The following is a 270,952-nucleotide window of genomic DNA, read 5'->3' on the forward strand; positions in this document are numbered from 1 at the left end:
TCCACACCCTCCCACGGGAGATAACAGGATTGTGAATTTGTAGTAGCATATGACCAAGGGGCAAGGCTGGACCGAGTCACTTGGACACTCCACCACACTGTACTCATGGAACAGCCCTAATGGGAAAGGCAAATATCAGGATCACAGTCTAATTAATGATTTAGAACAGAAGAGTTCCTATTACCAAGTCACCTGAACCAACCAGTCCCCATTCATCTACTAAGGCCAGGTCTACACTGCAGACCTTTATTGGTATAACTACGGTGCTCAGGGGTGTGAAAAATCCACACCGAGTGACATAGTTATACCGACTTAACCCCTGGTGTAAACAGCGCTATGTCAACGGGAGAGCCTCTCCTGCCAACATAACTATTGTGTCAGGGAGGTGGATTAACTATGCTGATGGGAGAAGCTCTCCTGTTGGCAAAGGAGCTCCTTCACTAAAACGCTACAGCAGCACAGCTGCATCAGTGCAGCTGTGCCACTGTATGTGAAGACAAGCCCTAAGTAGGGTACAAAAATAAGTCAGTTGCAAATGTCTGCAGACTCAACAAATAACAGAGGCGGTCACATTTAGATGTCTAAAGCTAGTTCAGAAACCATTACCTGGAGCAGCACTTTTAATAAAGCAATGAGGAATGCAGCCATCACTGAAAGAAGAAATAAATGGAATTGATGGATATATTGCATAGCTTTTCTTATGTACGTTCTGAACAGCTAGAATCACGGTCCAGTCCAGAATCATAATTCACATAACATCGAAATTCATTGGCTAAGTTTCGAGTATGTTTTGGAATAAACTTGCACATTTTCACACCAAGATGCTTCGCTGCCTGCTCCTCCATGACTGCACCTGAAGCAGAAAGAATTAGGGTTTGATGACAAAGAAAGGCAACCGAACATTCTATGCTTCTTAAAAAATTGTTCCTCCAGCATCTCTTATTTTTACTTCCCTTCCATCATCCTCTCTAAAGCTCTGTGGCATCAAGCACTCCTGGGCCACAGAGATGGTTAGAGTCCCAAGGGAGGGAGAAGGAAGGTGAGAAAGGCGGGAAAGAGTCTGAGAATAGTTTAGAGTGCTTCCTCCGCTATCCCATTCCTCTGGGGCTAAACATTCTCCCTTGAAAGTGCTCTTGACTGTATACAAAGAGCCAAATGAGAGACAGATTCAAATTCCACACACTGCTGCCACTTGTGAGTGAATATGCTCCACAATGTCATATTTAGAGTTACCCAGTTCAAAACTAGGGAAGTAACACAGCTGGTGCCCTAGAGCAAAGGCTCATAAACTTTACTTATTCAAGTCCCACCTTCTTAAAAAATTGTGAAATGAATGGATGGACCCTCAGGCTCACATATAACCAGTGGTACATGTACCACCGTTTGGGAACCTCTGCATTAGAGCACGATCGCAGCATGGGCAGAGCAGGTCTTAGTAGCATTAGAAATATGGGACTCCACAGTGATAAGAGGCCCTAAGAGATACTATGTTACTCTGCTGTAGGTTCTTTAACTGTTCACAGATGTCCCCAAACATTTTAACTGCCACTACTCACTTTCATGCTCAAGGGCTGAGGTTTTTAACAGTGGCACAATCCTTATACATTACTTTGAACAATAAATGTGTCTACCAATACATTTGTGTTCAAAGCAAAACTCTAAAACTTTCATTCCTTTAGAAGAAGTCTTGCTAACACGTCCCTCTTCACTGATCAGATAGAGGCTATTACAATCTAGTCATCACTCACTCTACTGTCATTTTAGCTTAGCGTGGACTCTCCAAGAAAGAGCTATGTGGCAGCTTAAACTTCAGCCAGCAGCTGCAGAATTTAGGAACTTGCCAATTCCTAAAGGCACCAGAATTTTTCATTTATTTTCAGTAAGTTCAAATAGTTTTAAATCTATTTGTTTAAAAAACACTTCTGAAGGGGTATTCATGTTTAGCATAATTACACTTCAATAACCATCTTAATTATAGAGTGTGTTCCTTTAAAAGGATTGGAACAACACTATTCTTCTCTTAGATGATCTCAAAGCTCTTTACAAATAACAAATAAGCTCATAATAGCCCCGTGAAATAGGTATTATTCTTTTTTAACAGTTAGCTAACCTTAAGCACAGAGGTTGAATGCATGCTCAACTTCACACAAGTCAGTAGCACAGGTGGGAAGAAAACTCAAGTCCCAAGTTTCAGTTTCCCACTCTAAGCACTAGACAAGAATCTCTGTATAAACAGAACCAATTCTCAATGGTGTTCAGTTCCAGAAATATAGAGAGATTCCCAGGCATTGAATACATTTGCCTCATGTGCACTAGGGGCATTAAGCATATACAGTCTATGAGATTGCACAGCTCAATGGTCAGGATTTCCTAAAAACAATGCATTTTGTCCTAGTTAGAGTACTAGAGCTGTACTAAGAAAGGTAATTCCATTTCATGGAAGATCTCAGTATTTTACAATCTGGTTTTGTTCCGATTCAAAACAAAGACCAACATTTTTTAAGTTTTCCATGCTTCAGGGCAATCAGCCAGTTGGGCTGCCCCAGAGCCATGGACCTCGGAGACCCCGTCTCCAGGGCAGTCTGGCAAGCAAACTGCCAAGGAGCTGAGCAGGGAAGCTGGCAGTTAACCTGCCTGACAGACAGGGTTCTGTTGGACCCCAGCCTGGGTTCCACTGGAACTTCACCAAAATAGATAACAAAAATATTTAGAGCAATAACATTAAGTATATTTTTTCCTCTCTCAAAAGACACAAGGTTATACCTGTACAAAGCAGAATCTTTCCTTTTGTTAAGTATTTGATGGTCTCTGCTGTTTTTCTGAGACACTCCTCAGACAGATAAGGTGGGTCCGCTAATACTATGTCAAAACTGTGTGGTATGAGATTTCCAGGTAAATTCAATGGATTGTTGTAATCATAGAAGATAAATTCCTCTCCATATACAGAAAATCTTTTGTCATATTCCAGAATACACACTGAAAAATCTTTGCCATCCTGTTCTTTCAGTTTCTGGTAAACACTGGGTGCACTAACACACGCTATCCTGAAAAGAAAAAGAAATAATTCAGAATATTCTTTTTAAAGGGTAACAGACAAAGATTATATTGGAATTGAGCTCAGACCACAACAATTGGATTTTTAACATCCCAAAATCAGGATTTTGGTTCAGCCTTTACATATTAAAAAAAAAAAAAAAAAGTCTGCTTGTAAAATTAGCTCTGGATTTTGACCGCCTCTTCCCGGCCCCAAAAGTTCTGGGATATTTGGATCCTGGGTTTTGATTTGGGCCTCATTTCTAGGTTATAACCTCTTTGCTTTTACTTGGATTTCTGCTTTTAGTACATGCATTAAAATTTCACATTGAACCAACCAACCAGCCACAAGCCACTCAATATAAAAGCCATAATGATGCACTAATTTGAGCAGAATCTATTGTCCACCAGCAGGGATCCAGGCCTGCCTCTGGGTCTGAAAAATGACAGGATTTACATGCACAGTTTATGAAGGTTAATAATGAATTACATCATGTTAATGATAATAGAGTACTAGAAGCGGATATTAACAAAAGTATGCTGCTTGTAGCACCAAGCTGACTAAACTCAGAGAAGTCTATTAAACTATCTGGATTTCATCATGGTCGTGTTTGAACTCCACAAGGACAAATATAATGCTACAGTTCTTTTAACATAGTCAGTAAGATGAAACATCAGAAATACATTAAAACATGGGTCATGAATAGCATCATGGCCAGTAACAAGAGGAATGCCCCAGGGGGTCAGTCCTGGGGCCGTTTTTGTTCAACCTCTTCATTAATGATCTGGAGGATGGGGTAGATTGCACCCTCAGCAAGTTTGCAGATGACACTAAGCTAGGGGGAGTGGTAGATACCCTGGAAGGTAGGGATACAATACAGAGTGAGCTAGATAAATTAGAGGATTAGGCCAAAAGAAATCTGATGAGGTTCAACAAGGACAAGTGCAGAGTCCTGCACTTAGGACGGAAGAATCCCATGCACAGCTACAGACTGGGGACCGACGAACTGGGCAGCAGTTCTGCAGAAAAGGACCTGGCGGTTACAGTGCATAAGAAGCTGGATATGACTCAACAGTGTGCCCTGGTTGCCAAGAAGGCTAATGGCATATTGGGCTGCATTAGTAGGAGCATTGCCAGCAGATCGAGGGAAGTGATTATTCCCCTCTATTCGGCATTGGTGAGGCCGCATTTGGAGTAGTGTGTCCAGTTGTGGGCCCCCCACTACAAAAAGGATGTGGAAAAGTTGGAGAGAGTCCAGTGGAGGGCAACAAAAATGATTAGGGGGCTGGAGCACAAGACTTATGAGGAGAGATTGAGGGAACTAAGCTTGTTTAGTCTGCAAAAGAGAAGAATGAGGGGGCATTTGATAGCAGCCTTTAACTACCTGAAAGGGGGTTCCAGGGAGGATGGAGCTAGGCTGTTCTCGGTGGTGGCAGATGACAGAACAAGGAGCAATGGTCTCAAGTTGCAGTGGGAGAGGTGTAGGTTGGATATTAGGAAAAAGTTTTTCACTAGGAGGGTGGTGAAGCACTGGAATGGGTTACCTAGGGAGGTGGTGGAATCTCCATCTTTAGAGATTTTTAAGCTGCAGCGTGACAAAGCCCTGGCTGGGATGATTTAACTGAGGTTAGTCCTGCTTTGAGCAGGGAGTTGGACTAGATGACCTCCTGAGGTCCCTTCCAACTCTAATCTATGATTCTATCAATTCTGACATTTATCTCTGTTATTTGAAATAAATATTAGAGACTTTGCCATGATTAAATAACAAAAAAAGGAAAAACACTCCAAGACAAAACATTCTATTTTCCTCTCAACTTATTTTCAAAGGGAGAAGCTTTTAAAATTAAATCTGCAATATAGACAATCCCAGTTTCTCATCTGAGTGCCAATTTTATGTATAGGCAATCCAAATATAAGAATGTAGGTTGCCTCATTCCTCTGCTTTGCTTATTCCCTTGGTCTTTTGAGCAAACAGGATATTGAAATTAACAAGGTTCCTGAGATTGCAATTAGAGCTGGTCAGGAATTTTCACTGAAATGGGTTTTTTGGGGGTTTTTTTGGTCAGAAAATGGTGATACAAGATGGTGGACGAGACCGCCACTCCAGAACAGTGTGGTAGTTAAAGCACTCACCTGGGATGTGGGAGACCTGGCTCAAGTCCCTGGTCTGAATCAGGTTAAGCAGGGACTTCACCCAGGATCTCTCACCTCACAGGTGAATGCCCTGACCATCATGCTATTCCAGGGAGCAGAAGAAAGTCTGTATATTTTTGTCAAAAGCCTTCAAAAGGTCTTGGTTTTATCCTGATGCAAAATGAGAAAAAATTTTAAATCTCATAAATCTTCACAGGACGGGAAAACCATTTTCCGCCTAGCTCTAACTGCAATACTCTGCCAACACACAAGAACGAAGAGGGACAGAGCAACGTGCGTATGTGTATCCATGAACAAACCAAACCTGATAGCTATGGTTTCAAGGCCTATCGTCTTGACATGTCCTTTAAAAATACAGTAGACCCTTGATTTTATGAACACCAAGCTTATGTTCAACAAACTACTTTTCCCAACCAAGTCAGGGGGAAAAAATCACAATGAAAATTATGTTTATGAAGAACAAGTCAACATGCCTCCACATTGCAATGCCTTCAGTGCACTGGAAATAATTTTACAGTGGTTTGAAGAACAAGAAGAATGTGATACAGTGCAACATACTGCAACTGATGGACCATACCTACTATAATTTTGAGATATTCCATTTTATGAACTTTTTGATTTTATGAACTCTTGAATCCCCAATTAGTTCATAGAATATGGGTGCTACTGTAATTACAGTCCTTTGGTTGAATTTATTTCATAAAAAAACATCAACTGATAGCAGCAACAAAGCAAAATCTGTAAGAAGAATATATTTAATCCATAACTATAAAAATACACTTGCCATAATTTTTGGTTTTGGAAACACCCAACTTATCAATCAAGAAACTGGATAATCAGTTACACTGAAAAGAACATCGTATGGGATATTGTCTTCATATTACCTGTATTCAGTTTTGTATACAAAGTATTCCAATGAGTAGAATGATGGAATAAATAGTTCTGACACTCAGATAGTGGGAACTTCAGGTTTTGTCAAAGGTGTTTACAACTCTAAAAATAACCTTTCTGCATTTTTTTCTGAATCAGACTACCAAGTTAATCGGCAAAGGTATCTTAAAACAAAAGGAATTGTGACGATAGTTAAGTGGAATTGGAAAGAAAAAATAAGTAGTAAGATCTGTTTCAGTTCACAAAAAACCACTGTTAGGAACATGCAGAAAGTCAGCATGAACATCTTCTAAACAAAATGTTTAATTAATAAAACCTACCTGCCACCTCTTCCAGCTGCTCGAACAGCTTCATTAGCCAGACACGATGCAGTTTCGTCATCATACCAAAACTGGCTCAATTGCTGGGGAAAATCATGCACAAACAATTACAGACAACATCAGTCCTTCTGACAGTGAACTATATGACATTTACTTTTTGTTAACCAATATTCTGGGAAAACCAAAATCCACAACAATCTTTTTGTATTATACATTGCACTCCTGCACCTCTGAACAATTCTTATTAACTGAGCTGGAAAAGGGATTTCTTTATTGACAGCTACCTTATTTCCTCTATAAACTAGTATTTCAAGGTGATAAATAGTAGCTAGTTCACACTTAGATGTTGCCTGAGTCTATTACAAATATATTATTTCAGCAAAACCAAACTGTATCAGACTATCTATTTAGATCATTCTTTTATTTAGTACCTTTACTCTGTTAATAGTGCTGAATCCAAATTCATAGATGTTGTTTACCTGCACAGAGTGCAGATATTTTAACTCCCAGTCTTCAAGTAGTTTAAAATTGTGTAAAGAAGCCATTCATTTATTTGAAGTTGGGAACAGTCTATACCAGTTCAGGATTGTGAGAGACGAGGAGACATCCAGAGGGGAGAGATGGGAAAATTAAAGAAAGTAATAACAGGGAAGAAAAGGAAAGATGAGATAGCAGAAGGTAGGAAGGAGAAGGTCAGAGATGACAGCAGTGGAAAAAAGAAGGAAGAAAAAACAGGAAAAGGACAACCAGAAAACCTCATGGGCAGAATCGTCAGTCATAGATAAGAACGGACAAATCACATGTCCACATAAGGTCGGCAAAAAACAAAGAGGTATGACAAGGGAGGAGAGGGAAGAGTGTGCTATTTTCACATTGTTACAATATGTCCTAACTGCATCTCTTTCACACAGGCACCAATGGAAAATCTGTACCTCCTTGACCCTCCGAGTCTAGTAATAAAATTTCCAGAAAGGGCAACTATTTGTCTTGGCATCTTTTCTCCTTTCCACCCATGTCAATTTCAATTAGTGTCAGATAGAACAAAAACAAACAAGCAAGCAAACAAAAAGGCACCATATCCAGCTTCAATGACACCCTGCGACTTTTACTTTTATAGTGCGGAAGCAATACGATTAGATTTCCCCACTCTTGGAAATGCCCTTTTTCATTCCCCCCATCCTCTTTTCCCCTCCAAAGAAGCCTCACATCCCTGCTCCTTTGTAACTGGGCACTACAAGTAATTGCATTGCAGTCTCTGAAGTTTAGTTTCTCACCCAGTCCTCCTCTATTGAGCCAATAAAATATTGTTTAAACCCTTGGCAGATCTTTGTGCCCTCTCTCTGTTGCTGATCACTATAGAACTCCTGCAGGGCAGCTAGAGCATGGGATGAAAGCTGAGGGATGTAATCATCGTCATCATCCATTCTGTAAATATTAACAAGAAGAAATATTTAAACTCAACTTTTCTTAATGACAATAGCATTTAGTAAAGACCACCTCATTTTGAGATAAAACCACAGTGTCTCACCTACTAACCAAAAGACTAAACTTCCTAGGCAAGAGCCAACAAAAGAAAGAGAAAGCACATTCTCTCTCTTGCAGTATAAGATGGAGATGGGGAATATGCAAAATGCATCAAACACCTACCAGCCAGAGTCAGATATGAAATAATGCAGTGGTTCTTAACCTTTCTAAACTACTGTACCCCTTTCAGGAGTCTGATCTGTCTTGTGTATCCCAAGTTTCACCTCACTTGAAAACTACTTGCTTACAAAATTATACATAAAATACAAAAGTATCACAGCACACTATTACTGAAAAATTACTTACTTTCTCATTTTTACCATATAATTATAAATCAATCGGAATATAAATATTGTACTGACATTTCAGTGTATGGTACATAGAGCCGTATGAACAAGTCATTGTCTGTATGAAATTTTAGTTTATACTGACTTCGCTGGTGCTTTTTATGTAACCTGCTGTAAAACCAGGCAAATATCTAGAGGAGTTGATGTACCCCCTGGGAGCCCTCTGCTGATTGAGAACTACTGAAATAGTGTGTCTCCAAGCAGCATCCAGGGACAACATCCTGGTAGGAGTCACAGAACCATGCCCTTTCAACACAGCTGAACGCTGACTGATCTTACTGGGGTGTTGTTCTTCTAGGACCACTCACCTTTTTTCTATCACCCTCTAGCTAAGAGGCCTTTTGCATATTTTTCAAATCCTGTAGAAGTCTGCTCCAGCCTTTCCACCTAAAATGCATGATGCAATTAGTACTAAATAATTAGCAGGAACTGTAACACATTTCATATGGTCAGCTCACCAATATAAACCATGTTCTCCCCCACTAACTTGTTGGAAAGGGCTAGTGGTTATGAATCAGGAGGAAAGTGATTAGTTGCCAGAGAATAACTGACCATTCCTTTCCAAACATAGCAGACACAAAAAAATTGCATTATCAGGAGTGAAAGGAGGTGAAAGAAGGGATGTTTTTATCATTTTCATAATGAAAATGCAGTCACTTAACATCTACATTAAGTGGGATTTTTTTCAGTCAGTGTTAACATGCTAACTGCAGAAAGCAGCCACTCAGTACAGAGATAATGTTACAAACTTATCATTAAGAACACATTGTAAAATGAGTAGAACAGAGGGAGCAATTCTCACCAGTTGATGGCCTATAGGATTTTGGTACTGTATCGCAGGAAGGAACTTGTTAACTACACTGACTTCATTCAGATCAGTGTGTGAAATGTATTTGAGCTCATGCTTCAGCTACTTTTAAGGGTTAACCACCACTAAAATCCTTGTTGAAATACCTCATTTCAGCTTGACATTTTAAACTGCACATCTCATTACTCTCATCTGAGTTAGTAACAGTACAAACCTTCTGGTGCCGATGGTACATTTTTTTTCTTTTGAATTCCTCTAACATTGAACACCTCTGTAGATTTATTTTTAAATATCCTTTACAATAAAAATTTTGTTAAAATGTATAAATTGGGTTTATGTCTAAAGCATGTTTTTTCAGATGAATTATAAACCCTTTAAAAATTTAGGGCCTGAATCTGTTGCCCTACGCCTTGTGTAGGTGATTTCCAGCAGTGAAATCTGAGTGTAAAATGCCACAAAAGCAGAATGGTAGCATTTAACCCCATTAAACAGAGCAAGAAAAATAAAAGATCCTAAATATAAAAGAAAATGTCAAAAGACTCTTGAGAGGTGTTAGTGGACACTTCTATATTAACAAACTAAGCACAGAACTGCACAGCAGTCAGTCTGATAAGTGACACTTCTAGAGTCATCGAGAAATAAACTCGTGTCCTAGGATCAACACTGCCCTCACTTCACGCTAATATCACATTATACAAAGACTTCCCTGAATGGTGGAAAGCTCTCCATAAACCAAAACAAAGCAGGTGAGAGGCTCATGAAGACATCCCTCCCAAATGCCACTGCATGACTGGGAATTTGTATATTTACATATATGAATGAAGACACAGCCAGACGAACAGACACACTGTACATCAATTGAGAAGTTCTGACATTTTTATAAATGACATCTAAAACCTTAAACTGAGTTATATCATCTTGTACTGCTTCTTTAACTCCACTCCTTAGTCTCTACGTAACTGAAAGGCATTTATTACACCTTCTCCACCCTGATTTCTAGAAACAGTGGTGTTTTTATTACCTAAACATTCATAAAACTAGCAGGCTCCTTAGACAAAATTTAGCAAACAGGAGATGTTGGATGTTGCTGAGAGTAATGATAAGATATGTATGTACTATGCTATGTACTACAGAGCCTGTCTTTCTTTTCACTACTGGGAAGTATGACTGGCCAAGCTGTTGTTATCTGGGGAACAGGTTAATTAAGCAGTAAGCATCAGTATGCTTAATTAATGTCTATCAAACCAAAACAACCTGGGAGAAACATACTGCTGTACTTTGGTGCTCTGTAAGAAGTATGTGTATTCAAGCATTATTTCTTTACCTTATATAGCACTGTTGTATATCTTTTGGAATAGGCACAATTCCCCCATCCTTTAATGCCCATTTTGGATTGGATGGATTGTTTGGCAGAAAATCTTAAATCCTGAGATGAATTTTTATTTTTGCGCCAAATAACATTATTTTAAACAATTATTTATATGATGATGCTTCATATTAAAAAATGGTTGAATAAACGGCAGGTTCAAAGTGGGACTCCTTGGTTGTTGATACTTCTCATTTTATAGGTAATCTCTTGAAAACCTCTTTACGTTCTTCTCTTCTCTGTCAAATGTTGTATTGAGCGAACAAGTCTATTCCTTCATAAATGTGCTCTGTATTTCTTCTGTAACATGTTATGTTCTTCACACAACACGCTAAGTAGGTATGTTTGCAAGGACAGCCTTTGCTTGAAAGCAGAAGATTGTGTAATTGTGATGAATAGGGTACTGAGGGAAGTGGTGAATTCTCCATTTCTTGATGTCTTCAAATCAAGACTGGATACCTTTCTGGAAGTTATGCTTTAGCCAAACACAAGTTATGCATTACTCAAACACAGATAGGGGAAACTGGCTAAAATTTTGTGATCTGTGATATACAGAAGGTCAGACTAGATTATTTAGTTGTCCCTTCTGTTCTTAAATTCTATGCATCTGTTGGAAGAACTACAATAATTGTTTGTGAAAGTTAAACACAATCATTCTCTCACTGGATACATTGCCATCTAGTGGAGTAATAGGTCAAATAGAAATCATTAGACAGCTGATAATTACTAGGAAGAACTGATAAAGAAGGGGAAAAAACCAAAACCCCAACATCCAAGTATAATTAGTGATTGTGCAGTTAATTTCCTGTTTAATAAAATATAAACAAACAAGTCTCTTCAATGTTATACTGAACAATGACAGAAAAAGATACAGGTATATACTAAGAAATAGTTTGCTCCTGGGAGCAGTAACGATCTGATGTAGTTTCAACTGCAATGAATTGTAGAGTCTGACATTAGCCACAGAAGCCAATGACATTCAAGTGGAAAAGTGCACACAGGATTCTATGGAAGATTTCTGATATAGGACACCTAAGAAAACTGGAATCTTTTGAGTGTCAGTGCTACACGCAAAAGATTATTTCTTGTAAAGGAGTCTCAAATGGAAGACAAAGTTGGAAAAAATACTGGGCATTAAAGGATTCTTCAGTTTAGTAGAGAAAAACATAATCTGGAATTTAAACCAGACAAATTCAAACTACAAATAAACCCTCAATCCACTCCAAAAAAATAGCAGTGAGGGAGATTAGCCACTGGAACAAACTACCAAAAGAAACAGTGGACTCTCCATCTCTTGATGCCTTCAAATTAAGAATGGATACTTTTCTGGAAGATATGCTTTAGACACACAAGTTACTTGTTCAATACAGGAGTATTTGGGTGCAATTCTATGGCTTGAGTTATGCAGGTCAGATGAGATAATCTAATGGCCTTAAAAATCTATTATTTAAAATGTAAGGATTCTTGAGCTCCAGAAATAAGATTTGAGGGGACTCCACAAGCAACAGCACACTGATACTCTGTGATACTCCTATGAGACATGAAAGCCAGATCCATTTTAGAACTGGGATACAGCCAAATACTTAAGGGAAATACATAGAAAATGCTGATTCCAATAATGAGCTAGATTTCCTCACCACTACCACCATCTTGTGTTCTTTTGTATGTATTGTATAATTCACATGATGATTTCTCCTAGTGCCATGGTATGAATGTATGCTTGCTTAGAAAAAACCAAAAAAGAAATAGGAACAGTAAATTTGCATTAGTCTGAGGCCTGAAATTTTACAGTTATATTCTTACTGGCTCCATACATTCGTATCATTGGACAGATTTAGCACTCATAAAGCAGAGTCCTCAAAAATCTTCAAATATGGTCCAATTTTACAGGTCCAGTAGATAAAGGTGGACATGATTTTAAAAAAAATAGTTAACTCAGTTCCCCCAAGGCCTTCCTTTTGGTGTTCAGGAGAAAGCTCTTTAAGAGCCCAGTAACAAACCTGACGGGTTGGGAGGAGTGATGATCTCTCTTACAAAACAACACACAGAAAGAAAATGTTGGAGCATTGTGTCTCTCACACACTTCTGTTTTGAACACCTTCAAAAATTTAAAAAAAAAAAAAACCTCTCTTTTGTAAAATGAGCTGGTCTTTATCAATATATGCCAATTATTCTGTTGTGAATTTGGACACCACTTAAATCAGTGTAAATGCATCAGCCTGGAGACATTTTCCTGCTTGTGCACTATGCTGGAAGCCTAGAAGATCAGGTGGGTTCACATAGGCAGGACTTGGAAACTCCACTCACCTGAGATGAGGAGGAAAGTCTCATAGGTGTCATTCACTTCTGCAGAGTCTAAGGTTTCATTTCTTTTTTTTTTTTAAAAAGTTTTTATTTCTGCGATTACTAAGAAACCCTTCCAAATGTGAACTGTTCCTATGTGTGCAAATAAACAGCTGCAGTGCCATTACTGCTGCACATATCTTTCCCACACCACAGCAGAGTGAAAAATGGCCGGTTTTGATAGTTTTCACCAACATAATCAGAAGGTATTCAGCAAGTACTTCTCTCAAGTATTCACACAACCATATAGATGGTGAAATACTACTGGAAAATATATTATTCAAATACCAGGGAAACTGACTAACTCTACTGGTGAGATTGTAAAATAAAATCGAAGTATGAACAAAATATTGACAATGTTATAATTAAACATAGTACAAAATAAATAGCGCAATGTTTTTTATTCTTTTAATTTGCAGGGCGCACCCTGGCACAAGTATTTTTCACTCTGGATAGTACAGTAAGGCCTTTTCTACACTACAGAGATATGTCAACAAAAGCTGACTTTTGTCGACAAAGCGGTGGAGGCGAACACACTGCAATGTTCCTTCCTCCAACAAAACTCTCCTGCTTTATTGACAAAATAAAACCATGTGGACGAGAGATGTAGAGCTTTTTGAGGCAAAGTTTAAAATGTAAGAAACTGATTACGTTCAGCTGGTGCAACCCCCTTGTGTTGACACTTTTATTTTGGTTTAAATGTGCCTTGTATTGATTTAACTTAAGGCATTTTTACAACTGAAATAAGAGGTCATGCAAGGGGATTAGAAATGATTTAGTTAAAATTGATACATCTTTCTTGGGTAGGTAGGGCCTCTGTCTCTCCTGTCCTGGTACTGTCTACTCTGACTGTTCCACCCCTCCTGCCCCCCGCTCTCCTCCCTATAGTTAAGTTAACCTGGCACAACTTTCTCATGTAGATAAAGCCTGAGAAAAAAAACAGAGGAAACAATTCAGAAGGAGCAGCTGCCTGGAAAGGCTAAATCATCCAAACTAAGATGACTAAATCCTTGTCTACGCGTAAACTTGCACTGATTTAATTACAAACATGGCAATTAAACTTAGTTAAACCAGTGCAAACTATCTGGACATTTTTAAAAAAGGCTTATAACAGGTTAAATAAATTCAGTAAACTTATATCAATTTAGCTTAAGCCAGGTTTAAATTAATTTAAAACATCCAAAATGGGTTTGCACCAGTTTAACTATTTTTTTTTTTAAAAAACCCTCATTTTAGCTAAGTAAGTCTTATACACAAAATTACACAAGGCCTAACAAAAATATGACTCCATTTTTCACCAGTTATTGACAGGTCATCTCACTTCCATAGACTTCTGAAATAAAGCCTAGAACTTGTCAATCAGAATAGAATACTAAACAAAGGATTTACAGGAGAAATAATACATTTTAAAATTACATTTGTAGAACAGAGAGCTCAAATGATTAACAGAGTGCAGACTTTATTTTACAAATGGATACAGTTTATAAGATCGATGAAAAACTTGTTACCTGCCAGAAGTCAAGGTCAGGCCCTCATGGTTCTGTGTTCCTCCTGCAACAACTGAAGTCACTAACACCCTAGAACAGTGCAAATAGTTCCATTTTTGCTGTAGGTGTTAGTGATGTAATAATTTGTGGCAAGAGAAGCAGAGAGTCCAGAGGGCCAAAATTCAGATCTTAGCAGGTAAGAGAAGCAGGAACTGAGTTAGAATATTTTTGTTGTAAAGTATATTTATTTGTTGGATTTCTACTTTCCTTCGTTCTACAAGTATATGATGCATAAAATTATTTCCCTTATTCAGTGACTATATTTGAATGTCATATTTCCTTAATACAAAGGTTTTGTTTTAAAAGTACATTAACTTTAAGGTTTAGGTATCCTGTTTGATGATCTGGGATCTTCACCAGTTGTTTAGCATTTGCTTTTCCAAAAGATTTCCATTTACCTTTAAGCTCCAGCCAGGAAGATATACTACGAAAATGCACCTTCCACTTGTCTGCCAACTCCAATAAATTTAATATTTCTTAAATGAAAGCCTAAATACTTTGCAGTACCTTAAGGGGAAGGATGTCAAGAAACCCTGAACTAGTTGATCCATCAGAATGAGTTTCTTCCAACCTGTATAATTCCATGATTCCAGTGAGCTCTTTCAATCCCCCTGTTTAGAGCTGCTGGTACTTCATGGAAACCATTGAAAAATATTGTACATGAAATGGGATGTTCAAGCCCATGCTTACAATTTTTCTTCCTTTTTTGCCATTTGAGAAATTGCATTGAATGGGATCACTGTCTTTTAGGAGGAATCAGCTCCCTGTAGTTGGAGTCATAGTCCTGCCGTAGTCTGAACATAGTAACGGCCAAAGCACTGCCTATTATCATAACATGGGCTGTGCAGAGGACCAGAGATGTATCTACAAAGTGTGCCCGAGGGACAAGCTTATCATGGGTTATAACAGCAGTTGTTATAGTCGTCTCCACATTTCTGCTTTTCACTACACCTTAACCTTACACTTCTCACATATGGTTGGGCACCACAATCCATCCCTCTTCTTCTCCCAACAGTCCCCCCATTGTGATAACTGGGTCTACAAATTTACCTTGATTGTGAGCTTATCTGTGGGAAAGAGGATAAAAGTTTATGATGTTACAATAAAAACATAAGAACTGCCACCTATGGTCAAACCACAGTCCATCTTGCCCAGTATCCTGTCTCTGACAGTGGTCCATACCAGATCTTCAGAGGGAGTATACAGAACAGGGCAACTGTGGCGTGAACCACCCCTGTCTTCCACACCTAGTTTCTGGTAGTCAGAGGTTAACATAGTATTGCATCCCTGGCTATCTTGACTAATAGCCATTGATGGACCTATCCTCCAGGAACTTATCCAGTTCTTTTTTGAACCCAATTATACTTTTGGCCATCAAAATATCCCAAGGCAATGAGTTCCACAACTTAATTGTGCATTACATGAAAAAGTACTTCCTCTTGTTTGTATTAAACCTGCTGTCAATTAATTTGATAGGGTGACTCCTGGTTTTTGCATTGTATGAAAGAGCAAATATTCACTTTTTCCACACCATTCATGATCCTCCCCCAGTCATCTCTTTTCTAAGATGAACAGCCCTAATCTTTTTAGTTTCTTCTCATGGGGAAGCTGTTCCACATCATTGTTCATATTTGTTGCCTTTTTATGAACCTTTTCCAGTTCCATTACAGTATATCTTTTTGAGATGGGGCAACCAAAACTAGACATAACATTCGAAGTGTGAGCACACCATGGATTTATGTAGCAACATTATGATATTTTCTGTATTATTTTCTATTCCTTTCCTAATAGTTCCTAACATACCGATAAACTTTTTTAACCGCTAGTGTGCACTGAATGGAAGAGTTCAGAGAATTATTCATGGTGACTCCAAGATTTCTTTCTTGGGTGGTAATAGCTAATTTTGAATTCACCATTGTATTAGTCACAATTTCCACCCCCCCCCACTAATTTATAACAATGAATGTTGAAGGCAAAAGGTGCAAAGAGGAGACAGAAAGACTGAATTAGGCCACAAAAAAAGAAGGTCTACTGATATAATTAAAGGACTTTGTTAAAATCATGTCTGGTAAACAAGTGTAGTATGGAACCAAAATCAATTAACCAAAACAGCATGCAAGAAATTAGGCCTAATTGGTGGACAAAATAATAGGGGGGATGGGTTAGTCCACCTATTAGTCCCTTTTGGGGTCCTTAAAGAAGACTTTTGGGGAAATGTAGATGGATACAAATACTGGCTGAAAGGCAAGAGAAAGGCATGAACTTCACCATCATGGAATCCCACCATTTCCTGGGATCCCAAAATCCAGGGTGACACCATTGTGTCTTCTTTGCGCTAATCCTGAGAGATGTCCAGGCCAAAAAGAGAGGGAACCAGATGACATCAGCACCTCCACCATCTCTGGCTAAATCCTGAAGCCCACCTGTGATGTCAGACTTTGTTACTTACAGGCTCGCACCAGTGTTAAAATATTTAGTTGGCTAAGAGAGGCTCATTAAACAGAAGGCAAAAAAAAGAAGACTAGGAAAAAGAAGAAATAAGGTGGAGAAGGAAAAGGGAACACACCCTACCTTATTCCACCTGTTCTTTTTCTTTCCCACTGTATTTCTTCTTTTTCCTATTCTTCCTCTTTTGTCTTCTGTTTGATGAGAGTCTGCCTTAGCCAGCCACGACTGAGTATTTTATTTTAACACTGCTGTGAGCCTGTAACCAGAAGGGGACCTAAAAGCAGTGCCCTAAATAGCCCAATGCTAGTATAAATTGACAGTTCTTGAAATGGAAAACAAGACCATGTGCTGGGCCTGCCTTTCTCCAGTGATTGAGTCAACACCAGAGACAGAAACTGCATTTTCCATCTCTGCTATTTCTTCTCTGCTCTCTTGTCTTTGTCTTTGTTTTATCTTCTAGGCAATAGGATTGGATTTTACCAACACCGCCACCAGCTCACCTCAGCTAGCAAGGGTTTTTTTCCTTCTAAAGACCCTCCCCAGCCGACAGAGAAGAGAACAAGAAGGGATGTTGCTAAAAAGAAAGCCGGGTTTAATACTTTACATGGCACAGGCTTCATGATGGTCTCACTCATTTCCTGCGCCTTTAGTGAAAGGTGAGAGGATGAGGCGGCGCTAAGCAGCTGAGGTGCGCACCAAACCCCAGAGCTTGTTTAATCCTGTCTGATGCTGGCGGGACTGAGCCCCAGACACACCTTGGACTCTTTAGGCCCATAGAGTCCATCAAAATTAACACAACGGACTCCAATGCTCCCCACAACCCAACCCAACCCCTCCCCAGCCCCCTGCCCCGCCCCCAACCAGCCCCTGGAGCTTTCATCATTCAATCAACCCCCGCCCCTAGGGCCAGGCGAAGCGGACCCGTCACTCACTGGGGTCACCAGACTCAGCGCCCGCAACCCTCCCTTCCCCGCCCCGCCCCGCGACACCCCGCAATACAGACCTACTCTTCGGGTCCGCGCTCGGACACGGCTAGCCTGGCGGGCGCGTCCCCGCTCTGCGTGCGCGGCCCCGGCTGGCTCATCCATACCCATCAGCTCGGGCTCACCCGGCCCAGCCAGCGGGGGACGCCGCGCTGAGTGACGTGACGTCAGTGTGTGAGTGAGGAGAGAGGGCGCGCAGACTGGCCGCTCTGGTGGCCGCCACGCGCCTCAGGCGGGAACCGAACCGTCATGCTCTGCCGGTTGGATTTCCCCCCCCCCCCGCCCGGCGAAGCGCCGCTGGAGCCCGCCGCAGTGATCTGTGCTCCCCGGACGGCGCCTCCCTCCCCCGCGGCGAGGCGGGCTGGGGGGCGAGCGCGGGCCGCTCCCCTCCCATCCCCTGCCGCTATTCAGTGCCTCCCTGGGCCAGGTCGGGAGGCCGCCCTGCGCCCCGGGGTGCCCCGGCCTGGTCACTGCTTTGGCCACGTGCTCGGCCCAGTGCAGCTTAGCCCCGCAGCCGCAGCGCCATGGGCCGCCCGGGCGTCTCGGGGCCTGCGGTGGATGGGGGCGGCTCTGGCGCCCGGCCGCTCCTGCGCCCGGTGCTGGGCCGGGGGCACGGCTCCGTCCGTCCTCTCCTGCGGCGCTGCTGGGTCTGCCCTGCCTGGGCCCGGCTGCCGCGGACGGAGGTGCAGCGCTTTCGTGCTGACTGGGGGCCTGTTTGACTCGCTTGCTCTGGCTTTTATTTAAATCCTGCCTGCCGAAGGTTGATGTCCTGGTAGTAACAGTCACTTGCCTTCAGAAAGGGGCAAAGGGTAGCCTGGGCGTCTGTTGTTGACCTGCTTAACTTCAATACACCCCCCCCCCCCCAAATGCTGGGTATAATACAAATTATTAAACAATCCATTCAGTGAAACCTGGTGGATAATCCTGTCATAAGTAAAGGCCAACATGGATTTGTCAAGAACAAATCAGCCAATTTCCTTCTGTGACAGGTCAACTAGCCCAGCAGCTGAGGGGAAGCTGTAATTGGGAATAAAGCTTGATTTTTGCAAGGCTTTTGACACAGTCCCCCATGACAATCTCCCAGGCTAAGTTGGGAAATGCAAACTAGATGCAAAATGGGTTGAAAGACAGTACTTAAAAGGTAGTTATCAATGGTTCATTGTCAAACTGTGAGGACTCATCAAGTAGGATCCCACCAGACTCTGTCCTAGATCTAGTAAAACTATGTTCATTAACTTGGATGACACAGTGAAGAGTATGCTTGTAAAATTTGCAGGTTATAGTGATACATTGGAGGATTGGTTTGAATTCATCAAGGTGAAATTTAATAAACAAGTGCAAAATAGTATATGTAGAAAGGAAAAATCAAAATAGAAAATAAGGGATAGGCAGCAGTATTATAGAAGAGGATCAGGGAGTTGTAGTGGATCACTAATATGAGTTAATGTAAATCAGTTGGGAAAGGAAAATATTCTGGATTGTGTTAACAGAAGTGGCATATATGTAAGGTAAGGGAGGTAATTTGTCCCACTGTATTTACTGGGAGTGAGGCACCACATTTAAAAAGGAAAAAAGGACAAATTAGAGAGTCAAGTCCAGACCAGAGCAACAAAAATGATAAAAGGTTTAGTGAACCTGACCTATGAGGAAAGGCTAAACAATTGGGCATGTTTAGTCTTGGGGGACCCACTAACAATCTTCAGATATATAAAAGGTTGTTAAGAGGACTGTGATCAATTATTCTCCACATCCATTGAGGGCAGGATAAAATGTAATCAGCTTAATCTGCAGCAAGGGAGATTCAGGTTAGGTATTAGAAAAAGCTTTCCAACTATAAAAGGATAGTTAAGCATGGGAACAGGTTACCGAGGGAGGTTGTGGATTCTCAGTCAGCAGAGGATTCCAAGAACAAAACACCCATCAGGTATACTTCTGCCTTGGCATGTGGGGGTTAGACTAATAGACCTCTCATGCTCCCTTACAGTTCTATGCCACTTTGTATTTCTCCTCCAACAATGTTTAGCTTAATTAGGTTGTGCTCTGTGTTATTGAGTAGCTCAACTATAATTATTGCATAGAGCTGTGGGTCTCAACCGTGGGCCACTTGCAGCCCAGTCAGGATACAGCAGTGACCCATTTGATATCCTCAGGGCTGTAACGGGTGGGGCAGGAGGAGCACTGGCCCCTGGTGCAGAGCCAGCAGGGGGTGTGCAAAAATGGGGTGGCACAGGATTAGTCCCAGCAGCATCAGCTTTCCCCCCCAGCAGGACTGGACCAAGCAGCAGGCCAGGGTGCTCAGTGGCCTCTGCAGGCTCACAGGTGCAGGGACCCAGGCTGGAGCAAGCTCCCAGCAGCAGCAGAGGGGCTACATGACTGAACTAAGTGCAGTAGAGATAGGAGACTGGGGGGTGTTGAAGGCTGAGACATAAGGGAGCATGGAGGACAGACTCAGGGTAAAGTAGCTGAGGGGAGAAGGCTTTCTGTCCTGGACAGTGGACCCTGTCCCCACAGGGCAGATGTATGCTAGCTTAGTATTTGGTGAGTTTGAAATGGTCCCTGGGGGATGGTCCCTGGCTGGGGGGAGGGGAGGACACCCCACACCACAAAGGGCTGCCCATCTTTGCAGGTAGTGTGCAGGAATGCTCTCAGGGCACATAGCCCAGCTGCAGTGGAAGTGAGGGTTGCAATAAACCATGGCATGCTTACAGTAAATACATTTTAACAGTGAATGGTTTGACTTGTTTTGCTAATTTAAAATTCTCTTGGTAGACATTTGCCAGTGTTGAAACGAAAGGTACTATATCCATTTGAATCACAGTACTGTCCTATAACAAATGTTAAACTTTTTTTTGTTTGTAGATGTACAGGTAGCATAAATAGTGTGGATGCGGCCTATATAACACAGAACTGCATATGCAGCCCACCATGGTAAATAAGAACCCCTGGCATAGAGCCATTCCCCAGAGTTAGGACTAAGCCACAAATAGCCTCTCCAATGCTCTAGAACTAACAGTTCCAAGATGTTAGTTTGTATATGATGTTTCTCTTTACCTTTTCCCAGTGCTACACTTGACCCACCTGTACTGATTCAGGCCATCATTCACATATTTGCTTAAGTTTAAGCATCCGTTTAAGTTCTATGGCAGTCAATGGAACTTAATTATTTAACTTCAAGAATCTGCTATCTAGTAGCTATGGAACTAAACTTCATTCTCTATAGCTAATACGTGGCGATTGCATAGAGTTCTGAAAGGCCTAAAAGCTCCTGAGGTGAAGGCTCTTACCCTTCATCAGTCTCATACTTGCATTTAATGTGTTGTCTAACTCAAAATATCTCCTTGCCTCCTTGGAAAATCCAGCAAAAGAAACTTGATCCCACTGGAGGATTCTGCCTCTTGGCACAGATTAGCCTGGGAGAAGTCCATTGCTACTGGTGCTGTGGTTATTTCAGTTCCAAAACTTCCTTTGGGTTGCTGAATAATCAAAAAATAGCTGACATTTTAAATGAGGTAACTTTATACAACCCCTAGTGGTACAGAATATTGCATATTAGGGACAGCTGTCAATTTAATAAGTTATTTACCTGCTGGGATGCCATCAGGATTTAATGAATGTTGAGTATTTAACATGAGAACTTCTACATAAAGGACTATGTTTAGGGCTCAAGCATAAAGGAGACAAGGCAGAGAATAGAGGGAGCTGTGCTTTTGATCCAGATTTCTCTGAAACGTTCTCCCTATGACTAAAAGTTAACCTCTTCCCTCCCAAAACAGTTATAGAAAGCTGGAGGAAATTACAAAGACATGGATTTGGCAGACAATCCTTGATTATGGTTTTGGATGTTATCTGGTGGCAGACACAACCAGCGATCAAACTTGATGACTTGGAACCATCAATTGCAGGGTCCTCTCTAGATGGCTGCAGGGCCAAATGCCACCATAAGAAAAATATAAATGTAATAAATTAGTGTTTGTGGTACAGTGTGCTGCCAAAAGCAGTCTCTAAAGGATCGTTTAGTCAGTTTCCTTCTTCCTCAGAGAGTAAACTCACTTCCAATTAAATCACTTATTGTACTCTCACTAAAACAAACCGATCCACTATCCTTTCTTCATGCATCACTGTCATTAATTTTTTCAATAGAATTCAATTTCTTTCCTCTGACATTGCTATCTCTAGAATTGGATAGATATGCTAAACTAATTTGATGCAGTAGAGAATTTCTGCTTGAAAACAAATGCCAATTCTGCTTATTTTGGATTAGTTTAACTAGAGATCATAAGAAAAAGCCCTTTGCTTTGTTAGGAACAATAATGAATTTTAAACAATGCAGTTCTACTTTGAAAAGTGACCACACCCTTATGAAAGAATGAGTGGTATTCTATGCTGAATAATCAACTAAATTACAATTGCAGAATCTTCACTGTTAGTGATGTATAAGCCAGCACACAGCTTGATTTTCACATTCCAGGTAAATTATCAGGGTTGGTCGCTAGGGGGAAAAAGCTACACACAACTTTTCATTTGTAAACAGTAGCTTTCACCTAGAAGCCACTGAAACAAAACATGTCCTCCACACAACCATTTTGAGAGTCACTTTTCAGACTAGATGAACCTCACTGTAAAGTGTGAAAAGCAGCAGAATGACAACACAACTGAAATCCTCCAGCTACACAACCACCCCAGGCACTTCTCCCCTCCCCCCTTCTTCCTCTTAGATCGGGGAGAGCTGAACAACTGCTACCACAGAGGTTCTCAAACTTTTTTTTGCTGGGACCCCCTTTGAAAATATTTCAGGCTGTGATGCCCCCCCAAAGTGATGACTCTGCCCATGCCATGCCATCCTTAACAGCATGCAAGGGAGCTGACCACTCATGACCCCCCCTCCCATAATAACCTCACAGTCCCCTAAGGGGTCACAACCCCTAGTTTGAGAACCCCTGTGCTACAGCTAAGATAACACCTCTCCTTTCAATTCTTGCTCCCTCTGTTGAGATTGCGGATTAAGGGGTAAATTAGAGCCCATCACGAAGGCTGTGTTGATGATGTGGTCAGACTACAATAGAAGCCATTAATAAGTCAACCTTTGCCAACCGTTACCACAGGTCTCCCATTCCAAGTATGGTGGGTAATTGTGTTGAAACTTGATTTAATGGCAATCAGAGGACTAATATATAAATTCTTGTTATAAAATGGAAACAATATAGAATTTCCAATATCTAAAAGTGACATGACAGAACATTTCCCATAACAATGGACTGTGCGACAAGGCATAAACGTGGGATCATTCTGTTTTCTCTAAAAACCCAACATAAGCTATTCAAGGTCTTCCCAGAGTTACCACAACATATATACTATTTTAACATGTAGATTTGTTGGCCTTTGAGAGGCTGACAAAAGTGCTGGCCAGTGGCTTTTTTCAAACAAAGATATAATCACACTCTGCCATCACAAGAAGCAGGAAGGAAAATATATAAAATATATTTAGCAAAACCAGTAAAATTAAAGTGGAACAAAAATGCAGTCAAGTAGCAAACATTTTGTACAGCAGCAGATTTTACACAAGTTTTCCTACATATATCTCTGCACTTATTTCATACTTTCTTTTTGAGGAGGAGGAAGCAAATAGAAATAAATGATTATGGAAAAAAGCCCAAGATATTTTTCTGAAAAGTAAATGGGATTTTTTTAAAACTCCAATTCAGACTATAGGTCTAACAAAAGCAAGAGACACAGAAATTTCCATAAATTCAAACTACACTGCCCTTCTTTTACAGATTACACTATTAATTATATACAGTTACACTCATGGGATCTAGACATGATCTGGCCACCTTAAAGGATGTAGGTAACAAACAATTTAACCAAGATACAAAATAGGTATCTATTTTTCTTGTTTTCCTGAGTCTGAGTGAGTTAATTTTTAAATACATGTGCGCTTATCAAAATCCATATGCAAGATACAGTACATTTTCAACAGCAGTTTTTAAGAAATCATGAAAGTGCATAAAAGCCTGAAGGCAGGCCAAAAGTACTTTAGAAGAACAGTCTTTCTTTAGAATGGCAGAAGAATGTAAGCCTTCCCAATAGTAGTGTTGATCTTGTGAAAGGACATCAGTGATCCTCCTAAGACTTCAAATGGTGTTTTTAGCAATTACAGCAATGGTTTGAATAACAAAATGCCACTAAAGAGTATTGGCATATACCAAGAATTAGTTAACGTGGATACAGTACTAAAAATATTGAGTGTCCTGGCAGCTTATTAGAACAATAGATCTGAAGGCATCTTTCAAATCAATACACTTTTGCTGGGGTATAGTGATGATTTCTTTCCATGCAGTAAATACCACATTCAGCAATATATCTGTGGTGGTTCTGGTATACCACAGTCCCAACTAGTATGTATTACCAATATTACCAATGGCTGAGATGAAGCAAATCGAGTTTGTAACATCTGTTCTTGTTTGCAATGATGAATAGTAAACCCCTGATCAAGGCCAGATGCTTGGCGGAGAAAAAGACATGATATGCAAAGCTGCTATATTACCCTGTTAATTTGTAAAGGCAATGCAGTCATACAAATAATTTTTAATTAACAGCTTTTAAGTTGAAAACAATTGTTTCATGAGACAAATATGTGAGTGAAAGTGAGCATTGTAATTAGTATCGCCACAATTTATAGTTGCAATATTATCAGAGAATAATTTGACTATTGTATTACCAAGAAATAAGTTTTATTACTATTAACTGAAAATATTTACTTAAGACATTTGTTTCAGCAGTGTCAGCCTTACTACGAGGCTCTTTTCTGAATGCAGATCTCCAACCCAATTCCAAAACGTGTCTTTGTGTTTTTTGAAAGAATGTGTTTGATTAATTGAAATTCCAGTATTTCCTTGTCCCACCAAGATTAAATTGGATAACAAATTCAGTGACTTTTTTATGTTTAAAGATTAACTTCATATTTTTTTCACATCAGGGTTCTAGGCTATTTTTGCTTGGTTTGCCACTAATTAATTTCAGCTTTGTCTTGCTGATCTGCAAAACATATCTGATTAAATCATTTAAGACTGTTTCCCACATTTTTGTTTACAACAAATAGCAACTTGGCAGGTGGGGAGAGAAGCTATTGAGTTTAAGAAATCTACAATGCATCATCAAGACAAGTAGTACATAAAGGAAAAATGAAATTTGTTTGGGCATACATTTACACAAATAAACGTGAATAAAGGCTTTGTACGCAAATCATTCAAGTTTGTTCCAGATCTCATATTTGTTAACATAAAGCAGATTACCTCAACAGCTACATGAAAGGCTCTTTGATACGCTGCTGCTTTAAAATTGTAAGTTGCTCGCCAAAATGTACTCTAAATACTTAAAATGCTTCTCTTTACCCGGGCTTTCACTGGACTAAAACAGGCCAATATAAATCTATTTTGTTGATAATGGTACTTTTGAAGCCAATAAGTTTAAAGTGATACATAGCTAAGATATATAGCAAGCTGTCACCATTATAGTTGTAGTGTAATTGTACTTTCAGGGTTTGTGAAACAGTTCTTTGGAACATTTAAATTAACAGAGGAGAAAGGGGAAAGATTCAGAGCAGCTGCTGTAATCTAATTGAATTTGGGTAAACAAAAACCTGAGGAACCCCTGCTGTAAACTGAACATTTGCAAAAGACACCTGTAACATATGTAGGTGTAACTATGTGCCAGAAAAGAAGGATAAAGTTTGGAAAACTTTTCAGAGCCAAGTGGTGAAATAAACTGTTAAGATATTCAGGATGAATACAGATTTCTAGATCATTAATTTCTGTTCATGTGCCATATGTAATTGAAAAATCATTATATGCTTTTGGGAGGCAATTGTATTTTATATTTGTCCCTTCCTCCTCTTGATGAAGATGATGAATACTTGTTTTATTGTGTACCATCTATACAAGTTGCAATTTTGGATATTTAGGATCAAATTCTTGGTCCAAATAATGTTGATGTAAATCTAGAGTTATTCCATTAACTTCAATCGAGTTACCCCAAATTTACACTGATGTAATGAAGAGCAAATTTGGTTTGTGATTTCATAATATTCTTATTTCTGTTTCTATTATATGACTGTATAACAGATGCTATTTGAGGACTTAAATGCAGGTTATTAAACACTAGAAAAAATACCAAACAAGAACACACACAAATCACACATGACCAAAAAAAAAGTAACAAAAATCTTTAGTGGAAAATTTTACCCTCCCCCATTTATGGATGTTAAAAAAATACAAAGTGTTCATTTTAAAATTGGAAATTAGCTTGTGACAAGGCTTGATTACATAGCCATTTGTTTCTTACCTTCTTATTGCTGCAATTTGTGAAGTGTTATGCAACTTCATACCTTCAACATAATGTTCAACTATGTACATGTGAAATGATACTTGAAATTAACTAGCACTTCAGTCCCTGTTTTTAAACTTGAAATAGTCTTCTTAAAAATTAAAATATTTACACACTGTGACTGAGGGACATACATTTGTCACCTTAAAACTGCAAGTTCACTGCATGGAAGGTCCTTATTCTGCACAAAGGGAACAACAAAATAAGGTATTTTATATTTTCCTAGTTGTAGAATCCACAATAAGCAAATGGTAGATGGCAATGTCATGAGGATTGGGCTCAGGAAAGATTTTAGCCACCATCAGGCACAGTGGATGAGAATATAATGCAGGTAACATCTTTCATTTGAAGATGTGAAGATTATGTCAGTATATTCTAAACTTTTCAAAAGAGTGAGTGTGCTATGACAGAAATTATGAAAACAAAAATAAAAGGGTGGAAAAGTAGAATTTTGGTCCACTGAACAGAATGGAAAGTTCATGCCTTGATTCCTAAGGCACTGCGCCCCAAATAACTAGTGAAAAATATTTTGGTATTAGACAACTGATAACATGATTTCCCTGGCCAGGATAAACAGTCATAAGTTAACCCTCTCTAGTGAAACACACGGTGATTGTTAAAAAACGCTATCTTGTTTTCCCCAATCAAGGTATACAGGATCTAAACATGCTAAAGGCTGATTCACTAAACCACATGAAGATAGAGTGGTCAGTGTAGTGGGGGGCCTCTCTCTCACCAGCATGGACTAGGACCTTGTAAAATAAGCTAGTGATTTTAGTTCCTATTGGAGCTAGCTGTCCAGGTCATGCCCCTCACACACACACAAAAAAGCATATACCACTGCAATTGGCACCTTTGCTGGCAATCTCAGTCGAGTCTCCAAAGCTTGATTCAGCACAGAAACAACTACCATCTCACTCTTTAGAACAGAACTGAGAGGCACGCTAGTGGGGAAGCTTCTCTTAATTAAAAAAGACCATATTTTACAGTAACAATCCAAGCAGCTACATTTTACAGCAGGTGTTATACTGCTGTAGACCATTACTGTGGAATACTGTCGTACTCCTGCTACCTGTGCTGTATCTGTTTTATAGTTACAAAGCACTTCAGTTTTCAGTGCAGTCAATCTTCCATCTTACATAAGCATTAAAATGAAAAATATTTTGCATTTACATAGCATTTAGATCTTCAAAGCACTTTATAGATATTAACGAATCCTCACAACATAAGTATTCTGAGTTTTACAAATGGGGAAACAGAATTTAAGTGATGGGTCTAAGGCCATAAAGGGAGTCCATGGCAAAGCTGTTGTTCAAATTTAGGCGTTTGTCTCCCTGTCCTGTGATCAAGTCCATTAGACCATTCTCATGAAAACACCCTTAGTTTAAAAGGTGATTAAGTCATTTCAGTTTCATGTATATAAAAATGTTTTATAATACACATACCATATTTATTTGTATTTTTAACAGACTTTTTAAAATCACTGTAATTAGAAATTAAGATAATTTCTTTGAAATTAGATTTCTTAAAGAAAGGCAAGTGACTGAGTTTTTGGACCTAATTTGTTCTCTAAAACTACATGGTTTAAATAACATGCGGTAATATCCAGCTAAACATTTAAAACAATACATGTTTTTAAAGTTGGGGCTTTAGTAAGTGCTATACACTATCGGGCAGAAGACCCAAATTCAAATTCCAGACACTCTTGACTAGCAGGATTTGGATGCGCAGATGAAACAATTTTTTTAGTTCTTGAGGAATACAGCAAGTCCTTTATCACTCAAGGAGAAAACTTGCCAATTAGGTACAGCATTAAACAGACTTCTTATGTGATTTACAGAAGATAATTAAGATATAATAAGGCCTGGACATGGAGGTTCAATGAAGACCACCTCTCCCTGTCCTCATGGATCTCTGTTCCCCATGTCTTTGTATTCATTACCCAACCAGATATCCCTTGTTTGCAGGACTCTAGCCTCTAGTGGACTGAAACATAGGGAAATAGTTAGGTTAGTGCTAAACAGTAGCTGTGTGAGATTGGGAATCCCTGGAACTAGAAATGATTGTTTAAACCGAAAAAAGGGGAGAGCAGAAGAGAAAAGTTATTTAGATCTCTAATTTGAGAATGAAGACCTGTGACAGCAATCTATTTTAGCAAAAAATCTTGTTTTGACAAAAATATATTACTATTTATGATACATGGTTTATAATTAAATTGAGTTTTCTATGCCAATTTTTTTTTTAAATGGCAATTTTTAAAGCATTATTCACTTTCTATAGTGAGTGGAAACTCAGTGCAGTGATATTAATCACATCAGTGTTCCTAAAGAGAGGGTTAGGACCTGATTCAAAGTCCACTGAAGTCACTGGGAGTCTGTCGTATGGACTTCAGCTCTTGCTCTTAGTGGCTGAGTTTTAACAGAATCTCATTGAAGGTTGTTTTTAAAAAGAGAACATGAACAAGTAATTTAGGTACTGAAACAGCCAGCCAGCCAGCAGAAAGACAAATTAACAAACCTTATTCCCAGAACTTTAGTGACATCTATGAGATTCTTGCACAAACATGCAGAGACATCCTTGCATTTGCTCAACAAAAAACACTAGGTGGGGTGGGAAGATCAATGTTAACAGACTGACATGAAAGGGAAAAAAAGAATAAAACAAGAAAAATGTTGTCAAGCTTATAAAATATATGTGACAGTTAAAAAAATTACAAATTAAAAACACTGGACATAAAACATGTTAAACATAAAACATGTTAAAATGAAAGGGCAAACAAACTTAAAATTTTAAGTAATCCTTGACAACAATTTTTGAAGGTCAATGTTTGTAGCTAGGAAAGCAGCTACATTGTATCAGTGCTCTTGAATGTACAATGGGCCAGATTCATCTAAAAGGTAACTGGTATGTGTATCATATAGCTTGAATGTTAACAAATTAGTACATGCTGATTTATTACTGACAATTATTCTAGCAAATTCCCAAATTTCCATAGTTTATAGAAAAATTAAAAATTTATATTGAGCATATTTTAAGTAAATAAAGTAGTTCTGAAAATATTGGAGCTATTTGTTATGACACTGTGGTTATTACTCTCAGTCAATAAGAGCCAGAAAAATTAAAAATGTCATCCCTTTGAAGAATCTGCCTCAGAAGTTCGACTTTTGGTATTGCCAGGTAGGCTAGCAATTATTACTGTTGCTTATGCTTCTAGGACTTCATGCCCTTCAGCCAAAGGACTATTATCCTTATAAAAAGTAAAAACTCGGATATGAACTCTAAAAAGCAGCTCCAATAAATTTGTCATCCATTTGCTGGAACAAATGGAAACAAGATGGAATAATGTAGAAGGATACAATAGTATTTCCCCATCACTAGTGTAAGAGTAGTTTCGTGGCACACACAAGAAATCTCTTAAAGAAAGTGTTAGGGATTCTAGGAAGAAATTTGAAGACAATTCTATCCTACAATTATTACTAAAAGTATCTTCAAACAGATCATACACAATATTAACCATGAAGGGATGTTGCCTAATATATTTTATGGTTACCGTTTAAGGTGTAAGTTTGCTCCAGCCTGGTTTTCATATTAACAGTGAATTAAATTAAAAGTGAGAAAATTCTGTTGTACAGATGGCATTTTCTGCCCTTGTAATCCATTCATATTGTTACATGCATGAATTTAACTCAAAAAGTACGTCCTGAATCACTATGACTAGCACAGTGCTACAGATTTATGCCACTTATAATTCTGGCTAAAGTGATTGGTTTTGAGATGAACAGCTGAAGGATGGCACAGATTTGCAAACATGATGCTATACACAGCACAGTAAAGGTGTATATACTGTACATTTTATATAAATGTATAAACCACATGGAAAACATTCAACAGCACAATTTAGCAGAGGTATCAAGCACAAGGCCCAAGGGCCAAATTCTTCCCCACCTGAACCCCCCACGAAAGCAGTTTTATCTGGCATGCAGCATGTGCATTTGCCTCAGTTTTGTCAGGTTTGTGACTGTTGGCAAAGTATGCCTTGCCTCTGTATTCTTGTGTTACTCTCCCTTGTTGTTCCATTATATCATCTATCAGTTGGCAGGATGAAATGTATATGTATCTTAACTGCTCAAGTCTGATACACAAAACTGAGCAAAGGCAGAAGAAAGCACCACAAATCTGGAGGTGGTGGGGAAAAAAACCACCACAAATCCTAATTAAATTTCTAACCCTTGAATCAAATGTATATGGATGGCCCTTGGGTAAAATAGAGTTTGAAACCCCTATTCTAGCATAATTATTTTATCTAATGCCCCAACTTAAAACAGTTTGTATAAATCAATAATTTACACTCTTTGAATTGTTATTGCTGAAGCAAACAGTTCAATGTAGAAATATGTTGCAGCTGTGTGAGACTTGGATGTGGATTAAAACAGATACTGAAAGTAAAACTACACATGAACTTTGCATTAGACTCACACTCCAACATAACATATGTCAACACAAAGGGCTGCAAACAGGTACACAGCAGCTTAATGCCAACATTCTAAACCAACTCTGAAGACTCCACTTTTGCCTTAGATTTCTTGTCTAAAGTAGATCACTTTTCTTTGTTTGTTTTAAATTAAGGCAATGAAATGGCTACAGTTCCTAAAGTTCATTTTAGGGGAACAAAAATATACACCTTTTTCCTTCTGAACTTTAGGCAGCAGAACATAATGTAGAAACCTGTATTACATAAAACATGCAACATCAGGTTGATGTAGAAAAACAAAACTAAACACAAGTTAAAAAAAATACCATTTGGCATTTTTCCCTTGGATCATAAACTCAATCTTCAGAGAAAAAAATAGAGCTTCAATCAGCTACACTGTTTACAGTTGTGTATGTGACTACATCATACTCTAATATTGTTTTCAGAAACAAAAAAAATCTGTAATAGTTTGTCTGGCCACTTATGTTTTAAGCCAATAGGGAAAAGGCACTATTTTCACTGTGCCCATATCTGTTTGCACATATATGGAATTTTCTTTTTAATTTCCATTTGTTGTTCATGCTCTACAACATACAAGTATGACAGATTGTGACTAACACATAATAGCAGAAGCTGATTCAAAGTTGACCTCTCCTATTCAACTGTGTTATATCAAAACTTCCAGGCTCTCTAAAATCTGAGATGGCTGCAAAGAACCCAGAAACAGGGACAAAGGTTTAGTCAGCTTTCAGCATTTCTCAGTGCATTTTGCAGAAAGGGTCTAAATTAGGCATAGAGTTTTGTTCCTGTTTATTTTACACAGAGGAGTCCACCAACATTTGCCATAAATTCTTCTAAACTCTTTAGGAAGGCCATCTTCTGCTTACGGTCCAGTGAAGGAGGAGTGCTGCTTGCAGTAAGCTTGTTGAATGCATCTGCTAACCTCTGGTAAATGACTGGATCTTGTTGACTTGATAGTAATGTTTCAACCAGTTCTGAATATTCAGCCTGTTGAAGAAACAGCAGCAATTACTACACAGGAAATAGAATACAAATGTACCCACATACCTGCCTTTGTCAGGAGAAATAACTCCCTCAAACAGTGGTGGAAAGTTATAAGTTGTTTCCAGGGTTTTAGATAAGAATACCAAGGTAAAGTACGTATCCATCTGCTATTGCCAGGCTCACCAATAGGACACCAGAGGTGAATGTGGAGCTGGTACCCTCCATCTGTCCCCAACTAGGTAAGACCTTTGGCCAGACCAAGTGGCTGCCTTGATAAAGCTCTAAAAGCTTTCAGCAGTTTCAGGGTAATTGCACCTGTACTTCCCCTCTCCCCCCCCAATGGTCCACTCCAGGAATGCCCAGTCAGGTCTCCAGCCAATCTCTGGACAAGGGTCCTTATTCCACTCCCTTCTGATAGGGTTTTATAGCTGCACAGCTCCCTACCTTACCCTGTGCCATCCCCAGCAAGCCAGTCTGCCTAAAGGCCAGCCCCTGTGCTTTGCTTTCTCTCTGAGGGCTGTGAACAGTGTAATGCCAGCAATTAAGTAATCACACAGCTCCTTCTAAGCAAGCACATGTATTTTTAAAGTAACTGTGTTACAGAGAAAACAAAACCCAATAAAAGTTCCTATATACATGCTAAAAGCTTACCAGAGGTCACCCCCCAGTGTTAAGGGGCCACAATAGGCCAAAATCTCACCAACCCTTCTGCAAGGATTGGGGGCCCCCTCTGAACACAAGGTCCTCGTCCATTTGCTGGATGAGAGAGAAGGCCCCGAGTCAGTTTAAACCCAGCCTTTTTTAATCAAAAAGCCCTTTCTTTGTCTGGTTGTCTGTGGAAAACCCCAGTTTGAACCAGTATATGCAAGCCACTCCAGGGGCAGTACCTCTCTGGAGATGTTTACAACCTAAGTTATTCACCTTAATCATCCCCCACTGTTTCTGGTACCTGGAGGAGTTGTGATAACTTTGCCCCCTGGAGTTGATTACAATCCCTGGCCCACAGTGATACATAAACCATTCACAAACTTAATACAATAAGGTTCCCAAAGATATTGCACAGGACTGCAACATTTGTCACAACCACCATTAACAACATTGCAGCTCAGGTGATTGCAGGGCCATTGCTCTTCCTGCTTGCAATAAGTCCCCTCACACCAGACTGCTTTCTGACTCCCATTTCTGTCACACTCATCCCCACAAACGAATTTTCTCTCATTGAAATCTTTCACTGCTTCCCCGCCACTTTTCTTTCACCCAATCTCATCCCCTATCCAGTATGTCCTTCATCCTCCAACCCCGCTACACACCCTTTTGCTTTCCCTGCTACTCTCATGCTCTCTGGTTTCGTCTCTCTCTATATTCCTCTACCCACACCTGTAAAAAGAAACCTTAATTTTTGAATAAAGTGACAAAAATGGCAACATGAAATATGCAGTAATCTTTAAGGAAATGACTGACCGTATATTTGGAGCCCTCTGTCTCTCCATTCCCTACTTACTTTTTTGTGTTTAACCTTCATTTGTCATATCATGTCTAATTAGACAAAGAGCATCTTACACACTTTCTGCAAAGTGCCTACCACACTTTTGTAAGCTGCATGAAATAACTGCCATTTTCACCAGCACGGATAGAACATGAAGGCAAGCAAAAATATAAACATTTCTCACCAATGGTAAAGTAACAGTAATGGAATAGAGTTTGACAGAAAGCAGTCCTGCTGTGCTACAAAAATACCAGCTAGCTTTGTCCAAACAACTCCCAAGTGGATGTATACAATATTGTATGAGAGGTGCAGACTCCTTGGCTAAAACTCCCTACAGTGTTTTTCAGGAGGTACAACAACTCAGATCATTCCTTTTCCCACAGAGGCCATTCCCTCAGTTATCCAGTTAATCCATACTTTCCAAGTAAGAAATAGTTGAAAATCCTAGAAGAGTGATCACAAGAGACTAGCTGTTCAAATCTTCAAAAATAAATAAATAAATAAATAAATAAATGCAGTTTTTGCCTCAAAAAACTAAGGAAGGCCTGGGGCCCAAAAACACGCTTGTGGAAAAAATGCCCTCCTTTCAGTGGAGAGCCATTAAACAAAAGCTGCAGAACACTGAAGACAGCCCAAAGACTGCTAGGAAGAGAAAATTAGCCATTGCACTTCCGACTATCTGTAGGCTCACAGGGAAGGTTGGATGGGGTGGGGAGGAAGGAATATAGTGAAATCAGATCCCCATAATGGAATTTTGGTCTTTTTAATCTTCAATTTTCTTTTGTTTGGCACCCCAAAAGCTCATCAAATCCATCATCCTTTTCAGCCCCCCAGGGGATTAGGTTGTGAGTAAACAGAAGGATCAGAATTGCATGTTGCGGTTGCCAAATTTTCTTCATTTTTGTTCTGATGAGTATGGAAAGTCTGTGTGTAACATACGACTCTGCCTGGACCTCTCATTTACAATTTTGCCTTGCACTTCTGAACTTTTACATTATTTCCATATGAATAAATTGCATTTACGTTCACAGCAAACAACTCAAATGATGCCTTGTGTAGGATTATGTCCCGACATGGCTATCTACAAATAAATAATGGGTATCACTAGGGAGAACAAAAATCCAGCCAAAAAGTATTATGGCAAAAGAATGAAGACTAATAACTACATGCGCAGAACTGAACTAGTCAGTCACAGAAAAGAGGGCTTATTCACCACACCACTTAGAATGGAGATAGCAAAGATAGCTAAATCAATCACAAAACAGCTCTTTTTGGAGGGGAGGATGTCATGCCCTAATGTTAATATGAAACTGAACTTGAATAGAGTGGTGGCTCACAAAGAAAAAAACAGTTTTTCTTATAAAAGCAGTGAAGTGCTGTAACAGACACAAACACCTTGAGGAGCTGAGATTGGACTCAGACCATGTGTATACTAGGAGCAGTTTACTGATACAGGAACAAGGTATACTACACCAGCAAAGTGCTTCCCTGCACGTAGCTATACCAACAAAGCTGTGCTTTGTACCAGAATAACAACCCACCCCACCCACCCCAGGTGAAGCACACTATACCAGGACAAGCTCAGTTTTGCAGAGATATCTGATTCTACCTTGGGGACTTCTGCCGGTCAGGGTCCAGGATCACACCTCATGCCCCTGACCAGCAACGATGCCACCAGAAGTCTCAAGTGTAAACATAGTCTGTACTGGTATTTCAGTTAAGGGTGTGGTTTTTCTTTAATAAAAAAAAAACAAAAAACCATAGCTATACCAGTACAATACTTATCGGCTTGGAAGCCGATATCTTGTTCTTCAGAATCTCAGGCCTGGTCTACACTAAAAAGTTAGGTCAACCCAGCTACATCACTCAGGAATGTGAAAAATCCACAACCGTGACAGATGTAGTTAAGAAGACCTAACTCCCAGTATAGACAGCAGTAGGTCAATGGAAGAATTCTTCTGTCATTTTAGCTACCACCTCTCAGGAAGATGGATTAGCTAAACTGATGGAAGAATCCTTCCTGTCGACATAGGTAGTGTCTACACCAGTGTTTCTCAATTGGTGTTCCGCGGAACCCTGGGGTTCCGCAAGATGAATGTCAGGGTTCCACGAAAAATTGAAACCGCGCCACCGAAAACAGCCGACAGCGCGCGCCGCCGAAAAGGGGAAGATGTCCCGGATTTTTCAGCAGAGGGTATCGCATGGCCCTGCAGACGTTAAAAAGGGTTCCGAAGCCAAATTTAATTGAGAAACACTGGTCTATACTGTAGTGCTTCAAGTGTAGAGAAGCCCTCAGCTTTTACTTAAAATCCTCCATAAGTCTATAGCTGTTATAGTTGCAAAGAAAACCTCAAAATTGTGAACAGCGTAACTGATGCAGACATGTTTAGGGGAGTCTGCAAAAACCCTGGAATAATAGTTGCAAAAGGTGTAAACTACTCCATTATCCCAGTGAAATGGTAAATTATTATTACTGGGCAACTGAGTTAAACGTCAACCTTGTAAACTATTTTGTTCCTCACATAAGAAGGGAGAGGGAGTGCCACAGATCTGCACAATTTACGGTGAGTGACTCATTGCAGTGTTGCCAACATTTGATATTTTCCTTAAAGTTCAGCTCCTGGAGACAAGTTGCTACATGAGAAATTTCAGCCTTCATTTAAAAACAGAACAGTACATTTTTAACTTCCATGGTTGTGAAGAAAAAAGTTTGACAATGTGACCCAAGTGCAACATAAAAGCTCAGAAACCTGAGGTAAACAAAATGAACTCCCAAAATTGATCATCGCATGATTTTAAGCCGCTCATGAATTTGGGTGCCTAACTCAGATTTTTTTTTTTAATATCTAGTGTTAATAAAGTTATCACCAACTTATTTCTCTCCCAATCAAGGAGCTAAGCCCAAGGAGTCCAGGAGATCTCATGGACATATTCAAGCCCCACTTAAGGAGCCCAGTGAGCACATACAATCATGTTTTAAACATCAGCATATTCTACTATGAGCTCATTTGCACCACAGGGACAAGCTGGAAATATGGCCAATCAGGACGGCGTGCATACTTTGCCCCTCCTCGTGGCCCCTCATTAGGCTATAGGAGGGTGGTGGCATCCTGACCACTCTCCATTCCTTGCACCACAGGGAACTAGACTGAGACTGATGATGAGGGGCAGAAGGTGGCTCATGGAATATGTCAGCTCCCACATCTCAAAGAACCGGTAAGTAACCACTGTATCTTCTTAGAGTGGTTGCAGATATATCTTCCACTCAGGGTGACTCATCAGCTGTTTCCACTGGAGGTGGATTTAGAGTCTAGTTAAATAATTACTGTATTGCTATTTTAGCAACATTTGCATCCCATCCGGATGCACAGTGATGTGTGAATGTACTGAGGACCATATGATGGCCCTATAAATGTCCAATATACGAACATCCCTCGGGAAAGTGACTGATGTAGCTTGAGCCCTGATTGAATGGGCTGAGAGTCTTTGAGAAAGGTGAGTATTGGATATACCATACACCATCGTCACACAGGAAGTGATCCATCTAGAGACTGGATTTTACTGCTTGGCTTTTTATACAATCCATAGAGGACACAAAAACAATGGGATCATCTGAAAGTTTGGTCCTGTCCAGATGGAAGGCGAACGACTTCCTAACATCTGAGGTACATGTACGGTCCTCATTCTTAACTAGAATGTGGCTTAAGAAAAAAAAGGGAGATACAATGTCTGATTGAAATGAAACAAACATTCGCACTACTTTGGTTAAAAATTTTGGATGTGGCTACAGGGTTATCCTGTCCTTGAAAAATATTGTGTAAGCCATCAAAGCTTGCAGTTCAGACTCTCTCCTGGCTGAGATAATGGCTATGAGGAAGATGATCTTCTGACTTAAGTGGGGCCAAGAACAAGGGCTCAAATGGCAGATCCATAAGAGCTCCACCAGCACAGTGTTAAGATCCCAGGTAGTCATTGCATCCCTAATAGGTGGAAAAAAGGCATGTCACTCCCTTCAGAAATCTAGTAACCATGGGATTGGATCACACAGCCCCCTTGGACTGAGAGATTGACAGCTGAGACCTTTGTAAGGTGAACTCTGAAGGAACTCATGGAAAGCCCTGAGGATTTCCAGTGAAGGAGATACTCTAGGATGTCCTGGGAATCCTTGCCTCTGAAAGTTGTATCCCATGATTAATAAACCACACAGAAAACCTCTTCCAATTAGCCCAGTAAGTTGCCGTAATTGACTGCTTTCTACTGTGAAGCAGAACCTCTTGAGCTGCCAAAGAACATACCCTCCCCTCTTGGTCTAATACAATATGCAAATTCTGTATTTTCTTTAGGGCTAACCCCAAGCTATGCAGTTTGGGGATCCCTTGCTTATGCTTAGAAATATTGCCATCTCCAAATTCCAAGCAACATAGGGATGAGGGCTTGTGCACATACCCTCTTCCTGGACATGGGGGAAGTAATCAGCAAAGTTGTTTGTTGACTGATGTTGCACAATGGTTTGTCTGGCCTTTTTTTGTTGGGGAGGAGATGACACCTCTTGTGGTAAACTAGCATTTCACACTTGGTAACACTTCTCTACTGACAGTGTGGGTTTACAGACTTAGCAAACACTTTTATAGTTACAGAGTAAACACTTGTAATATTATCTTTTAACATGGGATACAGATATTATAAATTAGATGAATGCATGCAGCATCCTACAAACATTTCATAAAGTCTAAACACTAAACACATTCTTATAACTAATATCTATTTTAACAATACTAACACACAGACGTGCCACTGGTTTCTAGCTATGCATTTGTCAGTGTTCAGTGAAGCTCAGTGGCCTTGGCATGAGTTGGCACCTGGTCTACCAGCTACACAGTCCAATTTCAGCCTTAACTGACGAGGGCATAGGTGCAATCTTGCATACCTGGTTACATAACTATAAAAGGCCATCTCAAGAAAGTCCAAGCTGTGGTGAATGGGTGAGATTTGAGGGACATGCGCAAGTCATGGATCACTTGAAACCTCTGTTGAGGAAGAAAATATGTCAAATTCTGAGTCAAATAGGGCCACAATGCACTCGAGCCTCTGAGTGGAATAAGTGTTGATTTTTCCTTACTTAGAATGAGTCCCAGACGATTGAAAAGGTGGATGATGAACCTGATGTGGCACCAAACCTGGTCCTGGGAAGAACATCAAATGGGTACAAGAACTGCGACATCGCCTCCCAATTAAGAAAATCAAACATTTTGCTAAGAAGGCTTGCTGATTCTCTGTCCTCATGCAGAGCAAGGCAGTAGAATAAATCTCTCTCTCTTTAATGAATCCAAGTCTCTTAGCCTATTTTTCTTTGGGGGGATTCAACCTACATTTCTCCTGCTATGATCTCTCATTAGCAGCTGTGGCAACTAGGGAGTTCAGTGCGGCATGGCAGTAGAAACGCTTGAATCCTTGAGAAGTGAAACATTACTGTTTAACAGTACATTTTGCTGTTGAAGTTAGAGACACTGGTGTGAGCCACCAGTGCAGAAAGACATCATCAATCAGGAGGGCTACCCTTCTCACCACAGATGCTTGGCGTATGCCCAATAACTTGTGGGTATTTTCCTGTACCAGTTCACTTTCAAGACACAGGGCTGTAGCCATTTTCCTCAGTAAGTATTGGTAGGATTTAAAATCCAGTGTGACTGGGGAAGATTAAGTTGGCACCATTGATCATACAAAGAGGGCAAAGAATCACTGGAGCTGATGGCACCTCTTGAGGCAGAGGTTGATTGTCTGGAAAGGGCTCCCCTAGAAGAAGAGGTTCAGGAGTATGGGTATCTTCCTGTATCTGCATCATAGGTGGCTCTGGAGTTTGGTCTGCCTCATGACCAGGAGATCTATCCTTAGAGCAAGGTGGAGATCCTGAGCTGTTGGAGAGAGGTTCCAGAGTGGCCCCTGTAGAAGGGATACAGCAGGGGAGGCCAGTATATGTTGGACCAGGATGGTCTGTCCTTGTTACAAGAGTGGCTGCACTCTCAGTATTGATGTTTGTCCACTAGTCAACACTTGGATGACTTGCGCAACCTCTTTCATCAAGACAGAGAGAAAGAAGAGCTGGAGGACTCCAACTCAGAACTGGATTAGTCTTCTGAGTAGTCCATGAGCATCGGTGAAGCCCACCCCAGCTGGATACCAATATCTGTCTATTGACCAACGAAGGGGTGGCTACCATGAGTACTGGGGATGGAACCTCAGTTGCCACTATAAGGGAATCACAGGAGGTAAAGGGCCACATGAGTGGGTCTGGTACTGAGAAGGAGTGTACTGCCTGATAGAATCAGTCCACACTCCGAAAAACAACTCTGTACTGATGTCACAGGTATCAAGGTCATAGGTGCTGCACACACTGAGAACAAAGGGTGCATTGGTACCAGCTCCATAGGCACGAAGACCACGGACAGGTCCTGTTTCTTCATCAGTACTGGGGCAGTCAGTATTTGCAAACTGTCCTAAAGTTAAAGGAGCTGATGGACCTGGAATTGCTGTGGGTATTGACGTAGAGCTGACCTGAGTAATTGGAGATGCTAGCACAGAGAAATAAATCTGATGCTGCCATAAAGGCTTATGAGATGATAGGTACCAAAAGGAACAGTGCCAGACAGTGTACAGTGACATCTGTAGGTACCAGACTTGACAGCAGTCTCTCAGACTGTTCCTGTGAACACTATGGTACCAGAAGCCTCCCACCTCATTACCAGGGAGACAGGTTGATGGCCTGGCTCTACCCTGGGTACCTGGGTCTTGATGTTGCTGACAATCTGTTCTGGATAAAGAGGAGGATGAATCTCTCTTCAATTTCTGCTTGCTCGGATTAGTTTTATGGGCCTTATAGGGAAAGTGAACAAGCTCTTTCCCTTCTTCGGGGAGAATCAGAGTCCAGGGGTCCACCCGGGAACTACAATAGAAGTAGAAGGTGCCTGAAGACGGCTGGCTGAATGATCCAACAAATACCCCGATGCCAAGGCAGGCTTTGCAGCCTGTTCCATCAGGTGATGTTTCAGGTAAAGGTCTTTGGAAATCAGTGTTAACTTTTTTAGTGAACATTAGATATTGTACCTTATCTTAACATGTTCCTCATGGAGACACAGTAAGCAGCATACGTGCAGGTCACTATTAGGAACAGACACCCTACATAATACATGGTGCTTAAAACCTGGAGAACGCAGCATAGCCTACTAAAACTCTCTAAAAACTAATGTTACACTATACTACACAATAGGTAGTGACTGCTACTATTTGCACTACAAAGTCTCAGCAAGTAGCTGTGACAGAGGAAATAAACTAAGGAGAGAACTGCAGTGGGAGCTCAGACTTAGACTGCTGATAGTGAGAAGGAATGGGGTTGGGGATCTGTGAACCACTACCCTTATGTAGCCTCAGGAGGGACCACAAGGAGGTGCACTGTCCCAGTGGGTATTACTGCAGGGGGAAAAGTCTCTGGCTCTCGGTGTGCTAAGGACAAACAATATCTGAGTGGACTACGTCTGCAACCACTCAAAGAATCACCACCTTTTTTCCCCACCTCTCAATTTGACCCTTAGCTGTAAAGTTCCTAAACTGATTTAGCAACCATTTGAGGAGACAAGCACTGCTGGACACTCCTGAGAGAAAAACCCGGACCTCTGACCTTAAGGAAGGTGGGAGCAAAAGAGAGGAGCAACAGGAAAAAGAGATATGTGAGAACTTCAGAACTCTTTTCCATAGAAAGGTGCTTCAAGAAAACTTGATTTATGTCAATGTGAGCATAGCGGGAGCCATAAAACCTAAGTAATACAATTCTATGTATAGTGATTTTAGAAGGTTAATATGGGACAAATTTGTAATATGGAAGAAAGAAATTTTCCACAGCACCAGTCTAGGCACGTGTTATTGTATTCCTAGAAACCTTAAGCTAATACATATCTAAAAATAACATGATCAGACCCTTAATTGATTTTAAACAACCATTCCAACTACAGAAGCCAGGATGGAAGTCCTACTGGAGTCAAATTTGTTTCACAGCTCTAAAATATATTTTGGCAAAAATCTGATCAGCAAATTTGTTTTGGTTCTACAAAACTGCTGAATGTCATGATGAACAATTCATGAAGTAATCTATATTTGTAATGAAAAATCAATAGTGAACAAGTAAAGACTTACTACAATGAAGCCATGTTCCAAAGAAAAAGCAGGTAAACTGAAAATCCCACTTCTTCTGAAATTAGTTAACAGTTTCTTCATGTCTCTTACTTGCATAGTAAAAATAATTAATTGCTGCCAAATACTGTACTATAACTATTGCATTTCAGCTAGGTATACCAGTAACCTTAACATTATTCTGCATGCAAATTATCTTTTGAACATTGTTTAAAAGTGGGAAAATACCCCCATACCTGATGCAAACACACTAACGTGTAGAATGCTTCACCTGCTGCAGTTGTCATCTCCGTATTGTGCTTTTGTAGTACCAGCATATCAAAGACCATCTGAAGTGACAAAACCAAGTATTTATTTATCTAAAATGTAGACTGTCAGGCTGCCAACATGTAACAAAGTAGAAAGGGAAATCTTGTCTGAGAAGCTAAAAGGATCAGATCTACTGAAGAACCCCTCCTGACACAAGTCTAAGTCCTTTATGGATCTGGGAACAATATAAGTTATTGAATAAGGATTTCTGGAAATATTTATCGCTTGTGCTTTTAGAGTTAGAAGACAATGGAGAACTATTACAGTGTTATGTAAATGTGACTTGTTTGCAGTGCAAAGGGCATATTTACTAAGTTTGTCTTTGGAAATGTTTTTTGTTAGAATAACTTACAATGGGGATTTTCTGGGCAGAAGATTTGATTATTAGGAAGAGGAGAAACTGCATTTTCTTGAACAAACCGAAAGGAATATAGATCCTATTGTGAATTAACTGTCTACTAAGTGATACACTCAAACACCAACAAGCTGTAAAAGGTGCAAATTTTAAGATAACCATGTCCTTGCCTTCACCCAAAATTAAACACTCTCAATATTCTCTTAATTTGTAACAGTCACGTATCATCCTTTATTCATATGTGGATATGTTTAAAAAGACTGAGGAGGGACCCAATAAAAGTCTTCAAATAAGTATGGGCTGTTATAAAGGGAACAGTAATCAATTGCTTTCCATGTCCCCTGACAGTAGGACAAGAAATAATAGGCCACCTCTGCAGCAAGGGAGATTTAGGTTCGATATTATGAAAAATCTTTCTAACTACAAGAATAGTTAAGCATGAGACAGGATTCCATGAGAGGTTGTGGAATCTCCATCACTGGAGGTTTTCAAGAACAGGTTAGACAAACATGTCAGGAATAGCCTAGGTATATTTGGTCCTGCCTCAGCACACCAAGCTGGACTAGATGACCTCTCAAGATCCCTTCTGGACCTACATTTTTATGATTCTATAAACAAAGGGAAGAAGGTTTTTGCTTTTCCAGAATAAAATGGGGAGCCCATTCATCAGGTTTGTTAAAGATGCTGTGACTTTGGAGAATCCTAAAGCTCAATGAAAACTAACTAGGTGAGGGAATGACTAAATGGGGTGAAGTCAGAGAATTGAAGGTAGAAATTTAGGGAAGGGATGGAAAAACAAGTACGACCATTTGGAAGATAACTGCTTTATCAACCTTTATTTAAGGCTCGTTGCTCACTCGTCTCTGGCTGGGATGATTTAGTTGGGATTGGTCCTGCTTTGATCAGGGAGTTGGACTAGATGACCTCCTGAGGTCCCTTCCAACCCTAATCGTCTATGATTCTTAGCCTGACTGAAGAGTTACCAAGTCAGCTACCTTCAAAAGAGGAGACGCAATGAGCAATCCCCATGAAGCTGTGATGTCAATGAGCTTGCTATGAGAAAATTAAGATCCCAATAAAGACTTGGTCTATGCTGAAAGCGTAAGGTAAGAAATTTTTTATTAAACATTTAACTGGGGTTGAGCACACAGATTTTCCTACCACCCAACTCATGGCTGCTCCCAATTTACTTTAAAGACCTAGCTGAACAAGGTGGAGTAGGTAGTCCAGAACAGTAGACACTGAACATGACATTGGATTAAGATGCTACATAATTTTCTTTAAATAAAAGACCAACCAGAGCAGCAGCATCCTCTATTTGTTTTAGTAATCATCTATTCCATTTCTCCTACCTATTCCTATTACTTCTTGTCCATTCCATCTTTTAGCTTACAAGCAACCTTGCCCATACTGTTTCAGTTCTTTGTGTTATCTACTCAGGCTTCACAGTGACTTATTAAAATCATTTAAGATTCACTTTGAAGCCCACGCACATAACACAAAAACATGAACTACAGATTGAAAATTTCCAGGTCTGCCACTGATTTGGCATGAGTTTGGGCAAATTGCTTCTTCTCGCTGTGCCTCTACTTCCCCTTCCATCCATTGTCAGTCTTGTCTTAATAGACTATAAGCTCTTTAGAGCAAGGACTGTCTCCTACACTGTTTGTACAGTGCTTAGCCTAATGGGCATTTATCTCTATTGGAGCCTCCAGATACTACTGTAATACAAATAATAAATAAAATATGGCAGTGTAATTTGCAAATGGATATTTTACCTTAAGAAAGTGCCTTGTTGCTAGAAAGAGTGATGAGTCTGTTTCTTGTGCTTTTGCACATTGTTCTGCTAATGGTGTTAAAGCCTCCAGACAGAGTTGGCAAACCTCAGAACTCATCCTGATAATCGAAGTGTCAAAGAATAAACATCAAAGAATAAAAGTCAGATTTTCTTTTTAAGTTGTGGTAAATTTCTAAGCAGCATTATTAGAAAATGTTTTAATGAGTACATGTCCCAGGACTTCATTTTTTTTTTTTTACTGGAGTGATTTAACAAAAGGATAAGAATCTATTGCATCTTTGTTACCTTCTTTTATTGGGTATACACTGTAAAAAACTCAGTCATCTGTGACCTGTTTTCAGAAACAGTCCCTTATGGTCAAGCTTCTAATTTGCTTTTGACACAGGCTGAACGTTAGTGAAAATAGTATTCCCTGTTGTAACATGAGAGCCCACTGGCAATGTGACAGGAAATACTCTGGAGTCAGCCCAGTAGAACAGCAGCAGTATTTTGCATTACCAGCTGACAAACTAAATCAGGAATAGTTTGGGATACCACCTGAAGGCTTATGAAGTCAGATGTGCTGTGAGATGAAGTAGAAGGGAGGCGGCAATAGTGGTTGCCAATAAGAATATACACATATTAAACCACTTAAAAGCTACATTAAAGAAATGTTATGGGTCTAATTAAATTCAATTAAGGCTAGAAACTCAGGTGACATTCCAATAACTCCAATAATAATCAAACAGAATGCAAGGGCAAAATTGAGAGACAAAACTAATATATAAGCAGAGATTAACAGAAGGGGGAAAATGGAAAAAAGTGAAGAAAGCTAAAATTTCTTCATAAAAAAAGGAAAGGCATTTTTTAAGATGGACACCCATTCATTGCAAAGGATACGATGACATCCCTAACTCCAATGAGTACATTAGGCTCTTAAAAAGGTCTTCTGGAAGCTGAGGAATTTTCTCAGGGAATATCTCACAGATGAAGGTGATTAATTTGTAGTACTGATTACACAGGGATGGAAACTGTCAAAAGAAATATATTGGCAATTTTAGACTCAAACAATTCTGTTTTAATACTGCTCCCAAATTTCTGTGGAACAAAGAGACAGGACTGAGAGTGATGTACTCTGCTGAAAAGAAAGGTAATTATTAGCAGATGTAAACTTCAGTGTTATGGTCATTAGCATGTTGCCATTTCATTCATTTGATTATTACTGTCATATCCAAGACACGTGTATAGGACAGGAAAGGCTGTAAAAAGCCAAAAAAAATTATACGGCATTATCCTAATAAAGGAATATAAAAGTGAAGATCAATCACAAATACAGAATATACCATACTATATGTTTTTCAAAATGTGAATAATTTTAATAATTTTCAAATATGGGGAAGAGCAAAGTAGTGAATCAAACTTTCACAAGGCAAATGAAAAGAAAAGCCACAAGAGATGGGATCCACAACGGGAGAAAAAGGTGACAAGTGAATGAACAGCAGTTGCAGATACTTTTAATATCATAATGCATTCCCCAAGAAAGGGCATAAAACCCCCCAGGGGGCAATTATGTTCCTTTCTAACTTCCATCAGTTAGTTGTTGATTTATGCCATGCAATATGAAGATTTTTATCCTTTTTTATCCTGTCTAATGTAACTGTAGACATTCTCATTCTCCATATAAATGTCTAATCTTTTTTTAATTCTATGACAAAATCTCAACTCAATTCAAAATAAGACTTGCAGAAAGATTTCTTAAAAAGACAATCTTTGTCTAGGTCCTCCATGTATCTCTCTCTTCTTAGGTTATCAGTAGCCAGAGAAAAAACAAGGTTACTTACCAGTAACTGATGTTCTTCGAGATGTGTTGCTCATGTCCATTCCACTATAGGTGTGTGCACGCCTCCATGCACGGTTCCCAGAATTTTTTTCCCCATAGGGCCAGAGCCCCGCGCACATGCCGGCCCTACGTCCCCTCCGTCCCTTCTTTCTGCCAACTCTGGCAGCAGGGATGAGGGGTGGGTTGTGGAATGGACATGAGCAACACATCTCGAAGAACATCAGTTACTGGTAAGTAATCTTGTTTTCTCCTTTGAGTGATTGCTCATGTCCATTCCACTATAGGTGACTAACAACCAATACCTTCGGAGGTGGGTCAGAGTTACTGGCGAGCTACCCTCAGCACCACTCTGCTGAATCACACGTCCTCTCTCACCTGCTGGACGATGGCATAGTAGGACGTGAAGGTATGCACCGATGACCAGGTGGCGGCTTTGCAGATGTCTGGCAGGGGCACTCTCTCCAGGAAGGCTGTAGATGAGGCGTGAGCTCTGGTTGAGTGTGCTGTGATAGTTCCCGGAAATGGCACCCTCATCTGCTTGTAGCAGAACTTGATGCATGATGTAATCCACGAGGAGATGCGCTGGGTGGAGACAGGTGAGCCTTTCATCCGGTCAGCCACTGCGACGAAAAGCTGCGTCGATTTCCGGAATGGCTTTGTACGCTCGATGTAGAAGGCCAGGGCTTGTCTCACGTCCAGCGAATGCCATCTCCTCTTCTCCTCTGAACCGTGCGGTTTGGGGAAAAACACAGGGAGAAAAATATCTTCATTACAATGAAATTGGGAAACACCTTGGGCAGGAAGGCTGGATGCAGCCTCAACTGTACCTTATCCTTACAGAATACTGTATAAGGGGGTTCCGAGGTCAAGGCCCTAATCTTGGAGACCTTCCTAGCTGAGGTAATGGCCACCAGGAAGGCTACCTTCCATGAAAGCATGAGCAGAGGGCATGAAGCCATGGGTTCAAAGGGGGGCCCTGTGAGTCTTGAGAGGACCAGGTTGAGATCACAGGGAGGCACCGGGTCACGGACCTGCGGATAAAGCCTCTCCACCCCCTTGAGGAACCTGACCGACATGGGATGGGAGAACAGCAATCTCCCCTCTAGCGGCTGATGGAAGGCCGAAATGGCTGCCAGGTGAATCTTCAGTGAGGCCAGCACCAGACCCTGGAACTTTAGCTGGAGCAGGTACTCCAGGATCGCCTGTATAGGTGAGAGGCTGGGCGGAATACCCCGGGACTTCGCCGAACAGGTAAACCATCTCCACTTAGCCTGATACATGACCTGTGTAGAAGGCTTCCTGCTGCCAAGCAGGCTCTTTCTCCCTTCATCAACCACAGAGGCTCCAGGCCTTGAGGTGCACGGAGTCCAGGTCTGGGTGCAACAGGCAGCCATGGTCCTCGTATAGAAGGTTGTGCCGACTCGGGAGCTCCAGGGGTGTGGTGATCGAAAGATCCAGCAGCATGCTGAACCAGTGCTGTCTCAGCCAGGCTGGAGCGATGAGTATAACATCCACTGTGTCCCTCTATTTTCAGCAGGACCTTGAGCAGGAGCAGATGGATGGGAATGCGTACATGGAGGGTCCCCGTCCAGATGAGGAACGCGTCAGAAATCAACCAGGTCTTGCGACCCCGGAGCAAGCAGAACCTCGGACACTTTGTTCTGGGTCGACGCAAACAGGTCCAGCTGGGGAACTCCCCACTTCTGGAAGATCATGGCCGCCACCTCTGGGTGTAGCGACCAGTCATGGCGGGGTAGAAACGACCTGCTGAGGCGATCCACCTCATCGTTCCTCACTCCCAGGAGGCGAGAGGCCGTCAGATGGAAATCGTGCCTCATGACAAGGTCCCACAGATGGATAGCCTCCTCGCAGAGGGCTGAGGAGCGCATCCCCTCTCACCCGCCTGTTTATGTAAAACACGGCTGCGGTGTTGTCCGTCAGCACCTGCACCACTCTGCTTGTCAGGAATCGGAGGAACACCTTGCACGCTAGGCAAATGGCCCTCAGTTCCTTCACTTTGATGTGCAGGCGCCTCTCCGCCCCCAACCAGAGTCCCTGAGTGCTGAGGATGACGCTGATGTGGGCTCCCCATTCTACGTCCGAAGCGTCAGAAATTAGGGTGACCAACGGGACCGGGTCCCCGAACGGAACAACCTTCATCACTGCCATTGGAGTCAGCCACCAGTCTAGGGAGGCTAAGACGGTCGGGGGAACTGTGACCACCCAGTCCAATGGGTATCTGCTCGGCACATATACCGAGGCCAACCATGCCTGAAGCAGTCTGAGCCTCAGGCGAGCTAGTCTCACTATGTACGTGCAGGCTGCCTTGTGGCCTAACAGCTGTAGGCAGTGCCTAGCTGTTGTCGTGGGGCATCAGTGCAGCTGGGAGATAATAGAAACCATCACCTCAAAACGTGGCTGAGGCAGGAAGGCTCTGGCCTGGGAAGTGTCCGGGGTAGACCCAATGAATTCTATGCATTGCACTGGGGTCAGTGTGGACTTCTGCTCGTTTACGAGTAGCCCCAACCTGCGGCACAGAGAGCAAGTGAGGGTCACGCTCTCCTGCACTTGGGACCTGGACCTGCCCCTGATCAGCCAATCGTCCAGGTAAGGAAAAATTTGCAGACCTTTTCGTCTCACGTGGGCAGCCACTACCACCATGCACTTGGTGAACACCCTTGGATCTGAAGACAGGTCAAACGGCAGGGCTGTAAACTGGCAGTGGGAGCCAGCCACCATGAAGCGAAGAAAGCGCCTGGGGCTGGGGAAGATAGACACATAAAAATATGCGTCCTTGAGATCAAGGGCGGCATACCAGTCTCCTGGATCCAGGGAAGGGATTATGGAAGCTAGGGAGACCATGCGAAACCTGAGCCGTTTGACATATTTGTTTAGATGACGCAGATCTAATATGAGTCTCAGACCACCCCTTCACCTTGGGGATGAGGAAATACCTCAAATAAAACCCCTTCCCTCTTGTGGGACCATTTCCACCGCTCCCAGACTGAGGAGGGTGTCCACCTCCTGTAAGAGGAATTGCTCGTGAGAGGGGTCCCTGAAGAGGAATGGAGGGGGAGGATTGTTGGGGAGGGTAGATGTAAACTGCAGGGCATAGCCCCCCAAGACTATCCCAGGGATCCAATGGTCCAAAGTGATTTTTGCCCATTCAGGGTAGAAGGGCCTTAACCTGTTTAGGAAGGGGTGGGACGGATCCAGGAGAGCAATCAGGGCGCCACCCTCGGGCGCACCATCAAAATTGTCTCCTTTGATTACCTGACCTCCTGGGGGGCCCTTGCTGGGGAGCTGAGGACGAGCTAGGGGGCTGATTTCTTCTTCTAAACCCCCTATTTCTATCCCTGTGCCTATAGGGTTGGAAAAGCCCGAGCTGAGGCTTTGGTTGCTGCTGCGCCTGGGGCAGTGACTGACGTCTGGAAAACTGGGGCATGTACAGGCCCAGGGAGAGAAGCGTGGCCCTGGAGTCCTTCAGACTGTGCAATTTTGCATCAGTCTGGTCCAAGAATAAGGCCAACCCATCAAAGGGGAGGTCCTCGATAGACTGTTGCACCTCCTGGGACAGGCCGGAGGATTGCAGCCACGAGCACCTTCACATTCAGATGGCGGAGGCTATAACCCTGCCCACCGAGTCAGCAGCATCACAGGACGTCTGGAGTGCTGTTCGAGCTACTGCGGTTCCCTCCTCCACGATAGTATTAATGTCTGCAGCCTGGTCCAGGGGCAGGGCCTCGGCAAAACACCTGAGGGAGTTCCACAGGTTGAAATAATATCTGCCCAGGAGGGCCTGATGGTTGGCAATCCTGAACTGAAGGCTTGCCGTGAAATAAATCTTTCTTCCAAATATGTCCAGCTTCTTGTTGTTGCTCTTGGGAATCGACCCTGGATGACCTTGCCTGTCTCACTGGTTAGCAGCATCTACTACCAGGGTTCCCGGGGTGGGGGGTGTGAACAAATACTCAAACCCCTCGGCCGGGACGTAATATTTCTTCTCGGCCATCTTTGTGACGTAGGGGCGACCGAGGAAGGAGTTTGCCACAGGGCCTTTACAATCTTAAGGACCCCTTCGTGGACTAGGAGGGCCACTCGCACTGGGGCAACCACCGCCAGCACAATAAAGAGACTATCTGCAGCCTCTATTAGTTCCTCCACCTCCAGTCCCAGTTTGGAGGCCACCCTCTTGAGCAGCTTTTGGTGCACCCTGAAATCCTCCAGTGGTGCAAAGTGATCCCGGGAGACTGCTTCGTCAGGTGAGGAGGAAGAGGACTGCTGAGGTGCAGCCTGCAGGGGTGCCCCCTCCTGGCAAAGGGTTGTACCTGCTAAGCTTCCCTCCAAGGGGTCCGACTACTCGTCTGAAGAGTGGTGCCGATGGGCCTTGTCCTGTGATGGGGGCACGGGCTACACCCTGATGACTTAATGGATTGGGTCCCTGGCCCCACCTGGATACCCCACGGGGTCCAATAAGGCCATTGTTGCGGCCATTGTCCCTGGGCCCAACCCAGGGCTAACCGCACCATAGGCTCTGATGCTTTGTGGGGGCATTGACTTGTCTGACAACTGTTGCCCCTGGGAGACCGTGAGGCATCATTGGAGTCAGAGGTCTTGGACCTGTAGTAACAGTTTGTCCATGGTCATGGGTGCCCTTCCATTCCGGGGACCACCCTCTTGACGCCTCCGACCTGGAGGACTATGAGGACTGCCTCCATTGCCGCGAGCTGTGCTGACGAGAGGGGGTGCGCTCCAAAGAGCTAGAGGTACCGGAGCGTCATCTTGGTACTGATGATTTCCGCTGTCTCTTGCCCTGTGGCTCTGCAGACACCTTTGGTGACCGAGGTTGGCGCCGTCCTGAACTCCTTGGTACTGAGCCAGACTCCGGCAACCGGGTTCCACGCTGCAAACTCTGCAGTGCCTGGTTTTCCTCCAACAACGGGTTCTGTGCCGTCTGGGTATGGGCAAACTCCTCGATGCCAGGGATCTGGAATGGGGATGGTCCAAGCACCACCTGGCAGAACTTGACCGGTGCCAACTCCTGTCATATGCTGCCTCCGGTGCCGGGGAGCGACGTCAGTGCCGAGAAGGAGACTCCACGTCCTGTGCCAGGGCAGGTCAGCTCTGCTCTACCCTTGGAGACCATCCGGCAGGAGATCTTCCTCCCTGTACCGGGGATCTCCACCTCCATTCAGGGGGACCTAATGCGGGCTTCCCCCCTGACACCAGCCCCTTCTCCCTCAGTGAAGGGGGAGGCAGAGGTGGTGTAGGCAAGGCCAACAAAGCTCTTGCCGCCTGAAAAGCCTCCCATGTCGACGGCATCGGCAGGGGCACTCTCCCACTCCCAGGAGTCAGGGGAGGCTCCCTGACCGGAGATGCAGGCACCGGAGAAGTCTCGACGGGCCTGGTCCAGTGCATCTCCGTACACGACCCTGCCCGTGCTGAGGGCGCAGGGAAGCGTCCGCACTCTGCTTCTTTCTCCTCGGTGCCGGTGATGTTGTGCGGTGCTGAGTGGAGGGTGGTGCCAATGGTGCGCTCGGTACTGAGGCGGAGGGGATCGGCTTGGATGGAGCACTGCCTCCATCAACAGGGCTTTCAACCGGATTTTTCAGTCCTTTTGAGTCCTCAGTTTGAAAGCCCTGCAGATCTTGCACTTGTCCTTTCTGTGGGCTTCCCCCAGGCACTTAAGGCAGCAGTCGTGGGATTCACTGAGCAGGAAGGCCTTCCTGCAGAAGGCACACGGCTTGAAGCCTGGCGGTTGTGCTAAGTCCCCGCAGGGACTACCTTATCTCTAACTACACTTAATAATACTTAACAACTACTTAACTAAATAAAACTAAACTTAGAATACCAAACAAGTCTCTTAAATAAGGGGAATAGTACTTGCTGTGAGCAAGGCTAGTTCCAGCAACCGTCACAGGCGGAAAAAAGGAACTGAGGGTTTGTAGGGCCGGCAGCGCCTCATATACCGAGGCATGTGCGCGGAGCTTCAGGGGGCACCGGAGTTGGCCCTATGGGATCTGCTAAGGGGAAAAAAGTTCTGGGTATCCATGCATGGAGGCGTGCACTCACCTATAGTGGAATGGACATGAGCAAGCACTCGAAGAAATTCCTGATATATAAAATAAACCTTAGAAAACGCATTGTATTTAACTGCCAGACTACATAAATCGCTCTAACAACTTCGAAGTTTAGAGACCATTTCAAAGCTTATACATCTTTATAAGAAGTTTCCACATTTTGTGTGTGTGTGTGTGTGTTTGTGTGTGTGTAAATATACACGCATATATTAAAATATACTTACTTTCAGCAGATCTTGTGACATTAATGGTAGAACTAGGTTAACCCCATATAAGACAACATCTGCTGCTGACACAGATCTATTTGAAGCTTGTCCTGGCTCATGTCCTCTAAATACTTCATCTATAGAAAACATATACACCTTTACTGTTAACATATTAATGTAAAGAGAGAGATCAGACATATTGAAGTGTCACATTTTTATGCAAGAAACCAGACTTCTTTTTTTAAAAGAACAGCACACACGCTATCTTAAAATAGGAGTTATGATAGTTAAGGCTGCAACTTCATCCTATGCTTAGGCCCAATGTGCCCAATCACAATATAGTACTCCACAAGATCCTATAAGAATTGGAAATACCAGATACTATGAGTAAGACTCTGCATTTATATTAAAATACAGAAGCCTTTGTTCACTTCAAACTAAGGTTTCACAACTGCATTTCCTATCAGTGCAAACACTAAAAAGCAAGGATATCACCAGTTAAATCAACATTAACATGCACACAAACATCAGCTCATGTCTTACCACCTAATCATAATATCCAAATGTATTCAGGCTCCTTTGTTTCACGACAAACTCCCTTTCAAACTCTTCCATATAAATCGGCTCCACTGTGGACATTTAACTCCACATAGCCCTGACTCAAAAACCCAGCCTGAATTCTGACCTTACATTAAGATATACTAGATGTAGGTCTAATTCATGCAGTTTAAATAGCCGAGATCATGAACAAAAGACTGGGATATAAAAGAAAAACTTAATCATAACTACGTACCACAGGGCCTGTTCTGAGAGTTGCTGGGCATCCACATATCCCCCTGACGGGCAGCTAGAGTTACAGAGCTCAGCACCTTACATCACACACTGAAAAGTCTGTTTTCAACCATACTCTAATTTTGACTTCATTGGCCTTGTTTTTGATAACTACTATTGCTTTATTTCTAGATTAGTGGCTTGTTCTAGTTCAGATTTCAAGTTGTTCAGTATACAATAGCAATGCAAAAGAACAATGGCCCATGAATTATATGCACTCTTCCCTCAGCTACCAGAGTCTGAACATAAAATGTTATCTCAGAATACAGAAACTAGACTCTCCAATCTCCATTCTTACAATACTTGGATAATTAGTTCTCTGTTGCCACAATATGTTTGCTAATTAAAAAAAATCAGTACAAGACAGCTCCTCAAAAGAAAATTAGCTTATGTTGCAACCTATAATTTTTGCTCAAAATCACCCAGAGTAGTTCACCAATACCTGAAGCTTTTCATCTCCAATTCCTTCATACCTGTATCACTGAAATCTATAAATTCTTTCGATAGAAGGTTGGTAAGAAGCTCCATAATAAGAAGAAGATCCTGATATTGGTCCTCTTCTGCTGTAACATCTATTCGCTGCCGACCTAAATTATTCTTGGAATATACTTGAAGCAGAGTCAGGCAGGCCTCATACAAATTCATGGCTTTGGACTGCAACAAAAATCAAAACAGAAAGTTAAATATATTATATACGAAAACTAGTATACTTAACATTGACTTTTTGCTGCTTTTGGTGCTGCGTGGCTGACAATACACCAAGTGATTTTGATTTAATTTCTATTATCCATTACTATTTAATCTAATAACTGCACATACAAGTGTTCAATAAATATTCCTTATATAATGTAACCATCTTGCTCATTTACTCATGCATCAGTGACTACAATACCTTAGTAACATAACCTTACTTTTGGCAGGTTCCTCAGATTTAACAAAAGGAAAACTGTAATATATAGAATGATTTCGGACAGTCTTGGCACTTCTTGCCAAACTCATGAAATAGTTTAGAACTGCAGACTCAGAATCTCTAGGGTCTTGTTCACACTGGCCCATTTTGCTGTAATCTGCCATTACAGCAGATCCACTGATGGTAGCTAAGGTTTGTCTGGATTAGGGAAATTTACACTGCACTGATGCAATTTACCTGGTAAATCACACCAGTGCAAGCCCTGTTTAGCATCAGTGAAGTATCTGTACATTAAGGGTTTGCACCGGAAGTTACACAGGCAGCAAGTTTCCTTAGATAAACCTTCAGTGAAAGGTAAAAACGCCCTGAGCTGGTAGAGCTGGACTAATGATGAATTATAACTAAATTTGTTAGCATATGCACAGTCTAGCTGTACTTTTGGGTTTACCTTTGCAGAGACAATATATGCACTCTCAATTACAGATAAGGAAAGATTATTTAGTACATTCAAAAGTTTTCTGAATGATTTAAGAGGCAGAACTGTGAGATGCTCTCTCTTTTTTCCAGTCTCTAGTCAGGGTGCTTGGGTTTTTAATATAGCAGAAACCTGTAAATGGATTTGTTTGGTTCATCAAATCTGTTTTCCTTTAAAGAGATTTTTTTTCCTTTTAATAATTATGCTCTTTAATGGATTATATAAAAATAAGTTAGATGTATTATTTTAATAGGTCAATTAACCTTTTGATATCTATGTTTTAAATACGTTCACTTCTTTAACAGGCATTCATTTAAGTGGGCTCAGCTGCACAATGTTTCTTCCTATTCAGCACCTAAAATCACGGTTTACCTGGTTTAGAGAATAATATCTTATTTTGCATACACACGCACACAGGCACTTTTTGTCAGTGTTTACCTCTCCAAGGTAGCATATTTGTTTATGTGCAACTTCAACAAAAACTTCTATTATGAGGTTAACAGTCTCTGGTGTGTTTTTGTACACCTCCATTAATCCAATGCAATTGGTAAGGAAGTCCATTAGAAAGTTAAAGAGGATTGCTACATTATCTATCTGGGTAGCCTCAGCAATGCCACAAAGTGCTTCTAGTGTGGCTGTGATTTCCTGTTTCACTTCCTCCTCTTGACAGATCTGTTGAAAGTTCTCTTGGTTTATCACATTCAAGAATCGCTGTTGAAGTGGCTGAAGAACCTACAGAATCAAAAATTAAACAGCCATTCTGGTAAGTGTATTCTTCCAGTTTCACACACACAATACTCACAGCTTCCTATCAATTCATTACAAATTCAAATCTTTATGGCACACAACCCTTCCCCCTCTCTCTACCTAAAGCACTGGGACTAATTCATTCTTATTACTCCAGTGTCACTGATGCAATTCCATGGATTTCAGTGGAATTAAACTGTTATAAAACTGGAGTAACACAGTAGTTAATCAAACCCACTAAGTGAATTTTAACTTAATCTTGCCATACACTATCTCCATTAGGGGTCTGTTTCAGCATTATCTCTTGCCAACTTATTTTCTGCCCATTTGTAGTGTTTAAATTCCTCTCTATTGTGCCTTTTTCTGTCCTCTCTAGTATTTGAATCTCCTCCAAATTCAGTATCATTTGCAAGTTTCTTTTCTAGTCTAGCTAATTAATAAAGCTGTTAAATAAGATCAGTCTTAATAATTATCCTTGTGGTATCACACACACCATACTGAAATCTATCATTTCCTTTTTTTAAAAACTATTTATTTTAGGGATTTAACAAGTTTACTAATCTTTGGCATGTAAATGCCAGAGTCAATACAATAATCACTATAACAGTAACCTTTTGTTTAGAGAATTTAGTCTTCCAACTTCTGTTCAATTGGTGTAACTCTGTTGATTGCTAACCTAATTTAATCTAATTTTTGAGAGTTTAGTTTTAACAAGACAGTCATGTGCTTTACAAAAACCCAAATATATTACCAGTACCTCTACCATGTTCTCTTTCAGTTTTTAATTTTGCAATTTATCAAAAAATAATAAAAATTATCATAAGATTTTTTTTAATAAACCTACGATTCTTATTCGTCATGTTTCAGTTAAACCACCTGGGCCAAGAAGCTTCATTATTTTCTTTCCATATTAATTTTGTTATTTTACTGTTGCACTTTGTTAAGCCTAACAAAATACATGAAATCTTACAAGAATCTTACAAACTAAAAGTTTACCATGGAAAGAAGTGAGACTTCCAAGGCTTCAGTTTTAAGGAACACTTTTTCCTTTTTTGATAATCAGTATTACAGTACATTTTAATCAGACCATTTCAGATCTGTTTAAAAACATTTCTGAAATAAGATCGTAAAATAACCAATTAATATTACATTGAATGTTATGTTTAAGTAACTGGTATCTTAGGTACCCTGTAACTGGTGCCTTATCAATGTCTAGGTAGAATGAGAATCACAATGAAATTCTAATATTAAAGAAGCCTTTAAAAGATATTCAGTATTATCCTCCATGTGCGACAGCAGTGTTGAATTCAAAAACTTTGAACTCAGTTTCATTGCTTGCTGAAATGAAGGCGACAGAAATTTAAAATGTCTTACCTCTGTCCAGTATTGTTGTTTTGTATCTGTGTCCATATGAGCAAAACCTCCTAAAACTAGAGCTTTCATTAGTGTTCTCTGCACAGAACTGGACAAAAAGTGAAGAGGTGGGTTTCGCCTTGCAAACTGTTTAGCTAAATTCCACCAATTTTCACACTGAATTACTAAATTTGCCCTAAAAAATAAAATAAAATAAAATAAAGTAAAACAATTGCTTACTCATAGAAAATCCTTTAGAAACACATACAATCCGACTGCTTCTACCAAGTACTCTTACTAGCAATTTTGTTAATTTTTGTATTCATTTATCCTGGGATTTACATCTAGTCTCTAGTCTTTTTGACATTCATCTGATTTGTGCCTCATTTCTAGATTTCTATAAAAAGATGGGAAAGTACTTTGTAGAGTCACATACTATCCTTTATTTGATATTTTTCACTACTGAGCTCAAGCAGTTCATTTTGAGTTTTGTTGTTAACAGTGTAACTCTGAGCCTAGAGGCTCTCTCAAGTTTTAGAGAATTTATAGAAGACTCAGATTAAGCAAATTAAAATTTGGTTTATTCATAGAGTACTGTTTAACCAAACTTGAAGAATTACTTGAAGAATTTTCCAAAATTAAGAAAGGATAGTCTCATGGTTAAGGCAGACGAATGCTGCTATGAAGAACTGGATTCTATCCCTTCCTCTGCCAAAGTTCCATTGTAATACTGAGCATCTCTCTTCAACCAAGCCTTTTACATCAGTTACTCATTGTTTATTCCTTATTTTCTGAGTCTCTGACTTGAGATCCCAGTGGCTGATTTGCAGCAGTGCTGAGCACTCCCAACTATAACTGAAGTCAATGGGAGCTATGCTTTTAGTGTAATTATGAAGTGCTATATAATACTACGTAGTATAAAAAAATCAGGTCGTGGGGACCTCAAATTTAGCACCCAAAATTTGGCATATACTTTTGACCTTACTTTCTCTGTGCCTCATCCCCATTTTACTGGTGGGGAACTAACACCCCCTAATTTCAGAGAGGTTTTATGAAAATAAATTCATTAATATTTGTGAAGCACTTCAGATACTATAATGATGAGCACCCCAGAAAAAGTCAATGAGGAAGTTAACAATTCTGTCTTCAGAGCAGAATTTGAATAGTGTGTAGTAATAAGACATGGGGCCACACTGAACAACAGGGAGAAAACAAAATACTGAATAGTTGCTTGTTAAGTGAGCACTGTGCACAGAATGAAGCAAGTATTCTATGTAGTTAAAGATGGTAGCATAATGCATATGCACAAAGGGGTGGTTTAACATTGCACAGACAACTTTAATTTTGGCATTTTTTAAGTGTGTGTACTTGACTTAGCAACTGTAATAATGTTCTTTTAACACAGTACATATATATTACACACAGAAAAACTATTTTGTGTCAGTTTACAAAAGGATAAAAAACTCTATTTGAATTTGCTGCTTTACAGCTTCTAACTCCAAGCAAAAAACTTTGAAATTTATCAACCTCTCCAAATTCTACATGCTTTTAGATGTTTAAAATTAAACCACTGTAAGCAATGTAGGAATCCTCAGAATGGGATTGAGAGGGTGGAGGCAAGGCAGAGTTAGTTCTTCCTAACCACCTGAATCTTGAGAGGCTCACTTAACTGAGCTGACAAGTACTGACGGGCTAATTCTCCTCTCCATTATATCAGTTTTATGTTTGCAACACTCCACTGGCCAGTAGAGTTACAAAAGCATAACTGGTGTAAGAGTGGAGAATCAGGTCCTGAGTCTAGTAGCCCAAAACATGGTTATTATTTCATAAAAGGACAGCAACTTCAAGTTATCTAGTTTGTGTGCAAGTATGTACATATTTTTATTTAAAAACCCCTACATTTTATGCTAGGTCTTGTACAATTTTGAACGCTTTAATTCTCAACAGAAAGTGCTGTTAGCTGTGGAAGACATATGTAGAACAGTACAAATACTCTCATGGATAAGATATTCTATATCTGCTTTATTTTTGGCCCAATATAAAAGATCCAAAATAAAATCTTGATTTACATAAGCCTGTAGTTTACCTCTCTCTCCTTTCCACTAATGTTACTAGCAACTGTACAGTGTCATTTGCAAGATCCTGCTCAGAACTCCATACTGCCAGGTTACTGATTACTTTTTCTAAGAGGTAACCCACAATCCACTGGGAACCCTCTGTATCTGCACCAAATGCCGTAGTAAATGGTAGACTTATCTATAAGAGAAAGAAAACAATTAAATGAGCCCATTTTATAAAAAGTCAAAACAGGAAACAGCATACATAATAACCAATCAGCAACTCATTTTCAGATCTTCACTCCTTGCTTACTTAACATTCAAAAGTTATGTTGACAAAAAGGAAAAAACAGGTAGGAAACCAAACTTACCTCTCACTCTAAGTGCAATGCCAAAAAAACAGGAAACAATATCAACTTCATTACAAAATCTAATTTTAAGTATCATTACATCTAGCCTTCACCACCACCATTTAAAAAGAAAGATTTCCCATGTATGCAGTGTTGTAGTTATGCTGGTCACATAATATTAGAGACAAGGTAAGGAAGAGAATATATTTTATTGGACCACCTTCTGTTGGTGAGAGACATAAGCTTTTGAGCTCACTCTTCTTACCTGAAGAAGACCTCTGTGTATGTTTAAAAGAGTCTCTCTCTCACCAACAGAAGTTGGTCCAATAAACGATATTATCTTACCCACCTTGTCTCTCTAACATTTCCCATGAACAGTTCAAGGTGGCCATGAAGGAATTCCTGCATTTCTTCAGAACTGAACACTCTAATAGTGATAAACCTAGCTCTTCTGTAGTGTCAGAGTTCAAGGTGATATCTTGCAAGATATCATATGAATATTTTTCCCTAGATTTGTTCCATTTGCTCTCTTTTCCTGGCAGTGGCACAGGATTTCATATTCAAATCCTAGTGCCATAATATCTGACTCCCTTGAAATTCTACATATTCAAATTTCCTGTCCTCTGCTAGAATAAAATTTCTAAAAATTGAATCTCAGGAATTTTATAATTTTGCAAGGGGGCTCTGTACCCCTGGGTCCGGCAAAGAGTGTTCTGTCAGCATGTTCAATTTCAAATTCCCGGTTATTTTCAAGCTTCAGCACAAGTTTTCAGTAAAAGAATCTGTCTCATCACCTTCAGAGACCAATATTGCATACAAATCAGGGTGGATAGAAATGGATTTTAACATTAAGAAAATCTGTATTTGTCATTTAAATTAAATATGGGTTTTTTTCAAATTAAATTTGAATTTGACTCTATGTTAAGGGCTAACCTTATATGCAAAATAATATGAAGCAATACATGTTTGCTGCCAAGTTTTAAAGAAAGTGAAACAACTGAACTGGTGGAAGCCACTTGAACCAGAGTCTGATGAATTGCTAAACAGCTTTTGACAATAGTATCCTCTTCTGTGGGTGCAGAGAGAAAACTTTCTTCATTTCAGTTTATTCAACTAGTTCAGTTCAATGACTAATTAATTCAAAGTTAAGAAACCGATTGAAAAAGCAGGAAAGTTTGTTTTCTTCTTCTAATCTAGGGGTAAGAACTAGGTGTGAGAGGATGAAATCTATTATTAAAATTTCAAAGGATATGGTGACCAGAAACACTCAGTTCAATTCACTAAACTATAGATAATGCTTCCCTTGTTTAATAAATCAGTTTTAAATGCAAAACATGTTTGGACAACTTTTCTTACGTACCCAACACATTTACATTTATTTAATTTTAAAAAATTAAAATGCTGTTTTTGTTCCATCCAAGCAGAGCTTGACACAAATCACAGGAAACAAATCAACCTAGTCCAGAGGTTCTCAACCTTTTTTTCCCCCGAGTACCACTCCGGTCAGGTAGAGTCAGGTCGAGTACCGCTTCGCCTGACTGTACCTGGCCAGAGCACTACTCGGAAAATGAGCGCATTAAGCACTTTCAATCAATGCCCTCCGCCGAAACCCTACAGCCATTTGCCCATTTTCGGCGGCAGCAAGGGGGCATGATTCGGCGGGGGGAGGGAAGAACAGCAGCGGCGGCTTTTCTCAGCGGGCCGAGGGAGCGACGGTGGGAGGTTTTCTCGGCGGCGGTGAGGGGGGGGGGGAAATCGGTGGCGGGGGGGGGGGGGAACGACGGCGGGTGGGTTTCTCGGCCCTGGGGGGGGGAATCAGCAGCGGCGTTTGTCGGCGGCTGCGGGGGGGGGGGGCGGCGGAATCAGTGGGGGGATACCACCGAGCCGCTTCCGCGTACCACTAGTGGTACGCGTACCACCGGTTGAGAACCCCTGACCTAGTCAATAAAAAAATACATCGATCACCATTTTTATCAGAAACAATGTAAAAATTAAGATTCTGAATAATTGCAAACAATTAGAAGAGTAAGAAGGAGCCTCCAGTACCCCAAATTTCACTAAGGATGATCCTCAGAGTTTTAATATCCCTGATTATTTCTGCACAAGTCCTCTACTATTTATCTGAAGTTCAATTGTGTCCACAGGCTCCGATCAGGCACAGAGCTTCATTGTGCTTGGTATTGTACAAACACCACATAGGGTAGTCCCTGCCCCAAGGACTGCCACTGAAATAGTGGATGAGGTAATATTTTATTTTATTGAACCAACTTCTGTGGGTGAGAAAGACCTGAAGAAGAGTGCTATGTCTTGAATGCTTGTCTCTCATCAACAGAAGTTGGTCCAATAAAAGATATTACCTCACCCACATTGTGTCTGTAATATCATATGACCAACACAGCTACAACTACACTGCATATTGAAATAGTAACAACATGGACATGGAACATAATGGAGTGGGGAGGGCAAAAAATGACATTAACAGGAAAACAAGATCACACAATCTGGAATCTTTGTACGTTTTGGGGGTCCCTCCCCAGCCCTCCTTTTTAAAAAAAACACAACTAAGTGAAGAAGAAATATTAATGAATCCCTACCAGGCCATATGCCTAGCCATAATCATTAGGCCATGACCATTGCAGTGGAGATTAATTTCAAGAAGAAATTTGAAGACAGTAGTGACTCATAGTTTATTCAAAGAAGGTATTCCAGACAAGGGACAGCATGGAGGGAGTACATGGAGAGAGTAAATCACATTTAAAAACACAAAAGTTATTTGTAAGCTATGACTGTAGCTAATTCCTTTTAGAAAAAAATAAATTGAAAACACTCATTTTTCAGGCTATAACTACGTACATTAAATTCTAGAACAAACCACAGCTAATGCTATAAATATCTGAAACAGGAGGTTTAAAACAAACACCCACTTTCATAAAAGTTGTATTAGTGTTATATACTCTTACTGAAATTTTTATTGCATTAATTGACTGTAAAGTCTTACCTGGTCATACAGTTTTTCATCCACTAGGAGATAGGTCTTTGCCCAACGCTTAAGAAACCATACAATATCTTTTCCCATTTGTGGACTCAGAAGGTGTGTTAGATCCGCCCTTATTGCTCGAGATTCTACTTCTGAAACTCTTAGAATAGCAGATAATAACCTGCAGATATGAAGTACAATTAAGATACCTGACTTTTGATTTTGATGGGTTTTTATCGTTTGGGTCTTTTATCTTTTAAGCAGGGTCAATTACCCAAGGAGGGTGGCCACATCAAAAGATTTCCATTCTTCATGGAATGAGGTGGAAGAAGAAAAAAGACAACATCAAGTATTTCCTCCTTCTACTGATGGGGTATAAGCACCATCAGGATATTCTCTTTACACATGATGCTACAATATCACAATACAGAGATGCTAGAATATCCTAGTCAAGTCCAAGAGAATGCATTTGAAATTGGACTCTGAAGTCACTGCAGCAGGGAGAATTCTCTTCAGTGCTCTGACATCAGGAGAAATGGGAAAATTTCCAATTGGAACATTGCCTAGAGGACTTTAAAATCTTTTATTGAGACATTGGTATTCCCTCCTTTACCTTTCAAGGACAAAGTATAATGATTCCACATCCCTTCTAGACCCTGTCAACCCAGGGACCAAGTGAATGGGAATGAAAAGCCATCTCTAACCTCCTACAGTAGATTAATGCTGCCTGGAGACAGACACAGAAAAGTAATTTTAACCCTGAGTGAAGTATCTTCCACATCCATTAGTGTGCTACGTGATCCCCTTAATTTGAATCCACAAACTCTGAGACTCTGCTTTGGGCTGTTATTCTTCTTTCTTCTTCTTCCTTGCATTAATCCCATCAAGTGGAGTCAGTGCTACGAGTCCTCGCCCTCCAAAGTGCTCTGTTCAATGCCATATCCTCTACCCCAACACACATTAACATATCTTCCTTTAGGATATCCCACCACTTCTTGGGCCGGCCTTTGTCTTTTTCCTTCAGTCTTGATCTGTTGGACTCTCTTATCCGCATAGCTGTCAGGACTGCACTTTACGTGATCAAACCATCTGAGCCTGCACTCCCTAATTTTTTGTTTTATGGGTCTTACTTTGAGCATGTCTAACATACACATTCCTCATGTGGTCTTTCTTCTAACTCTACTCATCCATCTCAACGTTTGCATTTCTGTGCAATGGATCATTTGCTCATGTTTCTTCTTTGTTGCCCAACATTGAGCACCATACACATCATTCTTCTTCCCAAAAAGGATGGAAATCGCTTCTGAACCCCTCACACTGGTCCTTAAAATAGGCCAGTAACTGTGAGTGTATGAGCGATAGCATTCTTTCCCCACAGAAAGCCAACGGAGCTGTTTCTGGAGCAATCCCAGGGACCAACAGTTCATGACAGACACAGACAGTCCCATTTTATACTTTGGAAAGCTTTGTAAATGGATGTCATTTTTGTTTATGCATGCTGTAGAAGGCAGTATGCAATTAATCCATATAGTCGTATCTAGAAATTTTAATTCAGTGATGTTTCAAACATTTAGTTTCCTATGTTCAAAACTAAGAAGAAACTCCATTAATTTTGGTTCTTGATATTTACTGGCAAAGACATTTGTATGTACAAAGATCCATCTCTACCACAAATCAAATTCTGCATTTCCCTCCAGAAACTTGCTTCACCTTCTCCTGATGATTACGTACATACCTGTCTGCTTACTCTAGCTCTCTCTTTTTAGCACTCTCCTGAGTCTCTCACATTTGGGAGTTAGAGGAGTAGTCACTTACTTGTCTTGCCCCATGTTCAGTACTTTCCAATCCTACCTTTTCCCACACCATTGAGTCACTTTTAGCTTAAAATTTCACTTTAAGACACTCCTGTTATTTTAACCTATAACTGATTTAATCCTTCCTACCTTTTCTGTCCTATCTTTATACCATTACCTTATTATTCCTGTACTATAACCAATCTGACAGAACATCTACTTGAATTTTAAAAGATGTAATGAGATCTTTTCCTTTCACATATTCAATGTTCATACATTGTTTCCTTTTTTCCTACATGTTTTATCTCCTATCTACAGTTGTCTGAGATACTCTGAATGGATGTTGCTATAGACCGCATTGTATTCTTACCTAATTACAGAGTCAGTTCTGTTGTACCCTGGGATGGAAGAGGCCTTTTCTCCTGGAGATCCCAGAATCTGAAGTGTTGTATTGATGTCAACCTCAGCTGAATGCTTAATGGAATATTCCATTACTTCTGGAGGTATTAGTGGAGTCTCTCCCTGAGTATCATTAGCTAAGAGGTAGCCTAAATTTGAGAGAGAGAAAGTGACCACAAGTTTTTGCATTTTAGGACTTTGCTTTTTAAGTTTATTGGCTTTACAGCAGATGTTAAATGGCACTGGAATCAATCCTGACTAACAATGTTAAATATGTATCTTAATCTTAATTATGTATTTCAGTACTGTGTGTGTTGATGAGAGATGGGATCCTAAAATTATAACAGGAAGCTAAAGATGAAAAGTGTTCCGTGAATAAAGAGAATACCGAACAAATGCTTACGTCATCTACAAATAAACAGAACTGATGCCTCTGTAGAATAATACATCTTATACCATAAGGGATAATGCTACAGCTAGACAAACTGTATACTATATTTGTATCAAGATCTGGTAATCATTAAGACATCAGACATTCAAAATCACAAATCCCTGGTTTTTTAAACATCTTAAATATTGTACATTTGTATTCCAATATTTCTGTCACTGTGGCATGAACATAGTAACTAAGGCAATTTGCCTTTATGAATCAATATAAAAGAGAGGATCAATAAAAAGTTAGAAACTTAAAAAGGTTTCTCAAAAATTTCTCTAAAATGTAGCAAAATATATATGGTGCTGTGTGGCTGCATCAGTGTTTTATGGCACTCTATTTGGGACAACCTGCATAACTCTCTCAGGTCTTTGTCACTCCTCAGTAACATGGCCATCATAAACTCATGCCAGTAAGTTCTTTATGTCATTACATACTCTCAGATATTCTCTATTTATGATCTTCCATTGATAGCAAGCTACTTGAATATGGTGACTGACTACAATTCAGAATGAACAGATCAAAAGCGTATGACAAAAATCAGTAAAAGGAGTTCACAAAAAGCAAGATATCTTCTGTTAACATTTTTCTAAGCATCTTTATAAGAAACAATTATTTCTATCACAATTAACGTAAAGAAAGAAGACAAAGAATGACAAAGTCACCTAGTACTGCTGAAGGGCATATGATGCTTCACAAACAAGAGACAAATGCATCTATATGAGATGAAAGATAATGAGTATGTACAAATCAATTACAGGATGAGACAGATGGGCTGGTAGACACATCGCAGTTTTGGCTGGGGAGCTTCAGCCACAGATGCAGTATACCAGTATTTTATGTGTTTAAAACTTTCCACTAACCTGTGACTAAAATAAGCCAATGAATATCCTCATACAGGTCATCAAGCACTTTATTGTCAATTGACCCTGATCCTGGTGAGGCAAGTAACTGCTGCTGATGTCTTTGTAACTGACCATGGAGCCTTGTCACTCTGTCTTCTAATAAACTAAAGAAAAACAATGAGCAAATGACTATGTAGTCATTAAATAAATTAAGATTACATTAAAGACAAAATCTGCTTAATATGAGATTCTTTTGTTTTAATCATCTCACTAAAGTACAGTATACTTTTATAATTGTATCTTGTACCTTGTAAGAAGAGGTATACAGTGATCTGCAGCAATTCTTCCTAGCATGCCTACACTAGCCAGCTGGTCGGAGAACTGGTCTCTATCATCTTCCTGCAATTCACTTATTTCTTCTTCCTCCCGAGAGGCTACACCGTTGGCAGTCTGATGTGATTTTAAAGAAGTTAGAAGTCATCAATCAATGTATCTTGTACAAGTTATTTACTAAAAAAAAAAGTATCACACTATACACAGAAAAAAAAAATCACTTTTCTACATGCTGTTCTTTTTTTTGGTATTCCAGATGGAAAACTATTGGTGTACTTCTGAGTTAAGTATATGTAGAAGAATTAAGAAAGAGGAGTTGGTGACCTAATGCCTATGGTTTTCTAGAATCAGGAGTGGGATTAGGTCTTGGCTCTGAAACAACTACTGAAATCTGAACTCAGGATTCCTTTTGTAAAACTGGAATGCAATAATATAAGTCCAGATATAAAAATTAGATTATTCCTAATAAATAGAGGAATTACAGACTGGCCACTGTATGCCAGTGGTAGATAAAAGAGAAATAAAAGGAAAAAAATGGGAGAAAAAAATGCCACCGTCTCCCAAACTTTTCTATCTGAATCAGGAACTCAAATAAAATGCAACTTATGACAGGCCAAGTGAAAATGGCTTTAGATGCACTTGGCTGACCCTCCTGATCACATAGAACAAGCTCAATCCACCAAGAACAGAGGCAAAATATACAGTTTGATCTCAAGGACTAGTTTTGAAGTATTGAAATACATCACCAACATACCCATAAAATTTGCAGTAGACAAACTGAGCGCAAAGATTCTGAAATTCAAACATACCACTGCCGATTCACAGATACATTTTAAACACTAACCAAGACCGATTTACAACATTTGCTATTTGTCTCATGCTCTCAAGAGGCCAGGAACTAACATTTTAAGCTATGAAAACACTGGAGCTAGATAGTTTGCTTGTCAGCATCATACACAAGTCCTGACAAAGACAACATTGCCAGTTCTAGAGATTTTATTGCGAGTCCTACCATATTTGATGTGTTTCTTAAAGTCCCAGCTCCTGGAGTCTCGTTATTATGTGAAAATCAGTGCTTTCATTAAGGAAAAGAAAAGTTTGCCGCCCTGATTATTTACAAAGTAAAGGTTGAAAAAGTGAATGCTAAAAGCTCACAAAACCAAAAGGGAAATAAAAACCATCCTAAAATTGTATTTTATTTATTTATTTTTAATCTCATGATTTCAAGCAAATTTCTGCTTTTTGAAAACTCGGGTTGGCAATACTGCAAACACCACTTGAGTTACATTATGACTTATTTCCAAGAATACTCTACATTTCTGGGGAAATTAATTTCAGTATTAATTGGAAAGTTAAGTATGAAATTGCAATAGTTGATAAGAAAGAGAGAGGATTGTGTGTCAGAGCAAAATACCTTTTGCTGTCATTCTAGAAAGGAGCTGGGAAACTGAATCCAAACATTAACTCCTCCCAAAGTGCTTTTAAATGCCTCTTTTCTTTACCTAAACTGGCAAATAATTCTCCTTTGGCCACTTCAAAGTTGCAGCTGCTTACTGAGGAGTGCTTCCCTATTTGAAAGTTTCAGCCACTGCTTTGATATTGAACAAGCAGCATTCTGAAATGCCAGCTGTGGCTTTTAAAAGGTTACTCGTGGGATAAACGACTTATCTCACAGAAGGACATGAATTAACCTGTGTATACAAGTTATGTCAAGATTGTCTGTTATGAATTCAAGGTCTCTTGTAAAATATTCTTCTCTATATTGACACTCTTGCCACCATCTGTTACATGTCAACAGAAGCGAAGTAGGTTTATTGAGGTATCTTCAAAGCCCTTTAAATACCATCAAGTTAGATACTGTCAATAAAATTATTGTATAATAATTGGGCAATCATTAATATGCTCAAGGTTTACATTCAACAGTCTACATCAGAACCTGTTTTAAGAAACAGAACATTGGGATGAATAACAGTTATTTTCTTTTTCCCATGAAAATGCCATGGAATCTTTAAAATTTCTTCCGGGACAGCTACCATAGAAAAGCAGTGTGGACCCTGGTTTACCATTTTATCCAAAAGTACAGTATCTCTACTAATGCAGTTTCTCCTAGTCTGAGCCCACAGTCCTACTGTGTATCTGATAAGATTACATAGTCAAATACACTTAAAAGGGGACCACTAAATAAGAATTTGGTGGTTAAATACAGAGAGAATTAACTAGGGTTATAACTCCGCTGAAGAATTTTTGGTTCCATCATAATTCCCAAGAAAAGATAGTAATTTGTGTTTGTCACTAGATCCAAAGATGGAAGGATAGAATGCAGGCAACTTTTTGAATTATGGGTCTATTTAATACAGCCAAGATTTTAAAAGCATTCTCCACCTCCACTCTCCTCTTATTTTCTCTTTAAGATGAGAGAAAGGCTGGGGAAGAACCTTCTCCTGTGTCAAACTTAGCAAAGTGTAATTGCTAATCAAGTTTTTCACCACTACTGCAAAAAAATGTCTATGTTACCTCCTTTAATATTTATTTAAGTTGTGTGTATCTAAGAAATATTTAATTACTGTACATAATAACAGAGTGCTTATTATTACCCCAAGAACCTCTGATTAAGAACTTACCAAGTTCCTTGTACCATCAGGAGCGGCTAGGTGGCACTGAATATAAGAATTAAAAACTTGAACAGCATGCTGGGTAAAGAAGCCTTTGTGGAAATGTTTGTCATCTTGTACCAAGGTAAGCCAGGATTCCAGCAACTTATCATATGCCTCCATGTATACCATGTCATCTTTGTCAAGCTGTAAGAAAAAGGTTATTCCCAAACTAAACAAAGTGAAACAAACCAAAATTGCATTAGGCTATGTCTACACTTATGGTGGCAAAGTTGCCACCGTCAGATCGACTTACCTGGATCGACTGAGCAGTCACCGAAGATTGGCTCAGTCAATCCAGAAGTCGACGCTGTTAATCCACCCCCGCAAGTGGCGTAGCGCTGCGTCGACGGGAACACAGTTCCCGTCAGCGCAGTGCAGTGAAAACAGCGCGCAGAAGAGAAGCGCAGCAGTCGACGGGAGTTACACAAGTTTTCTGCATAGTTTACGTAACTCCCGTCGATTGCTGCTGTATCGCCGGGGTAAGTGTAGACCAAGCCTTAGTGATCATAAACCTTTAATAGATATTCTACACATTTTTGTAAGCAATTAATATAAAAAGCTGAGCTAAATTCACTTAAAATACTATAAAAGAGATACATAAAAATTTAAATGGATTAACTGAAGTGATATACTCATTTTTTCTTCTTTTCCTGTCAGCTATTTGGTCATTAGAACGTCCCAGGTGACACTATCCAGTTCAACACCCGCACAGTTGTCTAGTCACAATCCTGCCTTTCCCAGATTGTTTTTGTAGAACACACACATGCCTAAGGACCGGTCAGGTACATGGCCACAAAATGGTACACATTTGTAAGCATGCAGTCCCAACACAATCCCAAAATACATTAACCATTCCCCTACTGGAAGTCAGATATATGAAGTGGTTTAAATATATCCATACATGTATGGTAAGATCCAGGGCATACAGAAGAGGTAAAATTTTTCCTAATGACACCATTCTTAATGTCACGGTGTTTTTAATCTGGTGAAAGTAAGTTTCCAAGATCCAGAATGGGTTTGAACCCTGCTGTTATGAACATCAGCAAACTTCTTGAATAAACACCCTTTTTCTTTCATCTGGCAGCATGCTTTTCTAAGATAATATAATTTCTTGCAATCACTTTTCCTGCAGCTGCTGAATCTGAGACTATTTAAGAACAATACTTTGATAGAATTTCTCTAAAACAATTCTGTATCCCATTAGACAATGCTGAGAAGTTATGTGCCCTAAGTAACAAGGGATAAGGGATAAGAGTCTCCCTCCAAAAGACAGATCCTCCTGGGCAGATATAGTTTGACAATTTGCTGCTTGTGGTTTTACTGAGAGATGCAGTGCCCCAACTCCGAGTATACTAAGCACCTCTGAAATCAGATCTAAGATGCACAGGCTAGTTTCAAGGCTGGTTCCTTTTTTCCTACCCCCTCTGGTAACAAGAGGGTGGCTGAGGGAACAATGGGTGGCTTTCCTCCCTTTAACTTTAAAGAGTAGCGCTTCATCTTTTCTCCACAAGGTTCATTATCATACAAAATATCTTCATGCTTCTGCTGAACCTCTGTATGAAAGCCTGATAAATGTAGCCAGCCTGTCAAAGAGCATCAGTCCCAGAAACAACTGCATTTAACAACTTTGTCTGTTACACAATCTGTAAAATAAGGCAACCTAACTGTAGATGAAGTCCGAAAATATACAGCATTTAAGATTCCCGCAGAAGAGGTATATAAGTGTTATCCCCATTTTACAGATTAGGAAATGGAACCTCAGAAAGGTTAAGTGACTTGCCTGGAGAGCACTATGGTCTAATGGAATAAGCATATGTCTAACAATAGTTAAGACAAGGGTTCTAATGCATTGAGTTGCTCTCTGACCTTGGGAAAGTTAACATCTGAGCCTCAGTTGCTCAAACTGTAAAATGTGAAGAGAAATATTTGCCTACTTCATAACTAATGTGGGAAAGTATTTTATAATGTAAGTGCTAATTGTAATGGCCAGTCAACAGCAGAGGTGGGAGAACTCAGCCCCTTCCAGCAGTAAGAAAACTCCTACATAATACATTTTAAATGCTTCTGAATAAAGAATCTTTCTGGAGTTTTTGTTGATCAAGCCCACATAGACAGAAAGCCACCTTTTTATAAATATATAAATCTAAGAGAAAAATTATTTAACGTTGCTAAAAAAGGCTATTTTTATATTCTTCAGTTCTATTTTTATATCAACGTGTAGCAAATTTACAGATATTAGATCTCATCATCATAAACAGGAACCTTACTGACTACGTCTCTTCTTGGGATTGTTAGGGGGTTGTAATTGCTTGTGTACGTTACAGCCAACAGTTTTGATACAACAACAAAAATACTGAACTACCTGACCACCCCAATATGTAAAAAATGTCATCTGACCTGAGTCAGCAGTCAAGGGATACTGAAAACAGCCACTAAGATACAGGATAGGGGCAGTAATAGGAAACGTCACAGCAGCTGCACTCACTTAAACAGAGATTCAATCTTCAGGTAAGTTTCAATTTGCCCATATGTTCACACAGCCATCCCAAGCTTTCAAATCTGTAACTTATTAGCCATTTATAAACACTTCTCAGAAGTCCTACCTGAACACTTAAGCAATATTTAATGCCTACTATACTTGCAAGCAAAGCTGTCAATTTAAAATGAGAATGTTTATCAGGTATTTTTAAGTATTTTAATCAAAATGATAATTCAAGTAAAAATTTGTTAGACAAGGATTTAAGGGTGCATAATTATTTCTACTGTTCTGCATTATTTATTCTATTATTCTGAGCATTACACATCTCTTCTACTTCTGACTGCAGTAATGTAAAAATTAACTAGAAGTTAACAGTAACTTTCTGTCAAACAAAATTAATGAATCTCAGAAAACATACATTACAGATTCAGGCTAAGACATCCAAACTTTAAGTCAATACAAATCTATTAAATTCTTATGTCTCTTATTAATTTAATGTTAATCGTAAATGCAATAAAAGAACAACTCAACACTTTTAAGAACCGATTGCAGTTCATGAACAGTACTCACCACTTCTTCCAGTGCAGCACTTCTCCCAAAAGAACAGGTGAGGTGTGTGAGGCAGTTAACAAATGAAGAGAAAAGTTCATTTGGAATGGCAGTTAAAACATTGCGAGGAAACACAGTTATCAGGTTGCTGAAAACACTGGAGATTCCGACAGCTTCAGAGTCCTCTATTTCAATTCTATAGATAGAAACAGCAGGGTTTGGTTTTTTTTCAGAAATTAGGAGAAAAGCTTAAAATTGATCATTTATGGATGAATTTTCTGCATTTAATAAATAAATCAACATTTACTTTATACTCTTTTCAGGAAATACCCCCTTTAAAAAAAAAGTTATTCATTTGAATAGTCTAACTCCAAACACAAATTATGCAAACAAACAAACCATACTGGCTCTCTCCCTCCACACCAATGTATAGATTACAAGATACCATCTACATTTAAAGGGCAAGCATACATACCCATTGATAGTATTCAGTAATCCCTCAATGAAATGTGCCAGATAATCAACTTGTGAACCTTCATCAGGAAAGACTGGCCCATGCAGAGAAGCTAGCTGTGCTAGGCACTGTAGAGAATCTTGTGCCATATCTGTATCCTCTCTGATTTTTCGATGTACCTTTTATGAAGTGAAATAAATTAATAATACATGGAAAAATAGAGTGCCCTTACAACAATCACATGGCTCTGAATCCAAAAGAGCAGACAGCAAAAAAATCATACTCTAATTTCTAGTCAATCTGAAATGATGTGGTTTCTATAGCAGCTCCCTAAAACAGAGTAAATGTCAAGATTGCTACTCAGTTTATTAACTTCATGAGCCATGACTTAACTCACCAAAACTAACACACACTTAACTGGGTCCTACCTACATTTTAGAAATTGAACTGTCTAGTGCATGTTATGTCTTAGAGAGAGAAACAGATGCCAGCCAGACAGACATACTGCTCCTTCTAAAAACAGCAATAATGACAGTCATCTGTATTATGCTAACTATGCCTAGGCTATAGAGTCTTGCTAAAGTTAGTTGATAAATTCAATCAAGATTATATAGATGCTTCTTTAGCAGAGGTAAACACTGAAGGCACAGAAAACAAGTGCACCTCCATCCTTGGCAACACATCTGTGACCACTAGTAATCTTTTCTCATTTCTGCAAATGGAGTGTTACATCACTTCTTCTGAATGAAAGTAAGTCTATCATCAATAAATTTAAAAACACATTCTTAGCTATTTACTGCAATTATGAAATATGGACTTTAAGGCTCTTTTTAGGACAGGCATTTTATTTCTGCATACACGGACACAACAAATAGTATAATATAATGGTATAATGAATACTAGTATAGTTGGCCTCTCAAGAAAACCAGTCTTGCTAAATTAGTTTCAATAAAGTTAAATAAAAAAAGCAAAGTTAAATCTTTGTACCCATTTCTCTATTTAGCCCATCTCAAAGTTTATCCAAGTGATAACTGCGCAAATAACACGATACAGAAGACAAGTCACAACTATTTAAACTTCTGAAAGATTAAAATCATATTAAAACACAATTTTGGAATTTAAAATAATTCTTCCCTCTCCACCCTATAAAAATAAATCTTACACCATGTAGAAATTAGGTTTTAAAGTTTTCTACTTTAAAATGGCAGTCTTACAAAACTCAGAAGTATATTCAAATTTGTTAGTTCAAATAAGTGTAAATTATCACTATTTAATTTTTGTATTTGAACAAGAATTTAATATCTACAGAAGCAAAGGTTGCATTACTTCAAATTGCAAAATTAATGCAATCAGACTTTAGCACTGCTACTTAAAGCAAAAGTAACAATGTGCTGTTTTGTTTCTGTTCATTCACAAATGATTTAACAAAACTGATTTATTCTTTAATTATCATTAAATAAAATAAATGTTTAGTATTCAGAAGCATTCATCTTCTGTATGCTATTGATAAGCGTTACATTTTTGAGTAACTGCCTTAAGAACAAATCAGAAGTCAGATATTTAACTTAGGGACTTCTTAATACAGTTAAACTAGAAAGGGTTAACCTGTAAACTCAAAAGTTATTTGCATTAGGAGGTTCACAGCTGACAGTAGCAACTGTCTAGATCCTCTAGACAGCTGTTCAGATTGTGTGTGGCTGTTAAGAGTTTTGCCAGGAAGTTTTTCACCTTTTCAAAAACTGCTGGAGCAAGATAAATTTTCAATCAAACAAATGAATCTCCTTCATAAAAAAACTGAATATAGTATGCATTCAAACTAATGTGTCAGACAAATCACATTCAGTTCTAGAGATTTAGATACATTACCTAATACATGCCCCAACAAAGTTTTGAGTATATTTTTTCTCTGCTTTGCAAAAGGAACCCTACCCTGAAGAATGCTGAGCTGTAAGATCCCAAGTGACATGATATAAAATAAGATTAGCATAACAGTTTATATAAATAATTTGAATGCTGTTGCTGGGCTGATAGCAAATTAAACAAATATTAACAAAAATTAGTAATAGAAAGTTACTTTTGCCCAACTTTAATATCAGTTTTTAAAAAAAAAATACAACATAACCGTGTGTTTCTCAGGTATTTTCCAGTCAGCAAACCTACTGTTGACCTTTTTGGTTTATATCTAGCTTACAAGGTATGGATTTATGCTAAAATTGGATGGAGAAATGCCAAGATATTTCTAGCTTTCAACTGTTCTGTTAAGCGAAGTGTTACAGCATCAATGAGAACCTATTCTTCAGTTGATAATTGTAGAGTGGCAACACCTTAGCTAAAAAGGTATCTGATAACACTGCTCAATATGCTCAGAATTTCATGTGATGAATAGATGTACCTATGATATGAAACGCACACACTATTAATTAAAAAAAAAAAGTAAGATACTTTTATATGCAAAGTACATCTTGATCACTTCATAGGAAAAACATACAATAGTCCATCACCTTAGAAATTTGCTAGGGTAAAAACTGATGTTAACAGAATTACTCCTACCTGGTACAACAGGAAGAATCCAACAACAATGTTTTAAAAGAGGAAGGAGTTGCTTCTCAGTGATCCGTATTATGAAAGTTGAAGAAGAAGACTTACTGTAAAGAAAAGCTCCATAACTCTGCTGTCCAGGAGGGTTTCACGCCACAACTCTGTTGGCTTTAGCATCACATTTTGTGAGGATTCAAACATAGCTATATAATGTCTGCCCAGTTATCTGGTGTCAAGGTCAACAATAACATTCCTACTTGCCTTTTAAAAAAATCCTAGATACAACAGGATCCATTCAGAAAGAATGTAATGGAAACAATCTTTAAGCCTCTCCACATACACAGCATAATTCATGCATGAGGCCAAGGAATAAAAGGTATTAAGTATTGAAAAAAAGAATGCTCCAGGAATGTTAGATAACAGTTTGATCATAATTATGAGACATACCATAGTGATATGATCACTTTGATAACCAGGATGTCTAATATGACAGGGGGAGAAGGGGAAAAAAGAAACCGCAATTAACAGGTGTTAAAATTTATGCAAAATAGGAAGTCATTTTCTAAAAAATTTTCCTGGCAGCTTTTATAAAGGCCTTATGATTGCTAAAGATAGCTCTTTGAAACATATATCCTATTTTTCTAAACAGCCAAATATGCTTCACAGAATGAAAATATGTTCCCCTCATATAACTCTACAATTTTTATCATGCTAGGAAAAACAAAATCATAAGACACGACAAGTCATTGTTTTGTTAAACGTATGTTCTTAAAAGAGAAACCAAGGAACATACATACACTGCATCTGTGAATTCATTGCAAAGAACCATTCTAATCACTTAACATTAAATTACAATCATGGAACTCTGCAAATGTTCTACTGCTGAATAACTAGAGAAGCAAGAAAACACTTAACAAGCACGTAAATACACTGTACTCTGTGTCAGTTTATGGCTATACTAAAGTATGAAAGTATTTGAAGAGAGATTGAGAACACACCAAACATAATACTACATGTGGTTAAAAGGCATCATGTGTACTCTAGATTTCTCTAAATGTCAATTTCTAGACATTAGAGTTTACACTACACTAGTAGAAGTCAATAAGTCCCACTCACATTGATGACGTTATTCAAAAGAGTAAACAAATGGAGATTTTTTTTAAAAAGACAAAAATCCAAATATAAGTGGCATAAGCAAGATGCAGCATTTTATTTTACTGCCACTTGTTTGGGGACACATCATGAGTACCACAATGACTCCAACCTTAAGGCAGCAACCAAAATAGAACCCCATCACATCATAAACAGTTGAACCCTCTTATAGCGAAGTAATATTTTCCATAGAGCAATTACACTGTAAGTGGAAGGCTCACGATAACCAGAACTGCAATCAACACATAATGAACTGAAACAATTCAGGACTTTCATATTAACTTCAATACAAAGTGAGTTTCATTTGGTACAAATTTACCAAATGTTTATGTGAACAATATGGACTCCTAGAGATGCACGCTAGATTACGTTAGACAGAAACATAAGATAATGGATTTTTTGGTTTAATTTATATTTGAAAAAATAAATACAATTTTGAGGTATCTATAAAGTGACTTGATGAAAGCATTTCAGTTTTTTGGATGAAAATAAAATATTGGTGTAAGTTATTATAGGGAAGTAACAATCCTTCACCAAAACTTTATAGTTATTTTCAAATGCATTTCAAAGCATTTAGCAGTAATCTAAATTGCACATTAAATTATGAATGATTTTCTCCACCCATGGTAATCTAATGAAGAAAACACAGCAAGATAAGTTATTCTTTACTTACAAATGTCCTTCTCCTTAATTCTGTGCTGAATGATTGAATAATAAATATAGGAAGTACACGAAGAGGATTAGAGATTCAATTTGCTCATTAGTAGTTTTAATTTACAAATGGGACCAGTTACATATAGACACCTAATTTAGAATGAAAGAAGGGCTGGTTTACTGTCACTATTTTAACAAGCCCCAGTATTTAGTAGTCATATCCTGTTATTTTTAGAACTGGATCTCATACTAATAGCCTGATGACAACATCTGACAATAGAAGATTTGTAGATGAAATAATGTATATGTTCACTAAACAACCCAAAATGAGACTGCAGCTACATCAGTGAACAAAGAGCCCATTTTCCAGCACACTGTTGCACTGGTGCTAGTACACATATAACCGTTAGTGTAGATAGGGCTCAAGCATGCTTATCACTGTCATAAAAACCTGCTTCAGGGACATGATAGTGAAATTCCTGGTGTATGCTATAGTTTACACTGTTACTAGCATTGGTCCATCTGCACCAGGGCTGAAAAATAGGTACTAAATTTGATAGTGCACATGCAGCCTCTGAGTCTATCCATGATAAATGCTGGCTTTGTAACATGGTTATCAAAAATGAATTCGAAGACTGTCAATGCTCTCAAAGCAACAGAAGTATGACTAACTTGGCCAATAGTTTTTTCAGGATTTCACACAGCAATATAGTTTAAAAATAAAAATGCTACTGTACCATGCTGTAATATCACAGGGAAATTAACATCTCATTTTTTAAAATTACATCATTTCAAACAACAATTAAGCCATTCTCATAAATACCCGTTTCCTCTCTCTCTCTCTTTTTTTTTTTTTTTTAAAAGCAAATCCTAAAAAGAGTTCACTGCTGATACCACAGAAGTGCACATTAAAAAAAAACAACCAACAGGAAATTCAACTTGGTACTTGAGATGAAAAAATATACAATACAGAGATTCTTACAGAAGCTGAAAGTCTTTTTAAATCAGAAACAAGATTATTCAATGAACAGCCTCAAACTGTTCTGAGAAGTGTAATAATGTAGCAATTTCATTCATGCCATGATGTACAGTAAGGCAAATGCATGCACTGGTGCTTTTGCCAGAGGAGAGTGATTGCAGACCAACTGAGGTATTGCTTTGGAAGGGTTCATGTTAGCTTACGTTGGTTCCTCTCATCCCAATTCATGTACGCACCCACCAACTTCATGACAGGCTTTTTTTTTTTTTTTTTTTAAATGTTGTAGAAATAAAATCTTGTTTTCAAACATTGGCAATCACTAGGAAATTAAAATGATTTCCAAACTATAGATGCTCTAAGTATTACTTACAATTACCACATTTTTACTTTTAACAAATATCTGCACAACATACAACAGGTGGTGTTAAACCTCCAGATAGGTCAGCCTTCTCTGCGGCATGGCCAACTTCCATAACTCCCCTGTGGAAGGCACTCTGTGGGTCCACAGCCCATGTGTAGGGAGTGGACAGGATACAAATTGCTGCCCCTCTGACCGTAAAGAGGTGAGGCTATATTATCTTCTCCACAGAACCGCTCCATAGGTCCCAAGGCAGCAACTGAGGATTAGAGCCAGGATTGGAACTAAGAATATGGGCCTTCTGTAGAGCCACCAGGTTTGGTGGTGGGCCCCATGGCCTATTACAGGGGAAAGCAAACTCTGCATCTTCCCAACAGAACAATAAGGGAGTAGCTCATAATCAATCTTTTGATTTCCTCCCACAGAGATTTCTTCCACAGGTGTTTCTGCAGGAGAGGATGATCTGTCCCACTATGAGGTATTTGTTTCAAAGGTCATTTTAATCAAGCTTTAGGACTGTTTGGAGAAAAAGTGTTTTAAGTACAAACAAGGTACTCCATAAGTACTCCTATACACATTTTACTGCTAATAAAAACAATTAAATAAAATCTAACAGCTGGAATTCTGCTGTAAAATGTTGTAATGTCAGTATACTGATTAAATTTAGAGTTTAAAGACTGTTGTTTCTGGCTTGCAACTCTGCCAAGCATGTGGCTAGGGTCTGAGAACAACTCACTAATATGGATACACAGGCTGACTGGGACAGGTCCCAATGGGAGAGGGATTCTCAGTCTATGAGGGATCTTACAACCCCTCCTAAGTCCCCACAGGATAAGCCTTTTATGTTTGACTTTTTTTGGGAGGTGGGGTTTAGGTAATAAAATAAGGAGGCAAGCCCATACTTGAATACTTAGCATCTTCTGCTAAAAAGGTAAGCCTACAATATTAAGTACTAAACTTATTCCAGGGCAGCATAATTAACAGGATCAATGACCTTGCAGTTGAGGACTACTCAGAACATCTAGGTTCTGCTCCCAGCTTTGCCATAGCCTTCTTGTGTGCCAGTCACTTACAGCCGAGATTTCAGCGGTGCCAAAACTGAAGTTGTTTACACTCAACACCTTGAAAAGTCAGGCCTTTAATGTCTGTCTCACTTCCTCTTTTTTAAATGGGGATAAACCTACTTCCTTACCTCCCAAAGGCATTGCAAGGTCTATTAATGTTTGCAAGGTGCTCAAATCTATATTTCAAGTCAGTTTGCAACAAAACATCTAGGCAAACCCAAGCGATGAAGCACTAGTTATGTCTGAGTTCAGTTTCAATATGGTATCTAAGTTCTGTTCAATTATTTTTAACATTGATGAAATCCCAACCCTGCTTCTCTTGCTCTGTTCAGTATCTCTTGAGACATTATTAATAGGATTAACACTTAAATTGAACCCAGGACCACAAAACACATATCTTACTCAAACAAAAGTTCTTAGGCCATAACTCAGAAAGCAGTTCTAATTGCATGGTTTCAGCACTGAAGTCTGGTCAGCTTTTACCTGAGGGTGCTGAGATTGACAGCCTCTTATTTTTATGACCTCTTTGGAACTTCCCTGCATCCACCTTCTGTAGGGCTGCTTGAATTCTCTTTACAGCCCAGCAATCCAATCTAGAGATGGAATCTCCAGGCAGTTCATGTACACGGATACCACCTGCTTGGCTTCAAGGGACCGTGACATCCAGAAAATGGAAGAGAACCTGAACTGTGATATGGCTGCCTATTGCAAGAAATGGAGACTGAAACCAAGTATATCAAAGACCACATCAACATGCTTCCACTTACACCATGCTCAGTGCCAATTTGAGCTTAATATCTTTTGAACGGTGAGCAGTTGGCACACAATTCAAAAGTCAGTGTATCTAGCAGTCACTCTACATCGCACACTCACATGCAAATACCATCTCACTAAAGTAGTTCAAAAGAGCAAAAGCAGAAGTTGTCTACTGAACAAAGTGGTATGGCCCACCTGGGGAGCCAATGCACAAACTCTGCATAGTTCAGGGTTTGCTCTCTGCGACTCAACTGGAGAAAACTGTGCCTCAGTTTGGTTAAACTGCCCACACCAGGCTAGTGGACACACATCTGAATCATACCAAGAGAATCTTCACAGGCACGCTGAAGCCAACAAAACTTGTGTGGTTACTAGTCCTAGCCAACCTAATCTCCAACTAGTCTCCACCTAACATTTGGTGTCAAAATGCAGTCACCAAACCGGTCACCAAGATACAGCAAATACCACACTTAGCACTGTTCAGGGATATATGGGATGCACCCCACCGATGACTGCGAAGCAGAAATCCTACCTGGATAGTGCCGCACATTTTTCATCCAGGTGATACCATCAGTTCACTGTGCCAGACCAAATGGGAGAGAGCCTCTGCTGCTACCAGGAACTCCTACATCATCAAGCCGTTTGACCGGTTACCTGGCTTTGGACTCCCAGCTGCCTCTGGAGCCAGCTCAAACAGATTCAGGCATGGGGTAGTTCACTGTGCCAAAGACCAACCATGGTTAGGACAGCCAGGACAGCCCACTGTGAATTTGTGGTGCTGTCAAAAATGTGCACGTGTTGAATGGTTGGCTCTTTTCATGCTGGGCTTCCTGGAGATCTCCTTAAACTGAAAACTACTTAATCATTGACTAGCTCAAGACAATTTAGCTGGGGAGAGGTTGCTGGGGAAGATGGTGGTGGGGGGGTTGTTTTATTTTTACTCATCTTGCCCACACAATTTCTATACCTAGATATGAGCTCTTCTTCTCCTCTGGTAGTCAAGAACTCTTATGGTGGTTTCTTCTGGACAATGTGCTCTAGAGCATTCCATTTGGTTCTCTGACTGCTCCATTAAACTTTGTCATAGAGGTTTCCAATTTGGGTTGAAGTCTTCAGAGCCCTAGTTGGAATGTGCCATTTAAGCTGTTTGGCTGCTAAGGCCTCCTTTAAAGTCTTACTACGGCTCAAGGAATACTGCGGCTCAAGGAATAAAAGCCACAGAACAGATTCAAGGAGAATGTCTCTCACTTGTGCATTTAAGGCAATAAGCATTCTGAATTATTGAAGACCTGAAGGCAGATTCTCAGCTGGTGTAAACTGCCATAGTTCCATTGAAGGCAGCTATGACAATCTGCACGAGCTAAATACCTGCACCATTATGCTACTACAAGTTGCAGATGTCTTAACCCCAGATCCCATCTCAACATTCACCACAGAGGAGACCCAAGACCTTCAGATGTGCAGGCTTTATATCTAAAACAAAAAAACTAGCACTAAAGCAATCATTACCATAGAACTACTACCTAAACTATTATTAAATTTTAAACTAAACCTATTAACTAAAATTTATAAAAATCTATGTCTTAATGAGTCTGAAGTTCCCATGACTGAACTTGCTGACAAAGAAATGAACACCATTTTTTGGGGAGACAGGAGGACAAAAATCTTATGCTCTCTGTTCAAGAACTTTTGGATCTGTGGACAATTCACAAAGTCAGGACCCAAATTATTTTGCTATTGTCAGTGGTTTCATAACTTGCAACTCAAGGCATGTGAATTAATGTAGAGCAGTGTTTCTCAATTGGTGTTCCACGGAACCCTGGGGTTCTGCAGGAACACTGTTAGGGTTCCGTGAGCAGCTCTTCTCTGCACCGCCGAGAGCAGCTCTTCTCCGCACTGCCGAAAAAGGGAAGATGTCCCGGATTTTTCGGCAGAGGGTATCAAGTGTAAGTGTAATTTAATTGAGAAACGCTGACCTAGCTGTTTGTATATAATTTGCTTATTTCAACATTTTTTTTGGCCCCATATGTAAAAATACTGTTAAGAGTTTGGGGGGTTCCGCAATTATTTATCAAGTTCAAAAGGGTTCCATGGCCAAATTTAATTGAGAAACACTGATGTAGAGAAATCAGGAAGATCTGCAGAGGCAATATCATAAGAGGGACAGGTTACAAGAGGACCATGAAGAACAGCTTAGTTGCGTATGTCAAGGTGCACATGAGCCAATGGTATGTAGCTCTGAAATGGGATGTTTTAGATATAATATGTGGCTCCCAGCGTGGGGATCAGCAGAGGCAAATTTATGAAAAAGATGGACATATGTAACATTACTTGTTGAGTTATCCTTTCTCCGCAGAAGTTAATTTAAAAATGAAAAAAGTAATCAGAACCAGCTTGATCCAAGTAAACAATGCTAACAAACAATACCATATCAGTACCAAAAAAAGCAACGCTACAGAAGCCAACATACCACTGCAGACTGCCGCACATTCTTAGTGCAAAATAGGAATTCTATGTTATTGTAATTTACAATTAGCACTGCCAAGAAACCACTGAAGCATTCATAAACACCAGGTGAACTAATGTCTAGATAGTATTTACAGAAGTAATGGATAAAAATAACAATTGATAGACTGCCTGTATGTTATAAAATGAGAGGGAAGAAGCAGCATCTCTCAAACCAGATCTTGCCATCACTAGTACTGCATGCTACAATTTTAATATGATGCTGCTATGTGCAATCTGTGATATACAGATGCTTCATGTGAGAAATTGCATTTAGCTAAGCAAAATAGTGAGTATCCTACTACAGTATGAACACTCTTAGGTAGTGACTAAAAGTAACTTTCTTAATACAATTATCACGAGGTTACACTAAATTATAATACCCTTGAAGATTAAAATTCTCTTTGATTAGTACTGTTTGAGTTAATCATATTTTTGTCACTTCTTTTAAAGATACAATAATCATTTAACTAGCGGTAACATATCTTCTGCAAATCAACTTTAATAACACACACTGTATTTTGCCAAGGGAAATACAAAATGCTATGGCAAAATCCATGAAGCACAACTGATGATTGTACAAGTCTATTTCTGAGGTCTGATAACTGCCTGAGAACGAAGAGAGCATCTGCTACAAAAAAAATTTTTTAATTATTCATTTAATATATTTAGATGTATTAAAAGTGCACTCACATCCAGGTCTCTGAAACGTGCACAATAATTATAAAAATACAAAACAATTGGGGACCCAATGTCCAAGACCTATGACCAATTGTCACTTTTTTAAAGCAAAGATTAAGAAATTATACTGATGGAATTATTTAATGTTTTCTTAATGAAATTTAAATAAACTGATAGCAAATACGCTTTTCATATGAAAATGCAATGCCCAGCAGAGAAAAAAAAGACAAAATTCTCTCTTCTCTTTCATTATAAAAATACAGTTTACTAGCTATGGTATCTTGAAAGTATCTAAGTGACTGAAAATATTGTTAGCACTAATGCAGTGGTAAGGCTTGATTATCTGTTTCAATTAACACCTATTTAGGGGCACAGAACAAACCATTTTCTCATTACATACAGCTAAAAATGGAAGCTGGATCACCAATTCTATTCTCCAATTATATTTGCATCAGTGTAGCTGCACCAATGTAACTTCATTTCAAACCCGCAGTGTAGATGCACAGGACTCGTGTAAACTATGACTTACATGGTGCAGCATACCCCAGCAGTTTCCAACTGTGGTATTCATCTCCATTAGCGTCTTGCGTTAAGGTAAAGCTACACCAGTGGGAAAATCCTCATTACAACACCGCATAGAAACATACCTCTTCTCTGGACACTGTCAAATTGCAACAGGTGATGATAAAAATAAACCCCAAATTTTCCTTACACATCAGCTCATCCAACTGTTGGCCCCCAGTATCAGTCTTCAAAGAACTTGGACCAAACTCATCTCTTGATTAATTTCACTGATTTCAGCCAAGTTACACCAGAATGATCCATTAATCCAGTCTCAATTTAATGGTTTTCAAAAGAACTGCACATGGATCTTCACTTTTAAATCATGGTTCTTTCGTTATAATTTTAGAAGTCATAATATGAACTCAGTCTTCAGACAAGACCTTAAGAATGTCCATTTTCAAGCACGGAAATCTCACTTTTACTTTCTATTGTACAGTAGGTACAAACACCCTAGAAATCAGGGTCAAAACAACCTCGACAACATGTTTTGATCACCAACAACCATGGTATTTCTGGTAGTGAAATGAAGTCCTTACATAGGATTCAGGTGTAAGATCTGAGGGTTTTTTGTAGCATATGTCATTCGATGCAAATGGATTTCAAAGGATTTAAAAACAGCTTTATGAGCCAGGGATAAAAGTCACCCCTGGCAGTGACTGCTCTGCATTACATACAGAGGAGAACAAATCATTTCCATCCCTTGCTTCAACATAAAAAATAAATTAAAATGTTGAACCGTAGCATTGCCATTTAACTCTCTGGTGGATAAATGCAAAATGCAGTTTACCAAATTTACACTGATTTTCTTCTGGTCTGTTATATATATATATTTTTTGGCATCTCTATTCCTCTCTTCTCTCATTCTTCCCTCTTCCTCCATGCCTTTTCCCCTTTCAGTCCCAGCATTATATTCCCTCCTTTCTTCTTTACTCTTTCAATCTCTCTCCACTTCTTTGGGCTCTCAAGATCAGCAACCTGTCACACAAAGGAATGAGGGATATAGGGACTGTCTTAAGGTAACCTGTAGGTTTGCAGGAGGAAGAGGAAGGTATGCCAGCTGCAGTCTCTTCTGCCTGCCTATTGGCAAATTCTTTTCTTGGTGGGATCCTGAGATGCTTTTCTCCTGTCCAAGGAAGAAGTAGTATGGAACTTATCCCCTAGCTCCCACGGATGCCAGAGGAGTGGATAATTCTTGGATGGTGTTAGTTCTATATCATCCTCTCCTCTTCTCAGGGGAGAGAAGAATGGAGGTGCCAGATCCACTGCAAGAAGCTTTAAAAGCAAAACAAGAGCTCTGATCTACTCCCGGCAGTTCTACCTCGTCTCACATTAAGTCAGTAGATCAAAGTTCCCACTCTGTACCATCCCAACAACTGCCAAACAGACAGTCCAGCAGCCCCTAACTAGCTGCTGCTTTGATGGGCTAATTTTACCCTTATGACAAATACTTACAACTTTAAAGAGAAAATAGCAATAACGACTTGAATATATATTAAACATGAGAAAATATGGGAGTGACCAATAGAGTGCATAGCAAGAAGGTATAAACTATCCCCACTGGAAAATATTTTTTTCTAAATGTTACATTTTTCAAAAAGACTCCTGCTATTAAGTACAGCTAAAGCTAATTAGCTGAAGCAAACGTTCAAACATTAAAAGGATATAATTTGGAGGAAGAAAGTTCCAGCTTAAGACTTGATTGGCTAGTGCAAGGTAACGCTGAAACACTGAAGACATCTGAGCATTGAGGTTTTCACGTCTGCTGAATTCCTGTAATACTTCTACAGTGAGCATGAAGATCTGCCGAAGGTCTTCCTCCTACAGTTTGGAAAAATGCATGTATTATTAATGGATTCTCTCATTCATGAACTAAGACATTCTTGATCAGGTAAACAGAGAGGAATAATAAATTTTCTTTAGAAATCTGTGATTCTTTCGTTAAAATAGAAGAAATTTTCCAAGTTGACAGAATCAAAGCCTTTACCATCTGCCTATATAATGTAACATGCTTTTTTTAAAAAAACACAAGTCTTATTAATTATAAATATTAGTCATTAAGAGAAAAACCTGATAAAAATACATTTCTCTAACAACTGGTAGAGAAGGAGGGATTTGGTCTTTGGCATGAAAGAAGTTGATAAGCTGTTCCACAACAGTCACAGAATTTAAAGCAATGCCTTCACAAAAACGTTAATCCATAGCCAAACAATACATCTGAGACAACCAGACCGCACCATCTGCAATAATATTTTTAAATGCATGGCTTTCCTTGGCTTTTAACCAAAGCTATATTTAAGACTATCATTGTTCCAAAGAGTATTAGTTTTATTTTCTATTGGAAGAGAGGGAATTAAGATTCCTACTGTGTACAGATTCATAGATCTACATTCATAAAATGGACAAAAATGCATTACACTTTTGGAAACAAATATTTCTAACATTAGTAAGATGTTTACTAAAGAAGGCATTAATACATACTTTGAATGTATTTAATATGAATTATAATATATAGGAATCTTTTGCACATACCGTAATTTTAATGCATTTAATGGTGCATGAAAGTTTTCCTTTAACAACATTTCTATTTATCAGAAAAATAGATAGCATACATTACTTTTTTTTTCTTTTACCTGAAATATTCGTTTACAGTTACCATGGAATTCCATGCTTAGTCCAATGTTGCTAGTCTTACTTGAACTTGAGAACTCGCTCAACAAAGCCGTTAAAATGGAACAAGCCAGTGTTTGCTATATAAGAAATAATATAATTAAAAGTTGTTCAATAAAGTAATAGTGCTTAAGATGTACTTTAAGTTACTAGAATATTTCTAGGGAGAATTTTAGCTTACATGAAAAAATATTAGTGTACTAACACAGGATGAAAACAATTTTGCTTTAAGACAGTCATGTTTCTAATTAATTACCTCAATCCATTTTCTATACATGCTGTTTAGTTCTTTCCCTGTGCATTAGTCTCTCCATTCATTACAGGTACGTCTATCCTATGGAGCCTATTTTGACTTAGCTGTGTCAGCATAGCCCCTAGCATAGACTCAGCCTACACATACAGGAGTTTGTTGGTTTAGGAACAACACCTCCTTGAACGACATTAGCTATGTCGACAGACGCTCTCTTCCATCAACATAAGTTCATCTACACTGGGGTTTTTGTCAGCATAGCTATGTTGGTCAGGGATGTTTTGGTTTTTATTTCCAATCTATGCCAACATAACCTTTAAGTGCATACCAAGCCTCTTACTAGCCACAGTTCAGCTTCCTGTTACTTCTATTTGTCTAATATATTCAGGTCACTTTGCAATTTGTTTTGGCCCTCCTTTGTTTTTGTTACTTTCTCGTGTTTATGTATGATCATGATTACATTTACACCAAAGAGACAGCCGAGGAATGAGCCATTGCTAGTAAAAAAAAAAAAAAAAAAGCACCTCCAGAGTCCAAGCTCCCTTCCCCACCTCCAAAATACTGGGACAGAATTAGCAGAAAGCATCACTGCTTGAAGATTGACAGGTGATTTACTATTGACAGAAGTAGATATACAAGCCACAATAAAAGTACCTTGGCCAGCTACAGTTTGAGAAACACAAAGCTTGTAGGACTGCAGAAGACATATCAGTCATTATATTGAGATAGCTCCCAAAGGCTCTAATCAGATTGGGACCCTGGTTGTCCTTTTCTCACTCACAGAATTTAAAGAAAGGATCAATACTTCAACAGTTTTTATAGATGAACTACTTAAAAAAAAAAAAATTGTTATCCTAAAATACAATCAAGGCCACATTCTTCTTTGCTCAAACTAGGCTGAAAAAACAATGATTTTTGCCAAAAAACAAGCTTTACTCCTGATGCCAAAGTCCATTAATCATCTTTTCCCGTTCTCATTTATCCTATATTTTACCATGATTGGTCAACACACACAAAAGTGAAGTGAACTTCTTGGACTAGGGAGGTGAATTACATTTCACAAGAGTTCAACATATTACACAGGAAGCACAACAGACACCTTGTTTTGAAAAATGAAAATATTTTTGCTAATAGATGTTCCCAACACAGTTACAACTTCAAAGTTACTGGCTTTACTCCTAGACTGTTTGGAGCCAAGGTGCCAAGGATGGACAGAGGGGCAGGAATTGTTAAAGGGTCATACATGCCGGCAAGTGTCCAGGGGTTAAACGGAAATATGCACACTACCTCTGAACACCCGAAAGATTAAAGTTGAGATACTATTTATGCAAGCTCATACAACAGCTGAAAGCAGTGCCATCCACCCACCAACTGCAACATCTTTGTTCAGAAATGCCTCTGATGTCAGTACCTTGACCCTACAGACAACTAGTTATCGTAGCCAGTACACATTAAGTTAAAATTCTTACTTGCTAAATAAATCCTAGCCAGATCAAGCAAACATGGTTGTTTCATGTGTCTTTGTGGACAATTTCCCACAGTATATTAAAATTCACTTTATGTCAGCTTACTGTAATTGATAAATTCAAATATTTCTATTTCAGTTAAAAGTAATTATTTTAATTTCAATTCTATTTGGCTAGTCTTTTTTACTAGTGTTAAATTATGAAGGTTGTCTCTTTGCCAGTGCAAAACAAAAAAAATCAAAATCTTAAATTGCTAGAGCAGCAGCATAGTCTCTCTCCTTGTCAACCTTATATTATACAATAATTCAGCTGTCTCCTAAATGATTCAGCAGTTTTAACAATCTCAAAGCTCTGTGGAGTTACTGCTGGGACTGATTTTTTGTTTGTTTGTTTTATTCAAAATTGATCCAATATGAGAATTAATCAAAGCAAACACTTCGGTTTTGAATCAAACATCAAAACTAAGAGTATACCTTATAAAAACTAGAGCTTTGAAAAAGTTAAAAATAAATTTTAAAATTTGACTGAGCCATTTTTATAAAGCCAAGTTGCCAGAAGATGCTACACATTTTTATATGCCAAACACTGATAATGACTACTCCAGACTTCCATAAATATTTATGACTTTTTTATTTATTACTTAAATGATCAAGCCACTGATGTTTTTAGGTTCTAGGAAGCACTGATGCAAAGAGATCTTTAATGGCAATTACTTTAATTCCATATATGATAAGCAAGCTGTATTGTTTTTGTGATACAACAGTATACAAATTAAGACAGCTCTGCATCATCATACAAACTTCTCAACAGGTTTACTACACAAAACAACATAGGACAACGAGCAATGGTAAAAGTTGGCAACCATTTATAGAGCCAAAATGCAACAGTGTATAAATGGGAGTAGTAAGAAATAGGAAACGGGGAAGTGGTAATTTGGCACCTACTGTGCAAACAAGAAACTGCCAAGATTACTCTAACTGAAAGAGTCAAGTTATTTTCTCCCTCATGTTTTCAGTTTGTTAACTTTGTGCACTTGATAGCAATATATTCAATCAGTTTCATTGTTTTGTCAGACAGTTGCATGCCTGGTCTCATGCAGTAGCATGGTGTTTCCTCAAAGGACAGGGTGAGTCTCCAAGGGATGTCTGAGAGATTGGTTTCCTTTTCCTGAAGGGGGAAGTCAGCTTTCTAAAGTCTGGGAAACACCATGTTAGCATGATGATTACACTACTCTCCTGCACTGCTCTGGGATAGAGCTCGTGCAAGGGCCTGTGTACCAGCAACAGCAACAATAAGTCTGAAGCTGATTGGACAATAAGCAAAAATGGAGGAGGGAAGGGGGCAGCAGTTGACTGGATGTCTTGAGCAGGGTTGGCATTACATTCAAACCCACCTCAAAAGTCCCCTTCTAAAGCAACAACAACAAAAGAGAAAATTATTTTAAAACAAAATTAAAAAAATTAGTAAGTACTGACATTTGTTAAGGGGGCTTTATCAGAAAATCATTTTAAGTTAGACAGTATTAAGACATTCAAGTTTGTCCCTTTAAACAAACTAGTTTTTAAAAGATGTAACTTGAAAAGATCCTATCATTGTGGACTGCCAGTTCATAGCATTAGTGTTTGCCTACACATGGAGTTATTCAGGGAAAACTGTTCCTGAGTAACTCCACATGTGGACACACTTTTTCCTGAGTAAGGCTGCCTTGTTCCTGATTTGCTTAACCCACACTAAACAGGAACAAGGCAGTCTTATTCCAAAATAAAAGTGTCCCAGAGTCATTTGGGAATAGCCATGTGCACTGTAGATAAGCCCCTAGAAATCAAAAAAGAAACAATCCTCAAAAACTGACACTAAGACAAGCAAATAGCGTAATCAACATATTACTATCCTCTGGGAGAATTGCATATTATCTCTGACTTTTCTGGATCACCTGTTTGCATTGATCTCCAGCTCCCAGAAGGTTGGTCCCAGGGTTTTACTAATACTTATTACCATGGGTAAACCATAAGACAAGGGAAGGATTTTGAAAAGAATTACTATTTTGACAAAAGTTGCCAATATTTCATGTACCAAAGCACCACTCTCTCTCTATCTTTCTCTATCCTCAACCCCTTCAAGAGTTCTACATTCAAAGTTCACACTATGGCCTGGTCTACTTTAGGAATTTGCATCAGTAGAGCTACATCTCTCAAAGGTGTGAAAAGTCCACACCCCCTGAGATGTAGGTATACCAACCTAACCCCCAATGTAGACAGTGCTAGGTCGATGGAAAAATTCTTCCATCAACCTAGCTACCACCTCTCAGGGAGGTGGATTACCTCCACCGACAGAAGAAGCCCTCCTGTTGGAGTAGGTAGTGTCTCCGCTGAAGTGTTGCAAAGGTGCAGCTGCACCATTGTAGATGTACCCTTAGGCAACATCTATACTTGGAGCTGGGGATGTGATTCATAGTGTGCATGGACATACCTGTGCCAACGTGCTACAAACAGCAGCATGACCAAGATAGCACAGAGGCCTCTGCGAGTATGTACATGACTATATACAAATACATAGTCAGGCAGCTAAGCCCAAGCTGCAGTCCATGCGACCCTAGCTACTTAGCTAATTTTTTTTAAAAGGTGTGTTCTTAACCCAGGTCTGTTCTTAACCTGGATTATCTAACCCGAGTTAAGAACACACAGGTTGTTTTGTTTTTTTTTCCAGTGTAGACATACCCGGAAAATACTATTATTTTCCAAAATACATGTGGAAAAAAAAATTAGTTCAACAATTTTAAAAGGAAGCTACACATAGTCAGCTATTTAGCTCATTGAAGAGGAAAATTGCATTTATAAGACCCTTCAAAGGAGTTCACTTGACATACAGCAACTTAATCACACAATCTTTTGAAAATTTGTATTCTAAGTTTACAAGTGTCTTTTGTACAGAGGGATCTACAACACATACCTAGACATGCACACTAGCTGCATTACTCTAAGAAAACATGAAAACTTGAAAAACAAAGTTATTTAAGATCAAGCAGTACAGCACAAACTGTGCTTGGTTAAAAAAATTAATTGTACATCGAGTTACAAGATGCTTTTAAAGAAACCACATTTTAGGTTTCTTGATTTTTCACTTTTAGTAACATACCACAAAATACAGATAATCAAATTCAAGAATGCCACATGGCTAGAAAATATGAATAATTCTGCTATCATATTAAAAGTCAAATCTCAATGTTCTAATTTTCCAATAGTCATTAACTTCATGCCAGTAAGAGTATACCTCAGAAACCTAGCTTGTCTCACTCACCAGCAATTTCATTAGTTCTGTCACAAGAACATACCCAAACAATAACCCAATCTGACAAAATAAAATACTTCAGAGCGTGGATTGTCTCTTAGAATAGCCTGGCACTTACCCCAGTTAGCTTTATTACCAGTAATAAATTTTTGAAAGGTTGACACACATAAAACAGACTCTCAGCTGCTCGAACAGAAGATCAATGAGACTTGTGATAAGAGATTAACTTGGCAATCAGACACCCAGTAGCAGCATGGCTTTAGACAATCAGATTTTTTTAAATCTATACAAGACATTAAAACAAAGCCACTATGTGAAAAATATGCACAATTTGAATTTACTTTGCAAAACTGCAAATATAATGAAGATTACTCCACAAAAGCATGCTCTATAAAATGTGACTCATTCCTTCAAAAGGAATGTCACTTACACCAAATGTTAAACCCATAATGAATGTTTGCGGGATTTCACACTTTCGTCTAGGCAGCTCATTGAGTAAGTGAACTGATTTATTTGAGGGTACTGAGGTTACAAAATGTATGAAAGGAAGAACAGTTCAGTGATGGTTTAGGGAAACATAGGAGTTAGCGCACAACTGTCTAAATCACAGACGCTGACCCAGACAAAGCAGAATTGTAAAACCGCTGTACCCCAGCCTTGAACTTCAGTGTGTGGACACATTCATGTTGAGAGATGCTTGGTTCAAGCTAGTCATATTCATCTCTCTGCAACTCTAAATGATCAAAACTAGATAATTGAACATCTATGAATTTAAGAGTACAACGGGCTTATTCCCTTCACAGTTAGAACATGAAACCAATCCTGTTATCTTAAATAATTTTCAGTTACTCATTCTGATGATTTATAGGACTGTAGTTCTCTTCCCCTCCCAAAAAGGAATCTCTTATGTCAATGCAGCCAGTATTTCAGGGCCACAGGAAGTATTTGATACAAGTAACTCTTTAGGGATGTTAACTAGTGTAGAAGTAGGCAGCTGATAGAGTAGAAAAGTGGCATTGTGGCAGAAACAGTTGGGTTGCTCCTGCCTAATAAATTTTTGTGTGTATAAGTAAAAAGGTTTTACTAGATTAATTCTTTAAAAAATGAGACTTCTCTTGCAAGACAGGTCTACAATGAGAAGGGAAATGTTCCCTCTCCCTGCCCAGTGCTCCTTTGACAAACTACATTTATTAACATCATTATCAAATCATCTAGGCATAACAGAATGACTTTCTTCAACAGTTTTTGTATAAAACGTTCGGTTTACAGCTGGACCTTCTGATGTTCTACTAGTTATAAAAACAAAAAGAAGCCCTACAGTTATATCAGGGAACAAACTAACAAAACCAAACCACACAGCTTGCCACTGATATCAGATATTCATTTGAGTCCAACTGCTGTATACACTCAAATTTTAGTTTTGGCAGGTCATACTCCTGGCACGTGTGATTAATCTGTCAGCTTCTCAAACCTGCTTCCTTATCTTCCCCAAGGACTTCTACTATCCCAAAGGCATGCTACAGCCCACACATCCATCCTATCCAATATACTACTTAACTGTTATATATCTATGCCTCTTGGTTTTTAATACCGCACCTATCGCTGTAGTTATCTAAGCACCTAACATCTAACTGCAAACAAAAAGCTCTTCAGTCACTATCAGTCCTTCAGAGTGTTTCATTATTGTGTTGTCTGATGAACAGCGAATCACAACATTTTGTGGGTCTGAATGAAGATGAACTGATTGCTTATCTAGTGACCTTTCATAGCTCCTGCTCATTTAATTACAAGTCAGCTAAAACTAAATGAATTAAAGGCAAAACACATTCATTTATTTAAAGAATGCCTTCCTGTTAGCTGATTTTCACCATTATCCTTGCGGGAAACTTAGATCAAGTACCTGTATATTCATAATGAAAAATATGAAATCAAATCAACTGTGCACTATATTATACGATGTCTTACCACACTTCAGTTTAATCAGTCTAAACCTTCAGTTTAATCAGTGGTTATACAAGCCTTATAAATTTTTGTGATTATTTCTTGTAAGCCTTAGAGAGAATAAAATAAAAAAAGCCAGCTGGAGTTTCTCTTGAGGAGCTTGACACAGCTCAAACAATTTCATACTTGAGGGCAATGAAAATTTTACTACATCAATTACATTCTGCAGTCATCTAATTAATCTAGACCAGAAAGCCCATGATGGAATAGTAAGGTACGCCGATGGTCTCATGGAACCAAAAATGGAACCAGATTGCTGGTATGTAAAATTAAAAAGGTCATAGAAGGGTCCTTAAACTAAAGACTAGGGAAAAGCTGACAAGTGCAGAGGAGCACATGGTTTGGACAGAAACATCCCTAAGGGGAAAGATTTATTAAAGAGGATATTCTATATCCTAGTAGAGAAGAGAGGTTAGAAGTTGATAAAGTACAGGTAGGAAACGAAGAAAAACAGAGAAACAAAAGAGTATTCCATTCAATTACACCACATGAAGGCAAACAACAAAATATTGACAACTTTTATAAGTGCTTGTATACAAATGCAAGAAATCTAAATGCTAAGATAATACCAGGCATTCAAGTTCACTTAAGTGAGGATATTGATATAATAGGTATCACAGAAACTCAGTGGAATGGTGATAATGAACAGGACACAATAATACCAGGGTACAAAATATATAGAAATGACAGAGTAGATTATGCTGATGGGGAGTGGCACTATATGTGAAAGAAAACATGGAGTCAAATTAAGTAAAAATTTTAAATGAACCAAACAGTACCACCAGAATCTCTATAGATTCAGTGTTTAAACTAATAAGTGTGTGGCAGCAGGAATACATTACCAACCTCCTAACCAAGTTGGTCATAGTGACTTTGAAATGCTCAGAAAAATTAGAAAGGATACAAAAATAGAAAACCCAATAATAATGAAGGACTTCAACTATTCCCATATTGATTTGGAACATGTCTCCTCAAGATAGGATGCAGAAATAAAATTTTGAGACACCATCAATGACTGCTTCTTGGAGCAGCTAGTCATGGAACCCATAAGGGGAGAGACAATTCTTGATTTAGTCCCAAGTGGTGCACAGGATAGGGTCCAAGAATATAGTGAATTACTTGGCAAAAGCGATCTTAACGTAATTAAATTTAACAACCTTCTAGGGGGAAAAATACAGAAGAAACACACCACAATAGCATTTAACTAAAAAAGGGGAACTATACAAAAATGAGAAGTCTAGTTAAGTGGAAATTAAAAGGAACAGTCATAAAAGTGAAATGCCTGAGAGCTGCATAGAAACTTTTTTTGAAACACCATAATTGAGGCTCAAATGATATGTATACCTCAAATAAAAAACCATTAAGAGGACCAAAAAAATGCCACCATGGCTAAAGAGAATAAAAGAGGCAGTTAGAGACAAAAAGACATCTTTTACAAATTGGAAGTCAGATTCTACTGAGGAAAATAGAAAGGAGCCTAAACAATGGCAAGCCAAGAGTAAAAGTATAACTAGGCAGGCCAAAATTTTTTTCGAAAAGCAACTAGCAAATGACAAAAACTAACAGCAATTTTTTTTAAAGGATGTCATAAGCAGCAAGTCTGCCAAACACAGAGGAGGCACTAGAAGATCAAGCTTCTAAAAGGAGCACTCAAGGAAAATGAGGCCATTGCAGAGAAGCTAAATGAATTCTTCGCATCAATCTTCACTGCAGAGGATGTGAGGGAGTTTCCTGCACGAGTCATTCTTTTTAGATGACAAATCTGAGGAACTGTCCCAGATTGAGGTGTCAATAAAGGTGTTTTTTGAAGAAACTGATTTAACCAACCATCAATGAATCACCAGGACTAAATGGCATTCACCCACGTGTTCTGAAGGAACTCAAATATGAAATTGTAGAATTACTAACCAGGGTATGTAACCTATCACTGAAATCAGTCTCTGTAGCACTTGTCTGGGTACAACTAATATAATGCTGATTTTTTTTAAAAAGGCTCCAGAGGCAATCACAGCACAGTAAGACTAACTTCAATACCAGGCAAATTAGTTGAAACTATAGTAAAGAACAGAATTATCAGACACATAAATGAACATGATTTGTTGGGGATGAGTCAACACAGATTTTGTAAAGTGAAATGATACCTCACCACTCTATTACAATTTTTTGTGGCAATCAACAAACACATGGACAAAGGTGATACAATAGATACAGTATACTTGGACTTTCAAAAAGCCTTTGATAAAGTCCCCGACTAAAGGCTCTTAAGCAAAGTAAGCAGTCATGGAATAAGAGGGGAGGTCAACTCATGGATTAGTAACTGGTTAAAAAATAGAAAACAAAGGGTAGGAATAAAAAGTCAGTTTTTACAATGGAGAGATGTAAATAGTGATGTCCCCAAGGATCAGTACTGGGACCAATGCTGTCCAACATATTCATATATGATCTGGAAATAGAGGTAAACAGTGAGGAGGCAAGATTTGCAGATAAATCCAAAGCTGACTGTGAAGAGTTACAAAGATCTCACAAAACTAGGTGACTGATCAACAAAGTGACCAATGAAATTCAGTATTGATAAATGTAAAGTAATGCACATTGGAAAACATAATCCGAACTATAGATATAAAATTAGCTGTTGCCACTTACAAAAGATCTTGAAATCACTGGGGCTAGGTCTCTGAAAACATCTGGTCAATGGGCAGTGGCAGTCAAAAAAAGCTAACAGAATGTTAGGAACCATTAGGAAAGGGATAGAAAATAAAGCAGAAAATATCATGCCACTATATAAATCACTGGTACACCCACACCTTAAGTACTGAGTGCAATTGTGACTGCCTCATCTCAAAAAATACATTAGAATTGGAAAAGTACAGAGAAAGGCAACAAAGATGATTAGGAGTATGGAACAGCTTCCATATGAGAGATTCAAAAGACAGACTGTTCAGCTTGGAAAAGAGATGATGAGGGGAGATATGATAGAAGTCTATAAAACCATGAATGATGTTTAGAAAGTGAAGTATTATTTACCCCTTCACATAACACATAAACCAGGGGTCACCTAATTAAATTAATAGGAAGCAAGTTTAAAACAAACAAGAGGAAATACTTCTCCACACAACACACAATCAACCTGTGGAACTTGTTGCCAAGAGATGCTGTGAAGACCAAAAGTATAACTGGGTTCAAAAAAGAATTAGATAAGTTCATGGAGGATAGGTCCATCAATGGCTATTAGCCAAGACGGTCAGGGATGCAACCCCATGCTCTGGGTGTCCCTAAATCTTTGATGGCTAGAAACTGGGACTAAAGGACAGGGGATGAATCACTTGATAAAATGCCCTGTTCTGTTCACTTCCCAAAGCATCTGACACCAGCCACAGTTGGACGACAGGATACTGGACTAAATGGATCATTGGTCTGACCCAGTATGGCTATTCTTATGGGCCACAAAGATCCCCTTGCAGCATCTGGTTAGCAGTCAGCCACTTCAGCCACCACTGTAACTGTATATAGTACAAAAAACAGTTCAAAGCAGCCATTAACATCTTCCATCATAACAATCTGAACTCTGCCGATCATCCCAATCCCGTTTCAAATGATAACACCCTGAATGACTTATCCCCTACACAGAAAGAAAAGAAATAATTGCAGAGGGAAGGGGGAAATGGGAGGAAGGATGGGCAAACAGCTCCACTGCCATGTGGAGAGAGAATGGGGGATACTGGTGTGATGATTTGGAGGCTCTGTCTACATACACCTCATCTAATCTAATTGATGTTATACGGAGAGTTCTTAATTCACATCCCCAACACACAGTAAGTCATTCGGGGCTTACAAGGTCCCTGGTCACATATCAAACCCCCTGTCTGGAAGAAGCTACAGAATAAAGTTGTCATTAGCATTTTAATAACTATGCTCCAGCAGGACAACGGATATGCTCAGGCGAGAGCCTGAGCTGGAAGAATCCAATTATTCCAGGTGGTCCGCATGGAAAAAGGCTTGAAGCAGTGGAATTTCCCTAGAAGGGGAACAAAGAAACCAGGTATTTGTGTTGGCCTTTAAAAGCTCAGAGGACTGAGAAGTCCCAGCTCTCAGCAGGAGACACCTAGTACTTTATTAATGAGCCTAGAGACGCAAGGCCAGAAACAGTGCCTGGACTCTGCTCAAACGCACCAAGCCAAAAGCACATGGGTCCAGGGTTGGGATCCAAACAGCTCAATGAGTGTCCAGCAGGGGGAACTTGACCAGACTTGTGACACCTAATAGGAGGGATGGGGGTACACAGAGCCTGTAGCATGCAGGAAGGGAGAATGAGCGACACAGAGCTCCTGGAACTGGCGAAGGGAAGAATGGGGGTTGCAGGAAGTCCCTGAAATACATGGTGATGGGAGGGTGGGAACAGGAAGCTTGCAGGGAGGAGGAGGGGCAAGGAATGCAAGGAGCTACTAGTGCAATGGTTCCCAGTCTGCAGCCCATGGGCCACTTTTGGCCTTTGGGGTCTTTCAAAGTGACCTGTTGCTCCCCTCCTGCTGGCTGCAGAAGGGAGATGCTGCCTAAGGACCTAGGCTCCTTGCTGCAGCCAAGGGGACGGGAGATCAGCACTCCCCTATCCCTGGCTGTAGCACGGAGCACAGCAAAGAGCTCTGCCTGAGTCCAGAGGCTCTGGGGTCCCTGCTGGAGCCAGAGGGAGGGGAGCATTGATCTCCCGTCATCCTGGCTGCAGAAGGGAGCCACTGCCTAGGGACCTAGGTGGAGTGCACGGGGCTACAGGATGCATGCGGTTTCTTTGCTGCAGCCAGGGGGACATCAGCGAGGAGTCAGGGGGACTGCTGGCAGAACTGGCGGCCGTTCAGGGTTGTAAAAATGATATCTGTGGCCCTTGAGCCAAAAAGGTTTTGGAACAACTGTACTAGTGTGTATGGTGTGCTTGTCCTACAGCAGGGGTGTCAAACTCACTTTGTATGGCTGGCCAGATTGGAAGTAAATATACTTCAGGTGGGCCATACCCTTGTCTTGCCCGCTGCCGAGAAATCCCGCAGCGTCCTACCCTTCGGCAGCAGCCGCCAGGGGCCAGACCAAAAAGGATCGCGGGCCGTATCCCGCCAACCGTGGGCCGGATGTTTGACACTCCTGTCCTACAGAATCTATGAAGTGTCCCCCCACCTAGTAAGTTTAAAAGTTTATTTTCACATACACTTCACAATGTGTTGATGATGGCGAGAGGCCACTATCTCTTTCAACATAAAGACGGACAGACTGAGCAAAGTGCGTACACTTCTGCAAGTAAACAGCAGCTTCTTTTGCTTTCATCTCTCTGTCAGTACAAGATAGACCTTTGAAGTGCGGCAAGAGTATTAATTTAAGAAAACAACTTGAGGAGTAGTGGAGCAGAAAACCCTTTATCAACATTTTCTTTAAAGGATTTTTTATATCTTTTATATCATTTTTATATCTCTGGACATATAACTAAAGGAGTGCTGTGTTAGAAAATATAATTTGATTGATGATTTTAATTTTTTTTTTTTAATTTAAACCAAACTGATAATGTCCTTTTAATTTCACCTTAAAGATTTTTGCCTGAAAGTTTCTTTAGTTTTTTTAATAGTCCTAAAATGGGACTAGAGAAAGAAGTGGGAGAAGAGCAAGGGGCATTTTCACCCGCCTGCTAGCCTTCTAAGATATGCAGGACAGAAGTGCCACTCTCTTGAGAACCATAGGAGGTGTAGAGGAGGACAGAGAGGATCCCTTCCGGGTGAACCCCAGAGATCTGCAGTGGTGAAAATGCAGCACATCACAGCCATTACTTCTCCCTTCTTGAGGGCCTTATAAGTCTATATGTGGGGAGCCCTGCTCTTGTGGACCTAAAGACATGCAGCAATGGATCTCCGCCTGGCTAAGTGCACCATTCCCCTTCCCCATGAATTTTAGGTGTTTTGTCAGGACTTAACAAGCCTAGACATGCTTATTAATACCCAAGAAGTCTAAATATGTTGGACAAGGAGTGGGACTCATGAGCATAAACTTTGTGGTGGAATGGGTGGGTAACTGTTCTTAAACAGCCTCCTTTGACTTGGGAGGAATCCCTAACCCCTACACGACTGAAGCTGTACAGAACTGAGTCCCCACAATCACCCCATCCCCACATTTCCTACCATCTGCAGAAGCAGGGCTCCACTTCTGCACACCTTAACAGTGGTCAGGAGGAAGGGGACTGAAGACAGGAAGGAGCTTGGAGGGGCCAGAAAAAGGGTTTTCCCCCATGATATGTGCAAGAGACCCACGGAGTAAAAAGCCTCTCCTGCTGCTTATCTCCTTCTGCTTTTTAACTGTCTTTGGGGTTACAAGCAAAGCAGAATTAGCTCAGCATCTTTCAATATTACCTTTCATAATACATTTCAAAAATTAGGTTTTCATCAACTGAACTGGGATCTTGTGCACTAGCTCTGTACCATATGTATCTAGTAAACTGGATTTGATCTTTTGGCTTTGCTATAATTTAATTGTGTCATTTTAAACAATCTGTCAGCATTTATCGGTGAGAATTAATTCAGTTTAGGTATGTTGGCCTGTTCTCTGACCCATTACACCCTCCAGGCCCCACCATTTACAAAGAATTATCATCAGGATGAGGGTCCAAGTCAAATGAGATCATTTCCTCCCCTTGCCCCAGGAGACAGCACTAGGTAAATGGGGGTAGGAAAAAGAACTCCTCTTGGGGGTCAAGAACCACAAATACTATTTAAATCCAGTTACTGGTCTATTAATGCTCTGTTCCATCTCCTCATCACCACCTCATTCCTCACTGTCTTGCACGTGGACCTCCCTGCCACAACCTTTACTTCAATGCTCCTCTTCAAGCTCCATTCTCAGAATAACCCCATTTCTAACTATTTTAATTTACATGTAAAAAAGTTAAATATATGGAACCTTTTGAGAAGCATGCAGACCTAATGCATTCTTAATGTTCACCCATATATTCTTAATGTTCAACTCTTGTCTTCACTACAACTACCCTGGGCTTGTGTCATCCTCCTGGCTGCATCTAACTTTAAGGCCTACTTCAGCAAATAAGCTGAAGAACAACGTTCACACAAGTAATCCCAAGCCTGGTCTACACTAGCCATGGATTTCAGCAGCAGTTGACAGGAGATATGCAAGCTACATACGCAAGTTACTGTATCTCCCGTCCACTTCCTAATGTCTACTAACTGCGGTGTCTCCACTGTGCTGCGCTAATGGAAAATGCCCTCCCATTGATGCAGCCCTACTCTTCCTGCCAGGGTGGATTTACAGAGTCGACTTCTGGGTTCGATTGAGTGAGTCTTCACTGCCGCTCACTCAAACCCGCAACTCGATCCTGCACTGCCGACGGTGCAGACATAGCCCCATTGATTTTAAAGAGTACTGATATAAAAAAAGTGGCTATAGAAGGCTGAGGAGGGGCCTGGTGGGAAAGATGAAGCACACTCGCCATCTTCACAGCCCAAGGAAGGAAAAGAGGTCAGGTAGATTTGAATCCAGATACAGGAAAGGAAGAAAGCAGGAACTGGGAAGGTACCACTTTGCTTCCACAGAAGGACCATACTGCTTACAAGTGACTTTATAAGTTAAATACTGTTCCACTAGCTGGAGCAAGTTTCTTTTTTATTTATTTTCCATTATATTCCATTTTCTGGACCAGACTGAGAAATGATCTGCACAGAGATGCCTACACCTTATAATGGCAATATTTGGGGTTTTTTTACTTTTGTTTTTCCTATTCCATTCTTGTTACCCAAGAGATATGGCCCCAGTCTACACTTGTACAAAGCTGTTTTCAGATGTATATAAAGCAATGTTTAAACACTTATAAATATAAGCTGACCTGCTGCTGACCCCAGACCGTGCTGCTGCAGTTGCTGAGCTGAGCTAGAGGTAGAAGGACACAGATGGGTGAGTACTAGACCAGAGAGAAATGTTGTGGAGCAGAAGTCTGGGAGAAACACTGAGAGGGGGACAGGGGACTAGACAGAGGAGAGAGTTAGGGGCCATCAAGGGGTGAAAGAGCCATGCTCCCCAGTCTTAGAATGCGGGAGGCTTTGGGTGAGAGTATGTACTAGAGCGTGGGGAGGCATGAAAGGCGTGAAATAAAGTGAAAGGGACCAGTGAGGCACAGATCTTATCTGCCCTATTACCCCATATCCCAGCCAGATAAAAAACTTTCCACCCCACTCAGAGGAAGCCCACTTTAGCAGGTCTCATAAGTTCTGTTGGAGCATGGCTTCCTTCGTAAACTTTTTGTTAATTTGGTTTAAAATGAACAACAAAACTTCCATACTTTAAAAAAGTTAGATCTATAAATGGACAGTTAATGGTTCCAACCAGTTTCTCATTGCCATACAATCCTTCATTCTTATTCAATTTTATAATACAGTAGCACCTTGAAGCCTCAGTCGGGGATCAGGCTTTGTTGTGCTAGGCGCTGTACAAACCCAAGACAACATGATTCTTGACCAACCTGATATCTGATGGGTGATATTAACTTTGTCTTCTTGACTTGTTCTGTAATGGCAACACACTGTTGGGTTTATACTGCTGAATTTATGTATTGTTTATTAATGTGTAGTAAAGATTTCAAAAGGAATCAAGTCCCAACGCTCATTAAGTTATGTCAGTTCTAGAAGTCTTCTCTCAGTGTAGAGTCTTGGCAGAGTAGTAGATATTTTTATTACTAGAATTGGAATGAGTAATCTATTTCATGTTATGAAGCATATTAATTGTATGGTGTTGTAGATTTATACACGTGTATTTAGGCCTTGCAAATTTGTATTACACAATATAGAAAATATATTTAAATACCAACAAATGTTAGTTTTCGGTAGCGAATAGCATAGTATGTGTTATAGTGGATTGGAAATGGAAATCCCTTGAGTAGAAAGTAACGTTTTATAATCAAGGAGGATTTTATAACCTAAGTTTATGATCACCCCCTTCCTTAAACTTGAGCATGTGTAGTTCCAAAGAACTTGCATAGATGGGGTAATGTGTTTGTGGGTGGTAGAGAGGAGGAAGAGGAACAGATGGGTGAAGTCTGGTCTGTTTGTAGTGGAAGAGGATGAAAATTGAGGAAGGTGGTGGTGGAAGACTGGCATTCCTACAAGGCAGGGATAAGATTGTGGTGCATTGTCGATAGCGTATGGTGGTTGTGCTGGCAGCAAGGTGAGCCTATGGGTGGGGAAGCATAGGTATATGGTACTGTTGGAAGCCTTATTTCCTTACTTTGTAGGTTTTGTATTAGGTATACAGCAAACTTAAATGACATAAAATATAGTGTCTGTGTGTATTAATATATACATAGCCTCAGTTTTGCTATTGTATTTGGGTGTAAGAGCTGGTCCAGTGACTATTCCTCTGATGTGCAGCTTTCTACTTGTCCCACTCCTGTATCATTAGTTAAAATCAAATAACTTCCTATACATATACATGTGACTGTATAGAAAACTTTTGGAAAACAAGTATTTTCAGGGAGAAAACTATATTTTGACTGTTTACATATTAATATTTTTATTAAAAAGAAAGTTCTCCTTCCACACAACTATCCATCTCCACACAACTGCTTATCATAGGCTAATACGTGTGTTAGTAAGCTAATTAATGGGGTTCATTGTACAGACATCAGAACATTGTGCTGCCAAACAGGAAATATGAGTTTAGAAACTAGATTAGAACTTCCATTTCAGTGAGTGAGGGAAATCTGGTAGATGAGCTACAAAGGCGGCACACATTTTTTAGGATCATGGCAAAAGTTACATTACTCTTACTGCACTTCTTTGATCTGATTTTCAGAGATGCGGAGAATTTGCAGCTCCGATCTACCTCAAACAGAGTCCTAAGTGCTTGGCGATTCTAAAAGTCAAGTTCCTTTTCGTGGGCTGTGGGTAGTTTACGTTGAATTTTTTTTGTGCGCGCGCATAATTGTACATCTACATTTGGGAGGCAAATAATCAAGTTTCTTTAATTTGTAGTTAAATTAGATTAGTTTTTAGATATATTTAGTTTATCACTAACGCCTCAATTACGAGCTACTCTAATCTTATCTCCTGGCATAGTAAATGGAATTTAACTAAATACAAAGATAGACATTGACACCTTGTTTCCACTTTGAGCACACTAAGGAAGGGAAAACTTACCCCTGGTCTGATTCTAAATCTAGAGTGAACAAGTTTTGTATTTCCATTCCAATTTTTACTTCCTCACAACCCTTTCTCCCCACCTGGCCCAACTCCCAGAGAATGAAGAAGGTCTATGGCTCTTGCTCAGTAGACAATTCCAACAGCTGAACCAAAACTGGGTGCAGCAATGGACAGATGTAAGCGGAACAGAGTGCTTACAGAAGCACTGCCAGCTAATGGAAAAACCCTTTTTATATCAAGTGCCATGGCACTTGAAGCAACTCAGAGTGGAAACAAAGTACACTGGTTTAATTCTAACTTTTAGAAAAGATTACCCTATACTATGTGAGTGAGACACTAACTAGATCAAACACATTGGTATTAAAATACAATTTCAAAGTGCTCATTAACATTTGTCTCTAAAATGTCAAATGAAAATCTACACTTTTCCATAGTGCACAGAAATTTGTCATAGTGTAATATGGTAAAGTACTGTAAATACAACTTGCATTAACCAACTACCTCAAAACCTATTTCTCACAAAAAAAAATCCCAAAGTTAGACATTCAAGTACCATTTACTATTCCATTTGTTTGATTATGCTTCCTAATTTCATTTTCTGGATATGAAAATACTCTAGCAAAGTATTAAGTATACTTAATATACAATTTATAATGCTATATTATATTTTAAACAAGAACTTACCACAGTGGGATTGCCACTGCTTATCAACTGGCTGACTTCATGGAAAATGCTCTTGCAGTCAATCGATTTGTCTAATGATCCGCGTTTCACTATTACTGCTACTGCTAATAGAATCTGCTCCCGAACATACTTTTGAAGGCTGTAAACATAATACAAATATTAAGTTCTTGCCATTAAGTTGGACAGAACAAGGCTTCTGTACAACAGAATTTTAAATCTGAGTTAATTTTTCAAGAAAATAATGAAAGCTTAAATGAAAACTGACAATTCTACAGATGTCAAACAAACAACTGTTCAGGAATTAGAAGTCACACTACCATTTAAATGTTTCTTCCTGTTAGCTTAGGAAGATTAAACTAAGGTAAATCATGTTTATGTAGGAACTAGATGACCCCTCAAGGTCCCTTCCAATCCTCTGATTCTATAGCTTATGCAAATGTTTTTGGAAGTACTTCCATCCGTACTTACTTAGGCCTTTGTAAGACATAGGTTAAAAGGAATGTTCGCAGTGACTCGATGCTACTTTTTTCCAAGAGAATCCATTCTCGCACAACTGCTTCCATTATTGCTGTGGCAGCTTGAAAAAGGACATAGTCCACTTTACTAGTTTCTGTTAAGACCAAAGACATTATTTAGTTACCACCTGATGTTTTTGCTGCCCATGTTGGTTACAATAAAAAAATATTTTTCAGTCAAAAAAAAAAAAAATAGCTGTAGTTTGGTTAACTGATTTTGCTATATCAGGAGTTAGTTCCTCTCACAAGAGATCTCATATATGTGACAAGGAGATCAATTACCAGAATTATCACATCATAATACATTATTATGAATGGCATGAGGAGCTGGAGACTGGGATGAGAAGCCTGAGGAGTTGAGACTGTGACAGGCTGGGTAAAGAAAATGGGACTGGGATGAGAAGCCTGGGTGGGGGAAGAGACAAGACTGGTCACTGAGTAAGGCAGGAGTCCTGTGGAAAAAAATAGCATGTGTCCATATAATTAAAGATTGTATCATAATTCCTATGCACAACAAAGATGAATTAATGTTGCACAGACACAACCTTAATTCTTGCATCTCCTAGCTTTCAAAAACTTGACTTTGCAACCTTAATGTTATTTTAATGTAGTTTGTGGGTGTGTAATATACATAAAGGTTGTTGATTTTTTAGGATTTTATAACCTAAGTTTATAATCCTCCCTCCCTCAAACCTATTCAGATGTTTGCAGATGATCTGAAAATCTTTTTTTTTTAGTTAACTCCTGACTTCTGAATTTCTATTTTTTTAATTCTGGGGGACATTGTGGAACAAACAGAAGGAGCAGTATGCAGGGGCATGGCTACAGAGTGGAAAGGGAAAAAGTGGGCAGGGTAAGAGGATAAAGAGCTGTAGCTGGCATTTGGCTGTGGTGGGCTAGCTGGCAGGGCAAGAAATGCTGCATGACACTAAGCACCCTCGTACTCACACCCTACAAACTACTGTAATACTCTTTGAACAAAATATGTCTTGTGAGGTATCATTTGAAAACTAATAACTCACTGATCATTAATATTCGTGTGTGATGTATGTATGCATGCAATGTGTATTAACAGTTATGAATATATGCTGAAATTAGAACTAATATATGTGTAAAACAGGTATGTTGGGGGAGTTGTTAAACAGGTCTACCTTAAACAAAGGAATGTGTGTTTACCTTAATTTACATATAAGCAGTAAACAGACCCATCAAGCTAACAAGGGGTGGAGATAAACCTCACACTAAATCAACGGGGGAAACAATAGCATGGTGTCTACACCCAGCAGCTTTGTCTGGGTTTCACTTTTCAGAAGAATCCATTTCAAAGGTTTACTTGTCTGTAAAGCCAGGAGTGGGGGGAAACGACCTCAAGTGATCAGCATCAATCAACTGATTGTATACAATATTACTGTACTATAAAAGTATATATAGAGTGAGTTCTTCCCAAAAACTAATGACACTAGTGATTAATATCATTGTGAAATATATGTATTAACACTATATAAGGAATTGTGGATACTCATTGATATTAGGCCAGTGTTTCTCAAACTTTTTGTGCTAGCGATCCCATTTGGACTTAAAAAATCATGATCCTCCTTACTAGAAAAAACTGTGACTCCTTCCTCCAGCTGGTATGGGGCTTTCTACCCTGGTCACCCCATCAAAATGGAGTCGTGACCAACTTTGGGGTCACAACTGACAGTTTGAGAACCAGTGTATTAGGCTGTACAGTCGGCCCAGACAGGAGGGAATGGCACAGCTATCTACCTGTCTCCTATGTAAAGTAAGCATAGTGGTATCAAACAATGGAAGCCCCATTTACACAGAAATCATTCAGGGAGACGGGACACACAGGAAGGGAAGAACAGCATGAAGTCATCCTGCCTCTTGAAACAAGTTCATTGAACTTTGGAAGATACAAGCAAGGGCAGAAGCCAGCTTTGGCATCCATCACTAGACAGACAAGAGGCCAGGGCTCCTGCAAGCTGAGAAAGATGGGTTCTTCCACCAAAAGGAGGTTAAAGTCTCTGGAACTGAATATAGGTGAGAAACTTGCTTAGGCAAAGATGACAAGAGAAGCCAGCACCTTGTATTTTTGTCGAAGGTCTTGACTGAAGAGAAAATCAGCCATGGCTGGGAAGAAAAATGATTGGTGAGAGAAACCGTCTCGAACAAAGCCTATGCATCTTGCTAGATTTAAGTTTTAGACTTTTAGAAGCGTGTTTTGTTTTATTTGTAACTTTGTATCTTCATTCCTTATGCTTGAACTCATTTACTCCTATATATATTTTGTCAATACATTTTTACCATAAATCAGCTCCGTTCTGTATTTAAACGGAAGGGTGGATTTACCCCCAGTTAAGTTAATAAGCTGTGATGTGTTTTGTGTCTTTAAAGGAACAAATGTACCATATTATTTCTCAGAACTGTCCATGAGAGGGCTGGATATTGCAGAGCACATGGTTTGGGGAAAATTTGGAACTGGGAGTGCATTGTGGTCACCCCTCCAAGAAGTAATCAAGACTGGTGGAAGCCAGAGTGGGACTGTAGACAGGCTGCTGGGGTCAGAGCTGCTGAATCTGGGCTGTTTAGCATACAGACACTCAGGGTATTACCTGCATGCTGGCATGTTGCTTGTGAACGGCCCAGGTTGGGCGCTACAATAATAAAGCATACAGAGCAGACAATGACAACTCCTCATATGTTCGGATTGCAACCCACCAGAATGTGACATGATGGCTTGTCTTAAGAAGCACCACTTATTTGTTGAAAAAGAGTGTAAGTGGCTATGAGAGGAGACTTAAAAACTGTATTTAAAAGAGTCCACAATATGCAGGCTTCCTTTATACATGACAAAAGGCCTTCTCTATATTCAACATTGCACCAATATAGCTAAAATGTGCCATTAAATCGATTCAAAACTGGCAGAAAACCCTATATGGATACTTAAATAGATTTAAACATGACACATGAATTCAGCTTAGTTTAAAAAATAGTATGTGATCATGTACGTAAAGATATAATGCATACATACAGGGAAGCTGAATTAAGGTGGCATTGGCAACCTTAATTTTTGTATTTCCTAATTCGAATGCTTGACTTTGCAACCTTAACATTTTTAAATGTAATTTCCTAATTCTTTTAAAAAAACAAACTGAAAAATTAAATTCTATCATGTCAAATCATATTGAATCCCTACTTCAGCTAAATGAGCTGACAGTTGTCAGCAGGGTTGGGACAACTTGAGCTAACTGAATAACTAGTGGGAGTAGTAGGCTGTTATTCTCTATGTGGACCAGCCACTAGAGAGAGATAAGAGACACTTTACCAGTGGGTTTCAGAGTTATTTCCTGACATAAGATAATAAATGGCCATACTTGGTCCGACCAGTGGTGTATCTAGCCCAGTGCCCTGTCTTAAAAGTGGCTAATGCCAGCTGCTTCAAAGGGAATGAACAGAACAGGGCAATCATCAAGTGATCCATCTCATCTTCCAGTCCCAACACCTGGCAGTTAGAGACCTAGGGTCACCCACAGCATGGGGTTGCATTCCTGACCGTCTTGGCTAGTAGCCATTGATGGACTTATCCTCCATGAATTTATCAGCAGAATGGAAAGACTCAGGACTCCTAGGTTTAATTCCAGGTTTTGGAGGGGAGTGGTCTCCATTGGTTAAAGACTGTTCTTCACCTGTCATCCCAGCCAGTCCCTCTCTCTTCCTATTCATCACCATCCACCCTGGCTCTTACCCTCTACCCCTATACAATCCTCCCCCGCCCCATCTCCCAGCTCCTGCTTTCCTCCCTCTTTGTGCTTATCCTTCCACCCCCTTGTTCCTGTTTCCATCCCTCTCTGTGCATGTCCCCCTACCATGCCCCAGGTACTGCCCCTTCCACCAGCTCTTACTCCCACTTTGGCTCCTCCAACCCCATCTCGCTGTCTGTCATTTCTCACCCCCCTGCATTCAAATCAGCAGCTTCCGCTTTGCCTCCACACTGCCTGCGTGACAGAGGGATCACAGAGCATAGGAAAAAGTTTCTCATCAGTTCCTTTACCCAACATCACAGCAGCCCCAGGAAAAGCAACTGCAAGGAAAGTCCTGCTCAGCCCTTGCAATCCTGAGCTGCAGCATGCTCACTCACTCTGTGCGATCACACACATACACTGATCGGCACATAGCAGCTGTGTGAGGATGCTACTTGCTCAGGAGGGATCATTTTGCTGTCAAACTATCAACTCCGTACTACATGAACTGAAATTTTTTCAGAGGCTTGTAATCTGCCCAATTTTGAGCAATTTTTCACAGGCATGACAAAAGATATAGCCCTGATGCTAGGGCAACATGAACCTTTCTGCCAAATTCCAAGACCCTGCCCCAAAGCAGAGAGGCCCTAAAGTATTTTTAACAAAATGGATGTAAGCAGGGGGGTTTTAAACATGGGTAAAACAGCATATTTCCCTGTAATCTCATTCTCTGAAATGGCATGATCATTTAGCTGAAATTTACTAAAAAAACCCTCAGCCTGAGGCTGATTATTTCCGTATGTATGGTTAAAGTTTGGCAAAAGTCATAAATAACAGAAAACAGGGTCTTACAATGGAAAATGCCAGGCAACCTTACCTATATGTGGTATTACCAGCTCCACATACAAGATATTTTCAAACTAAAATAAGAGTATCCTCGCAAGGGAGTTACATCTATTTTACTATATCAGTTTCTAAATCAAATTTAGAAATTCTCTAACAGAAAAAAGTTGTACCAAGGCTTCACAAAACCTTTGCAATTCTGAGGGGGCACTAGACTTATTTTTCCTTAGCAGGCCATTTTTAAAAACACTAGCAGTTTTGCAAACAGCACAAATTGTACTTAAAAATCAAGGATTTAAGATTACATATACTGTATTGTGTTACTAACTTGGGGTTTTAAAGAGTTCTATTTCGCTTACTTTTTTAATGCTCTGCAGTTCATCAACAAATTTAACACTGTACAATGAAAATAAAAGAGTATCTAACCTAATGTTCACATTCCCAGTTGCAAAAAACTAGTATTTTCTATTAGTTGTGAAATTGATGACATGTTAAATCTCTCAAAAAATACACCGAAGACTTACCCAAAATATGCTTGCAAACAGCAAATGGTGATTTTGATTTTCTAAATGATAAGAATATGTGCTCGGCATGCTGGCGTTGTTCATTATTGACCATGGAAGGTGGTGCCTATGAGAAAATAAAGTTTACTTGCATTAGATAATCTACAAAGTAGTGTTCCTACTGCATGTGTATTTTATGAGTAATTTTATAAATGGATACATTTTAGTCTTGGTGAATAATCCAAATAAGAATATAAATCTGCAAGGGTAAGGTGCCTCTTATTTGTCTAACAAGACTTCCTTGTACACCAATACATCTACAACAGGGTGTAAATATCTCTTTATGTGCATATTTAAACAGGATGCAGACAACAAATCATTCTAAATGCTTCTGTATTGCTACAATACTAATACCAAAACACATTTAAGATAAGGTAAGGTGAAAGGAAAAGAAAGGAAGATTAAGATTCCACTCAATCCTTTTTGCACTGACTGACAAAGCTCGAACCAAATAATAGCACATCCTCTAGTACAGATAAAACCCACCACCATCACCTAAAACATAATGGATTACTGAAATGTAAACCAAGAGAAATGGGATAAATTACAGCTAAACTCACCAAAAAAGCTTTAATAGTGGTACCAAATTTTTCTGGAGGTTTAAATTTAAGTTAGAGATTTTCAACGGTATAGTAATCCTGAAACGTTGAAGAATGTGTAACCTGATTTTTTTAGATTAAGTCATTACTAGTGATATCCTGCCCTCTAGTGTTTAGTATTAGAGTCAGCATATTACAAATAGACTAAATTGGTGCTGATAATCATCCTTTACCAAGTTATAAAAAACAGCATGATCAAAATGCTTTAATGTCTATAAGTGATCACATATAAGAGATTTACTGCTACCAATAAACTTACTTGGTTCCAACAAATATTAATGCTATCCTAACCAATACATCGAGCAGGAGGAATTTTCTATCAGATATTTCAATTCAAGTTTCTATTCTTTTATAAGATGCCATATTTTCATACCTATATTATAACATTTTTCTTGTCATTTTATTGCATCCATATTTGTAGCAATGACAGAGACTGCAGAAATTCCTAGAGGTTTTTGCTTTTAAAATCTCAGTAGTAAAAAAGCAAACAAATACTTTAATTTTTATTTTTTGTTACTAGCAGGAGTAGAACCTTAAAATTAAATCAGAATCTGCTTACTATAATATCTATTGGTATAGGTATCAGGTTTTCAAACTGAAAACTCAAACTTACCTCAACAACTATCCTTTGTAAAAAGTGTATCCATTCCTCTTATATCCTATTGCTACACCAAAAAGATCTGCTAGAGTCGAGCATCACTTTGTGCAAAAGTTGACTATTCTAAGAACTCTAAAATCTACATGCTTATTCTGTCTTGAAATTTGCAATTTCATGAAATTTGCTGGTGGGTAGAGTTAGTGTCCAAATTTGGGGCCATATGAGCAAGGGATTTGCAAGATATACCCCCTCCAAAACAATTACCTGTTTATAAAATCAGTTGGTTCTAATTCATTTACACACACTATACCTTTATTACGCCTCAAACTGATCTCAGCCACTTGGGATTTATCTCAGCAAGTGCATGGCACCCACTACCCTTTTGGGGAAAACAATATTGATAAAGGGTCAAGTTTAGAACTCCAGAGTGGCATGATTTAACTGATGCATCAGAGAAATGCACATGTGCAGCAAGATTAGGGTTCTGTTAAAGGTAGAGGGTTTGCATGAAGTCTAAGAAGCTGGGTGGCTTGAGGCAGCATGTAGTGGTCCCAGAAGGAGAAGTTATTCCCCTTGCAGTTCTTCTAGATTCACTGTCCCTATGCAGTAGTGCATTTCAGGTTGTGCATGCAGTTGAGATCAAACAATTCTTCCTAGCAGTGTCCACTTGGTCTGTGCAAGCGTCCTTGCTCTCCTTGTGCTCCACACCAAGCGTACAGGGGGCTGCACTGAACCACTGCCATCTCAGTTCCTTCTCCACCAAAAGTCCTGAGACTGGGATCTGAGGCAGAGGGAAAAGAGGACAGGCAGCACACTACAAATAGGGACAACACATCTCAAAGAACTCCAGTTACTTCAAGTGATTGTCCCTATTCAAAGCACACTTCAGGTGATTCACAAGCAGTGACCTTCCTATGGAGGTGGATGCCCACAGTCTTGCTCAAGTGCTGATTGAAGGACTGCTATCTGCCTAGGGAGGAATAAAGGCAGATGCCTGTACCAAAGCATAATAGCTTTGTGAAGGAATGGACTGAGCCCCATGCCAGCCCCTGCAGATGTCAATGATTGGGACACCCTTGCAGGATGCTGTTGAGGTTGCCTGGGTTCTCGTTCTGCCCTCAAGAGACCTTGTTTAGCTTATAGCAGAGTATTATGCAGCCAGAGATCCATTTTGACCATCTCTGAGCAAAAATTGCCTCTCCCTTCATTCTTTTCACAATAAGACAGCTTTGATGACTTCCAAAACAGCCTAGTCCTCTGAAGGTAAATGGCCAGGGACCTGCATGCATCTAAAGTGTGTAATCTCACCTCTTCTCTGTTCATACATGGCTTAGGATAGAACACAGGTGAGTTGATGCTCTGGTTGATGTGAAAGTCCAATACCACCTTTAGGAGGAACCTTGGGTGCAACCTCATAGACACTTTGTCTTGTGGAAGATCAAGATGGGAGGGGTGTTCACCATAAGCACCCCTAGCTCTCCTACCCTAGTGGCTGACGAGATCATGACCAGAATGCCAACAATTTGAATGGTGCCCCAACAGAGCCAGCAAAACCAAAATGAAGTCCCAAGACGGTGCAAGTGCAAGTGAAAATACCCTCACTATCCCCTTCAGAAACCAGAACGGAACCCAGTGCAAAAGGATAGTATGGCTGTCCACTCAGGGATGAAATGTTGACAACGACAGCTAAATGTAGCCTGAGGGACAATCCTGTGAATTCAGCGATAGCAGGTAATCCACCACATCAGGGGTCTCGGCCAGCAACAGGGAAACTCCCTGCTGGTCACACCAGACTTTGAGACAGCATTTCCTGATGGCGTTTTTCCTGCTACTACTCTGAATGGCCTGCATGCCTGCCAAGTAACATCTCTCAAGATCTGATATCTATCCAAATACCATGCTGTCAGATGCGAACAGGAGCTACCTGCACCCAACCTACACTCTATCACTAAGCCTTCCCAGATCTGCAAAACGTTACCACCCCTTCACCCTTTCCTTGAGGATTTCTTCTGAGACATTGCCTTTACTAACCCCTCACTAAGCTCTGGTGGCCAGTCATGTGTTCCACTACACCACTAACAACCACCATGACAAGACTTGCCCATACGCTAATCCTGACACAACCTACAGACCTCAGTGCTGAAATAAGGCCTACTTGACCCTTCAAGGTACACTTGCATTTCTTCTGATAGCACAGTGACAACTCTACCACTCTGCTCTAAATAATCCCCTCCACCATTCAATACAGCTACACTTAATAAAGTAAACAGGGTACATGCAATTCAAGTCTGTTCAACGTAACACAAGCAAAGGGACATCCTGAGCCATTCCGAATGGCTGTTGCCAGCTTCAAGGGATAGAGTTAAGCTTCCATTGCAGGGTAGTGTGCACGTTAATTCTATTTTCTATTTTCAGAGGTTGGACTGTAGCTGAACTCACTGTTCTGGAAGGACACAAGGCACCACTGGGCAACCTTTCCTCTGCATTAACAAAGCTTTTACTCAGTTAATTACAATGCAAAGTATAATTATATGCATTAGCATCCTTAGGTTCTCAAATCTGGCCTACTTGAAAGGTGCTTTTCTTTCTTTTTTTTTTTTTTTTTAAATCCCCACGGTCTGGCAGAGAAATTTTAGATCACCCAGACAAAAACAACATTTTATGTTCTACACAGCATCACCATGAGAGGGAGCTTAAAGATAAGTAACCCTATTCTGAAAGCTACTACATAAAGATAACAGTATTGCTGGTGCACAAATAAAAATATATAAGTTTCAGTTACACTTATGTCAAGTGATTAAGAAGAAAATCAGTGTTTACAAATTTCATCGGCATTAAAAGCATACAGGCTTTGTCTTAAGTGAGATTTTTCCACTTTATTTGGCTGCTGCTAACTTCTTTTGAATGGTGCATTTCTTATTTACTAGATGATTAATTTGTTTCTCGTGATTTGTGTCAAGTCCTATTTGGATGGAAATTCAGAATCAATTACAAATGCACAAACAGCATTTTAATTATTGTAATTAAATAAAATAACCTTAAATGTGTTAGATACATAAGAAAAATTATCAAAATAGGTTTTGCATTTAAAAACGGCTTTATTAATTAGCTCACCATGTCCTTCAAGATTTTAGAAATAATAAGTCTCAACCTCTCACACACGGTTTATATTTATAGACAGAGAGAAAAACAAGCTTTCCTGCTTTTTCAAACTCCCAATTGGTTTCTTAACTTTGAATGAACTAGTCATTGAACTGAACTAACTAGCTGAACTGAAATGAATAAATTCTATTCTCTCAGCCCCCACAGAAGATGCTTCTCCTGTCAAAAGCTGGTTTAGCACTTTATCAGATTCTGGTTCCAGATGCATAGCCATTGACTTCACTTTCTTTTAAACTTGGCAGCAAACATGTATTAACATTAATCTTATTCTTACTCTTCTCCTTATCCCATCAAATGAGGTTGAGCCGTCATGCCTGCATCCACCATCTTCATCTGTCTGAGGGTAGCGCTAAAGTCCACCTGCTTACCATCTTTTTTGATGCAATCCATCCATTGCTTTATTGGCTTTCCTCAGGGCCACTTTTCTACCACCCTCTCCTGCCATGCCATCTTCACCAGGTCCTCTTCATACATCTTTGGCACATGTCCAACCCAGCAAAGTCGCACTTCACAGATTTTGTCAGCCACATCGCTGACACTAACTTCCATCCTAATACTTTCATTTCAAAATCTGTCTCTTTGTCTAGCTCTTCTTGCAGCGTGAAGACATCTCATCTCAAACACCTGTAGGCACTGAACCTGCCATTTCTTTATCATCCATGTTTCTGCACCATACAGCATTACAGGACTCCCCACTGTTCTATACAGTTGGGCTTTTAAGTCTCGGTGGCATACACTTGTCATACACAACTCCTGAAATATTATTCCACACTCTTGCAGCTCTCTCCAATTTGGACTGTATCATGTTCAAGGTCAGTCTTCCGTGACCCAGCCGTCAAAGTACGTGAACTGGTCAGAATGGCTTAGTCTCACTCCATTAATCTCTTCATCCAATTTCCCTGTAGCACTTCTGCTGATACACAGGACCTCAGTCTTAGTTATGCTCATTTTCATCCCATGGCAGTTTAGCTAGTCATATCACTGGTTTACTGTTTCCTCTTGGTCTTCTTTTGAGCATGTTCTTATTGCTGTTATTGGCATATAGCAACTTCTTATTTTTCCCTACTGGGATATTCCTGCTGACATAGTCCATCAATATGATAAACAGCAGGGGATTTAGGGCCAACCTCTGGCATGGTCCAACTTTCACTTCAAAGGGACTTGAGATTTCAAAATGTATTTGGATCACTGTGTTAGGTGATCTATATAGGGCACTCCTCATAGTTATTGAATCAGACACTTCACCTTTCCTCAGCACCGGTGTGAGCATACTTCAGTCCACTTTATCACAAACCTTTTCCAGGTCTGTAAAATCCCAGAAGCTATTCTATTGATACTCTAGACAATTCTCTATCCCTTGCTGAAGTACAAACAGGTTATCTGTGGTTCCTTGGCCTTTCTTAAAGCCAAACTGTTCTTGATAAGGAAAATCCCTCCTTGAACAAGTGCCCAGGATGTTGTCTAGTGTCTTCATCCCATACAACCACTTTATCCCTCAATAGTTTCCAGATTCACAGATGCTTCCCTTCTTATGTACTGGGACCAGGATAGAGGTGTGCACCAGTCTTCAGGAATTCTTTGCCTCACAGCTTAACCACCCTGCTCATCCATTTTATTCCTCTCATCCCCAAGACTTTCATCAGGTCTGCTGTCACTTCAGGCCTGCTGCCTTTGGTGGCAACACATGTCTAGTAGTGGTTTTCCTTCCTCCTTCATAGTGCCTAGGCTGCACTTTTCTATACACATTTCATACACTCTTCTGTATCGCTTTTTTTTTTTTTAATTTAAATTTTAAAAAAGTTTAGGCCTTAACATAGGTTGTCAGTTTCAAATTTAACTTTGATTTTTTTAAATCTGCATTTAGTTTAAATAAAATCTGATTATATATATTTTTAAATCAGATTTTTAATCAATTTTATCTACCTGCTTATACATCATAATCAAGTCACCTTTGGATCTTCTTTGTGATAAGATAAACAGATTGAGATCCTTAAGTCTATCACTGCAAGGCATTTTCTCCAGCCCCTTAATCATTTTTGTGGCTCTTTTCTGCACCCTCTCCAATTTTTCAACATCATTTTTAAAGTGTGAACTCCAGAACTAGAAGTAGTTTTTGAATATCACTCTCACTAATTCTGTATACAGAAGTAAAATCACCTGCCTACTCCTAGTCACTATTTTCCTGTTTATACATCCAAGGTCTACATTAATCCTTTTTGCCACAGCATCACACTGGGAGCTCATGTTCAACTGTTTCACTACGATCTCACATTCTTATCAGACACTGCTTTCCAGGCTCCAGTCTTCCATTCTGTAGGTATCGTCTGCATTCTTTGTTTCTAGATGAATGACCTAGCATTTGGCTGTATTAAAACATATTTTGTTGGAATGGGCCCAGTTTACCAAGTGATCCGGATCATATATCTGCCCTGTCCCCCATCATTATTTATCACTATCAATCTTTGAGTTTCACCACAAATTCCATCAGCAATAAATTAATATTTATTTCAAGATCATTGAAAAAATATTGAACAGGTCTAGAACCAATCCCTGCAGAATCCCACTACCACCACCTCCATTCAATAATGACTATGGCAACGTTCCCTTTCTCCCATCCTTACCAGGACCAGTGCCACACTGTGCCACAGTCCAAGCCTCAAAACCTCCCCTACCCCCAAGCACCAACATATGGTGTACTAGTCCTATCAGCAATCCCCTATAAATGACCCTATCATGCCTTCGGAGGCATCAGTCCAGCAGTACATGGAGCTGAGAAGAGAGTAAACCCAACAGCTTTGTTTTCCCCACAACTAGCATACTGATCAGCACAAAGAACCACTTCAGGGCATTGTGCCCCCATTGACTCCCTAAGCACCATGACATGGGGCACCTGATCCATTGACAAGCTCCCAAGAATGGAACAAAAAGGATCCCAGCTCTCTTGGGAGATACACATCCAGCACTGGAAGTAGCCTACAGAGTGCACCTTTACAGCACAGAAGGAAGACGACAACATCATCAGGACAAATCTTTACTGAACTTCTCTTTCAGACTCAGGCTATACGTCTTCACTTGGCTATGGGACAAGGTTGTGCAAAGAGAAGGGGAAGTTCTCTTTTAGGAATTGAAAAGAAGCAGTTGCAATGACATTTAAGTTGCCAAAGTCACACTGGGTCTTAAACAATAATATAGGAATTCCCATAATAGATCAGACCAATGGTCCTTCTAATCTGGTGTCCTCAGACCCATAGTGGACAGTACCAAATAACTCCAGAGGGAAATCAATAAACCCTATATCAGACTGTTATAAAATAACATGCTCATAAAGGAATCGTCTTCCTAGCACAGAAGTGGGTTATGCCCTGAAATGTGTGGATATATTTTTTTCTTATAACAGCTAGAGTAATTCTGGCTGTTTTAATTCCTTAAATAAAATATCTAATTGTTTTTGAAATCCTACTAATTTCTTGGTCTGACAAATACAGGGGTAGAGAATCTAACAAGTTCATTACATATGTAAAAAACAAAGTCCTTTGAGGTTTTTAATTTGTTTTTTCCATTTCACTGAATGTGCCCTTCCCCTTTTGTATTGAGGGAAGGCAAATAAAAGTACCTGATTTAACTTCTCTATAATTCATTATTTTGTATCTCTCTATCATATTCTCTCTTATTTGCTGTTCTCTAAAATAAACAGTCCTAATCTTTTCATTTTCTCCTCATACAGTAAAGAATTTCCATGTCTACTCATTTTACTCACCTTTCTCTGAACCTCTTTCTGTTTCTAATGTAACCTTTTTAGATATGGAGTGTGACCAACACTGAACACAGTATTTCCAGAAGAAGGTGTACCAACAATTTATATACTATCATTATAAGAAAAAGGGACAGAGAAAAATAAGGCGGTTAAATTCAGCAAAGGTTAACTACGTAGGATATTGTCAAAAACTAAAATAGGAAGTATTTCAAAGCAAATAAAAATAGAATGCAAGTGAAAACAGAAGACAAGACAACTTGCAGCCAAAAAGAACAGAAAGGCAAAAGGCCAAATAATTCCACCAACACCAAGAAAAGGCAGGTCTACAAGATTGGGGACTCCCTACTAAGAAGAACTGACAGGTCTGTCACTAGAGCTGATCCGGAGAACAGAAGAGTATGCCGTCTACTGGGAGGTAAGATATAGGATGTGGATCTGAGGCTGAAGAGGATCCTAATGGGAGCAGGAGAGATTCCATTGATTGGCCTTCATGTAGCAACAAATGATACAGCTAGATTTTCACTGGAACACATCAAGGCTGGGAAAGATGCAAAAAGAAATAGAGGTTCAGATGTTCTTCCGTGGGATTCTACCAGTCCCTAGAGAAGGAGAGCCAAAGTGAGACAAGATTATGATGATCAACAGATGGCTTAAGCAGTGGTGCTATAAGGAGCTCTTTGGGATGTTTGATCACTGGGAGGCATTCACAGACAGAGAACTGTTCTCATAGAATAGACTCCAGTTGAGTAGAGAGGAAAATAAATTTCTGTGATGGAGGTTGGTACAACTGATTAAAAGAACTTTAAACTAGGAATTCAGGTGAGACTGCTGGGAGATGATCATGTAATCGCTACATCCAATTCTAATATTGAGCAGGAGGAAAATCAAGTAAGAAAGGATACAGCAATGGAGAAAGGAACAAGAGAGGGTAGCATAATGGACATTATGAGGAAAGATAGTGCTAATACCAGTGACAGTAGAATGACTAATCAGGTGAGAATCTGGGCAAAGCCAAACAGAAGTAACTAAGATGCGTGTGCACCAAGGAGTCTGGGTAACAAAATGGATGAATTAGAATTACCGGTGCAGGAAGTGAAACCAGATGTTATAGTGATAACAAACATGGTGGAATAGTAGTCATGACTGGAGTATAGGTATTTAAGGGTATGTGCTGTTCACGAAAGATAGTAATAAAGGAAAAGGTGGTGGAGTAGCATTGTATATTAATGATGAGGTAGACTGTAAAGAAATTAGAAGTGATGGAATGGATAAAATGGAATCTGTTTGGGTCAAAATTACTTTGGGGAAGAAAGCTAACGGAAGTTCCACTGGGATTGTGCTTGGTTCCTCTAGGATTCGATTTGGATAGATAGATACATCTAATACTTTTAATGAAATAAAACTACTGAGAATTGCGTGATTATTGGAGACTTCAATTTCCAAGATACAGATTGGACCACAAATGCCACTAATAATGGCAAGGCCCAGATATTCCTGGATGTGATAGCTGACCAATTTCTTCAACAAATAGTCACTGAACCAACAAGAGATGATACCATTTTAGATTCAGTATTGATAAGTAGCAAGGACCTCACTGAAGAAGTGGCTGAAGAGGACCACCTTGGTTAGAATGATCATGAACCAATTAAGTTTAAACTAAATGGAAGGATACACAAAAATAGGTCTGCAATTAAGGTTCTTGATTTCAAAAGGGCATACTTTAAAAAATTAAGAGAAGTAGTTAGGGAAGTGGACTAGACTGAAAAACTCAAGGATCTGAATGTGGAAGAGGCTTGGAATTATTTTAAGTCAAAGTTGCAGAAACTATCTGAAGCCTACATCCCAAGCAAGGGGAAAAAAATTCATAGGGAAGGTTACAGACCAAATTGGATGAACAAACATCTCAAAAGGTTATTAAGAGAAAAAGTCAATGAGGAATGGAAGATGGGATCGATCAGTAAGGAAAGCTACTGTGGCAAGGTGGGCCTGTTTTGCCCCGTGGGTCTGCGCTCCTTACGGCTATGCCAGTGGTGTGGCTGGGTGGGAGCGGGGGGGGCCCCGGTCCCGCCCTCTACCCCGGGCCCCGACCCAGGGACCCTGCGAGGAGTAGCCTCAAACAGCTTAGTCCAAGGGGCCACTACCTTCCCTGGGTCGCTCTTCTGTAGCCCCCCGCGGCTTGTGGCTCTCCTTCAGGCTCTCCTCCGGTCTCCACACCTTGCAGCTGCTCCGCTCCGCTCCTCTACTGACTCTACACCTCGTAGCAGCTCTACTCAACTCCCTCTCAGCTGCCCCCATCTGCCTGACTGGGAGGCTTTTAACTGCTGGGGCAAGTTCCTTGAGTGGCCCAGGCTGGCCTGATTGGCCTAATTGCCCTGGAGTGGCCGCAGCTGGATCACCCAGGGAACAAAGATTTGCTAAGCCTGGGGCTGATATATATGCCTTCCAGCACCCTCCTGTAGCCGTCAGGGCTGGCCCCATCACACTACCTATTGGAGTTCAGAAAGTGTAGGGGGGAAATGAGACCTGCCAAAAGCAAAGCAGAGCTGGACCTTGCAAAGGAAATTAAAACCAAACAGCAAAGGGTTCTTTAGCCATATAAATAAAAAGAAAACAAGGACAGAAGAAGTGGGACCACTAAGTAGGGAGGATGGGGTGGAGATTAAAGATAACCTAGGCATGGCCCAACACCTAAATTAATACTTTGCCTCAGTTTTTAATAAGGTTATTAAAGAATTTAGGGGTAATGGCAGGGTGGCTAATAGGAACAAGGACATGCATTGGAAGTTACCACATCCAAGGCAGAAGTCAAACTCAAACAGTTTAATGGATAATGGGGGGCCTGAATAATCTCCATCCAAGAATATTAAATGAACTGGCACATGAAATTGCAAGCCCAATAGCAAGGATTTTTAATTAATCCATAAATTTAGGGATCGGATGTATGACTGGAGAATTGCTAATATAGTACCTATTTATAAGAAAGGAAAGTGATCCGAGAAACTACAGATCCATTAGTTTGACCTCAATTGTATACAAGCTCTTTGAACAAATTTTGAAACAGAAAGTAATTAAGGACATAGAGGTAAAGGTAATTGGGATAAAATACAACATGGTTTTACAAAAGTTAGATAATACCAGACCAACCCAATCACTTCCTTTGAGAAGGTAACCAATTTTCTAGACAAAGGAAATGCAGTAGTATTCATCTACCTGGATTTCAATAACACATGTGATACAGTTCCACACTGGAAATTAGCAGTTAAATTGGAGAACCTAGGGATTATAATGAGAATCAAAAGGTGGGTAAGGAACTGGCATAAAGGGGAGACAACAACAGGTCACACTGAAAAGGTGAACAGTCAGGCTGGAGGGAGATTACCAGGGGAGTTCCTCAGGGATCAGTCTTGGGACCAATCTTATTTAACATTTACATGAATGACCTTGGCACAAAAAGTGGGAGCATGCTCATAAAATTAGCAGATTACACAGAATTGGGAGGTACTGACAATACAGAGGAGGAATGGAATATCATGCAAGAAGATCTGGATGACCTTGAAAACTGGAGTAATAGGTTCAAATTTAATAATGCAAAGTGCAAGGTCATGCATGACAAGAATTTTTGCTATAAACTTGGGATGTATCAGTTGGAAGCAACAAAGGAGGAGAAAAACCTGGGTATATTGGTAAATCACAGGATGACTATGAAGCCACCAATGTGATGTAGCCATGAAAGAGGCTAATGTAAGGATGTATCAGGCGACGTATTTCCAGTAGAGATAGGGAAGTGTTATTACCATTACACAAAGGTACTGGCAAGACCTCATCTGGAATAGTGTGTGCAATTCTGGTCTCCTATGTTTAAGAGAGATGAATTCCAACTTGAACAGATGCAGAGAAGGGCTACTAGGATGATCAGACGAATGAAGAACCTACCTTATGAGAGGAGATTTAAGGAGCTTGGCTTGTTTAGCCTAATCAAACAAAGGCTATGGGGAGATATGGTTGCTCTCTACAAATACACCAGAGGGATAAACATCAGAGAGGGATAGAAGATATTTAAATTAAAGGCCAGTGCTGCCACAAAAACAAATGGATATAAACTGGCCATCAGAGAAGTAAAGTTCTGTAACAGCCATTTTAGGCGGTAAAAAACCTAAATGGTTTCAAGTCCAAGCTTCATAAGTTCACAGAAGGGATGGTCTGATGAGCTTGCCTACAATGGCCTGTGGCCCATCTGCGATTGGCATTAGCCAATTATCTCCAACAGCTGAAGGTGGGATGCTAGATAGAGAGGGCTTTGAGCTACTACAGAGAATTCTTTCCCAAGTGTCTGGCTGGTGTGGTTCAGGGTCTAACTGATTGCCATATTTGGGGTCAGGAAGGAATTTCCCTCCAGGTCAGATTGGCAGAGACCCTGGGGGTTTTTCACCTTCCACTGCAACACGGGGCACAGGACACTTGCTGGTTTGAACTAGAATAAATGGTGGATTCTCTGTAACTTGAACTTATAAAATCATGATTTGAGGACTTCAGTAACTCAGCCAGCAATTATGGGTCTAGTGCAGGAGTGGGTGGGTGAGGTTCTGTGGCCTGCAACATGCAGGAGGTCAGACTAGATGACAACAATGGTCCCTTCTGGCCTTAAAAGTCTATGAGCCAACAAGAATGAAATTTAAAACAGACAAAGGATTAAATAAAAAAGGACAAGGGTTGGATAATCTGATAATCAGCAGTCAAATGGGCACAAATTAAAAATCTAAAAAGGCAAATAGGTCAAATGTAGAGAACTCAAGAGCAGAAAAAGAATGCTTTAAAATGGGAGAAAGGTATTTTTGAACACCCAAAAGTGTATATATAGTCCACATGCTCACAAATAAATAACCTAAGCATGTCTTCTAACCTGTTCAGATATCTAAGAAAACAAATTTCATGAAATACCCAGCATACTTTTGGACTATATATTAAACAAAAATAATACAAGCCTCTTGTGTTTTACATGAATTTCAACTCATTGGTATCACTGGGTGCACAGTTGACCAGTTATATATAGCAATATCTCAAAATGAACAGCATCTAATATTTATTCCATTACATATTTTAATAATCACTTGATCAAGTTTTCAGTTAAAGCATGTTTTAGTTAATAAATTGTTGCATTATCTCAGAGCTGCATGTTTTTCTTTAAAACATCTGGCCTAACAGTAAACAGGCATCAGATAAATAGTTTTCATTCCATGTAGAAAGTTTTACTATACTAGATCTAAGGCGTGTGCTTTTTCACAGCCCTCATGTAATGCAAGAATACAGCAAATCACAGCTGAATTTAATTATTCAAGAAAGGTCTCTTTCTGTAATTACTATAAGAGAACTCTAAAAATTGGTTGGTTACACAGCCGATCAGAATAATGAAGCACTCTTCCAGACCTTACTACTTTTAAAAAGAATGACAGGGATGGTACATTGCAGTGCTTTATACTGGCACTCAGTCTTTCCATCTACAGAAAATGTCTCATATGAACAGTGTAGCCTAAACACAGTACTAAGAGAAGGCAAATATGCCTACCAGAGGACATTCTTGAAAGAAACTGATCAAATTACTCCCACCTGCTACTATTCAAGCCAAGAGGAACCCTGTTGCCAAAGGCAATATTTATGTCTGCAAGTGAAGTGCACTGCAAACCTGTCAAAAGTAAAAATAAAAAAATCCTTGAGATCTCTAATGAAAGTGTGATTTAATGAAATTCACATTGCATACTCTCCAAATACTGGAAAGAGCATCGACTTTCCTGCAGTCAAATCAAATAACACAGTTGTTCCCTAACTGAATTCTGTGGTCCACTAGTGGCTTGCAGAGAGATGGTTGGCCATATAGTAGTGTGGGGCTTTTGTGCCTCACTTCCATGGACTTCAAAATGGTATTTAGAAGACACTTTGCAATGAAGAAGGGCCTGGAAGCCTGTAACAAGGAGAAACTAGCAAAGCTGAATCGGCACCTCCATCAAAGAATTTGAGCTGAAGTCTAAGATTTGAGCAAAGGCTATAGATTAGATCTGCAAAAGAAAACATATTTCTAAAAATATAAAGGACTTTCATTTTCTGAAAGTTTACCTAAATGAATTATACAAACTATTTAATCCCGCCATTGCCCGGGATTTTTCAATTTATATTTGGAACCAACGTCTGACTGTCAGAGGAATTACCTCCTACACATTTACTATCTCGTATCTTGCCACCATCATGATTTTTAAACTTAAAAAAAATCTGCCTTGTTCACAGCAAAACTTTTACTAGAATAGTCTTTTAATTTAAAGTCCTTTGCAAGTTGAAGTATGTGAGAAATTTTATCATTATCAACAGCAGTTTGCTTTCATTCTTTCGGTATATTTTCACTTTATAAATATAAAAGCAATACCTACCTGCACCTTCTTCCTATGCCAATTTTTACTACTGAGGTATCTCTCACCACCTTTGCCACATTCACTCAACTCTTATTCCTATACATTTTTTCCCTTCCCAACTCCATTGCAGTCTCTACCTCCTTTTTTATTTGCACTCTTAAAGGAAGTGATTTCAAAATTTGTTTTCATTCTGCACTAGAACAAAACCAAAACCTTCTGTTTTTGCAAAAATATTAAGAATTGTGTCAAAATATCTGGGTTTTTTAACTGAAACCTGAGGTTTCTGATTCAAGCACATTGGTAGGTAAGTTTACATGCCTATCTATCTAGTTAGGCACTGGCCTGGGATGTGCGAGGGCCAGGTTCACATCCTTACTCTGCCTGATTCAATTCTTGCACAGCCTATCTATCCTGTCCATTCAGTCGGCCAGATGAAGTCACTAGAGAGCGATGTGATATATGCCCTCTCCTTAGAGGAAGGCAGCATTAACTACTATATTTATTAGCACAGAAGTCAAGGGAATCAAATTTAGCAATAAAATAATAGATAAGCTACTCTGACCTTTACTTTCCTCACATTCCCCAATTTTATGAATCTCTGATTTCCTGTCTAGCCCTTCAGTGCATAACACCTGCCTCGCAGCATCCACAGAGTAGAACAAGCTAAAATTGCATCAGTTTCTTTGGATACTTCTTTTGCCAGCCTCCTGGCAAGTACTATTAGAACATAAGCAGCCAGCAGCCTGGATTCCATCCACTCCATAGAAGATTACTGCAAGAGAGTTTGGAAAAAAATGCAGGTTTCCCCCAAGAATTAAATCCTCTCCCAATATTCACTACTTTAATTTGTCATTGTTGGACCAGATTCAGACAGCCCATCTAGCCTACATCACTGCAGATGTTCATACATACATAGCTGTACATTAAAGTACAAAGTGTTGTAGGACTAAGATTCAAGTGAAACACTGTGTAGGTTTAGAATTTTTATTTAAAATGTTTTTAAATAAACTTTCAGCCAACAAACATTTTGATAGTTCCTAAAGATTCCAATGCAAACTTTAAAAAGTCAAGTCGACAAATGCTGCAGTATTTGCAACCAAAACGCTGCAGCATTGTGCTAGTATGAGAATCTGAATGTAAAACTGATTAGTCAGTTTTGTATTTCTTTTCATCTTGGACAATGAAATAGTAAAAACATAAATGGCCATAAGTAAATTATATGCTAAGGTCTTATTCACACAGAGTTATCCAGGAATTTACCTGACTAAGTCCATTGGTAAACAAGCCCTGAGACACTCTTTAAATTCACACCTAATCTTTTGTCCCCAATATTATTCAGCATCAGGTGTCTTTAAAGATTCTGGTCCACATATTTAAGCCCTTAATGTGCTAGAGCATAGATATCTGAAAGGCCACCTCATGCTTCAGACCCAGCATGGCAACAGCATTAGACAGGAAAGGTAAAGCTGACTAAACCCAGATCCACACACACCCAAGGTGAGGCATTTTCAGTCAGGAGCTCTTAGATGTGAAATTCATTACTGTAGGGGGTTTCAATTTTTTGTATTGTATATCAGAAATAAAAGCAATCTTAGGGACCATCTTCCTTCCTAGTCATGATCTGCATCTGCAACAACTACAGCAGAAGTCTGTTTATCTAGTCTAATTGGGACCTGGGCCACATGGATAATCAAAACTCCGGATAAACCAGAGAATAGAAAATTAAGATGCTGCAGGGCCATCTAATCACCACATGAGAGATTGCCTGCTTCTGGTCTGGGAGTCCTGGTTGTTCAGTTAATGTGGTGAGTAGGGATTTCGCAGAGGACCGTGTTGCCGGACTGAGTGCATTGCTGCTTTAAGGGATTTCTCTGCATCCGTTTCTATGTTAGTCTAAGATGGAGAAACAGTCTGTGCAGAATTGTGTGTGGGGTAAAGTGGCAGGATGCAGCTCATTTTTGTTTTCCTGTTTCTCTCCTTGTTTGTTAGCTCTGGTGACAGCCTGGATCACACTCCTTCAGAGTTGTGTTCATGTCTGCAAAGAGCAATGTTAATTTTTAAATATTTATAAATATAAGTAGAGCCCTGTGTGGATACAAAAATTTGGATCCTCATCCGATCTACATCCGTACTCCACCTTTTATATCTGCACCCACAGGAACACCCTCTAGAGCAGCGTCTCAACCAGGGTTCCATGGCCCTTTGGGGGGCAGCAAACCAGTTTCAAGGGGTCTTTTGGGCTAAAGCCTGGAGCCCTGAGCCCCAGTGCTCTCTCCTCACAGGAGGCACTATGCTTCAGCCCTGTGGGATCCCTGAAACTGGCTGCTCTAGAGCCCTGCACAGATACAAAAATGTGGATCCACATCCAATCTGCAATCCACGAAGAAGCAGCTATCCGCAGACATAAAGCAGTTATCTGTGGATTTGCAGGGCTCTAAATACAAATTGATCTCCTTATGACTTAAGGCATTGGAGGAAAAGGAAGTAAAGTAGATGGAAAGTGGCATAACAGACGCAGCATGGAGCTGTGATACTTGGTCTCAGAATGAAGGGTCCTGGGAAAGGGAAAATGAGATGGGGAGGAGGGAGGAATGGGAAGGCAAAGAATCTTATTCATGTTAAACTTTACTGCTTAAAAATCCTTAGATAAGAAAACTTGAAACACTTAAAAGCCTCCATCTCTTCCTATTCATTCTCCTTCATAATCCAGGTTCCTCGTATCCCATTCACACGCAAATCTTTTCTCCCCAATACACCACCTCTAGAGACTTATCACAACACAGACCAAAAAGATCTGTCAGAATACAGTTTCTTCCCTGTGGACTTTTTACATTGCCTTGGCATATACTTTTGGTGCTCATTCAAAAATTTGGAAAGTTAATCTTTAATCAAGTTTGTTTGTGAAGACAAAGTGTTTCAACAGACTGCAGAGAACACCCAAAAGCAAGATTACAATCTCTTCAAAAATTCTACATCCCTTTAAAAACTCCACTGCCATATGAACCTTTGTCACATTAAGTCCCACCCAATTCACAATGGCCACCCAAAATTTTACAAAATATACACCATGTCAAAATGGATAACTTGTAGATTATATCCATCTCCTACCCAAGGAATCCATTTTCAACAATGAAATCTTAAATTCTGCAGAAATTGATGGCTTCGCATCCTCCTATACTTGCCAAAGCTCCCCCTCATCATTTGCAAACAGATGCTCCAAGCACAATCCTAAAGTATGTCTTTTTTGTAATAAGAACACAGACTTCACTTATTTAACATCCTCTTTGGCTAATCAGTGAAGTATTGACATCTGCTTGAAAGGAAGATGTATATCTTACTCCTAGCCAGAGGGAGTATGACATCAACAGACAAAGAGCAAAATTTTGGAGGAGGTACAGAAACACCCACTACAAAGAAAACTAAAAAACACCCCACCTATAACTAGACCACTAAATGTGTAGCTTTGTCCAGTTTAGGCCAAAGTGATGGCAGAATGAAGAGAAGTTTTAAATGAAAGTTACCAATATTTTGCAACTGCAAAAATAATCTTCAGTTTTATTACTTTTGCATTCAGGTTAAAAAGGGGATACTACATTTTAACACTTACAGCCTAGATCAGATGTTGAAATACAGCTCTTTTACTGTTCATACTCTCTCTAGATCATTAGTTCTTTGCTTTTAAGAAAACAGCAACATTTACAAAAATGAGCAGCTAAAGTTAGGTTCCTGACCCCATTGTACACTGCAGTGACAAAGTTCACAAACCCCACACTGGAAAGGAAAGGACTAAAGAGCTGCTTTGGGCCCAAGCAGCTCCACCCCATCACCCCCTGGAAAGCCTAGACAGGCAGGAGGAGGACAGAGTAGCTCAGTTGCAGGCAGGCAGCGGATCCACGCTCTGAGCTCCTGAGTACCACCACAGGAGCTTTTACTGCCTGAAGCCTCGCTATCGTGACCTGACCAAGCCTACAAAGCACCCTTTAACTCTCTGAAACGCTTTATCTTTGTGTTTTAGTTCTTTTCTTTCCCTGTGGGAAGAGAGGGAGGTGGCAAGAAGTGACCCAGGGATGCAGCAACATCTCCACTGGCCCTGGATCAGAGTCTGGTGGACAGGTGGGCCCAGGCTCCTCTACCACTCCCTAAAGACGGACAACTACAGAGGCCTATTCCTGACACAAGTAACCTAGTTGGGCGGAGAAGACCCTGGAGACAAAGGAGCCTGAGCCGCAAGATCTTGACCCCAGGAGGGAGCCCTGAGGCCTCCCACTTAAATCCAAAGGCTCCCATGTTGTTGGACTCTTTTATGCATACCCCAAAAGAGACAACTTGAATACATGACCTGGCCAGAGGGAAGAATCACTGGGAGGACAGACCACTGCAGGGCAGAGCAGCTATAAGAAAGAGGGATGCCCAAGAGGAAGACAGCCTGCCATTCCCCACCTGACCACTAGGCAGCACCAGTGGTGAGCATCCCTTTTCACATATACTTAAATAAGTGGCCTGATTTTTAAAGTTTTGGACACTCAACAGCTCCCTCTGACTACAATGCAAGCTTCCAGGTGTTCAGCATTGTAGAAAAATCAGGACACTTATTAAGGTAGCTAAGTAAGGATTTAGGTACCCACGTCTTTTTTTTATAAAAAATTTTGGCCACAGTTTAATACTAAACTTCTTCAACAGTCCTGTCCCCCCCTTCGCAATGCCCTCCCCCCCTCCTTTTTTTTTTTTTTTTTTTGGTTATTCAGAGAAAATGGTTGCAATCTGAGCAACAGAATAGCTCCAAAATAGCAACTATTGTCTCATCTCATTTCTAAATCTTCAACATATTATTTGCATTTCTGCTGATGTACAATTCATTGCACTCAAGATACCAAACACTTGTTATTAATCCCGCTTAAAACAGCTTAGCAAAATAAAGGCTGTAGAATTAAGCCTCTCTCTCCCCCTTGAGAAGAGTTTTTGTTTGTTTGTTTGTTTTGGACATTGTGAACAATGTATCATTTGTTTTTTTATCATCACTAAGAGGTAGACAAGAAGATTTTGTACCTGGCTGGTATATTAAACCTTTACAATGATGCAGAGCTATTTTGTAATATAGGAAGCTACCAAAAGAGAATGTGACAGTGCTTGAAGGCGAAGCAAACAAAGGGCAATCAAGACTGACATTGGCAGAGCAAAAGATGGGAGTCAATGACTCAGTAAAATTAATAGATTTGATAGATAGGACAGAGCTAAATGATGACTGGCCTCAAGGGCAGAAAGAGTAAAATCATCTTGTGGATGAGAGAAGTGAGGGGCCCAAGGACAGAGTTTTGTGGGATGTCTACTGAAAGAGAAGGAAAGAGGAAGACCCACCAACTGAGACACTGAAGAGGTAGGGAAAATATCATGAGTAAACAGTGCCATAAAAGCCAATAGAGGACAGATTGTAAAGACCCATCACTAGCGCAAAAAGCCACCGAAATATCGAGAATGAGAATGGAGTAAAGGCTCTCAGATTTGGCTGAGAAGAGGTCATTCAAGACCTCAATGAGAGCAGTTTCAGTGGAGGGGAAGAGATGGAATCAGACTGGAGGAAACCAAAGACAGAGCTGAAGGAGAAGAACTCAAGGAATGTTGTAGACTGCATGTTTGATCTTCTTGAAGGTGAAGGCGAGATGGGATGATAATTGGAGAGAGAGTTAAGATGGAGGGTGGGAGTTTCTTACAATTGGGAAAACAAACATTCTTAGATGTCAAAATAAAAGAGCTCAGAAAGATAAGGAAGAGAGACAGAAGGGGCAAAAATGAGACAGGATGGAAAAGTTGCTGGATCAAGTAAAAGGGTTGGAGGAGAATATGTAAGCAGTCCGTGGAGGAGGGGGAGAAAGAATTGGAGGGCAGAGCTCTCATCAGATCTTGTCAATTTTCTTTTGAAAATATTAGTGAGAACCTTAGTGGATCTCAAACTGAAAAAGGAAATAATTTTCTCTAATTGTGTTAATTTGTAGCAATAGTAAGTAAAATCAAATTCAGAGAAAATTATTTATGTATGTCCCTCTAAGTAATTCCTGATATTCCAGATGTACCTTAAGAGATCAAGTATGCCAAATGAGGCATACTTATCCGCATACTTATCCACTCAATGTACACGTGCACCTCTGTCATATCACAGGTACACCTCTGCCAGCTAATCCCTCCACTAATCAATAGAGCTGCACCTAACACTGTGTGTGTGCTGGAGTGCATGCTGACAAATGCCGGAATTCAAACCTGTAGAACTGAAACCAGTGACATTTTTAGTCCTTAGAACACTTTTAAACAGCTTTGTCTCAAAGCAAAACTTTCAAAAAGAACTGCCGTAGAATCCAGGTAAAGAGCAAGTAATGTGCAAAACACATTCTCAAGAAGCTGCCAAAGGTAGAACTTGAATTCACAGTGCGTGCATGCTGCTCAAGTTCAATGACTATAGCACATTTTGTCAATCCTTTACTTTATGTCAGGCTGCCTGCAAACCTTCTGGCTTGCAACAGGGCCCTAGTTTTGCTGCACATAATTATTTCACTGTCTTTGGTGCATCAGTGTGGGTCAATCCATGCTGATGTTCCCAACTTTACCCTCAATACCCTTAGAAATATTGCTTCTCCAGAGGGGCAGTGGATGCCATGCCCTATCTGAGATAAAGCCTGAACAGGTGATATCACTTTGGAGAGTATTAGAGCAATAATTTGAGCCCCAAGTGTGTGCAGAAAAGCATCATAAGAACCAAAGGAATCCAATAGGATTTTTAGAAGGGCTTTATTTGGAGAATACCTTGCTCAAATAATCCCAAATTTGGTCCACTTACCTTCCCAGGACCTCAACCTCCCCCCTCCCCCCATAATGCATAACAATTTTCAAGAAAACCTGAGTCAGCACTTGGATTTTAAACCACTTAGAAAAAATCATCTAGTCACTGAACAGTGAATCTGAACCTTAACTATAGCAGAGCTGCTGTTACACTATCATGAACTGCCACCTACAAATAGTCTCCATTTTCCCCACACACCTTTCCCCACACAGAATCAGGTTTATGTTCCATTCCAGGTGACCCCAGAATATGTATTGCTTCTCAGATCATTGTGGACAATTAAGGAAGTTAGTGCTTGATCAGTGTCAATTAATGATCAGCATTCAAGCACCGCATGGTCTGAGGGAGAGAATATAGATTCCAGAAAACATATACATTTATATGGGAGATGAAGGAAGGGAAGGAGGTCAATTCAGTTAATCAAACTTTTGGTGTATGCTAGTTATGTAGTCTTTTAATCATATACATTGTTACATACATTTAAACTATGCTCTAAAAAGCAACATAGAATTCTAGATTTTGAGCTCTTTGGAGGAGGGAATGTCTTCCTACCCACACGTACAGCACCTAGCACAATGGGGTCTTTGGGTACTACCACAATATAAATAAATAAATAAATAAATAAATAAATAATAATAATAATGCATACTTTATATGATTAAAATACTTCAGAGCATAGCTTATGCATACAATGAACACAAAAGAAAAGTTTATCGGGGGGAGGTCTAGGTTGGACATTAGGAAAAAGTTTTTCACTAGGAGGGTGGTGAAGCACTGGAATGGGTTACCTAAGGAGATGGTGGAATCTCCATCTTTAGAGGTTTTTAAGCTGCGGCTTGACAAAACCCTCGCTGGGATCATTTAGCTGAGGTTAGTCCTGCTCTGAGCAGAGGGTTGGACTAGATGACCTACTGAGGTCCCTTCCAACTCTATGATTTTATGATTCTATGATTCTAACACTGATCCTAAATTCTCTTAAGCCTTCTGACTTTTCAAGCTGCAGTTATGTCTCTGCTGATACTGCAACCTACAGGAAGGACTGATGAGCTTGCATGCTATATCCCTTGAACAGAGACACTGCTTAAACTAACAGAGTTTACTGAAAGGTGCTACAAATAAGAGCAGCCAGATTTATTTTTATGTAGGGAGAGGAAGGGGAATTTAGCAAGAGAAAAGACTGGGATCTCTCATCAGTTTTTTATGGGCTGCAAGTCAGTGTTTGCAGGAGCACATGTGGAGCTTTTAAGTCATGCAGATGCCTAATTAATACTCTTCATATACCTTATGTTTCTTTAAAACAAAACAAAACAAAAAACAAAAAAAAGGAAATTCCCACAGAAAAAACCTTCATTAACTTAAAGTAACAAATAAATATCAAGAATTCTATTAAAAACATTTAAAGAGTAAAGAGATTAAAGCAATCTACTAGACTATTTGAATTTCTTTACAGTTTATATTTTCTCTTAAAATCTACAAGTGTGAAAATTAACAAATTTATTAGAATGTCTAAACTCTGCCCTGCAAGAAACACAGTATTTAAGTATGAAGTCAAGAGATTTAAAATATTACTTTCAGCATATAAATCTCCCATTATGAATACTTTAATCTTCTCTTTGATATCCATATCACTCCCTTTTAAATCCATACAAAATACAGCTGCTAAAACCATCTTGTCTGACACATTGAACAGATCGCAACACACTTTTGAATTTCTCCATTGCCACCTGCCCAATCCTCCCCCGTTACAAGGCAGAAAAGTTCAACCTCCTTGCCCTCACCTACAAGATGTTCACAACTCTGTTCCTCCCTGCTTGTCCATTCATCTCTAATCATAGGGCCCCACCCACTTAATTTCCACTAATAATGCCAGTTTCACCCTCCCATTCATTAGCTTCTCACACAAACATTTCAGTACTTTTTCTTCCTGTTCCCATCCCATCAATGGCTCTCCACTTGTTTCTTCAATGTGTGTGAAGGAGTGGATGTGGACAACTACGCATCAGCACAGACTCTACCCTCATTCATCCTTCCCTTCACCCACAAACAACTTGAAAAATTTACCTCACTGACCAGGAGTAATTTCCTGGTGAGACACCAATTGCTTCCACAATTTCTGGGATTCCTTTTGTTATGCTGTCCCTGGGCCCAGCTTTGGGATTCTATCTTTCATAAGCTTTCAACTCATAGTTGTCTGAACAATCTGAATTCTCCCTTCCATTGTCTAAAATACCCTGTGGTTACTGGAAAGGGAAAGAAGCATTCTCTAGAGATTGCGTCCTGGCTGCTGTGATGGTGGTCTCGGCTAATCTACCCCTCCCCTCCAAATCCCCTATGAATAGCTTTAGTGCCTGCCTCTGCTGCTGCTACCCTAGCCTTCTGCAGCTGAGTAAAATGGCCCTAATTCTTGTCAGTTTTAATCTTTTCCACGGGGTTTCCAGTAGCAGTAGTGAAAACAGATAAAAGTCTGATCAGTTTTCATTCTACTACATCTTGAAAATGCTATGCGTACCAGCAGAGGTCCTAAAGCTGTATTTTCAGTAGCAAATGTATTACTCATTTTTCAGTATCTGTGTAAGCACTACCATAAACAGGACTCATGTATTTTTACCACCATTTTAATCAAAGTTTAATATGAAAGTGCCTCTGCCGGCCTACACTAGCATTTATACTGCCATTAGCACAGGGAAACTACACCAATACTGACAAACAGATTCTAAATTTGCTAATGTAAATTCAGTTAAACATTTGGAAGGTTACTTTCTACCAACATGCAACTAGACTTTTTTTTAAACTGCAAAAGTTAACGGTAGTCACCTAAAAAGAGTTTCCTAATCATCATGTCTCTCCCCCACCCCAGTCCTGCCTGTCACATCTAATATAGCAACAATACACTTCTGTTATTAAATTGCCCTTATACAACTGAGTCCTTCTACCATCAATCAGACATGCTTAAAAAAGGAGTCTAAGAATGGTAGTCGAATGTGCTGAAGGAACAGGTCCAAGACTATTTAGAAAGTTTGGACATACACAAGTCCATGGGGCCAGATGCAAAGCACCCAAGGGTGCTGAGGGATTTGGCTGATGTGATTTCAGAACCTTTGGCTATTATCTTTGAAAGCTCGTGGCAATTGGGGGAGGTCCCTGATGACTGGAAAAAAGCAAATATAGTGCCCATCTTCAAGAAAGGGAGGAAAGAGGATCCAGGGAACAACAGACCGGTCAGCCTCACCTCAATCCCTGGAAAAATCATGGAGCAGGTCCTCAAGGAATCCATTTTAAGGCACTTGGAAGAGAGGAAAGTGATCAGGAACAGTCAACATGGATTCACCAAGGGAAAATCATGCCTGACCAACCCGATTGCTTTCTGTGAAGAGGTGACTGGCTGTGTGGATGTGGGAAAAGCGGTGGACGTGATATACCTTGATTTTAGCAAGCTTTTGATACTGTCTCTCACAGTATTCTTATCAGCAAGTTAAAGAAGTATGGGTTGGATGAATGGACTATAAAATGGATAGAGAACTGGCTAGAGCATAGGGCTCAACGAGTAGTGATCAATGGCTCCATGTCTAGCTGGCAGCCGGTCACAAGCAGAGTGCCCCAGGGGTTGGTGCTGGGGCCAGTTTTGTTCAACATCTTCATTAATGATCTAGAGGATGGGGTAAATTGCACACTCAGCATGTTTGCAGATGACACTAAGCTAGGGAGAGTGGTAGATACCCTGGAAGATAGGGATAAGCTACAGAAGGACCTAAACAAACTGGAGGATTGGGCCAAAAGAAATCTGATGAGATTCAACAAAGACAAGTGCAGAGTCCTGCACTTTGGACGGAAGAATCCCATACACAGCTAAAGACTGGGGACCGAGAACTAGGCAGCAGTTCTGCAGAAAAGGACCTGGGGGGTAACAGTGGATAAAAAGCTGGATATGAGTCAGCAGTATGCTCTGGTTGCCAAGAAGGCTAATAGCATATTGGGCTGCATTAGGAGGAGCATTGCCAACAGATCAAGGGAAGTGATTATTCCCCTCTATTCAGCATTGGTGAGGCCGCATTTGGAGTATTGTGTCCAGTTTTGGGCCCCCCACTACAAAAAGGATGTGGACAAGTTGGAGAGAGTCCAGCGGAGGGCAACAAAAATGATTAGGGGCTGGAGCACAAGACTTATGAGGAGAGGCTGAGGGAACTAGGCTTGTTTAGTCTGCAGAAGAGAAGAATGAGGGGGGATTTGATAGCAGCCTTTAACTATCTGAAAGGGGGTTCTAGGGAGGATGGAGCTAGGCTGTTCTCAGTGGTGGCAGATGACAGAACAAGGAGCAATGGTCTCAATTTGCAGTGGGGGAGATCTAGGTTGGACATTAGGAAAAGGTTTTTCACTAGGAGGGTGGTGAAGCACTGGAATGGGTTACCTAGAGAGGTGGTGGAATCTCCATCTTTAGAGGTTTTTAAGCTATGGCTTGACAAAACCCTGTCTGGGATGATTTCGCTGAGATTAGTCCTGCTTTGAGCAGGGGGTTGGACTAGATGACCTCCTGAGGTCCCTACCAACTCTATGATTTTGGTCTAATATTACTCGTGTATGAGATGTAAGGTAATTCAGTTCTGTATATACATTACCTTACTTCATTACTATTTGTATACTTCTAATTGTTATCTTTCATCTATAATTCTTGGTATTTATTTTTTGTAATGTTTGCTATTAAGGGCTTGTCTACACTTGGAAATTTACCAAAATAACTATTCAAGACGACTTATTCTGGAGCAACTTCACCAGGTGGACAGAAATGAGAATGTCCCAAAATAACACCACATGGACACACTTACTCCAGACTAAGAGTGCTCACATGGGAAGTTGTCCTGAATAATATTCCAGAATAGGTATTTTGATACCTTTTCAAGTATAGACAAGAACTTTGTTTGGCAATTTCAACTAAATTAACAGTTTTTTGTCTGGGAATACACATTTAACGTCCATGATGCTGCAAATAGTTATACACGTAAGTAATTCAAAGGGATTACTCACATGCATAAAGCTGTGAGTTTAGGGGATTGGATTCAAAGGGTTTAACTTCAAGGGGACACTCAGGAAAATTAATCCAAATAAACTAAAGTCGTGAATTTAAAATCAATTTGTTAAACCACATTAAATCCCTGTGTGAACTCTCTTATTCAGAATTAAAGTGGCCTTAAATCAGGTTAGTTTAATTCACAAGAGATTAGATTGTTAACTACTTTGGGTAGAGAATGCCTCAGTATGTGCACAATACTTCACACCACGCAGCCTCTGGGCACTACTTTAGTATAAATATTAAATATTTCAGCCAGACTTCTAATGAACTTGTGTTCAACTCCACTCAACTCCCATCAAATTGTCAAAGTATTTCAAATTATCAATAAAGTCTGAATTTTAATGGCCATCAGAAATTAACATTGTGAAGGAAACTCTTCACAGCTAAACATTATTAAAATAGATTTACATTTAAGACTATTTATATAATTTTTTTCATACAGAAGAAAAAATGAGAAGGCACTCATCAGTTTTATATGATGTTTAAATGTCCAACACATGACTGGTACACACATTTAGTGCTATTTTAGGAAAAATAGTTAAGTTTCTCCCTATACAGAAATCTCTCCTCCATAAACTCAATATCAACTATACAGCATTCAATACCAAAATCCAAAGCAATTTTCAGTCAATTGATGATGACAAAAAACTCAGACTACCACAAATAAAGTCAGTTGATTAACTGCATAGTTCTAATCCATCTTTGTTTCACAGATATTTAATAATCCTGTGAGGATTTTTACCCTTCATGTACTTTGCATTAATTGAAGTAACAAAAACATCTCTGAAAAAAACAACAAAAAAGCTACTCGGACAATGATTCACAAAATTTATGTTATCTAAGAGTTTTCTTTACAGTCCATCACTATATAAATATCAGCTTTGTTGTAGTCCTGCTGGTACTTTAAGTGGAGTGCTTCTGTTTGTTCACTACAAAGCCCTTGACTCCTTAAGTGTATTTCATAACACAAGGCAGATAGAGTCACACTCATAAGGTCTTTGTTCCATACATCTTACACACAATACCTTTATGCAGCCTCTATAACCACAGAGCATGTTACAAACTGTTCAGGAAGCACTTCACCCACAACTAAAACCAGCCACCTCTGATGGCGTGTTCGCAATTCACCCCTGGGGTTTCCAAGTTCCCATGACTGCAAGGAGGGAAAGTTGGAACAGGCAATTATATCTATGTTTTATGTAACATACACACACAATGGTTTGTGTAAGCAGTGAGAGGAGGAGGAGACAGGTGGGGGTGCAGGAATTTCACTGCTAGTTTCCCAAGGAATGGGGATAGTGACAGGAGGGCAGTTGGGGGCAAGAAAGGGTGCAGGTATAGGGGACCAGCTAAGAAGGGTCTCCCAGAGGGAAAGGAGTAACAAGGGACCAGCAGAGTGGAGAACTGTGGTTGGTGGAGATGGGTTGGGGCACACTGGAATAAAGGGATGTAACTGGGGGCCACCTCTCTACTGAGACTTTACAGAGCAGCAGTCTCCTGGGTAGGGGAGGGTTGTATTGAAGGGGCCAGAAAAGGAAAGAGAAGCCACGGAAAGCTCGGAGGGCTAGAGAGGCAAGTACCTAAAGGAAGGGGGTATAGAGGGGCCAGCGGCAGAATATCCGAGGTGCTAGAAAGGAGGCAGGAGAAGGTATCCCGGAGAACTATGCAGGGACACTGTGGGGCGGGGGTATAAAAGGATCAGCGGGGGCATCCAGGGTAGCTCTGAAGAGGGCAGGCAGGAGGCTTCCCGCGAGGGGACCCGTACAGGGCACTGGGGAGGGGGATGCAGCCGGCAAGATGGGTCCGGGGGCCCGGCGCTGCCTGCCTCGCGGCTCGGCGGAGCGCCCTCACCATGAGCACTTTGGCCGCGTTCTCCAGCTGGGCGATCACCTCGGGGGCCCCCCCCGCAGCCACGGCCGCCGCCATCATGGTCTCTCTTCAATGACGCGCCATGCGCTGCATTCTGGGACCAAGCGGTCTCCCAGCCAATCCCCCGGCCCGGCGGGGAAGCGCCCGGACCGAGCCGACCTGCGGCGTGACCGGCCGTAGCAGCAGGAGGACGGGCGGAAGCACCGGCGTGACCGCAGCAGGAGCTCCCCCGGGGCGGGCCCAGGGGCAGGGCACGCTCCCACAGGCGGGCCAGGGGCGGGACTAGTCCAGGCCCAATACAGAGTTCGACTGGGCCTGGGGCAACAGTACCGCCCCCCGGGGCGAGAGGGGGCCCATGGCCTCGGGAGCTCAGCTGCGGACCGTGTCCGATTAACGCTGTGTCGGGTCGGGTGCAGCGCCTCTCCGACACCTGGCCGCTGCAACGCGGGGCGCGCGGCTCCCGCCCAGTCCCGGCACGCGCACACGCCAGCCTGCTGCCTGGACCACGGGGATTCGTTCCGTTCGGATCCCTGCACGCGCACCCCCCAGCTTGCTGGACGGGCGGGGAAGGGGGGACTCGGCTCCCTGCACGCGGACACCCCAGCTTGCTGGACTGGGGTGTTATAGGGGCCTCCTGGACACACCCAGTGGGGGGGTGGGGAGCCCAATTTTCCGCGCTTTTCAGCTACGTTCTCCCCCATCCCCAACAGAAAACTCAGCTTCAGCACAGGCTCCAGCCACTCCTCCTGGCCAGTGGGGAACTCAACGGGGGCAGGGGGGATTAAAACGTAGTGGGGGCATCTAACCACCTTCCACTTATTGCTAGATGTATGGGGGGGTGAGGGCCCAGCTATGTAGGGAAGAGGTACCAGGGTGGTCCTAGACTAGAAAAGGATGAGAGCTCAGTAGATTACATCTGGGGAAAAGCTCCCTAACTGTAAAACCGGTAGGAGGATGGAACAGATGGCCTTGGGAGGTTGTGGAAGCTCCTTCACTGGATGTTTTTCAAAGGAGGCGGGACAGCCATCTGTCTTGGATGGTTTAGACACACACCTCCATCTTGGCAGGGGGTTACTCTAGATGACTCTTGTGGTCCCTTCTAACCATATGAACTTGTGAGTCCCTTCCAGGCCTCCAACAACAGCATCAGCTCCGGAGTTACCTCAGCAGGCCGGGCCTTAGCTTTCTTCATTCTTGCCTAAGGCCAAGACTTTGGTACAGTTATTTTTAATAAAAATCATAGACAGGAAGTGGGCAATAAACAATAAATCACAGAAGACAAGGTCCTGCTGCCCAGGGCTGAAGTCATGGAGGTCACATAGTCACAGAATCTGTGATTGACTCGTAGCCTTACGCCCAGTCTGGAGACTCAATCTTTCCATGGACCACCAGGGGCATTGCTGGTTACGTGAGATGGTGTCTTTTACCAAGGCAGAACATAAGAATGGCCATACTGGGTCTGACCAATGCCCCATCTAGCCCAGTATTCTGTCTCTGGACAGTGGCCAATGCCAGGTGCTTCAGAGGGAATCATCATCCGTTCCCAACTTCTGGCAATCAGAGGCTAGGGCCACCCAGGGCATGGCATTACATCCCTGACTATCTGGGCGAATAGCTGTTGATGGACCTATTCTCCATGAACTTATCTTAATTCTTTTTTTAACCCACTTATGGTTTTGGCCTTCACAACATCCCTTGGCAATGAGGTTGACTGTGCATTGTGTGAAATAGCTGTGTGCCTACTCACTTGAATCACTGCCCAGGACCAGGCAGCCACTTCACCATCACGCTTCCGCCTGTCTCAGTCTACCATTTGAGGACCTGGTGCTGAGTCTCAATGCTGGCTTGAGCTTCCAGACGGCATGAGATGAGAGGAGCTTGGTGGTTATTTTAGTTTACACTTGTGGAAGAGGCACTTAATTTTTGCCCACCTGAGGTTAGGGGAAAAATGATAAAAATGGGCTTGTACTTCAAAGTGAATAATATATTAATATTTAGTAATAAAATATTAATGCATGTAAACTTCATTTCACATTTGCAGTGAAGCAGAGTGTCCCCAAGCATTTTTGTGGTATGGACCACTTCCCCTCTTAGTTACATTCAGATTTGGAATCATACCATCCATATGACAGCTACAGTGAGTGGGTGCACAGAAAAAGACACTACTTTTATTAAAAATATATTTAATGGGATGGATCTGGTTGGTTTCTTGAACACAGTTCTGAGATTCTGTGGGAAATCATGCTCAGCTTCAGTCTTAGACCAAAAGCATTTCACAATCTGGACCTTACTTTGTCTTAAGCACCAACAATCCACTCTTGCACAGGTCCATTGATGTGAAAGCCAATACATCTTTCAAAACTTGATCTAAAAATGTCTGATGTTTTCCCTCTAGCTGCAGCCAGAGTTCTTTCAATGCATGTTGTTGAATATGGTCTTCAATATCTCGTGACAAGAAAGTTACAAGAGGTTGTCATCATTTTCTGTTGAAGAAAAAGATGGAATGAAAGGATTGCTAATTCACTCCGCTGCTCTTTCCTAAGAAAGGAGTGTTCTTGACTACATTTTCCCCCTCCTTGAAGTGGAAAGCATTCATTGGCCTCAGAGAGGAAATCATCCAAAATGAGAAACATGTCAATATTATCTTAATTTACTCAACAGGCTTATAGGATTTTCTTGAATATTCACAGAATGCCCTTGCAAACTCAAACTTCAGTTCATTCAATAGAGTGAAAGAATTGGATAAGTAGGCAAAAGAGGTAATCAAAGCATGTGAATGCACAAATGAGTGATCTGACAACAACATACATTTCAGAATGGAGTTCAGAAGGAGTGTTCACATTTTCCCTCATGAAACCCAGTGACTTTCAATATGAAGGAGGAGCTGGCAGTGTTCTCTGCTAAGCAAAAGTTAGGGAATTAATGAGCTGATATAGGGTCATAGAAGAATCAGGCCATATATTTGTATTGATGTTTAGGTATAGTGATATTCACATCAGAAACATATTTAAAATAATGCCAAATTACATATATTAAAGAGAAACTTAATAGGGGAGGTATCATTCAAACAACTGTGGTGGAGGAGCTGTTCATTTTGGCTCACATCTGGGGGACTGGCAGTACAATCTGAAGAGAATGAGTGGGTTAGTGCAAGGGAAGCTGACTGAGGAGAGAAACTGAGTGAGACAAAGGTGTTAGCAAAGGTGTGAGAGAATGCCTGGGCCCTTAAATAGGACTAGGAGACTTCCCTTTATTGGGTTTGCAAAGAAGTCCAATCCAAAGAGCATTCAAGAGAAAGAAAATTTGGAAGAGATCTGCACAGGAACACTAAGGAGCATCAGAAGAAGTTACTTTAAGTGATGATTTGAGTCTTACTATAATAAAGATCTGTTCAGTTTCCCAAGTAAATGTTTCTATACTGTATTATTCTGTCCATTTAAAGTGCAACATATACTTTGATAAAGTTAACTGTTTTCACTCTCAGCATCCATAAGAGTTCTCAATTGTGTTGGCATTTTCTTAATGGCTAAGCCTTCTTGGTGTATTTGGCAGTCAGGGGGCAGCAGCATAGTACATGTAACCAGACCACTATGCCTCCCAGTGATTGGTTGTGCTGCATCCATGAAGATCCTGACACTATTTTGTTATTTAAGGTCACTTTTCTTCATAAATCCATCCAATGCTTGAGAACGTTTACTTTTTAGTTGTGTAGATTGGGAAAGATTGACAAAAAAGCAAATCGTGCACTTTGCCATCAGGTGCACATTTTACATAGGTGGAAAGGTTTCCAGTGGAAAGCAAATCAATGTTTAGTGAAGCTGTATTACAATTAAATGATTACTCCAAACTTGAGAGAACATGTTCTTTCATATTTTTCAGTTATGTTGGAAAGTTTTGTTAATGCTGTATTGTCTAACAATGTTAATAAGTCCAACTGTTTGCTTGTCTTGTCATCAGACACTGCTGATGCCACTTCTGCTGCTGGATTTAAAAAGAAACTCTTCCCTAAAGTGATATTTCCCTCCTTTTGTGATGTAAAGACTCACAAGATGAGATGTCATCAAAGCTTTTCGACGCTGGCTGTACTGGCCATATAGCTCTAAACTTGTGCAGGGAAAAATTCGTATGGTTGTTTTTCAAGTAAGAACATCTCAAATTAACTGGAGGCATTGGTTTGACATTTTCAATGTCCAACACCACACAGCAGATAATAGCTTTGGTGTGGTACTCATCTAGTGATACAGTCCACATATGGCCCGTCTCCGTGTATTTGCTGTCCTACTTTCTCACAGTCCTTCTCTTAGTTCCATGTTTCTTCCACAGCTGAAGACATTTTTGCCACAATTTAACTGCATCTATATTTCCTCTCATTGGTCTAGCAAGGGCACTCACAGGCTTCCAGCAGTCACCACGTCTCTCTCCCTTCTGACCAGAGCATTTCCAGGCTGTTCAGTTCTCTGCTTTCACTATATTATTACCAGCACAGACAGGCTACCCAAGCAGCCTACTTGCCTTTTCTTCAGAGATGGTTAACAGGTATAATTGCTACAGTTATGTTATCACACAGTTCTTTCTATATTAGCCTATTTTATTCTTAAAGGAAAACCATTACAAGGAGAACAACAAAGGAACCTGCTAATAAACTTACCAAAATTCATCCATCCCTAATATGGGCTTTGGAAGGAGCAATGCTTCAAATACCTGACCAAGGGGATTCCTCATGATTACAAGTTCACCAAAGCTTCAGCTCAGAATGTGCACTTAGTGTTATGGGGCCTCAGTAGGCCCAGTCTTTCCAACCCTACTTTCCCTGTCCATTTGCTGGATCAGGAAGAAGGCCCTGAGACAGTTTTAAATCAGGCTGTTTATCAAAAAATCCCTTCTTTGTCTGTTGGTCCCTGGAGAATCCAGTTTGAACTAGTATATGCAAACCTCTCGAAGAGGGTGGCTTCCAAGGGCTGATAACAGAGGAAATACAATACTAAAGATGGTACAAACAGTGCCCCAATAACACATACACAATTGCATTTTTAATACAATGTACCACAAAATCATTAACTCTAAGTCAATAAGGCTTCATTTAATTCAATAAACTCTGTCTTTTTCCCTAAGGTTTGTTTGGGATATTACAGGATATTGTCAGTCTGTCACAACACTGTGATAGCCACTACTAGGCTCTGTCTTCTTTCTTTCTTTCTCCTTGGCACTTTGGCTCAGGCTGCCAGACTTTGACCAACAATTCATGATAAGATACAGAATCATGAATGAGCTGCTACAAATTAGAGGCCTCCTATTTGTACTTGCAGTGGGAAGCAGCAGGGGGGAAAAGTGGAAGAGAAGGCACTCCTAAAAGTGCTCAAGACAGCTGAGAAAAAGAATGGTTGAGCACAAGAGAAGATGAGCCAGGGAACAGGGAAATTACTCACCGGGACAGGGAAGTGAGAAAGGCAGCTGCAGGGATGAGAGGACAGTGGAGAATGAGAGTGGAAAGAGGTAGCTTCAAATAAACTTTTTATCCCGGACTGTTTCCAGCATCGCATCACCCAGCTAGTCCCTGATGCCTTGTTATCAGCGCCCCAAGCGTAGTCATTTCCCTTCCCTGCCCTTGTTGATTACCCACTAATTCCCCTCCTCTGCTTAGCTGCTCCTTCCTCACCTAACTCGAGGGCACTTTTAGGAGCATCCTCTCAATTAAATATAGGGGGCTGCTGCCCCCATTTTCCTAGGCAGGCATTTTGGCCTCCTCTTCTAGGCAGGATTCCTGCTCCAGCGTTATTGTTTCCCCTTTCTACCTCCCACTTCCCAGCTTCTTCCTCCTCCAGCCTAACTTATCTTGAAGTACCTTCTGGTTCACTGGTGGTGGCTTTCTCTCTCCCTGGATGCTTCCTCAGGTGGCTCCCTCGGCGTTGTCTGCTCCAGCAGTCTGTCAGTGCTGTAACGATGGCTTTGGGAGGCAGCTGCAATGATAGCTGATCCTGTCCCAGCAGCCGGGCACCAGCGACCCCATGAAGCAGCTCCCCCTGACGGCAGCGGCAGCAGCAGTTCCTAGTCCAGTGGCGGAGGAGGCAGCAGATCCCTTCATTGAAGAGCAGACCCCAGTGGCAGCTTCAGCAGAATTCCTTCAGGCATTCTGACAGGAGACGGGTGCAGGGCCAACACATTCGATGGCAGCTCCTCCATTCCTCTAGGAAGAAGAGCCTCTGTCAGTGTGCCACTATACATCCGAAGGGCAGGGGTGGCTAAAAGGGATCAGGAATTCTCATTCAGTGGCAGTTACACTGCCATAACTGTTTCTTGATGAAGCGGGCGATGTGCTATGACCCATCCTTCTCTCAGAGAATCTGTGGAAGGGGGAATTCAGCAGCGTGTTGCGCACCTCCAGATTTCTGAATCAGGCCGAGTCTTCAAACAACAATATTGCAGTAATACTCAACATGAGGATCTCGAGCCACATGTGATTTCTCTTAGTCCATCCTGTGACTCTTTTCGCATGGATGAGAAAGGCATCACGGCATGTCCTGATGCAGATGCAGGGGTAGATGTAGATTACCCCAGAAGAAAAAAAATCGGTTTAACACAGACGCTGGTGGACAGAAGACAGAGATATGTGGATAACAGTAATTTTGCTAAAACCAGACTTCTGGAATCTTGTGACAGACGTCTAATCCCAGCTCTCTCACTGGGCCATAAATAATAGTATTCTTATTAAAACAACGAGAGCCCTGTGGCACCTTAAAGACTAACAAATTTATTTGGGCATAAGCTTTCAGGGTTTCCGGACTCTGTTGTTTTGCTAAAATCAGACTAACACAGACTAACAGTAATTCCCTCTGGAATTATTCTTATTGTATATTTTTATTCAGCTGTTTTGATTATTTAGTACTTTACCTGTTACTTTATGGTAAGCTTGCTACATTCATTCTTGTATTTTAAATATGCTTCATTCTTTGGTCACTGTTTTTCCAATGGGCTCTGATCTAGCATGGGTTTGTATGTGTTGGCAGAGGGAGCTTGAAGGAAGCATAACAAAATCATCGCTAGGTTTAGACATTTTGACCTTCAATCTTATCTTTAGGATTTGTAGCTGGTTAACTAGTACAGGTTGCTTATAGAGAAAATTATCAGCAATAGCTTTCAGTAAGTATTTGGAAAACATTCTCTTGGTTTCGCTTCACATAACATCTCTATTGACTGCAAAGTGAATTCTAGGGTATTCCAGAAAGTTTTGCTAATATGCTACCTGATAGCCTGGTGAGTTATGACTGACACGTTTGAATGACACATTTAAAAAAAACCTTTTGTACAGTAGTTGCTTTCCCTCAAACTTGCACAATACCAGCTCAGAATTTCCAAAAACTTTCTTCAGAGCAACAAAAAAAAGCTAACATGACAGGAGTCATAACCTGGCAGGCTTTCTCACCAACCCAGAAAAAGGATCAGTGAAACTGAAATGGTTTAATTAGCACTGTTGCTACAGGGAGGAGATGTAAAGCATTGAAAGATAGTGCTTCCTGAGCACCACAGGAGTAGGTCTGATGTGAGCTAAGAGCACTCTAAGCAGCTGCTCAGTGGTTCCCCCTGTCACGCTGGCTAGACTGGGGGAGGGGAGCATTTATTATATTTTTTAACATCAATATGTCAGAATCATAATCATTCATGTGAGATATGCCATGTCAGGTACCGTTAGAAAGGCTATAATGTGCTAAGTAAGACGATAATGTTTATGTTCATGTGTTATGTGTGTAATGGAAGTTACGGATATGTTTGTATCTGTATTTCATATTGTGCTGTGTTTCTGGGCAACACCCCAGACAGGATGGCTGCAGCACTAGCCTGCTTAATGGCCCACTAAGGAAACTCACAGGTACAATGGGCCCAGGGGAAGAAGTCAGGGATGTACCTGATGAGTCACCAGGACTTACTCATGTGACCCTGGACTCCATCTTATTCCTGTAAAATTCCACCAGCAGCATGGCAAAGGCCAAAGGACATAAAAGGCAGCTGCACGACATTCATTTTGTCTTCAGTCATCTTCAGCCACCTACCTACCTATCTCTGGATCAACTCATCTACAACTGAACTGAAGCTGTGAAACAAAGGACTGAGTCCCATCCAGGTACTGGATGTATACTAAAGGGACTATACAAGCTTGCAAACTCCACAATTCTATTAGAAACCTGATATATATGGACTTTCAAATCAATTGTAGGTGTCTGATTGCTTTAATCCTTTAACATTTCTCTTATAGTTTGTTTATTTCTTTTTATAATAAATCTTTAATTTTATTTACTAAAGGATTGGCTGACAGTGTGGTATTTTGGGTAAGATCTAAACTTATATTGATCTGGTACTGTGGCTGACCCTTTGGGGTCAGGAGAAACCTTTCTGGTAAAGAGCATAGAGTTTTAAATAACTGATCTCTTTACTGGACCTAGTGGCTGATTGGGAGCCAGAGACTGAAATGCAGTAAATGGGGCTGTGTATATTTTTATTTTGGCTTCTTGATAACCCATGTGGGGAATCAGAAGCACTATTTGTGGCTGGTTGGGAAGTCTGATTTCAGTGTCACCCACCAGTGCTGGGAGAATCTGCTCTCCTTTTACAGTCTGCCCTGACCTAGGCATTTTCAGGTCCTAGGCACTGACAGGTCACACCCCCACTGACAGCTTGATACGCTGTAGGGTACCCCTGGATTGCTTCATTACCTGCTTACCTGCTAGGTTGTAGGATGCCCAAGAAACACAGGATAGTAGCTCACCTGGCTCTATATGATGTCTGTCATCTCCCACACAATCAGCCCAGGCAGATGAAGAGAGAAGAAAAAAGGGAAAAACAGACCCACCATTCAGTTCTTGGTTAGTAAGAGAGGATGGATTCCCTAGTGGTTAGAGTGCTAGCCTGGGAGTTGGGACACCCAGGTTTAAATCCTTGCTCTGCCACAGTCTTCCTGTGTGACCTTTGGTCTGGGTGCAGAGATGTGCTGAGTATTGCAATGCCTACCTTTTAGGTGTCTACAAAATAACAGGAACACACTGTGATTCACAAAGCCTGTATTAGGTGCCTAGTTTCCCTGTACAATGAATGGGGAGAGCTAGACCTCCAAGAATGGGATTCACAAAAGCTAGCATGCTAAACAAGGAGTCACTTAAATTACCAGATGGCAGATGCTGATGAGGCTGAGTGTACTAAGTCCCATCCCTCTCAAAGTCTGGGCCGCAGGGAGGAGCGTATCCCTGCCTATGTGTATATGATCATTGGTATAAGGTTGCCAGACATCCCATATTATAAGGGATGGACCTTAATTAAATAAAAAATGTCCTGTCCTGTACTAAATGAGTATCCCATATTTCAACCCGGGGCCATTCTGGCAGCTCTGCTGGCATAGTCCAGAGCATCACTTCAGCCTCTGAAATCCAGGAAAAAGTGGTACTCCAGCACTTCATTTTGCAAAGTGCCACTGTTTGGCAACTTGATCAGGCACCTGACAGGGTTGCAACGCCACTCAAATTTGGCCCAGTCATCCCTTCACTGCTGACAGAGGAGTGGCCAGGGCAAATTTGCGTGGCATTGCAACGCCATGAACCAGGTTGCAATGCCATTCAAAATTGGCCCAGCTGCCGCTCAGCCAGCAACACCACTCAGATCTGGCCTGCTACTGAACTAGGAACTTGAATAGGAGCTATAGCAGCTGCCCGGCCCAGCACCTGAGATCCTGGGGTCTCTCCCATGGTGCCCAGAACTGGAGAGAGAGAACCCCTAGGAAGGATGGGGGAGGAGAAGGGACTAACCACCAGAGGCCCAAGTCTGGAGTGGGGACATCTGAGGTCTGTCCCATATTTTTTAATTACAATGTTAGAGAAACTAATCTCCCCTCCACAAAGAGACCCTGACAACTGAACCCTGCTCCCTTTCTAGAGAGAGTGTTTTTAACTGTTTAGTGTCTTTCTGATCTTAGGCCCTCAGTTCTGGCAAGCCAGCCATGTAACTCTGCCTTGTGCCTAAAATAGTATCTTCCCAGTTAATGACCCAACTATTATTCTTACTCTCTTGAAGTTGTTTAGCCTTCAGGTTTCTTATCTCTGGCCATTGTTCTGTTTCCTGCGAGTTCTTCCTAATAGCCCCTTTTGAGTCAACTCCATGTAGTCAGAAAGAATATCATGCAGGTAAACTTAAGAACACAAAATATTAATAAAAATGGGTATCTCCCTCATTCTCCACAATCAGTTTTGAATTTGTCTGCTTTGAATTTTATTGAATGTCCCCTTGTTCTTGTATCATTGAGTCAAGGAGAACAGAAGCTTCAAAGCTACGTTTTCTAGACTATTCATTATTTTACATACTTCTATCATGTCCCCTCTTATTCGTCTCCCTTTTCTATGGTAAACATTTCCCAATCTTTCTACTCTCTCTTCATAGGAGTGTTTTTCCAGGCCCCAAATCATTCACCCAGCTGAAAAGCCTCTGATTCTGCAGTATTCTTTCTGAGATGGCATGACCAGTCATGCATACAGTGCTCCAGATGAGGACACACCATTAATTATATAAATGGCATTATAATATTTTCCCTATGCTTTGTAAGATCTTGTTTGCTTTTTTGACCACAGCTGCATATGGCACCCAGGTCTTTTTCCTGAGTTGACCCAGTCTATTTAGAACCTTGTTAGGTGTACGAGTTGTTGAAATTTTTCCCTTCAACGTACATTACTTTGCATTGATCAACATTGAACTTTCATTTGATATCATGTTGCCCATTCACCTAGCTTGGGTAGATTTCTCTGAAGTGCCTCACAGTCCTCTCTGTTTTTGACTGACATAAATCACTCTGTCATCTGTAGTACTGTCCTATTACTCACCCTCTTTCCAGATCATTAATAACTTACATTAAATATTGGAGCTTATATTGTACCTTGAGGAACTCACAGTTTTTGCCACGATGAAAACTGACCATATAATTCTACTCTTTTTTTCTGTCTCTCAGCCGGTTTTTGAACCAGGACAACTTAGTTTCTTTGATACACTCCTGTGAGGAACCTTGTCAAAGGCCTTTTGAAAATCTAAGGCCTTGTCTACACTACAAAGATAAGTCGACCTATGTTGAGGTAACTTACAACCACCACATTAATAACTATGGTGGCTGATGTCCACACTATCTTCCTTGGGTCGGTGGAGTGTGTTCTCACCAGGAGAATTTCCACTGACCTAAGAGGCACTGTGGGGAGCTGAAAGCCTCAGCTCTGCTGGCAGCTCCCTGCAGGAAGCCTGGTTGCCCCACAAGCTCCTGGGCTCCCGGTGGACTGGCCTGTTCTCCCCATTCACTACTAGAAGCCGGGGGAAGCTGCCTGGGGTTTCTCCTGTCCCTGTTCACCACCAGGAGCCAAAGGAAGTCACCCGAGGCTTTCCCTTCCCATTCCTCTCCGGGAGCTGGGGGAAGCCGTACAGAGCTTCTCACCGCAGGGAAGCAGGGTCAGCTGCCCTGGCTTCTTACTACCCGCCCCCCACACACACACACCTGCTCCCCACCGGGAGTCAGGCAGCCTTATCAATGGGGGCAGCATGGCTAATTGACAAAAAAGACAGCCAACAGCCGATATAAGGAACACAATATCTACACCAACATAAGCCCTATACCTCTTGTTGAGGTGATTTTATTATGTTGGCATAGCATAGGAATTACATTGATGGGAAGAGCATTTCAGTGTGTATACCTCCTCTTTTGTCAACAAAACTCTGTAGTGCAGACCAGCCCTAAATAAATGTTGACCAATTCTCCTTTATCCACTACTTTGACTAAGCTATTTGAATTCACTGAATTTGTCAAACATGATTTTCCTTTGCAGAAACCATGCTAATTACACCCTATTCTATCATGATCATCCAGGTGCCTTATTATTCTATTAGATTATTATTCTAAAGTATAATCTCAATCAATTTGCCAGATACAGAGGTACGGCTTACTGATCTGTGATTCCTTGGATCACTCCTAGAGATTTTTAACATATATGTACAAGATTTACTACCCTTCAGATTTCTAGTACAGTAGCTATTTTTAATGAAACACTGCACATTTTTGTTAGCAACTCAGCTACTACATACTTGAGCTCCTTCACAATTTCTGGATGTATATCCTCTTACCCTTCACTTCTGAGAGTACCTTCTCTTTATTTCCAGAAAAGAGCGGATCCAAGGGTAGGGATAGAATCATAGAATCATAGAATATCAGAGTTGGAAGGGACTTCAGAGGTCATCTAGTCCAACCCCCTGCTCAAAGCAGGACTAACCTCAGCTATATCATCCCAGCCAGGACTTTGTCAAGCCTCAACTTAAAAACCTCTAAAGATGGAGATTCCACCACCTCCCTAGGTAACCCATTCCAGTGCTTCACCACCCTCCTAGTGAAAATTTTTTTCCTAATGTCCAACCTAGACCTCCCCAACTGCAACTTGAGACCGTTGCTCCTTGTTCTGTCATCTGCCACCACCAAGAACAGCCTAGCCCCATCCTCCCTAGAACCCCCTTTCAGGTAGTTAAAGGCTGCTATCAAATCCCCCTCATTCTTCTCTTTTGCAAACTAAACAAGCCCAGTTTCCTTAGCCTCTCCTCATAAGTCCTGTGCTCCAGACTCCTAATCATGTTTGTTGCCCTCCGCTGGACTCTTGCCAACTTGTCTACATCCTTTTTGTAGTGGGGGGCCCCAAAACTGGACACAATACTCTAAATGCGGCCTTACCAATGCCGAATAGAGGGGAATAATCACTTCCCGTGACCTGCTGGCAATGCTCCTACTAATGCAGCCCAATATGCTATTAGCCTTCTTGACAACCAGGGCATACTGCTGACTCATATCCAGCTTTTTATCCACTGTTACCCCCAGGTCCTTTTCTGCAGAACTGCTGCCTAGCTCATCAGTCCCCAGTCTATAGCTGTGCATGGGATTCTTCCTTCCTAAGTGGAGGACTCTGCACTTTTCTTTGTTGAACCTCATTAGATTTCTTTTGGCCCAATCCTCCAGTTTGTTTAGGTCCTTCTGTATCCTATCCCTACCTTCCAGGGTATCTACCACTCCCCCCAGCTTAGTGTCATCCGCAAACTTGCTGAGGGTGCAATCTACCCCATCTTCCAGATCATTAATAAAGATGTTGAACAAAACCGGCCCCAGCACCGACCCCAGGGGCACTCCGCTTGTGACCGGTTGCCAGCTAGACATGGAGCCATTGATCACTACTCGTTGAGCCCTATGCTCTAGCCAGTTCTCTATCCATTTTATAGTCCATTCATCCAACCCATACTTCTTTAACTTGCTGATAAGAATACTGAGAGACAGTATCAAAAGCTTTGCTAAAGTCAAGGTATATCACATCTACTGCCTTCCCTACATCCACAGAGCCAGTCACCTCATCACAATCAGGTTGGTCAGGCATGATTTTCCCTTGGTGAATCCATGTTGACTGTTCCTGATCACCTTCCTCTCTTCCAAGTGCCTTATAATGGATTCTTTAAGGACCTGATCCATGATTTTTCCAGAGATTGAAGTGAGCATGTCTTCTGTGAATACTGGCAAAAAAGTCTCTTAATTTCTCATCAGTGTCATTATTTTCCTAAATTGATCCCTTTAACGGCCCCTTGGTCCAGCAGACCTACCAATGCTATTGTAGGTTTCTTGCTTCTGATATGTTTAAAGAATCTCTTATTGGCAGTTTTTAAATCTTTAGCTATTTGCTCTTCAAGCTGCAGTTTTGTCCATCTTATTTTCTGCTTTTGCCTGCTGTAATTTATTATCCTAATTATTGATTTTGTTAGGACTGAGTTTCCAAATTTTTGAAGGATCACTGTTTGGCTCTAGTAGCCTCTAAAACAAGGCCATTTAGCTGTAATGGTTTTCTGCTTGCTTTCCTTGTTTCCCTTTTACTCAGTGGTACATATGTTTTCTATTATTTTTTAAGCAGCTTCCACACCTTCTCTAAGAATTTTACTTCATTTTCTTTTGACTTAGAGCCTTTTTGACTAGGCTCCTCATTTTATGGAGATTTCCCTTATCTAAAGTTTAGTGTCATTCTGTCACTGTTTGGTACCTTACCTTTCCCTAGGATGCAATATATGCAGCATTTATTGTTTTGGCTGGAGGGTAGCATGGCACATAGCATTTATTTGGTATAAAGGGATATCTTTCCAGAGTGGCATGCAGGGATTTAGCTACATAAGTCTAATGAAAATCTGTCATCTGGCACCTTGAATACTGTATATAACATGTACCACAAAGTATTCAAAGTGTATCTCAGGAAAAGCACCCTGGAAAGTATTAAGCACAGGATAAAATTCTGTAGAGGTATAACAAATATCTCTAGTGTTCATAAGATGGTGCCCCTGCTTATCTTAGATTGCTTCAACCTGGTTATTTTGTGCCCTGACCAGGCTCATTTGAAATCTACCAGCCATGCCAGCCTGAATTAAACATCAGTACTTTGAGCATAATATAGAAATGCAGACTCTCCGTGTTAATATACTGTCAAACTGTGCTTTTACCTCTTCAAATTGTAAACTCACTTCCCAATTTCATACTTGGATTCCAAATTAACCAGAACATAGTTTTGTTTCCCTCTGACATTGAAATATTAGATAATTGCCTCTTTCAAAGGCTTTCTCTGTTTCCCAAAGGAGACATGACTACTTACTTGAATCAAATTACTGTCAAACTTTTAAAAATAAAACAGAACATTATTAAATAAACCAGGAGAATGCTATGACAAGTCAGCAAGACTTCCCCGTACATGCATTCTTCTCCCCAGCTAGGGCTAGGTGAACAGTAAGAGAAAGTTATGTAAACATCTCAGCAACCCCTCTTTATTAGCTTTGTGCACAATTTTGGGAGTGGAGTTACATTAATATGGGTGTTCGCAGAAATTGAATTTCAGGCCCATAGCCTAAATTTGTTTAGTCACAGAAAAAAATACATTTTTTGATTACATTAAATTTATATTGGGCAGAAAGGTCAGCAGTTGATAAAGGCTGTCATCTAATCTGAGAACTGAAACTTTACATTGTTGTAGTGTAATCAATCACACATCTTGGGTATTCAGTCATGAATTTTGACAACGAAATATTCAGAGTGTATAGTTAATGAACAATCTATAGGTTATATGCAGTGGTGTTGTAACTGAGTTGGTCCCAGGATATTAGAGAGACGAGGTGGGAGAGGTAATATCTTTTACTGTACCAAATTCTGTTGGGTCAATAAAAGATATTACCTTACCCACCTAGTCAATCTATAGGCTGAAATTGGTTTGCAGAGTACATTAACCAAATGGTTTCAAGTAACAAACACATCTGTAAAAATTGCAATCTACTTGCAAGCACCTTGCAATCAGGAAAAAAGTTGAATTTGCCAAATAAATTGTTGTGAATTTCTGGCCTTACTCAATTCCCAACTTACAGCCTAAATGTCAAGGCCTAATGCCAATGTAACTTCATGGGAATGCGTGCACAGACTGCAGCATCAGGCATACATGGCCATCATCTGAAATCAGCATATGACCTATTTCAAAAGAAAAATCTCACGAGTAACATATAAGAGAAAAATAAATGATGGGCTAGATTGTGCTTACCAGAAATACATAAGTATTATTGGTGAAATAAATGCACACTCTTAGCCCTGTATAAAAATATTATTCATAGAGAATGATAGGTAAAAAAAAGGATCTTATTTAGCAAAGATGTTTAAGTATCACACAACTGCAAAATTCACTCCCTCAAATACAATTCCTATAGAATTCCTAGAATTCCTACAGAAACATTCTTTCCCTCTTTCTTTTTTGCACATCATCATGAATAATGCTTGATTTACTTATTTAAGATAAAATACCAAATTAAAACTCTCTCCTTCACCATTAAAAATGAACCTCTATAAAGAATAGAATATACGTAAAACTTGAGTATCAGAAATATCAGGTCACATACATTATAAAAGTAAAGAGGATCATACTTCACAATATCTCTTTAAAGTAATGAAGGCAATAATCTTAAAATAAGTGATTCTGAAAATTCTTTCTATAATCAGTCTCTAGACATTATAGTAAAGTATCAAACAGTTTGGGTTTAATTTAAACTTCTAATATCAACAGGAAATAATCATTTCTCAATAATTTACCATTATGCAGACATAGCCAATAGAGCTTTTAATCCGGGGAAACAATGATTACCCCTCTGATTAATAATCATAATGAGCAGAGGCTTTTCATATAAAGATCATCTGGCTATTTCTTCATTAAATTCTGAGGTGTGGCAATCCTTGAAAGACATTTAGTCTTTAGTCTGTCAGTCATTGGATAAAGTGTCCTATTTCTAGAGCAACTGTTCTCTTCAGCAAACTACACTCCTAAACTGTGAAGAGAACCAGTTTTCTTAGGCTCAAAGATTGTACCATTTCTGCTTAACATAAAGGTTGATTTCCCCCCCCCCCCCCCCCGCCCCTGCTAATTAGTTAAAAGGTCATAATGGGAAAGATTATCAATGGCAGCTAAAAAATTAAGAGACTATGTCCATAAAACTTATAAAGTGTCATTTTCTTACACAGTCACACTGATTAGTATTTGTCCTCTTTCTGGTAGAAAAATAGATGATCATCCACGCATGCTTTCAAGAATTCCTGCACATCATAGATGGACATGAACACACAAAGCTACATTATGTTGCATTAGACTCAGTTTGTGTATATTAAGGATAAAAAGGACTGATGCATGGAGCAATGTGCCAATGTCCTGAGAGGAGATGACCTGTAATATTAGTGTATTATGGTAGAGAGTACAATTGTCAAATTGGTGTCAGATTATCACTACATATGATTTGTTGCATTGCAATGTTTTGACTCCATTAAATGGTTTGTTTTCGAGTGTGGCTGTAACCTGAAAGTAATAGTTACATTTAAGAATGATTTTTAGAGTGATGTAGGAAGAACAGACTTTACTGGTAATATGTTCAAGACCAAAAATGCTGCATCACAACTGACAACACACATTTCTCTGGGATCTAACACCAGACCATGCCCATAAACAGTACCAACACAACCATTAGCAATAGCACCATCTGGTGAGGTCTAATAATGAGATACATTTATATTCTTGATTCAATTTCTTCTATTTTCTGCAGTTCTAACTTGAGGGTGTTTTTTTTTTACAAAGTAATTATCTGAGGCTAATTGATCTCTGAAGCAGAAGGCAGAGATAAACTCTGAGGCTGAGGAGTTTATTAGCCAGAATGTGTTTGTTACAGTTCTCGGGTAACTGCATCTCTGACCCCTTCATGGCTCCTTTGAAGGCAGTCCCACTTATAGCTCAGGCCTCTAATCATCACCTTTCTTGGGGTGAGAATTCACATGCATCTTCCTCCAGACTGGGGATTTAGACTGCAATTTCTCCTGCCCTTCACTGTGATAACCTTAGCAAATCTTGAGCACTTGCAATTCTAGTATCTCCCAGAGACAATGACAGGGTTTACTGGTGACTAGCCAGTCTTCACAAATCACAGTACACTTATTTAGGACAAAATCATTAAGAGGAAACACATACTAAAACAATAAAATGTCAACATGCACACTAAGCTTGCCATGCTTTCGAGAATTCCCACTCATCTGAGGTGGACAAAGAAGGGAGTAATATCACACACACACCCTATTATACTGCATTAGACTCAGTAGGTCTGTCACAAGTCTTGTCAGTTCTTTGTTCCAGAGCGCATCTGTCCTGAATTAGTTTGGGTTGCCCCTTTATACAATTCTCCATTCATTGTCTGCTGGGCCTCTTGAACCTGGTCAAACCCACTATATGTAAATCTGCCCTGGGGATGGTCCTTCCCAGAGCTTTTTACTTGTCCAGGGATTTGCAATAATTACCCTGCAGGTATTTTAGTTCCTGCAGGAAGCTCTGTAACTCTCCCCCATGGAAGCAGAATACAATCCCTGGCTCAGGAAGATACATATAACATTTATAAAGTGGTTACAAGAGTCTCAGAGATATTGCATTTGTCCGTAACGTATGTCACATCTCAACGTAATAGTCTTTGAAGTTTCCTTGATGCTCAGACCTCCCATCTATTGCTCACAGAGGTTATTACCAAACTGGCAGGAAGCATGCTGAAGGCTGGTGTACTGACTCACTCTTCACAGTGGTCTAGACCACTCAATGATTTTCACAGTGGCATTGACATCTTTGAGGACTGGTACCAAGTGTTTAGATTTTGTGTGTATGTGTGAACAGTCAGGTTTTTTTTCCTTCAGCTAATCCTGTAGTAATCCCTTATTTGGTGGGGACATAGCTGCTTTGCTGCCTTTTTAATTATGATTTGTCAATATAGCGCTGTTGAAAATTGTCAGAATAACACCCCATAGAGTCTGAAGTTGCCTATCTGTTTGCAGAACAGCCACTAAAAAGCTGGCAATAGCTTAATCAATATTCCCCTTAGTCTGTGACAAGGCCAATGGACAAGGGTTACTTGTGCTCACAAGAAGGAAAGGTGAGGGACTGGGTAATGATGGGTGTTCTTCCTGAGAATTTATTTTTTAAAACTTGCTATTTGATGCAACATTGTCCACTTTAAAAGCTAAGATTGTATGAGCCTCAGGGATAAATCATATCTGGCAGGGGATGAATTAGCAATGTTAAGAGGGGTGAAATCCCAAAAGCAAGGTAATCATCTTCACCTCCCATTCAGTTTTGTAGCAGAGTTTTTGACAAGGAGCTCCCCAGAGCTCCCTCCAGCGCTGATAGCAGCAATGCAAACATCCTAGTTAATCAGCTCTAACTCTGACTTGACAGGAGGGACAGGATAGTTCAAGCTCCGTGGTCCATTTAATTCTTGATCCTCTGAAGACACTGCCAATAAAATTGCCATTTATTCCTAGTTGAAGTGTTGTTCTTGATTTACACACCTATCCACTGGGAACTGGACTGAAGTCACCATCTCATTTCACATAGCCCACTAGACATCACATTAAGAGATTCCAAGGTTGGAAATGACCATTTGCTCATCTAGGCTGACCTTCTACATAATACAGGCCATAAAACTTCCCCACAATAATTCCCAGTGCATATTTTTTAGAAAAAATATCCAGTCAATTAAAAAATTGCCAGTGGTGGAAAATCCACAGTTAAAAATGTGTCTAGCTTCAACTTCCAGCCATGATCATGATATTCTTTTCTCTGCTAGATTGAAGAGCTCATTATCAAATATTTGTTCCCCATGTAGGTACTTATAACTGTAATCAGTTCATCCCTTAACACGTTTTGATTATTTCTTACCTGTGCTGGATACAAGTTAGGGGTCTAGAACTGAAAAGTTCTATATTAGCAGTTCTGGTCCATGGACCACTGAGGTGTCTCAGAGCACCTTCTGGTGGTCCATGGAGAGCAGGCTGGTCACATTGTGGCAGCCCTTCTTGTTTCCAGCTGCTAAATTGCAGCAAGAGACAGATAAAAATATGTTTACTTTCCTTGTATTACTTTTCCCATGTAAATAATTGCTATAGTTGCCGCAAATGTTATGTGATTGCAGCTGTTACAACAAGGGGGCAATAGGGTGAGTGAGGGAAGCATGACTCTTCTTTCTTTGCTAAAAGCAAAGGGACAGCTCCTCTTCCTCTTCCTGCCATGGTTGAGCAGTGCTCCCTATCACCTCACTGCCTCCTCCCCAGTGCAATGGGAGTTGCTCCTCTAGTTTCAATCTACTTTATCCACTGTACAATCAAGAATGGAAGGGGACTGGCTGCAAAACAATCATTCTTAGGCTGGGACTTCTCAAACATTTTCATTGTGTGCACATCTGTATCCCATTACCTGTCTCCAAAGTAATCCATTGACTCCCCTAACCTCTTTTCATAGCATATAGGTAAGGTGTTGTTTGTAGATAGTTTTTCCTTATTTTTTGTCTAGTTTTTGGAGCTATTCTTGAAACACTTCATTGCCGAAAGTTATTTTAGGTAGAGAATTAATTTTTCTTAGAAGATCTGCTCTGAAACTGGATATTTTCCAAAAAGTTGGATATGAAATCTGACATTTTAAAAATGCTGTCTTTAAATTGTTAGTGCTGGGCAGATTTTAAATAATAAACCAGTCTTTAAAAGGCTGAGGACAATATACTTGAATGGTACATATGAATTTCAGGTGGAGCTGTGCAAATAATCGCTTTTTAATTTCTCTGGCCAAGCCAAAATTTTTTTTTTAAATTTATTTCAGATCAACCCAAGGCAAATACTTTTTGGTTTTCTCGGCAAACCCACATGGTGGGGTTTGTTTTTTCCCATTTAGTTTTGATTTCAGGCATTTAACTGCTTTTTTATTAAAAGCAAATGATATTTAGAAATGTCGTTCACAAGACCTCACTGGTAGCACTGCTGCCAACCATCACTCTCTTCATAGCTTATAGCCCTAAGATGTGGGAGACTCGAGTTCAAGTCCCTGCTGTAAATCAGGCAGAACTGGGACCTGAGACGGTCTGTCCCACAGCCCAGGTGAATGCTCTAACCACTTGACTATGGAACTCTCTTAATCTCTCCTGTTGAAACTGTTCTAAGTTGTAAACCTAAATATTCATTGAGCAAGAGAGAGAGACTTGCCTGGGTTCCAGTCTTCTCCAAACACACATTGCAATGCTAATTAGCTTACTCTGATTCAGAGGAAGCTGAGCTGGAGATGTCCTAGCTCTCTGTGCCAGAGGGAGTAATGCTGGTAAATGAGTAATACATCATCACAACATCAGTGGGTCATTCAGGTTTAAGACCTCCCTTTTCACTCCTTCAAATGACCACACTGCAATAACAAACTAAAGGATAAAATTAAGTTAGTGTCATAACTAACTTAACTAACTAAACATAACTAACTAAAATTAAGTTAGTGGCATAATTTCCAATAGGGCTAGTCAGATATTAGTTTCTCATTTCCATGGAATTCTGCTAGATAACAGTATATTTTGTAAAATAAGTTAATCATGCATATCATTCTTAAAAGGACATTGTTAGGTAAATTAGGTCCCAAATTTGAAATATTAAAAATATAAATTTTACAAAACTTATATGAATAGAAATGTCTTGCTTTATTTTTCTTTTCAGCTCACTGAGGGTAGTTTTTATGGATTTTAAATATTACCGTGCAGCACTTGCAACCCACAGACTCGTTATCTAATCTGAATTAAAAGGGAATCAAGCCATACAGTTTCTCTTTTAATAATCTAAGGTATTAGCAGTAATGCAAGAAAATTGTATTTTTTTTCAGTTGAGTTTAAATGTAACAGCATCCATTTAAAGCAGAGCCTTTTTTAAAGAAGTATTCAACAATTTTACCACAAGATGGCCCCTGCCAACCATAGCTGATATATGTGGACACTGAAACTTAAATTGCTCTGCTCTTTCTATCCTGGTTCCATCCATTTCATAGCAAATATAAAGTACGATCATTTTTACTGCATGTCACTGTTGGAACAAATTCTAATAAATCAAACTTATGTGCAATGATGTTAAGTCCTTAGGTTCCCAGAATGATTTATTCCTAACTCTGCTAGCTGTCTATAAAATCCATGAGATGATGTGAAATGCACATTTTGAACATAAGCACTAACAAATACAATGTTTAAAGTATGTGAGGAAGAGATGACTTTAAAAATATCGGCGCTACGATGAATTGTGAATGTGTGTGTGTATAAAATAAATGAAAGAGAGACTAGCTGAGCTGTTCAGTTAGGAAGCAGAGGAGTATGGCAGTGGAGCATACAGAAAGTATTCTAGGAAAACAAATCAAAGTTCCAGAGATTCAATTCTTACACCAATAGACACTGCTGGAGCAGTAACACTCAGACCAGGAGATATTAGTTATTTAAGGGCCCTCTTCTGTGAGATCCTGGAACACCTTCAGCTCTCATTCCTATATTCCAAGGCCGGAAAGGACCGTTGTGATTATCTAGTCTGACCTACTGTAGAACTTCTTCAAAATAATTCCTAGGGCATATCTTTTGGGGAAAAAAATACAACCTTGATTTAAAAATTGCCAGTGATGGAGAATCCACAATGAGCCTTGGTAAATTGTTCCAATGGTTAATTACCTTCATTGTCAAAACTGTGGGTCTTATTTCCAGTCTGAATTTGTCTAGCTTCAACTTCCAGCCATTGGATCTTGTTATATCTTTCTCTGCTAGACTGAAGAGCCCATTATTAAATATTTTTCTTATGTGGAGACTTTTGCACACTGTGCTTAACTTTTTGTGCTTTTTTTTTTTTTAACTGTGCATTGGCTCTCCTTCATGGCCAGCTATTTTTGGGGAGGCTTAGCCTCCCTCAGCCTCTTATATGCACCACCATGCTTCTACCCTGCCAGCATGCAGTCCAGTTTATTTGGATTCCAAGCCAAGTGGGGCCTGAGAACCATGGCATTACCACCGCAATCCAAGCTCTTCTTTGCAAAACAAATAGGTTTTGCTTGCAGGGGTGTTCCACACCTGAAGAGGTAGGGGTAGACTGTGCCCCTCTATGTGCTCTCTATGCACCTGAGGAGGTGGGACTGGAATGTGCCCCTCTATGTGTAACCTTAGCAGCATAATAATGTATGCTTTTGCTTTTAATTTAAATCAGGGTTCCTTCCCTCCATCTAATTATGGAGATATTGCTTTCCAGTCTCCAGGGAGGTTCTCCTGTGAAGAGAGTGAAGAAAATAAAGTTTCCAAACCAATATCTGGAGCTCTCCAAACATACCGGCACAGAACTATATTCCCCTTCTCTTGCTTCTTTGTGGAGGCTGCTAAGTGTGTTAGTTAACTAGCTGCCCCATGTATACGGTCAAGAGGAGAACTGCTTGCGTGTGCACGCGTATCTAGAGCTGTGCAAATAGCTGAGTTTTCAGTTCACTGACTCTTTACAAAAAATTAGAAAAAAGAATTGTTTCAGGTCAAATGAACTATCTTGTTTGCTCTGAAATGAAATGTTTTTCTTCGTTTGAGCTTTAACTTACTTAATGTTAATAAAATTAAAGCAAATTTCAAAACAAAGTTATTTTGAATAAAAATATGTAAATGTTTTTTGACTTTGTTAAAATAAAACATTTTCATTTTTCCCCCTGAAACAATTTGGCACATTAGACACAAACACAAACCCCCAAAATGTTTCAGTCAACCCTAACGTGTATTTTTCAGTGAAAAATGTTTTAGCCGAAAAATTTTGCCCTGTTCTACTCATATCTTGGTATTTAAAATAAATTTGGGGCTGATTTTTAATGGGACAAATTGGCAGTTAAGTGACTAATTCCCACTGACTTTGAACATTCCTACTATTACTGTCTATTTGTACTGCATGTCCTGGAGGCTGTAGAATTTGGAAGGGTTCAGGTTTTGACAATAACTATTTACCAATACTTGTTATTTGTCCTTCTTGTGCCCTATAAACGGTTATTGTTTGTCTGAAAAGCAAATACAAAGATTAGAAAAAAAAGATTAAGTACAATGTAGTCAGTTCTTCTCATTGCAGAGGAAACTCAAAGTACGGAAACTGAATGAGCACATGCTATTCTCTTCCCTGTAAACATTTAAACAAGCACAAGTGATTGTGATCCAAAGTATCTTAAGCCATATAAAGTAGTTCAGTATGCACATAGAATATGGTAAAAGAAGCAGGACTGATGGAAATTTTCAGTTGGTTAAAAATCTTAATTATTAATTATTTTAATTTTGATGAAGATTTTAAGAAAGCACTGGCAATTTAGGGTACTATAGTTGTCACTATGCTGCATCTCATGGACATTCACTTCACTGCCACAGTGTGGATAGAGCAAGATTCCCCTGCTTCAAAAGTACAGGCCCCTACAACTTGAGCTAAAGAAGGATATTAGCAGTATAGAGTCTTTGACACACAGTTGAGCAGTATTGATTCTATCTAGCATCTGTGACAAGTCACTGCCTCAGTCAGGACCCACATGGTTATTTTCTTTGTCCTCTAATCGTGTCTATTTTCACCCTCTTGGTGATTGAGCAAAGGTCACATACCTCTTTGAAGTCATATTGCAGCCATGTCTCATTTTTCTTGCTAGTCATCAGTCGCTCAGCATTAGTTTAGCTCTCCAGCCAAATACTTTTTCATCTTCCACAGGCCACAGCGCCTTCTTTTAGGTCTGTGTAACCTTCACCCTTCAGTCCCAGGGTTTTACAACAGCCCCTTTAAACCCTTGGGCACAGGTGGAATCAGTTCATCGCATTAAGGTGGCTCACAAATGAGGTGTAGGGTAGCCCATGGCCTCCTCCAATCAAGGCAATCCCAAGGCCTTAACCAGTGAGGCAGCCATCCACTCCAGCCTCTAGTATTCCACTTCATTCTCTCTACATTCCCCCCCTTCCCTTCCCCAGGTTTTCCTGCTGCCTGCCTTTTAAGTATCTTTCCACAACCTTTCCAGAGGCTTCTTTCCCAGTTTCATCTGAGCCAGGAACTGCACTACAGGTCCGGGACTTGGTCAGCTCCTCACTTGAGAACTCCTCCTGAAGACTGGTGCTCTCGCCCACAATCAGAAAAGTGGCTATACTTTACACTACATCCTCTCAGGCCCACAACTCTAGTGGCACCTGGATACCAGTCCCAAAATTCCCTTGATCCGGGAAAACCAAGCACAGGTTAGAGCTGGGACTTCAGCTGCTCTTAAAAGTCATCCTGGGATAGGGATCCTCCCTCTGTACTGAACTATAGTTTTCGCACTGGTGATTCAAATTCGTACATATCATTTGACACCTTTAATTGCTCTTCCCTGTTCACTGTGCCTGACCTGACCAAGTAAACGTGTGGTTTTCTCTCAGCTTTCTTTAGCTAAATATCTTGAAGGCAGAAGAGTATTTCTGGGGAAGCAGGTCATCCTCAAGCATAATTCCATCTCACTCTCCTCTTGATAATGTTAGTGTTCTATTGAATCCTTTTAACTTTACTTCTCCTCTTAAAGCTATGTACATCTGAGTATTACTATTTTAAAAACATTTCTCTCATTCATTGTCCTTTGGCTTTCACGTCTCCGAAAATGCTAATTTATGTTTCTACTTAAATGGTCTTGGTCCTGGTAGCATGTGTGCAGCATGTATTAAAAAATAACAACAAATACACACTCTCTCGCTTTTCTTTTTCCAATTCTAGGAATAAAAGCTGGAGTTGATCATAGAGAGAAATATTTTTACTGACAGGAAGTCAACCTGGAAGAACTCAGTTTTGCTTTTATTTCTAATCCACTGAGGTTAGTGGTCATTCTTCACTCTTCATGTAGTCACTTCCATACTCTTGGGGGTATATCTACAGTACACTATAGAGACTATACCAGCATAGCTAGATCAGTGTATCTATGCTGGCAGAACCCCATAGTGTAGACACAGCCAACAGCAACAGAAAGGGTTTTTCCATTAGTGTAGGAACATCACCTCCCAGATTGATAGTAGCTATGTCAATGGAAGAATTAGTCAATCACCATAGCTGTGTCTACACTGGGGGTTAAGTCAGCATAGCTATGTCAGTTGGGGGTGGTTTTTTTCATACCCCTGACCAACATAGCTGTGTCAACCTAACTTTTAAGTGTAGACCAAGCCCTAGTCCAGGTCCTGTCTCTTCCACCCATTAAGAGCTTTGCACATCAGGATAGAGGCCTTGAATTAGACTCTATTTGATGGGGAGCCAGTGCAGAAAGCAGTGCACTGGAGCTATGTGCTCACCGCAGCCTGCATTACTTAGCTGACTGGCTGCTGCATACTACCAGTTGGAGCAATTCCAGGATGTCCAGTTTCATTCCTAGATGTCACAAGGGTCAGGTTCAAGCCTGAAAGAACAGGGCATGGTTTTCTGGCTATTTATATGTGGAAGTGGGCATTTTTGGCTGTTGTGGCTGTTTGGACATTCATCTGCAATGAGGACCCAAGACTGTAAACAAACCACCATCTGCAGGACCCTATGAAAGGGGTGAGTTCCTCTACCAGCATAACTAGTCTTGCTTGGATTCAGCTTCAGCCAGTTATCTTTAATGCACATCTCAGGTAGGCATTTAGCGCTTGATCTCAGGTAGGCATTGTAAGTGTAATGAGATTGTATTGTTGGCCTGTGGTTTCCAGGAGATATAGAGGCTTGTGGGCCAAGTGCCTCTAGGTCTTGTAGTGTCTGAAATGCTCTGTTCCCTCCCCTCCCCCCACCTGCACCCTTGCATGTAGTTAGCACAGGGCCTAGTTCCCTTCCTGAAATCTCTTCTTGCTTTTCCTAGGTGGAGGCCTCTCTCTGTTGCATTGTGCTCACTGTCTCCCCATTCTGCTTCTGGTCTTAAAACTTGTCACTGTTTCCTGTGATCTATCCTACTGTCTTGCATTGGCAAACTCTGTAACATAGTTTTGGGCAATTGTTTTCCATAAAAACAGTAAAGAAAATAAAATGTTATTTTGTTGTTTCTTATGCACCACCATTTCTGTAACCACCATCAGCCAGGCATAGTCATAAGAGAAAAATGTAGTCATGTAAATCAGCAACCTGCACAGTTTCAGTAAACTAAAGCAGATTGGGCACATATGTGTTAAAAATTATCCACAACCAATTATCCTATGAAATCAGAATTGCTAAGACATGGAGAGTGCATGAGGTGGACAGAAAGACTAATTAGATGATTGTTGTCAACGGAGTTATACTGGGGATGATGGAACCTATTAAGTTCAGTTAAATTCCAGATATTATTGATGTCAATTTGCTGTCTGCTGCTTCATTAGAGCATCATTAGAGCAGGGCAAAACTCAGAATTTCTGTTTTGTGGAAAATTCTGACATTCAAAATTTCCTTTAGTCAGGGATTGGAATGAAAAGTTGAAAAAAAAAAATTTTAGAAATATCAGAATGACCTTATTGAAGCAGTTCACTTCAACTATAATTTTGACTCTGATGCTATATAAAATAGTATATAATAATATAATATAAAAGTTGGAATGATAGTCAAAATGAAGCACTTTGCCCATATCAAAACTCAACATTTTGATAGTTTTTCATTGAAAATTTTGACAAAAATCAATGCATTCCCATGAAATGTTTCACTTTTGCCAAAGCAACATTTTCTGATGGAAAAGGGAACTAGGCTTGTTTAGTTTGCAGAAGAGAAGAAGATGGGAGGATTTGACAGCAGCCTTTAAACTACCTGAAAGGGGGTTCCAGGAAGGATGGAGTTAGGCAAGGGGGTTGGACTAGATGACCTCCTGATGTCCCTTCCAACTCTAATCTTCTATGATTAAAAACTATTCCATCAGAAAATTTCTGATCAGCTCCAACTATCATCTCTCCCTCAGTCCTACTACTCCCAACTGATAAAACCACGTCTCTCTGACCACTGAATTCAAGGTGCAGTCCAGCATGAAAGGCCAAGCAAATCCCCTTCCTGTCAGTGCAGCAACATTTGGTTAAGGTGGGATGCAATTCAGATCAAAACAAACTCGATGCGTTAGATTTTTTTCTCATTTGGGACATACCCACACATCCTTCCCAATGGAAATTCAGTTTTTTAGTCAGGGACCCAAGGGATTGCATTTTGCTGGGAGATGTTTGCTTTTATTTAATAAATTCCTTTAATAATAAGCACTTTAGGTGGAGCAATAAATCACATCAATAAAAAGACATGTTTAGCAGCAATGAAAGCCACACAGTGAGAAGTTGAATCTAGCAAAAAGCATTACTTGAACAGTAAAACACTGAATATGATGCAACATTGAAAGACATTTTTCTTAGCTACTAGCATGCCATTAATTCAGTATTTTTCATCCATTAAATGCATTGAAAATAATCTGTTCTTTGGCAGTCATTCCAATTAAGCAGATAGAACATTTATCTGGGATGATGTGAATTCAACTGCTGTTCTAAAAATAATTCTTTTTCCGTCTTTAGTTTAAAAATCTGGGTCTTGCCATGGAGGACTTCATTAATTACCAACACAGTCCTCAATCTGTCCAACAAAAATGATGATATGGTGGAAAATTGCCACACTATTAGAAGTGCCAGAGATGGAGCTGTGAGCTGATACTGCAGCAACTTCACAATCGATCATGCAACAGAATATTTAGTATTTCTTTTTTCATGGCCCTTGAGGTAGGGGCTGTCTCTTCTTGTGTATTTGTACAGTTCCTAGCACAATTCTTGATCTTGATTGGAACTTTTGGGTGCAATCACAATACAAATAAATAACAACAGCTCTGTCCAATAGCTAAATCTCTCATTCAGGCCCTCCAAAATGTCATGTCTTGATGATTGTCACTTCTTACTCTTCAGCTGACCCAACACACATCATTCCCTTCCAAATCAAAGGAAATGCAGCTTCAACAATCACCTGCCTATCCATTTCTTTGATCATATTGCCAACCCCGCTCTTTGAACCTCCCCCAGTGCCTCCCTGGCTTTCCACTCCACCAAACTCAAACTTTACAAAAAATGTAACTTTTTATTGGAGTCTTACCAATAATCATATTAAAACCATACTTGGCAAACAGTTTTAGAATTGTCTTAATCAACACTGACTTAAGAAAAATATTGACAGCCTAACATTTATTCCTTAACTGTACAACAGAACTAAACCAAAAACAAGTATATGAAATATTGAACCAAAAAGCAAATAATTGAAATATTTGACACACTTGTACACCTAAAACTCAGTATCTTCACACACAAAAACTTTTTCACCTTACTGGAGTGATTTAAAAGGACCCTAAAAGATTACATTTTTACAAGGCAGAGTATTAGTCAGTCCGCTTTCAAGTTAAATTGTCCATTTGTCCACACTCTTGTGTTCTGCAGCGCTTTCGGCTATTGCTGCAGAATTTAAGAAAGGAAACCAGACATTTTTTAAGTTCTTCAGTTTATTTTGATATGAATAAGTCACGCTTTCCATTTTCACTGTATGTCATACACTTCTTAAAAGCCACAAAAGGAAGGCACTGCTTCCATGTTCTTATGATAGCACACTTCTTTTCCAGGAAAAACATTTTACATTTTGTGTATTAGCAGTTGCTATTGCTGCATTATCTATTCCTGAGATTATTTCCTGCAGGAAGAATTCAATACTTCTAATTCCAATAATATTTTTGGTCACTGTTACTATTTTCTGCCAATATTTCTGTAGTTGGGACAGAACCAAATTATATGTTCTAAATTCCCTTCTCCACTATCATTTCTCCAGCACTCTATGAGGCAGTTGGAGCAGAGTCCATAATCTGCAGGGAGTGAAACAGAATCTATGTAAATTTATTAGAGGGTTTCCATCAAATTATAGGCAATAGCACTTCTTGTGCAGTTAATTCTATTCTTCCTCATCCATGTGAGAGTCAAATGCTTTTGTTCCTCATTTATCTTTAATATTGTTCAAATTATATATACTTTTATAAATTCTACATGTAATTCTTTTCCACTGAGAAACCAGGTATAAAATTGCCTCTAATAAGTTATTGCTACTTCTTATTGCAAAACTCCACATCTGGCAATATAGGTACAAAGGGAGGTTATGAAGATCCCTTCTGTTCCTATAACACTGTTACTGCTGTGTTATAAATTCGCCCCTCTGCAATAATGTACTATCACATTTGCTGTTCAGTGCTTGACTACTTTCTCAATTATTTAGGCCTTCCAGGACAAGGACTGGAAATCTGTAACTATGTCTCTGATGTCAACCTTGTATACTTTTTAAAAATTGAAATCCAAGGGTGAAATCTTGGGTCCATTGAAGTCCAGGGGGGTTTTGCTATTTACTTTAATAGGACAAGAATTTCATCCCAAATATCGAGTGTTGCCATAAATGAAGGATGCTCTTTCAGAATAGGTTCCTTATTTTCTATCTGTGGTAAGGCAAAGGGATATTTGGACTAAACTCTCTCTTTCTCTCCGCATGTAGTTATAATTCTTCAATTTGCTGCCCAATAATATGGTTCAAAGAGTGGGAGTCTCTTTGTATCCGAAGGTAATTCAAATATTTTCTTTGAGGCAAGGAGTTTTAAAGGCCAAAATAATTATAGTTTTAACTTTTCAAATAAAAGATTAGGGATCTTTGTAGAAAATATATAAACCAGAAAACACACAGAAACCAGTTCATATGTTTGACGTGTTTAATTGGCTAGCTTGCATGATGTTTAGTCCAGGTTCTAGCTTCCTCCTGAAATTTTGGTAAGAAGAGAGGCAAACTAGCTATACAGAGAGGCTAAACATAAGAGACTGTTGAACAGTTCAGTTCTGCTCAAGGTGAAGTAGGAGCTTGTTTCCCAATTGCACACAGAGCTAGATTTAAGATTAATGGCATATTAATAGCTCCATTCTTACTTTCTGGGCTAGTTTATCATGCATTGCTCAATTCCAGAGAATCTGTATTTATAGGTAAATCGTTCACCTTCTAAAATAATCAGAGGGGTTCTGCTCAGGATGTTTGATATGGAGTAAACGATCTAGGCATTCGTTGGAGATGAGCCACTCTTATGACTCTTGAATTGGTAATGTTAATTTTCAATAGCTCTCGGAGCAATGGGACAGTTCTAGAGGATTAGAAGAAAAGCTAATGTATCAATATTTTAAAATAGTAAACAGAATGAATGGCGTGAATTATAGGCCTGTCAACCTGACATCAATTCTAAGCAAAATAATGGACTGATATGGGATTTGATTAACAAAGAATTAAAGAAGGGTAATATAATTAATACCAGTCAACCTGAGTTTATGGAAAACAGATCCTATCAAATTAACTTGATATCTTTTTTGATGAGAATATAAATTTGGCTGATAAAGGTAATAGTGTTGATGTAACATAGTTAGGTTTCTGTTAAATATTTGGCTTGGTTACCACACAACATATTGATTAAGAAACTAGATCAATACAAAATTAACATGGCACATGTTAAATGGATTAAAAACTGGCTGCCCGGTCTCAGTGTATCTAAAAACCAAGGAATCATTATTGAGTGGGTGCATTTCTAGTGGGGTCCCACAGTGTTTGATTCTTGGGCCTATACTATTTAACCTTTTTTTTTTTTTCTTTTTCCCCCCCAAGGACATGGAAGAAAACAAAATCACCAATAAAGTTTGCAGATGACACAAAGATTGCAGGACTGGTAAATATTGAAGAGGGCAGGCCACTGACACACAAGAATCTGGATTACTTGGTAAGCTGGGCAGAAGCAAACGATATGTATGAATTGGCCAAATGTAAAGTTATACATATAGGAATGAAAGTTTAGGCCACACTTTCAGGCTGAGGGACTCTATCCTGGGAATCATTGACTCTGAAAAAGACTTAGAAGATCAGTTGAATGTGAGTTCCCAGTACAAGGCTGTGGCTACAAAGGTTAATGCAGTCTTTGGATGTATAAACAGGAAAATATCAACTAGTAGTGAAGAGGTTATATTACTTCTGTGTTTGGCACTGGTACACCTGCTTCTAAAACAGTGTGTCCAGTTCTGGTGTCCACAATTCAAGAAGAATGTTGATAAATTGGAGAAAGTTCAGAGAAGAGCCACAAGATTGATTGTAAAAAACACCTTATAGTGATAGACTCAAGGAGTTCAATCTATTTAGCTTAAGCAAAGGTGTTAAGGGGTACCTTGAGCAAAGTCTAGAAGTAACTACACGAGGAACAGAAATTTGATAATGGAGAGCACTTAATCCTAGCAGACAAAGGTAAAACAAAAACCAATGGCTGGAAATTAAAGCTAGACAAATGGAGACGAGAAATAAGGCGAAAATTTTTAACAGTGAGGATAATTAACCATTGGAACAATTTACCACGGGCTGTGGTGGATTCTCCATCTCTGGCAATTTTAAAAATCAAGATTGGATTATGTTTTTAAAGATCTGCTCTAGTTCAAACAGGATTTAATTCAGGAAACTATTGCCTGTGTTATACAGATCAAATGAGATGATAACATTAGTTCCTTCTGGCTTTATAATCTATAAAAGCTGCAATAATTTAAAGTAGCAATACATAACAGATAGGAATAATAGGATTAGGTTTTAAGAACCTTGAGGTGACAGAAAAATTTGGTCCGGATTATTTCAGTTGTGTCCGTCATCCACTGTGTGCAGCTGAAATGGTGATTGCAAAGGAACCACTAGTGGCTCCCAATCCTGGGGTCAGTTTTCCCTCAGCCTCCTTACCAGCGTCATTCACAGGGTTGCTCTACACAATGTCAACTGGCTACAACCTCAAGGGACCAGCATGCCAGCTGGGATTTGGCCCACTGTAGTGGCACATTGGTCAAACTTTTGCCCCCCCCCACTGAGGATGGAAAAAGATGAAAGACATGGTCATGGTGTTTTTATGCCAGCTAGTGACTCTCCATGCTAGGGGACTCCTCAGCCAGGGGCTGAGAGTCTACAGAAGAAACTAGCTGTGAGTGCAGAGAAGAAACTAGCCCAATGTATATTGAAGGACCTAAATCAAATGTTGGATCCAAGTTTGAAGGAAGCGGAGATCTACGATCTGAATTTTATGGCTTAAGTCCACCATTAACATTACAAATCAGGCCCCACAGCACAAACATGTATTCAAGAAGATACAATGCAGTTTAGATTTTGATTCAATTTTTTTAATAATAAATTGTGCCAGTAGAAGCTTTCAAAGGCAATGATATATCAATAAATAACAGTTAAATTGAGTTCCTGAGAAAGAACCTACCACATGAAAGAATGTCAGATAGATGTAAATAAACAAACAAACAAACAAAGCAGTAATACTGAATCTTACATGGACTGTCACAACACAAGCACTGCATACCTCATAGCACTCCTTTCATACAAATGTAAACAAATACACAATCATTTTTGTTTCGTCCAGACTGATTAATTTATATGTGTTGTTGCTTAGATATCTAAACAATGGATAGGATATGATATGCTAAAAACATTAAGGAATAATATTTGGAGTAATATATGGAAAAATTCTGAAGCTCCAGATTTAAAATAAAATAATAATAAAGCAAAGACACACTGAAGGAGTGCTTTCCTCAATGTTATTATGTCAATCACTTAAATAGGACTGTTACACTAATCTGAATTAAGATTTTTTTTGTTTATCTATTTAGTTATATATAACAAAAGTAGATATGTATGGCTTAATTATCTTTAGTATTCCAATATCACTTTGAATAATTCTCACATATATATATATATATAAAATACATATTTTAATGAAGTTAAGATTTGATATTTCAAAGTATGCCTATCATTAGATAGGAACGAGGATCTATTGTGTTCCATCACAGCAATATTATAATTGAAGAGATACCAGGACAGGATAACTTTCTAACAATGCTAACATTTTCAAACTTTAGGCACTAAAGTCAGCCGCCTAAATCCATATTCAGATACCAAAATATAAGTGGTCTGATTATCATAATAGCTGAGCACCCCCAAATCCCATTGATTTCAATGGGAATTGCAGGTGCTCAGCACCTTTTATAAATTCAGTCCACTTTAATTTAGGACTCTAAATATGGATTTAGGAAACTAACTTTAGGCATTAAGATTTGAAAACGTGGACCTAAATATTTTAGCCTGGATACTGTGTGTTATGGACAGTGAGTGTTAAATGGTGAAGTTTTAACTATTGATCACTGTGCTTTGTGTGCTACATGAATGAGCTAGATTTAGACTGTTGCCACAAGGTAAGTGTAAATAATGGTTTGCAATTCATTCTTCTTGGGGAGATTTGTGTGCAGATGATACATGTTTCTAAAATTGCTCTATTACATCAAGACCACAAAATCACTAATCAGTTATAACTTTGCAATTTGTCCAAAATTAATATTGGATACAATCATAAGAGAGAAAATCATCCACACAATACATTATCAACACAGGTTTAAAATGGTCTAATTTTAGACCCTCAGTAAAAATGGATTCACAGGACCTGCCTGTGAATGGCAAGAAACGGCCATTTCATATAGAAAAACACTGCTCATGCAACATTCTTCACACACCAGACACTGAAATCACACCCAAATTGTCACTTACTCACACTTTCTATTACACTCCAACAACCAAAAAGAAATAAAGCAGCTTTAAGGTTATGTCAACTTTGAAATGTGGAAAATACAAATTAGACAAAAATCATGGTGTGAATAAAATGGCATTGGTAAATCTAGAAAATTAGAGCGCAGTTTTTCTTTTAGTTTCTTAACATTATTGCACAGAGACCTTTCATCACATGTTCTTCAGTTTTATGCATTTTTCCTAAATGTGAAGTAATAAGTGCCATGGATAAAATAAAAACGTAGAAAAGAAGAACAGCAGCATGATTTGTCAAAGTTAATCCCTATAATTTAGTAGGAAAAAAACTGCTATAAACAAAATAAGTGCTCTTTACTCATTTAAAAAATAACATTGTGGAAGTCTGTAAATGTTGATCAGAGTAGGGGATGTTCACTTCAAACAAAAATAGGCCTGGCAACAACAGATTGCTGGCCTTGCAGATTTTGGTAAAGACCAGGAATTCAAGTGTAATTATCAACATAGCTATTTACAATGAAACTGCCCTGAACTTATAGTGCTCATTTAGGACCTGGTCCTGCGGTCTTTTGACTCCCTACTCACAAATGCCTCAACTGGAGCTATGCCTGAATAAGAACTGCAAGATCAGGTCCTAAATGGTCAGCTAAAGGCCCTCTTTCACTTGTGAATAAGATTATCTGGAGTACTCAGTACAATAATTTACACATATACAGGTTGACAGGCTCCAGTCTGATCCACCACATCTTTGTTTTCTGCATCAGACTTCTCAGACTGGCTAGCTTCAATTCCTGAAGGCTTTGGGTATCTAAATGGGTATCCATTGTCATCAAAAAACCTTCGGAAAGTAAACTCATAAAAGGCATGCTCTGTGTGTTTATTGTTTGAAGAGGCCAGTGGGTCCCATGTCCTCGCACTGTCACCACTAGCATCATTCCAGGGACTTTCTTCTTCAACTGGGTCAAAATTTGAGGTGTCCATTGGATGGCTGATCTTTGGAACATAGGGAGCTGTCTGTCTGCGGATATCAGTGGAGAAGTCTATAGAGTTAAAGAAAGGATGGGCCTTAATATCATCCGCCCCACTTCTTCCAAGTCTCTCCTCAGCAGCACAGCAGAGTTTTGTGATAAGATCACTTGCCTCAGGGCTTAGCTTGATCTGCAAGGGAATGTGCAGTGTGCTCTCCCAGTTTATCACCTAAAGAAGAGAAAGATATTGAATATCTTCTTTTAATCTTTTGAACAAAAACCCTTCATTGGTCCATGCTGATTGTGCTAAAGTGTATACACAAGGTCAGTTCACATCCAGCATTTTCACTTTTGAAAGGCAAGTAGTCTGATGACTATTTTGCAAATAGGCTGCTGTGAGCAGTACAAGAAAATCAGGATGAATGGACAATACAGATCTGATCCCATTTGCTATACAAATATTAGAGAACCGCTGCAAAGCTAATATGAAAACAGATTTTAATTCTGAAATATATATGCTGCATAAGCCTCACTGGCCAGACTGTAGAAGGCATTCTCAGCAGAAAGAAAGTTTACATTTAAGTTGTTTTTAAAAACAGTTATTCTTGCTCTGCCTCTCTTCCCACTCTGTGAAATTATTTCTGGTTCACTAAAACATTCCCAGAATATAATTTTCTGTAATATCAGATATTATGGTTCTCATGCAACCTATGGTATCATTGCTGTCATAGAACTGTTTCTTCTGGGAGGTATTTAGTGAACCAGGAAATACCACTGGATTACAGACAGGAGAAAAAAAGAGATTTCAACAGTGTAAATTAGCATTTATTCCTAACTGAATGCCTCCACAGCCTAGTTTGAATAGGCATTTTGCACAGATGTTTCTAGTCTAAATTCAATATTCATTTAGTTTTTCAATTTGTCTTTAAAGAGGTGTCGGGAGAAATATCCCCTTCTAATAAAAACAATTGCAACCACTGCTCAATTTTGGAATACTGGAATTGCAACAAAATGTGAGGTTATAATTAACATATGATTTTCAATAGCAAAATCATTGGTGAACAATTTAGAAGAAGGTTCTTCTCTTTATGTGTAGTACTTGAAACCAGTATTTCCATGCAGATTACCAGATTGCTAAATGAAAATCTAGACAGCATTCACCCAAGAGTAGTGCAATCATAATATGAAGGAAAGTAAGTATTTGAATTAGGACCTGACCATCAAGAGAGAAAGGAATCCTCCTCCTCCCCAAAGTCCCTCGCCCTCCCATTTCAAAGCAGGAAAATTGTAAGCATTTTTAGAAAGGAGTTGCTAAAATGTGATATTCAGCCCCGGGGCGGCTGGAAGGTCGAACTTGTGGCTAAGGCACTGGAATGGTATACAGGAGTTTAATTCCCAGCTCCACAAGTCAGTTACCACCTGATTTTTTTAGCTGCCACTGAGTTAGAGATTTGTGATTGCTCAGCATCTTTGAAAGTCAAGCCTTTAATCTCTTTTCGCCCCCCCCTCTATACAACGTATGAGTTGTATGAGGATAAATTAATGTCTGTGACATGCTCAGATACAGGGGAGATGATGAATAAAACTAGGGTCTATTTGGAATTCTGCTTTAACCTACCTTTAGTTGGGTTTCTGTGGGAGTGGGGGCCAGAAAAGGAGGCTGCCCCACTAACATCTCAAAGAGAATCACCCCAACGCTCCACCAGTCACAGAGCTGAGTGTATCCTGAAAGGCATCCAAAAGACAGCATTTCCTGACATTGTTTTTTCTTGCAATTTAAATAATATTGAAAAACACCGCCCAAGTTTTCATTTTCTCTCAGACTTTTTCATTCTCAATAGTGTGATTTGTGATCTAAAATTCAGTTACTCAAAATCCATATTCCCGTGTGCTTTCTGCTGGCTGATCCAAATTCTACTTTTGAAAGCCGAGAAATCCTAATCCCGGCAGCTAGAGATCATTCTCTGTATTTTTATGCATTACATTGGTGACTGAGGGCTGACAGGGAGCAGCACATAATTGGACAGAGCAAGGATTTTGTCATGCATCGTTCTGGACCTATCCTGCCATGGACCGTGTTCCTTGAGGAAAATAAAACACTTGATGACTGATCTACTACCAAGATTATATAGAGGTGATACCTAATTTTAAAATACAGCTCAGGGATAAGTGAAAAGATACAATCCTTTACTGGGTTTCATGAAAACAGGAGCAATTTAAACCAGTCATTTCCTGAGACTACACAGTAAAGCACAAGTTTGAGATTTTCAAAGCCAACTAGAGGATTTAATCATTGATTTCAATGGCAGTTTGTGTGGCTAAATCCTCTAGGGCTTGATCTAAAGTCTATTGAAGCTAATGGAAAGGTGCCCATTGACTCCAATGGATTTATGATCAGGCCTCCCAGTGATCTTGAAAATCTCAGCTCATAACTATATGGTTTAGTGATCATGTCTGCACTGCATGGGCATCCACAAAGCACTGGGTAAATTCCCCAAGTTCTGACACAGTGTTCAGTGTAAAACATGAAAGATTTTTCTTCTTTGGTTGCCCAAAATCCTGGCCAGGAATCTGGAAGAGATATCCCTAGGACATTATAATTTCCACACCACAGTCACCGCTCTGAATTAATCAGTAGATATGATCAGTTGGCTGCTCACTGCCCTATGTCTATGTGAATTAGCTAGTGATTTCACTCCCATTCCTACTACCCAGGCTGGTTATCTGTCTCACAGTAAAACAGTATCATTGCTGACACTTGCTAGCACCTTTATTAGCTGTCTCGTTAGAAAAAACAAGGAGTGTACGGCCCTGGACACAGAAGTACCAGCCCTCAAGGTGAGTAATATTGAAGCACATTGGTATGGCATACGAAGAAATTTGCACTGGTCAAACAGGTGACTTAAAATATCCAGGGCTGTCAAACTGGCATCCTTCCCAAAAATTACATTTGCTTTAAAAAAACAAAAAAACAAAAAAAAAAAAAAAACAACCATTCATTTAACAGAAAGAAAAAGAAATAGAACTCATCTACCTTTACGAAGCAGTACTTCAGGAGCTATGTAATTAGGGGTCCCAACTAATGAGTGGGCTAAACATCTCTGATGCTGCTTTTTGGCTCTTTGCTCCAAGGTTTTCAACCTATCTCCACATCTACAGTTGGACACATCATCCCAAAGATCACTGGGCTCCATGCTGTCTTGTCTGCTATGACTCCCTTTCCAACAGAAAAAGGAAGAAAAACTTTTTATTTTAATAGAATTATTTATAAAACAACAATTGTCAACTCAAGAGAAAAATAAATTACTAAATGGCTAGTTATGCCATCCAGTATTTCCCCACTCTCTAGTGCAAACAATAATTGGTTTAATCTGAAACTTTAAATGCAATATTGTTTTACATTTTTCAAATTTCTCTCTTTATGGTTAATTTTCCCATAATGAGCCCTACTTCTCAGTCTCCTACTAAGCCTTTCAGAAACACATTCTCAAGGAAATACTAGATGGGTATAATATGTTTAGAATATCTGTACAGACGGTCCTAGGACTACTGTTTAGACACTGTTCATTCCTGATCAATGGCACACATACGATAACAGGTGCCAGAAATACAGTACATAAAATATATTTCTTTTATGGTTAGCGCCTTTTGCCACCAATAGGCTGCTCCCCGAACCAGCGAGAACTGGAAATTTACTGCTATCGCAGCAGTTTAAGCTACTGATGGAGACTTGAACTAGCAGTAGCTGAAAGCTAATGGCTGATACTCTAAGAGTATGTCTTCTCATGGCAAAAAAAACAAAAAATATATATATATATATATATATATATATATAAATATATAAATATAAAACTGTGACAGCAAGTCTCAGAACCTTGGTCTACAGACTTGAGCTTGCAGGGCTTGTGCTACGGATCTAAAAAATAGCTGCGTAGACACGGAGGCTTGGACTGTGAAGCCCACCCTCTCCCCAGGCTTCCAAGCCAGAGCCTGAATGGCGACATGGCTATTTTTAGCACCAGCAGTGTGAGCCTGAGCCTGAACATCAGGTTCTGAGACTTGCTGCTGTGGGCTTTGGTTTCTTTTTTCCCCTCTGTGTTGACATACCCTAAAATACAGCAAATGTAGCGTGAGAGTCACCAAGCCACTGCCCATTCACCTTTATCATGCATAAAATGTTCAGTATACTCTAAAAGCTAGCACATTTGCAGAGAGACCACTATTTATTTCAATGCAAAAAGTACAGCACCCATCACAAAGAGTACATGTAAGAACATTACCTTTCTGATAGTACTTTGAATTGTGAGTCCATCTGAATCCAGTACAGAGCCCAAAATCAGTCAGTTTGATATGCCCATCAAGGTCTATCAAAATGTTGTCAGGCTTGATGTCTCTATGGATAAATCCCATTCTGTGTACGCTCTCTATGGCCAAAGTGAGCTCTGCAATATAAAATCGAGCTAGATGTTCTGGAAAGACCTCCATCCGTATCAGCAGACTCATCATGTCCCCACCAGGGATGTAGTCCATCACAAAGTACAAACTTTCTTTATCTTGAAAAGAGTAATAGAGTTTAACCACCCATTCATTGTCTGCCTCAGCAAGTATATCCCTTTCTGCTTTGACATGAGCCACTTGGTTACGATTCAGGACATCCTTTTTTCTCAGGGTTTTCATGGCATATAGGGCGTGGGTATCCACTTTGCAGGCAAGGCACACTTCCCCAAAAGCACCAATACCCAGGGTCTTGATTTTTACAAACATAGATTTGTCCATTTTGGCCCTCTTAAGTCTGTTGTAGTTGGACTCCTTTTGGTAGAGAATTTTCCTCATTTGCTCCTGCTCTGCTTCACAAAGGCCGGCCTTAATAAGAAAAAACAAACCAGAACAGCTAGTATAATTACATTCACAGCCAGAGACCAATCAAACTAGCATTTTGAAAGCATGTGATTAGAAGAAATTAACCATGGACAAGAAAAAAGACACGAGTTTGTTTGTTCTCTCTCTGTCTATAGATGTATTTTTGAAACACTTGCAATTTTTCACTGCATCCTGGCATTATCTCAATTTTCTGTACATCTTTGCTGGAACTGCTTTCACGCTGCACAGAATTAACAAATGGTAAGCAGTCTCTCTAGAGTGACTGACAGAAGGAGTTTATTTTAACAAGACAAGTCTGACCAGGAGATTGCAACTGTTCCTTTCAGACATGGACCTTGCTACTATGATCTATGCCTTTGTTATCTTGAGACAGTGTTACTGCTGTACATTCCACACGGACCTACATCTTAAATCTATCCAGAAATGTAAGCTGGTGCAAGATGCAGCAGTCCATTTATCAAGTGGCGCTTCTTGGTGATAGCATATTATCAGTGCTGTTTTCTGCACTGGATTTCGTTGGTTTCTGGGTGGAGTTTAAAATATTGATCCTATGAAATACTAAATGGAGTGGGAGCTGCTTACTGAACAGACAACTTCTCTCCCTGTGCCATGTTGCCACAGATGTGATCAGCAGAGGCAAGACCTTGAGCTTGATTCCTTTACTACATAAGGGAGGGAGATGCTGGCACAGCATTCTCTGTAAAGGTCCCTTTCCTTTGCAATGCTGTGCCCCCAAGGTCCTGAATTCATTGGCTTTCTGGACACTACACAAAGTCCATCTGTTTAAGAAGGCATCGGCTGAAGGTTGAGCCAATTGAGAGTGGGATTTCTGTCTAATGGGAAAGTGCAATGCGGATTTGCTAAGCTGTAATGTTAGAGGATGTGGACCTGAGGCTGAAGAGAATCCTAACGGGAGAGGGAAAGAATCCACTGATTGTCCTTCATGTGAGGACAACTGAAATAGCTAGATTCTCACTAGAATGTATCAAAGGAGACTATGCCAGGCTGGGGAAGATTCTTAAGGAAATCGAGGCTCACATGACCTTCAGTGGGATTCTGTCTGTCCCTAGAGGACAACAAAGGCATGACAAGATTCTGATGATCAACAGATGGCTCAGGCAGTGGTGCTATAAGGAGGGCTTTGGGATGTATGATCACTGGGTGGCATTCATGGACAGAGGACTGTTCTCTTGGGATGGACTTCACCTGAGCAGGGAGGGAAATGCACTTCTAGGATGGAGGCTGGCACAACTGATTAAGAGAGTTTTAAACTAGGGAGCTGGGGGAGATGGTTGGGAGATGCCCAGGTAATCTCCACGCCTGATTTTAACATTGAGAGGGAGGAAAATGAAGTAAGAAAGGACACATCAGTGGGGAGCAGAAAGGACATTAAGAGGAAGGGTCGTGTAAATACCAGTCTAACAGGTGATATTGGCAGTAGAATGACTACCAAATCAGGTAAGGAGCATGAGCAAAGCTAAAACAACAAAAATTAAAATGTTTGTATACCAATGCGAGGAGCCCGGGTAACAAAATGGAGGAACTACAGCTACTGGTAGAGGAAGTGAAACCAGATATTATAGGGATAACAGAAACATGGTGGAATAGTAGTCATGACTGGTGTACAAATATTGAAGAGTATGTGCTGTTTAGGAAAGACAAATATAAAGGCAAAGGTGGTGGAGTACCATTGTATATCAATGATGAGGTAGACTGTAAAGAAATTAGAAGTGATGGAGTTGATAAGACAGAGTCTGTCTGGGTAAAAATCACATTGGGGAAGAGAACTACTAGAGTTTCCCCTGGGATAGTGCCTGGGGTGTGCTACAGACCACCGGGATCTGATTTGGACATAGATAGAGACCACTTTAAGGCTTTTAATGAAGTAAATGCTACAGGGAACTGTGTGATTATGGGCAACTTTAACGTCCCAGATATAGACTGGAGGACAAATGCTCGCAGTAATAATAGGACCCAGATTTTCCTGGATGTGATAGCTGACAGATTCCTTCACCAAATAATTACTGAATCAACAAGAGGGAATGCCATTTAGATTCGGTATTGGTGAGTAGTGAGGACCTCATATGAGAACTGGTTGTAGGGGACAACCTTGGATCGAGCGACCATAAGCTAATTCAGTTTAAACTAAATGGAAGGATAAACAAAAACAGATCTGTGACTAGTGTCTGACTTCAAAAGGGCTAACTTTAAAAAAGTAAGGGTATTAGTTGAGGAAGTGGACTGGACTGAAAAACTCATGAATATAAAGGTGGAGGAGATTGGAATTAGTTAAAGTCAAAGTTGCAGAAACTATCTGAAGCCTGCATCCCAAAGAAGGGGGAAACATTCATAAGCAAGGGTGTAGACTAAGCTGGATGAGTAAGCATCTCAGACAGGTGATTAAGAGAAAGCAGAAAGCCTACAAGGAGTGGAAGATGGGAGGGATCAGCAAGGAAAGCTACTTCTTGGAGGTCAGAACATATAGAGATAAAGTGAGAAAGGCCAAAATCCACGTAGAGTTGGACCTTGCAAAGGGAATTAAAACCAATAGTAAAAGGTTCTATAAATAGGAAGAAAATAAAGAAAGAAGTGAGACTGCTAAGCACTGAGGATGGGGTGGAGGTTAGGGATGATCTAGGCATAACCGAATATCTAAACAAATACTTTGCCTCCATTTTTAATGAGACTAATGATGAGCTTGGGGATAGTGGAAGGGTGGCTAATGGAAATGAGAATATGGAGGTAGAAATTACCACATCCGAGGTAGAAGCCAAACTCGAACAGCTTAATGGGACTAAATCGGGGAGGCCAGATAATCTCCATCCAAGAACATTAAAGGAACTAGAACATTAAATTGCAAACCCATTAGCAAAGATTTTTTAATGAATCTGTAAACTCAGGGGCTGTACCATATGGCTGGAGAATTGCTAACATAGTTCCTATTTTTAAGAAAAGAAAAAACATGATCCGAGTAACTACAGGTCTGTTAGTTTGACCTCAGTAGTATACAAGGTCTTGGAAATTTTTTTGAAAGTTAAGGATGTTGAGGTTAACGGTAATTGGGATAAAATACAACATGGCTTTACAAAAGGTAAAATATGCCAGACCAACCTGATCTCCTTTTTTGAAAAGATAAGAGATTTTTTAGACAAAGGGAATGCAGTGGATCTAATTTACCTAGATTTAAATAAGGCATCTGATACAGTTCCACATGGGGAATTATTCGTAAAATTGGAAAAGATGGGGATTAATATGAAAATTGAAAGGTGGATAAGGAACTGGTTAAAGGGGAGATGACAACAGGTCATACTGAAAGGTGAACGGTCAGCCTGGAGGGAGGTTACTAGTGGAGTTCCTCAGGGATTGGTCTTGGGACCAATCTTATTTAATCTTTTTATTACTGACCCTGGCACAAAAAGTGAGAATGTGCTAATAAAGTTTGCGGATCACACAAAATTGGGAGGTATTGCCAATACAGAGAAGGATTGGGATATCATACAGGAAGATCTGGATAACCTTGTAAACTAGAGTAATAGAAATAGGATGAAATTTAATAGTGGAAAGTGCAAGGTCATGCACTTAGGGACTAATAACAAGAACTTTTGCTATAAGCTGGGGATGCATCAGATGGAAGTGACAGAGGAGGAAAAGGACTTGGGTGTATTGGATGATCACAGGATGACTATGAGCCGCCAATGTAATGTGGCTGTGAAAAAAGCTAATGCGGTCCTTGGATGCATCAGGCGAGGTATTTCCAGTAGAGATAGGGAGGTGTTAGTACCATTATACAAGGCACTGGTGAGACCTCATCTTGAATACTGTGTGCTGTTCTGGTCTCCCATGTTTAAGAAAGATGAATTCAAACCGTAACAGGTGCAGAGAAGGGCTACTAGGATGATCCAAGGAATGAAAAACCTGCCTTATGAGAGGAGACTCAAAGAGCTTGGCTCATTTAGTCTAACCAAAAGAAGGCTGAGGGGAGATATGATTGCTCTCTACAAATACATCAGAGGGATAAATAACAGGGAGGGAGAGGAATTAAAGTTCAGCCCCACTGTGGACACAAGAACTAATGGATGTAAACTAGTCATCAGGAAGTTTAGACTTGAAATTAGATGCAGGTTTCTAACCATCAGAGGAGTGAAGTGGTGGTAGATATGCCAATGACCTGTGAAGGGATGTTAGAGAGGGTGGGTTCTGAGTTATTACAGAGAATTCTTTCTTGGGTGTCTGGCTGGTGAGCTGTGCCATATTTGGGGTCAGGAAGGAATTTTCCCCCAGGGCAGATTAGCAAAGGCTCTGGAGGGTTTTGACCTTCCTCTGTAGCATGGGGCACGGCTCACTTGCTGGTAGATTATCTGTACCTTAAAGTCTTTAAACCATGATTTGAGGACTTTAATAACTCAGACATAGGTTAGCGGTCTATTACAGGAGTGGATGGGTGAGGTTCTATGGCCTGTGTTGTGCAGGTCAGACTAGATAATCATATTGGTCCCTTCTGACCTTAGAGTGATCAAGTATGCAATAGAATGGGAGGAAAGGTTGTTGCTGCTGATTTAGTTGATAATTATTTTGTATCTCCTACTCTCTGGTGCTTTTAAAATGTATGTCAAGGACTCCCAAAGCTTTGGATGGGAGCCCCTTGATGTGGAGTCTATTTAAAAATAAAATCTATAAACAAAGAGAAGAGAAAGGGAGATTAAGGGAAACCTGCAGGACAAGTAGGACGTATTGTCAGATTCAAGCCAAAAAAATAAATCTGAATTCAAGCCAAATCCAGATTCAAGCCAAAAAATTTTTAAAAGTGAGAAGCGGTACATACGTATGTGAAATACAAAGGCAGTATCTAGTATTTTCATGTGAAATTATTCTTTCTGTTTTAAAGATTCCTGAGAGTGGTGTGTGCTGCTGGTGCTTTAATCTAGGGTGAAAACTTTGATATTCAGGATGGGGAATATCACAGTACATCACTGTATCTAACAATTTGTTTCAGAGGGTAGGGTTTGGTGGGGTGTTGGTGTGTGTGGGGTTTTAGTTTTTAGCTCAAAATCCTTTTGAATAACAAAGTGAGGGGAGAAAGACAGACTAAAAAGAAAGGAGCTAATGCAACCTGCTCCTTTGGCCTCGTCTACACTAGAGAGTTTTGTCAATCAAAGTCAGCTTTGGTTGACAAAACAGAGGTGGTTTACGCACTGCAATGAACCCCCCCACAAAACAAAACTGCCCTGGTTTTTTTACAAAATAGAACCACCTCGATGAGAGGTGTAGGGCTTTTGTTGGCATCGTTAGGGCAACGCAATGTCAGTGTAGACACTGTGTCCTCTTATATTGGCAGTGGGGCTGTCATTCTTATCAATTTTACCGCTCCATTGGAGCGATAAAAAGCCCAAGCCTGGGTGGCTACCAGCCACACGGGCTTGCAGCAGCCTGGGTTTCTGGTCTCCGCTCTATGGCTGGGAGCCGGGGCAAGAAGTCCAGGTGCTTCTCTACCTGCTCCCTGCCAGGGCAGCCTTGTCAATTACACAGCTGAGCCGTGAAATTGACATGGCTGCCCATTCTGGAGGTGAGTGGGGAACAGAGAAATTCCCAAGCAGCTTCTCCCAGCTCCTGAGAGAGAAAGGGGAATGGAGAAGTCCTGATGGTTTCCCCCAGCTAGGACCAGGGAGTGAGAGGTGGGAGCCCACAGGGAGCCTGGGAGCTTTTGGGCTCCCGGCAGGGAGAGACCAGGCACTCAGTTTCCCACACTGCCCCTTAGGTCGGTGGAAATGCTCCTGATGAGGACGCACTCCACCGACTCAAAGAGAGTAGTGTGGACATCAGCCACCGCTGATGTAATTACAGCAGTGGCTGTAAGTCAACCTAATAAAGGTATTTTTTAAGTGTTGACAAGACCTTACAGGCTATTTTTGGAACGTATCTGTGGCAGGGCACTGTATGCTAAAACCCAAACAATGAAATGTAAACTGCAGTTTGCAGTGAGAATCTTGCATTGTTAATGTAGTCACTAAAATTCAGATCTTTCACAGGTATTTTAGAGGCACTGTTTGTTTAACTCCTGGCTGCAATGTTGAGATTTCCCAGTGCAATATTAGCACCTGATTCAATGGACTTCAATGGAAGTTGAGTACTTTACAAGACTGGGCAATTATTAACCATTATTAATTACTTATTTAAAATGGCCTCCCTTAGAGCTTTTAGAATTAATTATAGAAAGGTACTAGTCATTATCAGACTACAGCTTGGGCTGTGTATCAGTTTCTAGTCTGATCTCCAGTTTTCAGTTGCTTGAAATTTTCAAAAGTTTCCCTTGTTGGTAGAAATATTTCATGCTTGGTTTCTTCCTGAAAGTGATTTAAAAAAAAAAAAAAAAAAGTTTAAGCGAACAACTCATCTGTTCCTTTAAGCGAGGAGAGTGCGCAGATGCATGGGTGTGTAAGGAGAGGAGGAACACGTCCACCATTACAAAAAATAATTGCAACTTTGTTTTAATCAGCCCTACAGTCAAAACGGCTGAGATTTGACAGTTGGAATTTGGCATTGCAGGAGTAGAGATGCAGTGCATGCCTTATCCCAGAGGGAATCACTTGTCTGAGTTATTTTCAAATGATCATTGTACATACAAATATTTCTTCTAAGATCATTAAGCATGTATCTACAGAAAACTCCGCTGAACCTGTGTGTCCAGCTAAGTTAGATTTGTAGTCAACTGGCTAATCACCTAAACTGAAACTGGTATGGGAATGAGGATTGAAAGAAGAGCTTCTGCAGACTTTTTAAGGTGGTATGGGGCTGAAGCAACAGCTCCACAGGGTGTTGCAAGTGTAACCTTTGCTTTGGTATCTTTTGACTTGCCCAAGTCCTTGCCCAAGCAAACTCTGTGTTTTCTTAACAGCTTTTTTTTTGGGGGGGTAGAAAATTATATCATCGCATGTATAGTCAAAATTTACTACATGGGTGCCTAAAATAGGCTCCTAAGTGCACATTTAGGCTCCTAAATAAAAGTGGCCTGGACTAAGAGGTGCTGAGCACTTGTAGCTCCACACAGGAGCCTAACTTTAGGCACCTTGGTTTGAAAATTTTATTCTTTTCAGATGATTAATGTTACTCCTTTACCAATCTGACCTTGATTTGCATTTATTAAAACAAAGCAAATAGAATTACTTTGGCCATTTCTTGCTCCAGCTGTAATCTTCTGTTGATTTTTTGCTGGTAGGTCTTTAAGACATTCTCCACATGTTGTTCCATGTAGAACTTGAAGGCAAATGGTGAATAACTCTTAATTCGGGATTCTCTTTTTTCCTCATCTTTGCCGTTTTTTCGCACTGGCACAGGAGATGTTTGGATCTGCTTTTTATCCTTGCTTGTTTTTTCCACTTTAGAATTCTTGCTGCTTTTGTCATTTCTTTCACCATTTTCCTCAGCTTTATTGCACGTTGAACTGGGGACTACCCGGAGGGTCTGTTCTACACCCATACACAAACAGTTTATATCAAATTGCTCAGAGCTCCCGGGAAGTAACAGATGCTTAGGATATGGTGGTGGTGGACACCTTGGCTCCTGATTACTGTAATCAACATCTAGTTGATAGGTGTTAGCTCCTCCAACAGGAAGTGGGTGCTGTTCAATAATCTCTAGGCCATCCACAGGTGGGGCTTGTGCAGGTAGCCAGCCAGGGTGAGAAGGCCCAACAGCTGTTTGAGGTTCAGGTCTCATCACTCTCATACTCTTCACTGGTTGGAGAATATGAGCAGATGTGACTGCTGTGATGGTATTTGGAGATGTAATTGAAGGATCGGGTTTTCCTGGAGGAACCTGTCTTATAGATACTGGCACTTGCTGCTGCTGGTGGTTGTTAAACGAGTTAGTTCTGCTTGGCACGGAGGCATCTGGTCTGAAGGATACATGTTGCCGTGGGGATGTTTCTATTCCTGGGTTTTGTAAAGAATCACGGTGTGACGATGCTGCCGTTTGCCACTGCTGAACTTGAGGATTATTCATGTCATACAGGTCCATGTTCAAGCTATTTCTAGATGGAGCTATTAGATTCTGCGGTGGACTGTCTGAAAAGTCATTAGCAAATACTGGACCTCTGGCTATCACATGCATCTGATGAGAGGAAGGGCTTGTTTGTTTGTGATGAGTATGTATATATAGACTTGCTGGTGCCTGCTGAAATGCATGACCAGAGTTATTTTGAACTGTCCCTTTATTTGGAAGATTTGCATATCCTCCCTCCTGCTGCATCTTATTTTGGAAAGATGGACTCCGCTGTACACCATACCCCATAGGTTCCCCCTGCACCATCATATGCTGCCTGCTGTAATGTGGGCTGTTTGAGCCATGCGTGGCCTGTAGCTGTAAAGCCTGGCTGCTGTGATTAGTCACTGGATAATTTATCACAGGAGATTCTATATTTGCAGAATATGTTTTTTGTTGATGGCTCCCAGGTGTGCTGTGAGAGCCTACTCCAGAAGGTCTTTGTACTGGAGCATTCATGGCTGCAGACTGCGAAGCAGAAAGTAAATAGTCCATGTATGTCCTGGGAACTTCACTAAGCATATTTGCACCTTCTGCTCCAAAGCTCGTCCCTTCATAGGCTGTATTAGTGATCTGATGGTAGGACGGAAAAGACTCATTTGATCCTTCAAAGCTTGGCCTGCGGGCTACATTATTTGGCACAATACCCTTTCCTTTGTAAAAAGACAAAAGAACGTTAGGAAACAATTCATCTGAACAAATTACATTACATAACCCATTCATCTATACACAAACAAATATTTTTGTATCGTGTCTCTGTTACCAAAATCAAACCAGATTAGAATAAGCACCCTGACCATTTAAAGTACTACTAATAAACTTCAGGTCTACAACATTTTTCATTACATGAATAACCTGGAGTTTTACCAAATCATGAAAATAGAAGCTCGAATATATTTTAGTTATGAAATTATCAGGTTACACTATAGCTTGGCTTTAAAAGCTGGAACAGTATCAGAGTCAGGAATCGCAAAGAGTTGGGAGCAGCAGATTTGAGGTCCAGAGAACCTGAAATACTGCGGTCTAGGGATGCTACATCAACGGGAGAAGAGAATCACTAACAGGCTAGCAGAACACAAATTAAAACAATACTACTATTGCTTGTCTGTATTACAACATGGTCCAAATGAATGTTGAAGCAGCAGCTCCTACCCCAAAGAGTTTACATTCAAAACAGTGCACTATCAAAAAAATAAAACTGGCCAAAATTTCATTGTTTTATAAAATTAAGTCTCCTATTACATGCAGCTGTTTTTTTTCTGTGATAAAACACCAGGCCAAATTTATCAAGGGTTTACTATGGCTTATGCGAGTGCCAATTATCCCTTGGAGAAGGTCCCCAGGGATACATATGGATGTGGAGCAGAAATCTCCCATGTAGCAGTGGTGTCATACTGGGGCAGCACAGCAATGAAGAGTGGTTGGCACAGGCCTGGATAGGGATGTGTCTTGCAGGTGCACTGATGCAGCACATCCGCTCAGCATATCTGCTGGCATGGCACATAGGGAGCAGTGAATGCAAACTGAAGCTGCTTCCCCTCAGGAACCATGAAGGAAAGCAACAGTGAGAACATTACCGTCCTCCTTTGGAGTTCTGCATGGGACCTTGCTGGTACAGAGATATAATTTATATCTCCTGGGACAGCTTCAGTGAATCTGATCAGACTGAGGAGTGTTTGGGTCTGTGGAGGTACTGACTATGTGACTCACTGGAAATGATTTTTGCCCACATCCTCCTATCTAACAGGGCAAAATTTAAGGCTAATCTCTTTCATCTGGAGGGGTTTACGTCTTAGTATATTTTGTAGTGTCCACTAACTAAAGCCACAGAGAACACTGATTACTAAGCATGCACTCTCTGAGTCTCATCCACAGCTGATGTTAGATAGGCTCCATTTGGCTCTCAGTTGCATGCTAAAAATGTGCTATCAATTTTAATAGTAAAGTTAAAACCATATGAAGAAAGGAAAAGGATTTGAAAATGTACATCCCACAGACCAAACTTGGAATCTCTGAGGCAAGGGTTTAAACTCTCACAATGGGAATCGAAAAGCTTCCAGGAAAGCTTGTTTGCCATCTAATCAATTGTAGGAGGTCTACCAAACCAATCAAAATGCTTTTTTGGCATGTCAAACAGACACACACCAATCACAAGCCACCTGAGTTTTGCATCTTTGAGGATCACAAAGTAAAGGCTGACACAACTTTGATCAAAGGCTTTAAACAGTTGCAATAGTCATTTGATCCTAAAATCTCCATACTCTGGCATTCTGTTTAAATGACACTAGGATGTGATCAGGAAGTAAAAGCAAAAGAAAATGAAAAACAATCAGAACTTTTATACAGCAAAGATTGCAAGAATGGGGTCTCAAAAATGTGAACTGAGCTATCAAAGGGAATATATGTACAATAAGGAGTTAAGGATTTTAATGTATTTGAGAGCCACCCTACCATAAGGCAAAACACGGTTATTAAATAGTTCTGTCAACATTATTTTAAATTCTCCCTAATGCTTATCTGTGGCCCTGTCTACGCATGCCTTACATCCAAGTCCAAAAAAGGAGAGAGGAACCCTGGCAATTACCTCTCTGTTTGCCAGATTATCATCTCACACATAAAACTCCTGAAAGGGGCCTGGAATACGAAATCTCTGCAAGTACCCGCCTTTCCCCAGATCCCCATACATTGCAGGATTTGTAGAAAAGGCAGCAAGGCCCAACCCCACACATGGCAGAACCCAGAGCCATATGCCACCACACAAGCAGCTCCTCCCCACCTCACAGTGGCTACCAGGGACTGCGCTCTACCACCACCAACAGGAGAAATGTCTTTGCAGAACAAGTCCCCAGCCTTTCCAAGTAACCTCCATGGGCCTTTCCCTTCCACCAGCTTTTCCTCTTCCCAGCCACTCCTCATTAGACTTGCCCAGTCTTAACACTCTCCCCAGCACAGCCCCTGGACCTGTAGCGTGCCCTTAGTGAGATCTGGGGCAGGGAAGGATGGTGTGTGAAGTTACTGCATTAAGCTAAATCAATTTAACTGCATTTATATTAGGGAATTGTGCCACTATAACTAAACTGATTTTAAGTTGATTTTGTTAATTACTTAGATACAAGTTTTCCAATACAGACAGGATCTTAGAACATTACACGTTACCTGTGACATATGAAAACCCACCTCTGGCCAGAGAAGTGGCCATCCCCAGTTTGCTCTTAAGCCTATCCCACTTCTTTTCCCTCATCCTAGTAATGACAATGCTATCCCTCGAGCCACTTAGAGGATGCCTATTCATTTTCCAGCAGGCTACTGGTTACTCTGTGGGGGAGGGGTTCTCTCTCTCTCTCTCTCTCTCTCTGACCAGAAATTCCAAGGACCTGAGAAATCCTCCCAATGAAAGTTTCATTGAAACTAGCACATTCCTGTGAAAAAGTTTCTGTTTCTACTAATTGAAATCTTCTGACAAAAAACATTTTGTCAAAAAATTCCCAACCAGCTCTAATAGAGAGCAAAAGGATTTCTTGATAGCTGGGCCCATTCAAATAAAATACATTTTAATAAAACCAACTGCAGTGTTTTACATCTAGGAACAAAGAACCCAGGCCATACCTACAGAATGGGGGACTATGTCCTGGAAAGCAGGGACTCTGAAAAGAATTTAGCGGTGGTAGTAGAGAAGCAACTCAAAATGAGCTCCCAGTGCGATTCTGTGGCAAAAAGGGCTAATGGGATCCTTGGAACTATAAAGAGGAAAGTAGTGACACTACTTGAGTACACTACAGAGCCTTTGCCGTATAGCTACGCCAGCATAGCTATGCTGGTAGATCCCTCTAGTGGAAATGCAGTCTAAGCCCACAGGAGTTCTGCCGGCAAAGCTAGCCTACCTCCCTGAACAACATTAGCCATGCCCACCAAAGCACTCTTCTGTGGGCATAGTTGTGTCTACATTGGGGGTTTTGCCAACACAACTATGTGTCTGCCGCAGGGGTGATTTTTTCCCCCACACTGCTAGCCAACACAGCTATGCCAGCAAAACTCCGTAGAGTAGATTAAGCCTAGGAGTAGGGAGGCGATTTTACCTCTGTAAATTAGGCATACATTTTAAACAGCGAGAGTGATTAATCACTGGAACAAGCTACCATGGGAAGTGATGGATTCTCCAAATCTTGATGTCTTCAAATCAAGACTGGATGGTTTCTGGAAGATCTGCTTTAGCCAAACACAAGTTATAATTTAGTCAAACAAGTTATTGTGCTCAATACAGGGGTATCTGGGTGAAAGTTAATAAACTATGTTATATAGGAGGTCTTAGCAGATGATCTAAAGGTCCCTTCAAGGATTCAATAGAATTTAAGGCCACAAGTTGCTGGGAATTTCCAGTCTGCAACACTAGATTGCTATTGGATTAGGAACCTTGTTACAGAATGTATGTCCAGTTTGCTGTGGCATATCCAGGGCCTCGCCCTCTTTCTGCTTAAAGTGGATTACACAGAAAAGGGTTGAGGCACACTGACAGGACTGAATGGAGAAGCTTGTGTTGCTGTTGTCCTTGCTTTAGCTGTGGTGTGAACAGAAAACTCCTGCCCATTCGATCAATTCTGCTCTTTTTACCGGCAACAAATTCAATTTAAAAATAAATATATTGCAAGAAATAGAGATATAATTTAAAGGAAACTATTCTTACCTGGAGAGGTCTGTTTAATTACACGCACTATCTGTTCATTTCTAGGATCCAGATAGCCCATCTTACTAATGTAGTCCAAAGCTGCTTCAATGCTTCTGCTGCCAGTCTGTTTCAGTGCTCGTATAGCCATCTCCTAAATAAAATTAAAAAACGGAGTAAAAGGTAAAGCACACAGTCACACAAAAATCAAGAATAATCTCTTACTCTATGGATCAACGATATTTAAAGCAACCGATCATTCAATTCACATCAGATCAGGGTTGATTACAACCAATTGGATTTGTATGTTTTCAAAATATTTGTGAGACTTAAGTGACTTTAACACACACACACACGCTCTCTGTGTCTCTCTCTCTCTCTCTCTCTCTCTCTCTCAAATTCTGGCAAGGTATTTGATACTCCAGTCCCAAAATGGGCTGCATTGTTCTGTGATATGCCAAACGACAGCCAAACTGTTCAGTGATATGCCATATTCTGGTAGCTACAGATCACAAATATTAATTTTCTCATTTGCTGTAGTTCTACATTAGTGTAATTTTAAAAAAAAATTAATAATTCAAATGTTGCTGCTATTCAAAACAAACTGGTAAAAACAACAGGCTAAAAAAACAAGAATCATACACATCTTAGGAAAATTCAAGTAAAACACAACATACGAGTCAGCATAGGCACTGTTTTAAAAGGCAAACTCTGCTAAAAAGCCAGGAGGTTAATTTAGGATAAACATTGTACATCCAACAAGTTGGGTCTCTTTAGAAGATCAGAAATACAGCTTACCTAGGAGGACTGCTATACATCTGCTATAGCCAAATAGTGTTTCAAGAAGGCAACTGGGAGTTGGCATTTAATACTGTAGTGATACTCACTTTGACAGACTCAGGATTCCTGGGTTCTAATCTCAACTTTGCACCTAACGAGGGTCAAGTCTACACTTAAAACATGCAGCTGCGCCGCTGTAGCGCTTTAATGAAGAAGCTCTAAGCCGATATGAGAGAGCTTTCCCGTCAGGATTGTTAATCCACCTCACCAAGAGGCAGTAGCTATGTCAGCAGGACAAGTTCTCCTGCTGACATAACTCTGTCTACCCGGGGGAGTTAGATCAGTAGAACTACATCGCTCAGGGGTATGGATTTTTCACACCCCGATCGACATAGTTATACTAATATAGGTCAGTAGTATAGACCAGACCTTGGTATGGGACCTTGAACAAGTCCTTTAGACTTCCCGGACCTCAGTTTTCACATCTGTGAAGTGAATACAATACTTACTGACAAGAGTGATAAAAAGGGTAATTAGAGTTTGTAAAACGCCTTTAGTTGCTTTAAAGTAACAAGAATTTTGTTAAATAGGTCTACTCTAGTCCTGTAGCCCTGGGCATCAGATTATTAAAACAAGACTTTCTTTTTAGAAGAGTTTTTGTGCATTTTGATATACAGTGGAACATAATATAAATTGTGAAAGGTTTTGGTTCTTTTTCAAATGTCTATGTTAACAAAAAGGGTGCCAGCTCACTAAAATCTAGATTAGGGAGAGGCAGATTCATTTGATTAGAAATAATAATAGGAAAAGTTCTGTGCTTTTTCCTATTAAATTAAGCAGCAGCATACAGCATTCTGTGTTTTAAAAATCTTTAAAGTATACCTTGACTCAGATCTGTAAGAGGTTGCACAATTTGATTTAGGGAAGGAATGAAATATTTATTTTATGATATTTGAGCATTACATTCCAATGACTTAGTTAAATTTAAGTATTTCTAAAAAGCGGGAGCTTTTAACATTTCATCAACACTGTAAGAAGTTTTTTAGGGGAGGGACTGCATCTTATTGCATCAAATCCTCACCTCATGGAAGTAAATGGCAAAACTCCCATTGACTTCCGTGGGGCCAGGATTTCACCCACTGTATATCGGGAAAGTGCCTTAGCACATTGTGGATGCTACAGTAATCCAAACAATAAATAATATATAATACCAATACTAAATGCTAATGTTGAAGCCAGAACCTAAATGTCAAAATTGCTAGACAAAGCCTTTAGTTAAGTAATCCAGTGAAACTACCTCATGGCTAGTGTCCTCTTCCAAGGGTGGTGTCTCATGGAGTTTTTTTACCCATTTTATTTACAGCTCTTGTGTGGCTCTTATTGTTGTAGTGTGTAAGCACCTCACATATAATAATGAATTTATGCTCAGAACACCTCGGAGAGATTAGGATGCATTATCCTCACTGAAGAGATGGAGAAACTGAAATACAGAGATTAAATGACTTGCCTACAGATCTCAATATTGTTCTCTCACTTTGGTCTGGTCTACACTAGAAAATTAAGTCTGCTTAACTACATCGCTCAGGGGTGTGTAAAATCCACATCTTTGAGAAGTGTAATTAAACTGACCTAACCCCCACTGTAAACAGCAGTAGGCTGATGGAAGGATTCTTTCATCAACCTACCTACCGCATCTTGGGGAGGTGTATTATCTGTGCCGATGGAAGAACCCCTCCCTTCGGCATAGGTAGCATCTCCACTGAATCACTACTGCAGTAATGTATAGCAGAAATACTGTTGCATTTCAAGTGTAGACAACCCCATTAATTCCCATTCGTACAGTCCTCATATTAGCATCATTAACCTGCCCCACTGACAGCTGAATGTGCTGCTGTCATCAGATGAGATCTGCTCTCTCCTTGATGGAGCTGAGCATACATCCGTCTCTGTAGGGCTGCCAGCACAGGAAGCACGAGAATGGGCTTGGCAAATACACCCAGTTCTCTTGTTCAGCAGTACATGACTAGCTGTTGGGTAGCCATGGCCATTTTCTCTCTCACTTGTCACAGAGAGCAGCTTCACGCACTGAAGTGAACTGTTCAGTACATGGAACATGCTGGATGGTTATCTACTTTAACCAAGCATGATCATTTTAACAGACACTTGCCTAACTCACACTCAGCACAAAGCTGCACATCTGCACTTGGCACTGAGCTCAATCTCCCCAGCCCCACCCCCACCTAAAACGCTGCAGTATACTTGGGGAATAGCTGTAGCAAGTTTAAATATTCTTCTGATTTCTGACTCATAGTTTACAAAAAGGTAGTAGTTTGGGGTTCATATTTCCTATAGTGAAATATTTCACTGGCATCACATTACAAGAGCAATTTTAAATCAATGAGAACTATTATGTAAAAGGGAAAAAATGTCCCACAATTGTTGGGGTTGGGTTTTTTGGTGGATGCATTTCTCAAGTATTAGCAGATCTATATCCTAGTGTTTCAGCATTCTTGCTGTCCAAACACTCTAGTTTTGTAGTGCAGTTCTATTCTGAAGATTGATTCTTTAAAATTGGCGTCATGGTCCAGGTCCTCACCCAATTTACACGACACCTGGGATCTAGCCCTGTGTTATTGTCTCAATAATTCCCAAGTCAAATGAGCTCAGTTTACGAGGTCTTTGGGGGTGCTTTTTGGCCTCCAGTGGGGTTCCACAGGTTAAATGCTGGGTGCTTACACCATTCTGTTGATGCCGCACAAAAAGGAATAGAATCCATCTCCCCCTCTCTCAGCTGTCTTGACTCTGCAGGACTTACAGGAGCTAAATGAAATCCGTTTGCACTGTTTTTTGCCACTAAAGTCAGAAGACAGAACTCTGAATACAGCCCTCTAGTTCTGGAGCTACTGTTCTCACCTCTCTCCCCATTTGCCCTATCACAATCATGAAGGTGAAAGACCCAGGCCTATTCAACACTGGAAGTTCCAGGACTCAGAGACCCTGTGAGTGGTGTGGGACTTGATGTTTGGGCTCGGGCTGGGGCCCGGGCTCTGAGACCCAAAGGGGGATGGGTCTCCAAATCCAGGCTCTAGCCCAAGACTAAGCCCAAATGTCTACACTGTTATTTTTAGCCCTGCAGCAGGAGCCCTATGAGCCCAAGTCAGCTGATCCAGGCTCTGAGACTAGTGCCGCTGGGGCTTTTCTTTTTTTTATTGCAGTGAAGACCTACCCTGTGTGATTACAGGCAAAACTGCAGCCCCATCATGTTGATTCATGAAAGTCTAGCATGTCTATACAAATGGAGGCCACATCTCAGGGATTTACACTCTTGTGGGAGTGATTACATGCTATCATAGAAAAGAGAGGTACTCAGAAAACAATGGAGCAATTCCTGGAGCTAAACTGATTCACAACTACAGAGGATCTACTACGCCTTTTAATATCAAAGTTACCCCTGACCCATACGGCCCTCAGGCAAGTACTTTTATAAACAGAAAAAAAAGAAATGAGGCCAGAGAAAAAATCAACTTGGTGCAGTACCCAATGGTAATTTCAGGGCCAAAACATTCTTTTAGACAGGACTCAATCCAACTCCCACCGAGGCCAACAGAAAGATTCCCACTGAGTGCAATGGGAGTTGGATCAGGCTTTTAGTTGCTGATCATTTTCTTTTCACTGGGCCAAATACTTTAAATTGCATTATGGTTTGAGAAACCTATCTGATGATTGTGTTTTAAGCTAACGTTACAGACAGCTGCCAGACTTTAATAAGAAACACAAGCTAGGAGCAGTGTGCATAGAAATCACAAAGGAACAGATCAGTCCCAGCCACACATAATTCTTTACATTCTATGTATTCTCTTTTGAGAATTCACACACTCTCAGTGCAGAGTTTCCATGCACCTTTTCCTTAGCATTGGCTGAAAAAGAAAATAAGGAAAAACTCTGCTTTTTAAGATACTATTACCTGTTAAAATTTTGAGCAAGGAGATTAAGTGGTCAGATAAGTATCTGTGACATTTAATGGTTCTAATGTAAAACCTATGGCTAAGGACACGATTGTCATGGAGGTCACGGATTCCGAGACTTTCCAGGACCTCCGTGACATCTTCCGGGGCAAGGCTGGCGTAGCTGTCAGCCCCACAGCATAAACAACGGCCCCAGGGCAGAAACAGCAGCCAGGTTTAGGTAAGCCCCCACTCAGGTTCTCGGAGAAGCCGGCCAGTGGTTGGCCCTTGGGCCCCTGGAGCAGCAGTCAGATTGGGTCAGCCCCCCTGGACCAGCAGTGGGGCTGGAGCAGCTGCTGGAGGTCAGCCCCCGGAAGCGCTCTGACTGTTAGTTCCCTCCCCCTCCCCAGCCAGGGTATTTTTTAATAAAAGCCAGGGATAGGTCACAGGCTTCCAAGTATTTTTGTTTACTGCCCATGACTAGTTCCTGACTTTTACTAAAAATACCCTAACCGAATTTTAACCTTACCTATGGCACTCAAGCAGCCACCAGGTCAGCATCTTATGTAAAGTATGGATTCAATACGAGGGGGTGGGGACACTGTCTTTCATGTTTGCTGGTATACAGTGTTACCTGTCAGCTCTGTGTTCTGGGGGAACCAGGGCGCAAAACCCCTACTCTCTCTGGCTCACCTGAATCCCCTCCCCACCAGCCTCTGCTTGAACCAGAAACCAAAAGCAATAAAAAGGCAGTGGGAGACAAATCTAAACCCTTCCAAACAAGGGTGATAGGATTAAGGCAACTCCTCTAGCCTCATCTACATCAAAGATGTAAAAAGGAGGGATCCTGATTAGCACATCAAATGGAGAACAGAAGCCTCATCTACATCTAAAATGGAACAAAAATTAGCATACTGAATGGAGAACCAAGGTCCAAAGCAGGAACCGCTCTGAACTCTGGGATTGGCAAAGCAGGGACACACTGCATGATGGGAGATTTCTGCTCCTGATGTTAATGAACCCACACCTGTACACGCCCAGCTCTGCAGTTATCAGGCCATTCTAGTCATTGATATCCAAAACATTGAATCTGCCTGATTGCATTCTGAGCTCCCTCAAGGAACACTGCCCATAGCCAGAAATGATCAGCTCCTATTGTCCAACATAAACAAAACCACTCTGGTACACTCCCTTGAGTCATTGTTTACCCATAAACAAACTTAGTGTTGTCCCTTGTTCTCCCTTGTTCCTTCCCTACAAAAACCCCTACCCAAGTTCAAACCTGGGTTCTGATGCCTGGATTCAAATGCTGCATCAGCTCCACTGGAACATCCCCTTTTCCTGACTGATCGGGTTGGGGGCTCTGCCTGTCTCAAGCGCTCCAGACCCTAGGCTGAACAGCCTGTCTCCTGGGAATCTTTGAGCTGCATGCAGTGGTGAGACCCCCGCATCTTCCCCCCAACACTCTCTCTCTCTCTCTCTCTCTCAGTCCAGGTATAACTTTCTACTTTTGTAATCAAACCTGGGATAGCTTTCTCCAAAACCCCAGCTGTAATTGTGTAGAATTGTAAGCGTTTGTTTTTCTCTCCTTGTATGATATTACCATTAGTATCATAAGTTTTACATACCTGGCAATAAACTAACTCTTATAATCACGCTGGTTGCCAGTCTCTCTCTCCAAACTTCATTTACTCTTTTGTGTTCTTGGCTTCCCTATCGTGCTCTGCAGCAACGCTTCTTTTACCTAAGCCAAAGATCCCTAGAGTGCCCAAAAATCCTATGGGGTTTGCTCATTAAGGGGGTTACTGCTAGAACAATTGTAGAGTGGTGAGGGGCAGCTGAGAAGTGCTGCTCTGCCTAGCCTGTGGAGTCCAGGGGCATATAAAGGTGGTAGCTGAAAGTGCTGTTTGGACCCGGCTTCCTCAGAAGTGCGCTCTATTCTGGTGTGGTGCAAAGGGGCATATATGGGTGGCCGCTGAAAGAGCTGTGTCACCCCGCTTGCTGAGTTCAGGAACATATAAGGGGTCAGCTGAGAGTGCTGATAGCCCGGTCCGCTCAGACACACTCGGTTAATCTGAAATATGTGTGTGTGTGTATATGTGGGGGGTTTATTTGAATCTGGGGCTGGAGGAACCCAGCCCTGAAAACCTGATCCTGCAGGATAGCTCCATTGGGAGGGGACTTGTAGCCATATGAACACACAAGTAACACAAGCAGTACATTAATACAATCATCCCCCCTCCCCTTCCAGGAAGGTAACCCTAATAAATGAGCATACCCCCAGGTGAAGGGCTAATCTGGTAACAACAGAGGAATAGGTGCTTGTTTGCTTTCTAGCCCCCACAGCTAGAAGCAGTGACAGTGGATTGCATAACCAGAGAGTTGTAATCACAGGATTCATTTCTCTCCCCCACTATCACAAGCCTTGAGCTGGTAGATAGCTGCTCTACAAGAAGCAGCAAGACTTTGCCACAAGGAAAGTCACATGTAAGCTCTGATGCCCAACAGAGAAAATCCGTGTTTGACAGTAAACAGATATTTGGATACGTGCGTGTAAAGACTTCATTTTAGGGTGTGCAATGAAGGTTTTCCCCATTTTAGCCTCCTGCCTGGCAGGAGGCCATCACTTCTGGCAGAGCCTAGCAGTTGTCCAGCAACATTTTTCATTGAAAAATATTCTAGTCACCAAAACATATTTATCATTGAATTGAAGATTGCTCAAGAGATAAGTAATACTTTTTCTGAGTACATTGTGTCTGAAGGAGACAATAGGTCCTCCAAGATTTGGCAGCAGTAATTAATTGCTAACAACAAAACAGAAAATTTTACTTAATTTTCCATTCACAAATAAGGATGGGTAACAGATGCAGGAAACAGATACAAATTCCACAAGAAAAGGAGAAAAAATGCAAGAATAGATGATCAAGAAATGGGAATTAGCCTTTCAAGCCGAGCCCACCACTGAAGGATTTTTCATTCATGATTTTAAACTTATAACAAACAATAAACTAATGAAACAATGTTTACACTACACCAGCGGTTCTCAACCTTTTTCTCCCGAGTACCACTCGGGTCAGGTACAGTCCGGTCAAGTGGTACCACTTGGGGAAAAAAAGGGGGGGGATGTGGTGGCGGCAGGGTTTCGCAGGGGTGGGGCGAGGGCACTTACGGCAGTGGATTCGGCAGCGCAGTACGGCTCGTGTACCACCCAGCCTTCTCCGAAGTACCACCGATGGTACGCGTACCACCGGTTGAGAACTGCTGCACTACACTATCTGTGGGATACTGTGGCCCCAACAGAGCAGAAACCCCTCCTTTTAAAAACCAGTCTTCCTCTTCCTGCTTCATCCAATCCTGTCCCCTCATTTTACTTAGGCTAATTTCAGATTGCTAACTTCTGGAAGCATGATATCTGTCTTTGTATTTGCCTGTAAATTGCCATACACAGCTATGACAGTCAATAACATACATGTTAAGTATATACATAAATAACCCTGGGGGCTAATAAGCTTTAAAGACTCAACAAAGGAAGCTATTGCAAATAAACCACTGGAATTTAGAACACTTTTCAACACACTAGTAAATGCCTAACCAACAGGATAAAAATCGTGGACTCGACATAACATTTGCTTCCATCATACTGTTCCCTCTGCTTGTGTGTGATTGCCCTTCCCACACCCTGTGCCTGTGTTGTCTATTTAGATGGTAAGCTCTTTGGGGTGGGACAGTCTACTATGTTATGTTTATAGGGGGCTTAGCACAATGGGCCCCATTCTTGTGTGGTCGTTAGGCACTACTGTAATAAACATGATTAAGATCAGTATATCAGGTACAGTGACATGGGGTCAGCTGTTTGAGTGGATGAAGCACTAGTTTAGATAGCAAAGACAATAGACATTGCACATTTCATAGTATAAGATGATCAGTGCTCAGAAATTCATGTCAAAATGGCTTTATTTAATATTCAAATTAATGATTGAAAAAATGATAATTGTCTTTTGCTTGGAACACTGAGGGGATTAAAACTGAGGTAAGAATGAGAAGATGGGGAGGGGAAGGGAAGGGAGGGGAAGGATGAGATAGGATAGGATGGGACAGACACACACTTACTTAAGTCACTAAAGGATTTCCTCCCTGGTTTCTTACAGCAAGGCTGTGATAGCATCATTCACGATGAATAGTACTACCCATAGAGTACTCACTGTTAGAAGTGTATAACAATCTGGCCTGTAGATTGTAACCTGTCTACAGCAAGAGTTGGTTATTTTTGAATGTCTGTACAGCCTCAACAGTCCTAAATTAATAAATAAAAGCCTGGCATGGCGGTAATATTATGCAGTACAAAGTGCAAACCACGGTTCATAACCTTATTTTTTTCTTATAACACAAGCAGGTGGAATTAGAGAGGACTTGTAGCTGCAATGCTTTCAGCTGCCTAGATAGAAAGGGAAGCTACTACTAGCACCATGAATTGAGCTCTAAAAGAAGCTTATTTGATTCCTCCCAGGCAGAGGATAGCCACGGTAACAGGCATATAGGGAGAGAACAGAGCAATGCACAGTAAAACTAAGACAGAGGTTTGATTTGCATTTCAGATGCCCAGGACTAGAGTTCCTCAAAAAAATTCAATTTCAATTTTTTGGCAACATTTTTCATTTAAAAATTGCTTTTTGATTATAAAAGCCCAACAAATAATTTCAAGAGTATTTTATTAGCTATATAGCTGGTCAGAATGCTCTGATTTTCAAAAAAAATTGGTCAATTTCACAAAACCCAGTAGTACAGTAGAACCTCAGAGTTATGAACACCAGAGTTATGAACTGACCAGTCAACCACACACTTCATGTGGAACCGAAAGTGCACAATCAGGCAGCCACAGAAAGAAAAGAAAAAAAGCAAATGCAGTATAATACTGTGTTAAACAAACTACTAAAAAAAAGAAAGTGAAAGAAGCATTTTTCTTTTGCATAGTAGTGCTTCAAAGCTGTAGTAAGTCAATGTTCAGCTGTAAACTTTTGAAAGAACAACCGTAACGTTTTGTCCAGAGTTACGAACAACTTCCATTCCCAAGGAGAATGAAGTTTATTTACAGATTCTCTCAACAGCTCTGCACAGGATCAGGATTTCATACACCATATAAGTTTCCACAGCAGGGAGACGCTCCAGCCTCTGGAGTTGGGAGGAGGATATATTTGTATCTACTCAGAGTGAGCATCATGACAGCTGCATGGAACTGAGATAGAAAGGGACCGGTGAAAATCAGAACCAGAAAATAACATAACTACCTAGGAAACTTCCCAACTGATACAAACCATTTTCAAATACTTTAATGCAACATAATTTGTATCAAAGTAATAAATTGCACATAATGGTTTGTTCTCTTAACTGAGTTCATGCAGTACATCCCAAAATGGTAGATTCTTGTAACATGTGCTGCATTTGACGACCAGTGTCTCATGAAGGAAATCTGCCATACATAAGATTTAGGCTTAGATCCAATGTCCTGAAGTTAAGCCACTTGGAAATATTCCAAGTGTGGCTACTCATCATTTCCAAACAAATGCTTGTAAGTTGCACTGACAACTACTTATAACAAGGCATCTTTAAATAGAGATTGTAGATGTAAACATTTCATTCAAGAGATGTTGCATGTTTAAAAAAAAATTACACATGAGGCTCTCAAACCCAGGAAAGAGAGTTAATCACATAACTCCTGTTAAAGTCAATATCTGAATGCTCGTGTATGTATACATATGCATGCACTTTTGTTGAAATGGGTTTAATTGTGGTAGGCCTAGAAATCGCTTGACTGTAACACATGAAGAAAGCCCTATGAGCTCGAGCGCGCTCTCTCTCTCTCTCTCTCATGAAAAACAATACTGTTCTTATATGTATTTTAGGCCAAACATGAAGATACACTATCTTGTTAAGATACATCATTTATTGTTGTAGTATAACAGTTCATGGAAACATACTAAGTATTTACCTCAGAATAAAGTAAACTGCACAAGGCCTTCCCCCAGAGAGCTTATACTCCAATTTAAAAGATGTTGCAATGAAAAACAGTGCAACAAGCAAAACAATGGCCAGAGCATTCAGAGATGAGAGTGTTGACAACCAAAATCCACCATGAATGGGACTTCCTCTTTCTCTTCATCAACCAGACTGGGAAGAGACAGAATGGAAAACTTCTCAATTTGAACAAGCAGCCAGCTGGGCTCATTGAGAGAAGGAAACTCCCACTCATACTACAAGCCAGGAAGAAGGAAAGTAGTAGGGCTCATAGACTCTAAGGTCAGAAGGGACCAATATGACCATCTAATCTGACCTCCTGCACAATGCAGGCCACAGAACCTCACCTGTAGGAGAGAGAAGCAGCAGTGATAGAGCTTATTGCTTTTGGATTAGATGATCCTTGATTCGGTCCTAGGAAGAAAAGAATCATCTTTGACCTACAGCACCCAGTGATGTTGTCTTTCTATTTCTCCTTCCCTGTGAGATGCAAACACAGAAGTTAGCCCATTTTAAGAGTGACATCCTTCTTTGAATTAACAGCTGTGCATCCCTGGATTCTGTCTTTCCATAAACATGGAAAACTTAACAATAAATGCAGTACCTAAAAGGAGCATGTACAGGATTTTGTCAGTTTAAGCAATGCAATTAGTAGGCCTTTCAAAGTAATGTAAATATTGCCATACCAGAACAGAGTCATGGTTCTCATCTAGTTTAGTGTCCTGACTGTGCCAGTAGCATCCTTAATGTTGACGTAGTTTAAAAATAAAAACAAGCTAAACAAATATCAATGGTTGACTGTCAAAACTGGCAGAATGTATCTAGTGGAGTTCTACAGCATTCTACCAGCACTGAGACCATGATTATCCAAAGCCAACTTTGCTGGATAGGTCATGTTGTTCGCATGCCTGACTCCCGCTTCCCTAAGAGAATCCTTTTCTCACAGCTGAAAGAAGGTCAGCGAAGTTGCAGAGGGCAAAGAAAGCGCTTCAAAGACACCTTGAAGGCAAACATGAAGAGGTGCAACACTGACATCAATACTTGGGAGACCCTCGCTCAGAATCATCCAAAATGGAGGAAGGCTCTGTTGGAAGGATATCAACACTTTGAAACAAGCTCGTCAACAGGTAGAAGAGGAAAAGAGGAATAGGTGGAAAGAACATCAGAACATTCAATGCAGAAACACTGTGCCCATCCCTCCTGGAAATACCTGTCCTTATTGTGACATGACATGCGGATCCAGGATTGGCCTATGGAGCCACCTGTGGACCCACTACTGAGATCCCTGGAATATAGTCTTACTCGTTCACGAGTGATAGCTGATAACAGGGGTCAGTTCTGGATCCAGTACTATTCATTATTTTAATTTATAACTTGGATAAAGGAGTGGAGAATATGCTTATAAAATCTGCGGATGACACAAAGAAGGGAGGGGTTGCAAGCACCTTGGAGGACAGAATTAGAATTTGAAATGACCTTGACAAATTGGAGAATTGGTCTGAAATTCAACAAGATGAAACTCAGTAAAGATAAGTGCAAAGTATTTCACTTAGCCTATGTCAGCAAAACTTATGTCACTCAGGGGGGTGGATATTTCACCCCTTGAGCGACATAAGTTACACCTACATAAGCGCTAGTGTGCACAGCTCTATGTTGGCAGGAGAGCTTCTCACATAGCCAGAGCTTCTGCTGCTCATGGGGGTGGTTTTTTTATGCTGATGGGAGAGCTCTCCCTGTCAGTATAGAGCATCTTCAACAGACACACTGCAGCGGTACAGCTGTATCTGTACAGCTGCGCCACTGCAGCGCTGTACGTGTAGATACAGCCTTGGGAAGGGAAAAATCAAATGCACCACTACAAAACAGGGAATAACTGGCTAGGTGATAGTAGTGCTGCAAAAGGATCTGGGGATTATAGTGGATCACAAATTGAATGAGAGTCAACAATGTGTTGCAGTTGCCAAAAAGGCTAATATCATTCAGTATTAAAAGGCGTATCATATGTAAGACACAGGAGGTAACTGTCCCACTCTACTCAGAAATGGTGAGGCCTCAGCTGGAGTACTATGTCTCAATTCTGTGCACCACACTTTAGGAAAGATGGGGACAAATTGGAGAAAGTCAAGAGGAGAGCAACAATAATGAAAAAAGGCTTGGAAAATCTGACCTATAAGGAAAGGTTAAAAAACTGGAAATGTTTAGTTTTGAGAAAAGACAATTGGGAAGGGATCTAATAACAGTCTTCAAATAAGTTAAGGGCTGCTCTGAAGAGGACTGTGATCAATTGTTCATGTCCACTGAATGTATTATAAGAAGTAATGGAATTAATCTTCAGCAAGGGAGATTTAGAATAGATATTAGGATAAATTTTCTAACTATAAGGTTAGTTACACTATGGAACAGGCTTCCAAGGGAAGTTATGGAATCCCCATCATTGGAGGTTTTAAAACCAGGTTGGACAAACACCTAGCCAGGATGGTCTAGGTTTACATGGTCCTGCTTCAGCGCAGATGGCTGGACTTGAAGACTTCTCGAGGTCCCTTCCAGCCCTAGACTTCAATGATTCTATATTAGGAGAACATGAAAGTTGCACACCTAAGCACTCCAAAAGCCATGAAGTGTCGCTGTTAAGGTTGTCCATGCGACTTTAACTCTACCCCGTAAGTGAACACATTATGATTAAGGATACAGTTTTGTCATACAAATTTTTAATCAGTCAATCTCACAGCACAAGGGGATGTGTGTGTGGGAACTCACAGTCATGGTAAGGTCGCAGCCTGCAGAGGGTAGAGTGCTGGAGAATGAGCCTACCCCAGTGAGGAGGGAAGGCCTAGGGGGACAGAGGCTGGAGACCAAGCGCACCCTGCACTCACCCCACAGTGGTGGTTCCTGTCCTGTGGGGCTGGCCCTGACTCCCCTCTCTGAGAGTTGTTACCTCATGTGCTAGGTCACAATGCCAGTCAAATCTCCATCTCCATCTGTGGAGAGGGCGGATGCACCACACCTGAGTAGTGCTGTGACCAAGTGGGCCAGGTCAGAATGCCCAGCGCAGGGAACTGGGGCCCTGGAAGCTGCTGCTGACGTGATTACCCTCATGCCCTCTGCACCAAAACCGTAGCCTAATGATGATACAGTCTTTACAGGAACACATTCAATTTTTCATATAATTTTTTCTTCAACCTTAGCTACGCTTGGGCAGCATTTTATAATCCCCCTTCTCCCAGTTCTTGTATACTTAGATTATTTTTGTTTTCATAACAGTCCAGGATATTTACATTGATTTATGTCCTGATTTTCCAGATATGCTGAAAATCATCTGGTCCAGGAGAGCAAAATGTGCACAGCACCTCTGAGAACCAGGCCACAATTAGGCTTTTTAATAAAAAAGTTATTTTCTCTCTCTGAAATGTTCTCTAGTAATGGCGTTGTAATCCATGCCCTACACATTTCCTTCTCAACCAGCAGCAAACCAACCTTATGCGCAGTTCAGCCAGGGGTAGTTGAACCTTTCCTTGGTGTTGTCGAGGTGGCTGGTGCACAGCTTCATGAGCTAGGGGAACAAGGGGTGGGTTGGGTCCACCAGGGTCACTACCGGCATTTCAATATTGCCAATGGCAATCCACTGGTCAGGAAAGAAAGTCCCTGCTTGTAGCTCTCTGAGCAGCCCTGTGTTCTCAAAGATGGGAGTGTCATGCACCTTCCCTGACTAGCCAACACTGATGTCGGTGAAGCATCATCACTGATCCACCAGCGCTTGCACAATCATAGGAAAGTAGCCTCTTCTGTTGATTTACTCTGTGGCAAGGCAAAATAGCATGCATCTCCCTATCTATTGTTCCTCCACAGTTCGGGAACCTCACAACTGCAAATCCATCCACAATGTCCTGCTCACTGCCTAGAGACACAGTCTCTAGCAGGAGATGACTAATGGTCCTGCACACGCCTATGACGATAGTCCCTGCAGTGGATTTTCCAACTCCAAAATGATTTCCCACTGAACAACAGCAATCCAGTGTTGCAAGTTTGCACAGAACAATCACCACTCACTTCTCCACTGTCAATGCGGCTCTCATTTTGACGTCCCTGCGCAGGAGTGAGCTTGGCACACAGATCCAGGAATGTGGCCTTGTGCATCCGAAAGATCTGCAGCCACTGCTTGTCATTCCAAGCCTGCCTTCTGACGCAATCCCACCAGTCAGCGATTGTTTCTAGGGCCCAAAAGCAGCACTCTACCATCTGTGAATACCACCAACAACCTTCAATTGTTTCTTGCTATGTTCCACAGCAATCTGTTCTCCAAGAAATCATCATTCTCCACACTGATTCAGTTCTTCTTATGGCTCTGCAAATATGGGAGATTCACACGTCCTGTGCTTGCAACATTTATGACAATAGGGCAGAGCTGTGCAGACTCCATGCTTCTGTCAGAGATGGCAGACAGTGAGGAGGGTCATGTGATTTGTGGAATTTTTTTTTTTTAAAGGCACAAAAATTATAGGAATATAGATGATATTAGGGGATGAAGATAGTTACATGCTGGGAAGTTGACATCTTACTCCCAGTCACCCCTGCACAACTCATTTTTGCCTCACCATTCATTGCCAAAACTTCCCAAAAGACAGCGTGCTGGATGCTGGCAGCACACCAGGAAACCTACCCATAGTGCACTGCACTGTGCACCAACTCAAGCACTTCTGATGAGTAGACACAGCACCAATGCAAGAAGCCAAGAATGCACGCGCACAAATGATACACTAACTGCAGCGGCTTTATGCTGACATAACTTGTGTCAACCAGTTTGTAGTGTAGACAAGGCAGGTACATTAGTCTAAAAATGATAAAGGCCCCTTTCCCTACAAGCTAAGAAAGGGTTACCTCTGGTCAATTGGGAACACCGGACGCCAGTTAAGGGCTGCCTGAGACCTTTAAAACTCCTCCTCTGGTTAGAGAGAGAGAAGCTGCTGCAGGGATAGTGGCAGTAGGGAGAAAGGCTGCCCCGGAGGGATGGCGGGGATGGCTGCTCTTCCTCCTACAGGGGAAGCCACATAACAAGCAGCCTCCTCAGGGGAAGGACAGGCACCCCAGGGCCATTAACAAGGCCACCCACCCTTAACATTTTTCTCTCCTGCTGCTTGTGTGGATGCCATGCTGTCTCCTTCCTCTTCTCATCAATTCATTTCTCTGGTTTTTTAATCCCTTTTTTTTTTTTTTTTTTAAACCTTTGATGTAAATGTTACTTCCATTGTCTCTGGCTCACCTTGCTCAATTTGCACTGGACACACAAATAAACAGGCAAAACAACATTATTTTGCCTAGGGTAGACTTGTGTATCAGATGTCTCCAAAACATATTTCAAGCATACATACATAACTCTTTATACACAACCAGTGTTTGCACCACACAATGAAACTCATGAACATGTCATCAGGTTTTATAGGATACCTTACAAGACATTGTTTGGCTAGATATTCTGACAATGGTGTGCTGAGTGTGCCCTTTGCCAGTTGGCACAAAGGGACTCTTAGGGGCACAGCTACATTTCCTAAAGATGGTCAGACTCTGGATTCGCCTAAACTCCTCTGGAAGATTGTTTCATAGCTGGATCCCCTTGAGAGAGAGTGCTTTGTGATCTCCAGTGTTCCAGAGGAGTGTAGCTGTCATGACAGTTAACATATCACAATTCAGACTGATGTAGCTGGGGTTTGATCCATTATTGCTTTGAACATTAGGACCAGCACCTTAAGTTAGCCTCTGAAGCAGACTGGGACTAGTGGAGTGACTTGAGCACAGGCCCAATGTGCCTATGGTGGGAAGCTGCGTTCTGTACTAGCTGTAGCCTATGAATAGTCTTTCGCAGTGTTCCAGAGTGACAGTCCATATGCAAACAAACACACATTTTGTTTCTCACAACATGCATTCAAATAAACATACATACAACTGAATGTGTGATCAGTGCATATACAAAGCAAAGTTAAATTGCACATACAATAATACAAAGTACTATTTATGTCCCAGGGCCCTAAAATGCAGACCTTTACATTAAAAAACAGACATTTTTAAACAAGATTTTTTGTGTGTTTTCAGCTAATTTAAGTTAGCTGCATGAGTTATTTTCTACTGTGATAGCACCCAAAAGTCAGGGCCCCAAAGTGCTGTGTACTGTACACACACACAGGAAGACTCCTGCTCCAAAAATCTGTCTAATCTCATACAGGACAAACAAGCATATGTATAGCTTTAATAAGGAACAGTTATGGCTAAGTAAGAATTTATTCACTGGAGAGTTATTTAAGCTCTTTAGAATTCAGTCTATCCCAGATGGCCCATGGCCAGCACATAAAACTTTCTGCCTGTTACTCATTACTCAGCACTTGACAAGAGGGAATCCATAATAATGCCTTTTTTTTAAAAGGCATTAATATGTGCTAATTCAGAAACCTCACACATAGTCCAAGCCATTTTATACAAACAGAATTTACATATTACTGGACAGGAAGTTAATTTTACCAACATGGCTAAGTTTTAGGAGCTATTTTGCTTTTCTTGAGTTTAATCAACCCTGTGGGAGGGGCCCGAGAATCTTCCAAGCCCCTAGGAACACTGTGGTCCTGATTCCATCCCTTCAAACCCATGTCACTCCTGCCTCTCTTGAAGGTCCAACACACGATGGCATGCAGAGAAGAGTAACAGTCCGCTATGCTTCTTGCATTAAACAGTGGGGCTCAAGAGCTGCTTCCTACTCTCTTGTTCTTAGAAACTAAAGCACATTTTTCCCCAGTGCTTTTAATATCACAGAGGTCATGTGACCTCTTAGAGCAGAATTTAAACTACAAAAATAAAACAAACAAACAAACAAACAAACCAGGAAAATTAAGGATCTGATCCTGAGAACAGCTACAACTCCCATTCACATCTCCAAACCAAGTCCTTATCACAGTTCAGATAAGATCAATAAGGCCAATATCTCATTACTGAGTCTCAGTGGTTTAATTTAAGTTGCTCCCACTAGCCTGGGAGACAGTCTCTCTCATCCACCATGTATACCACCTCCCCCTGCCTTCCACTCCCCAAATCTCTAGGAGCAAAGGAGCGAATGAGGATGCATAATGGCAGCACTTAGGTTATTCGTTTCCTCTCTGTAGCCCAGATTGAATGGTATAGTCCTGCCAAGTTTCACTATTGCTCCAAAGTTTGATAAGTACCATAAACTGACAAATCCAATTTTAACCGTTTTATAGCCTTTTAAATTAGAACTCCTGGCAAGCAGAGAGAGAGTAAGAGTCTTCAAACTTCTGCTGCAGCTGCTGGGCTTGAAACATTTTTGACCAGACTGGTATGAGTTACATATGGAAAGCAATGGGAGGGGCTAGAAACTCATTTTAAAAAGAGTGCGCACACATGCTTCGATTCAGTATGAAACAGCAAGAACTATAGGAAACATTTTGTTATCAGTTTTAAACCAACATAGAAATATTGAAACTTGTTAAAGCAATGTAAGAGGTGCTGCGAATTTCAACTATTCAATCAGAAAGGTTTCCTTGTCCAAGAAAAAAGAAATCCTGACCTTCAGCCAAACACCTATAGGACAGCATATTTTTCCCCTCTGGTTTAACGAAATTTGCAAATGTGTTCTTCAGTGAGGCATTACTGATATCTGTATTAAAGTCCAATTTAAGAAATGAAAATGAACACTGCAGCATTCAACAAGGAACCAATATAAAATTCAAGGAAGAATGTTTAGTAAATTGCTTTCATGAGTTTATAAATTCCGCTAAGTGAAAACCTCCCACTAGAATAAAACCCACCATCACACATAAAATATACATGCCTACACTGCAATTAGATGCCCGCGTCTGGCCCATGCCAGCTGAGTTGGGCTCGTGAGGCCCAGGCTGCAGGTGTTTAACTGCCGTGTAGATGTCTGGGCTTGGGCTTGAACCGGGGCTCTAGGACCCTGAGGGGTGAAAAAGCTTGAGCCCTGGGACCCTCCTACTTCTCAGGGTCCTAGAGCCTGAGCTCCAGCCCAAGCCCAGACATCTACACTGCAGTTAAACAGCCCCACAGCATGAGCCCTGTTGAGCCCGAGTCAGCTGGCATGGGCCAGCCACGGGTTTTTAAATTGCCATGTAGACATGTCCAGAAACCTAGTCATTGGGTAAGACATACCCATGGCAGGGTTACTGTTGCCTCCTGGCTCAGGGGACAGTACCCCCTGCAGGCTGACGTTGTCCTTTTACAAAAAGAACACTAGAACGGCTACGTTTTCGCAGAGATGTGCCTGAATCATGGTCACAAAATGCAGAGCTGGGCATATAAAAATATTTCTTCTGTAGGTGTCACTTAAACGTGCTGCAAAGCCTGCTGCATGCCCAAGAGAGCCCAAGAATGTGGTCGCATCTGGGACGCGGCCATCTAAGGGCACAAGTCCGATTTCCATATAGATAAGGAATACGTGGGTACTAAGTGGTAATCAGATCATTTGGTGTGAACAATTTAGCATTTTCTCGCAGCATTAGACACATCAGACAAATTCTCATTTGAACATGCACAGTTTTGTACACGTAAGTCACAACTGTGCTCTGAACATGTCGTCTTCAAAAACCTAGCCTTTGCTGTACACATCTCAACTGGATTACACATGAACACAGGCGGCAGCTCCCAGCAAGAGCACAGCCCTAACCTACACAGGTACACAACCGTGGAAAAAGCACCGCATATATGTTTTGTTAGCTTTGTCACTTAATGGGAATTGCTAGTGCCCAGCCCCTCTCAGGATCAGGTCCTAACACTTTATTTAAAAAAAAAAAAAAAAGTTTTGTATTTTATATTTTTAACCAGACAGTCCAAATAGGTACATAAGGTCTTAACCGTAGGCCATCCTAGCTGCCCTCCAGAGCAATAGTTCACATGCAGAATAGTCATTATGCCATTGTAAAAATAACCCCCCTTCCAACTCCCACATTTTGTTGTTGATAGTGAGGTACCAATTTCTTGACCTGACTATGAGGGCAAATAATTAGTCTGGATAGAACAGCAGTTCACTGAAGGTTCCATGATGAGGTCATTCCTCTTAATCAGCAGTAAATAATATATTTGCTAATGTTATTACTCAAGTGTTAGCCAAAAACATTTCTGTTTGACATTAAGTTTATAAGAGTGCTACTCAGTACTCCAGGCATTTCTCTACTGCAGACACAGACATCAGAAGTGATTGGCTTCTATTCCTCCCCCCTCTACTACTACAAAACAGTATATATTTAAAAAATCCATGTTGTTTACAAATTTCCCAGGGTTCAGGAATAAAGTTTCTGCCAAGCTGCGTAAAAGTGAATCACTGAACTGGGCATCCAGATTCCATGTGGTGACTTATTGGGCTCACTGTCCAGAAATGAAAGCATCAGGGTGTAAAAAATATCTACAAAAGACAGAAAGGCCTTCCTTGAGCTGCCAATTTCAAACCTTAACTAATCTGCCCCAGATAAAGACAAATGGTACTGTCCAATTTGAAATAAAGGGGCACTGTTTATTTCACACATCTCCATGCTTAATTAATTGTGCATCTACCCAAGGTGCTGATGCTCCACTCAGATTAACACTATTTAAATAATGAATTTACAATTTGTATTCATTTTCCAGGACTTTAACATACAAGAGCAATAACACCACTTTCTTTTACCATGTAATGTAATGTAATCTGTATTCAGTCTTAAAGCACTCAATTTTCAAATGCATTCTTACAACCTCTCCCCCCAGAGACAAAAAATTCTTAACAACTTCCAAGTAATGACAGCTGGTAAGAGCAAGTCACCTAATCAAATTCTAGGTCAAATGCTAACATAATGCTTCAAACAAGGTTAATATAGCTGTTCAAAAAGTGTTTTTAACATGGATTTTAGTACTTTAGGAGGGCTCTCTCCCCCTTAATATTCCCTTTGGGCGTACTTTAATAGAACTGTAAAATCTCCAGGATATCTGTTTGGAATGCATAGTAAGTGAAGTGTGCTCCTCTTTGGGGATTAATACCACCATGGGATCCTCACTGATCTCAAGTAGTAATGCACATTCTAATTAAAAAACTTAGTTCTATTGTGAGACAAATGAAGGATACTTCTCTGTAAACCTAAGGAGCATGTCTTATGAGACTGAATAAACATCTGGATTTTATCTTACGAATCCTAGTGTTTTTTTGATATTTAAAAAAAATTGAAAAACAGGAGAAACTTCTTGGCCTCTTTATTGTGCAAAGACTGGGAAATTCACTAGAATTATCTGTGTAATTATTTTTAAAACAGGATTATCTCAATTTTAAAATTCATTAGTACTTCATTCATATTAATGCTAATAATGTATTTCCCTTTCCAAACTCTGAATAAGGAAGTATGAAAGACAGCATTCAACTGATGTCTTAAAAAAACACTGGATGATCAAATTTTGCATACTAGGGCTCATATTAGAAACTTGCCAAGAGATCTCAGGCAGTACTTAATGTACATTAGCTCGATATAACATACATGTATCCTGTGAAATGCTGAGCACCACAGACTCCCACTGAGTGGCTCTCAGAGCATACTTTGGAAAAATCTCGAAATACCCCTTTCTACAGAAAGTTTTCTAGTTAGTACAGCTTTCCACAATTGCATGATAAGACTTGAAGTCACACAGTTCTGGAAGCAAAAATAATATCTGGATAAAATATCCTAAGGTCAGGCTTTTTACATTTAAAGCAGCCGCAGCAAAATTATTCAAATTCTTAGTGCATAGCTGACCAGGACCAGATTTCAGAGAGAGGCAAACAATTCCTCAAGAGAACAGCTGCAGTCTCCAAATCTCAGGAATCATTGTAACAACAACAAAAATATTGTGCTCTCTCCATGTTAATCTGGAGCATAAGTGTAAGAAATTAAAGTTGGCCAAACATCAACTAAACAAATTAATTGGTGAAATAGAAAAACCTTGTAATCCGACACCTGACTTCAGTTATACACAAAAGTAAAGTGGAGTAAATGATAGAGAATTCTTGTCAGTCATTCTATTCAATATTATGTACATCTACCATCAGGTTTTATTACACATTACATTCTTTACCAACATTTCTTGCAAACAGAAGGCAGTTTCTTTCCAGGTGTCCACATAATACTAATAGCTTTGTTCTTTGTTGCCCTATATTTTCTTAACTATAGCTTTCTTCAGCTCACTCCAAAATGACTTCTTCTGTATACAAATAAATTAATTAACAGTCCAGGCAATGAATACAATGAATGCCCTTCCTGCCCTGTGCTCTGAGTCACTGCAGAAAAGTAAATATTTTCTAAGCTTATCTTCAGTGACATACTTTTTAGCATTATTTTTTTACCCCTCCACAAACTGCACTGTATTATGCCATCAATGAAACACAGCTCAACAACTAGAGAAGCAATATAGACTATATTGTGATACAACTTCCAGCAATCTTAACAGTGATAATTAAGCTGTCTTTGAGAGTCCCCCATTCCTTCCTTCATGTGAATACATAACCTTTATAACAGAATGGGACAGTACGTTTATGCTTCATCAGACCATAAAGTTTTGGTCCAAAACTCTTTAGTCTTCTTCTCACGCTGCCTGGAGAAGCTGTTTTAATTGCACTGTCTTTGGTTTTAGTGTCATAGCTAATCTTCCTTCACTAGTACCTAATATTTCAAGACATCTTTTTGTTTAAACACACTTATTATAATCTGAAAAATATAGGCAAGAGGAAATAGTCTTATATAATAGGCCATAATCAACAGATTAGACTAGAATAAAATTTAAACCAGAGGGAAAACCCTCATATATCGCAGTATTACACAATCAAAACCCAGTCATAGCATCTCTAATAAGTATTAGACCCATTCCATAGCAAACATAGGCCCAATAAAAACATACTGCTTTCAGTTACAAGAAATTCCAAATCAGATTTGTCTTGATTTAAAAAAAAAAAAAAAAAAAATCAGGATGACATGACTAATTTTTTTCATCCACATCTTATATTTGAGGAGGAAGCTTAAAATACCTCAAGCAGGTAAAGAAAAAGCCCATTTATATGGAAAGCTTATGGTTAACATTTTAGTTTCGTAGTTTCTCAAATAATCTTGGCAATGAAATTAGGGGACTATTTTCCTCAGTTCCCTCTTCCAAGCCTATAATTAAAAGGTTTGAAGCATTGTCTTGTTTCTTAAGGCTTTCAATCTGTGTCACCATACAGGACACCAATCCATTCATTTTATTCATGGTTATCAATATTTACAAGATACGATTCTTTGCATGATTACTGCTTGACAGGCATATTTTTATATGATCAAATGCTTCTTAGTAGCAGAATATTAGGTACCAAATATGAGACAACAGGATGAGTAATCATCTTTCTTAGTGTGAGCTAAATGATTGCTAGAACTGGTGCCTATGTTAATATTTTACTACTTAAAACTTTTTCATGTCAGGCTAAGGTCTTCTCAAATATCACAAACCAAGCAGGGTGAGACCCAATCAGTTCTTTGATAGGCAAACACCAAGGGTAATATGTGGGGCATTGCATGAAGTAGTGGCAGAATTTCACGATGTGGCACTCAAACTAATGCCCAGCAGGGTATTAAGCAGTACTATATTGGAGATGGCCTCCTCTTTTGGAGGAGACAAAAACCTAGGTCCTGCCTACTTATGGGTCCGTAGAGGTTCCAGGAGTAAGGTTAAGAATATTAGTTCTGGTTGGGCAATTATACTCCAAATTCCTAAATTTTCCTTCCGATTTGGAGACCTTATTACTTCCTTTTCTGAATTGGTGTGTAGTGTTGCTAAGCACTGTCAAACAGCTGCCATTACACAACAGTGCACGGCAGTAGCATGTGAAGCTGTGGATTCAAGGGGAAATCCCACCACTAGTCCACCACTAGCCCTCTCTTGTACGGGAGCACACCAGGTCCAAACCAAAGCTAAGTCCTACGGTACAGAAAGGGCCTCAGAGAAGCGATGATTTGGATTTCACATTAAGTTGATAAAGTTTTGGGATCTCTTTGCTATAATTTCTTGAGTACCAGACCCATTCTCTTGCTTTGCTTTTGTGCATGTGTGCAGTTTATTGCTTATCTTGATAGGGTTCCCATCTCTGTGCACTTTGCCCATGCTGTTATTGTATGTGCTCCAAGTTGTAGTGAGTCTTAAAGACACATTCTTTTGAATTGAAGACAGTCTGCTTCTGAGGTCAGAGTTCACTTCTGCTTCCCATGGGTGATATGATAGCCTGCTCTTTTCCCCCTCAGCATTTAGCATGCCCAAAAGTGGGGATTAATTAGAATCATAGGGTGGAAGGGACCTCGAGAGGTAATCTACTCCAGTCCCCTGCACTCATGGCAGGACTAAGTAATATCTAGACCATCCCTGACAGGTGTTTGTCTAACCTGCTCTTAAAAATCTCCAATGATGGAGATTCCACAACCTCCTTAGGTAATTTATTCCAGTGATAAATTAGTTATCGGCTTTCCTCACTGAGCAGCTGAAAAAGATCTAAACTGCAATTTACCCATTCCCCCCCCAAACCAGTTTTTTAGTGTCTGCAAACATTTGGTGATGACTAAGGCTACGCTTGTGGTGTGAAGGTCACAGTGTTCATGGCAATCATGAATTTTAATAAAGGCAATGACCCCGCAGCAGCAGCTCCTGTAGGCCCAGCTCCCAGCTCCGGTCATAGAGAATCGGCCCACGTGGTCAGAGCACCACTCCGATTTGGTACATCCACCCTCCAGAGATGGAGATGAAGGGGCAAGATGGGCCAAATTTGATTGGCAGCATGACCTAGCACACAGGGTCGCAATGTTTGGAACAGGGAGCCAGGCCCAGCCCCCGTGGGACAGGAGCCTCCGCTGCAGGGTGAGTAGAGCATGGGCTCTCTTTCTAGCTGCCCTTCACTCCTACCCTCCAGGGCCTCCTCTCCTCACTGGAGTGGGCTCTCTCCAACACCCTCCCCACACACAAGCCATGACCTTCCCATGACTATGGTTTTATCCCCACTCCTCTGCTGTGAAATTGACTAACAATCTGTGTGATGAAATCGTATCATATTGACAACTAACATCCGATTTCCCACATACATTGGGGTTTAGAGTCTACAGCAATGAGCACAATTTAAAACTTAAAACCAGAAAAAAAAATTATGTGCTTAAGAAAACAAAATTACTAAGTCTAATAATCATTACTCTCAAATACAGATGTCCCTGTTGGGTTGGTCATCTGCACAAGATGGACGATAGATGCATTCCAAAGGATCTCCTCTATGGAGGACTAGCAGATGCCCCAAGATCACTGGGCTGACCTAGGCACAGGTTCAACAATGTTTGCAAGAGGGACTTGAAAACTTTCAATATCAACATTGCAAACTGGGAAGATGCAACTAGCAACAGGCTACCCTGGAGGGCTGTGCTACAGCAGGGAGTCTAAAAAGCTCAAAAGACGTGGTTGAGAGGGAAGAAAGCAAAGAGAGAGAAGAGGAAAGTACAGCAGGCTTCAAGCACTCGCAGTGTGCCAGTTCCATTTTCTGGCCCTGCACCTTACGTTTGCATTATCTATGGCAAGGACTGTTTTTCAAGAACTGGATTTTTCAGCCACCTGCAGCACAACACACAGTAACTGAACTGCTTTGGGGCTTACACAGTCAGTTGCCATTCACTCATTTAAATGGATTAATGGATTTATGTTGTGTCAATACTTGAAATCTTAGTACAAGTAAATAACATACAGAGAACAATGTGGTACACAGCCATAATATAATATAGTTGTAATGCTATCATTTTCACCCCACTCCCCTGTGAAAGTATCTGTAAAATATTTCTGACTCAGTCCTGAATGACAAAGTGGGTGAGGTAATATCTTTCATTTGACCAACTTCTGTTGATGAGAGAGACAAGTTTTCAAGCTTATAAAGACCTGAAGAAGGGCTCTGTGTAAGCTCGAAAGCTCGTCTCGCTCTCTCCCTCACCAACAGAAGTTGGTCCAATAAAAGATATCACCTCGCCCACCTTTTCTCTCTAATATTCTGGGACTGACAAGCTACTTGAGTGGTCAGTTTTCACTCTCACTTTTTTATTCTAGAGCCTGATATGCTTGAAATCCTTAGTCTTCAAACAGGTTCTGTACTGTCAAATAAACCTCCAATTGGTACTAGAAAACCAATTTGGTTTAAATGATCCTTACCCCCACTTTCATCTTCGCACCGCCTGTATGGAAACCCAAGTCTGGTCTATCATGTCACTACTTGCTTTCTCTTCCAAGTCTCTCTGGGAAATATGCACCCACATTTCTTCAATGAGGCATTTTGTCCTTCCCCTCAAGGAAGTGCTAACTAAATAGAGGATGATTAAAGAAACAAACATACATCGCAGAACCAAAATGATAACATACTAAACTTTATTGCCCCTTTGTATTTTTTATGTTGCATCCCTTCCACCATTGCTGACTCTAAATTGTCTATTTAAATTGTAAATTCTTTAGGTCAGGGATCTCATCCTCACTTTTTGCCCCAACACTGCCCAGCACAGATTTGGTACTATACCAATAAAAATGATGATGATAATGAAGATGCATTTCATGAGAAGTTCTGCAGACTCCTATCTTTACCCTTCTAATTCAACAATGCAAATGTGCAGCTGCTAGCTGAGATAGTAAGATGATTTGCTGGTAGTAACCTATACTATTAACACAACTTACGATCGCATCAAGTTTTCCCTGTATCTAACAAACAAAGTGTATTACTGGTCTGAGTTTTTGTACTTACATGAAAGGTATCACTACAATTTATCTTGCACTGCAGAGATTATGCTTGATGGATAACCTTAAAATAAAGTTTTTAATAGTGTTTGGGGAACATTACACATGACATTCAAATTTTAAAAGGAACCTGGGCAACAAAGCAAAGTGCTCTTCTACACTTTAAGATATGGGAAAATCTTAATTAATTATTGTATGTAACTATTCGATTTTGTCCATTCATTTTGAAATGCAAATCACAAGTGCTAAATGGATCTGTAAGGGCTGGAGACAAGAGGTGACATGCTGGCCCTACTGAATTCAATGGGAGTTTTGCTATTGACTTCAATGAGGCCAGAATTTCATCTCTCCAGGCCTCAGCCGCCAGTGTAACCCTCCACTGCTCTTGCACTGCAGCTTGGTGGAGGTGAGGACACTGTCCAGGTGTATTTATACAGCAGCAGATGCATCAGCTTCAACCCCATTGTTTCCCCTATCTGCACCCATATCACACCCCAAAAACTCTGAGCAATGGTGCACAGCGCATTCCTGTGGAGCTGGACTCCACAGTAAACAGGAGATACAGTGGTGTGGCATCCTCAAATCTTGCCCCAATCCAGCACATATGGGGCCCTCTGTTGTTGCAGATGGGGTGTGAAAGCTGGACTGATCTCTTATTGTATGGCTATTTGTTAGTTAATGAACTGGAAAAGCCTGGAAAGCACCCCCCACCAAAAAACACACTTCCTGCAATACCCCATATACTACTATAAAGTAATCTATCACTGCAAACTGGCACAATGCAATCCACTGTACTTGGTCACGCTTCGCTGACTTATACTATGCCAAAAATGACTAGTTTAATAGTTCTCTGGTGAATAAAAGCTCTTGGAACTCTGAAACAGAGCTGAGTTTTTAATTCATATTAAATCTGCTTATCTATTCAGTAAGAATTTCTATTTAGTAGTATCTGTTGTCACACAGCCACCCCCATTCCATATTTTATCTTTTAAAAGAGGCAATACAGGAGGAAGAAAGAGGGAAAATTAATGTGGGAGGTTTTTGTAAAAGTAACCTTAAAAAGTACTTCTAATAATGCAATAGGAGGAAGTTACCCTATTGACTAGTAAAATATAAGACAAGAAAAGCCCAAACAAACCCCAAAACATCTTCATATAAATTATACAGTACATAGCATTGTGCCAGAAGACGGTCACAAACAGCTACTATAGGGAATAAAATCCAAAAAGTACATCTAAATAAGTATAGAGCAATATTGTCCAAAATATGCCTATATACACAGACACACACGTGCGTGCATGACACGTGCATGTTTTATTTTTCTGATTCTATTGGTACTGTAGTTTAATAAGGACCTAATCATGCAAATACTCACTTGAACAGGATTAGTCAAACTACTCACAGTGGTAAGTGCTATGCTCATCAGTGTTTGCAGGATCAGGTCCTGAGATTTATTTCTTTTTAGCGCTTCACAAAAAACAATTTTTTTACAATTAATAAAACCACCAAAATAAAACCATGAGAAATCTGTATCACTACAAATAAGCACTAAAACATCAAAGCATTAACTACATCACAACCTGGCCCATCAGTCTGATGTGGGCTGACCCATTTGCTGAATCCCAGGTGCTTCTAAGTCATCTGGGTTTGGGTCACTTTTCTTGGCCCTGAATCTGTAAGGCATAGTGGCACAATCCCAGGCTCAGACAAGGGGCCTGATCCTTTCCTTGGGACATGGGACTCCACACAATCCAGCCTAGATCCCTGGAACTAGTGCTTTAGCCCTCCTAAGCTTTCTAGTTGCTTACATATTCCCTCAGAATCCACCTAGGCTGTGATTACTCTGAGATTCTAGTTTAACCATTTCAGGAACAACGTGGTAGGAAGGCAATGAACATAGGCTTGGCAGAGGAATTTCTTAGCCACAGTCACTGTACTCTTTAAAAAGCACTAGAGAGCTACTGATCTTTGCAAGATAACAGAAGTCCTAGATGCACCCCCTACTGTAAGTCCAAGGTATTGTCAGCATCTCAGGCTAGACCAAGTCTCTCCCGCCTTCTCTCTCTCCGCCCAGCTCTTTTTGCATGTGGTGGTGGATGGCTCCACTTCTGAGGCCTGGGCTATACTTACCAGTAAATTCGGCAGCAGTCAACAGGAGTTACGCAAGCTACGCAGAGTACCTTGTGTAACTCCCGTCAACTTTGTAACCTCCGTTTAGCATGCTGTCTCCACTGCACTGCACTGACAGGAAATGCGTACCCATCGATGCAGCATTACGATTTTTGGGAAGGGGGTTTTATTAAATCGACTTCCAGATCCATTGAGTGGGTCTTCACTTCCGCTCAATTGATCAGGATAGATCGATCTGACAGTGGCGAATTTGCCGCCATCAGTGTGTACATAGCCTGAGAGAGGATCCCCCTTCTGCCTTTAATTGCAGTCTTTCTCCCTTTAGTCATGTGCTCAACTGAGAAACACTAGCCCTTCTCCAGTCAGGTTTCTGTGTAGAGTTCATTGCTCCATAGGGTTGAAACAGCAGCCAAGAGACAATCAAAGCTGATGGTGCTAAAAAGTTTTGTGATTGCTTTTAAGTCATAGTCATTCAACTTGATGTACAGTAACTTTCCTGGGCTGAGCACCTGTCTGGAATACAACATACTAGACTGACCTTGTAACGTCAGGCTGGTCTTTCAAAAACAGCATACAAAATGTTAGTCAGCACACAAAATGGAAGACAGGGCAAAAAATGGAAGTCATAATTAAGAAAAGATCTGTCTCATTCTGTCAAAAATCACATCCACAGTTCTTTACAATGTTACATCACATAGCAACGATCAAAAAAAGGAAGCACAATAGAAGAGAGAATTTTTCCCAAGAGTTTAAAATTAACAGAGGTTTCATTAAATTGTGAGCTATTAAGACCAGCGTGCAAGAAAGCAGAAAGACATTTGAGAAAGTGGGAAAATGGACATTTAAGGCAGGTGTCATTGGTAGAGCAGAGGGCTGTGCAAAAGAGCAGATAAAGAGGGAGGTGCGGAGTTGTGAAGAGCCTTGAAGGGAAGGACAAGAAACAAAGTTTCATGGAGTGGAAAACAGGGATCCAGTGATGGGATTTAAAGGAAGTGGTAAGGATGACATGGTCAGAGCAACAGACAAGAAGGATGATCTTCCAGTTTACAGTATTTTTTCCTTATTATATACAGACTTCAAATCATTAATACATGTATCAAATGACACAAATAGTTGGTATACAAATTTAGGCCCTGATTCTACAAACAATTGCACACAAGTAACTTTGCACAGAGTAGTTTCAATGAATGGGACTACTCACACGCAAGTATTTGAAAGATAAAAAGCCTAGATACAAACCATCACCTGCAATAAGTAATCTATTGTTTTCTAGCACTTTACTTATGTGGGAACTAAAATATTCCAATTTAAGCATGAAAACATGCAACTTTTAAGGTCCAAAGCATCTATCACAGGAATGCAATGATATAAAAAACAAACACAAAACACTTAGTCATTTAAACACTGTTGTTGTAAATGTCAACATTTCCCCATTCATGGAGGAACAGGGGGGTTATTGCAGACACCCTTTGTTCTATAAATATTGTGACACATATTAGGTAGCACATAAAACACACCACCACCACCACCACCTTTCTCCTGCCCCTCCCACACACAGAGAGCAGTTAAAGGCAAAATGGCATAAAAGCACCCAAGGCATAGCAACCGAGAGTACAGTTAGTATTTACTGGCTCTGTTTTGCAGTAGCATAGGCAGCATGGTTGTTATCTTCTCCACTGGAACTAAAAGTACACAGTAACCAGTCACTCCTTGACTTCAGCCTTCTCAAAAGTAACCCACTTAAAAAGGCTATTTAGTAAGAGTGGTTTTGTCTTCCATCCCCACCTTTACCTAATATTTTCTCCACAAGAAATATTTGAATTACTTGTATTCTATTCAAAATGAGGCTCATAGATCCCTAATCTAGGAGGATCCAACTCTTACACTTCAAGGAAGCAAGAGGGCCAACAAAGTCTTCCTTTTCTATCTCCCTGCTATGAAGCTGGAAGAGGATCACAGTCAGAAGAACATGACATGTTCTCCCTATCTCTGACCACTGGGACTGGATTAGAATCTGCTCTAAAAAGACAATCCCTTCCCTACAGTTCTCTGCAGTTTGGGAGGAGAGAAGTACCACAACAGTGACAGGTCAAGACTACCCTCTTTTATTGATGCACTAATATATTTTGCAGACAATGTAAGTTTTCTTGGGATATGAGCAGGGAGAAAGGGAGGAAAAAAAGAGGAAATCAAGATAAATCACAAGGGGAATATCTAGAGAGATAGATAGCCAGTACAAACATACCTACACACTATTTATAATATAGCCAATACTTTTTTTTTTTTTTTTTTTTAAAGTGTACCAGATAAACACAGTACATGTTCACAACTCAGATTCCACATGTTAACTGCTCTAGTGTGATGAGAGTTTATTCAGTTTTGGTGTTAGAGTTCCAAATATACATGTAATACATTTTATTAAAGGTTCTTTCTAATATGCAAAATCTTTGCATCTGGTCCTTATATTAATAAACTTTACTTTCCTCTTGTAATATGAGCACAAATGCAAAATTTTCTTACTTAACACAAAACCATACTGGCTCCTGTCCACATACAAGCTGTCAAGGACAGTGGAGATTTAAGCTGAGAACCATAACAAATGCAAAAGGAACTGCTCTACCCTAATATCATTATGATACAACTTCCTGTTATGATAGGGGCATTCTCAAACTTCTAGTCACAAGTGCAATTTTTTTAAGCTTGAAGTTAACACTTCTACAGAATTTTCAATGACCTAATGAAGCCACTTGCTCTTTTACTAAAGAAAGACATAGCTCATCTTATGCTGACTATTAACTGACATTTATTACTACACAATAATCTTTAATGTAGACAACCAAGGACAAGAAAAACCTAACAGTATCTTATTACTGAAATATATGATTATAGTGCTTTATATAAGCTTCATATTGAATAATTTAGCATAGACACACTTTCCTCACTATACATGCAAAACTCTCATTAACACCAGTGACAAGTTGTGTGTGTGCATGCGCATGCACAGGGAGAAGGGTGGTATCTATTGGTTTGATACAGCTGACCATTTTGTATATAATTAAGGTTAAATTTGACCTGGGATTCCCATCCTGTCATTTCAAAGGTGACATTACAGGAAATTCCCATTCCTGCTCAGTGTTCGCCCAAGGGGCAAGGTGGGAAGGAGGGACTGGCAAGGACAGCAGTAATATAAAACTAATGCAATCCTGGTCAGTTTCATTCTGCTGCTCTACTGAGAAGTGGTCTAAGAAGCAGCAGCACAGGCACCATCCATCCCTGCTGGGCACACACTTGTACAGGGAGAGAGTGGAGAGAAAGGAAAGAGAAATTTTCTTTGCTCCCTGCCCCAGATTTCCCAGCACAAGGACGCTCCTGTGCAGCTCTTATGCAAAGCATATCCCAGAATGGACCCGTGGGTGTCTCCTAGGAGCAGCATAACAATGCCTACTAGAATCCGATCATTTTAACTAGAAATGATGCTGCCCCTCTTGCCAGCACTAACATGAGAACACTGGAGACAAGAAAGAGAAGCGGAGTAGGAATAGACACACGGGGAAAGGTCAACACAAACAGTTCAGGAGTAGGCTTGGCCTCTTGCTTTCAGCCCCTGAGGGAAAGCTGTGACTCACTTCATTCTCTTCAACCATGCAGGAGAGAAAGTGTGATATATGGCCTTGTGGGAGGAGCAAGGGGAGGGGGGAGAATGGGTGAACCTGCAAAGTCCTCAAAAAAAGGGGAGACTGGAACAAAAGAAAATGGTAGAAACAAGCACACACTATCAATATCCATGGGAAAGGAAAGAGAAAAGCTTAATTCCAAGTTGGGGTGGGAGGTGGAAGAGCATGTGCAGACGAACGCATGGCCAAAATCCTCAGATACAGGCTTTATTGTAGCTGCTGGAGTGTGTAACATTCAGCAATGGACTCATTTGAAAAGATGTTTGTCATCCAATAAACTGAAATGAAATCTAGTTCTTGACGAATCGTGACACTGTTAGTGATAGCCCAGAAGCGATCATTTAGGTATTTCCTGCAGAGCAATCCAGGCTGGTTTAACCGCTCTTTTTTCAGCCACTCTTCAATTTTCACTTTCCTTTTCTAGTTCTAGAAAAAAGCTAGTGTCTTTCCATCCTCGCCACATTGTACAAGTCATATGCTTAGATCCCAAAATTATTGCATGCCAACAGCGCCTACTGCCAGATGGAGGTTTCCAGTGACTGCTTAATTCTGTCTGCCCGTCCTAACAAAAAAGATTTCTGCATAAACTACATTTAGTATAACAGAATCAGTCTCAGTTAAGGATTAGTGTAAGTATAACAATAGGCCTCATTCTGAGAGTTCTGTAACATCAAGTTAATGCAGGGGTGTGATGGCAGTTTTCCTAAGAAGGGGGCCCAGGTTTCCTGCCATGTAGCAGAGATCATGTTCTGAGAGGGAAATGCCTATATGGGGTTCCTCTCTCTTCCCCCCCCCCCCACCACACACACACACACACACACACACACACACACACACACACACACACACACACACACACACACACACACACACACACACACACACACACACACACACGGCACATGTATGTTCTCACCAAGCCACCATTCTCCTTTTGGAGCAGGTCCAGAATGAAAGAAGTGAAGGCGACAGTGTGAGATGGCAGCAACCTTGGGTTCTGGGAAGCAGGGAGCTGGGACTATGGATGAGAGGTATGAATCTCTCCTGGGAGAGTGGGGGGAAAGAGAGCAGAAGTCCCATCCAGTCCCAGAATTCCCAGTGGAACATGTGCTAGCTGGTCTCTCCCATCCAGGCCTAGTCCTTGAAGAGGGGCAAGAACCAGCAACTGAATTACCAGGAACCAGCTGGAGTTGGGGCAGCAGCTTCTCCTGGGGCTTTGGCCCCCAGGGACCCTCCAGACCCAGCTCCCAACTTCCCAGAACCCCAGGCTGCCATTTCCTCATGCTGCCCCTGCATCTTTTCCACTTCCAGGCCAGCTATGGGAGGGGAGAGTGCCGCTCGAACATTCATGTGATCTGTAGTAGCTTCTATGGCCAAGGGGAGGGGAGTGTGGAGGGGTTGCCTGGGCATCCTGGTCTCCCCCTGTGCACCCCTGAGTTAGTGATTACAAACAAAAAAAAGCAGCAGCCTCTGCCAAGTGGGGGGGGGGGGAGGGGAGGAATGGAGAAATATTACTTTCTTCAAAAATGTAATCCATGACAGAAAGATCAAAGGATCATGGAATGCAATAATAAAAAAAAAAAAAAAAAAAAAACCTTTCTAGCTGAATTCCAAGACCTCAATGTAATAAAGATGACAAGATGGTCAGCTTGATTAGAGTTCCCACAAACATCTTTTATCTTTCCAATTTCTTGAAAGACACCATAATTAGAATTTGAAGGGCAGAGCCTCCCTTAAGGAATGTTCAGGTATTGGCACAGGGGAGAATGTGTGTGTTTTATTTCAGAGGCATTTGTAAAGGTAAAATGAGCTGTAAGAGATCCTGGACGTCATGAATCATACTGCTCACTGTAGAACATTGCAATGCGTCATTTTTTAAGCATATAGCATAAGAAAAATTCTGAATTACTGTTGTTAAGAATAGCTACATACACAAACTACGCTAGTGATCTTCACTGAGTGAATCCCAGTCATCACCAAAGAAAAAAAAAGGGACCGTTATTTAACAGTGTGCATTTACATAAGTTAGAACAGGAACCAACATTATGCCAGGATATTTTTAATTCTGAAGAAGTATGGCAAGATAAAATCTAGCCCCTTCAGGCTGATAAAATGCATCTGATCATATGCTCAATTGCACCTACTCACTACAACTGAAAAACAATAATTGCCTGGGGTGATTCCAAGCGGTTTACTGATCTGCAGGAAGACTCTCCACAATCTTGCTCCAGTGTTTCTTAATGACTGAAAGCTACATTTTCAAGCCCAGCAAGTTTTGTTTAAAAGGGGAGTCGCATATTAGCAGTGTTTTTGGCTACCTACTTTCACAAATGAGTAAAAGTCATGCCTTTTGCTGTCAAGTTCTAAAAGTTTTGAAAGTAATCGGATGCTATTTGTTTAAATAATCTCTACAATAGTAATTATTTAGCAAGAGTGACTCCGTTCAGGTACCAGGATTGTAATTTGTTAACTTTATTGTATATTAACCATAATAAACATTTTAAGATCCATGGTGAAATCCTGGATCCACTGAAGTCAACAGCAAAGCTTCAACTGAGTTCAGTGGGACAAGGGTCTCACTTCCAATGTCTTATGCATCACCAGCTCTGGAAACAGGCATATTGTGCCATTCAGAATCTAAGAATCTCAGCTTCAACTTACAGCCACGGTGATGCATCTAATATCAGTTATTAATCAAAATCATATCTTCATCTGAAAATCTCTTATCAACTGTTTTTACAAGCAACACCTAAAATTACTGAAACTTACAATTTTTTTTAAATTTTGCATTTTCTTCATTAATTTGATAGCACTTTATATAGTTATTTTTACTGATTTCCCAACTGTCAATTTCCCTGTTTTGTCACTCTTTCACACAGCAGGAGAGAAAATAAAGAGAATAAAATGTGATCGTGACCTGAAATTACTTTCAACTTTTTTTTTAATTGAACGGATTTCAACTTGATGGTATCCCTTTAAAGTGCATCATTCTGATTACCATCTTGTTTCCTTCCCCACACATGCTTGAATTCTGATATGATTTTAGCAGAGAGCCTCTCAAGAGCCGAGAGTATAAACCCTAGCTTTCCGCTATCTGATGGCTTGAAAGCCTAATTTCCAAATGGTACAAAGCATTTCTCTCCATCTCTAGGAGTGTGTGTAATAACTGCTGCTAAATTCAAAACATACTGCAGAGGTACGTAGGGGCGGCATTTTAGTACTGGTAGATTTTTTTTCTAACACTGGTCCTGGCCCAGTGACGAGAAGGAATTAAAATGTTGATTTCTGCATGCTTGAGTATAGTGTAACAGATTGCCCAATAGGACTAAGATACATCAAATAGGACTAGGGTACATCTGGAACATCAAACCAAGATCTATTTTGAGAATGAAGTTCTTCATACCATTATGATGAACATCACACAGCATCTAAGTGTTTTCAAAATCCTCCTGGACACCTTAGATTAGATTTACTGATGGCAAATCACTGACTTCACCCACTGATCATTATAAAATACTAACCAAACACTTAAAGTGAGCAAGAGTAGTACTTTAGACTGTGTCGGAGGCGTGCTGTACAGGAAGGTTAAAAGGGACCTCCATTGGTTCATTTAAGGCCAAGCATTTTTCTTTCTTTATAAATAATATTTTCTAAATCCCTGTTTCCAGTGTATCTGTAATATTACCTCCAGCAAAGTTTTTAAAACTCACTCCTGGTGATTGGGAAATTGGCATGGAACACCTTCCTGACCAGCCAAAGGCAAGAGAAACCATAAACCTTTCTTCTCAGGTGAGAAAAATCACTGCAAAGAATGTGTTCACCACCTCCAGATTAGACTCCATCTGGGATGAACATGACTACCACCAAGGTGCTATGTTTGTGCCAGGCACTTATTAGCCAATGAAGCAGGAATGAAACCACAAGCTCCACTGGCTGTTTATTTGGCTGAATTTAGGGTCCTTGTTCAAAGCACTTAGAGTGCAATCTACCTCCAGGAACTCCCATACATTCACAACCTTCCAAGGTATCTATGCTTCATCTAGACTGGACTGGGTAAGATTATGGGGTGCAGGAACAGAATGTTTTCAGAAGCGAGAAACCAGTTATGGAATCCCTAACAGGAGATTAGGTTAGACCTGAACCTCATCAGGGTCAGATTCAACAGCCAGACTCATTGGATATGGCTGTCCCTAGTAACGGGATCTTCACAGGATCAAGCCACTACTGGAGAAACTGAAAAGAAAGAAGCATAACACAAGAAAGGAATCAGAGAGAGTAGGAAACACTGAAGACACACTCCAGGGTCAAAAGCAATTATGAGAATGTTACCATTCAGAGCACAGTCAGAGTTGACTTTAATTGTGTACAGCACTTCAGACACCTGGTGCCAATACCTGAGACAGGGTATATAAAAATAGTTATAAAAATTACATATACAGTATACTGCACTGAACTTTATGTAACATTTTAGCCATAAATCCCAAGGCATTCAGAAAGATAGGCAAACATTCCTGTTTGTTTACAGATGAGTGAAGTGTGGTTGAAGCAGAAAGTTTTAGAAGTCTGCACTTAAAAGCATGTTTGCGTGATGTGTCTTTGTAACACACCCAATTTATACATGCACATCAGGGATCCCTTTGTATTCATTTAACCTTGACTCATTTATGCACATAAAGTGTTTATATTCAGAAGTGTCACAGGAACTTGAGTGCAGACTTTTAAAAATGTAGGGCTTCATGACACACACAAGTTCACGCAGCAAGTCAGTGGAACATCCAGGAAGAGAACTCAGTTCAGCATCTCATCCACTGGACCAGGGAACATCTGGCTTGTCCCCCACAACCCTCCCATATTCATCTGGGTCTCCATCCTGCCTTCTCTCTACCCAACTTGTAGAACATAAGCTCCCTGGTGCAGATTTCATCTAAATAGCTCTGTACTGTGCAACTCCAAGTAAATATCAGTGTCAAGCAAATAATTCATAGTAATCAAACCCCCGTTTCAGGGAGAGTTTTAAGAAGTTGATAGTCTTTGAAAGGTGCTTTGAAGGTTAGTAAATAAAAGTTTTGACAGATGAACAATCGGAAATAAGTATGGAATCAAGGAACCTTGTTTGGGAGCAACCTGCCACCACCTCTTCCCATCTAAAAATCAGAGGACTATAAACACGAATGTTTCTGCTTGACATACAAATGCCATTTGATCATAAGTGTTAAAAGATGGTTTCTCATGCAACCAGGACCTGAACCAGAAACAGAGCTTTATAAATCAAAACCAACACCTCAAATTGTACCTACACACAAATGGGAAGACGATGTTGATGCCAGAGCATTTATGCAAAATATTTTCAATTAAAGATACTGTTTAACACAGAAACAGCCACACTGTGTACTAGCTGCAGTTTTTGTACAGCTCTGAGTCTTCAGGTTCACAGTATGTTGCAGCACCAGTCTCAAAGTGACAAAAGCATTTATCATTGTGCTGAGGTCCTTATCTGGAAGGAGTTGCAACTTCTGGTCAAGTGCAGAGGGGGTGGGAGAGGTGGGGAAAGCACTCCTGATTGCTAGTGTTTTCTGAACATTCAGAAGTAGCTGGTCCCCCCAGCCCCCATACTGCCCCTCTGTGAACCTGGCTATGCAACAGTGGGCAGACTTCAGTTAAGGAGGCAGTTAGCCCTTTCTTCTGGTTGCTTCTGAAAGTCAATGAGACTTAAGAGTCTATGTCACCAAGGGTAAAATTCTCAAAAGCACATAAGTCTCAAACCGCTAACTCCTATCCAAGTCCCAGCATTGCCAAACACTGGCTAAACCATTCAACTGCACTGCCTGGTTGTGATGAAACAGATCAACAGTTAGCTGTCGTCTATGTCTTTCAGGCACCTCAGCCCACATCCTATTATTATTCCTACTGTACCTATAGATACGAACACGATAAATGACAGAAGTAACAGAACAGAAACGTGTGGGACCCCATGACAGCCCATGGGACAGATTAAGGGGCCCCCAATGCTACCCACTGGAATCGTTCAAAGAAAGGAACCCTCAACCATGAGTCATCTAACCTACGAGAGTCAGCAAAAACACTTCATGGCCAACAGCAACAAAGGCAGCCGACAGAGCTAGAAGAATCAGCGGCACCTGTCACTTGACAATTTTTCCATGGGTCAACCACCAGTCTTAGACTTATATATACTTGCTGTAAACCCAATGCAACATTCTCTCCTTCCAAATTCATACGTACCTGATCACAGCCTACATTCACCAATTCCTGCAGCATCTGCCTATTTACTTCTGTAGTAGCTGAGGTGCCCGACTCATTAGCAAAAGGCAACAAAGAATATCTGATTTCTCGCAGTGCTTTCTGATAAGGTCCAAACTTGGCTGTTGGTCTCATTTGCTGCTGCCTAGCAGCATCTTTCCCTACTAAAATTTTAGGGTCCAGAGAAGTTTCGCTGCCTGGTCCAACAGGTAATCCCTGTCCTGAAGATTTGGAAGGCTGCTTTAAACCTTCGCGAATCTCTTGTAATCTTTGCCTGCTGTTTCCAGAATAAGTTGTAGCAGGAAAAGTCTTTGGCCTCATTGTTAATCCAGATTTCTTTCAACATAAATACAATCTTCTTTCTTATTTTAAAACTACTTTGTTCTAAAAAAATGTTCCTCTCTTGATGGTATCCTTAGACAAACAGTTTCCACTCAATGCTTTATTTCAGCTCACAGTGTTCATGGCTCCTGCAGAGGATGAAAAACCATGGAATCATCATGTTGCAGATTGTTTGTATCTGAAACAGAAAAGAAAATATGAACTTAGTCTCTCACATTTTTCTGCCTGTTTTAAATGGTTTGCCTCTTAAAGGGATTTCAACATGACAATGGCAGTTTATCCAGTTAAAGCAATATAACCTGATAATGCCCAGTCCTCAAAGCTGAACATCATTTAATAAATTTCACTCATCTGTTTTCCCTTCAAGGATTTCAAAGTGCTTTCTCAACAAGAACTGGCCAACATATTTCAGGTGAAAAAATTTTAAATGTAAAATGACCTTTTTTAGAAATGAAAAAGTTCACAGGAAATAGTTATTTATCTTGAAAGTTTTGATTTTCAAAAATCAACATCTTTTCTGTTTTTTAAAAATAACTGATAACCTAAAGCTTTAAAAATCTCACTGTATTAAAAAACATAGTGGCAAGCTTCCTGTATAGCTGTGTAATTAAACACAGGCCAAACCTATCTTTTATTTCATAGTGAAGGATATGTTCATGCTGAGACTTTGTATGTCAAGATCTTGCCTGAAGAAAAGTTCTTGTTTGTTTTACAATAGCTGAGTTATAAATCCCTGAAAAGGAAATTTATAATGGTAATACTGACAACTCTAACTATAGCATTTCCTACTGTTTCAAAACCAAGGTCAGAAGCAACAAGACATTCTGACATTCCACTTTAATATCTAAATAAATCTTAAAGATGAAGAACTTTACTCTCCTTGAGGAATATCTTTCGCCACTGAGTAAGGTACGACTTAGTGCGAGTATCGAATCTGACCCTTGCAATGTAGGATTTTTTTGTACTGCTCTTGAGCAAAGGCGGCCGAAACATAGTGAAAAATAATAAAAATTCCAATCTGGAAATAAGTAAAGACTTCTAGATAGTCAATCATAGGTATTTCTACTCTGACACATGGCAGGACACTCAATTCAGTTTGTGAGCTCTTTGAGGGAGAGTGTTTGTATCATCGTATGTCTTTATTCCAGCACAATGAAGCTCTGACCCTGATAGGGGCCTGCTGTCATTACCATAATATAATATTAAATAGTGGAATATTCAAAAGAGGATTAAAAGGTCCATTAGTGAACATCACCACACACTACTGAAGCTGCTTCCACACCTCTGCAGCTGCTACTGTTTGGCTGAAGACACTTTTCTCCAATACTTGGCGCTTACAAAATGCTTACCTTCTATAGATCTCAAAGTGCATTATGAAGTGGGTAAGGATTTCCCTAAAGAATGGTTTTTTCAATTGTTTTGAGACAGTGAGCATAAAATGTGTTTTAAAAAGTTAGGAAGTATTTATTTCTTGCCAGTAACTCAAAGGTTGAAGAGAATTTTCTCAAGTGTTTTAAATAATTCACCTCTCAGCATAGAAAGTTTTAGCACCAAAAGGAGAGTTCTTTCATAAAGATTATTACCCCACATTTTCACATGCTTATAACAAAGGGCCAACCAATGTATCCTTAACTCTAGCTTTTGCTATTGTGAAAACTATAGTATTTCTCATCTTGAACTGGCTGCCAAAAAAGTACTTCAAGGGCATTAAATCAAATGACTCCTTTAACTCTACTCACTATTCCCCAACTTAGGGACCATCACAGAGTTTGGAGAACATTTCCAGATTTACACCATGCATCCTCATCACCCATCATGCTGGCCACCATTCTGAAGGCCAAGGGGGCCTAAAAAAGTCTATCTTTGAAAACCAACATCACTCCCTAATTGGCAGAGGGTTCACTGCTGAGTGACATAAAACCTTTCCTCTTAACCATGGGCTGAACCCTTGTCAGCTGGGAAAACAGGACACTGGAGTCAAACCCAAGTCTCCAGTACGACTGTGAATCTCTTTAAACAGTGGCAGGACTAACTAATATGTTAAGTTATCATACAAGTGTAATATCTCTACATAATGTGTCACATGCCCCTCTAGCAACTAATACACACAGAAGATACACTTGCCATCTACAATTACACAAGTTCAAGTGGTAGACCTCTGTACTTCGGTGCTAAAAGTCCTAGGTTCAAACCCTAATGATGATCTGTGGTGGGATGTCACTATCTAAACAATTTTTGTTAATATTTAAATAAAAATTGCACGAGTGCTTAGCCAGATGACCTAGTACGAGACACAGACATACACTATATGAAAGTTGGATTCACTCTGCGATCTCAAACTCCCCCAATTCTTGGTGGTGTCTTGCAATCCTTAATAATAAGCCATGTTTGTCTAAATCTGCAATTAATGGTGGAAGGAAGAAATCTCTGTAAGCATCTTGGAAGGTGTTTGCAGTTTATGATGAGAAAAAGGGTTAAAGCTACTTATCCATATTGTGACATTTTCTCCTAAACAACAATTCAATCATCAGTTAGGGACAGATCCTGCTCAGATGCACACAGTGTGGCTGTCAACACAGTCGAGGGGGGTGGAGAGGAGTGGAAGAGTGCATGCATATTTCCAAGGGTAAAATTTGGTCCCCCTAAGGTGATATAGTAGCTAAAATGGACTTTAATAAATAAAAGGCACTTAAACAATATTACTGAAACCATTTTAGGAATACATCATAACTAAATAGCATTTCATAGATGAAAAATACACTTAAGTCCAATTTATTACCCGGTCTTTCCTTTCCCTTCCCTGACAGCAGCAGACACCGTATGGCTGGGTTTAGGAGAAAGAACAAACAAGGACTTCTCTCAAACCCTGTGCCAATGTTCAGGCATGGGATGTGATAGAGAGGAATGCAATTCCTCCACCTCCTTGCAACCCAAGACTTGGCCTCTAGCTTACACAACATGCCTCATAGAAAGAAGTTTTGTGGCCCATGATCCACAGCATGATTCTAATAATGCTAGGTCAAACCAGCTGGCAACTTCTTTAGCTTTCTTTCTGTTTTAGCAGCATTAACTGAGTGATCAGCATTACACTTACAGTATGAATGAGAATAGCAACCACCAGATAACTGTAAATGTGTTTTATAGCTTCCAGCAGAAAAGTTAACTTAATATGCAGGACATGCCAAGTATTGGAATAGCATTTAAATATTACAGATGATCTGCAAAGAAAAACAAACTGTCTGTGCCCTTTATAAATGGTGGACTTAACAGATGTCTTTTTAGGAAAAAATTGCTGTGCCGTACTTAAACTACAAAGTATCAAAAATAGCAATTTATATCTATAAGCATTTGTCTGTATTGTTTGTATTGTCCCAGTTTTGAAAATTCAGTATCCTTCTAACTTTCACCGTCTTTGCATGTGTCCACCCCACACTCCTTCAATCATAAGTAATTGTTTTGCAAAATTATTTGTGTTTTAAACCATTCTGATTAAACACCCCTAAGCCTCTTTTCAAAGAATTTCTGATATTCTTCACTAAGCAGAAACCTGTCCATTACACTCCAAGTACTAAATTACAATATTCCAAATAAAAGTTAGTGTTACCTTAATTACAGCAAGTTGGAACAATTTTGGTAGAGTCGAGTATGTCTTTTTAGTTGAGAAATACTGACAGAGATCGTGAAGATAGACAAACAGATACATTGAATTTAAACCGTATTCCCCATGCAGGTGTTCTGGACAATGCATGGCATAATAAAAACCAAATTAAAATACAATGAAAATCATTAACATGCAAAATAAAAAGTAATGATGGGGTCTTAATACCAAAAGGAAGAGAGGAAAAGAGAGGAGAGGAAAAATTTAAAAAATGCGTCAGAATAAGAACTGTCACCAAAAACCTTTTAAATGGAAAAGTCACGAGGTGTTTTATGGAACAGATGAACGCAGATGATTCCAGGGGACAGAGAGTTCCATTCTCTATAGAACCCATAACAAAGATATAATCCCCTAACAATTTAAGGTGTATCCGTTAGAAATAAGCCTCAAGGAGGACAGCTCACAATACTTTAAAATAATACATTATTATTTAATAATAAAATAATAATAAAAGACACTTTTAAAATATCAGCTGTTCCAGCTTTAAATTAATCTAATGCTTCAAAAGTAGCCAATGTAGCGTGTGCAGGACAGATATAACATGATTGTGGTTGCTCACACCAATGAGAAAAAACAACAAACTACACAAATGCATTCTCAGCATGCTGAAAATGACAGAAAAGCCCTTCTGTGGGCCCTCTAAAAAAGGCAGCAATAATAAAACTTTGCCATCCCAAGGGCACAGAATACTACTGTCATTAACTAAATCAGATGCAAGCATCACAACTGAAAAATACATCTTTGTGCCATATGGTTTTTCCGGAAAGGGTGTGATGAAAAACAATTCCAAGATTCTTAACCTCATTCACTGCCTTTCAGTTAACCCCTCAACCAGTAGGAATAAAAACAGGGAGCAAGCTTCTCTGTAGAGCCAACTTCTAACCAATGGCAAGACTTCTGTTTGACTAGGGCTAAAGACAAGATAACTTTGACATATACAGCTAACAACATCCGTCAAGCACTGCTCCAAAGCAGAGACCAAATCCGTATGGTCAACTAATGAGACAGAGCTCTGATTAATTCTGTGGATGATACACTCTCCAGAGCCATGTAGAAATAGATGGGCTCTAGTGTTGACAGAGGTATGGAATAGCCCCTACATCGAAACATACAAGCTGATGGGTTATCGATTTTGGATGGCCTATCTATTCAAGTACCTAAACCAGCTCCCATGGAAGGTCTATTCTATCTTCTGAGTAAAATCCAATACAAAAAGACAGATGCTGCCTCACCTTAGCTGATATCCATATGCACACTGATATACCCTCATGCCATGCACAGTGGCTCTGACTTTTTTTTTTTTTTTTTTGGAGATGAGCAATAAAGGATCACATATACCAAAATCCCTACGTGTCATGTTCCAGGCATAGGTGCCCTGCCTACTTTCAGATGTCCATTCTCTCTTTCACTCCTTTGTCTTCATTTCCCCCTCTCCCCCCATCTTGGTTTTTTTTTGCTATTCTTATTCATTGTTGCTGGGGAGGGCGGTGGGGGGGGGGGGGGTTGCCCTTAAGTCCCCAGATACATGCCTCAAAGAGCTCATCTATTTAGCTTAACAAAGAGAAGTTTAAGGAGTGACTTGATTAGTCTCTGAGTACACATATTTTATAATGAGCTCTTCAATCTAGCAGAGAAAGGCATCTCACAATCCAATGGTTGTAAATTGTGAAGTCAGACTGAAAATAAAGCATAAAATTTTTGACGGTGAAAATATTAACCACTGGAACAACTTACCAAGGGTTGGGAAGGATTCTCTTATCACTGACAATTTTAAAATCAAGACTGGATGTTTTTCTAATAGATCTGCTGTAGGAATTATTTTGGGGGAAATTCTATAGCCTGTGTTATATAGATGAACACATGGTCCCTTCTGGGCTTGCAATCTATGGGTCTAAACTCTGCCTCCCTGTTCCTCCACTGACCAGAAGGCTACATGCTACTAAGGCAAGGAGCATCAACTGGTGCCTATGTGGGGCTGGGACAAATGCTCTTGCAGATAAGTTGTATGTTCCAAGAGCAGAGACATCTGCTTGTCTATCTGGTCTTGTATACTCAGGCTTTAAGCTCTTTGAGGCAGGGACTAGCTATTACTAAATATATATACAGCTCCTAGAACAAGGGGGACATGATCTCAGGATGCTACTATAATACAAATAATAATACTGTATTACCTATGACAGCACATTAGAAATAGGGAACGGGAATGAATCCAGGGTCATGTCATTTCTCTCACTCTTCCTCTTTTCTATCCCATTAACAGTACCATCCAAAGTAACTGTGAAGTCCCTGTAGACTGGTGATTTGCACCCTACCAAAACCATAAACAGTGGTCCTATACCAGTGGCATGCAAAACAGACAGACGTTTAAATAAGTTAATTCCCATGCTTGCCCGTCCCACACACTGCATGCCAGTGATTATGTCTTGCAAAGAGTTTATGTAAGATGTTACATTTTCATAGTGCTGGTCACAAGATCTCAACACACTTTTCAGACATGTTATTTTTCATTATACCCATTGTAGAAAAGAGATACCGAGAGGTTCAATCAGGAATTTTCAAAAGCTGCCTCTGATTTTGAGTGCCTGACTTTAAACACTCAGGACCTGAATTTTAGAGAGACCCAACCTACTGATTCAATTGAAGTTTTGGGTGCTCTGCGCTTCTGAAAACTCAGATTCAAGCTGTCTCAAGTTGGGCACTGAAATATTGAGGTAGTCAAAGGACATACAAAACTTTTGGCCTAAGTGACCTGCTAAAAGTCACAAAACCAAAAAATCTGTGGTAAAGCTGGAATCAAAATCCAGGAGTCCTGACTCCAAAGTCCTTCGTTCAATCTAAACCATGAAACTACACTTCCCCTCAGCAGACAGAAGCCCTACAAAACAACAGCCTTAGGCCTTGCACCAGCCCACCTTCAACAGAAAGTCTGCTCTAAACAGCAGAGGTGACTTAAATGACCAGAGATTCTGTGGTGAGCGCCCACCCCCAAAGTATCATCAAACTACCACACAATTCTACTCCATTTCCATCAGACAGTCACCTTCTTCACCAACCTAAGCCATTTACTGGGCCCATTGAGGACACAGGTTTCATGGTAGGGTAAGGGCCTGATCCTGAAAACCTTGCTTGCCTACATAGCCCAATGACTTCAGTGCAGTTACTCCTCTAACCAGAGGCGGTGAAAAGGCCCCACTATGGGGCTGTTGGTTTACAATGAGCCTCCGGAAGGTGCTCCAGAAGTGCATGTGAATAGCTGTCAAGAAGGAAATGGAGGCCGCCCAGAGCCCACGGGGATGGGCGCAGGCAGAGCCGGGCCAGCTCCGGGATATGAGAGTTACGCTGGGAGCAGGCGGGATGTGAAAGGAGCCTGTCTGGAAACGCAGCTGCCCCCGGGGAAAGAGCCAGGCACGTCAGTCAGCCCCAGAGCTACAAGCCACCAGGCTGCTGCTATCTGGGGAGAGGAGAGTCGGGTGGGGGCACTGAGGCCTAAGTGCGTGTCCGAGGCGGCCGGCAGCGGCTAGCGAGTGGGCAGGGGCCTGTCCCGGGCCGGGCTGTCACGTTAATGTCTGCTCCAGAGGCAGCGCTCGGGAAAATGTCGGCAAGTAACTGCGGAGCAAGGCTGCCAAGGGGGGGCCACGTTCCCCGGCTCCCCTCGGGCTTGGGACAGAGCGAGCCTCCGGCCCCAGCCCTGGGGGCAAACGCCGCCTCCCCCACACAAAGGGAGCCCGGCGCCCGCTTCCCACAGACGCTCGCCCCGGCGCCCAAGTTGCTCCAAAGTTTTCTTGTCGCTTTTCTTCCGGAGCGCGAGGACGGGCCCGAGTCCGGCTCAGCCCCGGCCGCAGAGGGAGGGCGCCTGGCCGGCGGCTCCCCGCCAGGAGAGCTCGCACTCAGCGGCGGCGGAGCCACACGCCGGGCCCCTGAGCCCCTTCCCCGGTCATCCCAGGGAGCTGCGATTCCCCGGCCCCCAGAGCTGCGGCCGCCGCCTGCACCCAGGCACTGGCTGCGGCTCTCGCTGGCCGCCCGCCGGGAAGAACCGACTCCCCGAGCTACCTCCGCCTAGGACGTTTGCTCCCTGCCCGCAAACACACACCCCGGTGGCCCCCGTTCTTCCCAAGCAAGCTTCGCCAGGGCCGGCTTCGGGGGGGGGGGGGGTGTCCCCAGCTGTCCTGCCCCCCCTCGAAGACACTTGCACGCAGTCCGGCTTGTGGGTCGCCTACCGCCGTCCAGCAAGGGCCGGCTGCCCCGGGCCAGGCATGCGCTGGGTCGTGCGCTTCTTCGCCAGCCGGCGAGAGCCGACTCCCCGCTCGCCCCCCCAGGTGACTTCCACCCCAGCCCAGCCCCACGCGCTCACGCCCTGGGCCCTGCCTTGGACTGCCCCGCTCCAGCCTCGCCCCGCAGCCCATGCCGATCCAGAGCGGGGTCCTGCTGCCGGGAACCCCCGAGGCAAGCGCCCCCGCCGCGGGGCCCGCTCCCTCCCAAGCGCCCCGCCGCGAACCTGCACTTACAAAGAAGTCTCTACAGGGGCGAGCCGAGCTGCGGGGAGTCCCCGTCCCGCCCTCACCTCCGGTCCGTCGGGGCTGCCGGGGGACACGGACCGCCGAGCCCGTCTCGCTGTGCAGTCGGGGTCAGGGAGCAGCCCCCGGACCCTCCCCGGCGCGCCTGTGCCGGCGGCGGCGCCGCTCGCTGCCCATCTTCTCCGTCCCCTCCCCGGGCTCCGGCTCCGAGTGCGGCGGCAGCGGGCGGGCGGCAGGACACAGTTGGGACATTCGCTACATTGTTGGCATTCCATTCGCGTCACGTGACCCGGGCTCTCGCGTCATTCCAGGCCCCCTCCCTTCGCATACCAGAGAGGGGCGGGGCTTCTGCCGCCCGATCACTAGGCGTGGGGCGGAGCCCTAAGTGCTCCTGCAGCCGCCTGAGGCGGGGCGGGGAGGAGAGAGAATTCCCCGCGGCACTGAGGGCGCAGGGGGGGGGCCAGGAGCCGGTGACACCCTGATTTCCTTTGTCCTCTTCAATGCACGGACCCGTCCTCCACGAAACTGTGCGTGCAGCCTTAGCAGCTGGGGTCCCCAGTCTTCCCGACCAAGCTTATTCTCACTTACAGATAGAGCCCAGCTCAGCTGCAAAGTTTGGGTCTAGATCTGAACTGCCCCAAATTTCCCAGCTGTTTGGATTATGGTTTCTGAGTCGGGCCACTACAAGTGAGAGCGGGGACGGCTGCACCTGCCGGGCCCTGGCCTTTTGACTGGAGCCTCAAGTTCAATTTGGACTCCTCACTCCTGTCTCCAGTATCTCAAGTCCTTCAGTGCGCAGGGGTGAAAATGACATTGGACTGAAGAGAGGTGGAACAAAGAGATGGGTCCAGTTTAAGCCGGCTGTAAAGAAGAATGAGGACCTGGCCCACTCCTGGCAATCTGCCTCCTCCCTTGGAACAACTTCCTGGAAAAGGGTCTCATGTGAACTCTTGAGACCCATTCTTGTCTGGGGTCACACCATGGACAATATACTGTTCTCCCAGTTTACAAAAAAAAAACAATTTATGTTAAGATTTAGTTTATTTTCTTGTGATGGCAAAGAGAAATCTTGGCAATGGGTGCTGGGAAGAAACAAAGCAATTTTTTAGGCTTCTCAGTTTTCTCTTTATGTAGGTAGGGTCATGCAGTTCACGTCTGTATCAAACATTCAGAGTTTGAATTCAACCCGTTACAGAGTTAATAGTTAACCATGACGTCTATGTGAGCATGCCTCCTGTAAGTGCCGGAGTTTTTGCATTTGGGATTCCTGTTTAGCCCATTATTGAGACCAGCCATCAAGTTCAGATGCAGATTGGGGATTTGGTTCAGGCCCATCAAAACTGTCTTTTGATGTTATTGTAGCAGCTATGGACATTGGTAACAACCAGAAAGTAATAAAAATTAAGTAGTAATAATAAAAATAAAATTAAACAAATGCTGCAGTCCTATGGCAAAGTCCAAAGGACACTTCTTCATTTTGGATTCATTTTAAAGGCAGTGTTTTAAAGTCTCTTCTTGTGGGGAGGAAGGATATTGCTCTGCCTGTGTGTATTTAGAAGCTGGTCCTGCAAATACTTAACCACATGTGTAACTTTACTCATGTGAGCGGTCCCACTTATTTGAATGGAATTATTTGAATGTATAAAGCTAAGTTTGTGAATAACTACTTACAGGCTGGGAGCTATGTAGTCAAGGAACTACATCCGTGAGTAAAGGTATTCACATTATGTGTTTGCAGGATTAGGACCTATCTGAGAACATTTTAAAAATCTTACTTGTCTTCTGTTTTTTCATTTTCCCTCATCCAAATTGTCACCACAGCTTGCAAACCTATTTCTGAGGAGAAGGGAATAAATTAAAGTGACTGCAAACAAACTGCTATGTCTCATAGTAAAAAGGTGGCCTGGTGATCAGAAACTGTTCAGTGTTTCAGCTGAAGGGCTGCCAGTTACTATATAGGAATTAATGTCAGACTTTTAATAGTGTACTGAAATATATTGAAAGGGGGAAGGGAGAGGAACCTCTAACCTCAAGGGAGATAGAGAAACTCATTAGGTTCATAGCAGATTGCAGTGTTGACAGAGTACTGCAGGGCCAAGTGGCTTGTTTTGCAATCTTCAAATACCTGCAAAACTGAAATAAACTTTCAATGATATGAGAAATGCAGCATGGCTTCATTTTCTGAATTACTGCTGTGCTTAACCAATGAAGCATAGTGATGTGATTGCCTAAAGCAGGGTATTGCTCAATTGCTTGAGACCTTTTCCCAACAAAGCTCCGGCTGGCTTAAAGGGGCATTGTCACAATCAAAATTACATACTATACATACAAATTTCCTTTACCTGGGACACTAATGTCATCTAATTTTATCATCTGAAAAAATTCTAATTTATTTTTCAACATTACCACGATTTGCTTTCTTTTTGCATTTTAATCAATTTGGACAGTGAAACTAGACTGAACTATTTTACTTTCTGGTTTTAATCTGTTTCACTTTGTGGGACTCATGCATTAGCACAAAGTTCTTGTGCTTGGGTTTCCAACAGCAGAATTGCACCTGTGAGAAAGATGGGAGTTGGGAGAACGGGGGAGAGAGAGAAAGGTCACATCTACCCCGTAGAAAATATCAGGATGATCTATTACAAACTCATAATCTCCTCACAATTAACTTTTGCAATGACATTGAGACGAAACTGTGTGTTAACTGTGTTCCTCAGTAATGCTAATCTTGGAATTAGGGTGGCCAGAAAGCCAGTGTGAAAAATCAGGACGGGGGTGAGGGGTAATAGGTACGTATATAAGACAAAGCCCCAAATATCAGGAAAGTTCCTATAAGATCAGGATATCTGGTCCACCCTATTTGGAGTTCAGAACATTGTTAAAGCATGTTTTCATCCCAACTACACAGATACTGAATGTATAAAGATCAAACCATATTTTCCCAGAGGACTACTGTGTATTACCAAGGTTTCCCCTCCTTGGTAGCAGGATAGTAGCATTATAGAGTAAAAACAGTATCAGAAAATTCATTTAAGGACTAAATATGCCCTAAACAAGGGGTAATGTGGTTCCCTGCTGCTCTGGGTAGGATGTAAATTGTGCCAGATCTATATTCAGCACAGCATCCTCCATTTCCCACTTGACACACCTGTGCAGCTATGCTGCCAAGTGCATGGGTGGAGTGGGGTAGCCAAGGCTCCACCCATTTCACCATCTGTTTCCTCCCACCCACCTGAACAGGTTTGGGAAGTAGTGGCTCTAACTTGCTTCTGTTCCTGTAGGCCTGTCATGATGAAGGTAGCTTTGTGGCCCCTTTATGTTCCAGTGCCCCCACACTACCTGAGTCACAATTTGGGCCTTTTTGAAGAACTGTATTGCATTTAAATTTCAAATCTTACTGCCAAAAACACACCTAACAGCCAAATAATTTCAGAGTAGGTAGATGAACTTTAAAAAACAAAACAAAAAACACCATACAAAGTATTGGTGGCCAGTGGGATTTGAATCACTTTCAAACAAACAAAAATGATGAAACAAGAATATGACCTGCAACTTCTAATTCATTTCTGCACATTTTTCCCCAAAGAGGATTCTAGGTACACATGAAACAGTTTTTGTGACACAAACATAATCATACTTCACCATGAAGAATTAATGGACTTTTCAAGTGTATTGATTGTTCATGGAAAATGGAAAGACAAAAATGATGAAGCAAAATGGGATGTCTGCAAGAAAGAGATGTAGGTAACATAGTTAAAGTGTTGAGTTTTTAAACCATGGAGCTTGTGTTTAGTGATCTGGAAAAGGTATATGCGTTTCCTCTTCCATAGATGTTACCAATCATTTCAATATTAAGTTTGCTTCACCACGTTACCATATTTTGTTCACTGATTTTTGAGGAAAACCTCAACTCCTTGATGTAAAACCAGTTAAAAACAATTCTGAATTCTCTGGCAGTGTAAAGGAGCCATCACGTAGGTGTAAATAAAATGTCATAACCCTGTAGCAGGGTCAACAGCGTAGAACGAGAGAGATTTGGCATCCATTGTGATTCTCTTTTGTTTTGCAGTTTCACCACCTGTTCTGTAATGGAAGCAGTGTGATCTAATGACAGGGCACTAGCCTCAGCCAGGAGATTAAGGTGCTAGTCCTGGGTTTGCCACTGATTTGCTGTGTGACAGTGGGCAAGTCACATCAACTGCCTGTATTTCCGTTTCCCCTTCCACCTTTTGTCTAGCTTGTCTGTTTAGATTGTATGCTCCCCAGGGCAGCGACTGTCTCTTACTATGTGTTTTGTACAGAGCTTAGGATAATAGGACCTGATCTTGATTGAGGCCTGTAACTGTTGCTGTAATACACATTACTAGTAACTAATAATTGATTCCATCTGATTCTAGAATTTTCTCATTCTTCAGCTGTGCTGTGTTTTTCATCACCTAATGTGAGCCTGATTCCTTTAGTATTTCTCATTTGGTTATTTATTAAAATTTATGTTCACTTCTTTGTGGACACCAAGATACAAGTGGACTTTTAGCAAAGGAGAACATTTCTGTCAATTCATAATCTTCATCTCTCCTAATTTTCAGAGGCCTCTAGTTCATTGTACATGGAGGGAAATAAACATTTATTTCAGTTTTTTTACAGTTTTGCTTTCATTCTCCATTTTTGCTTATATTTTTTATGATGCATTACTAATGTTAATCATTGATCAGTCTAGGATTATTTCCTTTGTACATTTCTAATACTTTGCATGTAGCTTCTTCTTATCCTGATGGCACTTTCTTTTCCATCAACACTGGCTATTGTTTACTGCTTTTGACCATATATTAATTTACATGCAAATACTTTTAATTCCTCATAAGTTTCTCTTCCATACATTGTTTCATTCTTTGCCATTTCTCTTAATGCATCCAGTTTTCTTCCACAATTTAATCAGTTGAGATTCTTTGCCTTTATTTTCCCCTTTAAACTAATTTAGTCATAAATTAGAGATTTGCCAGATATGGGGCCAGATTCAAATCCCATTGAAATCAAAGCCTTGGATCAGATTAATTTATTAAGTATCATTGTAGTGTCTATGGGCCCTAGGCATGAATCAGGACTCCACTGTGCTAGGTGCTGTACAAACACAGAACAAAAAGACCATTGCATGGTCACTACTATACTAATGCTCCCCCATCCGTGGCTCTAATAATTTCCCACTGTGTGTGTTACGACAGGCTAAATCAAGAGTTACCTCCATTCCAGTTTCCTCTTATATGAATTCTATATCTAGTCCAAAAATGTATATAGTTTGTTAGTTCTCCTTAGTGTGTTCCAATTATATCCAATCTGCCACCTACTTGTAGCTTGTTCTCTTTTAAAAAACCTTATGATTTTACCTTTTCTTTCTGATCATGCAGTCTATTGAAAATGCTCCCATTATTTATTTATTTTCATATAATAATGGTTCTATTTCATCTATTTTTTCCAAAGGTGCTGGATCGAGAGCCTTATGTTAACAAAGGTTTTCAGTATCTAACAGATAGCAACAGTACAAGTTTCTTTTCCCCTGCAAGGACCCTCAATCTTGTCCTAGGGCAAGAAGGTTTTCAGTCTCTCTGGCTTTATCTATACGGTTGGGTTTTTTTCCCCTGAAAACCTTGAACTCTTGCTTTGAGCAGGATTAGACAATCTAGTGGTAAAATGCCTGTGGCTGATGTATAGTTTGTGCTCCCACTGGTGCTGTGACTGGTGGAGCTGCACCTGGGTTGTAGTGAATCAATAGCAGATTGTCAGAAAATCCTCAATGAAGCCTGTGGCAACAGTATGCTGGGCCTCTTTGTTGAGACTGCGAAGAAGTGCCATTATAATGGTGTGTTTTTTCATATGAACACTTCACTTTAGGAACTGGACTGAGACCATAGGCAGCTAATAACAGTTTTCCAGAAATTTTTGGTCACTACTTCTTTGGGCTTCATTCAAACAGATGACAGTCCCTGTACCATATTACCAGTCACCTGAGCCATTCAGTCTGTTTTACCAAGGTCTTGTTATCTCAAATGATTCTCAAGATTTCTTCTGCATACAATAGTGATATGAGTTATGCAATGCAGTTATCTTGTGACTGATTATATTGATGTTTTGAGCTATTGGGAGATAATTTAGGGCTGAGTTAACTCATGTCACTGTTATACAAAATAGACTAACCAAACTGTACAATAATAATCCATAGCATTTTACAGTGTCACTGTCAGAGCAGTTTACACATATTAACTAGATTAGCCAAACAGCACCACTGCGAGTGAAGTAAAACTGAAAAACAAGAGTGTATGTGACTTGTCCAAGGCCATGCAATAAGTCAGGGGTAGAGCCAATATTAGAATTCAGGAGGCTAGGCTTCCAAATCTGTTCACTCTTGCTGCTCTGCTTAAACTAAGTGAGACACCCTTTCCACCCACCCACTTATCTAATCTGAGACATCCCAGATAACTATTAAATCACTGGAAGTGGGAACTTCTTATCCTGAAGACCATGGCCGGTAACGGGACACAACCTAACTGTTGGAGCCAATGGATTAATCATTAAAAATATGTTTAAAATGTCTTCAAATGAAACTCCGAGTTATTAGTTTATTGTTGAATCCTTAGTTTAGTTTGAATGCATTAGGGCTTGTCTACACTTACCTTGGAGATTCGGTGGCAGTCGACCGGAGTTACGCAAACTACGCAAAAAACTTGCGTAACTCCCGTCGACTTCTGTGCTTCTGTTCTGCGCTCCGTCTTCAATGCACTGCACCACTTGAGGAGGTGGTCTTAATACGTCGATTTCTGGATCGACTGAGAGGGTCTTCACTGACCGCTCAGTCGATCCAGGTAAGTCGATCTGACAGCGGCGAATTTGCCGCCATTAGTGTAGACATAGTCCTAGATGCACAGAGTATTGAATTGATAAGTCAGTGTAATGTGAAATGTTTACAGATTTATCAAAACTAAATTTAGTTCTTAGATGTGTAGGGATACATGGCACTTGCATATGCAAGTGAGAGGTGCCTTAGAAATACCTAAAATAGATTGCTGTAGATGTCTACACAACTTTCTTCTATAAACACACTGTGCCATTGGGCTTTCAAGCATGAACCTCCTTTTATAATAATTATACTTATCACCTACTTGATTTCATAGAGATCTTCACCCCATGATTTCATAGAGCTTCACAGAGATGGGTTTCACTGTCCCTTCTTCACAGGTAGGGAAGCTGAGGTGCAGAGAATTTAAATGACTTGCACATGGTCATCACAGCAAGACACTGAAAGGGGAAAAGCTCAGTTCCAATATATTCAGATCAACAATCTGAAGCCTTTTATGTGACGTCTTTTAGCAGAATGTCACTCTACCCCACCAACTCAAAGCAATTTCTTGTCCGAGAAACTTTGAGGAGTGACTTTTGTGATTCACTGTTGTGTCCTACTCAGAAGAACAGAACTGAAAACATCAGCTGACTGTTTATGAACTGACGTCCCAGTACAGAGGAACATTCCATTCATGCATCCTCACAGCACCATGTCTCTGAGTAGTTGCAAAATGATTTGAAATCTTTAAGAAGGCTAAAGACTAGGGAGTGGAACAATTCATAGCTTCTGAAGGCCGATCTCATTCCTCCATTCCCCCACACAAGCTCCCAGTGTTCCACCCTTTTATCCCCCCTGCTATTTCAAGGATTCCCTGCCTCTTCCTCCTCCTGCCCACCTCCTTCTTCATGCCAAAGGTTCTGTGTGTGTCCCTCCTTTTTCCCAAGCCTCCCCATTCTCCTTTTCCTCCCCATTCAACGTACCCTTTGTATACCCTCCCCCTATACTGCTTGTCTCCCATTCTCCCTTATGTCAGGGTCTTTTTGTGCCCTGCCCCCATTTCTGCCTCCACCACATGCTGTGTGTCTCCTCATTCCCCCTCCACCACATGCCAGGAGCTCTTTGTGTTCTCCAGTTCCACTTCCACCACAACCTGGACCCTCATTCTCCCCCCTTTGGGGCTTTGTGTGCACTCTCATTCCTCCCTTCCTCCCATTATTATTTATTTTCTTTCTATCAGGGAGATACTGTAAGCCATTCAGGGTGTCAACACTTTAAAAGCTACTGAGAGGATAGGCAGGGCTATAGTGGGTGGGATTGTTATGCTGGAAGATGCTAATGGTTGCTATCAACTGGATCTTTGATCTATAGATAATTACAGAGAAATGCCATCAAATTAATTCAACAACTGGATAGCCAGCACATAGCACAACTACCTAGTGTTAGTGAAATTCCACACAAAGTCATGACATTCTTTCAGCCCTAGTCACTTAGGCTCTGCTCCTGCCGCTATTGAAATCACTGATTGATGTGGGTGGGGGATTGGGTGCCTGGTACATTACTACATATGTCCTTAGGAAGTTCAAGATTGTGTGGACCTCACAAACAGTTTCTGAGGTTTGCAAAAATAGTTTTAAGCTTGTGAAATTTATTTTCCAGTAATATAAACCCATGTTAATGGTTTTCCCCAAATGGTGAGTTGGTTTAAAAATAATATGTGGCCTGCTCCCATCCTCTCTGTGCTGAAATCTAAGGTATTTTTGATATAAAGTATCTGGACACTAATCAACCATTACCTTCACCATGATTTTTTCCCAAAATACGGTAAAATAGTGATAGATACTATTGTATCAAATCTGATAGAATAATATAATCTAGATAGGCTTTTACTATCTATTTATTTAGCTTTTTTACCATACTATTCCAAAAATGTTGCTCCTGATATTCATTTACACTGAAGCCACTTTACACCACTGTGTTCACTGTGCCTTAACTCCTTTTCTGAACAATTTGCTTGATTTCAGGATTCCCACCAGCTAACCCCCTTTTGCTGCTCAGTACTGTCCCAGTTGCACTGTAAAGCCTAATTCCTTGACTGTAATTCCTAAATACAGCATTTTAAAAACTAGGCTTTTTTTTTAAAGTTAATATGCCAGTTGATCTGACCTAGTGGGTTAAGAAAAGTAATTCACACCTGAAGTGACTATAAAAGGTAAAAAGGAACTGAGGAGAAACTACATGTAAATCAGTCTGCTAGGTACAATCAACAACAGCAAATTGCAAATTCACACACACGTACGAAGTTCCATTCTAATACAGCATGGTGTCTCTGGACAACAATCTGTACCACCCTGTATTAAGCTTGGAAACCCTGGTTACCTTCTCCAGACAGGAGGAAAAGCTCTGTGAAGCTCAAAAAACTTGTTCCTTGCACCAACTTCTGTTGGTGGAAATAAAATATATTACCTCACCTAGCTAGTCTCTCTCAATGTACAACCTGTCATACAGAACATTGCCTCACAGTATCTTATAACAGCATGCAAAACTCTAGCAGACATACCTCAGATCTTGTTTGGAAGAAGGAAAGGTACCAACTGGGAAAAAAGCTTCAGTAAAACCTCTGTTTACTAAGTGAGCTAAGAAAGATCCTGAAAGTTACCCATTTGTTTACTTACTTCTATCAGCAAAGAAGACAATAGAAAGACTAATTAGCTACAGAAAGTAAATATAAGGGGACTGTTAGTCCCTTACTGAAACTTAGTGGGTCATTTTGGTTGGCCATCTTTTGAGGAAGCAGGACCTTGAAACAGACAGCCTCCTGGGCCAGTGGGGAGAGGTCAATGCGCCAGGTCAGCCTGATTGCCTCCCTGTGAGCTGGCGCTGCCTGCCTGTGCCTGGGCAGAGAGCAGGGCCAAGCAAAGGACAAAGCAGCCAGCGGCTGGGAGGCCAGAGAGCTGAGCTGAGCAGACCAACAGCAGCAGAACCAAAGAAGCCAGCCCAGGGAGCCCAGCAGAGCAGAGTGGAGCTGGAGCTGAGTGCAGGAGGCCAGAGAAGAAGCCCAAGGAGCTGAGCTGAGCAGAGCAGACCCACAGCAGCAAAACCAGAGGGGCCTGAGGAGCGTCCCAGAGAGCCAAGATAGCAGAGCCACACTGAAGCAGAGTGGAGCTGGATCTGGGTGCAGTGAGCAGCTGGTGAGTGAGGGGGACCCTGGGCTGGGCCTAGTGCAGGGGGACGCCACTAGCCAAGAGGGGGATCGTGACCCTGACAAGGTTGTTGACGCTGGGGAGAAGAACCCTGTCCCCCAGTGCCTGGAGGCATGTGGCCACTGCCAGAGCAAGTGTCTGACTCTCTGCATCCCTGCAGCGCGGCTGGGCAGGAGGCCTATGATGTGTAGAAATCAGACGGAGAACTTCCCTTACACCCCAGAGACACTGTGTTTGGTGCCCCCGTGCCAGGGGGTGATGTTGGGTGTTTTCCTTTAAGCTTTCTTTTCTTTTCTTTCTTTCTTTCTTTCATTGATTGCTCTTTAATAAATTATATTTGCTTTCAACTGTATGTGATGGTTAGTGGATCAGGGAAGCGTCCAGTGCAGAAAGTAGCCCAGAGTGGGGGCACCCAAGCCCCTGCCCTAAGTGACCATGACAAGATTGGAGGTCGCACACCACAAGAATCTTGGACCCAGCCTTGTCAGGGTTACAGGGACCCTGCCACACAGGAGAGTGGGAGGGGAGCCCTTGAGGTCAGGCAGGCCTTTGGATAAAGAGAGTGGAAGCAAGGACTCAGATCTTTTTGCTAACCAATTCCACTGGGATGGTGTATGAGCCAGGAAAGTTCCCCACAATAGCGGGATCATTCCCCCGCTTACATAAATATACTATTGGCTATAGAGTGAGTTACTTGAATGAATACAAAACTTGTCTTGGATACGGAGAATCAATTTGGTATATGCAGATTCAAGATGCAGGATTGTGACTGGCTGGAGCAGTAGCTAGACCTCTCCAATCAAAACTGAGCATTGCGTGGTGGGATTTGTCATCCCAGTGGGCCACACTTTCATTTTAAAATTGAGATTTTATGGAAATTAGATTCAGCCTTAGAATTCTCAGAAAGTTGCCTGTGAAGCTCACCATGAGCAAATTTTCACTGTCTCAGCCCTAGGAGAGTATGAAAAAGTCCTGAACTGCTTACCATACTTTATATAAATATAATCACAGAACAATATAAATATGAAAACAGTAGCCCAACTGTGAGATTTTTCAGTCTAAATATGTTTCACAGCCCTTTGTTCCCATACAATGACTTTATCATTATCACTGCTTGTCTCCTAGTTTTCCACGTAATCTTCCAACCTACATCTATTCTGAACTTTCTTCCCATGACAGCCACTGTTTTTAGCTCATTTTAGGGATATTTGCTTGCTTATTTGAAAAGCTCTGCAGCAGTTCCAGCAATATTTTCAATTTTTAGCCTGTTCCTTTCAGTCTCCACTGTATGTTACCATCACATACTGTGCAGGATCTCAGGAACCTTAAAATCCAGGATTAAAGAAAATAGGCTTTGAATATCACAGGTGGCATTTATTCATCATCGGTCACAAAAACTGCAGGGAAGATAATAAGTGGTTTGCAAGTAACAAAACACAGAATGATGCTATAATAAGGATTGCCAATTATCTGATTCAGTGACTAAATGAAGAAAGCTTATAAAATCTTAGACTATCATAACCACATAAGTAACAATATTAATATATTATACATAAAAATGAATAGAGAAAAACACACAAGATTATTTTAAAGCAGACAGCACACAATGACAGCATGAAAACACAGGACTGTGTTGCCTAACTTGTCTTTCTACATTTCCATCTCCCCAAAATGTACACACACATTTTTGGGTGGCTCAAATTGTGTGTTTCCATAATTCAGATCTGTATGAGCAAGTAGGGCAAGATAGCACGCAGAAACAGATGTCAAATATTGAAAAAGCATGTGAAATGCTCTTATATTTTCCCGAAGCAAAGTGTGCATGTTTGTTTGTGTGTGTGTAATATCTTCTTCACCACCATGAACCTCACATTTATCATCATGCTACAGTTCAAGCCCATTTGAAACTTCATTATAAAGTCTCTTTCTACTAGTCCATGGTAGAAGCATGTATGGAATGAATGTCACACTAACACAAATTATATTGATCCTGGCTGAGTCATTTATCTGTTTAGTGGTTACTGAACTCTTCATTGCTAATAGCTCTGTAATCTCTTCTATTCAAGAGGAGTTTGCAGTTGGCCAGCTCTCAGCCTGGACTCTGTCATCTCTTTATGTCTCTTGCCCCAGGGTCTCATCTGGAACACCCATTCCTGGTTAAGCTCACATTCTCCACAGAACTTGAGCTGACTTCGAGTCCTTTCTAGTCCAATTACCTCCAGCCCCTGGCGCTGCTCCTTAGGTAAAGCTACAAGGAACTGATGGAGAGCAGATATCCAGAACCTTCTCAGTCCTGCAGTGTCTCTCTGCCCTAAACAAGGGATCTGGGGAAAGAGAAGGCTAGTTACTGCCTCAATTTGGGCTTCCCTAGCTACTGGGCTCTCTAGCAGCCTCTCCTCTGGGGCAAACTTCCCCTCTGCTCTGTGGCCAACTTCACCTTTTTAAGTTCCCCTTCTCCAGGTAGAGCATGCTCTACGGGTGCACCTAATTGGCACTGCCTGATCACAGGGATGCTTGTCGTCGGTGGGATGGGGACGTGTCATCATAGAGCTCATCAATTCTACCACCACCTCTCTGGTGCTGACCCTCAACATTACTTTTCTACGCCATTCTTCATCACTGTTCAGTTTCACGTCCCCATCTCTCAGACATATAGTTATCCGTTGTAGCCAACGATGATGTCATGGCATCTTGTGTGTTGTCTTGTGGCGTATGTAGACTGATCTGCAAGGAGCAAGATCACAGATGTCATTTAGGAATGTGTCGGCTTCCATTAAAGACTTGGCATGATGCCTGGTCCTTTTAAAAATCAGTTTCTTGCATCTGTCTGACTCAAAGTGTTTACAACCTCTATTGGTATTGATAGTTGCTTTCCATCCAGGTTTATCCTTGGCTGTGTCTTCAAACTACTTTTCTACCCTAATTCCTATTACTGTCCAGTTATATAGCCCCATGTGACATGGTCTGGATTAGGGGTGACCATTTATAATATTATTGAGATCAATGTTGCAAAATTACAATAATTAAAATGAGAATATCAGGTACCATTGGAAAGGTTATAATTTGCTAAGTATAATAATATTGTTTATTTTTATGTATCAGTTTTGTATTATAAGTTCTAAATATGTATGGTATATTTGCATTTCAAACTTGTGCTGTATTTCTGGGTGATACCCTCAGACAGGATGGCAGCAGCACTAAACCTGCTTAATGGCCCATCAAGGGAATTCAAAAGTACTATGAATCCAGTGAAAGGAACCCCAGGGCTACACCTTAAGAGTCACTAGGACATGTAAGAACATGCCTATGGTCAAGAAACTCTGTGTCTTTTCCATGCCACGTCCATGTGCTGTGTGGGTGTGTTTGGGACAAGCCATATGGCAAAGGAACATAAAAGGCAGCTGCACCATCCCCATTTTGTCTACATTCCAGGTTCCTACCTCTGGATCAACTCATCTACAACTGAAGCTGTGAAACAAAGGAATGAGATCCATCCAGGTACTGGATGTACACCAGAGGGACTGTACAAGCCTGCAAACTCCACTGTTCTATTGAGAATCTGATATATATATAGACTTTACAGTCATTTATTTGTATCAGATTGCTTTGATCATTTAACATTTCTCTTGTCATTTGTTTCTTTCCTTTTACAATAAACCTTTAGTTTTAGTTAGTTTGAAAGGATTGGCTGGCAGTGTGGTATTTTGGGTAAAATTCAAACTCATATTGATTTGGTAATGTGGCTGACCCTTTGGGGATCAGGAGAACATTTTTGGTACAGGGAATAGTTTTAACAATTTAATAACTTATCTCTTTACTGGACCCAGTTGCTGATTGGAAGCCAGAGACTGAAATGCAATAAAGGGGGTTGTATATTTCTTGTTGTAGCTTCTTGATAACTAGTGTGGGAGATCAGAAGCACTGTTTGTGACTGTGGGTGAATCTAACTGCAGTGTTAGCCACCAGTTTGGGAGAATCTACTCTCCTTTTGCAGCCTGCCCTGATCTTGGTGTTTTCAGGTGGACTACCCTATGCGTGGATGGGTCATTCCCCATCTCTCAGATATCTGGTCCTGAAATCCCTGCTGCCATGTCAAATTCATTCAGTCCCAAACTAAAATTCTCATTATAAAACTATCATTCCTCTCCCACCTCCTTGATTTATCTCCTCTAATGATTGTACTATTCTCCTAATCTGACCATCCTGGTGTCATCTCTGATTCCTTTCTCTCTCTTCTTCTCCCTCATATATCCAGTCTTTCACTAAAGACCTACTGTAGCCCATTTAAATCAATGAAAATCTTTTCATTGACTCCAATGCAATTTTGATTTGGCCCCAAATCCTGTCTCTTCATCTCTCTCTCTCTAAAATCTGCTCTGGCCTCTCTGTCTCCACAACTCAAATTCTTGTCCATGCCCTGGTCATTTCTCACTTTGAGTACTGTAACCCTCTTTGCACTAGCTTCTGACTAGCCTCTATCCTCTCTCACCACTTCAGCCACATTGCCCCCTTTCTTGCGTCCTTTTGCTGGCTTCCTGTCTTTGGATCAAATTCAAGTTCCTTGTCCTCACTCATAAGCAACTCCCTTGTTCCCACTTACATATTTGCTCTAATTTTTTCCCACTTCCCCTCTTGCTTCCTATGTTCCCAATTCTCTCTCTCAACTGTTCTTTCTGTCTCCTCCCAGCCTGTTTTGCAGCTTAATAATATTTCTCTAAGTACATATATGGACCCTATCACATTAGATTTTTAGACCAGAAGTGATCACTGTACTCATCTAGTCTGACCTCCTCCATAACACAGGCCATAGGTCTTCATCCAGTAATTCCTGCCTGAAGTCGACAAATTTGTGGCTGAACTAGACTATCATTTAGCCACGCGTCCAATTTTGATTTGATGATTTCAAGTGGTGGGAGAATCTGTATCACCTTAATATGACCACCTCCCAATAATTTATAGCTTTTAACCTCATAACATCCCAATGATGTCATGAAGTACATTTAACAGATGGGCAACTCAGGCAGAGTGATTAAGTGACTTACACAAGGTCAAACAGCAAGTCTGTGGCAGAGCTGGGAACTGATCCCAGAACTCCTGAGTTCCAGCCCAGTGCTTTAATCAGTCTCACAATTCTCTCTCTCCTTCCAATTCCTTCTTAACCCCCCCTTTTTTCTTGAATCCTTTTCTCACAGGTCTCCTTGGGAATCATTTCTTTGCACCATCTCTAACATGAACTGTTGCCCCATGTTTTGTCTTGTCTTCATTTGAGGATAAATTCTACGGGGATGAGATTAAACCTAGTCTTTTGTAAAGCACCACATTCACATTTACAGCTTAACATTGTAATAATGATAATAGCTATGATTTAACTGTACTGCACTCCTGGGGAAGCAGATAGGTTTCTGTGCGTCACAGAGAGGAAAGTGACAGACTGTGTTTGGTCTCTAATTAAAACATTTGAATGACTTTAGCTTGAGCAATGTAAAAACTGCCTCGGATAACTTCAGTGCAGCTCAGTTAAGATATCAGATCAGATCTCTTGCCAGAAAACAGAAGATGTCTTGGTATCAATGACGATCCAGGCACACTGTATGGGAACAGAATGCCAGTTCCTGAGCCCCCACTGATTCTCTTAAAGTTGGAGCAACAAATCCTCCAATGAAATTCTTTGTGATTTGAACAGAGAAACCTCCAAGGTCTGACTAGATTTATTGCTGTGGGAGGTACAAAGGACTTTTGTGTACCACCCCTCCTATCCAACACAGAACAGCATTTAGATATATAGGGCCAAACTTGCTTCTGGTGTGAGTCAGTGGAGTTACAGCAGGGAGGAATTGGGCCCAATATTTTTTAATCCCATATACCAGCTGACCCTCTCTTTGCTCATCTTCCTTCTCACATATAAGCACTTGCACACATTCCCCTAAAGCTGTGAATAGAATCCCTATCTAGTGTGCAAAGTCCTTTGTCTGAAACAAAATATTATTCTGTAAGAAAAGTTCAATTAGAGAATTGTTCTTACTAACCTAATTTTCCTATTCACATTTCTGACTCACTAATGCTTGGGAACCAAGAGTACAAGAGGCTGAATTTATTCATAATTCAAGCATTATGAAAGCAAACTCTGAGCCAGCTTCCTCTCTCACTGCCACACCAGTGAACACAACCCTGACCTTCAGGGACCACCCTCTCCAGGAATGGAGGGTTATTCAGCCTGCATCCTGTTTCAGAGTCACACGCATCTCTTGAGCAGCAGGCACTCTATTGTGGCGGAACCTTGACAATTTGTTTCACAGAATTTCTCCTGTGGATCATTATCAGTTAGGGATGCTGAAACTATTTTTATAGTGGGGGTGCTGAGAGCCATCGAACCCAACTTTAAACCCTGCATGTAATGGAAACCTCTTCAAGCCTGAAGGTGCGGCAGCACCCCTAGTTCCAGCACCTATGATATCAGTTGCTAAGAACTCAGCTGTGTGAATCTAAGCACATACTTTTAATACTGGTCTTGAACTGGGCTCTCTCTGTGTGGAACTAGTCAAAGCAGTATTGAGCTGATTGAACATAAGGCAGTGGTGTTTGCAACATGGCGTCAATGGAAAAATGGATCCTTCACATATAGATTTGCATGTTATTTAACCACGTCTGTCTGTAGGAAGTGATGAATTAGGTCCTGCTACTCCTTACTCAAGTCAAACCCGTCCCCACAGAAGTCAAAGGGCTCTCCAAGCAGGACCAGACCTGGTATTTGTTGTCAAGTCACACATTTTAAAACAACTTCCTTTACTCTCCCCCCAAAAATTACTAACTCTTGTTCCACCCCTAAGAAACCCTGATTCTTTCTCATCCAATCTGCATTAATGTGAAGGAACACCACCACCTTATATTTTATAGACAAATACAAGGATGATCACATTTCTCTGAAAACTGGGAATGCCCTGGCCCTGCCAGTTTCACAAAACTTTGTCCTGGTTTTTGCCCTGACCCCAGCAGAGTGGCCACCCCAAGAAGTCACCAACCAGCTGAGCTGGCGAAACTGACAGCATATGGCTGTGTCACCAGGACCAACCTCAGATCTGTCACACAATATTGACACTCTCTCCTCGAGGGAAGCCCTTACTGAGCATGCCCTTCAAACCACCTATCCCTCACACAGAATCAGATCCACGTGGGGTCTGGGGCTCAGTCAACTCAACTGCACTGATTCCATATACAGACATCCACATTTCTACTAACCTTTCCTGCAACATGAGTAAGAATCGATTGTGGCAGAGTATTGGCATGGGATGAGGCAAAAGGTAGCAATGGGGCTGACAAAAGGCAGAGTGGAGATTATTTAAAAAGAAAAAAAAATCATTCTAATGATTTTCTTCATGTCTAATTAACACATTCTTGCATTTTGTTTCTTTCAGTTTAAGAATTCTTGACATAAATCTTTCATTTTGGGGGGGGGCTGTTTTCGTTTTATTTGAAAACTCACATAGTTTTTGTAGAGAATAATCTGAGATAATTTTATTAAACTAATTTTGGACACAACATCCCACATTTCTGCCAATTCTGGATTTTTCTCTGTTGGCTCTTCCCCTCTTGTTTTTCTCCTTGCAGTATTGTTCTCTTAATTAAGTCTAGCCAGTCTTTTAACAGCAAGTTAGTCACTTGCTTTGGGCAAAACAATTTGTACACTAGATTTATTGTCTTCCTGCTTGGATGTTCATCTTGTAATGTCTTCCGCATACAGGCACATCCAAATTTCTCTCTCTTCTTTCTTCCCCTCTTTACTTTGAGCTTAGTGTTCTGAAGGAAGTTGATGAAACTGAGCATTCTTGTGAATTTAAGCTTGGCTGCCAAGAATGCAAGTGATTCATCCCCCTGTAAGGAAAAGTGCTGGCAATAAAGCTCTCTCCATTCCTCTTTTAAACATGAAAAATACGGTTACTGCTCTGAACAACCACATCTTTTTACTCAGAACAAAGTGTGCTATTAATTGCATGACAACTAGAATTCTTAAAATACTATTTTCTATTCTTAGAACAATGAAATGTTATCACCAGAGGCCTCTTAGTTGATTTGATGTAAATTGTGAGCACTAGTAAAGCTCTCTGAAATAGTAAGGTTGCCTCCCATCTCTGACATTGTTACCTTGTCAGCAGCAGGACCAAATTATGGCAGTTTTCCCTTTATGTAAGGGAGAAAAGAAGAACCGGTCAGAGAGATATAGCGTAATTTCATGCAGAAAACGTACAGTAATTAGGATAGAGCAGGAGCTGAACAGTCTGCTTAGTGCAAGAATTTCTAACTGACCACCAAGTTGGCACTGTAAATATTCCTATTAGTATGACAGTACTTAAGTATGCTTTAGCGCCACCTAGCTATCTTCCAAGAGAACTCATCTCCACAAAGTGTTTCATTCCTCACCATTTCAGTAATAAATTAAATAATATATTCAATCTGTCCAGCATACTGGCATGCTTGTCCAGTCAATGTCCAGTAATATATATTTGGTGTTCCTAACATCCCAGTCCTTTGAATGAAAGGTTTTTAGATATCTATCAGTCAGAGATGCTTGCATTCTGATATCTAGTCCCTGCAAAACCAGCGAAATTGTCTACTGTTTGATGGATTCCACTACCCAAAGCAGTTTGGTACTAAATCCACATTTTTGGTGGTTGTGCAAACAGGACCTATTTGGGTTATCATATTTTATAAATTAAGGTATTAGAAAAAGATCCATCATTATCTATTACAGCCTTGCTATATTGAAAATGCAGCCTTGTAATCAACCTCCTGTTCCCAGGAAATTACCCACACATTAGTTGAATTTAAATAAAATCACTAGGGGAGACATTCTGACTCATAGATGCAAATATCTGTTCCACAGCAATGTGGAGCTACTGGGGAAATTGTGAAACAGCAGGGACTAAAATGTCAGTCCTTACACAGTAGCATCACTATTCCTCCCTCCTCCTTCCCCCCCCCCCCCCCCCCCGTCCACAATATTCAGGAGCACATAACCCCAACCAGGACCATCACCACCCTAATCCATTAGCACCAACTTGCTCAACCATCTCAGCATCCCCCCAGTGCCACCATTCCGATCACAGCACACCCCAGTACCCTACCACCAGCATCAGAGCTAGCAATCCCTGAGAACTTGCCCCCCATCTAGCAGTAGCCACCCCCCCTACACCTGCATGTTTCAGCTCTAGCCCCTATCCAGAAGACCTCAGCATCAGAACTCACCATCATTCATTCCCCCACCCCCACCAGCCTTCCCTTCCTAAAACCAGCCACAATTCCTTGCCATGAACCCAAAGGAGTGTGGAATCTGACCACAAAGGATTATGGGATTGTGGTCTCAACAAGAAACAATGACTAATTTGGGAATCCTGCCTGGAGAATATTTGAGTCCCTCTCCCCCACAACAAAACTGTCAATTTCAATTGTGACATGTGTGTGTACAGAAAACAGCTCTCACAGCAACTGGCTCATGGCTGTGGAACTCGCATCCAAAAGAAACCATAAAGACTACAAACTTCATTGCCTTCAGAATCAAATGTAAAGTTTACTGCTCAGACTTAGCCTTCTATCCTTTAACTCCCACCAAAAAAAATCACAGTTAATAAAAAATCCCTACAGAATGTGGGAAGGACAGAAAAAGATACAGACACATATACAACTTCATTGATAATGAGATAAAGTATCTCCATATGTTTTTGTACAAAGCCAATATTGGGACTCAAATCTTCCATTGTCAGCAGGCAACTACTGCATGTGCATGTAAGTCAGAATTTGGGCATAATAGTTTAGCAATTAATAATAATCCTATGCACTTACTGTGTATGGCACTCATATTTTCAAAACATTGCACAAACGTTGACTAACTGATCATCATTACCAAATAATCTATCAGTACTTTCAGCACTATAAATTCTGTACCTTTCTATGTAAAACTCTTCTGTACATTACCCCTAATTTTGGCATTGGGGTTTTGTCACAGCCTCTACTCAAATGCATCTTGAATCTGGGGTACCACTGAGCCTCCTTACCCTTGCAGCCTGGGATAACCTTCAACCATACTTCTGCTGATACACAGTGAGCCGCTCCCAACTGTCATTACCCAACACTAGAGCAGGTGGTGCCACTCACCCAACGGAGTCAGATGAATAATCTGCCTGAGCTACTCATGTACCCACCATACAGCAAGGCATCAGCCAATAACCCCCACCATCTGCAAGATCTTCACTGCAGGAGTGCACCTCGACATTATACTGCCTCGCACTGAATAAAGATTTGTTCAGTACAAGCTTATTAATAAATCCACCCCGCCCACACGATGCACCCGCCCCTGTTAACTTGAGCCGAGATTCCATAATACTTCACTCAAAAAACACATTGGTTAAGATAAAACATTAAACAAGTTTATTAACTACAGAAAAACAGATTTTAAGTGATTATAAGTGGTAAGCATAAGGAGACTGGAAGTAGTTACCAAAGAAATAAGATTGCAGTCTAAATTTTACACACTAACAGGATTTGAATCTAGAAATGTCTCACCCTGAGGGATGGTACAAGCAGGCTACAGATCTTTACTACACAGGCAGAGACTGCTTTCCCCACATGGGACCACCCCTCCCTCAGTCCAAATTTCTTTGTTTTCCCTGTTGCTTCAGATGTTAAGCTGGGGAGAGAGAAGATAAATGATGATGTCACTCCCCCCTTTTCATAGAATCATAGAATATTAGAGTTGGAAGGGACCTCAGGAGGTCATCTAGTCCAACCCCCTGCTCAAAGCAGGACTAACTTCAGCTATATCATCCCAGCCAGAGCTTTGTGAAGCCTCAGCTTAAAAACCTCTAAGGATGGAGATTCCACCACCTCCCTAGGTAACCCATTCCAGTGCTTCACCACCCTCCTAGTGAAAAACTTTTTCCTAATGTCCAACCTAGACCTCCTGCCCTGCAACTTGAGACCATTGCTCCTTGTTCTGTCATCTGCCACCACCGAGAACAGCCTAGCCCCATCCTCCCTGGAACCCCCTTTCAGGTAATTAAAGGCTGCTATCAAATCCCCCCCATTCTTCTCTTTTGCAGACTAAACAAGCCCAGTTCCCTCAGCCTCTTCTCATAAGTCCTGTGCTCCAGCCCCCTAATCATTTTTGTTGCCCTCCGGTGGACTCTCTCCAACTTGTCCACATCCTTTTTGTAGTGGGGGGCCCAAAACTGGACACAATATTCTAAATGCGGCCTCACCAATGCCGAATAGAGGGGAATAATCACTTTCCGCATCCTGCTGGCAATGCCCCTCCTAATGCAGCCCAGTATGTTGTTAGCCTTCTTTTATAGCTACTCTTAGGTTGCTGGAAAGGTCCATGCATGTGACGTGGGGGCTGCCCCACCATTGGTCAAGCAATCCATTGCCTACATGCTCTGTGAAGTCCCCATTGTATACTATGTCTGGGATAACAGGTTCTCTCGTTGATGGGTCATTAGCATGTCTGGCCACGTCACTGTTGTACCTGAAAAGCTGGTTTGTGGTTGTTTCCCACCTTACAACATGTTTTAGTAGCATTTTCAGCAATATTTTATAATTTCACATACAATCCACCACGATATTCATGTTTAGCAGACCAAGACTTTTAAAATACCACCACACAAGGCATACTTTATAGAGAATATATCATAATTATATATATATATATATATATATATATATGGTAAATATCAGGTGCTGGGGTGTTCTTTCAGACATAGTATCAAAGGTTTGCAAAATCTACACTTAACACAATCAAGTTTTATAAGGTCAAAGCCATCCCCATTAAAAACATTTGAAAAATGTGCAGTGACAAATTTGAAGAGCAGCATGTCCATGAATGTGGAGAGGAGTATTATTATGAGCAGAGGCACAGTCAGTCCAATCCCTTGGAATCGGTCTGGTAAGGTGTTGGGAGAAAGGGCTTACTCTTTCTTGCAATATCAGGGGAAGAGGGGTGCGAGAACAGACATTTTGGGGGAGATGTTGGAGTAATCAAACACCTGATCCTGTAATTCTTGTTAAAGTAAATAGTCCCACTGCAGTGTGAATAAGGACTACTTGGATGAATGAAGCTCTGTCTACCTAGGAGGTAAGATCATTACCTCTGCTCAGACCCCTTCATGCCAAGTAAAAGGGCAGAAGTAGGATAAATGGGCTCTAAAAACCCAGGCCAGGATCCAGTCCTCCAGGGGAGGATTTATCAGTGTAGGTACTATGGAAGACAGCCTTGCATGCCCTGGCATAGTGGGGTAAATAGGAACAGCAGGGGCATATCAAGGGTGCTGACTCAGCATGTAGCACTCTGGAGCCAACACTGACATTCATAAGGCACCAGGCTAGGCTTCCCTATATTAGACAGAGACCCAGGGTTGGCCAGGGGCTTGTTTACATGGAGACACGCAGGAAAATTAATCCAATATAAATTGGTTAGTTAAACTGGATTAAACCCCTGTAGTGATGTTCTTATTCAAAATTAATGTAACCTTAATATGATTTATCTTAATTCAAAGTGAATTAGGATAAACCAAATTAAGGCACTTTAATTCTGAATCAGAGTATCCATACAGGATTTTCATGCAATTTCACTAATCCAAATTAACTAAAGGTATGAATTTAAATAGGATGAATTTTCCTGAATGTCCCCCTATAGACAAGCCCTAAATTATACAAGAGGCTCCAGAACAACCCAGGATTCGATTAACTCCATAGGCAGCAACAACACTAGACACAGTGTAGATAAAGGTCCCTTAATTACTACCATTTTTTAAAAAGTTTTCCATTGACTTCAAGTGGCCAGGATTTCACTCCATGTCATTAGACCTTCTTGGAGGAGAGTTGGATGACACAGTAGAAAAAAATGCCAATGACAAAAGATGATTTCTTTAGACTAGGGCTCTCATTACTGCTGGCACTAGTGGAGCTGGACTGATGGGGAGGGGAAAAAAAGGAAACAGCAGTAGGATAGTACTCTCTCTCTCGATATATATATATATGGTTCAAAGTGGCAACCTAACTAGCTATACTTAATTTTGATGAGATTATTTTTATGATTTTGGATGCTCTCTACAATATGTGAACTCATATGTTACTTTTTAATTTTCCATTTACTGCACTGACAATCCTGTTTATTCTTTACCTACAGTATATCACAATTTGACTACCTAGGTGATTTAATACAAGCAGTAAGGGAAAGAACAAGATTCTATGGATAGAGTATTGCCTAAGTTATAAAATCACTTTATTACTCTGTTGTGTGCCTAAAATTTCCAGAGACTGAAACAGATGTATTTTTATAGTAAAATGACAGCACATATTAATGAAATCCAGGTTCAGATTCCAGCAAAATTTCTTCCTTAATTTTATATTTTTGTAAGTCTAGCTCTACTGCCCCATTAGGAAAAAATCAACTCAATATTTAGTATGCTTGTCCATCAGAACTTAATGTATAGAAGGGGGCTACGTTTTATTCAATATACAAAGGAAGAGGTTATTGTCCAACACTGTGGATAGGACTTACTTTTTTCCAGTTTCCATCTACACCTTCAGTTATAAGTTCCAGGGTGTGTTTTGTTCTCAAACTAAAGTAGTTATTTATCCAAATTTATCTGTAATCTTCTAGAATCTGTAATATAGATTTAATCACAAATAGATTTTTAAACATCAAGACACACCAGCATGTGAATTACAATGTAGCAATTCACTTCTAGTTTTACAATGTGCCTAGTCCAAGAGTGTGGTGTTGCAATGATGCTTTTTAAAAATCAGTACATAAGTAGAAACCTTTAAAAAAATATACTACATGCTTCATTTAAGCATGATGCATAATACTTAGTTAAACCATATACATTTTGTTTCTATTTACATTTAGATTTAATTATACAATGCATCAAGCACGTAATCCGTGACTAAAATTCATAGCGTGTTTTATTTTACATGTGTCTTAAAGTACAGTTCTACTCTCAGAAGGGATTATGAGAGTGGTGCCTTCTAACTCCAGAGATCTGCCTCCTTTGGGTTATCTGCATACTTTAGTGATTAAGAGCCAAACCCACAAAGGGACTGAACATCACAGTGTAACTTTTAGGTGCCTAGAAAAAAAAAATCACAGGAACAATGCTGATCTACAGACCTGGAGTTAGGTGTCTAGGCTCCCTATACAATGAATGGGAAAGAGATAAGTATCTTAGAATGCCATCCACAAAGCCAGCATGTGAGGTGGGATGTCACCTAAGATACCAGTGGGAGCCATCAATAAGAAGTGCATCCTAAATCCTGTCCCTTGCATGGAGATGGATGGCTAAATCCAGACTATAGGGAGGCACCTATCTCTGCTAGTGATTCGCAGCACTGAATGCTTCTCCTGGAGTCAGGTGGCTTTGGTGCCTAAGTTATTTCTTGTGAGAATGAGTTAAGCATCTGCCTTAATCCACACAAAACACTGGTGCGCACCTTATAACTTTTAGCCCAGTAGTTAGACCCCGGGATGTGGGAGACGCAGGTTCAATTCCCCACTCTGCTTGAGAGGGGCGCGGGGGAGAGAAAGGATTTGAACAAGGGTCATCCTCACCTCTCAGGAGAGTGCTCTAACCCCTGGGCCATGTTGGTGTGGTCAGGGAAAGTGAGCTATCAAATGACTTTATAGGATGGTGGTTAAAGGCACGCCGATGGGAGATAGGCATTGGAGCAAGGACACTGGAACCTATTTAAGTATTACCCAAAGCAGAACAACTTCAATTGAGGGAGCCCCATATCAAACTGTCTCATATCTCCCTGGTTAGTCAACTCTCCTGAGAAGTGTAGGAGACCTCTGTTCAAATCTTTCTTCCCCTCAGGCAGAGGGGGGAACTGAACACAGGCCTCCTACTTCTCAGCTGAGTGCCCTCAACATTGTACTAAATGTTATAATGTGGGCACCACCTTCTCCAGCTAGATTCTGATGGGACCCAAGCCAGTAGGTAGCCTCTGAGCATGCCTACTGATCAGATCCCATGGATGAGCTAGGCACTCCTCTGCCTATCTTCCACTGGGGTTTAAGCAGAAAACAGGCATCTGAATGATGCCTAAAGTGAATCAGCAGTGTGCCTGCCCAGATGCAGAAAGATAGGTACCTAGGGAACTTCCACAGGAGACATTTAGGCAGTGAGTGAGTGTAGGAGCCTACAGCATTAGGCAGCAGCTGAGTGGAAGTTTGGTGATCACAGTTGGGCCTGAAACTGGAACTTGGGTGGAGCTACCCTGAACTGTGACAGCACTGAACAGTGGTTACAACTTAAGCCCAGAGTCACAATAGAACTTTGATGCCTAATCTAGTGTTTATGCACCTAGAGTCCCTTTGAAAATCTGGGCCTAAGATGTTACTGGGTTTTTTGCAGGCTGCAGTTCCATCTACACTGTGGATTCCCCAGCAATACAGACTGCCGCAGAAGGCCTATTTTGCCTTCTCAAAAGCTATAAACAGTATAATTGCCACAGCCACCACACAACTGCTTCCATGCATTCTATTTATTCTTAAGATAAACACATTACAGAAAAGCATTAAAAACAATAAGAGAACCTATACACATGCTAATAAGATCGCCAGAGATCAACCCCATCTCCGACAAAGATTCTGGCCGGTGAACAGTCTTTCATACCCCACCAAGGGGTTTTTCCTGTGGTTACAAATTCATAACAGTGTTGGCTCAGAACAAGTGTCCTCTGAATCAAAGATTCACTCTTTTATCCAGTTTGGGCCTCTGGTCTGGTCCTCAAGTGACAGGTGATCAGCAGACAATGGGATTCTCTGCAGGGCACAGCTTCAAAAGGATGGGTGCAGAAGTAGGAAATTGCCTTCCCATCCTTCCAAATATTTCCTAGGAATTCCACTTAACTTTGTTTGTTGAGCATATTGTTCCAAAGAGTCCTTGGAAACTTGTAAACCTTGAGAAGTGTTATATTAGTCACATCTCCTAGAGAAGTTACATATAATCCCACAGTAAGCCATAAACATTTGCATTTTTAATATGAGCTCCTCAAATACTTAAACTTAACTCAATAAGGTTTAATTTAATTCAGTAAGGCTTGTCCAGGATATTCCAGAAAATTGCCATATCTGTCACAATTGCTATTAGCACTTGAACAGAATTTTTGTAGTGAAATTCTACCCTCGCTAATGTCTGTGCAATCCCATTAAAGGCAATGGTGATATGCTGACCCTATTGAAGTCAATGGGGCCAGGATTTTATCCAATGCAGTTACACTGATTTAACTATGGCCTAGTCTATCTACAGTATGAAAAATTTGTCAGAAGAGCTATATCAGTACACCCTTTTAGTGTAGATCCAGCTTATACAAGCACAAGAGTACTGCTGCCACTACATCTTATACCAGTTCCCTCAATGAAATTAGTTATAACAAAAAAGGATTTGTATGCTGTGTAGAGCGTGGCCGTCCCTCCCTGTCAATTGCAGAGGGATGCCACACCCACTCACTACCCTGCCCCAGCGGGTATTGGCCCACGCTGGGACAGGGAAACAGTCTTTGGGCCCAGGAGGGGCAGCCCCCAGCGGGGCGGCAAACCGTTCAGGGCTCCGGGGGGGTCAGGAAAGGGGGATGCAGGCCCACCAGACTCCACTGCGTCCCAGCCCAGGTCCCTAGTCATGGCAGAGGGGTGTGCCACAGAGTCAGGGGGGTCCCAACCGCAACCCGCTGACTCACTTTCTGGTCCCACAGTCCCTGGACCAGGTTTCCCCTCCCCTGGGATACTTCCTGCCCCCTTTTCCTCAGGTACCTGGTGGGCCACAGCCCAGTCAGCCTCGTCACTCAGGGGTAGGTTGCAGAGCCCCACAATATCATTGGGGGGCAGTAGGTCGGGCAGTTCATCACGGAAGTTGGCATAGGGCAGTTCCTCCAGGTCCAGGTCCATCAGGGCCCTCACCCAATTGTCAGCCACTGGCAACTCCTTCAAGGGCAGCTCCTCCAAGTCTGGCCCCATTAGGGCCCCCTCCTCGTTGTCCACATCCGGTAACTCCTCCAGATCCTGGCCCCTCTGGATCTGCGGGTCCTCTGGGCCCCAGGCTGCCAGCAGCTCACGCGTCAGCACCTGGTCCCAGGCCCCGGTTCACTCGCCCGGGTACCAGGCCGCAGGCAGCTCTGGAGAGTGGGGAGAGACATCCTTCCCCTCCAGGAGCTTGCCCCCAAACTGAGCTGCTGGGCCTTCCTTTCATACTTCCTGTCCCGCCCCCTCACTTCCACACAGGCAGGCAGGCAGACAGTCTCTGGCTCAGCCTATTCCTCCCCGTCACTTTCAGAGGGAGGCCACACCCACTCACTACATGCTGGTATAACTGCATCTATACTAGGAGCTTTTGGTGGTATAGAAATATCACTAAATAAAAAATTCACAACACAGCTATGCTGGCAAAAGTTTCTAGTGTAGACTTGGCCTAGGGGCAGAATTTGGCCTGCAGAACCTTTATTACTGGTAGCCATGCACAAGGCAGAAAGAACCAAGGTTAACTTTTAGACCCATGCCTGTATGGCTGAGAGTTGGAAGACTATGGGTCAGACTGATCATAGCATTACTCCAGTTTTATGCGAGTGTAACTCCACTGAAACCAGTGGAATTATGATATAAAATTGAAACTTGAAAACTGAAAATTCACTATGGTGAAAGGGCGCCACCTTTTTATTTCTGAACTTAGCAAATTTGATATGGAGTTATTGAGACACAATAAACATGGAACATGACAATGGTATTTTAGAGTATCTTTTCTGAGTATAATCACACATTGAAATACAAACAAGCAACTAAGATCATACGTGAAAAGTTCCAGAGGGGTAGCCGTGTTAGTCTGTATACAGCAAAAACAACGAGTCCTGTAGCACTTTAAAGACTAACAAATTTAATTTCTGCAGGCATAAGCTTTCGTGGGCTGTAACACACTTCCTCAGATGTAAGGAATAGAAATCACATTGGAGGTATATATACACATATCCAAGGGTAAGTAACAACAATGGGGAAGGTAGATAAAAGCAAAGTCTATTCAGTTAAGAGCAGTTGACGCCTATGCACAACCATTGATTAGGAGGTGAGAATGTGTGAACAGTGACAATTACTTATTGTAATGAGATAATATTCCAAGTCCCAATTCAGACCCAGTTTGCAGATGATTTCTAGCTCAGCAGTTTCTCTTTGAAGTCTGTTTTTGAAGTTTTTTTGTAGAAGTATGGCAACTTTCAAGTCAGTGACAGTGTCCTGGGAGACTGAAGTGTTCTCCGACTGGTTTATGGACGTTATTATTTTTTATGTCTGATTTGTGTCTATTTATATTCATTCCTTGTTCTGAAGACAAAATTATTCATTTCCTCCTGGGCTTTTCCATGGTGCTCATCACTATAGTTATGGATTACAAAAATTAATTTAATTTCACAACATCTCTATAAAGTGAAGAGGAATTACACAGATTAATCAAAAGTGTACACTAATTTTGAGTACCCAAATTGAGATGCCCACAGTCTGATTCTTCAGAGTACTTTATATAGCACTTCATATGTTCAAAGCCCTGTGTATATTTAAAAAGTAATGTGTGATTACTCACCACTAAAGAGTAGCATCTGATTAACAGTGCACAACACGACATCAGTGCAGTTCCTATTCTATTCTACTGTGCTTATCACCATAGTATTTGAGTGCCTTCCAGTAGTCCTTTAAATAACATATTAATGTGTGTCAGAAAGGAGAAAGTGCGCACAGTGAGTTGTTTCGTTTCAATTAAAAAAAAAAAAAAAATCCACACTGAGCTATATATTGGATGTTAAAGAAGATACAGTAAAAAATGGGGCTTCCACTTAGAGCAAAAGTGGATCAGAGGTTTCTGATGGTCTCTAGTTTTTGTGGGATCCATTCCACACCCTCATGCACAGACAAGCTTTCCCCTTATTGGAGGGGATTCCATTGCTCCAGAGGAGCAAAGTTGTTGATTGTAGTCTTCATCCTGGAGCTTTAGTTGATTTTCAGGGCCCTTCATGTCCTGGTTCCAGGATAAGGACTGAGGTCTTGAACTTGACTCAATATTCTATAAGAAGCCAACATAGGGCGCACAGGACAGGTTTGATGTGTGTGTAGTAACTTGCACTGGTGAGTAGATGTGCTGCAGCATTCTGTACCACTTGGTGTTTCCTAAGGAACAAAGGCTTGCTGCCTAGATGTATCACATAGCTGTAGTCCAGCCAACGGGTGAAGAAGGCATGAATTACTAAGGCAAACTCATTGTTCATCAAGATGGGATGGAATCTCCTGATCAACCAGAGGTGGTAGAAAGCATTGCTTATGGATGCTGCTGTGTGAAAGCTTGGTGTCAGTGAGGAATCCAGGAGCACTCATAATCTACGAACTAAATTGTCCAACTGCGGGTGTGTACCTGCCACCAGTGAAGGCTGCATATTCTTCAAAATGTTTTCCTCTGCCCTCCAACATTAATTCTTTCTCGTTACGGTTCAGATTCAACCAGATGATCATCAGCCCTGAGCTGATCTCATCTGAACGCTGGGCCATCTTGGTGGTCATAGTGTGGGGGATGTGGCAAAAGACAGGTAGAGTTGTGTGTCACATGTGTATTGTTGGCACTTGAGTCCTTGTCATCTGACCTGTTCACTAATGGCTGCATGTAAAAGCTGAATAGGACAGAAGTGAGAATTGATCCTTGCAGTACTCAAGTGGGAGGTCTAGTAGTGGAGGTGCAGTTTTCAATCAGTGGCTGCATCCCTCCAGGAAGGAGGGAAACTATTTTAGGATGGGGTTGGACAGGAAATGAAGAATACCATGTTCCAGTCAGAAAAGAGCCACAAGAATGATGAAAGGATTGGAAAATATGCCTTATAGTGACAAACTCATGGGATTCAATCTATTTACCTTAACAAAAAGAGACAGTTAAGGGGTGATTTGATCACAGTTTTAAGTATCTACATGGGGAACCAAAAAAGGTCTTCAGTCTAGCAGACAAGGAATAACCAGATCCAATGGCTGGAAGTAAAAGCCATACACATTCAGATCAGAAAAAAAGGTGTGCATTTTTTAACAGAAAGGGTAAAAACTTAAGTGCTGTGGCTGAGTCTCCATCATTGACTATTTCTGAAATCAAGATTTCTTAAAAGATATGCTCTAATTCAAGTAGGAATTAACTGAGGGAAGTCCCATGGCCTGTGTTCTACAAGAGGTCAGACCAGATAAGTCCCTTCTGGCGTTTTAATTTATTAATCAATTTATTGAAATTACCAGGGAAATGTAGATTTAATGCTGTTCTTTAGCAGCAGTGCAAACACTGTGTTTCACTGTTTGTAATTTGCACTGAATTTGTTGCAATAAATTAAGAAAAATAAATTTAATAAAACTTCACACTTATATAGAACTTTTCAGCCCACAATGGTGTGTCAATACGGTTGTTATTTTACAGATAGGGAAAACCAGGGGTCTAATTGAAAATAAAAGGCAGTGGCACTCCTCCTAGCTCTCCCCACAAACCAATCCCTGCCCACAAAATAAGCTCCACCCACTTGAAACAGCAAAATGAACTGTCCAGAAGTAGATTGTGGAGATGTTCAAAACATGATCATGCTGGACTTCAATGGGTTGCCTAATCTTGTTCCCTTCTTGGGGAAAAAAATAAATGGTAGAATTCTCCCAAGTTCCATCCACTCAACACTAAAATGAGATATTGCTCTCTCACATTCCTCTGTTACATGCTTTGATCAGTAGTGAAATTGTTAACTTTAGTTGATGTTTAAATCATCATTGCTGGGATTCTGAGTTAATGCCTCACTGAGGGTTAACTCATACACTTCAGAGTCATTGTTTCATGTTCTCTGAAAACTCAAGCAGACACTGCTGTATCAGATACATTCAATTCACATTTGGAAGGTTTCCTGTGCAACATTAAAGGCTAGAGATTTACTTTTTTATAAACAAAATCAATTGTAGATCATAAGGTGGCACCTGGAAAGAGTAACACAGTATCCCCACACACCCGTAAATTTGATCCCTGGGGAAACACAAGATTCCTGTTTCCCACTCCCGTTTTGCCTACTAGATCGCAATATTTCCATTTGTATTTTCATATTTAAACCCATGTTAAAAATTGCATGCTTGTATTTTAATTCAAAATAGTCCTAATTTTATCTTGCAAACATGAAAATATATACATTTTAGAAGAATATAAAATTTCAGATTAAAAATAAATTTTTATTGTGAGTGAATTTCATGAACAAAACCATACTTGAGCTTTCTTAACTCAGACATTAGTTAATTTTGCACATAATAATTATAAGTTAATATCTTATGATTTTTCCTCAATATTATCTACCCCGAAAGAAAGGAGATGGGGTATACTATGATAGGTTGTGTTTGTTCTCGTCTCATGTTGTGTATTATAAATCAAAATTTTAAAAAAATTATGGTAATATTACATTATATGGGACCTAAAAAGGCTTATTTGTGTTTGTTTTTCAATTGGACTCATGCCTCTTTGTGCTTCATGTTTTCAAAAAAAGTCTGAAAGGTGTATGGATTTTTTTTCTGACTTTTTTTTTAAACTTTGAAATACTGGGAATGTCAATGTACTGAGGCCAGGAAATGCAAATGTTAAATGTGAAAGCATAAACTGTAACTCTACCTTTTATGCAATTCTATTACAATTATTTATGCAATCACATACTCCTTTTTTAAACAACATACAATATATATATTTCTAAAACATTAAGGCTGGTTTCAGAAAAGCTTTTAAGTACATGTTTAAATCCACCCTATTCAGGAAAGTACTTTGCTGTATCAGGCCTTGGCTACACAGGTGTAGCAGTTTTTAGTATTGTGTAGTACTCTGTGTATGCAAGACAGAGTCCATGAAATTTATTTCTACATACTTAAACATGCTACAAATCAGTCATAATGGATTTAATGAGAAGCATTATATAAGTACTTACAATTAGAACATTAACTCTTTCAATGACTATATTACTATTAATGGTATTTCGCAAACAAATCAGTGAAAATATACTATTAAATATAATTAAATACTGTACATCAGTAAACATACATACATTTCTGTCAGTTTATAGAAGAATTCAATGTCCTTGTACTTGTGAAGTTAGAAATATATTAATAATTTCCAAAGTAGTGTGAAAGTGAAAATTATGTACAAAAAAATTCTGGCATAATGTAAAGAAACATTATCTTTAAAAGAATCCTAAACTAAGTCCAATGCTTGGTGAAAGTAATATTTTACCTTTATTGACTAAGGATAGGCCACATGAAAAATACAAGACAGTCTAAGAAGGCTTGAAAATATACATTTAATGCTGCTCTCTAAAGTCCCAATCCTGCAAAGCCTATAACTTTATGCCTTGAAAGTAGTCCCACTGACTTGTGTGTGTAATTCTTTACAGGATTAAGGCATGAATGTATAGTACATAGGTGGGCACAAATTAAAATGCATAAAAATTTACAGAAATGCCAACAAATCATAAAATATATTGAACCATTATGATAACTAAGTACATGTTTTAATTCTTTTCTACAAATAAATGGGAAGTTTTCCCATTTATCTTAATCCCTTGGGCCTAATTATCAGGACTATTTTATTGTTGATCCTCATATCAGAAACATACATTTATCTTTCTGCCACCCACCTATTTGGCAGCACACAATAGTTGAGCCAAGAGTGACATAACATAATATTCAGTTCTTGGAAAAGCAAAAGCATAAAACGGACGTGCATGTACTTGGTCCTTCCAGCCTCTGATGTTCAGTGGAACTAAATTCTAGTTATGACTGACCAGATTCTAATTTATTTTTTCAACTACTTGCAGGTAAATGTACAGTAATAACCTGCAGCAGGCATCTGGGCAAACTTTCTCCCTTAGATAAATATATGTCATTCTGTAGAGGTAAAAGTAGTAATAGTCTATTAGAAGACTCAAAATATCAGAAGATGTTGGGATGATTTAGTCTGCAAATCTTGAGACTCTGTGTAAACATGAAACTGAGCAGAACAAACAGAGAAAGTTATTTCAGAGTATTAGCAACACTTCAGCATCATGTGACAGATAGGATATTCCACTCAACACAAATGATTCTGCACTTACCTTTGAAACAATTCTCTTTAGGTCTCTTTAGGTCTTGTGAAGTCCTGCTAGCCAGCTGCTAATAACCGAGATGCCCCAGAATACAGCTACCACAACAGTAACTTGGCTGGAGCAACACAGCCTAGCGGTTTGGACATACATTGTATATATGCAAAATTATTATAGTTTTGAAAAGACAACCCATAACGCTTTGAGAGATAAATAATAAAATAACTCTCAGAACAGCAGGTTGCTTGACCTTAAGTGCAGGCTCAAATGCCCAACTAAAATAATTTAGGTCATCCATGTTAACTAATTCATTGCTGATCAGCTATTGGGGGGGGGGGGGGGGGAAGAGAGCATTGAATGACAACCTTGCTTTTGTCTACCTTACCCATTGTTGTTACTTACCCTTGGATATGTATATCTACCGCCTATGAGAGTTCCATTCCTTACATCTGAGGAAGTGGGTTACAGCCCAGGAAAGCTTATGCCTGCAGAAATTAAATTTGTTAGTCTTTAAAGTGCTATAGGACTCTCCTTGTTTTTGCTGTGTACAGACTAACATGGCTACCCCTCTGGAACTGTACAACCATAATTTCATTTGGGTTCCAGAAGGTGGCACCTGGGAGAGCAGCAGCCCTTAAGTAGCCCAATCTGATCTGTGTAACCAACAGGCCAAGGTTGAGGAAAGAAGTCCCGAGGGGCAGCTGAGCTACATCCCTGCAACAAGGCCCAGCAGAGCACCCAGGCTCTTTGGCCAGCCTGGGCGAGGGGAGTGCACTGCCTCCCTGTCCCTGGAACAGCAGCAGCAGGACAGGGCGCAACCCGCCCTGGGCTGGGGGTGTGTCTGCACGGGCCGCTTCTCTGGAGTCTCCTCCCTGGACCGGACCAAGCCGTGCAGCAGCAGAGCCAAGCAGAGCTGAGCTCCCCGCACTGGCCGGTCGGTCGGTCACCGAGGTCAGGTCACCG

General features: G+C 40.6%; 3 protein-coding genes across 8 annotated transcripts; all 3 read right to left on the minus strand.

The window, feature by feature from the left end:
• Nucleotides 1-549: 549 nt before the first annotated feature.
• Nucleotides 550-17,906, minus strand: EEF1AKMT1 (EEF1A lysine methyltransferase 1). 3 transcript variants are annotated; one of them, XM_067562849.1, is made up of 6 exons: nucleotides 17,786-17,906; nucleotides 8,579-8,657; nucleotides 7,674-7,824; nucleotides 6,400-6,482; nucleotides 2,764-3,044; nucleotides 550-853 (listed from the first exon to the last, which is right to left on the minus strand). In XM_067562849.1, exons 3-6 carry the CDS (start codon nucleotides 7,821-7,823, stop codon nucleotides 699-701), a joined length of 669 nt encoding a protein of 222 aa, XP_067418950.1. In that variant the 5' UTR covers nucleotide 7,824; nucleotides 8,579-8,657; nucleotides 17,786-17,906; the 3' UTR covers nucleotides 550-698. The 3 variants fall into 3 exon arrangements, with proteins under 3 accessions (XP_067418950.1, XP_067418951.1, XP_067418952.1); XM_067562850.1 differs by lacking the exon at nucleotides 17,786-17,906 and adding an exon at nucleotides 17,387-17,553; XM_067562851.1 differs by lacking the exon at nucleotides 17,786-17,906 and adding an exon at nucleotides 16,906-16,924.
• A 5,321-nt stretch (nucleotides 17,907-23,227) lies between these two features.
• Nucleotides 23,228-137,385, minus strand: XPO4 (exportin 4). 2 transcript variants are annotated; one of them, XM_067562852.1, is made up of 23 exons: nucleotides 137,193-137,385; nucleotides 108,898-109,003; nucleotides 103,741-103,882; nucleotides 103,273-103,411; nucleotides 85,378-85,494; nucleotides 84,412-84,565; nucleotides 74,143-74,255; nucleotides 71,518-71,675; nucleotides 71,064-71,238; nucleotides 67,982-68,158; nucleotides 65,335-65,477; nucleotides 65,046-65,191; nucleotides 63,721-63,898; nucleotides 61,579-61,738; nucleotides 58,260-58,429; nucleotides 56,195-56,369; nucleotides 54,512-54,805; nucleotides 53,162-53,342; nucleotides 51,876-51,994; nucleotides 44,632-44,762; nucleotides 43,733-43,850; nucleotides 41,527-41,619; nucleotides 23,228-31,626 (listed from the first exon to the last, which is right to left on the minus strand). In XM_067562852.1, exons 1-23 carry the CDS (start codon nucleotides 137,268-137,270, stop codon nucleotides 31,429-31,431), a joined length of 3,465 nt encoding a protein of 1,154 aa, XP_067418953.1. In that variant the 5' UTR covers nucleotides 137,271-137,385; the 3' UTR covers nucleotides 23,228-31,428. The 2 variants fall into 2 exon arrangements, with proteins under 2 accessions (XP_067418953.1, XP_067418954.1); XM_067562853.1 differs by lacking the exon at nucleotides 137,193-137,385 and adding an exon at nucleotides 136,367-136,505.
• A 33,521-nt stretch (nucleotides 137,386-170,906) lies between these two features.
• Nucleotides 170,907-237,564, minus strand: LATS2 (large tumor suppressor kinase 2). 3 transcript variants are annotated; one of them, XM_067562855.1, is made up of 8 exons: nucleotides 236,813-237,564; nucleotides 228,290-228,777; nucleotides 189,757-189,889; nucleotides 184,200-185,728; nucleotides 176,438-177,020; nucleotides 175,192-175,374; nucleotides 173,776-173,882; nucleotides 170,907-172,386 (listed from the first exon to the last, which is right to left on the minus strand). In XM_067562855.1, the coding sequence occupies exons 2-8, from the start codon at nucleotides 228,626-228,628 to the stop codon at nucleotides 171,892-171,894; spliced, it is 3,369 nt and encodes a 1,122-aa protein (XP_067418956.1). In that variant the 5' UTR covers nucleotides 228,629-228,777; nucleotides 236,813-237,564; the 3' UTR covers nucleotides 170,907-171,891. The 3 variants fall into 3 exon arrangements, with proteins under 3 accessions (XP_067418956.1, XP_067418955.1, XP_067418957.1); XM_067562854.1 differs by having other exon boundaries at nucleotides 228,290-228,827; XM_067562856.1 differs by lacking the exons at nucleotides 228,290-228,777; nucleotides 236,813-237,564 and adding an exon at nucleotides 200,819-201,120.
• Nucleotides 237,565-270,952: the final 33,388 nt, after the last annotated feature.

Source organism: Emydura macquarii, unplaced genomic scaffold (genome assembly GCF_026122565.2).
Source record: "Emydura macquarii macquarii isolate MOO-44397 ecotype Brisbane River unplaced genomic scaffold, CSIRO-AGI_Emac_v2 contig_2473, whole genome shotgun sequence".
Lineage (NCBI taxonomy): Eukaryota > Metazoa > Chordata > Testudines > Chelidae > Emydura > Emydura macquarii.

What these genes read in the sequence shown, in the direction of transcription:
- LATS2 (XM_067562855.1), bottom strand. Translation starts at nt 228,628, where the DNA reads ATGAGGCCAAAGACTTTTCCTGCTACAACTTATTCTGGAAACAGCAGG. An exon ending in TGGAGCAAGAAATGGCCAAA is followed by an intron (nt 177,021 to 184,199) that starts GTAATTCTATTT and finishes TTTCTTATTAAG; the next exon opens with GCCGGCCTTTGTGAAGCAGA. An exon ending in TGAAGTACTGCTTCGTAAAG is followed by an intron (nt 173,883 to 175,191) that starts GTAGATGAGTTC and finishes GATGCCTTTCAG; the next exon opens with GATACACTCAGCTCTGTGAC.
- XPO4 (XM_067562852.1), bottom strand. Translation starts at nt 137,270, where the DNA reads ATGATGGCGGCGGCCGTGGCTGCGGGGGGGGCCCCCGAGGTGATCGCC. An exon ending in TTGGCTTATTTTAGTCACAG is followed by an intron (nt 63,899 to 65,045) that starts GTTAGTGGAAAG and finishes TCTCAAATTTAG; the next exon opens with GCTACCTCTTAGCTAATGAT. An exon ending in AAATATGCTACCTTGGAGAG is followed by an intron (nt 53,343 to 54,511) that starts GTAAACACTGAC and finishes TTTTTGTTGCAG; the next exon opens with TCCAAAGCCATGAATTTGTA.
- EEF1AKMT1 (XM_067562849.1), bottom strand. Translation starts at nt 7,823, where the DNA reads ATGGATGATGACGATGATTACATCCCTCAGCTTTCATCCCATGCTCTA. An exon ending in GCAGCTGGAAGAGGTGGCAG is followed by an intron (nt 3,045 to 6,399) that starts GTAGGTTTTATT and finishes TTTTCTTTTCAG; the next exon opens with GATAGCGTGTGTTAGTGCAC. An exon ending in AAAGATTCTGCTTTGTACAG is followed by an intron (nt 854 to 2,763) that starts GTATAACCTTGT and finishes TTTCTGCTTCAG; the next exon opens with GTGCAGTCATGGAGGAGCAG.